This window comes from Cynocephalus volans, chromosome 17, assembly GCF_027409185.1.
Source record: "Cynocephalus volans isolate mCynVol1 chromosome 17, mCynVol1.pri, whole genome shotgun sequence".
In the NCBI taxonomy this organism is placed as follows: Eukaryota; Metazoa; Chordata; class Mammalia; order Dermoptera; family Cynocephalidae; genus Cynocephalus; species Cynocephalus volans.
In genome coordinates, this window is record NC_084476.1 from 31090056 (window position 1) to 31378413 (window position 288358).

The 288358-nt window shown below is 40.0% G+C and overlaps 5 protein-coding genes and 1 pseudogene across 6 annotated transcripts; 1 reads left to right on the top strand and 5 right to left on the bottom strand.

The window, feature by feature from the left end:
* The first annotated feature begins 43439 nt into the window (after positions 1–43439).
* On the top strand, positions 43440–172400 carry ABCA1 (ATP binding cassette subfamily A member 1). 2 transcript variants are annotated; one of them, XM_063081514.1, is made up of 50 exons: positions 43440–43657; positions 64183–64356; positions 76419–76512; positions 80316–80457; positions 81755–81873; positions 100660–100781; positions 102850–103026; positions 115681–115770; positions 120165–120405; positions 122595–122734; positions 123081–123197; positions 126665–126862; positions 127604–127809; positions 128427–128603; positions 129977–130199; positions 131935–132156; positions 133209–133413; positions 134482–134595; positions 136213–136384; positions 137226–137357; positions 138311–138453; positions 138719–138856; positions 139936–140156; positions 141370–141442; positions 142366–142568; positions 143699–143747; positions 143947–144060; positions 145213–145361; positions 147058–147182; positions 148735–148833; positions 150123–150312; positions 151229–151323; positions 152338–152370; positions 153506–153611; positions 154506–154580; positions 155108–155277; positions 156548–156725; positions 158698–158813; positions 158921–159065; positions 160609–160732; positions 161768–161897; positions 162158–162278; positions 163248–163310; positions 163950–164056; positions 166335–166476; positions 166865–166999; positions 167988–168091; positions 168691–168783; positions 169448–169691; positions 170425–172400. In XM_063081514.1, exons 2-50 carry the CDS (start codon positions 64291–64293, stop codon positions 170563–170565), a joined length of 6783 nt encoding a protein of 2260 aa, XP_062937584.1. In that variant the 5' UTR covers positions 43440–43657; positions 64183–64290; the 3' UTR covers positions 170566–172400. The 2 variants fall into 2 exon arrangements, with proteins under 2 accessions (XP_062937584.1, XP_062937585.1); XM_063081515.1 differs by lacking the exons at positions 43440–43657; positions 64183–64356; positions 76419–76512 and adding an exon at positions 79561–79590.
* On the bottom strand, positions 84615–94715 carry LOC134366112 (large ribosomal subunit protein eL20-like; annotated as a pseudogene).
* A 7850-nt stretch (positions 172401–180250) lies between the features above and the next one.
* Positions 180251–190966, bottom strand: LOC134365710 (protein NipSnap homolog 3A-like). Its single transcript, XM_063081947.1, has 6 exons — positions 190800–190966; positions 187920–188130; positions 186039–186197; positions 184364–184513; positions 181166–181252; positions 180251–181075 (listed from the first exon to the last, which is right to left on the bottom strand). Exons 1-6 carry the CDS (start codon positions 190857–190859, stop codon positions 180999–181001), a joined length of 744 nt encoding a protein of 247 aa, XP_062938017.1. The 5' UTR covers positions 190860–190966; the 3' UTR covers positions 180251–180998.
* A 5640-nt stretch (positions 190967–196606) lies between these two features.
* LOC134366049 (mortality factor 4-like protein 1) lies at positions 196607–197065 on the bottom strand. Its single transcript, XM_063082464.1, has one exon. It carries the CDS (start codon positions 196979–196981, stop codon positions 196640–196642), a length of 342 nt encoding a protein of 113 aa, XP_062938534.1. The 5' UTR covers positions 196982–197065; the 3' UTR covers positions 196607–196639.
* A 6188-nt stretch (positions 197066–203253) lies between these two features.
* On the bottom strand, positions 203254–214673 carry LOC134365711 (protein NipSnap homolog 3A). The gene is made up of 6 exons (XM_063081948.1): positions 214551–214673; positions 211576–211786; positions 209425–209583; positions 207627–207776; positions 203673–203759; positions 203254–203584 (listed from the first exon to the last, which is right to left on the bottom strand). Exons 1-6 carry the CDS (start codon positions 214608–214610, stop codon positions 203508–203510), a joined length of 744 nt encoding a protein of 247 aa, XP_062938018.1. The 5' UTR covers positions 214611–214673; the 3' UTR covers positions 203254–203507.
* A 52898-nt stretch (positions 214674–267571) lies between these two features.
* On the bottom strand, positions 267572–268510 carry LOC134366031 (olfactory receptor 13D1-like). The gene has a single exon (XM_063082447.1). It carries the CDS (start codon positions 268508–268510, stop codon positions 267572–267574), a length of 939 nt encoding a protein of 312 aa, XP_062938517.1.
* Between the last annotated feature and the right edge of the window lie 19848 nt (positions 268511–288358).

Genomic DNA, 288358 nt, shown 5'->3' on the forward strand with positions numbered 1-288358 from the left:
GGGACATAATTCAATCCACTACAGGGCCGACCCTCACAGCCTCATTGTAACTGAATTACTGCTTTAAGGCCTATCTCCAAATACAGTCCTATTCTGAAGTCCTGGAGTTGGGGTTTCAACATATGAATTTGGAGGAGGGGAACACAATTCGACCCATTACTCAGGAAGAACCTGGATACTTGGTGGCATCCTGGCACCTCCATACCAACCAGAGTGTCCACCTCTAAGGCTTTGGTTGCATCAGGGAGAGGAGCTTACATTTAATTAAGCCTTTGTAGTCAGGTTTCTGTTCTATGCAGCCAAATACAATCCCTAACTGATACAAAGAATTTCCCTTCGTTCATGTGTGTTTGCTCCTGTCTTTCTTTCAGTCCTTCATGGACGGGGCTCTTTCTTCCATTAGAACGGATTCTTCGACTATGCTGGTCTGTGTATAGGTGATGATAGGTAAATGTTTTTGGCTAATTAACTAACTAAAATTTGATCTTTAAGATGGTAAATTCCAGGCACATTGAGGCCATCCCAAATCTACTTACTTGAATGATTCTGATTCGCTGCCACAGGACAATCTAACTTTTATTTTAATTTGACTTTTTAAAAGTTTCTCTGGCTGAGAATGCAAGTGAGTTATCACATGTGAAATACTGATTTCAACATTACATTCATAAACTGAAACCTCTGTGTACTTAAGTTCTAAACAGTAACATCAACCTTAACATTAAAAGTAAGATCTAATATAATAATCACTTATTTCCTTGAAAATTAAAGTTCCTTTCTAAGTCTGGAAATTCAAATGATATAGAAAGAGGTTTTGATAGTTCTACTGAAATGCATCCAGAGAAACTACCGTTCTCAATATTGTGTATTATTGTTCATTGACATTTCATTGGGATCCTAACGGCATCTTCCTGATAAGTACATACTTATTTTAATGCTTGGCTTCAGTAATGCTGAACTATCTCACAGGAAGGCTTTGTAGAAATATTACTGAATATGAGTGTCATGCAATTTGTAAACATATAGTACTACCAAAATGCACAAAAATAATATGGCACCATCTAGTCTGAACCGTACTGTCCAATGCAACCCTAGAAAAGGTGTTGAAGTATTATAAAAATAGTCATCTGGCTGAGTTCCATGTACAGCCAAAGCTAAAAATCTAGAAAAAACGTGTTTTGGAGGCACCATGAGATAATAATGTTTTGTTTTGTTTTTTTTTATAAAAGATAACTGGTAAGGGGATCTTAACCCTTGACTTTGTGTTGTCAGCACCACGCTCTCCCAAGTGAGCCACGGCCTGGCCCTGAGATAATAAATAATTTTAATTTTCCATTTTTGTTACTTTTTAGTGGTGTTTTGGTATAATTTTGCCTCTAATTTAAACAATAATTCACTTGAGAGTAAGGTTCACACTTAATAATACAGTCATTTATATAGAATCAACTATACTATTATAAATAAATTAATCGTTAAAAACTAGAATCGATAGTTTACAGATGGGATGTTATTTATTTATGAAAAAATTTTAAAACCATTAAAATTCATCTTTGAAAAACAGAATTTAGGGCCTGATCTCCCTCCAAATAAGTCACTCTTTGCTTTCCCAGCAACACACTTTGTTTATTAATTCAACAAATGTTTAGAATGACTATTATATGCCAGGCATGAGGAAAGGAACTAGGGAGAGGTATTGTGGGAATTAAATAGGACAACATATATGCAAACAGGATGTATACCTTGGTTGCTATTATAGATAACCAATAACAGAAGGGCCTTAGAGAAACAGAAGACTCAGTCTAGAATAAGGAGAAGACAGAAATAGCTCCATTGTCTATTCTAATAAGGGCTTTGAAATGGAAGGTGAGAATTTGGGGATTGATCCCTAAAACAGTGGGCAAGTTACTGCAGTGCCTTAGGAAGGTAAATGAGGCCAGGGAAGAATACAACTGTAGTGTTCAATGGGATGGAGGATTTGGGGTAATAGTTCAAAGAAGACAAACTACCACCATGAACAGTTTGAGAACACGCCTGTCCAGTGACCACCTGACCCGATCAAAAGGACTTTAAACTGACCATAGTGGGGAGGGGAAAGATGCCTAGATAATCTGGTTAAGCCTGTTACCATGGAGTAGTTATAGTACAGAAAGTTGCCCAGTGAGTCACATGAAAAAATAATTGGGATGGGAGTTGGAAACAATATTTAGACATCTATATGCCAGTGGGTTGTACCTAGGTAATAAACATTGTGTACTTGAAATTATAATAGACAACAGTAAACACAATTTTTTAAAATTCACTGAGCTGTGGTAGTATGGGAACCAATCTGTTGCCAGTTCCTACTGTATTAGTTAAGATGGCTTCTATGATACTGAGTGTGAATTACCTGGAATGGTGCCTAGCACAGGGTAGCTATTATTTTAAGTGGAAAAAATAGCTACAAAGCCCTTGTAAATTCCTGATCTTCCCATCACCGCTGCTCCTATCTCAGTAAATGCACCATTATCTATTCAATTTTGCAAACCTAGAAACCCAGCACTCTCCTACCTTTTCGAGGCAAATACCAAATTTTGTTGATTTCACCTCAGAAATATTTATGCACCTATCCATTTCTCCACTTCTCTACTATATCCACTTTACTACACTACCACCATTTCTGGGTCTATTCCAATAGTTTTCTAACAAGTTTCTCTAATTCCACTCTTACACCACTTCCATCCAGTCCTTGTTATGTAGACAGGGCCATTGTTTTAAAACAAAATTCATTTCATGTCACCTCCTATGTTAAACCCATCTACTGCTTCCCATCAGTCTGGGTAAGGACAAAGACAACACTTCAACACAGTCTACTTCAGCACTGTCTCTGGTCTCCACTTGATACTCCGCCTAACGTCCCTGTCCTTGTTGGCTAACTTTGACTTCTAAAATATGCCAGGCTCCTTCACACCTTAAATCTTTGAATGTGCTATTTTGTTTGCCTAAAACATTTTCCCCTGCCATTTTTGCCTAGTTTATTACTACCTATCCTTCAGATCTTGGTTTACTCATTGATTTTCTTTGGAAAAGCCTTTCCTTACCACTCAAACTAAAGGAGTAGGACTATTGTACACGCTTGTAGCATCTTCTGCTTTCCTTTACCACAGTTCATAACTAGTTTGTGTGTGTGTGTGTGTGAAATTATTTCTTTAATGGATCTCTCTCCCACTAGACTATATATAACATAAAGGCAGGGACCATGTCCATTTTGTTCACTGTCACAGCCCTAAGACCTTGCAAAGTTCCAGGCAAATGACGAAATTCTCACTATATATTTGTTAAATAAACAAAGCATCTATAACCTATATAGGATTGAGAGACTATAATTTAAAAAAAGAACTATTACAGTGCAGAATGTTGATAGTGGGGGAGGCTGTGGTGCACGGGGGCAGGAGTTATATGAGAACTCTCTGTACTTTCTGCTCAATTTTTCTGTGAACCTAAAAGTTCTCTAAAAAAAAAAAGTCTATAAAAAATTAAAAAGAGAACTATTATGGAAAATTTTAAACTTATACAAAATTCGAGAGATCCCAATGGACCCATGACTTTAAGTCTTAATATAAATTGGGGTGACTAGTGAAATTGTTTCTTTTCGCATTGACTTCACATTTTATGACTGATATCATAAGAATAAAATAATTTACACTTCTATATCCTGTGGAAGTGATAAACAATCATTTCTTCTTTAAAAAAGCATAATATGAGCATTCACATTTTGGACTTTTTGGTTGCTAAAGGATCCTAGTGCACCTTCACAGCTATATGAGTTCAGCGGAACAGCAAGGCAGGTGGCACTGGCAAGCCACTGTTTTATTTGGACGTCAGAATGCACTGGTCCCCTCAAGAGCAATTGAAACCAACATGAAAACCCTAATTCATTTCAATGACCACTCACTCTTATACTTCAGCACTTTGGGACAAAAGCAAAGACAATTAGCCACTGTGACCTATAAAAAATAAAGATTTGAAAATAGAATGACTAAGATTTTTTACCCAAAGAAATACTTATAGTTCCTTGACCATGTCAGGCTGCTGCCGACCCCCTAGGCCTTTGCCCTTGCTGTGCCTCTGTCCAGATGACGCTCCTGTCTTGATCCAGCAAACTCCCATTTATGCTTCAGATCTCAATTTGCTTGACCCTTGTTCCAGGAAAGCCATTGCCGATCCTCCTACCCTCCCCTGACCTTCTTTGTGTTCCGTTGTTATCCTTTGCTAGTCCCTGGCCCACTTGTCTGTTTTCCCAACTTTCTGTGAGCTCTGGGAGAGAATCAATTGATCTGTGTAGAGAGGCTTTATAAGGTAGGAATTAAGCAACAATGTATAAGGTCTGGAGTTTGTAAGACTTGGGTTCAAATATGACCCCAGCACTTATTGGCTGTCAGGCCTTAGTCAGTTTCCTGGATCTGAGCACATTTTAAATGAAGATACTAATAACTACATCACCAAGTTGTCATGAGGATTATGAGAAATTATGAGTATAAAGCCCTTAGAAGAATGAGTACCTAGCACATAGTTAATGCTCAATAAAAAGGTGCTGAAAGAAAGAAAGAAAAAAAGGGAAAAGAAAAGGAAAGAGAGGAAGGAAGTGGAGTGAATGACTGCCCAGGCAAAAAAGCAAACTAATGAAAAATCCCCACAACTGTGAAGAGACTCTAATCTTGAGCCAGTTTACAAGCCACAGAAGAAATGATCTCATGTCGATAGTAGTGGTCGTCAATCTTTTCTGAATCATGGAGTCCTTGGGGAATTTGATAAAAGCTAAAGACATGATCCTTCAGGAAAGTACACACTCAGAACTACCACACCCTCCAGGATGAGAACTCCTGACCTGTGTTAACAATAGAACTTCCTCCCAATTTCAACAGCAACTTTCATGCAGCATGATCATCTTCCTCATCCTCCAGACCTGCATCCAAATGACTTCCCAAATATCGAATCTCTGAAGGAACGAGATGTTCCAAAACCTGAATAGGTCCAAAAGAATGTGCTGTAATCTCAAAAGACATTTCCACAAAGGGCATTCTAGAGACATTTGAAAAAAGCCAGAGTCCCTGGAAAATACAGCTTCTTCAGAGGACCACCTAACAAAGGGCTGCATCTGTGTGCCTGTTCTGGTTGGCTCTTAAATAATCAGACTCTCTTTCCCTCTGAAGCAAAGCTCATGTGAAGGCTTTGGTGTGATAACTTCTTATTGGCTAATGCAATGAGGTATAATTCCAGAGCTCAGTGGAGTCTCCCTCTTAGCAGATACTGCCTTCTCTATGAAGGCTTCTGGGACATCTCCAGGCGGTTATGTGCTTCTTTCTTCCTGTTCCCAAGCTTTGTATGAACCTGTACCCCTATTTTCAGCTCTACCTCTCCCAACACACTTTGGCAAAGACCTGAAGGACAGAGACTGGATTCATGCATGTCATTTTTTATATGTCCACTTGACATTTATCAAGAGTTCACCAGATGTTAACACTGCAGATACGATGGTGAACAAAATAGTGCTGCAGCCTTGTAAGAAAGGCAGACAAGCAATAACACAACAAAGTGTGATTAATCCCACCCTTTGAGGGGTACAGGGTACTTAATAGCCTGGTCTCTTTGAGGAAGGGTCACCCTTTAAGGTAAAATCTGATGTACATCTCTCCAGGGCCCAGCACAAAGTATGTGCTCAATCTTAAACATTTCCCTAGGCAAAATCCTCTGTGCTTGCTGGAGGGGCCACTCACCGAAGGTCAACTGCTCCCTAATTTAAGAGTGGCTGTGGTGAACCAGGGCCTGAGCACTCGGAAAGCCAGCCAGTGTCAGCTGCAGCTGGTCACCTCCTTTAGCTCTGAGACATCTGTGAAGTGGTGGAAAAAGCAGTAGACTCAGAACTCCTGTAGGTTTCAGTCCTGGGTCTCTGCACTGACTCAATTTCTGTGTTCTCACTTGTCCTTTTGTATAATGAAACCACCTCTCAGAGCAGAGAAAGCTATGCAAGCCCATTGCAAACTTAAGGATGTATAATCAATCAATCAATCAATTAATGTAATATAATCCCTCACCTAGCTGGTCTCAGCTTTGCAGGGGAAGAGGTCAGGGTAACAGTAAATTTAGGGGAACTGGAAGAGACTTTGCTTTTTAGGGCTTTTTGCTGCGTCTCATAACCTGGGTTTAGCAAGGAGGGGGCAGTTTGAATTCCAGGCGGGCTAAAAGGCCTTGGCTGAGAAGCTTAAGCAGATTTCACAACACAGCAGGGAAAGGCTTCCCACAGAGAACCCGGAGGTGGGGGTGGGGAAAGCTGCAATTCTGCAAATTGGGAAAGGATGGGCAGGATGGGTGTTGGGAAAATAGAATAATTTGGTCAGGCTCCCCTCGCCTCGTTTGGTAAACATTGTGTGTGTGGGTGGAGTAGGTGCGCCTGGAGGCTGCACCACTTTGACTGGTGTTTACTGTCTCGGAAGCCCACCCTGCGTGGCCATGTTTTTTCAGACCTGTGGCTTCCAAGGACCGTGTGGCCAGTTACCTAGCTTATAGACCTGCGTGAAAGGGTCTGGTGACCCAGCCTGGCCTGTGAAGGGTTTGCCACCCAGTCTGTGAATGGGCTTGAGGGGTCTGGGAGCTCCAGACCCAGCCCTAGCTCAAACATCAGCCCAGTCGGTGCAAGATTACCAGCAGGCAGAAGAGCCGTGACAACTAGCGTGGTCACCTAGCCTTACAATTGCTGTCACGAACAGGATTAAGAGCTAGACAATTGGCGCTGGGAGCAGGACATCAGCCTTAGCCTCGCAGTAGCCCTTGTTGTAGCCAGACAATGGGGCAGCGAGAAAATCTCCTGAGTACTGCTCCCCGCACCAACAAGATGTATTATCACAAACTCGGGCCGCAGGCCCAACCTAAGACCCCCTACCCGCGCGCTCAGAGTGGCGCCGGTGGCTCCCGGAGCCCGGCGCCCGGCACCCGCGCATGCGCGCCGTTCGCACTGCCGCTAAACACTTTCTAAACACTCATCAGCTGCGCCCTGAACCGCGGATTAAAGAAGACTCCTCTCCTTTTATCCACGGTTGTGCCCCGTGCTCAATACACAGCAGCTTCGGTGTCTGTAGGCTGCGGGGTGGCGGTAGGGACAGTTGGAAACGAGTCAAAAAGCGTTCGGGCCTGGAACTACAACTCCCAGCAGGCACCGCACCTCCCCGCCCTCTTGTGGGCGGGCCCGAGGGTCCCGCTGCGGCTTAAAGCGGCGAGATCCCTGCGGCGCCAGAGGGCTGGGTGCGCGACCTGCGCTTTACCTTGCCCCCCTGGAAGCGTGGGGGAGAGGTGGTGTCTTTAGGTTTTTGCTTGTTTGTTGTACCTGAACTAGCGGATAGCTCAATACAAATAAACAATACTTTAGCATGTAAAGAGGCCTCTCTCAGGATCAGCAGCTTATTGCTCCTGCTTCACAAATTCTGAATTGTTGGTTTTGCAAATGAGAACTGAAAAACCGCTTGTATGTTAAATTTCTGTAAAATGGATTATATCCCCTATCATATCAAAGCATCTTTATTTTCTTTTCTAGTTTGCAGATGTCAGTGGGAGTTGTTTAGTATCATTTATTTTGTCTAAAGAGTCAACACAATAAATAAGAGGGGAGTATATTTAAAGAAATCCTGCAGCAAATCATACTGAAAAGGTAAAAACTTGTTGATATGAAAAATTTTGTACTCTAATTTTCCAACTTTTGTAATCAATTGTCTTTAAAATGTAGCATACTTGAAAAATTATTTTTTAAAATGCACAAAGTCTGTTTTAAATTGTAACCTAATCTTTGATTAGGATGTAGAGAGGTGAGGTTTAAAACTGCTATTCTTTGCTTCTTGCTATAGGGAGGCAAAAAATGACGGTTTTTAGATAGAATGAGGGTTAGCTTCCTTCTAGAGTAGTGCCATTGGTCTTCACCACAGTAGTGGGTTTTTAGAAAGAAGGAGTTGCTGTCCTAAGAATGACAATTTATTGGCTTGAGGCACTAAAATTTAAGAACTTCCTATTCTCTTCCTATCCCAAGTCCTAACCCTGATTTTTTACAGCCACCAGTAAACAACTTCCACATGCTAACAATGAACTCCTTTTGTTTTTTGGCAGACAAATAAATGTTAAGGGCCTCAAAGGGAATCAATTCAAAACCTGAATACAGAATAGTTTTAGAATTAATTTCTTTCTTTGTTTTTGGGCTTCTCGGGTTCAGCCTGCTGAGTTTTATGATTGTATATGTGTTCAGTCTGTGTAGCATGGCATTTATGGATAATATGAAACTGGCCAACTTGGAGAAAAATTAACAAGGCGTATAATTTTTGTTTGTTCTTTGTGTGTGGCAGCCCAGCAGTAAGTCTAATGGAAAATGGAAATAACAGTTGATGTATAGTGATTTTAGAGATGGCTAGAGCAGCTATTGTGCTCTGAACAAACCCCCATACATTCTGAAACATTAAATAGGGGAGAAAGCAATACTCGTGGTATTTGGTAATATTAGATTTGTCCAAAATTCTCAAGTCTTCTCTTTATATTCACAAACATGGCAAGTTTTCTGGCTACCAACTTCTCTATTAAACAATCCAATTTATCCAGTTCTAGCCAGCACAGTAAGACAAGAAAGCATAAGGTATAAGACAATGTTATTGGGTACAAGATTTCAAGAGAACTTACGAACCTAGAATAAATCTTAAAAAAAGATGTGCAAGGTCTTTATGGAGGAGTGTATAAACCTTTCTTGAAAATCATTAAGAAAACATTTATTTATTTATTTTTATTGAAACATAATTGGTTCTGCATAGTTGTGGGATACAGAGTTGACTATCAATACCTGTGTACAATGTGGGATGATCAAATCAGGATAATTAGCATGTTCATCACTGCAAAACACAGTCAGTCATTCCTTGTGTCCCTTAACCAATTTCTCACTAATGCCCCTCCCGCTCCCCATTTCCCACCTCTGGTAACCACAGTTCTGTTCTCTCCTTCTGAAACTTCAACATATTGTGATTGTTCTTTCTTTTTTTCTTTCTTTCTTTGTTTCTTTCTTCTTTCCTCCCACATATGAGTGAGTACATGTGTAATTCTCTTTCTGTGCCTGGCTTGTTTCACTTAACATAATTTTCTCCAAGCTCATCCATGCTGCTGCAAATGGCAGAATTTCATTCTTTTTTATGGCTGAGTAGTATTCCATTGGGTATATATATATATACCATATTTTCTTTATTTAGTCATCTGTCACTGGACATTTAGATTGTGCTCCATATTTTGGCTATTGTAAGTAGAGCTGCAATGGACACAGGAGCACAAGTATCCCTTTGACATAATGACTTCATTCCTTTGGGTATATACTCAGAAGTGGGATTGCTGGATCATACGGTAGTTCTATCTGTAGTTGTTTGAAGAACACCCATACTGTTTTACATAGTGGATGTACTAATTTACAGTCCCACCAACAGTGTAGGAGGTTTCCCCTTTCTCTGCAACCTTGCCATCATTTGTTATTCTCTGTCTTTTTGGTAATAGCCAGGGCAGGCCCGTTAGCTTAGCTGGTTAGAATACAGTGTTGTAACAATGGGGTCAAGAGTTCAAGAGTTCAGATCCCCGTACTGGCAGCCCCCTCCCTCTAAAAAAGAAAACATTTAAATAAATGGATGACTATATCATGTTTATGGATGAAAGGATTATAAATTATTTTAAACGTTTAAATAATTTAAACATTATTTAAATGTTTAAAAGAAAACATTTAAATAAATGGATGACTACCTCATGTTTATGGATGAAAGGTATCAATTCTTCTCAAATCTGTACATTTAATGTAACCAAATCAACTTGTCAATATTGCAGGTGTGTGTGTGTATGTGAACAAGTTTATTCTGAAATTTATATGGAAGATCAATGGTTCATGAATAACATTTTTTAAAGAATAAGGTGGGAGCCCTACTCGATATCAAGGGTTTGCCCTAATAGATATCAAAACATATCATAATACTGTAGAAATAAGAACATGTGATGGTGTTGCTAGGATAGACAAATAGAGAATAGAACAGGGCCTGTGCATACATGGTGTTTTAGCCCGTTTTGTGTTGCTATAACAGAATACCTGAGACTGGGTAATTTATAAAGAAAAGAGGTTTATTTGGCTTACGATTCTGGGATGGTTGCATCTGGCATGGGCCTCAGGCTGCTTCTACTCATGGCGGAAAGCGGCAGGCAGCTGGCAGGTAAAAGCAGATCACATGGTGAGAGGAAGCAAGAGAGAGAAAGCGAGAGAGAGAGCGGAGGTGCCAGGGTCCTACAAACAACACGCTCTTGTGGGAACTAATAGAGCGAGAACTCACTCGTTACTCCCGCCTCCCCCAGGGAGAGCATTAATCCGTTCATAAGGGATCCACCCCCAGGACTCAATCAGTTTTCAACATTGCCACACTGGGGATCAAATTTCCACATGAGTTTTGGAGAGGACAACACATCCAAACTCCATCACATGGGAACCTTTATGTAAAAGATCATTGGGAGAAGATGAACTGTTCAATAAAGTGCCTGGAATAATTAGTTAAACACATGAAAAAAAAAAAAAAAAGATCTCTGTCTCTCACCATACAAAAAAATGAATGAATGAATAAATTCTAGGTGAATTAGTGACTTAAATGTGAAAAGCAAAACTTTAAAACTTTTAGATACTGTCCTATGACTTTATGAACCTGGTCTAGGGAAGGATTAAAGAAGCCACATAAAGCTCAAACTATGAAGGAAAAAAAATAAATGAATCTGACTACGTTAAAAACAAGCATGCATGCAAACAAACAAACATTCTGTACATTCGAAAATGAGAAACACAAATGAAAAGGCAAAACACAGACTGGGAATACACCTATAGTTCAAAGAGAGACAAAGGATTAGTATTTGGAGTGTTTAATACTACAAATCAATAAAACAAAGACAAATGGTACATTGTAGTGATACGATATAAAATGAACCAAGATATAACTTGGCAACTCCCAGAAGAGGAAAATTGAATGGTTTATAGATAATGAAGAAATGATCAATCTTAATGGCAATCAGGGAAAATGCCAATTACAACAACAAGAAGTTGTTTCACACTTATCTGATTGGAAAAATTAAAAAGCGATAATATCAAATGTTGTCAAAGATGTCGAGCAACAGAAACTCTCATCTACTATTGATGTTAGTTTAAATTGGTTCAGTCTGACAATATCATGAAAGTCAAGATTACAAAGCAAGTCCACCCTGGCCATATATTCTAGACACTTTCTTGTATATTTGCATAAAGAGACATGTCAAAAGATATTCATCACAGCCATGATGATGATAGCTAAAAATAGAAAACAATGAAAATGTCCCCCAAGGGAAGAATGGGTAATTGATTAATTCATTGAATGGAATACTCTAAAGCAGTGAAAATAAATAAATGAGAACTGCATTATTAACATGTAGAAAAATCTTAAAAACAAGGGCCAGCCTGTGGCTCACTTGGGAGAGTGCGGTGCTGATAACACCAAGGCCACGGGTTCGGATCCTATATAGGGATATCCGGTTTGCTCACTGGCTGAGCGTGGTGCTGTCAACACCAAGCCAAGGGTTAAGATCCCCTTACCGGTCATCCTTAAAAAAAAAAAATCTTAAAAACATAATTTCTGTAAGAAGAGCAAGTTATAGAAGTTACAGAACAATGTGTACAATGTCGGTATGATAGTACTTAGTTTGGAACATGCAAAACAATACTAGTTGTTGACTATGGACACTTTCATATATAGAGAAAGTATAAAAACATGTGAAATTAATAAACACCAAATTCAGGGGAAAGGAAGGAAGTAAAATTGGAGAGAGCTTCAAATGTGTCTGTAACATTTCTTTATGTTTTCATTTCTTGAGATTGCCCATTAAAAGAAAAGAAAAGGAAAAGAAAGAAAAGAGAAGGAAAAACTGACTGACCTGTTTGAGGAGCTGAAGTTACACTTACATTTTCAAATAACTTTCTGAGTTTCCTTTTTAATTCATTCCAACAAGACATCACTCTCTATAAGATCTCCTTGTCACTGAGGATTAAGATATGCAGAGTTCTTGCTGATGGCTACCTGACCAGCTTTCTGTCACATCTGTGCAATGCAGTGGGACTAGTGGACATAACATGGTTAGCTGGCAATGAGCCAAAATCTGGCCAAGAATCCTTACTTGAGGAGTGGGGCGGTGCAGGCTGAGAGTGTGGCTGTCTACTACTGCTCTGTGGCGGGTGCAGCTAGAAGATGCACGTTTAAGCACTTAAACGCCTCATCTCTCTGCTGGCATCTTCCAGTCAAAATGGGCAGATTAATCTGTTGGAGTTCCAGACTCCAGTGGGTCGGCAGTCAAGTCATATTCTTGAATGAGGGTCTCTTCTGCCCCTGAAATCAGCTTTCAGTTTTAGAAAAGGTGCTTTTTATATCATTTTTTCCCTCCCAAGGAATGAAAGAGCAAGAGATCCACCTGCAGAATATTATATCTTGCTTTACTGAAGATACTTAATGGTGAAAATTCAATTCTGCTGAGAAGTTGAACCCTTGTTTTCTTATTTTGGTAGCACATTGTCACTACCATAATACCTCTGATTTTTTATCATAACAAGAGCACATAGGACTTGTTAACTTGTTAACCTTCAACTTTATACCTTGAACCACAGGTCCTCCTGGATTCTCAAGTGAAGTGTATGACCTTAGAGTGCTTTTCCATTTATCAGCAAAGTTTATTAATTAGGCACCCACATTTGCTCAGTACTCTACTGAGCGCCTAATAAATATGTTTTAAAAAGACACTGTCTTTGCCTGATAGAGCCTAGAGTACCTACCAGTTGTATGGGCTTTTCGGTCTTCCTCTTTGGCCACACTATCTGTGCTGGCCCCTTTGGAACCTCTAGATTGTTGGAACTGTTTGAGGCCGGGACTGGAGCCCCCCATGCAGAGGGCACTCACTACATGCTTTGGCTGAAGGTAGTGGAAAGAGTTTCTCTGTTTTTAGGGACAGTCTGCTAAGCTTTTGCCATTGGCAGTTGGCTTTTTACCTTCTGAGCTGGTTTATCACATGATTTTTTATGAGGCGAAAAGCCAGATACAGCCTGTTTCAATTGAGTTGCACCCAAGGAAGGGGAAAGTTGCCTGTGTTTACACCATAGTCTAGAACTTCAGCAACCAGACAGTCACCAACGCAGTAACAGCAGCTAATAGCACCTGCCCACATACACACTTGACTTTATTTTATGGGGCTTATTCCCATAAGAAGTAAAGCCAGAAAACATTCACCTGTATAAACATGATAAAGTTCTAGTATGGTTGCGTTGGAATAAATAGCATCAGTGTAGAAAAAAATTTTTGGTTTACAGAACTATGATGGACACAGTTTAATGTGAGGAGTTCTGTTTCTACCAAAAAAAGAGAGTGATGATTTCTGTCTTGAGAGTGCATTTCTGTCTTCAAGCTTGTTACTTCAGTTAGTTTACTGATTTATAGCCCAGGCTGCCTCTTTCTTGGCCAGCATGGCTTTCCAGGGCAGGGGTTTCAGACTCCCAGGCAGATGAGGAGATGGACTTAGGGCTCTCAGAGAAGTGATGTGCTGGAGTCTTCTAATATGAAAGAGCAGGAAGTCAGGCAGCTGTTACTAAGGGTCACGATGACTCATGCGCTCATATGTGTGAAGCGTGTGGGTGGGGGTGGGGACGCCTTACCACCTTCCCAGAGGGCCATGGGAGAGTCCAGTTGTTTTCTGTGCCTTTTGTTGGTGGAATGTGAAGTATTGTTAATCATCAAATTCTGACTATCTAATGAGTAGTGGGGCACTTGGGGAATTGGGGAGGGGAGAATTTATTTGGGGGGGCTCACGCTCCCACCCAGACAGCTGGGAAATTAAATGTTTCACAGTCTGGTCATTTCTGATTTGCCGGTACTCTATACATATATCAAAAAGAATTATTCCCTTCTTTGTTTTCCTTCTTTCCCTGTTTCCATTTTTTCTCTCCCCTCTTTTCTTCCCTCCTTCCTTCCTTTTTATCCATCCATCCAGTATTTACTGAGTGCTTTCTATAGCCAAGCTCCTTAGATCTATGGCTGTGGTCCAGGAACAGGGACAGTGGAAGCCTGTTCAACTGGGCAGGGTCAGTGGGGATAGATAGTAGGGCAGAGAAGTGAGGGAGTTGATGAGAGGTGACAACCTGTAGGAGGTGATGGGTGACAAAGAAGGAGTCAAGGATAACTCCTGACTAGAAGCCTTCCTCTGCCTCTGCCAGAAGCTCTGGAGCTTGTGTACCACCTGAAGCAAACAAAGTGTGATAAATAACTGCAATATACATAGCGTATATATGTATTATATATATATGTGGGTACTTTAAGAAGTTCATAAAAAGATTCATATTTTTTGGTTCTTTTTTTTCATGAGTTTTTTGAAATAGTCTCATATATATATATATATATATATATATATATATATATATATATATATATATATATGTTTAAAATGCTTGGAGATGCTGCACCAAAGTTCTTCTGGACAAAGTTTTCATGTGATAACTGTAGTCAGTCAATATGCTACCACCCAGTGATTGTGTGCTGGTTTATGTAATCAAAGTTATAAACCTAAATAACTGTATAAATGAACCCCCCAAAATCATATAAGAAAAGCTAATGAAATAGAACAGACAGTCCAGGAGAACAACTCTAAACACAGAGAACACTGATGAAAGAGAAAAGGAACTGTAAATGAGACATGGAAAAATATCCTGGGACTAATCATATAGAAATGCTGGGGATAAATCATGGATAAATCATTAACAAACCTGGAAAAGCACACAAGAAATATTTTCTATAACAGAGAGCACTTCAATGCACGATAATTAACGATGCACGACTATCACAATAGGATTTTTCTTGATTTGCTGTTGGAGACGCCTATTTCATCACAAGAGCTGTTTACAGGGGACAGAGTGCAGAGCTGAGAGCTGCAGAGAATATGTAGAGGAGGACAACTCAGTACAGACATCCCTATGCTGCTGGATCTAATCATAGAACCATATGTTGCTCTCTCAAGAGCCTGATTATTGAACTCATTAAGTGCATCTGAGAATGTAATAGTTAATTTTAATTATAATGAAATGTATGAATAAATAAATGCATTTAGACTTTGGTAAAACCTATTAAAATATGATGGCTTGTGGAGGTGCAAAGCTCCAGGGAAGGATAGGGAGAGCATTCAGCTGGGAAGGAGTGCAGTGCCAGGCTGGTAGTGACCTTCTGTGTCCCAGAATGTGACACAGAGGTCCCAAAGACAATGAACACCAAAGACAGTTGACATTTTCCCCTTGCATGTTCTACTTCCTAAGGCAGGTACATATCCTAGAATAATTTTAAAAAGATTTCCAGTAGTAAGAATAAAGGCAAAAATAACTTTTGTCTACAGTGCTAGAAAGGAGAACAGAGCTAGCCGAAGTGGAACGTGGGTCACCTGAATCCCAATCCAGTAGTCTACTTCCTACATCACATAGCAGCTTAAACTTTTACCTTACTTATTTGTTTATTTTTAAATTTACTATAGGAAAATTAACTTTTTAAAGTGTAAATTTAGAAGGGTTTGGAAAATGCATATTAATGTAACTGCCAGCAAAATTAAGATGTAGAATAATACTTTCACCCCAAAAAGTACTCTTGTGCTGCCTTTTATAGTCAACTCATCTTTTCACCTTTAACCCGTAGAAACCACTGATCTATTCTCTGTTCCTTTAGCTGGGCCTTTTCCAGAATAACATGAAAATGGAATGATACAGTAACGCAGCAACTTTTTAAGTAGGGATTTTAAAACAAAAAAAGCGAGCAAGCAAACCAAAACAAAAAATAGAGTCACATTTCCTGAATATTCTAGTTAAGTAAAATTTACTATGTCAGACAACTTACATCTTCCTAATGCCTCTCAAAATATTTTTCCTGATCAAAGCAACTTTTATTTTTCTTTCTCTTTGTCCTTGCCCTTGATTACTTAAGAATTTGGGGGGTTGACTGTGCAGTTATTTTCTGTGTGACCAGGGTAGTAACCGGCTGTACAGAGAAGACTCGCTTTGTAATATTCTTTCTGGAAGAATGGCAATGTTGGGATTTTCCAGCAATTTTATAAATATAATCTGCGCTAAAGAAGAAAACTCATTCCTTAGATCCCAGTTAGAATTTTCCTGAAAGAAAGCAGACAAGAAGGGTGTGGGAAGCACAGTGAGGCACATAAAAAATAGAAAAACTCTCATTTGTGAAAGTCAGATTCCTACATAAAGGAACATAAAATCCCTGAAACATAGAATTTCAAGGTATACAAGGGAAAACCAGTGTCTGTGGACTTATTCAGATGCACACACAAGTTCAACTGCCTGCTTCGGTGAGGTACAGCAGCTCATCACCTTCTTCTCCATCACCCTTTCTACTCTTGTCTTCATGATCTGGAACGTATTAAATATAAAAATGAATGGTGCAAGGGCCGGCCTGTGGCTCACTTGGGAGAGTGTGGTGCTGATAACACCAAGGCCACAGGTTCGGATCACTATATAGGGATGGCCGGTTAGCTCACTGGGGAGAGCGTGGTGCTGACAACACCAAGTCAAGGTTAAGATCCCCTTACTGGTCATCTTTAAAAAAAAAAAAAGAGTGGTGCAAGAGCTGGATTTAACCTTGAAGTTCCCTTGGCTAGTATTGTTTTTTACAAATAGGATTTGGGGAGATGGGCTTATTTTGTTTCACCTATGGAGCTGATAATACTATATACTGGGGAATAAAGTTGGGGTAAAATACAGGCTGCTTCTGGCCTTCCCCATCTTCATGGGTAGTTTTTATGTGTGTCTGTAGTGGATTAGGACAGCTGCTGTCTGGCTTCTGCTATCTTGATGCAGTTACTTTCTTTCTAGTGTATCACCTCACTTTTCCTACAATTATTCAGTCATTTGCCTTACACCGCTGTGTATGCCTGCTGGTTTGGGCTGTGCTTTTGTGCTCATCACCAGTATTAGACATAGGAGCAGTGGAGGGTACCAAGAGAAACACCTCATAAACAAAGTGATGGACATGGTGGCATAGTGACCCAGGAGGACAGCACATGGGTGAGATCCCCATTTTCTCAGCTCTCAGGTTGTGATAGAATCAGGGCCCTGGCAAACTATAAACATATGTTTTTGTTTGTGAATGCATTATATTCAAAGTCTTCCTCAAATCTATTATGCTTTATTAATAAAAACGAAACCGAATTCAGTTCTGCATGCAGTAAATCTAATATTTAAGACAGGAAAAAGTAAATTCAGGAAACTGGGAAGTTGGATGTTTAATTGCTGGTGTCAGATGGTGAACAGATGGTTTGTAAGCACACAGCAAAGAAAACAGCATGGGTTTCCGAAAAGCAAGTCATGCCAAACTAACCTTGTTTCCTTTTGTGATAGGGTTGACACTGATAGAAAAGAGAAGCTCCTTAAAATCAGTGCATCTTTTTTTTTTTTTTTTTTTTAAAAAAGATGACTGGTAGGGCCGACCCCGTGGCTCACTCGGGAGAGTGTGGCGCTGGGAGTGCCACACTCTCCCGAGTGAGCCACAGGCCGGCCCCAAATCAGTGTATCTTGATTTCAGTCAAGTTAAAATGTTTCCTTGAGGACAAGATAGAGAAAACTCAACTGAATGGTAACAAGACGGACTTGTACGTAGTCGAACAAGGTGTTGAAACGCCAAGGGTAACCTCAAGGGGGTATACAGTGGCGTATCATAGGGCTTTCAATTGTCCCACAGTTTTATCAATAACTTGAGTGAAATTACCCATGCCTTTACACAACATTTTGAGAAGTATTGAATATAATGAATATCAAAAAGATTTTTTTCAAAAGAAAAAAAGTAGAATAGAACAACATCCAAACGTAACATTTTTAGTGAAGATAAATGTAAAATCTTAAGCCTGTATTTTAAAAAATGCACACGTATAGGATGGGAGACAATTAACCTCTTGTTAGTTTGAGAAAAGAGCACAAAGACATTTTAGTCCGCTTCAAACGTTATGTGAATCAACCGTATAAAACGGTGGCTGAGTAATAGAATAGGACTGATGGTGTGACCATGGAAAGTACAGTGAGTGGGCATTTCCACCTGTACTGCTTCTACTGTAATTTCTCATGGTTACGCCCACAGTAGTACTGTTTATAAAACCATGTTTCTGATTTTAGGAAAGTCATTAACAAACTGGAGCAGATTCAGGGGATTCTGACCAAGTTGATGAGGATCTGAAGGTCCCATCACATGAAGAATAGGGGAGAGGAACCAACGTGCAATGAGTATCTACCTTGAGCATAAGAAAGAAGGAGAAAAGGCTGGCAGTAAAAGAGAGGATGGAATAAGAATAGGTCAGCTTCCTAGGGGTTTAAATAATAAGTAAATGTTGTAGGAAAGAGCCCCAAAACACAGGGAGAGACTCAGGCAGGGAATTCTACACTAGAGCTGCTGCTCACTCGTGAACATAAAGGTGTGTGTGCATGCGTGCAGGTGCGTATGTGTGTGTGTGTGTTCATGCATGAGCATGTGTGTATGTCCAGAGAAGCAGGCAGCTGAGAGGTGATCAGAGTGCACATTCCTGCTCCCCCACCTCACAGAGAGGCTTCACCCAGGGGAATCCTATTTGTTCTCAGGAACAGTTGTTCATTCAATCCATGTTCATGCTTGTCACTTTGTGCCAGGCCTTGTGGTGAGAATTGGAGAAACAACAAGATTGAATACACCCAGTCTGTCCAGAAAAGGAGCCCAGAGTCTACCGGGGCAAGTGGGCACTGTGCCTGTAGGTTGGTCCACTGAGAGCCTGAGAAGCGAAGTCATGAGTCCAGAGTTACTTAGTGAAGTGGCGTGACATCATCTACACATACTTTCAGGGATTGAGGGAATTTTGGACACCTGCTCAGCACGCAGTTTTCAAACAGTGCCTTGTGGAATCCCAGGGCATCTGCCGAGCTTTCTTAGGGATTGCTGTGTGTGAGAGAGGAGATGGTCAAAAGGTTTCTGGGGTCCTCTTCCACTTACACTGCAAGCAGAGCAGCTCCACTTCTGTCTCTTTTATTTGTTCCTGATCCTCATACAAATTCACTTGAAGAAAGTGCTGCTACTGCTAAACATTTAACTGCTCCCTTCACCCATGCATGAGGATAGTGAATAGTGGCCGAAAGATTTGCCTGATGTCATCAAAGAAAAATTTTGTTGTGTTCCTATTATGTGTCTTTAAAGACTGTGAAATCTATGAATTCAGGGATTTATTGAAATACCAAAGAAGCAAAGATCCGATGTGCTTTCTTCTAAAATCATTCTAAGATTTTCCCTCAGATGTTTCACTTTTTCAAACTCCCTAAAGGCAAGAACTTTGCCCTACACATTTTTGTTTCTCAACAAAATATTTTTTATATATAATGTGTTCATATATGTTTTATATAAGGTTAATGAGACTATACATCTATATACACACTTTTTTTTTCTATCTTTAAGTGGGAACCTCTGTCCTAGGTTGTCACTGAACAAGCGTTATTACTAACTATAGCAATCAAATTACGTATTGATTGGTGTCAGAGAAGAGCTGAACATTTGGCTCTGAAGCAGTGTTATTTCTCCATCTGCAAACACCCCGTCTCCCTTCTTAGTGAATTCTGGAATCTAAGTCATAAATAATGATAGAATTCTGCCAAAGATATTTCTCAGAGAAGGGATAAGTAACTCCTTTTCCTGTGATGCACTGACTCACTGTACAGCTACCCTTGTGAATTACAATTAGCAACTCTTCTGTTCTTTCTTGTCAGACTTTCAAACAAATCTAAAATCTTCAGGATTCCTGTAGCCATTTCCGGGTGTGGATAGGAAACATTCAGACACCCCTAGAGACACTCAATAACCAACTGATCCATGACTGTCTGGCTTGGGCTTGAAACCCAGACATTGCCGTTCTCCCCAGAGAAGGTGCCTTTTGGAGGTGAGATCAAGGCAACATGACGAGATTGTGCATGGAGAAGGTGCTTTTTCTAGTTTTACCTAAGACGTTAACCTATAAAGCTGTTATTAGTATACACACACACAGATAACCACTGACATACTTGTGGGAAACAGTCTTCAGTAAAGAATGGAAGCCAGGATTTACAAATAGACCACAGAAAGTGATGGGTGATGTTCTTGGAAGGAAATTGACAGGCAATTAGCTATAAATTAACTCAAGAAAGCAAAGAAAGTCCGCTCCTATGGGAGAAGTTAAGGATTCTGGTTTTGATTAGCAATCAATAGCTCTTAAATTTTATACAGCCTTACAACTTCCCCCTTTATCTAGAGTAGATGGAATAATTTTACAAATTGTTCCTCAGACTCTATTTGTACATTCTGACACCACAAGTTTATAAAAGGATGTGATTTTCCTCATTCTGGGCAACTGAGTTCTATAGTTAAGGACATTGAGACAAACTTTAGTCAGCTGAAGACTGGGCATATTGTTTCTTCTCCTGTGAATGTCAAATGGTGAAGGAAGCAAAAGCCCACTTTTAGCTACGAGATCTATGTCAATAGTGTCTGTTTTCTTCAGATTCCTTCTCCAAATCTCAGGATGGCCTCCATCTTTTCAGCTCATTCTTTCTCTGAACTTGCTCTTCAAAAGCTGGAATTATATTTTATTCTATCACCCACAAATGCACATAGAACATATTATATGCCAGGTATATATAATGGAGATGCATTAGTTAACTAACCACTGTCCTTACCTTAGAGATTGTACCAGGGGACAAGCACTCCTGGCATGTATTGCTACATAAAAAGCCACCCAAACAATGCTGAAAACAAAAACAATAATTTATTTTGCTCACAAATCTCTAATGTGGGCAAGACTCAGAGCACTAGCTCATCTCTGCTCCATGTCTTCTCCCCAGAAATTCAAAGGCTGGGGGCTGGAATCACTTGAAGGCTTGTTTGCTGACTTGTCTGGAGGTTGATGCTGGCTGTTGGCTGAGACCTTAGCTGGTCCTGTGGCTGCAACGCCTAGACATGACCTGTCTGTAGTCTCTCCACTTCTTCACTATGTGACTATTGGGTTCCAAGAATGACTGTCCCAAGAGAAACCAGTAGAAGTTTCAGGGCCCATTCTGACCTTGCTTCAAAAGTCACATACATCTCTTTTGTCACATTCCATTCCTCGAAGCAGTGACAAAAGCCCACTTGTACTCATGGGGAGGGGAATTAGATTCCACCTCTTCATTGGACAAATGTCAATATGCAGATGTATTTTAAAACTGACACAAGAAAATAGACAATTACCATGCAGTAGGAAAAGTGCTACATGGACAGGGTAGGCAATGGGGCTTGGGCAGAACCTGGGATTAACACCCAACTCAATGGTGGGAGTCAGGAAAGTCTTCCTAAAAGAAATTGTACTAGTATACAATCTAATCCCTGAGAGGTGAGTTGGGATCAGCCAGGAGAATGGGGGCAGTGTGGTGAGAAGAGTGGCACACGTAGAGGAACGTAAGAAAGAACTGAGCAAGTTTACAGTTAATTTGGTAGAGCCAGATGTAGAGTATGAGAAAGGGTGACAAGGCATGAGGCTGGAGAGGGGACAATGAAAGGCCTTGTAAACCATTAGAAGGGTGTGGACTTTACTCTGCAGCCCATGGGGGAGTCACTGAAGTATTCTAAGCAGGGAGCTGCAGATCAGATTTGCATTTTCTAAAAAACACTATTGCTGTGCAGAGAACTTGGTATGGAGGAGGTACGGGGGTAAGACTGGCAATAAACAGCCAGTCCAAAAGCTCTGAGAGTAACCCAGGTGAGATGAGGATGAGGTGGTGGTGGTGATGGGGGTGGAAACAAAATGACGAAGTCAGGAGATCTGAAGAGTTAAGATTAATTGGATTTGGTGATTAACGGTTGGTTGGTGGGAGGGAGAGAAAGGAGTCAAGGGCAAGAACAAGATTTCTGCCTTGAGTAACTGGGTATATCATTCACTCTCTTATGGGACATAAGAAGAGGAACAGTTTTGGTAGATGGGATAAGGGGATGCTGATGGATCCTATTTTGAGTCTGGAGCGTTTGTGGAACACCATGTGGAAATGTCCAATAGGTTGTTGGATATACTTGTTTAAAACTCATAGGAAGCCTGGGCTTTGAAAAAGGATTTGAGAGTCATCAGCATAATGAATTTATAAATGGCAGTCGAAGATTTGGGTGAATGGAGGAAAATGAAAGCCAAGAAGGAATCCTGGGATTTGCCAATATTTAAAGAATGGGGAACAGAAAGAGAATCCCACAAAGTGGATGGTAAAATAAGAAAGTCTCCAGAAAACCAGAACGTGTGGCATCATAGAAACCAGGGGAAGATTGCCCCCAACATTCTCTGTTCTTCCCTGTACCCTCTATGAGGTAAACCTCAGGGCAATGAGCATTCCAAATACCTGTTAAAATCAACATCAATATCATCAATGAATAATATGGAATTTTACTGAAGATTATGTGGGCAGGTAAAGGTCTGATTGCATACCACCTACCAAAATTTGATGAAAATCCTTTTTACCCATCTCCATTCTTTCCCTTACAAGTTTGCTTCCCTTATCTCCTCTCTCTCTCTCTATGCATAAGCCCTTTTCTCCAGCTTCCTCAGTACCCCTATCCCCCAATCTTTTATCTCTCTTCTTATTTTGTCTTCTCTCCCCTTTGCACTTTGCTCTGAGAGGCCATTACTAATAAATACTTTTATTTATTAACAGAGACAGTTGCATTTAGTAACCTGGAGATTCATTACCAACTAGGCTGAGAACAATTTTAGTGTAGTAGCAGGGTGAAGGGCAGGTTACAGTTATTAAGAATAAATGAGACTCCTTGTTAAACATGTTGGATTAAACATATACAAATCTATTCCCACTTAAAATGACAGTTGTGGCTTACACAGAAATGTGCTCTTCAGATCTCCTGCTCTAGAGAGCAAAACACACCAATGGTTTCAGTTGCCACCTCTCTAGATCCACCACTGCCTTTGTGCCAAAGCCACACGTCCTGTGGGCTGTTTCTGATGGTGCATGGTGGGGATACTAATGCAAGCTCATTACAGTGAGACAGGGGACTCCTCCAATGAGTGACATTGGCTTAAAGGCTTCCCATTAGCCTGGTCAATCCTTCCTTTTACCACGATGTAGTCCTGGACTGTTCCTAGCCAATCCTTATTCCTTCCTTTAGTTTACAGGCATCCAACCTACTGCAGTCAGAAGGCTCTCCTGCACCCTATTTCCCCAAACAAATCTCTCGTATGTCTAATCCAATCCTGGCATCCACTTCTCAAAGGGCCCAAACTAACACAACTAAAATAAAAAAGGCAGAAATGCACAAGGCAAAAGAGATAAGATAGCAGCAGGGGAGAGATATCAATGAAATTCTGGAAGATGGAAAGTTGGTGGGTAAAAGGTAACAGATTCACAGAAGAGAAAGGTGAAACCTAAGTGCTGACAGTGAGGGTAACCAACAAGAAGGAAGCTGATTTGAGTGGCGGAATCTCCAAAAAGCTGAAGAAATAGAGGCATGAAACACTGGTGAGGGCCTGAGAATACAAGGAAGCTTAGTTGAAAGGTGCATGAAGAGCAGTAGATCACCAGATTCCTCCCTTCACTACAAAAATCCAGGTGAAGGGGCCGGCCTGTGGCTCACTTGGGAGAGCTTGGTGCTGACAACAGCAAGTCAAGGGTTAAGATCCCCTTACCAGTCATCTTTAAAAAAAAAAATCCAGGTGAATTACCTCTCCCATTACCCTGTGAGGAGACTGGAGGTGCCAGTCTTGGGAACACCAGGTACAGGGAGAGAGGGATTAACTGCAAGTCTATAAGCTGGTGAGAACTATTCCCCTAATCCCTAGTACTAGCAGCACTCTCTTTATGAGAGGCCCTCAGAATATCAATAGTCAGGCTTATATCTCCCCCGATAGAGGATTAAAGAATTCTTTTCCAGGGAAACCAGTCTACCCTCCCAGAAAAGTTAGAGAAACCATCATTAGGGGTCCCCCAAATGCCAGGTCCAATCACATCTAGTGAAATCCACTTGTCCATACACTAAACCTCCCAAAGAAATAAACAGACAAATAAAAAGAGATAAAAGCAACTCAAAAGAAAAGAAAATAAGCAAGAAAATGGGAAGATCAATCCAGGAAGTCCAAATCTGAGTAAAAGCTACTTCCAGAAAAAGAAGAGAGAAGAGGAAGAGGAGGGAGGAAATGGAGAGGGAGATGAAGAGAAAAAAGAAGAAAAAGAGTATTATCAAATAGTAGAAGAAAATGTCCCAGAATTGAAGTCCGTGTTTCCAGAATGAAAGGGTTCACTGAGTGTCCAATTCAATAAAGGAAGAATGACCCACACCGAGGCACACTGTTACAAAATTTTTGAACATTGGATCAAAGAGAAGATCTTAGGATCTTCCAGTGAGAGGAGTAAAAACAAAAAACTGATCACATACAAAGCATTAGGGACCAGAATGCCATTTAACTTCTCAACAGAAACCCTAGACTTTAGGAGACCATGAAGCAATATTTTTGAAACTCTTGGAAAAAATGTTTCCAAACTTAAATGTTATACTTAATCAAACTACCAAGAAAATACGAGGGTGGAATAAAGATATATAAAATCTTTAAAAATTAACTTCCAATGTAACCTTTCTCAAGAAGCTATTAGAGGATGCACTCCACCAAAAAGACAGAGTAAACCAAGAAAGAGCAAGGTTGTTGTCAGGGAAACATGGAGTGACCCAACACAGGAGAGATGTAAGACTGTGGGACTGTGAGCATAACTGACTCCATCTTAGACCATTCCCATGAAGTTATACAGCAACTAGGGGGAAGGTAATTAGGACAGACAGAAACAACCTGCTGACTGTGAAGAAGGAAAGATTAAGTACAGGTGTGACCATAAGCTTGCCTGGCCACCTGCATCAATGTTTGGCACTAATTAGGTTAAGCTTGTTTACAAACTGCCTGTATAAACCTGAGCTCGGCCCTGAGACAGTGTGGAGAGAAGCTTGGTGTATGCTTTGGGTTGCCATCCTCCCAGCCTATTACATTGTAAGTAAGTTGCCCTGTAGTAAAGTGATTTGCTTTATTGCATGGAATTGTCTATATTGTTGTTCAGCCTTGAGATAACTTTCCAGTTAGATGGACAATCTGCCCTTGATCCACCTTCAGACAAAATCTCTGTACTTACAGGCCTCCATTAATCCACTCACACAAGACACATCAGAACCTGCCCCCCCATGACCATATCACCCATTCTTTCCCAGCCCCTACCTCTTGTCCAATTCCAGCATTGTAAATTTGAGACCCTAACTTTACACAAGTCTTACTTATGTTTAAATCCCTTGTTACCATAATCCACTATTATAATGACCTTCTCCAATGATTTTCTGCATTAATTTTTTCATTCACTCACTCACTGAGAGCCCATGTTGGCACAGTTGAATTTGAAGAGAAACTATGGGGAAAAAATAGGTATAATAAAATTACTGTTGAAAATTGTATTAGTCTGTTTCTGTTGCTTATAACAGAATACCTGGATCTGGGTAATTTATAAAGAAATGATACCTATTGCTTACGGTTTTGGGGAATGGGAAGTCCAAAGTCCAGGGAACACACCCGGTAAAGACCTTGTTTGTGGTGACAGGGACACAGGAGTCTCACATGGCAGAATAGTGGAGGAGAGAGAGAGAGAGAGAGAGAGAGAGTGTGTGTTTCTCATGCACTCTCCTTTTAGAGCTCTCAGAACCATGCCCATGACCACCTTTTAATTATCAACTTATTCCATTTACTAGGGCATGGTTCTCACAATCTAATCACCTCTTCAAGGCCTCACTTTTCAATTACCATAATAGAATTTCCCACCCTCTTAACACTGTTGCAGTAGGGGTTAAGTTTCTAATACGTGGACTTTGGGGGACACAAATTCAATCCAAAGCAAAAATCATTTAAATTGCCTTTAAAGCCAGGCTCTTGGAATCTTAAAGGAAAAAATGATCTTTTTGTTTGTTTGTTTCTCTTTGCATTTTTGATAAGCCTTTCTTTCCCTGAAACAGTGAAGACTGAGGTCTGATTTGAAAGTGAAACAGAGAGAGTGTAGGTAAAGGGAATTCTCCCTCTCTGAATTTTGTTTAAGGTGGGTATATGCATTATGGGACCCACTTTGCGCCAACACCCTGGAAAGTAGGAAAGAGAATAAAATAAGGTCTTTTTCTTCCAGGGAAATTATCAGGACCCAAGACTTATAATTAAGTTCATATTTGTGAAATCTTAACCTTATCATTTATATTCTGTCTTTCCAAGTACATCATGTTTTTGCTTTCAACCTGCTTTGAGTTTTGAGAGACTGAGTTGTAGGAGGCCCAAGTACTTAGTGATACTGGGGTCTGCACGTGAGTTTTATAATTTTAATGTGTATCCAAGATACTGCTGGTGCTTGCAGGGAAGTAGCAGACGCGGCTGATGCTCTGCTTCTCTCTGCTGTGCCCATCGGTGCTCACCGGCAGCTGTTGCAGACAGTTTCCAGAGCATGGGCGACTTCCCGCCTCAGGCACCTGCATCTCCATTTTTCGCTGCCTTGGGGCTTTCTTGGCACCATGAGGAGCTTGCAGGGCCTCAACCAGGCTCAACCCAGAAGTACAGGGGCATTAGCACTCCCGGGGCAGGAGGCGATTCTCACCCAATGGGAAATGGAAGTCAGTGGATAAATGCTCCAGTCTTCCCATCCTCCCACGGAATGACTCTGAGCAGGACTAACTCTGAACTTGGCCAACCCTGAGAGTGAGTGTCTCCTTAAATTTTGCTCCCAGGTGCCTCATTCACTTCTCCCTAGTCCTGGTTCTAATTCTGAGGCAAGTTCTTCCTAGTTTCTGAGAGGGTCTCTAGCAGGTCCCAGTAGCCCATAGTTAGTAACTTGCTTATTAACATAACTGTCTTACTCTGTTTGTACTGCTATTAACAAAATACCCAAGATCAGGTCATTTATAAACAACCTCTTTGTACAAGTTTGGACACATACACGCAGGCACTTTTTGTCTTTTGGTGATTGAAGATGGTGTTGGGTGTTGTTGCTCCTGCTGGTTTGTGTGTGTGTGGGGTGTGTGTGTGGTGTGTGTGTGTGTGTGTGTGTGTGTGTGTGTGTGTGTGTGTGTGTGTAGAGGCATTCAGGGAGGTGTGGGGAGATGAAGACTATGAATGTTAAGAAGGTGGGGACGGTCTGGATAGTCGCATCAAATTTCTTCACTTTGGTCTCTTTTTTTTTTTTTTTTTTTTTTTTATAATAAATAAGTTTATTTATTACACAGAATAAGCAGATACATTGTAATGTGTTTGCTTCAGCTTTACTGAGGTACAATTGACAAAAATTGTATATATCCAAGGTGATGTTTTGGTATACATATACCTTGTGAAATGATTTTCACAACATACCTAATTAAGCTTACAGCATTACCTTTGTGTGTGTGAGAGAGAGAGAATACTTAAGATCTACTCTCTTAGCTAATTTTAAGTCTACAATACATTATTATTAACTGTAGTCACCATGCTGTACGTTATGTCTCCAGAACTTATTCATCTTATAATTGTAAGTTTGAACCTTTTGACCAACATCTTTTCATTTCCCCCACCTATCCAACCCCTGGTAAACCACCCATATAATCTCTGTTTCTATGAGTTTGACTTTTTTTTTTTTTTTTTTTTTTTTTTTTTTTAGATTTTATAATGTATTTATTTATTTTTTTTTTTTTTATTTATTTTTTTTTTATTTTATTTTTTTTAATTTTATTTTGTCGATATAAATTGTAGCTGATTAATGCTCCCCATCACCAAAACCTCCCTCCCTTCTACGGAAAATGTGGTACATCTACACAATGGAATACTACTCAGCTATAAAAACGAATGAAATACTGCCATTTGCAACAACATGGATGGACCTTGAGAGAATTATATTAAGTGAAACAAGTCAGGCACAGAAAGAGAAATACCACATGTTCTCACTTATTGGAGGGAGCTAAACATTAATATATAAATTCACACACACACATACACACACACACACACAAATCGGGGGGGGGAGGGAAGAAGATATAACAACCACAATTACTTGAAGTTGATACAACAAGAAACACTTTGGTCTCTTGACAGCAGGCCTGCTTGTGAGTCCCTGTGGGAATGGTGCCAGGGCAAGTAACAGGGGGGCTGTGTTCGTGAAGACTGGGGAGGCTTAGGGCACACACAGTTCTGCTTCAAGACCAAGGTGGCCAAAGGCAGCAGACGGTGAATGATACATGCCCCGAGCCCTCCTTTCCCACACTGGCCCTGGCCCTGGTCCCCAGACTACAGTGCTCATTCTGGCTCAGAGACCGGTCAGCAGAAATGTACAGAACTCGGTGGGGCTTCAGTGAAGCCCCAGTGGAGCCATGCTATGTGCAGTACACAACAGCTGGGACAATGGAAAGTCTGCACCTCCTGTAAGGGGCTGGGGGGCTGCAGACAGTCCCTGAGCAGGACAGAGTAGAAGACCATGGGTAGGGAGGCCTTTGAGAGGGGGAGAAATTCCTGAATGAGCAGGTACAGGTGCAGAGCTGACAAAGTGTCGGAGATTTTGATAATGTGACTTAATTGGCAGTCACAGGCAGGTGAATCTTGGGCTATTCAGCTATGCAAAGCCTGCTATCAACTTGCTGGCATCCACATGACTTAAACATCCTGTTGTGCAGAAAGCTTGGCAGTCAGATGTCCTGGGCTCTACTTCTGTCACTAATAACCTTGGACAAGCCACTTGACTTCTCTACGCCTCAGTTTCCTTCATCTTATGTATGTCCTCATTGGGCAAGATGAAAGGTAAGGTCCTTTTTAATACCAAGGTAACCAGAGTTCTTTTACCAGAAAGTGCTGTCAGACGTGTTGAGGACTAGAGAACATACCATTATTTGGCTCCTATCCTTCAAATTCATTAGTGGCCCATGGGCCTGAGATCACCTTTGTCCTGTGCTCATGGATGAAGTACCTAGTTAGGACCAGACACTGTGTAGTAACAGCTTTTTCACGAATGTCCACATTGAGACTTTATCTTAAATGTGTGAAAGACAACTCTTAAATTGGTGTTTTATTGTCCTTAAGCTAACATACCTTTGTTGAGTTCATTGTAGATCATAAATTTGACCATGAAACACAGTTAGCCCAACTGGCAACTAACCACATCCATTTGTGGTTAGTTTGGAAGGAACTCGAAAGTGCCCTTTCCAGCTGTCTATTCCCTGCCTGATCTCTGAGTTCTCTCCCATGCTTTATAACTGACACCTTTTATTATTTTTACTCCCCACAGAGTTGGCAGATTGCTGTTTCAGAAAGTTAAATGGAACGCCTCCGGTGGGGGTGTGATATCATACTGTCCTGCTTTCTAGAACAGAAAGTCTACCTCCAAGGTATCATCTTCTGGGAGCCCCAGGCTGAGAGTTCTCCTGCCCTGGCTGTGCTCTGGGTGGCACAGCTGAACTGGCAGTAAACTGTATATTTATTTCTGATTAGCAGCCAGGCTGGACAGGAATCACACAAGACGAGCTTGACAATAGTAACATGCTGTTTTGCCTCAGAAATAGTTCCTAAGGAAGGATTTTGTCCGGGGGGGCAGGCTGTGAAAAGAAGACAAAAATCATATGTGACCTAATCAGAGGGCCAATGGGAAAGCCCATGATGAAAAAGAAACTTTTAAAAGCATATTGTTAATTTCTGAATATGCTATTACCATGTAATAACAATAAGACGGAATATTTCTCAAATGCTGACTGTTTACCAGCTGTGTTCCTAGTATTTCTGTGTACGTTAGCTCATTAATTCTTACCACAGACCTATGGAGCAGATACTATCCTTGCTGTATAAATGAGAAAATGGGCACAGAGATGGTAAATAACCTGTCCAGGGTCACTCAGCTACCCAAGGATCAAGGTTGGGATTTGAAAACAGACCATTGATTTCAGAGCACTCACACTTAGCCACACTACTGTCTCAAGAGCAAGGATGCTTCCATCCATGTGGCAAATGAAGATAGGACCCTCTTTAATTATAATCATATTTCAGCCTAAAATAGAAGTGGAGAGGCACAGTGAATCCAAACCCTCTGCCATGGCTCCTCAGCCCTTCCTGAGCTGGCCTTGGACAGCCTCACTACCTCATCTGTCACCACGCCCCACCAAGAGATTTTCCTGGGCTCCAGCCACAGTAGGCAACTTTGCCTGCACCCACCTTGTTTCGCTCAATCCCCTGTGCTTTTCTGCCCTTACACATACACCTGGAAAGCTCTTCTTCTGAGTTTGGAGAAATCCTTCATTCTTTAGACTCAGCTCAATTGTCAACTCCTCTTTGAAACTTTCTCAGACCTTTCAGACTGAATTGTTGGTCATTTGTGCTTCTTCTACCCCTGACTTATATCTTCAACACAGCTCGTGTCATGTCACACTGCATTTCTTGTTCTCTCCCCTCTGAGCTGTGAGCTTCTTCAAAGCATGGATAGGATGTAGCACAGTGCATGGCACATAGCTGGTGCTCAATAAATGTTTGCTGGAAAAAAATGCCTAAAGCAATTGGTACTGTCATTAGATAATTATGGGCATTCAGAGATTCTGTCTCCAAGCTTATGCAAAGAACTTTATTTTTGACTCTAACAATCCTGGTAATTATCTCAGTCCTTTCACTTATTTTGGCTTGTTTGCATATGTTGTTGACACTTTATAAATATTTCACTATTTGATGATGATGATATTAAAATATGAAGCAAACAACCCCTCTAAAGATAATGAGGCCCATGATAAAACATATATTTTCAGGGCTAATCATGAAATCCTCCCTTTCCATTCTACCAGGTAGGCAGGTATGCAGGTAATACTTGTAAGAGGATAGGTTTGTTGTTCCTATCTTAGATATGATAGGAATTAGAAATTTTTGACATAACTAATGAGCCTCTGAGCTTTGTAAACAGTCTTTTAAAATGGGATGAGTTTGAGAATAATTTATTTATAACACATAGACAAACCATTAGTTAATTTTACTGAAGAGTTACAATTACAACTAATTCCCAATTTTGCCTGTGCTAAGAGTATAGCTGTAATCTCCCTAAACAGTTGCTGACCTAGTCAAGGATACCCGGGTCAGTGGCTCAGGGCTCTTAATTTCTTTGGTCTTTTCTCCTCTTTGTCATGGGGCTTACCATCTCCTGTTGCAATGAATCGATAACCAGTTATTTTCTTTGCCGAACATCCTTACAGACTCCTTCCTCACTCGGAGTGTTTCTTTGTTGAGTTCTTTTCACTTGTGTAGTTTATTCTCTTGCATATTATTTTCTTTTCTCTTTTCTGTAGTTTGTTTCCCTGGTTCTCCTCAACACTGACCCCAGTCATAAAGCCCTCCATCCCTATCTTTGTCCCAAAGATCACTTTTAGGGCAGTCTCTATTTAGCTCAGTATTAATGCCATTTACTCACTAAAACTATTCTTTGGGTTGCATGTGGTCTAGACCAGGACCTCTAGTAATTAACTCTTGCTTTTTAGAAAGGCGATTTTCATACTCTTTGGGGGAAAGAGATGGAATTCCTAGTAAGGTTTCACCATGAAGAGTTTCCTCCCACGCCACTCCATCCTTCCCACAAAGAATCAGAACAATCTCTCTACCCATGGTATGTCCCAGCTTTTTTACCTTAAATCTCATCAGAACATTTTACGTAATGTTTTGATGCGGTTATATAAAATGTTTTTCCCTGCTGATAAGGAAACACTTTTTGAAAACAGTTTTTACGATCAAACAGTGAGTAGAGCTGACTGCCCTGACCCTTAACCCTTTCTGAGTATCTCCCCACGGGGCTGGAGTGAAAGCAACTGGTAATAATAAAGTTGAATGTTTCATAATTTATTGAAGTGCTTGAAGAAACTTGGTTGAATATTTTTAAAATCTTGAAATGGAGAAGGAATCTAAACATCTAAGCCAGAAACCCTAAAGGAAAAGATTTATAGTTTTTAAAAAAACGATAATCTGGGAAAAATATTTGCAACATATGTAATAGTCAGGAGGTAAAATGCTTGGTTTAACAAGGATGAATAAATAAGAAAAGGACAAACGCTGGATTTAAAAAGTCAATAAACATGAAAAGATGTTCAATTTTACTAGTAATCAAAGAAAATATGTCAAAACTAATACATTTTGATAAAGGGATGAAAAACTAGGCATACTCATACCAATATATGAGGACACTTCAAAAAGTTCATGGAAAGATTTATCTTATCCTTTAATTCTATTTTTCCATGAACTTTTTGAAGTACCCTCAGTTATCTACAATATTAGGCTGGAAATACTGAAAATACCAACTGCTGAAAAGGATGTGGAGCAATTGGAACTCTGGACATTGCTGGTGAGAACACAAAATGGTTCAACTACTCTGGAAAACAGTTTGGCAGTTTTTTTGTAAAGTTAAAGATGCACTTACTGTATGACCAAGCAATCCCACTCCTGGGTATTTACACTAGAGAAATAAAAATTTATATTTGCACACACACAAAAAATTCTATGATAATGTTTATAGCAGCTCTATGCATAACTGCCAACAGCTGGGAAAACAATACCCTTCGATGGGTGAATGGATAAACAAACTGTGGTATATCGATATAATGAATTAGCACCTAGCAATAAAAAACCAAAAAAACAGGCTGGCAGATTAGGCCAGTTGGTCAGAGCACGGTGTTGATAACACCAAGGTCCAGGGTTCCATCCCTGTACCGGCCAGCTACCCAAAAAATAAACAAAAACCAAAATATTGATACATGCTACAAAGTGCATGAATCTCAGAAGCATTACACTGAGTAAAGAAGCCAGTCTCAAAGGTTTTATACTACATGATTTCATTTATTTAACATTCTTAAAAAGACAAAATTATGGAGACAGAGAATAGAGGGTGTGACTATAAAGTGATAGTATGAGGGAATTTTGGGGGGGATGCAACTGTTCTGTATCCTGATTATGGGTGTAGTAAAACAAATTTATATATGTGCTAAGATTCATAGAACTGTGTACCAAAATAAAAAAGTAAATTTTACTCTAGGATAATTAAAACCAACGAACAAAACCTTAGGCATTCTCATATCCTGTTCGTGAGAGTACACATTGGTGCCAACTTTTATAGAGGGCAATTTAGCTTTATCTCTCAATATGTAAAGTTTGTCTATTCTACTAATTAGCAATGCCACTTTTGATTCCTAGGAATCTTTGAGCATGTGTGCAAAGATAGTGCAAAGATAATCATGGCTGCATTTTTTATGGTTACAAAAAAGAGTTACAAACTAAATGTCTTATCTGTAGGGATCTGCTTTCAAGTTATTATATGTACAATGGAGTATGATATATCCATTTTAAATAATGATAAAATCTATATTTGTTTACATGGAAAAATGTCTATGATATATTATGTAGTAAAAATAATAGTTTACAAATAGCATATATGGCATGAACTTGTTTTTAAAAATGAGAAGGATATTTCCAAATATATATTTATTCATAGATATAATTCTGGAAGAGTGTACACCAGACACATTGACAAAAGTCGTTTTGGGGCTTGTAGTGATTCTCACTCCTTTCTTTGTATCTTTTTCATAGTGTTTTTATCTTAATAATTTTGCTATAGTCTGAACACTTGACTATGAGCATGAATTATGTATATATCTTTCAACTTTATTTTCATTTTTACAAATCCCATGCAAAGTGTGAAGTTTTGGGTTTTAGACCATGTTAAATTTTTCCAAGTCAAAACATATTTATTTAAATCATGTGTAACCCCTACCCTCAAGTTTCCTGTAGAAATATATTACAAAAGAGATCACTTAGCTGTGTATTTCTGAGACCGAAAATATTATTTCTGCTGTTTAACTTTTCATCTTCCAAATGTGTGAGTTACAAATACTCTTCTACATTTTTGAGGAGTTGCCTTTGATATTTAAAATGTAAATTCTTGAGTTGAAGGAAAATAACCTCAAGTTGTTTATATGGTTAAAAATCAGATAATGCACCTTATTTAATATAAAGTATAACTCTATTAGACAAGTAGTGAGTGGGAGGATAAAATGGAAAGGTATCTATTACTAAATTTAGAAATTATGTCCTGATAGATTGATTTAAATATAGCTTCTTGTCAAGCATCTGTTTTTAGAATCAAATTACTATGACTGTACGGTTTCCTTGAAATCTCATAGTCTCACATTTCTGTTAGCCTTTGCATGGTTTTAAGAAAATGAAGAGTGTGAAACTGCAAATTTATTTTTCATTCTGTCGTATTTTATATGACACACTAGTCATTTCACAGAAATATAAGGTGACACAAAAATTGTCTGCAGAAGAAATAATTGCCATTATCTCATTGAATCTTAGGTCATTCCAAGTTATCTCTTTCCCACACACTGAAGATTCCATTGGGAATGCTTCTGTCTCTCCAGCCCACGTGTTTTTCTGATCTCTCTCTTCTCCAATGTTGCCTGCTTGTGTGCCCCAGTGGAGAGCTGACTGCTTTTCAATCCTGCTTCCTTTGTTTATCTCCAGGGTTCAGTTCAATAAACAAAGTGGCTTGGATCAAATTTTGGGCTCTTGTAGGTTTGGATGTGTTCTTTGGTCTCATGTTTAGTTACCAAAAGAGAGTGTTGCTTCTGACCTCTTTGACTGTTCCCTGCTGATTTTACTCGACCTGTGATACTGGTGAAGGGTGAGATTTTTGAGGAAGTGCTATTGCTTTTGTTAGAGGTAGTAATGCCTTTTATTGCTTTGTGAATCAAGTTGTGTTCAGTTACAATCATAAACACGTGCCTTAAAAAAAAATAAAACTAGCTAACGTAGAAACTCAGTGTTACAATCTTCAAGGAAGGATGCAATTCTTATTACAGATACAGAAATGAGAATTCAGTTATACTTGTATTGTAAAAGGACTGTCAGCTGGATTTAACTTCAAGGTTTAGGTAATTCACTGCTTCCTACACTCACATGCTCAACCACTTCTCCCAACACATTCTCAGAGTGCAGGATGCACTAGTATTACCCCACACCCCATGCTGTCCCCCACCAAAAAAAAACCCCCAAAACACAACCAACTTCTCCGTCAAGGGGCCACAAGCTGAGCAGCCTATAGGGATCAAGCATGTAGTGCTAATGAGTAAGGCAGTCTGTTTAAGAAAAAAATGGATAAGTGAGAACTTTAGCAAAGTAGAAAGAGCATGCTGCATCTAAAGAGATCCCCTCTTCAATACCAGCTGATTGCTGCTATGTGGGCACAGGTATTGTATGGTCAGATCTTTCCTCTTTTCAATAGAAGTGAGAAATAAAAATTTTTGTGTGTTTCCAAGGTCAGGACCAGCATGGCGTAATTCCAGCAGTGGACAGGTGTACTTGAGACTTTGTGGGACCAGTCTTTAGCAGTGCTGCAGTGTGCTAATCACAGTGCAATTAGCTGCTAAAAATACTGAGCCTGATGGTGAACAGTTTGGGCTCTCTAGATCTTTAGAACCCAAGGGTTTTTAGGCAGCTCTGGGGAAGGGAGGGAGAGAGAGGGATATCTCAAGAAAGAGATGCTGGACTTCTGCTAATAGGTGTGTATTTGAGTGATTAAACAGAAAATTAATACATGACCGTATTCCAGTCTGGTGCATACTGGTTAATTTAATTGGAAACATAAATTTAAAAATCCACAGATTGGAGTTTTGGAAAGGAGTCATATTAATTTATTGTTCGACACTGAAGAATAATTATATTGTTGCTTGGGACAATAATAATAATAATAATGATAATAAATGGAGATAATAATAGCAGCTGTTATTTATTGGCACAGTACCAAGTACTTTACATGTACTAACTCATCTAATACCCACAGCATCCCTATAAGGTGACTTCGACTATTGCCTCTATTTGACAGATGAATAAACTGAGGCACAGAGATGTGAAGTAACGTACCAAAGGACACACAGATATGTTTTACAGATAAGAGGGATAAATCAGAAGTTTAGACGAGTAGGAAGGTTTAAACATGGCACTTTCCCCTCAGACGTGAACCCCTAGGATTGTTTTAAAATCCTCCTTCTTTATTTTCTTTTACAGTTTATAAACCTACTCACCAAAAAGAATCAGCTATGTTAACCATTTTTATCTCTCCAAATTCTTTTTGTTCTTTGTCACTGCATACACATGCTTTTAAAGTAGGTTAGGATTTGCTGTTTCCATGTGGTAATTTATGGTTTGCATTTTTGCAGTGGTAAACTATTTCCTCCTTCTACTTATCTACAAACCCTGTTTTTCACATCATTTTTTCTTAGTTAAAAAATATCATGTTTACCCTAGAAATTTTGTAAAATATGGACATGTATGAAAAGAATTACAATCCCAACCATCCACAGAAAATTACTATTAATACCTAGATGAGATTCTTTCCAGTGTTTTTCATGCACATATACTCAATACAAGAGGCTATACACATATTAATAATTATGCCTTACTACATATGTGTTATACACACACATAATTATAGCTTTGCTTTTTTAATTAACATTTATCATGAGCAGTTTCCCATTCACTATTCTTTGAAAACATTTTTATTTTTCATAGCTACGTAACATTCTATCATATAAATTTACCAGAGTTTATTTTAAAAATTTCATGCAGTTAGATTATTAAATATTTAAAAAATATTCCCTCTTATGAATAATATAGTGACAGAATTCTTGAACATAGTCTTTGACCATATTTTTGGATATTTCCTTAGGATAAATTCCTCCAGGTAAAATGAGTGGGTCAGAGGTTCTTGATACATGTTGCTAAATTGGCTGTCAGAATGTTGCACCCTCTGTACCTGACTAGCACCTTCAGTTTTTGTGAGCATTATTACATCATTTCCCCTCTTTTCTCTCACCTTTTATTTTATTTTCCTCAGATGCCTTAGGACCAGAACCCCAGTTTAGCTCTCTTTTCTCATTCCGGCAGTGTTTCCAGGGCTGCCAATCCCAGCAGTAAGTGGCCTGATGTGGGGACTTCCTGCTGGACTCTGCTGGGTGATGGAGCCAACCAAGAGCCCATCAAGAGGAAACCAGCTTTAGGGTCAGCTCCGTGGCAAGCCCAGACCTCTATGAATGGAGCCCACTCCCCATTAATTTACATACATGTAGCCAGCCAAGAAATTGCTCAGATTTCACTGGACAATGTCAGTCACCAGAAGCATGACAACAAAGAAGGGAAATAAAGGCCTGCTCCCACGGCATGGTCACAGCACATCTGGAATTTTGGTCTTTAAGAAGACAAAAATATTTGTAATGTCCAGACAAGTTTAGAAGCCATGAACAGCACTGGGCGACACAGGACCCACGAGGAAGACAATGGAGGGAAGACGATGAAACGCTGAAGGGGAAGAGAAGGCTTGTCTCTTCAGAGGCCTAATAGAAAAAGGAATCTGGAACACTTCCGAGGATTTCTTCGTTTTTTAATGGCTTACTCTCTTATTAATATGTCAGAGAGAAGGAAATCTCCTGGCTAAGAGGTAAAACAGACCCTCATCCCAGAAATCCCAGCCAGCAATATGGATTCTTAAGAGTCAAAAAAGTCCTCTAAATAAGGAAAGAAATGCAGATACTGATGTTTTATTATAATAAATGCTTGATTTCTTTTAACCCCCTGAGTCCAATTTTCTCCTCAACCTGAAGAGGACTGACTATCCTATGTGAATCTATCATTACACCTGCTAATGGATCTGAGTTGAGGGTAATATTTGCCTATTAATTTGGGTACTTAAAAATCCCCCTCCATCCCACAACTTTCCATTTAGTGAGAGAGGTGATTTCTAAATCTCTTCTCTCTTCTGTCCCTCTTGCCTTCTGCTTCCAGAAAAGCAGCACAACAGGAGGACAGGGGTGGAAATGAGAGGAAGGATTTCCAAGCAATGGAAAAGTAGATGAGCAAAGACATGGGGAGTTTGTGGAATGGGGATGGAAGAAAACGGAGGAGGAAGCACAACATATATAATGAAGCTTCAAAGGGCTTACAGTGCCCTATTTTCAAAGGGCTTTGCAGGTCTTGCTAAGGAACTTCGAGGGTATTTTTTCTTTGCAAGCTAAGGAGAACCATAGGAAGTTTTGAGGGGGGAAAAGATATGATTAGATGGTTTTTGTTTTGGTGTTGGTTTGCTTAGCTCCTCCCCCCACCCCCGAGCAAAAATCACTTTATTGCAGTAAGGGAAGATAAATAGGAAGGGGAAGAAACTAGAGACAGGAATAGCAGTTTAGAGGTTACTGCAACACAGAAGCCCAGATGTTTGGCTTGGACTTAGGCAGTGGGGATGGACAGGAAGAGACAGATTTAAAATATACTTGAGAGGTATAATTGACCTGACCTTGGTGCTTTGTCCAATGAGAAGAGCAAGATGGAGACAGAGAGATTAAAAAAGTTAAGCAAGGATGACTATGATTTTCCAGAGTCAACGTTTGGATGATGATGTTATTAAATGAAATTTTTAAAAAAGGCAGATGGAGAAGGGAGATTTAAAGGAAAGATAAGAGACACGCAACGAAGAAGGCAGTGTAAAAATTGAGACAGAGATTGGAGCGACACATGTACAAGCTAAGGAACACCAAGGATTTCTTGTAACTACTAGAAGCTAGAAGAAGGAAGGAAGGACTCTCCCCCCAGATTCTTCAAAGGAAGTATGGACCTGCCAACACCATGACTTCAGACTTCTGGCCTCTAGAACTGTAAGAGAATAAATTTCTGCTGTTTTACCTCCTCCCCACCACCAATAATAAATAAATAAATAAATAGATAGATAGATAGATATAAAGGAAGATATTTAGTGTGGGTTTTTTGTTTTGTTTTGTTTTGTTTGGTGGAGGAGGTTACTTGTAGAATGTCCTGCTAAATTTTGTGCAGGTAAATGTTAACATGTGGCTTTCAAAAAAAAAAAAAAAAAAACAAAACCAAAAAACACTCACAACCCTGATTTGTATCAGATTGCCAATGGTGCAAATAAGAGGGTATTTTGAAAAGTCTGTGGAAAAATTCAATTTATCTTTTAATTCTATCTTTCCACAAACTTTTTGAAGAACTCTCATATTTACACCACTGGCGATTTCAAGCTAGCCTAGAGAAGTTACTCACTGAGGAAGTGGGAAGAGATATGCACAATCAGCTCTTCTGGGCTGGTGTGATCTGGCTCCACCAGGACACCCGTCCTGCTGGGTGCATCAGGGACCACAGCTGGAGAGCGCCTCGAGGAGATAAGGGCTGGTGACAGGGAGTGAATAGTATTGGTTAGGGGAGCATGTCAAAATAAAAAGAGAAAACCAGTATTAGGAAATATACATATAAAGAAACAGGAGTCAGAAAAAGAGAGGTTAAAGAGGAGGAAGTATCAGAAGAGAACCAGATTCATGTAATACAAGAGAAGAACTAGTTTCAAGAAGGAATGTGTGGTCAATAGTGTCAAATACAAGAGATCTAATAGCCTAAGGGCTTAAAAAAAATGTCACCAGCATTACCCATTAAGTGATCTTTCTGAGCTATTTTCTCTGCATTTTTCTACATCAAAAATATTTTATAATGAAAAAAAGAAATCTTGTTCTCTTTCTAAGAAGGTCATTAATGAATTTGGACAGGACAGACTGAGAGCTATGGGGGTGAAAATTTGACTGCATTCAGCTGGGGAGTTAATGAAAGGGAAGGAATAGAGGTTAAATCTTTCCAGCAGTTTGGCTCTTAAGGGAAGGAGAGCTTGAAGGAAGAGTGGCTTTTAAAAAGAATTGTAACTTACTGAGCAACTAGAAACTCAGGGGAATAGATCTATGATCCAGGCTCACCTGTTGATCCAAATGGCAAACAGAGCAAACATCTTAAGTCCAGAAGCAATAATGGTTTTGAATCTTGCTTGGGTGTCAGTGGGAGTCACATTAATATAGAAAAGGATCACATTGGTCCAATTAAATTGAATTGTAGTGAGTGCTTATGTGATACATGATCTACTCTGCAAATAACATTGGTTCTTATACTTTTTTTTTTGTTTGCTTGTTTTTGTTTTTGGTGGTTGATCAATACAGGGATCCAAATACTTGATCTTGGTGTTATCAGCACCATGTTCTAACCAAGTGAGTAGTGGCCAGCTCTATATCATCTTTCAATTCTATTTTTCCGTGAACTTTTTGAAATATCCTCATATTGGAATTAAGCTGACTCATATTTAAACTGTAGGTCCTTTTATGCCTCCTTATTGGAAAGATGTTCTATTTATTTTTTTCTTTTAATTTTGAGGCATCTCTCATTTTCCAGGAAATCTCCAAGATTCCAGTTATTAGGTCTTTTTAATCATAACAAATTCATTTTGAAAAATCACTTTAGAATATATTCTTTTTTATTCTTCATCGACTTCCTGCAACACCGTGTTTTTTTTTTTTTTTTTTTTTTTTTTCAGAGTTTCCAGGAATCAACCAGTGTGTGTACCAGGCAAAAAAACACATGTGTGGTGAAAACCGCTTATATTTTAAACAATGTGTGCATGTATATTTATGCAGACTAGTTAACATGTATATCAAAGCAATCTCCAAGCAATGCCTTTTAGGTAATCCCTAATTGCAAAGCTCCAATGGAATGATAAAATCGATCTTATCTGTAGCTCCATGACCTCCAGCAGGGTCTCCAAGACTACAGCTGCCTGAAGGTTGATTCTGTAATTAGAAGATGCCAGGATCATCTCAGAATAGAACCTCAAGCCACCCAGGCTACATTTATGAAACCAGCTTCTCCACAGCAACAACAACAAAGAAGAGCCTTCTCACTTATTAGGGAAGGGACACCTAGGGTAGGGGATTGGGGTTTTGGTGTTGGTGTTAGCAGGAATCAAAAGACTTTGGAAAAAGCTCAGTGAAGCATACTCAGGAACAAATCAAGTATGACATTCAAAGGCTGGAGGGGAGAGAATTCACACTTGCTAAGTTCTTTCTCAAGGAGCCCATCTCTTAGGCTCTAACTTTTGGAATTCAGTATTTTTGTCATGTGAAGCTGTCAAACTTGCAAAGTGTGGGCTTGGTGTCAGCAGAATTAAGTCCCTGTGTAATCTGGCTGAATCACTTAGCCTCTTTAGCGGTTTGGGCTCTTCTAACAGTAGAGATCAAAAAGACTAATAAATATATTTCAAACATTATAGTGTGTTAATGTATTCATTGTGAAGGGATGAGCAAATTCTTGACATCAAGGTTGTTCTTCGTTAAACATGATTAAGTTTGGCTTTTGGCCATAGACTGATGTATCCAGAATCAATGGCTGTTTTCTCTCTGGGGTTTTCATTTACTTCTTGGGGCTCACCTCCTTTCTCCAGTATCCTATCTTTGTCTTATTTGTATAGGACTTACTGTCGCCCATTCCCCACTAGAGCAACCTAAGGGTTTACCTTAATGAGAGTGATCTTGGGAACCATATCCTTCAAAATTCCAAAAAGATTAATTTTGGTGGTGGGATTTTAATCACCATAACAGGTGAGGAAAGGGGAGAGAAGAGATGGAGGGTCAGGGAGATCAAATCATGCTAGGAATGGTAACATCTCCTCCAGGACCTTTCCTTCATATACAGACAGAGATTATTTTTAACTCTTTGCTACTCCTGGAGTTTTAAAAGTTTGGAATGGGAAAATCTTTATCAACCATAGGGGGCACCTGAAAATGACATTAATAGTCAGTTAATAATACCCTTCCAAGGAGCTCAAAGGTTTCAACAAAATTCATTCTCAGAAAATCCCTCTGAGCAAGGGAGAGCATACATATTCTCTCTATTTTAAAGATGAAGAAATAGAGTCAGAACAACTTTACCTAAATTGTGGATCAGTGACTCAGTCAAGTTTGACCCCAGAATTCAATCTCTTGACCAGGGTTGCCCTTTGCCTGGGGCCAGAGGGACCCCTCACCTGGGCCCTGGGCTTCAGAAGACATGGCTCTGGTCCTCCTCAAACTGCATCCTTTCCTGAGGGCAAGCAGTCCAGGGCCAAGGGGCCATCCTACCCAGAGTTAGGAGTACCTGGGACCCCAGAATTCCTTGCTCTCAAGCCCCCTGGGGGGGGCAAGGAATTTTGGGGTGCACTTCCAGGGATGCTTTGGCCTCTTCCCTGGGTCTGTTCCTAGGATTGACTGAACCATCGATGTGTGTAACTGGCCTTGAGTTATGGCGCAGAGGTACCTATTGACTGTAGTGTGGTGGTGGTAGACACTCAGGAAGTGCAAGTTCTGGAATATGATGGAGCTGGGAGTGGGAAAAAAGGGAGTGGTGGGTGGTTCTCCTATCCCATCACATTCTTGCCAAAACTCAGGTCAAACTGTGAAGAGTCTAAATGTGAACCTGCCCTTCAAGGTTGCTACAAAGACATCTTTGTCAAGTTAGGAGACATTTATTTTACAGTTGGTTGGCTTGACTTATGGCCTAGATATTTACACCTATGGTATGTGGACCTCCATTTGTACTCTCGCTTCTGGCCCTCAAATGTTTTGGGTAGTCTTGCTCCTCATTGCCAAAGCCAAAGCCAAAGGGAGAAGTTGGAGAACGGGAGTGGCTGTTTTACACCACTGCTAGTCTCTAGCTGCACTTTGCAAATCTATACAAGCTAAAACACAAGCTCTGTGTATTTATCACAGGGATGCTGGTTCACATTTTCCTTTTTATGCGGCCTCCCTCCTCCTCCCAATTTACGAAGAGAAGGAGCAAGACGCTCTTCCCTGGTCCTCTAAGGGGTCTAGGGGGCCCAGGCTGGGAATCTGAAAGGCAGGAGGTTGCCTGTCTAAACCAAAGTCAAGGTATGTGGTGGAAAACAAAAACAGCCGGTCAGAGGGCCGTGCGTCTTCCCCCTACTCTACATCTCCGAGAGGAAATAAAGACAACAGGGTTGGCTTGCTGAGGGCTTGCAGCCTCGGGCTCTCTCTCCCCCAATCCCTCCGACTTACTAAACTAACAAAGGAAAAAAAAAAAAAATGCAGAAAGCACGGGTTTATAGGAATCAATTTCCACTAGTGCACTGTCTGCCCGGAAAGTGGACTAGGTAATCTCCGGCGCAGCCCCAAGCCCCGCGTGTCCCGCTGGCCCTAGGCTGGCCGGGGCGGGGACAGGGGCCGCGGACATCGGGGCGCGGACCCCATGAGGCCTGCAGCACCCTGCACCCCCTGCCCTCAACCCCGCGGGGAGTGGGGGAACGTCGCCCGTTTAAGGGGCGGGCCGCGGCTCCACGTGCTTTCTGCTGAGTGACTGAACTACATAAACAGAGGCCGGGCAGGGGGCGGGGGAAGAGGGAGAGAACAGGCTTTGACCGATAGTAACCCCGGCGCTCGGTGCAGCAGAATCTATAAAAGGAACTAGTCTCGGCAAAAAACCCTTGATTCCGAGAGAGAGTGAGCGGGGTCGGGGCCGAGCGAGCTGAGCCGACTTCTCTCTCCCCCGGCGCGGGTGGGCAGGGCAGGGGCAGCCGAGGACCCACGCCAGCAGAGCCAATTTCTTGGAGCGCTTTGCTCCTGTTTTCTCATCTCCTTCGGAAGGGTCTGTCGAAGGCTGGAGGAAAGAGACGCAAACACAAAGTGGAAAGCAGGTAAGAGGCTCTCCAGTGGCTTGGGCGTTTTGGTTTTGTTCGGCACCGAGGAGGCTTTGGGAAGCGCTCGGTTTCGGGGATTTAGGTCCGGACCCGCACTTCCCCACCTCCTGCAACCCAGCTGGGGTCGGAGGCGCGTACATGGGGAGAGGATGTCCTAGGACGGGCTCTGGCGACCCCGGGACGCTGCGCTCGGGGCTCGCGCGGCCGTGGAGCCCGGGGAGCATCTCTGGGTGGGGAGACTCGGGCGCAGTCCCTCGGGCGCCGTGGGGTCGCGGGTGCCGAGGGCGCCGCGGGCGGGTGGGGAGAGTGGCAGCTGTGGCTGCGAGCGCTTCCCTTTGTTCGCAGGCGCCGAGCCGGCTGGAAACCCCTCTGGTTGCGGGCCGGCCGGCACACACCGGGACGAATCCTAGCTCCGAGTCCCCATTGCGTTCTTAAGAAGCTGGCTTGAGTTGGGCTCGGACCTGGAGGTCCGCTCCGTGCGCCCCCCAAGTGGAGCGGCGCGTCCTTGTTCCCCTAGAACTCAAGTAGGAGTGTCCCAAACCAGGTCCGTTGTGCTGTTGCTCGCGTGAGGCCTCGGGGCTTTGTTTGACCTGCCTGGGTGTCTGTCTACTGTGTCCGTGCTGTTGTCACACCCGAGCTGTTGTCCCTGGTGCAGCCGGGGGACGAGTTTTGTCACTTTTAAATAGGGAAGACTTAGGAGAGGCTGCGGACTCTCGGGGCTGGAGTGCCCACGTCTCCCTCCGCCCCATCTTCCTGCCCTTTGCTGCTCGTCTCTTGGGGCAGCTTCAGGCCGGGCACGGATGGGGAAGCAGGAGGGAGGTGGTGCAGCCGAATGACCGGGAGTAACCCCGGCGGGCGGCGCGCGACTCGGAGCTCGCGGCTGGGCTGGGCTCCGCCGTGAGGGCGGGGGGCTGGGCGCCGGCTGCGGTGGCCCCCGGAGACTGGCCCGCAGCGCCTCCTGGCCGGGTGGCGTAGGAACCGGCCGGGTGCAGGCAGTGGGGCAGGACGCCGAGAGGCGTGTGTGTCGCTCGCTCGTTCCGACTGTGAATCCTGTGAAGAGCGGTGGTTGCAGACTGGGAGGAACCCTGGGGGTTCGGGCAAAAGCCTGTCTGGTTGTTTTTTGTTAGCGTGTTTCTTGTCTCCCACGCCGCTGCTAAATCGGAGAGAAGGTTCTCGGGGTGGCGGCCAGTGTCAGGGTTGTCTATACGTGCCTCTCTCTCTCTCTTTTTTTAAAGCACTTATCAGAAAGAAGGGAAGAAATAGGATTAAAAATGAACAAAGAAAGAAAAAGAAAAAGAAGTTAAGTGTCTGGCATTAAAAGTAATTGGCTTTCGTGTTTTGCAGCATTGATACCATAAGCTTTTAAAACCCAAGACTTTTCAATGACACCTCGCAAAGGGAGCGGGTGGTACATACATTCATAAAATAGAGGACAGATTTTTTTTTTTTTTTTTTTAAGATGACCTGTAAGGGGATCTTAACCCTTGACTTGGTGTTGTCAGCACCACGCTCTCCCAAGTGGGCTAACCGGCCATCCCTATATGGGATCCGAACCCGTGGCCTTGGTGTTATCAGCACCATTCTCTCCGGAGTGAGCCACGGGCCGGCCCCAAATTTGGTATTTTAAAAAAACTTCCTTGGTGATGAAAATCAGCAAGTTTCTTTCCCTCAATGGCCCAATCCCTGCCTCCCTCAAAGGGCACCAAAAATTTGCCCCAAGTTCAACAGCAGAGTTTTAGTGGTTTTCTTTACAATAGCTTGGAACCCAAACCCAAGTTTTGATCTTCTTTTCAGACAAAACTTAAACAGTGACGAAAAAACTACTTATTTTTTCCTCTTCCCTTTTATTTCAGCGTATTTTTGTCAAATAATAGAAGCTACCACAAATAATAGAGACTTTCTGTTGTTCATCTCATTCTCTTGGGAAACTTCTCTGACATCAAAGTGTGAAAGTGTGGAGAAGATTCCTGAGTAGAACTTCTACCAAGTATGAAAGAAGTTTCCATTATAAGCCTGTTTCCCAAGTGCTCCCATAAACCATTAAAATAATTCATGATAGGAGTTTTTGGAAAAACATTGGATACGCAGCAAATCAATATCTACTTGAGAACAAGCGATAGAATCAGAGGGAGCAGGAAAGAGGGTCTCTAGCCTTCATGATGACCACAATCCATTTAAGGGATGAGAATTGCTACTGTAGACAGAGTAATGCATGAGTCCCTTTAGAAGCACCAGCATGGTGTTGGAGAATGATGTATCAGACTGTGGCTTGGACACATGTGATATGTATATCTCCCCTGCAGATAAGCATGTGAAATCTCAACCCTTATAAATATTTTGATTGATATCTAAATGCAAGTCTATAATGGACTCTGGACTCATTTTGACTTAGAGCATATTTATAGCTCATATGAGACAATGCATTTAGTCTATCTAGGATTAGAAAAGAGTGATTAGGGCTTGGTTGTTTTCAACCTCTGCTCAAGGAAGACTCAGAACAAACATTATTAAAAATGAATTAAACTGAATGAAACTCAGCAACTCAGCTTTGTTTATTATCTTCTGTAGTACTAACCTTATGTGGCGAGGAGTTGGAATATTTTTCCATTTAAATCTGTTTTTATTTTTTAGTTTTTTTAGGGATTTTCTCTCCCATAAACCAGGATGCATATGTTATATTTGTAATGACCACAAATTAACATCTTTGCTATTTCAATTTTTAGCTCCTAAAATAATTAAATAGACATTGCCTTAAACTCTTTTTAATTATAAGCCTTTTGGATATCTAGAAAATGCCAAAATGCATGTGGTTTTTACATTTTAAAAATACTCTTAAATCCAAATATATTTTTATTTACCATCTAGATATTAAAGAAATAATATAATTATAATGCTGCTTATAGTCATTTACTCCAGTATCAAATTTTAAAAGATCTTTCTGAACACTTACTTTATTTAACTATGCTGGGAGAGGACCTACACTAAAACTGAGACCATCTTCATATCTGCAAGCGGAAGTTACCATGAGTGCCAAAGTTATTGCAATGTTTGATAAACACTTATGTAACATTGTGTGCCAAGTATTGTTCTAAATGCTTTTCAAATTCTAACTCATTTAATCTTCGCAACAAGGCTATTTATTATCCCTATTTTACAGATTAAGAAACTGAGAGCGTAACTAATTTGTCCCAGTCCATACACCTTGCAAGTGGCAGAGATAAGATTTGAACCCAGCCAGAAAGTTCCAGAGTTCTTTAACTCCCACGCTAATTGATGAAGTGGTACATTTCAGCTGCCACAAGCAAGGGAACTTGCCAGCAATGCTCACTGTGTTCTGTACATTCATCTGCTATAGTCCTTACCAGAATCTAGAGCCTGTATAATATTTCCCTTGTTGCTCTGAGTTGGCCAGCCCGATTCTCTTCAGCTTGTTGAGACCTTGGTTGCATAGCGATTGCAACATCATGGAAAGAACAGATAAAATTTGCTCAATTCTAGTTTTTTAACTTGGTTTAAAATGGAAACTATACTATTGCTTCAGTCAAATATTTGTGAGCAGGTCTGTGATCTCAGACTGTTTTTCTGTGTGATTTTTAGGAAACGGAATGATAGAGTATTTGGCCGTAAAAGTACAAGGAATAAAAGAAAAAAGGAAGAGAACTGTTAGTTTATCTGTTAACCCCAACTCTGGTGAATTTTTTTTGTTGGTTATAAAATAATATGATCCCTGCTTGTCCTACTCTGTTGTGGACCTTAAGAAATGAGCTATTTTTCTGTTACTGCTGTTACTGCCTAGAAATCAAATTTAGCCTTTTCTTAAGGTATGTTTCTCTGAAAGTAAGTACAGTTTCAAAGTCTGCCTCATAAAAGTGAAATAGGACAATATACTACTTTTCTTATTAATTGGTGTAGCAAATTAGAAATAAACTCTTAGGAAACACTTTTTGGTAAAAAAAATAGTTAACATTTACTGTTGACTTACTGTGTGATGAATGTTGTTTTAAGCATTTTACGTGTAATAACTCAGTTCATTCTCACAAGAACCACATGAGATAGGTACTGTTAGTATCTTTAGAGACAGAGAAACTGAGGTATATAGACAGGTTAAGTAGGCCGATTATAGAGTCTGTAAATAGTGGAGCTGAGGTTGCACCCCAGGCAGTTTGGCTTCCATGAATTTACTGATCTCAGGATGAGGCTTTCATCAAAATAGCAAAGTTTTGACAAATAACGTACTAGCAAAAGGCCAAAGGTAGTTTTCTCTTTTCATTTGGGTATTTTCACCTGAAAATTGTTTCCTGAATAGGTAACCAGCATAGATGTTATTAGAAAGGTACATTTTAGAAATACCTGAAACCAGAGTGAACATCTTGTATGTAAAATTGCTTTCCTAGGAGGGCTTTCAGTTACTCTGCATTCCTTTGAGACCATAAACTGTATTCAAGCAAAGAGCATTTATTCTAACAACAGAGGAACATCAGACTTGGTTCCTAAAACAAAGTTTGAAATCCTGTCTTTTTCCATTTTGAAAAAGAACTGAGGTACAAAACCCTCGGATTTGATCATCACGCATTGTATACGTGTATTGAAATATAACTCTGTACTCCATGAATATGTATAATCAGTAATGTTTCAGTGAAAACAAACAAAAACTACATTCCTCACCCCCCAAAAAACCCCTCTAGCCTTTGCAAACTTACTGTAAGATCTGATTGAAATGGTACCTTCTCATGAAACTCTTCTGGATCCCCTCCTTCCTTCCGATACTGAGTTAAAATGAATCATCCCCTTATTTTTTCTCCCATAGGACTTGTATTATGGCACTATTAATGCCATGTATTTAATTTTGTTTTTTTATTATACTACACATTTGTTTCCCTTCCTCTTGAGCGTATGCTTCTCTAGAGGAAGGTCTTTGATTCATTCTCCCCAGGCCTTGATTCATCCCTTTTAATATGGTAGGGGTTTAATAAATGCTGACTTAAACAAGTCCAACAAAGAGAATGGGAACCTCATGTTTGCTTCCTGTATTCTAACAGACTATTTAAGATGATGGGATAATCATAGAAAAGCATGGGAAATAGAATTATATGGGAAATAATTGTAGTTAAGGTTTATGATAGATTGGGAAATTTTAGTGCATACTTAAGCTATTCAGGTCAGATTACTGTTTGGAGCACAAACAAGTCTGTTTCACTCAGTTTCATTTCCCCTCTTGAAGCAGCTGTGACTTGAGAAAATGCTCTAGTCTATGACATTCCACATTCAAGTATTTTGAGTTGTATGTTAATTAATTTATTTATAATTTCTAATTTATTACTAAGAATGAGATAACTCACTAAGAATGAGATAAGTAATTTAGAGATTTAAACATGTTTTTTAAGAACAGAATAACCTCATGCATTGGATCTATTCTTTTATACTATTTTTTTTTTTTTTTTTTTGGTGTTTGTTTAAAACTCTGCAGTGTTTTCTATGCCAAATCCAACTTCCAAGAAGCATTTGGAAGTAAAGCATTTTATCTGGCTCATCTTAAAGTCAAGATGTTTTATGAAAACTTGTATTTAGTATATGACATTTCCTAGGAGGAATTTTCTAATAGTCAATTCATTTATGAAAGACTTCCTTGAAGCTACCTTTAGAGTCTTTATTTAGTTCTTCCTAGATAAGTAAATAGAACATCATAAGTATCAGGATATCTTGAAGTATATGTGCAGATATTAGTGAAAAAGAGTGAAATTAACATAGATTGGAATTCTGGTCCTGTCCATAATGGACATCTGATATTAGGCAAGTTGTCAAATCTCTCTTTCCCTCAGTTTCCTCATCTATAAAATAGTTGTGTGTGTGTATGTGTGTAATGTAAAGCATATAATGCTTGGCATATGGGGCTACTTATTTCATACTTGTGTTTTCAGTGATTTTAAAAGCAAGTCTGATTTTTAGTTTACTTCTGCCTCAAGTTGTTTTTATCCTATCTTACTTGCATTGATATCCCAGACATGGAAAAAAATAGATGACAAGTGATGGTTATGGAATTAGGTTCCACCCTTACACTAGATCACTAATTCATATTACTGTTCAAACTTGGAACAATTAGATTTTAGTTCAACTTTTAAAAATATATACATATAATTATCAGGGGTTCTCATTTTTGGGGAGGGGATTGTTGACTTTCTTGAGGATATGTTAAAACTATGGATTCTCTCTTCAAAAAAAAAAAAAAAAATACCCATGGGCCCCTATACTCCAATTTTTACATATAATTACAGAGTATTCATGAATGCCCACAAACCCACTGAGGAGGCATGTGGCCTTAAGCAAGTCATTTTGCTTTTCTGAAATTTAGGTTATTGGTCTATAGAGTGAACGTACATGATTTTTAAGGAGCCCTCCAAACTTTTATGTCTTCTTAACTCCAAGTCTTTATTTAGGAGGAAGGTGATTTTTTGATTAGAGCCATTCAAAGATGTGTTCTGGGGGAATGTACTGAGCATTAGAGTAACAAATCATGTGGATTTTGAGAGGTAGGGAAGAAACATCCAGGGAATGCATCAGAGCAGTCCTGATGAGAGTGATGATGGAAGAGAGGAAATGATGGGAGAAAAGGGAGGTAAAGGAGAGAATGGTGTTGAAATTGCCTATTTGTCTGCATTGGGTGGATGAAGACTTAAATCATAGAACCAGACGGGGATTCCATCTGAAATGCAAAGGAAGGAGAAGTCAGTTCATTTCAATAAATTTCAATAGAGCAAACATGATTTAGTGAGACATTGTTCTTGCTTCTGACCCACAATTTGGAAAATCTGTCTGAAGTAAAATACATTCATTTGGTACTTTCCATCTTGGACATCTCCATTTTGGGTATAGGTTTTACTTCTTATACTTATAGTGGAGTCCTGTTAAGCCAATATGTGATCCAAAAAAAAAAAAAAAAGCTAACCAACTCCTAAGACTCATTCATCCTTCAAGAAGAGAGTGCTGGTACCCACTCTAGGATGAGAATTGGACTATACCTTATAAGGATGTTTTTAAATATCTTGGAAGATCTTCAGTGGGGGTAGGTGGGTAAGACACAAAGCTTTGTAAAGCATTGTCCTGAATTTGTTGTTTTAGACATCATAACAGATTAGGAATGGAAGGAAGAAAGAAAGGAAGGAGAAAAAAAGGAGCAAGAGGCTTCAGGACAGAGGTGGGGAAGGGTAAGGAGCTGCTAAGAAGTTGTTTGGGTGTCATACCCCTGTTCACTCTTATTTGCAAAGTTCTTGTAGGGTGCCAGGTTGGGAATAATTGTTTTTGCTAAGAGTCAAACCAAGCTTGTTTTCTTGAAGAAGCAAGTCCTTGGAGGATGGCAGCTTGAAATGGACTGGATCTGGTATTTAGATAATCCAAGTTTGGCGTAAAGGCAGTACTGATGCAAGCAGCAGTTTCTTTAGAAAGACAGAAAGAAAGCAAAGGCCCAGACCTGTGAGCTTAGATTGACCCGCAGACCCTTCTTCAGTCCTAGACACAGGGCCTGGGGCTGGAGGTGGCAGGGTTTACCTTAGCTGGGGTGAGGTTGATCTCTGATACTGGGAGAAGGAAGGAAGAGGAAGATACAATATTAATAGCAACAACAACAATGTATATATATATTTCAAAATTAAATATGCTAATATACAAACAATGCTATAAAACTGAGATTTGTTCAGCAAATATTTATTAAACACCACGTACCATGTAAAGCACTAGGTACTGAACAAATATCAAAAGAGTTTAAAGATCTGCCACCATGAATGATCTGTTTAGCTGGGCATTCAAGGCTCTTTGAAATAAGACTCTGACCGATTTTGACAGCTTTGTCCTGGACTATAAGAGGCATACTCAAAGGTACTACACCTTGTTTTCACACCAGAGTGATTGGCACGTAGTATGGCTCTATAACTGTTAAATTAAATTCCTGTGAAAAATTTCCAAAGTTTTTCATCTTTTCTCTGACTTCTGTAAGAACTCCTTCCTGCTATTATTTGGCTTCCTGTTGTTCTGGAATCTCACATTCACCTTCCATGTTTTCTTATTCACACTGTACCTTCTACTCATATTCCTCAGCGACTGACATTTTACCCACCAACCATGGCTTGGGTTTCCCATACATTATCTCATTTAATCTTCACCTTAATCCAGAGATAGGCAGCATATAAGCCTGCGCATGTTATTTAAATTGACTCACATTTTAGTGATCATCATTATATTTTTAAAATTAACCTTCTATTGGTCCTATAAGTTGAAAACCAGTGTCAGTTATAAATAGAAGGCTAATTTAAAAAATAATTAGAATGAAAACAAATTATGTTTGTTACACTCTATAAAATAAACAATTGTTTTTCAGAGGTACTAGCTGACTCTGAGGCTTGCTGTCACATTGTAAAAAGGGAAATTAGCAAGGGTTAAAGAGGCTTTGAAGAGAAGACTAAACGAAGACTTTCTCAATGTAATAAAAATTTTGGAGGGAAAAAAGTTTTTATAAAGACTAACAGTGCTGAAAAGAACAAAAGTTTTTCATTATGTGATTTAGTGTTTAATACTGTGACCGTCCATCTCCTAAAATCCTCTAAGTACCACTTACATTCATCTTGTGTAACTCTCCCACATTTGGGGAAAGGTTGACATTGTATATAAGTTAAATGATCTGCTCATGGTTCACATGTTTGGCTAATGGCAGAGGCAGGGATTCAGACTCAAGTCTTGCTGAGTTTCTTATGCTACCTCCTCCAGAACACTTTTTCTAGGCCTTAGGGACTGCTCTCTCTGTCCTCTGGGCTCCCATAGCACTTTACTATTAGCTGTCAAAATGTACCAGTTTGCACCCCTGCCAGCATCCCTGTGACAAAGTAGAAACATATTTTTGATGTTGGGGTCTAGTGGTATGGTTTCTCATACTCTTTGTGATATATTTTCCCCGACTACTGGACACCCAAGCTCCAGGCAGTTTTTTAAGACTCAGAAGGTCATCTACTGTAGCCTCTTCATGATGAAAACTTGTTTTCTGTTCTGTGGCCCAAAATGGTAGAATGGCTTGCCCAAATTTGCTGTCCAGCTCTCATTCGCTGGAAATTAAAATCTTAGTCTCTTGCCTCTTTAATCCATCATTCTTTCTACTGTACCAGAATTTAGGGTTATCTTTTTCACCCTTGAGAACAAAATAAGAAGTTGTGTCTATCAAACTCTACTCTTTTTAGCTTAGAATGGACGCTGAATACTTAAGTGTTGAGTTGGCCTCATTTATTTATTTTTTTTCACCTGTTGGTCCAATTTGAATCTTAAGGGTTTTTTCAAATGGAATTGCTCTTTGGTTCTGAGTTCAAATCGGAAGGCAATTTCTACAGAAATCTTGAATGCAGAGGGTTTCTAGGCACTGTTTCTTTATGCAAAAATATAAAACTTGATTGCTAATTTTTGGCAGCTAAAATTAAATTAATTGTGAATTAACTGTGATTCAATGAAGGTTTTTGTTTTTTCTTTTTTTACTTTAATGATTGTGTTAATTATAGTAAGGAACTTGAGTTCAAGGTAAAGAAAACCATTGGTCAAGTAGTATTTATTTACTTGTCAGTCTTGTCGCAGGATTTGCAAATGTAGTAGAATTAGTGTCATTTTCCAGTTTACAACTCCATTCACATTTCACATGATCACAGCATGGCTTTCTCCTTTGCAGAGCAAATGGAGGGTTTTCTGAAACTTGGTTTGAATGGCTTCCATTAAGGGAGTGGATGTACCCCTGGGGCTTGCAGAGAGAGCAGGGCACTCAGTCCTCAGGCAGAGCTCCATTTGGGGACATTGGCTCTCATCTGATGTAGACAGCTAGAACATTGTTGCTTGGGGGGATTAGATTGTGTGAATTCTTGAATACCACCTAAAACTACAGTTGGAAAAAGGAGGCTACCAGAAGTTCCACTCAACAATTTAGTTCCATTTTTCCTTGAGTACTTTTTTCTTTGGCACACAGATTATTTGATTTGTAAAAATCTTAATGAGAGTAGTGCTTTGTATAAGGAATACTCAGAATCCTGATAATATTGTAATAATACAGACCTATTTCCTTTGTTAGAATCCTCCCAGACCTCAAATAATAGAGTTCATGTTGCTGGTATTAAAAAAAAAAGGGGGGGCTAACACCCTTAAGTTTTTGTTTTTAGAATCACAAATATGTGGATTTAAACTTGAGATCTCACTCCTCTTTCTTTTCTTAATTTAGTGAGGCAGCCAGCAAAGTGATTTGTTTGGTTATTCTAGTGAAGGGGTTTAGTAAAAGGTTTGGGGGGCAGGACTTACACCCCGTGCCTCTGTGCCTGCCCTGGGACCCTGATTAAACTCTCACTTACCTAGGGAGCTGGCCCTTGCTGGGCTTCAGAACAGAGGTGGTGTCTCAGACACATGACATATGCCAGCACTGGTGGCACAAGAGCTGGCTGGTGGAAGGATGCTCTGGGTAAGGCTGCCAGTGTTGGTCACGTACTCTATGAATAGAACTGGTCAAGAATGTGGAGATTGGATAATTCAGTTTGGCAAAAGTAAAGGGAATAAAGTGTGAAGGTGGAAAACTTGTATCCAAATGTCAGTAGACTTTGTTGAGTGAGTTCTTGACCTGAGCCTTTAGGTTTAGAGTCCAAGGCTCATGACCAAGGCTGACAGTCTTGTATTCTGGGTTGAGCCCCTATGGAACTTGTTAGCTGACATATTTGCAGGGGTTCTAGAACCTCAGCCTGGCAAACTACAGATTCTTTCTTGCTCACATGAAGTTAATGAAAATGAATGTCCTTCCCAACATATTAGACAGGCTTTGAGGAGAATCAAGTTAAATGCACTCTCACCTGAACTCGGTGTTTCTTTGCCCACAGCCAGAAATTTTGTCATGGGTTTGGACTACCTGAACCTTTACTTTCAATGAAATTTCTGATTTATTACTGGAGTAAATCTGCTTTAACTATCTTTTCTCATCCCTGAGGTTTTACTTCAGAGGCCTTCATTCTACAAGTGTTTATGGAGCACCAGGTCATCCTGGGCTCAGTGTGGAGAATAAGATGTTGAGACATATTAGCTTGCTGCACACATCTTACAATTTAGCAGGGACCACCTGATAAGTTGGTACACCGGAGAAGATTGTAGGTAGAGCTGGAAAGACAGTGGAATTTTAAGGCCCAGATTTGTAACAGGTAATTGACATACAGGCTGGAGGAAATGGGGTGGTCAGGAAAACTGAGCCAGGTGCCACTTGTAGGAAGGTGGCAGTGTGCTGTGGAAAATAGGACCTGACCTCCTTGAGAGTGTGGGGAGAATAGTAAAAGTGAGTGGTGGAAACTCCCAAAAGGGGTGGCCAGAAGTGGCACCAGAATAGCAGGGTAACACTTTCACCTCTCTCAATGAGCTAGGCACTGGAGAGGGCTCCAGTGTGCTGTGGAATAGCCCTTGGGGGAAATAGTGTCTCTGTGGACAAAGAGCGATTCCTTTAATAAACCACCCACTCTGTGCCCTCCACCCTTGGTGGATGCTTTACTGTGTGAAGTCGGCAGCACTGATCATTATAACAGCTACTGTGTACTGACTTTGCTCCAAGGATTGCATAAATGTTTTATATATATTATTAGCTCTATTTTATGGAGAGGATACAGGGGCCCAGAGTCCCTAGAGTCCCAGAACTGGTGAGTAGCAGAGTCAGGATTCACACCCAGCTTTCTCTGACTCCAAAACCTCTTCTCTTCCTACTGGACCAGTTAATTCAAGAAAACAAATGCGTTAAGGATTTGGGGAGTTTGCTGCATAGTAGAATAGGCCCAAAGGAAAGGAAAGACAGTGAAAGATTTGGGTTTGTCTGTCTCCCAAATCCTTTAAATACTTTCATAAATATAGATCCTTAAGGCTGGGAGAAGATTGCCTGAAGGTAACCCTTCAGAGATGTAAGCGGAAAAAAAAAAATTTTTTTTTTTTGTTGATACAGTGCTTAAACTATTTCTCCTAAAATTCACTTTAAAAATCCTAATACAACAGCAGGGAGCATTATCCAATCAAGATTTTTCTCCAAATAAAAGATTGCTGATGGAGGCTTGCTTGTTTGTATTTCTGGAGCCCAGAGTGTTTTTGACCAATAGTCCCTTCCCTTCAGGTCCCTCTTATTCTGGCATTATGATTGTTGTTGAAAAAATTTGATTTTTTTCCCTATAACAAACAGTGTTTACAAGTTGATTTCCTTTCTGGGGGAAAGGTTTTTATTCCTATGTGTTTCATACCCCTGACCAAGGAAAAAGCAAATAGTTGTATTGTTTGCTGAAGTTTTCCTTTGAAGGTCGCTCTGTGTTTGTTTAGTGGAAGTCAGCAGGGGAAGAGGGCCTGTCTCTAACATTTTGTTAGAATTTCTGCACGATTCTACAATGATGAAACAAGGATTTGGGTACAGGACAGATCTGCTTTCAGAAATCCTAGCTCTTTAGAGTTTTAGAAGTTCTGGGACTGTTTAGGTGGTAGCAAGTGGAATGTTGAAGGAGATAAATAGGATTTTTGGTTGCCTAAGTATCAGTGACATGATGGAAATAGATTTAAACCTATAGGGTCTCCTTTAAAATAGAATTGTTGACAACATGAGGAATTATGCTTCTCAAAGGGTACTTACAGATTTGTGTGCTATTCTTGGATTTCTTCATTCAATTTTTATGTATTCATTTCATAGCTCTCATTTTGAAAATTGGCTATTAGCAAATAATTTTGTCTAGGAAAGTGAATATGTATTCCGGGTGAAAGAAGGGTATGCAGTTATCTATAATTTTATTGTTTCTAATAATTGATTAAGTATGATGCATTGTTGAAATTGATAAATTCATCTGATCTATAAATTCTTAAATGGGCAGTGTGATGGCAGAGTGTCTTCTAGAATGGTATAATTCTTCTGGAATAATAGAATGACTTCACTGTATCCTCGACTTTTACCTTGGAGTATTTCTTACCTCTTTTGTCTTCTCAAGATTGAGTATTAAAATGTTACATTTTAAGTAGGAACACAATTTCAGCAGTGGCTGAGCACTAGTCCATGGCCCCTCTGCAGGCCTCTCTAAACTAAGGGCAGTTTCATTGGAATTGTGGGTCCACGAGATGGTTGGGGGAGAACAAGGGGGTGCAGTTTAAGGGACACTAGCAAGTATGACCTTGAGAATAGACAGCTCAGTAGCATCTGGAGGCCAGAAAAGTTAAACTGAGTCAGTGAAATTAGCTTCAGTTTCAATAAAGCTGATGGGTCAGCCTGGGAGAAATCACAGGATGATTCAGAATCCCCCCCACCCCCACAGCAGCCAGGTCCTGTCTTCAATCATGGGTGCAGTGAGGCTGTTCCAGCCGTCCTCTGGCCTTCAGTAACTTCATTAGGCTTTTCCCTGAATGTGGCTCCCAAACCAGAGACCTTTGCTTAGAGAGGCAATTAGAGAACAGATCTTTTCCAAAGCGAGCATGCTCTATCAGGCTTACAAATTTTCTGTCCTAGTGTTACAAGACCCTGCACATCTCTCTGGAGATGAGACATGTGACTCACATCTGTGTCTTGCTTTTGTATCAACGTCATTTGAATAGACAATCAGTTTCACTTTAGCACCAACACATTTTCAGTTCCTGTCTGATATATTTAAATCTACCTCCTTGGTTAGTTAAATCTACCTCCTTGGTTAGTTAAATCTACCTCCTTGGTTAGTTAAATCTACCTCTTTGAGTAGTTAAATCTCCCTCCTTGGCTTGCTAGTTTGTTGGCTACCTGTTTATTGACATAAGGCATCTAGAGCACTGTAAATATATAAATGTTCATGATCGATTTTACTGCAATTAACAAAATGACTTCTAGAGACAATTTTATCAAGAGAGATACTGATAGCTGTTGTCAGAAATTTGAACTTCCATCTCACTTCTGGGAACTGGAAATTTGTTTATTAAAGCAGAATACACCCACACACACACACACATTTGTTTATTTAAAGTTTAGAGAAATAGCTGTTGTATAACTACTGTTTCTGAAAGATGAAAATCAGTTGCCGACTGCACATGCCAGGTATGTGAACTATTTGTCTAGAACTTGTAAGAGAAATGTGTTCAGAAGAACAGAGTCGTAGGAGAAATAGCTTAGTGGGAAGGGGCATGTAATGGTTGTTGAGAAAGGTGTTTCTTGAGAAACCTGGGAGCCAGCTCTAAGTCTGGGCAAGTCAGTTGCTTTTTGGGGACCTCAGCTTCTCTATAAGATTGCAGCAGGGGTGTGGTGGGAGTGACTTTCCAAAATCCCATGGGACCCTGTTTATTACTACACAATCAAATGGAGTATGGCCTTGTGAAGGTCTCTCCTCTCCTGCCCAGAAGGCCAACTTCTCTGTCCCAGTGAGACATGGCACTTGTGTGGTCCCTGCCTGGAGACCTCGCTCTTCTGGAACATGCCCTAGCTAAGGTGTGTGGATTGACTTGCACCCTTCGGTGGGGGCCTAGCACTAAAGCTCATGTGCCGCAGTGTTCTTGCAGGAAGGAAAAAGACCAGGCAACCCTTTCGTTACTGCAAAACAAACAGTTTCTGGTAGCAGTGCAAACACCAGCCCTTGTTTTCCTCACTACATTTCCGTAGACAGATTTAATGCTGTAGAAGGATAGAAGCAGTCACGGGAAGGAGTTCCTGTTTTTCTTTTGGCTGCACCAAATGGGAAAGAAATCCTCCTCCTCTTCTTTTTAGCACATCTTCCTCTCTCCTCCTTTCTTTTTCATAGTTTTCTTTTCTCATCTCTCTTTGAAATGTATGTGTCAAGCTCAAAAGGGCAAAATGTTTTGGTGAGGAAGGGACCTTTCCCCCTTCCCAACAAGTTTTCTGGGAACCTGTATGTATTTTCTTTTTTCTTTTACCAACATCACCCTGTCTGTCTGGCGTTCCAAGTTTTGGTTTAGGGAAAAATGAAAAAAGTGGCTTGGTGGCTGGTCCACTCTATTTCTTCATTGTCATAAAGACAAAAGGAGTTTCTTCCTCTCCTGTCACTCTCTGTCCGCTTACTCTGCTTTATTTTTCTTCATTGTTCCTACCACCCACCACCTTAACAACCTGCTGTTATTTATCTGTTTTCCACCTCCTCTGATAGAGTAGAAGCCCCGTGAAAGCAGGGCCTCCACCATTGTTGGCCAAATCTTCAGGGTCTGCAACAGCATCTGGCACAGGCTAGGCCCTCCATAAGTATTTGTGTGGCTAATGGGAGTTGTGCAGAATTAAGGCTGCAGTTGTTTGTGGAATTAGTAAGTGATGATGAATGCTCATCTACTATTCCCCTTCCAAGGGGATTGCACAGTAATCAGGCTTTGAATCATGTAGTTCTTAGAGCTTCCAAGGCATAGTTTTACTTGTGGGATATGCTAATTATTATAATAGAAGACAGATTTTGGGGGGGGTCAGCATTTATTAACATGAAATTTTCATACAGTAAAATTTATCCTTTTTAAATGTATGGTTTGATGAGTTGACAAATGCATACGGTTGTGAACTACCATGCTGATCATAATGTATAGAATATTTCCACGTTGCTTTGCAGTCTTTCCTGTCCCCTAACCACAACCACTGGCAACCACGGAACTGATTTCTGTCCCTATTCTTTTCCCTTTTCCAAAATGTCATATAAATGGAGTCATATAGTAGGTAGTCTTTTGTGTCTGGCTTATTTCTCTTAGCAAAAGGCTTTTGAGATTCATTCATGTTGTTGTATCAGTAGTTTGTTCCTTTTTATTGCTAAGTAGTGTTCCATTTTTATTTCTTCACCAATTGATGGACATGGGGGTTGTTCCCAGTTTTTGGCTATTCTGTATAATGCTTCTATAAGTATTCACATACAGGTCTTTATGTGGACACATGCTCTCATTTCTTTGGGGCCAATACCTAGGATGGGAAGGCTGGGCCATATCACATGGGTATGTGTAACTTTACAAGAAGCTGCCAACTATTTTCCAAAGTGGCTTTTCCCCTCTCCATCTCCACAGTCTGTGTATTGAGTTCCAGTTGTTCTACATACTTGCTAGCATTTTTTAATTTTGTAATTTAGTGGGTGCATAGCAGTATCTCATTGTGGTTTTGCATTTCTCCACAACTGATGATGTTGAGTACTTTTGCTTATTTGTGAAGATTATATTTTAGCAGTTTGTTGTATTCTGTAGATATAAATAACTTTAAAATATCAGTGGCATTTGAAGTGAAAATTTCTAAAAAAAAATTGGTCAAAGGTTTGAGCAGTCTCTTCTGCCAGGTCTGTACTGTACAAAACGGGGTTGCGGCATGGAAATTATCCAATTTTGGCAAGAGGTGATCCACCACCTGGGTGATTGATGACAAAACCCAGAGAGAGTGTCCGAGGACTTAAGCATGAGGCTTGGCAGAAAGCCAATTTCATGGCCCCGCTGGCCTTGGGAGGGCTGCTTGGTCCTTAGCTAGCCTGGTGTTTATGGGAAGCAGACGTAGATTCAATTACATTTTCCTGGATGCCCCAGGAGTCACCTGGGAAGCTCAGCAGGCCTTTGTGACCCTCTCCAGGGTGTGGTGGAAGCCTGCTGAACACAGTGCTCCCTCTCTGGGGACAGTTTGCCTGAATCAGTTAATGACGCTTGAGAAATCAATTACCATAAGCCTAGGAATGCCACCACCATTGAATTCTGAGACCCTATGTCTCATGTCCATCTCTTAGTTGATTAATTAAGCAAAAATTCCCTGAGTGTTTACTACAAGCCTGTACTATTTTGCATACCAGGCAAAATAGTGATGAAGGAAACAGGAATGATCCCTGCCCTGACTCAGAAGGTGGGAGATATCGTGCAAGGGAAAACAGAGTCTGCCATAGGAGCACCTAGGAAGGGCTCCTAACCCAGGTGTGAGTGCAGGGGAGGTGAGCAGAAAAGGACTCCTGGGGAAATGACAGCTAAGTAGAGACCTAAGATTGAGGAGTTAGCCAGGCTAACAGTGCTGGAGAAAGTGTTGCAGGTCAAAGAAGGGAACAGCCAGTTAGGTCCCTGTGGTTGGAGAGAGTGCAGCACCTTCAGAGCCTGTAAGTACAGATGTCCCTCTGTATCTCCAGGGGATTAGCTCAAAAACCTCCCATTGATACCAAAATCCAGGCATGCTCAATTCCCTAATATAAAACAGCATAGTGTTTGCATATAACCTATATACATCTTCCTGGATACTTTAAATCATTTCTAGATTACTTATAATTCCTAACACAATGAAAATGCTATGTAAATAGTTGTTATGCTGTATTGTTTAGGGAAAAATGACAAGGAAAAAAAGTCTGTACATGTTCAATACAGATGCAATTTCTTTTTTCGACTATTTTCAACCCGTGTTAGGTTGAATCCATGGATGTGGAACCCATGGATACGGAGGGCAGACTATTCTTCTCCAGGGCATTGCTTAGCAGGTGGGCGGTGGTGAGAGAGGAGGCTGGAGTCCCAGCAGGGAGGCCAGGTAAACGTTGATGAGGATTGAACTCTATCCTCAGAGTGGCGAGGAGGTAGTGAAGAGTTTTAAGTGGGCAAGTGGCATATTCGGATATTTGGTTTAATAAGATAACTTTGGGTGCTCTGTGGCAGATGGATGGGAAAGGGGTAAGACTGGAGGCAGGGAGCTCAGTGAAGGAGTTGTTGCAGTCACCCAGGAGCAGGCTGAGAGTGGCCTACTGACTGGCGATGATTCTGAAGTACGATCCCTTCCAGCCAGTAACTGGAAAAGTGTATGAGGGCAGAAGTGCTTTGAAGCATTGAGAAATCTAGGACATAGTATTGCCTTTTTTTCCCCCCGCCTAGATTCGATTTGTTTGTTCACCTCCTTGCAAAACTAATGTGGAAATGTCCCTTTGGCTTCAGTTACCCGAGCAGAAGGGCTTGGGCATTGCCAAACCCTCCACTGTGGACAGCATTGCTCTCAGCATTGATCATGCTGTTCTGAAACTGTGGGAGGGAATTGTGCAGGAGGTCAGGACAATGCCAACGTGGGCGGGAGGAACTGAGGCAGGGAGCTTGCCTATTTGCAGTCAGCCAAGTCAGGGCAGAACTTTCTACCACTGCTCTGGACTACTTCTTGCTAACTAACCTTCTCAGTGTCTCTCCTGGAAGGTCGCTGGGTCAGAACCCATGTTTGAAGACCCAGAAACTTTACTTGCAGGAAAATGCTCTCTGAGAAAACTCCTCCTGGCCTTTCTCTTGTCTTCTCATGAATGTTCTGTAGAGGTATTTTCTCTTTCTCTGAGTTTCTCCACTCAGGGTTTATGGGAGGCAATGCTGTACTTGGACTTGGCCTCAGGGACTCCATCACTAGGCTATTCAGATTTCATTCTTCCTACTTTGCCCCTCCTACCTTTCCAGAAATCCAGGACGGACTTGCTAGAAATAATGGAATGTCCTGTTTGGACAGGATGTAACCGTCTCTCTGCTAGAGGGTACTGATAGAGTGGAGAAAGATAACTGGAGAGAAGGGAACTCATTTCTTTGGCACTTGCATTATGCCATGTACTGTGTTGCAGACTTATATCGTCTCATTTCATCCTTAGAACACCACACAGTGTAGGTGTTGTCATCCCCATTTTATAATGAGGAAATCGATGTTCAGAGAGCATAATGCCTTGGCCAAGGACATGTGTTTGGGAAGCTGGGGCTAACTCATATTTGGGCTCTTTCTGTTAAGTCAGTTTTCCTTTTGTAATGGGAAATGTGTGTCCCAGCCTCCTCAATGTTACCTTGGGGATCTGAAAAGATTCATTTAGCTTCTAAATCAACTGATTCCTGGAAAGCAGATTGTGCATGAGAAAAATCTAGCTAATTATTTATTTCAGTGTATCTGGAATGCACACCCTATCCTAAGCTGCTTATAAAACAGTGTGGGATTACAAGCATGTGTCTCACAGTGCCATTCTGCTCTCAGTGCTGTGATGCCAGTTGTCATCTTTAAACAATGAAGTGCACATTGATGCAGTGCCAGCTTAACTCTTCCTTGTTTTGGAGTGAGAAACTTTGGAGGTCTTTGTCCTCTTAGAGGTTTGCTGAGCAAATGATAAAGAAAAGAAAAAGGTCCTAAGGCTTGTCTCCTTCAGAAGAATTCCTGATTTATGGGATTGTCAATGAATGAATTAGAATATATAAAGGTAGGTTGTTCCTTCATCTCAGAAACTGCATATTCCCTTCAGCTTCTTTTCTAGAAGTTTTTAACCCAAGTGGGGAGGGAGTCAAAGGGGTAATATCCTACCAGAGGTTGACCTCTGCATTAAGATCTCATTTGGACTCGCAGATGTTTAGCCCTGTACTTGGTTTGTACCCATCAGTGGTTACTACATCAGTGGTTATTACAGCTCCTTTTGCTGCTTGTTTCTCATCCCTAATGTCTCACTTACCCCTATTCCACTAGACGCTGCAGTGATTAACTGAGCTATTCACTAAATAAAGGTGGTTTCTGCTTTTACTGAGGGTTCATGACTACAAGTGCCAACAGGACCTAGCTTTAATCTGTGTATCCCTCCCATCTTCCAGTTTTCATTTTCCGTCCATTCCCCAGCTTTAACTTTAGTGTGACTATTTGGGATTATTCCAGCATTATGTAAATACAGCTGTTAGGTGGGCAGCTGGGACACACAGAATGTTGTATCCCATGTACATGAGAACACCTTCTTGCTCCAGCATGGCAAAACAGTCCTCCAAGGAGGCACCTGTACCACCTGACAAGGAGTAGCTAGGCCATGTGTTCAGGTGCAGGTAGAGCAAGGCTGGAAGTATGCATTTGTCCTGATGTGGGAGCTTGTCAGTTTCACAGATGCTGTGCCGTGCCTGCCTTAGCAGACTGTTTCTCCATGGGATATTGTTTTCTTTCCACAGAGACACAGTGCTAGGGTTGTTCTAATTACCTGGCAGCCAGGTTTTGGTGGTATTTCCTTGGGGTTTACTCCTGGTCACCTAACATGGCTGTGGCTTTCTAAATTTGGACACTGCTTTATTGATGGTGCCATTTATCATTAGAAGGACCCAACTTTGTGGCCAGATGAAAATTTAGTCTGCAGCAAATTTCAGGGAATAGCGTAAGTCACTCCAGGCTCGAGGCAAAATTTATAAATGCTGCTGACATTTTATGTCAGGAGGGGCACTTTCTTAGCGAAGAGAGGCAGGTCTCTGGAATTCCAATATGCCATTCAGCACATCCTTCATATTTCTGCCACCTAAAATTGCTCACTCAAGTTTGTTTTCATAAGTGCCTTTTGTATTCCCAAATGATCACACCAAGGGAGCTGAAATGACTAGCACCATAATGATTAGCTCCCAGGCTGCCACCAGAAAACCTCCCTAAGCCATATTTGCTGGTGAATGCTGAGGCTGGAAGTTGGGGACTCCTGACCCACCGAGGAGCAGTTACAATGCAGACCTGGGTGTTGGAGGGCTCAGGTGAGAGGGCTGGAGCAACAGCCCTCACTGGCGTATGCTTTGCCGCAATCACTAATGGCTCTCTCCCCTTCTGCTTTATCTTTCAGTTAATGACCAGCCACAGTGTCCCTGCTGTGAGCTCCGGCCACTGCCTCCACGGGCTCCTGAGCCACACGAGCCACACACAGGCTGCTGTGGGTGCCAGCTGAAGTAACATGGCTTATTGGCCTCAGTTGAGGTTGCTGCTGTGGAAGAACCTCACTTTCAGAAGAAGACAAACAGTAAGCTTGGGTTTCTTAGGGGGGTTCTCCTGTGCTTTTCTTCATGGCTTTGAGGTGGAGATTGGAGGAGGGAGGAAAGGGAATTCTCTTGGTTTTCATGCAGTGATTGAATGAATCTGGCTCTTGTGGATGCAGGACTGTGTGATTCTGATATGGCCCTATGGCTTATCATAGAGGGCAGATTTATAACCAGGCAGAAATGCTATCTTTGGCTTATGTTGGCACCCAGATATGAGTTCTGACCTCTGGAACTTGGCACAGATTTTCCTCCGACTACCTGACTCTTTCCTTTTGCTGCAGCCCTGGGAGCCACCTGGCTCTCCAAAGGCACCAATGGGAGTTGGGAGTGAAATAAGTTAATGGCCCAGCTCTTAGAGGTCAGTGCCTGGATCTTTTGGGGTCAGTTCAGACTCCCTCCTTACAGCTTTGATTATAGACTTGGAGGGATATAATGACTGAGACTTGTTTTATTTCTGTGAAAGGTTCTAATCCGTTCACTTCCCAGATGGGGCAATAATGCTTTGAGTAATCCCGAGAAGATCATCTTTAATGCACAGGTGAATGGTGTTTTTCCACAGAGGAGTGTGAGGGCTCTAGGTCAGGGTGAACTCCCTGAAGCTCAGATGTTAGCTCTTTCCTTCTCTGTCTCTGAACACCCTTCGAGATCCCATCTAGTCCTCTAGGTTTAGCTGCACCTCTTCATAGTTTCTAAATCTGTTTCCTGTCCTGCCTTTATTCCTGACTTCTAAGCCTCCATCTCCACTTGGCTGTCTTAATGAAGCTCGACACGTCTGTAATCAAAATGATTGTCTTTCTGAGACTCACAGAGCTATAAGGGACCTTGGAGAGAATTTAATTCAGTGTTTCTCCAACTAGAATAATGCTTTGACTTTCTTTATTTTTTTTTATTTTTATTTTATTTTTATTTTTATTTTTTTTTAATTTTTTCGTGACCTGCACTCAGCCAGTGAGTGCACCGGCCATTCCCATATAGGATCCGAACCCACGGCGGGAGCGTCACTACACTCCCAGAGTGGCACTCTCCCGAGTGCGCCACGGGCTCGGCCCTGACCTTCTTTAAAAGAATGAAAATATCAAGGTATCCTTGTGTTCACTAAATTTCTTTTTTATTATGTTACTTAAATAGGACACATGTAAAACTAGATATAAACCCCTTATACTTACAGGCTATTGTACAACTCTGTGACCCATACATATTTACAAAGTAAGTACAAACAAAATTGAACAACCAATATAATTCAAATTCACGTCATAAATGTGATGAGACAGCTAATGCTTTTTAGCTGAAACCAAATTACAAGGGGCAATGTGAAAATGGTAGTGAATGCTCTAGTGGTGATCCATTTGAGTTTGGCCGGTCTGTGTTACTCTGTGCTAATGATTCAATTCTCCATCCATTTTCTACTTAGACAGCCTTGATTTGGTGTCATTTGGCTTTCATTTAGTCCAGTCTCATCATTCCTAAATAGAGTCTGCCTCTGTTTCTTTCTCATTAGTCTGCTACGATTATACTGGTGCCAACACATTCACAAACACAAATATAAACTTGGGCTTTGAAATTTTGTGCCAGAACTTAGCTTTAAAAAAAGCATTCAGAAAATCCAGATATGTTTACTAGAATTTGTTTAGATGACCATCGAAATGAAAACACAAAATGTTCAACACCCTCATGGAGAACTCACATATATAATCCCTCAACAATATGTGTACAGATTCTAGTTTGAGAAATGCTGGTTTTGTTCAGCCTCATATGTTACAGATGGGGAACCTGAATCTCAAAGCCCTTAGTAAGAGACTAGAATCTGTATCCTATTTGTTTCCATAATAGTAGTAAAATATAGAACATGATATTATATGAACACCAAAAACCCCCCATTTAGGATGAGTTTCCATGTGCTAGGCAGTAAATGCATTATGAACTGGATTATTCCTCTTAAGTCCCCATGAAGTACTGTTATTTCCTGGGGAACTTAATACACGGAGAAGTTAAGTAATTTGTCTGAGGTCCACACTGCTAATAAGGAGCATAAGTAGGTTTCAAATCCAGCTAATCTGACGCCAGGGTTGGTACTGTAAATCACTGTATGAAATTGCTGTTCAGTACTAACATTATCTTTTCTGTCCTCCATCTCAAAATCTTGAAGTGTCTTCTTCCTTGATTTCCCCCCACCTCCTGTGGTAGTTCCCAGATCCTGGTGTTCCCAGGTCCTATATGTTTTGTCCTTATCCTCATTTCTTAGCTACTGTGTGATTCAGGTCCCCTGCCTCATCTCATCCTGGTAGCAGTAACCCCCTTGGTGAGAAATTGTCTTTGCCGTGGTTTGTCCATTAGTAAATATTGGAAAGAATTGTAACATCTCAGCAGTGAAAGCAGGGCTCTGAGGGAGTCTAGTCCTAACTCTGATTTTACAGGTGAGAAAGCTGAGGCCCATAGCAGGGGAGGTATTTTTCCTACCTCATCCAACCAGCAACTGAGCTGGGACCAGAGGCTGAGGTCTCTGAGACTCAGGCCAGACCATCACAGTGACTTTTCTTCCCTCCCCCAAATTCTTTGCAGCTGCAGAGCAGTGCCCATCTTGGATGTTGAGAAATGGCATGGAACAGGGTTTCTGTGCTCAGCCAGGAAAGTAGTCAGGAGCACAAGGTCCTGGAGCAAGATATGGGGTTAGGTCATCCAGACTGGGCTGGTCTCCACTGGTCTTGAGCTTGTTGATTCTTGCTCAGCATTGCTTATGGTTTAAAAGTGGCAGGATCAGAGAGAGAGGCAGGCTTAGTCAAAGGCAATTTGTAGCCTGTGGCAGAGTTCTTGTTGAAGGAGGAATTAGGGACACAACACCCTGACACAAAAAAGGCTTTTTCTAGATGCTGCACCATTGCCTGCCAGCCTGTTTTTGTTACCTCTCTTCCTGATCTCTAAAGGAAATGTATTTTGCTGACTCAGAAAGAAAGGTGGTTTATTTCAGGGCACAGATGTGTAGATTTTCAGAGCTGGAAAGATCTGGCCTACCCCTTGTACAGTTCATGAAACTGAGGCTCAGAGGGGCGCAGTGGGTCAGTCATGAATGCAGCACCAGAACAAATCTCCTGGTGGTCTTACAGGTGCAGACCTTATTTAGCAGGCTTTGCTTTATTGACACTAAGGGTTTTATGTCCCTGAATCTTAAGTTCTGAATGGTAGCTACTTCTCAATCCACCTGGCTTGGATTTCTAGGTTATATTGTTTACACACTGAAACCTGTTAGGGTTTTGGTGCTACTTTGTTAGATCAGAACCAGCCCTACCCATTAGGTAGGGAAGAAGTTAGCACCCCTATGATAACCCTTGCCCGGAATGTATGGAAATACACTGCTTGTTCCCTTCTCCTGAGGTCCCGGAGTGTGCACAGTTGGCCCCGGAGTCCAACCCAGAGCCTGGAACATGGGACATGCTTAATAAAGAAGTGGTAAATGTGTTAATGGTCCATTAGTTTGCAGGTCTTGAGGAGGCTCCCCTGCCAGGAAGACTAGAAAGAATATGTAAAAGCCTGGAGCTGAACAATATACCCCTGAGCAACCCTGTTGAAAGGCAGTGTTTGTCCTTTCACTCTGTGTCCTTGAATCCCAGGGACCCCTCTCCTGTGTCCCACTGTGCAGATCCATGGGGACCATCAGCCAGGGTTAGTTTTCTACCATTTTCTGTTGAGCAGAGAACATGTTGAGTTGAGTTGCGAAAGTTGGGTGCAAAGGTCAGTTTGGGTCCAAAGTGACAGTTCACTTGTGTGGGTGGCAGTCATTCAGCACAAACAGGGCTGGGGAGAGGAAGGGAAAGCGCTTCTACAGTTCTCAGGATGCTCATCTGGTTTTAGGCTCAGCCAGAGGCCAAGGTCCCCATGTGACAACGTGAGGGCGGCCACATGGCCTCTTTACTTTTGCCTTTACCCTTATATTTTTCAGTGAGATCCAATTAGCCTTGTGGCTGGGAACATAGATAATTCTAATTTTTGCATAAATGATAGTACCACTATTGGGGCATTCTCTAATGAGAAGGGATAAGCTATCAAAAAAATTATGAGCCATTAGAAAATTTTACAGGGAGATGGAAATTCTGCTTCCCTCCCCACTTCCAGTTTCACCTGACATGTTTCTTTCCTGTCCTTAGTGCTGGCCCAGCAGCTGTGGTCATGATTCTAACCCAGTTTGGCCACCATGTGCCTCAGTGGTGTAGGGGAACTCATTTCTCCTGAGCTTTAGTTTTCCTTTCTATGAAATGAAGAAAGTTAGGACAAATAGCCATTAATTGTTTCATCTGGATATATATTTATTGAGAATTTATTACTTGTGGGATAGTGTGCTGAGTATGTAGAGGTGAACCAGACAAACAAGACCCTGTACTCATGGAGCTTACAGTTTAGTGAGGGAAGCAGATATGAAACATATCATCACATAAGTAAAAATGTAAAGATATGCTGTGATAAGTGTTAGGAAGACAAAAAAACTGGACGAACTATGGTACTGTGTTAAATACTAATAGGTGTGGGTAGAGACTTCATTGGAATGGATGGTCATGACATTTAAGCTGAGAGCCCTGAAGTTCGAGCAGCAGTTAGCCAGGCCAAAACCAGGGGCTTGCAGATCTGGGGCATCACATTCCAGACAGAGAGACTGGGGGGTGCATGTTCCTGGGTCAAGGAACAGAAAGAAGCTGGTGGCACTGGTGGAGTGAATGAAGGTTGGCTGGGGATGAGTTGGGAACTGGAAGGGCCAGATCGTACAGGGCCTTGCAGCCTGGGAAGGGCAGGTGAATTTTATTTTATGTGCAAAAGGAGTTCCAGAAGTGGGTGGGTCATAGTCCTGAGGGTCAGTCCTGTGGTTCTTGGTACTGAGGGAACCTGAATGGTGATAGCCCAAGGAAGCAAATATAAGTTTTTATATAGTACCGTTTTTATATAGTACCATTACTTATATAGTACCACTTTGTGCTCTGTTTTCTTCTTTCATTTAGCATTACAGTATGTATTTGGTGTGTGTGTATGTTCCCATAGTTTCAAATAATCTTCATATTAATAATAAGGATTCATGATGTGTAGACTGCATTTTGTAGTTTTGATTATTTTTTAAATTTAATTTCTTGTTTTTATTTATGTATTCTTTAGTAGCTGACTGGTAAGGGGATCCAAATCCTTGACCTTGGTGTTATCAGCACCATGTTCTAACCAACTGAGCTAACCATTTTGTAGTTTTGGGAGTACTTTTATATCCATTATCTTTTTTGATTTTCACAGTAATTCTGAGAGGTATGCATTACAATTTCTGTTTCATAGGTGAAGAAATCGTATGTTAGTAAGAGGAGGGGCTGGATCTTTTGGCTCCAAATCTCACGTGGGACGACACCACTGACATTCCCGATAGCTTTGCAGTAATCTGTCCACACACTTTTTATTTGGCATGTTCAAACCTTATTGCTGACATTTAGATTGTTTTCCGTGTTTGTTGTTATAAATAACCCACTATAAAGATTTTATATATAGCCTTTTCTTACTTTTGTATTATTTCCTTATGCGAAAATCTCAGGAGCAGGATTACTAGGTCAAAGGGAGATGGCCCTTGAAGTGTGTAATCAGATGTTCTTCTGGAGGATCAAACCAATTAAAAAGCCACTGTCAACATGGTGCTGGGAGGCCAGGCCTGGTTTTAAAAATTGTTTTCCCCCTTAGCATTTCTCTGATTTGATCTTTGAGATTTCACTTTAATTTTCCTATCTAAATGAGGTTTATAGTGTTAGGGATGGGTCTAAAATGGATTTTTCTTCACATTCATATCAAACCGTGGTTCCTTTTCTTGTTATTTTTGGGATGTGTATAAAATCTTATCTGTGCGGTAGGCTGTTTGGGGGTTATTCCTCTGGGTATTTGGTAAGTATTTTTTGTTTTGGTGCTGACAGAGCCCCAAGCGTGCTCTGCTTTGGTGCACATTCTGATATCTGGGGAAGCACATTCTTCTCTTTTTGCCTCTCAGAATAGTCTTTGATCTTTTCATCTATTTCTTTTTCCCACTGAATCTTAACTGCCTTATCGGGTTCGAGAAAGTACACTATCATCATTTTAAGTGAAATTGTGTTAAATCTATAAATTAACGTGGGAAATTTGGATAGTAAATACCCATCGAGAAGCATAGTTTAGCTCTCATTAATTCCCAGCTTCCTTTATTTATTTTACCAAAGTTCTATGGTTTTCTTTTACATACAAATCCCATATTTGGCATTAAGCTAATACCTAAGTTTTTTTTTTGTTTGTTTATATATCTGTCCTAACTGTAAGTAGGGTAATTTTTTCCTCCCCACATTATATTAATTTAACTGGTTATCAAAGCCTTATAGCAGTGCTGTTATTTAGGAGAATTTGTGTTGGTTCTGATTAATTTACCCGTGTTTTCAAATCTGTTGCAGCTTTTTAGTTTATTTTGTGGGTTCTCTTAGATTTGTGACCAAGCTATAAACAGAAAGGATATTTTCATCTCTTCCTTTCTGTGTTTTCTTCTTGTTTCTTTTTTCATGCCCCATTGTAATCTCAAGAATCTTCAACTCTTCTAAGAAACAGCGACTTCTTTTTTCAGCATGAACTGAATTTTTTCAGCTGCCATTATCCAGAAGAGTCTTACCCAAGGCCAGATTTTATTCTGTTGGTTTTCTGTGTTCTTTGAACATGGCCCTTGCTCTGTCCCAACCTTGAATAAATATGGATAAATCTTGAGAATTTAAGAGTGCCATGACTGCCTCTCTAGGCTATGTAGCCAAATGCATTCACAGATTGTGAGTTGTGGTCTGGATTGTGGTCTATGAGCTTCTACAACCAGCAGCGAAAATCAGGCATGAGTACTTAAGTGGTCAGTGCACATCTGCAGTGTGTGAGATTTGGGCACAGCTCTGAATGGTGATTCAAAAATGGTTTGATGCATATTGAATAACATGATAATAATGATGATGATAACAGCCATGATGTGCTAGATTCTGTGCAAAACCTTTTACGTGAAATAACATTTAATTCTCCCAGTAACTCTACAGCAGTGGTTCTCAACTGAGGGCAGTTCTTCTCCAGCCTCCATGACATTTGGTAATGTCTGGAGACATTTTAGGTTGTCACAGTCCTGCATGTGTGCATGTTGCTGGTATCTAGAGGTAGAGACCAGGGATGGCTTTAAACATCCATTCATAGGAGCCTCCCACAACAGTGATCTGGCCCAAAATGTTAATAGTGTGCCGCTAGCTATTGAGAAAAACCCTGCTCTAGAGATGAGGCGTAGAGTTGGGTTGGTAGGTACCAAAGCAAGATTTAGAATAGTTTTCTATAGGAGTTTATAATCTAAAGGGTTAATCTTATTGCCAAGATATTTATGAGGGCCTGTGTTTAGGAAAAGTGCTAAAATTAGAGATGGAGGAGAAATCTGATTTTGATAACAAGTGAAGCCAGAATGACATTCCTGGAAGAAGTCAAGTTGGGTTTCTAGAGGGACACTATTAGGAAAGAAATATCTAGAACATTCCCCTGAGTCTGGAAGGTGAGTTCTATGTTCAATGACAGAAATAATTTTAGTGGTACAGGGTAAAAGGGCATGGATTAAATTTTGTCTCTCCTGAGTTCTCTGGTTTGGAGGGGGGGGGGCGGTGTGAGTTTTGGAGGCAGTTTCTTCATTCATTTTTACATGTTAGTGTCTTAGCTCAGCAAGGGCTTTGAAAGGTCAGCAGTCTACGTACTCTGGTAATAGTGAGGGCAGAGGGCATAAAAAGGTTAGGATGCATAGAAAGTAAGAGCAGGGACCTCTGATTCAGACTGGCTTTGAATCCTGGCTCTGCCATCTACCAACCTGCTATCCTTGGGCAGTTTATTAACTCATTGAGCCTCAGTTTCCCCATCTGTAGAATGGGTATAGTAATAGTACTAATAAGATTGCTTGAAGATTAAATGAGTTAATATATGTAAAGCACTTAGAACACTGGTACATAGTAAGCCCTATTCAAGTGTTAGCCATTATTATTATCATCAGTCTTTTCCTTACCTCTTTCCCTGGTCTGCTTATACACACTGGCTTCAGCTGCTGAAAATGGTTTATAAGATTTTCTTTGTGACCTTTGCTGTAGGTGCCATGAGGAAGATCCATTCATTTTTTTCAATCAGCAAACATATTTGGAGCATCTGCTGCCCTACAGGGTCTTAGATGTGGGGGCTGCAGAGATATCCAGGAACATTTGATGCGTTAGGTCAGATCAGTGCTCAGCAGGGCTGGTGAGTGTTGGGTTCTGCTTAAGTGGCATATCTTAAAAGGTGAATGTCCCAAACACGTCTCTGTGAGAGGCAGCATGATGGGTACAGAAGCACAAATTTCGGGGTCAGCAGATCTGGGTTTGGATGTTGGTTCAGTCTCCTCCCTGGCTGTCTGAACTTGTCTGAGCTTTAGTTTCTTCACTTCTCACAGGGTTATTGTGAATAAACATCAGAGATGATTTATACAGAAATTTCTGAGTACACAGTTGGTGCTCGGTATTGACTGTAACTATTATAAATCAACAGGCCATGAGTTCGTCTTCCCTCTATGGGACCTGTTGGTATTTTTAAACCATTCCACCTAGTGGGGCCATTTCCTATCTGAGCTACCTGGGTGTCAAACAGAATTTCAAGTGGCCTCCAGAGTCCAGCAGAACCTGCCACTGACCAGCTTTGTGACTTACCCTTCCTTGAGCCTTAGCCTTATCGGAGGGTTGTTCTGAGGTTTGAATGGAATAATCCATATATAATGTACCTAATACTAGGCACATTATGGGGCTATAAATAAATGGTAGCTACTATTTATCCTAGAAGTACAAATGGTGGTTTCAGGGTTTCAAGGCTGATGACTCTTTATCTTACTCTTATTCTTCATTTAATTTTGTTTTTTTTCCCGAGTTCATTCTTTTTTTCTTTTCTTTTCCTTTTTTTTTTTGGTGGCTGGCCAGTACAGGGATTGAACCCTGGACCTTGGTGTTATCAGCACTAACCAACTCAGCTACCCGGACAGATGCATTATTCTGTTCTGAGTTCATTTATAGTTGTGCCATTTTAAAAAAGTTTTATTCCTTCATTAATATTTGAAAGTGATTTTATTTAGCTACAAGCTTGGAATGCATACCATTTTGTGTTCTGCTTTTTTCACTTAATGTTATGTGGTTAATGGTGTCTGTGTTTCATAAACATTGTTGTAATGACTGCATGATATATTATCGAGTAGATGTACCATAATTTAATCATTTCCCTATTGTGGTACAATTAAGTTGCTTCTAATATTTTGCAATTATAATGTTTCAATGAATGAATAACTTCATGTATATAGCTTTTTGATATTTTAAATTTAGTAAATTAGTACTAAACTCCTAGGAATATTATTTGGTCAAAGGGGATAATATGACTTTTGAATACACCTTGCCCATTGCTTTCCCAGAGGGCTAAAGTGATTTATATTTCCATGTTCATTATTTTATAAACTTCAGTTCATTCCCTATTCAACAAACATTTTTAAGCCTTTATCATGTGGCAGGCTTGCTGAGGAGAAAGTGGCCCTAGGGGAAAAGCTCCTATATAAATAGGGCCCCTGCTGTGCCAAGTGCTGATTAAAAGTACAGAATACCTGGGAGGAGGGACTCCCCAGCTCAGCTGGTAGAAAAGTTTATTTTCCTAGAGTCATGGTTGTGTTCTGTGGCAGAAAGGAAATTGCTTTTCTTATTTTCCCCCCAGCTTTATTGCGGTATAATTGACAAATAAAAACTGCATATATTTAAGGTGTCCAACATGATATTTTGATACATATACATCAACTTAAAAATAAGTTACAGTTCACCTTTCAGAAGGAGAGAACAGAACTGAGACCACCAGAGATGGGAAAGGGGGAATAGGTGGGGGAGTTAGTGAGAAATTGGTAAAGGGCCACAAAAAAATGATTATATGTGTAATGTTGAATATACTAATTATCCTGATTTGTGCATCTTATATTGCACACAGGTATTGATATTCAATGCTGCACACCACAGATATGTACAATCAATTATGTTTCAATTAAAAAAATGAGTTAACAGAATAAAAAGATGTTTTCTATGAGAAAAAAAGAAAAGGCATAATTTCATTTGCAAGCTTGGAGATTTCAGTGTGCTGCCTGTTCGGGATTATTTACAGAAGTGTTTAGCAAGACCAGACCTATCTTTGGGCTTGGGGACCTCACTGTCATTACGCTTTCTTCCAGAGAAGGATCTATTTGCCATTTTTGAAATTCTTGGTATGCTATCTATGCAAGCTATTCTTCATAGTTTTATGGTAATAGTGTTTTTTCTTCTGTGAGAGAAGTAATACATACTCATTATGGAACATTTAGAAAACACAGGAAAGCATAAGAAAAATCAACCACGTTCTTATCCTAGCACTTCTACTGTTATTATCTTGTATTTCCTTCCTAAAAGATGATTTTAAAAAAGTGAAATGTAGAACTGTATTACAGGTCTTTGAAAATTAAGAACTGGCTATTTAAAATACCAGAAATCAAACAACAAACAAAGAAACAAAAAACCCAATACAATCTGAAGCATCAGCAATAGTAGAAAGGTAAATTATGAGCTATTCATAGAGTGGAATAATACCAAGTGGCTGTGAAAAGCCATATTTTAAGAAAATATTTTATGCCATGGCAAATGCTCCCAGTATCATGTTAAATGAAAAGGCAGAATAGAAAATTGTGTATGCTATATAATCTCACTTTTATAGAAGAAAAGATTATTTATGTATGCACAGGAAAAAGACAAGAGATATTAACAGAGAATGATTGTTAACCCAGTTTACTAGGGATTATGTCTAGGAGTAGGATTAAGGGTGATTTATATTGACCTTTTTTCTTTTTTTACTTTTCTGTTTTTTTTTTTAAATTTTCAAATTTTCCACAATAAAAAACATGAACTTGAGGATCAAGAAAAAACAATTCTGCTTTAAAACAAACAAAAGGATTTTATAACAGTGTTCTCCTGGGTTTGTGGCCACAGTTATAGTTAAACACAAGGCCCCACGACTCTTCTGGGCTCTATGGTGTTTATCCTGATTAGAACCTTGGAGTCTAGAAATGAAAGGAATGGAAGAGCTGAGAAACTTCAGGCAGAGTAACAGGTTGTCTGAACACCACTAGTTCTATTAAATTATGTCTAGTGATTGCCATCTTGCTCCTCTGCTGATTTATCTCTTGGTAACTCATGGAGGCAGGGTTTTCCTTTAGGAAACCTCATTGCTTTAAGCAGTGGATCATGCTTGCCTATAAGTTTAATGATCGTCTAACTCTTTGGAGAAGATGGTGTCCAGCCTTGATGGGTGAGAAGGACTTTGTGCTCTTCCCAGCTCTTTCCAGTTCTGGGTGCTCACAGGTTAATATGGATCTGTGCGTGAACTTCTATTGTCCTTTGGAGCGTACTTCTTAGCCTCATAGGGATTAGTTCTGTGTGCCATGAAAGGAGTGGGGGTGACGGGGTGGGGGTGAGGGTATTTAGCACAGCATGTTGCCCTGGCCCTCTCCTTTCAACAACAGTCACTACACACCTGGCACCATGCTAAGCCTGGGCGTGCAAAGAGACTGGACCTGGTGCCTGCCTTCAGGGTGCTCCTAGTGTGATGAGGACACTGGTGATGGAAACATGATTTTAGGGGCTTGAGGAGAATGCAGTAGAAGGAGGAAGCATGGGTTACTGTGCGAGCACAAGAGAGGGGCTTTCTAGCTCAGGCTGAGATTTTAATGAAGGAAATGATGCCTGGCTGAGTCTTGAAGAATGAGCAGAAGTGAGCTGATGAAGCAGGATGGAAGCTTCTTCCCTTACTTAAGGAAGGCACAGAGGTACGGAGTGGTGTGTTACAGGGCTGGAACTGTAAACAGTTCATGTTACTAAAGCTTAGAGAGTGGTTGGAGGAGCTGGAGAAGTTGATCAATTCTGTGGATTTCCCAAAGCCCAGTAGTGTTAGGCATCCATGCTATTTTTTAAATTCACGATGCTCTGTTTTACTTCCCACTCAGAGTCAGCTGTTGCTGGAACTGGCCTGGCCTCTGTTTATCTTCCTGATCCTGATTTCTGTTCGGCTGAGCTACCCACCCTATGAACAACACGAATGTGAGTATCTGTGGTGCTGCCTGAGACTCACGATTGGCAAACGAAATCCAGGCAGCGAATGTGGGCTAATCTGACTTCTTCAAAGATGCTGTCTTTAACAAACACCATAAATGGTATGGAACAGAAAATCTAGGCTTCTAGTTTTTTGATAAGGCATGAACTCAGGAGGCTATTTTCAGTTCTATTGAATGGTGATAATAGTAATTACAACAATAGCTAACATCTGTGTTATACATTTTAAATCATGAAAACAAAATAACCTTATTAATAGTCCAGAAAGTGGTAATTAAAAAGCTTTGCCTGTAAAAGCATCCTTAAGGCAATGCCTTAGCACCACCGTCATCTGGTCCCAACCAGTCTTTTCCACATGCATTGTGTTCATCACACAGTTGCAAATCATGGAATACATACTCTCAGGCAGGATTTGTATAGAAATTCTCAGTTAGATGAATATTTCATTTGATTCTCATAACAGTCTTGTATAGTAGACTTTATTATTATTATCAGTTGCTTTAGTTTCTTGATAGGTAAATTGGGTCTCAGAGAAGTACAGGGACTTGCCCAAGGTCACATATCTAATATGTGATACAGGTGAAATAAAACTCAGGTCATCTGACTCTCGGTCATGTATCTTGATGACAGCCTTTACACTGAAAATTCAGTAGTGGCTAAGAACACAAGCTCTAGATGTCAGGTTATCGGGGTTTGAATCCTGGCTTCAGCATTCACTAGGCATATCACCCTGGGCAGTGACTTTAGCTTCTTTAAAAAAATCGGAATAGTAATAACCTACCTCATGTTATTATTGCCAGTGTTATCATCCTGCAATCACAGTCCTTCTCTTATGGCTGGGCCTGATGGCTGGATCGACACTGCAGGAATGTGCAAATCTGTAGGATCCACATTTATGTGGGAGTTTTAGCTGGGACTTCAGCTTCACTGCCCCAGTGACTTTTCCTACCAATAACCAGCTCCACCCTCAACCCCACCAGAGCCATAGGCTTACAGAATACTGCTCTTCCAGGAAAGCGACGGGGCCAAGGCCACCTTTTAATTGTGTTTCTTGATAGCACATAGCAGTTATTTACATGCTAATTTGCTAATACACATCACACATGTTTAAGTTACACACACACACAATCTTAAGAACATTCCCCCAGACATGATTTTCTGATTTCGCCAAAAAGGAGAGAAACGTAAAATGAAATCTATACTCAGTTAACAGGCCTGTGCAGTAATTCTGCTTTCTCCCTTCGAGCCCCAAAGAGATTTTGTTGATTGATGAACAAATGCATATTTGATTTTATTTAAGCATTACCCTGAGCCTCATTGAAGTGCATGTTTTAGGGCAGACTCAGCTTTTTTATCCATTAGGCTATTCTCTTTCTGGAAGTCTCATAAGCAGGCAAGATGGCATAGTGGAAATAGCATAGACTTTGGTATCAGACAAGTTGGGGTTTGTTTGGATCCTGACTCTGCCACTCGCTGGGGTTGTGATCCTGGGCAAGCTGTTGAGTTTTGACCCAGATCCCTCTGACTCCAGACTATAGATTCTCAGAAATATTGTGAAATTCTTGTGCATATAGGAGGCAGATAAGACTTTTCCCATCTATCTGTACACTTCTTGCAACTTAACCTCCTGTTCTCCTACCTTCTAGGGACCTAGTTGGAAGTACAGAGTTGAGAAGGAGAAGCTTGCAGAGGTGTCTTGTCTTTGAACAAAGGACTGCTGTATAATTCTTCCCCATAAATCTATCCCACTATAACCCAGAGTCATCAAGATCTTGATAACTTTCCTGGGTCCTGGGAGTCCATTATGCTACTTGATTGTTATCCTGTGCACCCAGTGCCTAGTGCTCATCCTGCAGTGCCTAGTCCTCATCCTGCTTCTGTTTGGAGATAGGATGGGACATGACATACAAAGAAAGGCCTTTGCTTCCCCCACCAAGGGATAGTCCGAAATCCCTTCTCCGTCACTGCCCTGTGCTGCCTGTGACCTACACCATCCTGTTTGTAGTGCCAGGATCTCCTGGAACTGAAAGGGGAGAATCCCTTGGTCCTTCAAGTATTTGGTTGAGTTGCGTAAATCTCCCTTGAATGAGGAATAGCTGACTTAGGCAAGGGGCCTTGTTTAGTTTTCCTTGAACTATTAACAGGGAGATAAGGAGATTAACTGAGTAAATGTTCAACAGGCCAGAGTCCCTGCGGAGGATGGCCACAGTGATCAGATCTTGTCACATCCTTGTTTTGGATGTTGCCTCTCTGGTTGGAGCATGGCTAGAAGAGAGAGAAGAAGTGTCCCTTCAGGAAGAGCCCCAATACTGAAATGCAAAGTGCAGCAAGTCCTGGCTTTGGGTTAACTTTCTGAGAGCTAGAGAGCGGCTTAGCACATTTGCATGAAAATAGAAAGATGAATAAAATAGGTTTCTACTTTGGAGGAGGGTGGTAGCTGTAAGAGGGAAGGACAGTGGCAGAGTGAGTGCCATTGCAGGCTCACCACCTCCGTGCCTCGAAAATCCTCACAGGCCCGTTCACAGAGCCTTTATCCTGTGCCAGGCACTCTGCTAAGTGCTTTTCCTGTACGAGCTCATGTAAGACTCACCTCAGCTCTGTGAAGTAAAGTAAATTTTGTATCACCATTTTACAGATGAGAAAACTGAGGGTTAGGGAGTCAGTGACAAGGCCACAGTTGCTGCTTAGCAAGTTGCAGGGACTGAACATGAGTCCGAACTGGTTTGATCCCAAAGCTCATGAAGCAACGTGCTCTTCACCACCTAGAGCTGTGCTTCTTCATGGTTGTTGACTCTTTCGGGGTCACAGATAACCCTGAGACCATGATGAAAGCCAGAGCCATGGCCTTTCTGTCTGAACGTGAACAGTCCTCAGGATAAGAGCCCCTGGTCCAGGGCACGTTTATCTTGATCCTCACAAGCAGCAGCCACAGATGACTGCCACAAAGCAAACTGTGCCAAACTGAGCCCAAGACGCTGCCCAGATATGCCCACTCATCCTGCTTGTAAGAAGCTGACCTTGATAAGGGAGAGGAGATGCCCTTGCGGGTGGGGCCTCATTGTTTTGGTGAGTGACAAACAGCAGTAACAAGTAGCAAAACACATGTGGCCTCACAGATGACATCCAACCCCATGTCAGCCTGTTTTTTGAGGTGCTCTTGAGGAGCTTTTGAGCTGGCAGAGGAGGTGAAACTAACAGATGTTGGGCACACCCAGGAGAGCAGCCTGGCCGAGGAGATGGAGAAGAGCTAGGGCAGGGGGGAGGCTGCAGGTGTGAGGGGGGCTTGGAGCTGGATCAGAGGGATGTAGGTGCTACTCGGGTTGCACTCGCTGGTGCTCTGAGTGCTCTTCATTGGCCACGGCCACTTTATCTTGCTGTAGTTTCCTCCTCCAGTGTGAGGAACTGGATTAGGTCATCTGCAAGGCCCCTCTGTGTCTCGGGGATGTGGGCTGGTGACAGAAGATGGACTGAGAGTGACCAAGCACTTGCTGCCTGCTGGGCACTTTCTGTGTACGGTCAAGCCTGCACCTCTTGTCACTGCTTGAAAGTGGTTGTCAGGACCCCATTCTGCAGATGATGTCAGGTAGATTAAGAACCACTAGCTGATGCTAAGTTTCCAGCTCAGGGTGGGTTAGTCCAGAGGAGGCAGGTCTCTGGGATGTGGGGAATGAGACAGATTTGGGATGAAACCTTGTATGGGTGGAACCAGTAGAGATAAGGGCTCCTATCAAGTCTGGAAATTGCTTAAAAGAGTTAATGTTTCTCTCTGTTTTTCTTCTCAATTTCAACAGGCCACTTTCCAAATAAAGCCATGCCCTCTGCAGGAACACTTCCCTGGATTCAGGGGATTATCTGTAATGCCAACAACCCCTGTTTCCGTTATCCTACTCCTGGTGAGGCTCCTGGGGTTGTTGGAAACTTTAACAAATCCATGTAAGTACCAGATCGGATTTTCTTTTCCAAACTTGTCAGTTGATAGTTTTCCTTCTCTTTTCATCCTGTGGACTATTTTGAGTGGCTGGATCTGAGTGAAGTTGCTTTTGTAAAGATTTGTCTGATAAGATCTACAGAATGAGGGGAGGGAATTGCCACCAGGATTTAAGACTGTGGGACCTTTGGTGCATTTTCAGAGTAATGATGAGGTGTAGCCAAAAGCCATGTGGTTGGGGGCTGTTCCTCCAAAAACTGGCTAAGTAGGGAAGGGAGACACAGCACATCAGCTCCATCTGTTTTTCTGACCACTCATTCTGCAAATACTTACTGTAAGTCTGACACGGATGGTTCTAGGAGCTGGGGGGCAGCGGCAGGTACAAAGAGGCACACTGGAAGGGTCCCAGTCCTCAAGTAGCAATGCTGGGAGAGTTCTGTCCTCTGCTCTCAGACCACTTTCTGACCTCTGTTAACTGCCTCTATCGTACTGCCACGTTGCTGCAGTATGCAGGTCTTTCTCTTCCTGGGTGGGAGCTCCTTGAGGGCAGGTGCTGCTTTCTTTGTGTTTGTATTCCTGGCTGCTGGTTTGAATGCCAGACTTAAGTACGGGCTTGGCAAGTGTCTTCCGAGTGACACTGAAAATTCTTCAAATGCATAGGTCCATGACATGAGTTAGAATGGACTATGGACTAAGGATTGTAAAATGGACTAAAGACTCGAGACAATTCTGAGGGAGTTGCAGCTGGGGCAAGTAGGGCCACATTATAACACTCATGGACCATAGACTTCATGGGCCCCTTCTTCCATACAAAAATATTAAAGATTATATTTTATGACCATATTGTTATGAAGATGAATATAATTCAGGCTGGATTCATTATTATATATGCATTCTATTAATTTTTATTCTGATTTGAAAAGAAAGCAAAACATTTTTATGTGCCCCTGGAAGTGTCATGGGCCCAGGCACTGTACCTATTGTGCCTTATGGCTAAGTTGGCCGTGTGTGTGTGTGTGTGTGTGTGTGTGTGTGTGTGTGTGTGTGTGTGTGTTTCTGGTAGGCTGGGCCTTGAAGGGTGATAAGATTTGGGTGTCTAGACACATGCAGGGATGATGGGTGGGTGGGTGGAAGCACAGGTATCAATGAAGCTGAGTGTGGGAGCAGTGAGAGTGGCCAGGGCCTGCCTGTGGAGGACCTGGAAGCCAGGCTGGGGCATGTGGACCTGGCAGTCACTTTCTTAAAGTGGGAGAAGCAGCTGGCCTAACCAGAGCTTTTCCCCTTTTCTTGCACCCTTCACAGAGTGTCTCGCCTGTTCTCAGATGCTCGGAGGCTTCTTTTATACAGCCAGAAAGACACCAGCATGAAGGATATACACAAAGTTCTGAGAACATTACAGCAGATCGAGAATTCCAACCCAAGTAAGCAAAAGCCTTCTGTACATCCATTTGTAATTGGAAATTGACCTGTGGCGGGGAGAGAGCATAGCCCAGGTGGCCTGGGGTTTGTTCCCATTAACCCTTCCCTAAGGGGTTTTCCTCCTCAGTGGCTGGGTGGTAGGACCTCACTGCTGGAGGCACTGGAGATGAAAGGAGGGGGGCTGGTTGCTACAGACAACAATGCATTGGTCTCCTCTGGGGAGATAGAAGAAAAATCCCCAGAGAAGAATAGCGCAGGCTCAACCTTAGGGGTTGTTAGGGGTGCAAGTTCCTGCCAATTGCATTTTTTTGGAGTTCCCCATCCTGCACAAATGGACCAATTTATAGACAGGGGATACTTCTGCACTTATAAGAGCAGTTAAAGTTGCAACCTGATATGGATTAGTAAAAGTTAAGTGTTTATTTCTAAAAGGAAAATGCAATTCATCTTCCCCCCAGTTAGCTGATTTAGTCTGATGAGCATTTGCACTTTGATCTTTAAAAAGTAAAATCTTTACTGCCGATCTGGTAAGTGCCCAGGCAGTTTATCGCGTACCATGAAGGAAGTGTCTGAGGAGCAGGCAGTTTGCTGACTGAGGCATTGGCTGCAGACGTCACGGAGCAATCTTCCAGGCAGTGGCCTGCCGAGAGGGCAGGGGCTGGCAGGAGCAGTCTCCTGGGTGCAGGCAATAATGGCATGCACAGTTTGCAGAGAATTTAAAAGCAATAATGAAGCCAACTAAAAGTTGATCTGCTTTTTACTAGCACCCTGCACTGGTGATTCTGAACAATGTCAGTGTTAAATCTCTCCTCTCCTTCATGGGCCAACTACTGCTCCTGCTCCAGGGATGTACTTTTCACTCAGTTTGGTGTTTGGGGAGGGACGGAGTAGGCTGGCCTTTGCCGAAAGGCTTCCCAGTTTGTGATCCACTTGGCAAAAGAAGAAATGGCATAAAATGCTAAAGTTTGAGTCACACTTGGGTTGGAGCTTGGGCATTGTGGGGTCTGATGACAAAGGGAGCAAAGCTGTGCTGGTGGTGCCAGGAGGAGGTGTCGCTTCACAGCAGAGAGAGTTGACTAGGCTTAGGCTTCTGGGTCAGCTGGGAGCTCCTCGCAGCTCCTGGACCACTCCTGGCTGCATGGCCAGGCCATTTGGATGCTGTTTCCTTGACCAGGACCACTGGTCAAAGCCTCAGTCGTTCCTGATCTACTGAAGGGCTCATGCCTGGTTGACCAGAGGTTTAGCTGGGTTTATTTCCTCTACCACCAAGAGCAGCATGGCACAGAGGAAAGAGTGCTAGCACACATAACTTTGTAGCTCTGTGGCTTTGTGAATAAGTTAGATAGACCCTTTGGGGCCACTTCTTTTTACCTGTAAAAAGGACACATACTAGATGCTTAGTCAATGGGAGCCAGTATCCTTATGGGACAGTGATGCATTTTGGAACATCTGGCCTTGTTCTTCTGCTGTTGAAACGGACTGGATGATGGGGGCGAGTTGTCAAGTGGAGTTTCAGATCTCTGTGCAGGCTGCATTAGAAACACAACTGTTCTTCTGCTTTGAGCAACTGGAGACATAAGTTGGGGTGAGGAAGTGAAGCACAGCTCTGAGGAGAGAAGGGCTTCTCTGACTTTGATTTATGGACTTTTTATTTTACTGTGGTTAAAAATATATATAACATAAAATATGCCATTTTAGCTATTTAAAGTATACAACTCACTGGCATTAGTAGCATTCCCAATGTGGTGCAGCCATCACCACTACATTAGAAACTTTTCCCTCATCCCAGATAGAAACTCCATCACTAGGTATAGTTTTATGCAATATGTTGAATAAGTGTTTATTCATTAAATAAATAGTTCATGCACTAAACAAGTATGTATTAAGTATCCACCCTTTGTATAACCCTGAGCTAGAAACTAGAGATGAAAACCATGAAAAAAGGAGAGAGTAGTCCATTTTCAAATATTTGTGCCTATGAATGGCTACTTGACCAGCTAAATCACCAGTAAAAATACTAATACTTGCTATCTGATCTAAGGGCTTTATTTATATTAATTCATTTCATGCTTACAACAACCCTATGAGGCAGGTACTATTGTTATTATCCTGATGCTACCAGTGATGAAACAGGCAAAGGGAGGATACGTAACGTGGTCAAGGTCACACAGCTTAATGAAAGTTGGAACTGGGTTTCCAAGCCAGGCCAAAGGGCTCAGGGTATGTGCCCTTAACTACTATGTGCAACTTAAAAAAAAAAATATTGAGGCATAATTTATATGAAGTAAAATGCACCCAGTTTAAGTTATGGTTCAAAGAATTTTAACAGGTGACCATAAACATGCTACAACCACAATCAAGAAATAGCACATTTTCATCACTTTAGAATGTTCCCTTGCACCTTTTGAAGTCCATGCTGCCTGACCCACACCCCAAGTTTTAGGAAACCATTAATCTGGTGAACTGTAGATTTTCCTTTCTGGAATTTCATATGAGTCTTATACAGTATATACTCTTTTTTTTCAGTCTAGCTTCTTTTGCTCAGTACTGATTTTGAGATCACTGATGCTGTTGCACGTGTTAGTTCCTTTTAATAGCTGAGTAATATTCTATTGTATGGGTTTATCACAATTTGCTTATCTATTCATCTGTTGATGCACATTTGGGTTGTTTGCATCTGTGTGTGTGTGTGTGTTCACAAGGAGTTTATTTTGGCAGACCCTGGGTGAGAGGGTCATGCACCTCAGAAAGTGGTGTTGGGCCTCTCGATGGTGAAATGTGGCTCATGCTGGTGATGCAGGACCCCCTCCTCCCTTGGTGGGACAGAAGGAACTTGATCTTGAAGTTGCGGAACTGCTTGACTGTGGGCTGGTGGCACTTGATGTTCATGATCTTCTCCATCTTCATGATCTGGATGGAGTGGGCCCGGGTCTGGTGCTGGCTGCCCATGTCTCAGCAGCACTGCATGACAGTGCTCACAGTGGTCAGGTCCTGGTATTCCTAGTTCATGTGGTGGGTGCCACTGTGGGAGTCATAGTCCAGCCAGACGTTAAAGTTCTTCACCCACAGGGGAGACTTCTTGGACACCTGTTCATGGTGGACAATTTCCCCCGAAGACTTCTTCACCTTCTTTAGCTGAGATTCAAAGTACCAGAAGTGGGGCTTGGTGACGACATGATTAGGTGGAAAAATTAGTATGTGGGAGAGGGGCGATGTGCAGCACTTTGGGGTAAGCAGGCCCCACTACCTTGTACTCTTGCTGTGTGTCCAAGGCCTTCACGGCACTCCCTCCTGCCCTAGAGCTATTTCTTAAATTCCTTGCATCTTTCTTTGCTTGTCTTGCAACACAATACCAGGCTTCAGCCTAGAGGGAAATGCACAGAAACACTACTTCTTCCTAGAGGAAATCAATAACTTTTTGCTGATTTTTCAGCAGCACTCTGTAGATTTCAGAGAGAATGCGAGGCTGGGGTATGTCACTGTGGATTCTTACTTCAAGACCTGGGTTTATCGGCACTGATAGCCCACTGCCAGCATGATGGGCTTGGTCCTCTTGTACTGACTCTCCCAGGGATGGAAGGATTCTTGGAGTCAGTCTGGCCCAGGGCTCTGTCCTCCTTCACCTTCTTTGCCACACACCCACTTCCCGAGGTTGAGACTTTTCTCTCACAAGGTAGTTCAAGGTGTTGGCAGCTTTTATTGTCAGAAAATATTCATTACCATGCCATGCCTTCTGGAAAATGAGTCTAACTCTATTTCCCTTGAAGTATTTGAAGACAGCGTTAGTGTTTTTTCCCTCTCTTCCCAAAGTCTTTGATTTTTCTAGGCTAAATGTCCTCCATTCCTCTAATGGAATGTTTTCCTCCTGATTTCTGCCTCTTCTCTTGTTGTGTTTCGGTGTGTCTGTGTCCTTGAAGTTTATCAGAAATTACAAAAATATTCCAGCACAGAGAAAAAGGGAACTTTTGCCTCCTTTGCTCTGAGCGCTATATTTCTGTTAATGTAATCAGATTGCATTAGGCTTTTTGGCATTCACGTCACCCTGTTGACTCATATTCCATGTGCAGTCACCCAAACTTTTAGATTCTTCTAAATGTACAGAATTGCAAGTTATTTGTTCTCCATTGCTCAGTTGCGCCATTGGCTTTTTGAAGTAAAGGGAAAATATCTCTTTTCCATTTTACATTTTTAGATTCCCTGTGCCATCTCATCTTACCCAAACCATTTTAGATTCTGATTTTGCCACGTTTTATATCTGCTGTTTCTTTCCTGTCATCTAGGAATTTGATAAATAATTCTCTTTGATCTCATCCAAGTCATTGATAACTGTGGGACCAGAGCTTGTGGCTTGGGTCAGTTCCCTGGAAACTTGGCAACTCCTTTGGACATCACCACTTAGGATCTTACAGATCTGCCAGCCTATGTTGTCACCATTGCTGGGCTACTGGCTCTTGCTTTGGGTGATCCAGTTGGAGGATTTATTTTGTTCTTTCCTTCAACTTGCATCTGCTAAATCCACTGGACTGTCCATAGATAATTTGTGGATATGGAGGTCTCTACTCACATACTTTCTTCTAGTCTCATAGTTTCCTGAGTTAGAGCATCATTTTATTTTCACTTTTTGGAAGAGACCTTAGAGACCACTTAGCTCATTTATAAATAAATGGGTTGGTTGGTTCAATCATTCAACCAATATTTATTGAATACCTTATATGTGCCAACCACTGTTCTAGGTACTGAGACACAACAGTATACAAAACATATATGGCCCCTGCCCATATGGAACTTCTATTCTAGAGAAGAATCTGACCCAGAAGGGGAAAGTGACTTTTCCAAGTTTGCACAACCACAGGAGAAGTATCCTGGGCGTGGGACACAGTTAAACCCCACTGCTCTGCGCACCTCTCTTCCTACAGTGTTATCTTGTGCTGTTTTAATAATCTTCCAACTGCAAAGTCCTCCAGTTTTAGGAATTAAGTCATAGACAAATCTTCTAATTATCTTTGAAATGATCCTAATAAGAAATCCAAGGAGGAAGGTTTACAGAAGTGCCTCACCCACTTGTCTCACATCTGGAATTTTTGGACATTTTATTGTTTTCTTGCTAAACCAGAGCGCAACCACACAGGGTGAGTGCTAGCTGAATTCACGTTTGGGAGTCAGCGTGAGGAGCATTCATTCTTCTTATGTGCCTATCATGACTGCAACTCAAAGGAAATATAAAAACTGCACAAGTTTTCAGAAACCTAGAAAAAATGACATGTCTATTTTCTGTCTCTCTGAGATAGAGACTGGCAAAGATGAGTGTTTCTCCGAGTGAGTTTTGTGTGATAGCAGATGATTTCAGGCAGTATGCAGATGGCAACTTTTAATTTTAACCCATATCAAATTGCAGTTTCATGGATATTATTGCTTAGGAAGATGTTAAGTAGGAAAAAATAAAGTTAATTTGAAGAAAATATTTTATGTGACTATGGTAAAACTTATGAGAGTAGTTTGTAAAACACTGATATATGAGTGAGGGTTTTGGGCTTTGTATGAAGATTCATTTTGGGAACAAATTCAGACATTATCTCTCATTAAGTGTGAACCTTGGGCAAATTTTGATTCTTTCCGTTGCTCAGTTTACCTGAAATACAGAGGTTAGCTGCCCCGAGGTTCGTTGAGCGTTACATCAGATGATATCTGCAGATGACTGATAGACAGCTCATATCACGTGGTTGAAACACAGTAAATCTGAGTTGCTTTCCTTTCCTTTCTGTTCCTGGCTGACTGTTTGGTCTTTGCCAAATTTGTTTAACCTCTCTGGGCCTCAAGGTCCCTTGCCTCAAAATTGACTTTGGCAAAACAACCTGAAAAGTGCTTCCACTTGGAAACTCGGTCAGTACTTGGATGGGGATCCGCCAGCACTGCCCCAGGGTGCGGGCTGTCCACTAGGCTGTGGCCACTTGCGGGCAGGACTTGTGGCCGCTTGCGGGCCTTGTTCATGGCTCTGTTTCAGGCATCAGCACAGTAGAAGGCACACGGTGAACAATCAGTGAATCTCTGTCGAATGAAGGTGAGAGAAAATAAATACCTACCCTTTCTCCCTCACAGAGTATTGTTACGGGTCAAGTAGAAGTGCTTTGAAAAGTGCATGTAATTGTAGACTTGATTCTCTTTGTGAACCCAGGTCAGCAGGGCTCAAAATTAATCATAATGACAAAAGTTCTTAAAACAAACTTGGCTCTTTTCTTCCACAAAGTTTACCTTCCAGAATTCACTGGAGGTGCTGCCATGAACCCAGAGGCCTGAAGTGGATGTATGGGGAAGCTAAAACAATTTCACTTTCGTGGCCCCCTCTCAAGGTCCTCTAAGGGGGGTCTTAGCAGTATTTACACAGGGATATGTTTTTGTAAAGTTTGCAAAAGTAAGATTTTTAAAAGTATTCTTTTTCTTAAAGAGAACCCCTGCCCCCCCATTGTGTCAGTGCCAGTCCTCACAAACATGCATCTGCTCCTGCCAGAGCGCTGGGGGCAGGAGGAACTGCCGCCCTCCTCAGCATCCTTCATCGCCTTGCCCTTTGGCCTCACTCACCACGCCAGGCCACCTCCCTCTCTGGGCCCCCCATTTCCTGAAGCTGGCATTTTCAGGTGGGGTGACCAGTAGACTGGCCTGAGCTAAGGCCTCCCTGAGGGAGTTGGTGCTGTCAGCATCAGGACTGGGCTGGAGAAGGAGGTGTCCCTTTGCTGTGCTCTTTGTCTTCAGGGCTTATTTCCTTTTCAGCCACTTAGAATGCATTGCTTAGTGACACCCAATAGGTGTACTAGCCTGCTCCTGCTGGACATTTCTGCTCAGACATCCACTTCATTCCAGTACCTGCTCCTCTCCCAAATCCTGGAATCTTGACTACAGACTCTCTTTCAACTCCAGGTGGCACCAAGGACACTGGCCCTTCTTGAGAGGGTACCTCTATGCAGCGGGCAGGGCTTCCTACCTGGCTGGAAGTTGGGAAGTGAATATGCTGGGGCTGGGGCGGGCCATCCTCATATGCCCTCTAAGCAGTTCCCAGGCTCCCCCATGAGCTCCATTTCCACAATTAGCCAGCTCTTGTACCTTGCGCCATCCCCCATGGCTTTGCCCTCAGCCTTGCTATTGCTTATGCCAGTCCGGGGACAATTCCTAGGCTTGTGGGGGTCCTGTGGAAGTTCTCCATATTATTCAGCTGTGGCATGACCCAAATGGTATGGACAGGGCTATGGGTTCTGTGGTGTGACTGGATGCCAGATAGCCAGTCTTCCCTGTGCATGAGACTTGGCAAGACCTTAGCTCTCCTGGTCTCTGGCCCCGTCTCAAGTTATAGCCACACTGACATCTTTTAACTACACAGCCTAGTGGGTGGTCTGTGGGAGTGCAGAAGATCATTTTCTGGACTTGCTGAATTCAGCCTGGATAGGTAGGTGGGACAGCGGAGGAATGGCTTGTAAGCTATACCCAGGGCTGGCAAGTTACACATTTCTGGGGGTATGTGTATACCACGGTCCATGTGAATGGCACTCCCCATGAGAATTGTGCTCTTTAGAGCTGGGTCATGCACAACCCACATGGCTCTTTGCCATGGCCTGGGGTACCTTATCTCAGCTTCTCCCAGTGAGGACCAGGGCTACAGCTGGCTACCACAGCCCCTAATTCAGGGGCTTCCGAAATGCCTTCTCTCCATGATGTAGAGCCCTCTGAAGCTTAGGAGAACCTTGCCAGGAAAGAACAAGGAAAAACTTTGGGCATTTTGCCACTGGGCTGGAGATGTCCCTTTGGAGAGCATCCTACATTGTTGAGGTCAGGGGCTGGAAAAGGAAAGGACGGAGGAGAGATCCAGGGCAGAGCTTCCTGCTCCCACCATGCTGGCTCAGGTCTTGAGTTTCCCTATCCCTTCAGCTAGATTTGTGTGTTGAATTGATGACATGGCTGCCCTTTTCCATATATTCATGGTACACGTCTGGTTTGTTTGTCCTTTCTGATGTGGCTTGTGACCAAGATTTTGTGAAATTAGTCCTAAGGGTTTTGCTGGACTTACGGAAAAGGGTCATACCTTTCTGGCTGTCACATGTACTGGTAATACTGAGAACTCACAGCAGCAGGGTGGCTTTGATGACATGGCAAGGTAGTTGGCCGTGGCAGGGAGTTGAGGGAAGGTGGTGTAGAATTAACGTCTTGTAAATCTCCCCTGGGCAGTACAATTCAGTGTTAAAGAGAACAGACTCAGTAGCCAGACTGTCTGGTTTCAAATCCTGGTTCCGCTGCTTATCAGCTGTGTAACCTTGGATAATTCCACAATATTTCGGTGCCTCAGTTTCCCCAAAATAGGATAACATAGAACCCCTCTCAGGAAGTTTGTGGTGAAGAAGTGAACTAATAAGTGTAAATCACTTGCCTGGCACATGATAAGCACCAGACTTGTGTTTCAGATCACTGCATTTTCACAACCATCATGTATTTTTTTATGCACATGAAAAAGCTGACGTTCAGAGAGGCTAAGTAACTTTCCTAAGAAAGAACAGCTGAAAAGGGGCAGTAATAGCACTAGAACTCCAGTCTTTCATACTCTGTTGTTGTTACATACTAAACAGAGCAGCTCTGGACAGCCAGAAACTTCTCAAGATCTCTGGACACTGGGCTTGGATGGGCTAGGCTGAGAAAGGAGATGAGGGCTTCTACAAGAAATGCCAGATTTCCTCCCCTTCCCGGCTTCACGTGTAACGAGCACTGGTGGAATGTTTCCCAAGGCTGGTCCATAGAGAACATCTGTGACTCACAGCTGCTTCTCCTTTCCCGGCTGAACTCCCTCATCCCATTCGTGTAGCTGCTGAAGTTAAGGTTGCAGCCCCAAACTTTGTTTTCTGTCCTTGTGGCCTCCAGTGTGTCATCTTGTTGGGAGATCTGATGACATATGTGTCAACATTGTGTCATCAAATTGGAAATTCCTTGAAATCTTTGAGTGATTGTAATTCGCATTCTGTGCACACTTGCCAAAGTTTTGATTTGGGGCCTTGGAGTTTCATATTTTGAAGGCTTCCACCTCCCATGAGAAAGTTTTTCCAGACCTGTCAAAGCCAGGCTGCATCCCAGAGCCGAGGCCGTTGGTTTCTATCCAGGGCACGGGCCTGGTCCCAGCTGGGCTGTAATCGGGGGTGCTGTGCTTTCACTGCAGTGTTGAAATATTGCTTGAACTAAATCAAATCAAAGGTCAGCTTTACCCAGGCAAGAAGAGAAAACACAATTGCATTTAATTACAGAACAGCATGTACCCCACAGACATCAGACGGCCTTTAAAATGTTGTGGATTGTGTTGCATGTCTCCTGCTTTTCCAGTATGAGATTTATTTACTCTGTGGGTGGCAAAAAGTGGAATCTAACATGTTTCTCACTGAAAGATTTCTGGCCCTCTAATCACCATTGCATTGAGGCACAAAGAGGCAATCTCAGAATAACACTTTGCCGAACAGACTAAGTTACAATAGGTAAATGATGCCATTTTACATTTTTAATATATTACAGGTTGAACATCCCTAGTATGAAAATCTAAAATATGAAGTTTGAAACTTTTTGAGTACCAACATGATGCTCAAAGGAAATGCTCATAGGAGCATTTCAGATTTCGGATTTTCACATTAGGGATGCTCGACCCATAGGTATCCTGCAAATATTCCAAAATCTGAAACACTTCTGGTCCCAGGCATTTCGGATGAAGGATACTTAACTTGTATTACATTCAAGGCTTAAAATAGCACTAGCAGGTTAGTATCATTATTCCCATTTTACAGATGAGGAGACTGAGGTTCGAAAGGGTAATGTCTGTTGCCCAAGGTCATAGAGTAAACTTGTGAATTGAATCCAGTTCTATCTGACTCCAAGCCTCAGCATCTTTCCACCACCCCATCCTGCCATGTTTCTTTCCAATACCAGGAAGCACAGGTGGCATCACCAGTTTTTGATGCCAAAAATCATGATGAAGCATTTTTATAAAGTAAAACCAATCATTTAATTGCTGATATAGTGGAAAGAGCCAAAGCTTTGTAGTCCAAGCTACTTGGGTTCAAATTTACCACTTGCTTCTTCTTTGACCTTGAGCAAGATATTAACTGAGTCTGTTTCCTCATTTGAAAAATGTGAATAATACCTTTCCTGTAAGCTTGTTTTAGAGATTCTGTAAAATAATACATATAATGTGTCGGATGCTTGGTAAATATATGAATCACTTTTCTCTTCTCACAAAGCACTACCATGTCCCTTAATAGATACCATTAATTTTAAAAGTTAGAAAAAATGATGCTATTTATACATTATGTATATTAACAATTCTTTCTTAGTAGCCCTTGAAAGAATCCCGTCTCAGTCCCCAACTTATAAACTCATCTTCCATTCCTTCTCTTTGTTTCCCAAACTTGTCAGGGCCCTGCAGGCTGATTCTGGCCCCGTGTGGTGTTGTGTTTGGAGTGTTTGGTCCCATTTTCAGTCAGAGGCCAGCTCATCACTGAGAACTGAATGCCTCAAACTCTCTTTTCCTTCTCTCCAGCTCTTTTTCTCTTTCCTCTTCCCGGATTCTGCATTTCTGCAGACTTCTGACCTCTTACCATCTCTTGGCTCCTTTTGTGGTCTGGTCTCCTCCCCGATCTTTCTGTCTCGCTGGTCTTCACAAAGGGTTTTCTACACAGATTTCTTTTCTCAGCCATTTTCTTGCTTTTTCTGATGTTGGCTCTGTGTTTCTTCCTCTCTTTCCAGAATTCATACGGGCCAATGTTACCTCCTTACTATTACCTTTCATTTCCTTCTGGGCTGCCAAAGCCAGCCTGACTGTACCCACCACCCTCTGGCTAGTGTAACCAGGTCACCCTTTTCTTCTGGGGCCATAGTCTTCACTGGTTCTTTGGGGGCCTGGCTACCATTCAGGTTCTTATCAGCTGATTTCAGTCCTCATTCCAGAGCTTCCAGCAACCTCTCCCACTGTTCCTCTTCTCGGTAAGACAGGAGTGTTGTCTTAGTCCTTTCACGCTGCTATAACAAAATACGTGAGACTGGGTACTTTATACACAGTAGAAATTTATTTACCATTCCAGAGGCTGGGAAGTCTGAGATCAAGGTGCTGGCAGGATTGGGTCTGGTGAGGGCTGCTCTCTGCTTCTGAGATGGTGCCTTATTGCAGCATCCTCTGGAGGGGATGAACTCTGTGTCCTCACATCCTCACGTGGTTGAACAGATGGAAGAGAACAAACCCACTCCTTCAAGCCCTTGAATAAGGGCCTTAATCATCTCTTAAAGGCCCCACCTCTTAACCCTATCACATTGAGGAATAAGTTTCCATCTATGAATTTGTAGGGGGCTGGAGGACCAAAACATTCAAATCATAGCAGGTGTGTTATTGCCTTAGCAGGTGAATTTGGGGAAAGATGAGCGATCTGTCACTCTCCCTTGATTTCAGTGATGACTGATTCTGGAGTGGCAGAGAGGGTTGGAGGCTCTGCACGCTGCTTACCTGACCCTCCACCCGTTACCTCTTGGAAGGCCAGGGCTGGGAGTGCGTCTTTGTACAACTGCTCTTTTTATAGGCTCCTGCCTTCAAGGAGCACCAAGAAAAGCATTGCTCTTTTGAACCATAGCACTAGTATTTTGGGTATAGTAGCTATTTAGAAGTTTGTTGAACTAATGCAAGTTCACATTACATGCAAAATACTTTAAGGAATATGTGATTCCTAAGGTTATAGTACTCCCATTGGTCTCAAGAGAAGACCCTGGCTTCCCTGGTGCCTGCCTGGAAGGGTTCAGGAAGCATAACCCTAAATATTCTGGTTTTTCTTGGGAACTCTTCACATAATTGTCATCCATGACTTTATCAATGTTTATTTTTGAACATGTTTAGTTTTCAGCTTGTGTTTTCTCTTGCACTGTGTGTGAATCAGGATTCGGGTGCTTAACATACTAAGTATCATTAGTGTTTACTTATCCCACACTCCTAGAAAGGTAGACCTCCATTTGCAAAAAAAAATGGAGGCTCAGAGAGCCTAAGTGACTTTTCCAAGGCCACATAACTGGAAAACAGGTTTGGGTATGTCTTGGTATCCCTCAGTAAGCCTTTACTATAGAGAGGGAAACTTTTCCTGGGTTGAGAAGCCCAGGCTGGGATGGACATCAGGGAGGTCCTGAGGCTGTGTGCACCCACACTCCTAGCCTCCTCTCTCCTGCCCTGTGGAGTCACCCCAGGGAGCGGCCTCCCCACCCTGCCTTACCCTCTTCTCCTGAGCCCAACCACAGGGTCTTCCCAGAGGGGGCTCAGCCATCTCAGAGAAGCAGGCAGCAGCTATCCTTGAAGAAGAAAGTAGAGCCCTAGCATTGGAAAACAAACCAAAACAACAAAAATACCCTAGAAGACACCGGGAGTGTGTTTGTTACCAGCCTTTTTATAGCAGAGAAACGTCTCAAGGTCTTGTTTATGAGGCTGGACAAGCTTAGGCTGTGTAAAGACTAAGCACTTAGAGATTGGCCCCCAAGCCCCCTCCTCCCCCACCCCAAGCCATCTCCCATTTAACAGGGCTAGGGCTGGGAGATCCTCCCACCCCTGCCCCACCCCAGGGGGTCCATTTAAGAAGGGTATCTGGGCCTTGGATGCTGACCGTATGATCTCTTTCTCCACTTCTCCTTTTTCTTCATTTCGCTCCTCCACCCACGTCTCAAGCAGCTGACTGCTGTGGTTCCTTTGCATGTTGAGCAAAAGAGACTGCAGAGATCTTGAAACCCGAGCTGGGGACTGGAGGGCACTGACCGAGAGTAACCCCAGCCGCAGCTCACGCTCAGGCTTCCCTCCCCTCCCCATCCTGCCTCAGCCTCCGTCCTCTCTCCTCGTTCCTTCCGAGGTGGAGACTGGCCTGCACTCTGGCAGGCAGGCTGGAGAGAGGTGAAGGGACAGAACACTAAGTGGCCCGAAAGCATCCCCAGGGGCAGGGCCTCTCCCGCCACACCCCTCGCCTGCCTGAGGCAGGTTTTCCTTAGCTCGGTCAGAGAGGCCTGGCCTAGATGAGTGGCCAGAGACTGAGGATTCGGCTCACAAACACACCTCTCACCTCCTTTGTACTTTTTGACTCCAAGATCTTGAATTTTTTTTTTTTTTTTTCTCCTTTCCTTTGCTCCACCTCGCGGTACCCACTGCAAAGCTCCTGGGAATGGGTAGGTCACTGCTTCTCCAGGGAAAACCAAGGAGGCCAAGCTCAGCAGATCAAGTATCCTGCTCTATATTGAAGAGACCGTGGTAGGAAAGCTCTCTTAGCCTTTTGCTGGACAGTGGCTTTTAGGCTTCCCTGCTGACAGTAGGGATTCACATTTAATTTAGTGAGTGGCCCAGCTCCCTCATGTCTGTGTTCTGTGACAGTGGTCACACCTTCCCAGCTACCCATTCTTGATCTTTGGTTTTCACAACAACCTATGAATGTTATTAGCCCCATTTTACATCCAAGGAAACTGAGGCCTGATTAAGGAAACTGATTAAGAAAATGAAAAGTAAGGTTCATGGTTACGGAGTTAGGAAACAGTGGAGCTGCACTTGAATTCGGATCTTTTGATGCTGTATCCAGTGATGATTTCATTTTAACCCCTGTGCTCCTTTCAATATCATGGATGAGAAGACCTCAGAGATCTTTAACTCACAGATTTTACAGATAATAAAATTCACGTCCATGTTAACTAATTTGGCCAAGGTTGAATGACTAAGTGACTGTCCTTACCACTAAGTGCTCCCTGTTTTGCTTGGAATGACTGGTCTTTCTTACTGGTCATCTTCTACCTATGTCTGTCCTTGTAGTGACTGGCAGATATGATCACTTCCATAGATTCTTTGTAAAATGGTAGATTTAACTATTCTTTTATATAGTTCTGAATCGACAAATCAGTCAGCTTCAACCTTTCCTTCACCTTGTAGGCAGTATCAGGAGAAAGAATTCAATAATTCTGTCCAATTCAAGAACTCAGCCAGACACATACATAATATACACCTACACAGGCACATACACACATGTACATACTTTAGATCACAAACTCAACCTATCAACTTAGTTGGCAAAGTCACTTCTGTGTTCTTATCTATTCCGAATATGCTTTCGGATTAAATTGTCAATGGAGCTAATGGGGTCAGTGATTCCTGAAAATGATGATGTTAGCTGTCCTTTACTGAGCAACTCACTCAGTGCTAGGCATCATACTGGGCCTGCAGGTACATTTTCTCATTTAGCTCCTAGCTCAGCCCTGTGAGGTAGATGCCATTGTCATGTCCATTTCGTCATTTAATTGTCGCAGCCTCCCTCTGTTCCATTCCCTGCGCTGCTCCCGGCTGCTGCTCACCTGACTCTCGCCTTCACCGGGGCTGTTGCGGCCGAGCGGGCCTAGAGAAACTCTAGTGCCGTCCTGACCTGGCTTGCTTCCATTCATGTCCCGCGCCATCTTGTCCCTAACCGCTGCAAGGTGGATTTACTTCTTCCCAATTGGCAGTTTCCCAGATCACATCAGTTTATTAATTCAGTCACTCATTTGTGTTTGTTCATTCATTCATTCCTCCAGCATTTACTGAGTGCCTCCTCTGTGCCAGGCTTTGGAGTTACAAATCCTGGCCCTCAAGGCATCTCTGTTCTCCTGGGAGAAAGATGTACACACGGACAACTGCAGCTTGATGTGGTACTTGAGGGAATCAGGATGGTGTCAGGGCACGGAAAAGGGCCACCTAAAGCAGCTTGAGGGTGAGAAGGTCAGGGCAGGCTTCCTGGAGGGTGTGACTCGTGGACCAAGTCATAACGACCACCGGGTAAGAGGAGAGGGGCTCTTTCAGACCACTGGCTTTCTTGATAGGCTTGGCTTCTCCCCCATTTTCCTGCCAGCAACACAGTGGAGAAGACTGGGACAAGCAGGTACAAAGCCACCCTACTCTGTCCTCACACAACACCCCCTCCTCTTCCTTCTGTCTTCCTGTTCTCCAAATCTTAGGTTTTGAGGGATCTCCTCTCTTCCTTTTTATCTGCTTGTTCATTTATTTATTCATTCACCAACATTTGTTGATAACCTACTATGTGCATAGCGCTGTGACAATAGGATGTCCTTGTCTCTACTGTCATGAAAGGTCTTACCTTTTCCTCACCAGCCACAGCTTCTAGGAATCTTTTGGCTCTCTGTCCTTTTCCAGAACTTGGTTCCAGCCTGATTTCTCCCCATGCAGCACTTGCAGGTAACCCTCATTTGGGCAGATGTTTCCGTTCACTGTCTTCCTCTGGCTTTCTGATCCCTCCTCCTGCTTTCTTGAATTGAATTGTCTCTTTATCTCCCCTATAGCTCTGAAAGTTCCTTGAAGGCAGGGACTGTGTCCTCATCTTCTCTATATACTGCATTGTTGTACAGTGGTAAAGCTGGGTCAAAAAAACCCTTTTCAATCATGAAATTAGTACTGTTTATTGAGCACCTGCCATGAGCCAGTTGCTCACTGTTGACGCTTTATGTATGAATATCTCTAGTCCTCCTGTCTTTGAAAAGTGGATACTGTTATCTTCACTTCATAGGTAAGAAAACATGGGGAAGGTAAAGTGACTTCGGGGAAGGCAAAGTGACTTCTCACAGTCACACAGCACATTCACAGCAGAGTACACCATCAAGATCAGGTTTTTCTGATTCTAAACTCTGATCTCTCCTCCACACCATTATTTCTCAGACTAGGCTGGAATCACCTGCAAAGTTTTTAAAACTCTGATACCTGGGTCTTAGCCCTGGTGGTTCTGATAAGCTGTTCTGGGGTGTGGCCTGGGCTTTGGGAGTTTTGTAAAGCTCCTGGGGGATTCTAACAGGCAACGAAAGTTGAGAACCAGTGCTCCGCTGCATTGCGTTCCTGCGTGCACAGGGGCTGCAGCCGTCGGTGTGGTATGTGAGGCTAAGCCCGCATGTGTGGACATCCGTGTGATCAGATGGCAAGTTCTTTCTAGCTGGGGATCTTCGGCCCTCCCTGCTGCTTCCCACCCAGCGATCCCAGCACACCATGCACAGGCACTGCCAAGGGTGTTGACTGTTTAATCAGCCTCCTGGTTCTTGTGTCTCATCCAGGGAATTCACTAAAAGGCGGTCGGAGTTTGATCACATCCAGCTGTTCTCATCCTCAGAGCCTGTTGACATAACAGAAGAGTCTTAAAAACACGCTGAGCACACTTGCTGGTCTCGAGTGTGTCGCAGATGACCCGGACGCATTGCAAGTGAGGCCTGGGTCAGCCTCCCACCCTCCGGCCGCCGGGCTTGGGAAGCAGGGGGCTGTTCTGAAGTTCCTTGGCATAGTGTCGTGTGTTGCCCTGGCTCTGCTTTGGAGAGGTTGTGGCCCACCTGGTCAATGAGGGTTAGCTCATAGGTTGGTCTGTTCTGTCAAGGTTCACAGAGATCTTTTTTAGACCTCTCATTTTACAGGTAAGGAAGTGGAAGCACAAGTAGGTGAAATAACCTGGCAAATAAATGGATGCAGAACCTGGGTTTCTTACTCCTGGTGTGGTGCTTTTTCCATTGTCTGCTGTCTCATGTGAGGCCTCAACTGAAGCCACCAGCTTGCCTGCCTTCCTTCCTGTTTACCCCTACCATGGGGTACTAGGACACCTGGATTTCACTTTCTGTCCCTGGGAAGACACCACTAGTCACTAGGGGTCCTCTTTACTCCTGGAGTGTGACCTGGGAATCATCCTGACATTCCAGGCTCTCCTTGAACCTGCTCAGCTGAAAGGAAACCTCCTGGGATGCTGCTCAGATACTTCTGGAATCTTCTTGGCCCTAATTCCATCTCCCGGTATTTATTACTCAGTTGTCCTTCAGTGCCAGGCCCTGATCTGGGTACTGGGGATGCTAAGATAAAATACATGTTCTGTGTCCTTAGCACAGTCTAGTGGAGATAATATGCAAGAAAAACAATATTTTGTGGTCCCTAGACCCCTTGCATTAGAAGTATAGGAATGCTTATTAAAATGTAGATTCCTGGGCCCCCTACTCTAGATGAACTATTTCAGAGTCTCTGGGGATCAGGCCCAAGAAACGGCATGTTAGCATACTCCCTGCGTGAATCTTAGGTACTCTGAAGTTTGACAGCTACAGAAGTGAGCCCGATGGTAACAGTCCAGGGGCATATGTGATGGGGAGCACGAAGCAGGTGGCAGTTTTCAGGAGCACCGATTCCGAGGAGGGACACTAACTGGGCCTAGGAGCAGCTTCTAGGTGTCATAAGGAATAACTAGGAGCTAGCCAAATAGGTGTAGTGAAGATTCATTTCTCTAGAGATGTGAATCTTGTTTAATTTATGCTTTCTATAACTGTATTACTGACATTTGCTTAAAGCAGAACATACCTGGATCACCCAGCACTGATGAGGATCTCGTTGGGCTTTGGGGGCCCTCCTGCTACTTTATCTCTGTGCATGACTCTCTTAGCTCCCAGGATTAACTCCTGTCCTCGTTAAGCTCACCCTTTAGTCCCAGTTTCAGATCAAACCTGTTTCTCTTCAGGTAAATGATTTGGGTTTGCAAAGTTTGCCCCCTAGAGGTTGGTAGGTGCCTGGGACTGTGGGCCACAGTTCTGCACATAATGACTACCTGGCCCTGTGGTCATGATGAGTTGGTTTTATCTTTACTGCAAAGAAGAAGTTAGGTCATTAGGAGGGTGGGGTGGATGGAGAAGAGGTGGGCAACCAAATGAAATAAGGCAGGGAAAACTACAGTATTTCAGAGTCAGAGGGCCCTTACCAAGCATCTGATAAGAAACCTCTCGTTTTGGAGATGAAGAAACAGGTTCAGAAAGAGAATATGAAATACTCAAGGGACACCACCAGACACAGCCTCCAACTCTGGGGACTCTGTTTCTGGATTTCTGACTACTAGTGCTTTTTCTGTTTCACTACTCCGGATTGAAGCCTTTCTAAATTTACCCAGAGGGCTTATTTGCTTATTATTTAGCAATCAAATCATTTAGTAGGGTTGATTTTTTTTATACATGCATACATATTTTCCTAAGGCATAGCAGACCTGGGCTTTGGAGTTCTGTATCACACGTTTTATGTTTGGAATTAAAATGAGACCATGTTCGTCTGTGAGAGCACTTTGATAAGCATAGTACACCTTGCCAGTTGGTCTCACTGTGTGGTCTCCAGACCAGCAGCATCAGCATCCTCTGGAGCTTGTTAGAAATGCAGATTCTTCAGCCCCATCCCAGGCCCATTGAATCACAAACTCTGAAGGTGGGATCCAGCATTCTGTGGTTTAACAAGCCCTCCAGGTGATTCTGATGTACACCAAAGTTGCTCTGCAGTGACAGGAGATCAGCCCCTGCAGCTTGTGAGAACAAGGCTTTAAATCTCTGATTTTAGTTACATGAGATGGCATTGGGGAGACAGGAGTGGTAGGGCTAGTGTCTCAAATCTCAGGTGGGATGGGTGAGATCATTTCACAGATTTGGCTGTTTGCATGAAAAGCGAGGACAGGCTGTGGGTGAGTGTGCCAGCACTGTCGCACTGTTGGGGTCCAGGAGCATACGCTGGGTGTGGCTCAACACGTTATCAGAAAGCAATCTTCTCATGCCTCTCCTGATAGGGCGGAGCTCCCCTAATTCATTTCTCTTTGTGCTTAAGTCAGAAGCCTGTGGTCATCAATCAGTTTGAAACAAGGCAATCAATGTTACCTTACTTTTCTCCCCCTGCCCCATTATGCTGACTTTTTTTTTGGGGGGGGGAGTTACTTATTAAATGAAAATAAAACATTATTTCTTGATAGGCTTTAAACTTCAGGATTTCCTGGTGGACAATGAAACCTTCTCTGAATTCCTGTATCACAACCTCTCTCTCCCAAGGCCCACTGTGGACAGAATGCTGAGGGCTGATGTCAGTCTCTACAAGGTAAGCTGCCGCCGTCAGCTCCCTCTGTGGGGCTGACATCAGTTACACTGTTCCAGTGCTGGGACAGAAGTGAGCAGACCCCTGTCCCCGAATAGTGGTGAAGGAGGTAGTTAGCCCCAGCTCAGCTTCACCTACTTTTACTTCCCTGCTCAGGCTGGCATTGCCAGAGAGTGGAGTGTGCAACCTGGTGTCATGGGCCAGATGGTTGAAATACAATTGATTCCTGCCTGTCAGTTGGCATTTGTGATGACTTCCTCCTAAAAGGATCACATTTTAGTTAAGGTGAATTAAACTTTTTTTAAAAGAATTTTACAGTTCTGAGACAATAACCAGGGTCGAGGATTATTGATCTGGAGCAGCTCTGTCTATAAAATATAAGATACAAGATTTTAAAAACGTGATGCTTCTTTTAAAGATAGACAAAGATATATTAGGAGAATTTTTTTGATTTATAAAAGTCAGGAAGTAAGGTTAGTGTTTATATAGAATTTTGACCTTAGATTCTTAGGAAATTTCCTCTAGCATCATTAATGATCACGCAGCTGCTGTGCAGAGGGCAGCAGACCCAGACTGCATGACTATCGATTTTTCAGAGATGCTTCTAGAGTTTCTTCTCTGGTGGAAAGGGGAACTGCTTCCTCACCCTGTCTCATGTCTGTGTAATAGCTTGTCTTTACAGTAAGCAGAAGTAGTGGAAATGTTTATGCTTGAAAATAAGGTCTTTGCTTCAGATCTAGAATTATTAAAATTAGAAAAATGTGCTTACTGCTTGGCCTTATGAAACTAGGAAAATATGCCTTCTGTTTACCAATTGTGTGGTTGGGAGATGGGCCAAAGGCAGCAGCCTTTTGAAAGTAGTTGCATTTAGCACAATTTCCATTGCCCCCTGCCAATTTTATATCTGTCACATCTGATCAGTTTAAAATAAGGGGCATCCTAAGCAGAGAGGTGGTCCTTGCGTGGTGGAGTCTGTGTGTTGTTAGAGTTCTTAAACACAGACACGAAAGGTGGGCTGACAGCCTGGCAGCAAGGACTATGTAAAGAAAGTGGTGAAACTGAAGTGTGCCTGAGTATCTGGCAGTAGGTGAAAATTTAATGAAAACCATGGCAGGCCAAATGCTCTTTAGTGTTTAGAAGTGGCGTGGGTTTTGGGGGCTTTTGGTCCATCACTCACATTAGGTTGTTCTACAAACAGGTTAGGCTGCACTAATTTAAACTAACAGGGGAGTTAGTAATGGTGTAATAAAGAGTCCACATCATTTATTTATTTGACAAATATTTATTGTCTAGAGTGTTCCAGCACTATGGATGCAAAGTGAGCACGATAAACACTCTTCTTTTTGTGAAGCTTGCTGTGTATTGGGCAGTAAGGACCAAATACAGGATGAAGCAGCACAGTTTATTTATGCTCAGAAAGACTAAGTAAACAAAGTATGACTAAGGCGAGGCTCTCTGGTGGGTTAGCCATAATGAGTAGATAAGAATGACTTAGAATTGGCCCATCAAGGAGATAAGAAGCCTGGCTTACCAGCACACTGCTTGCGGTAGGTAAAATGAAGAATTCCAAATTCTGAAATTGCTTGAAGATAGTTCTGTGCTTCAGTTAAATATCTGTACCTACCGATAAATAGTATAAATGCTTTTCCCCTCTTAATTCAGCCCAATTCCAGTTTAAGAGATCATAAATTCCAAAATACTGAGGATGTTTTCCCTCTAATAAAAGTGGTTCTGGGAGTTTAGACTCTGGATTCCTATTCGCTGAATCATGTGTCCCACTATTGTGAAAAGGAGTTTTGCTACTCTGGATTTTCCTTTGCAAGAGGAACAAGAGCGTGGGAAATACAGAGTCAAACACAACATGCAGGTTTGAAATGTCCCATCACATTGTCTCTTGATACATTCTGAAGTTGAATAGAAGACCCAATGCATTAGACTATTGCAATGGTGCCCATTTGAAGATCTTCAAAGCTGTGGTGCCCATGTGAAGCTATCCAAAAGGCTTCAAGGACCCAGCTTTCATCTTTGTAATCCTGTTTTGCTTGTCTCTCTTTGCATGAAATGCTTCCAGGTATTTTTGCAAGGCTACCAGTTACATTTGATCAATCTGTGCAATGGATCAAAATTAGAAGAGCTGATTCAATTTGGTGACCAAGAAGTTTCCGAGCTTTGTGGACTAGCAAGGGAGAAACTGGATGCAGCTGAGGGGGTACTTCGTTCCAACATGGACATCCTGAAGCCAGTCGTGGTGAGTAGACATGCTCTGTGGAGAACCTTCAAGCATGAATGTTTTTGGAATTTGAACTTTTTCCTTGAACAACATGGCCTGTTTTTGTAGAAACATAGGGGCTGGCTGGGAGTCTGTAGTATAATTTAGCCCAGTGGTATTCTAAGTGTTCTTCCAAACTTTTGGGGCATCTCCCAAGGGGTGAATGGGGGGAAGAATGAGCTGGGTGTGGTTGAATCCAAGCCCAAGGTCACTTGTGCCTGTGTCAATCAGAGAAGACCTGCTTTTTCATGTTTTCGATATTACAATTCTAAGTAAGAGTTCATTTGAAGAAAGATTTCCCAGATTTAAAAAAAAAAAAATGTCTCAAAACCATCGATGGGTAGATGGAAATCTATTAATGTTTAAAAGCCCATCAGAGGTCTGACCCTGTGGCGCACTCGGGAGAGTGCGGCGCTGGGAGCGCGGCGACGCTCCCGCTGCGGGTTGGGATCCTATATAGGAATGGCCGGTGCGCTCGCTGGCTGAGCACGGTGCAGGCGACACCACACCAAGGGTTGCGATCCCCTTACCGGATACGAAAAAGACAAAAAATAATAATAATAATAAAAAATAAAAGCCCATCAGAAAGGAGATATGGTGGGCTGTCACAGTAGGAAAACTCTGGAATTGAATGGGACTGCACCTAATAATTAGTTTAATGAATAACAAAATTGCATTCAAAGGAAAAAATATCCCAGGAAAGTTTGATCAGCCAGAGAATCAATAGTTCATAGAAACACTCCATGAGAATACACATTCTTAAGAATACAGGTGACCCTGAGCATTTTGGTCATTGGGGTGTGTTGTATATAGTCCCAGAACAAATATTTATCTCTGGGTTTTCAGAGCGCTTTGGTGAAATGCTCCTCCAACAGCATCATTTAACATCCAGCCTTCTGGTTTCCTACTCACCAGATAGTGCTCTGATTTGTCAGTAGTTCTCTTAAAACCAGGGAAGAGCCCTGGAGGAAGGATGCACCTGGAAAGAGATAATTCTCATTATAGTAAAATGAAATTGTGATTGTCTCAGAGTTTGTGCAGCATGATTTCTTTATAGAGAGTTGGGTCCTCCCAGGGGGTACTAAAAATGTTCTCTTTCTGGACCCTGTGCCTAGAACATTCCCTAGGATGTGACTTTAGAAACATATCTCAGGGTTTATGCTCTTGACTGACCACCAAGAACTTCTTGTGTCCTGCTTGACTCTGTGATGCTGTGGCTGCTGCCTGAGGCAAAGGTGGTGGTAAAACTGTGCGTGGGGGAGCTCCTGGGTTGCTCTGTGGTGGGCACCCACGTTGGTCAGTGTGAAGGGCTTAGGCCTAAAGCTTAAGATCTGCTTATGTTTTATTCCAGAAGTAGTACATTCTGTTCCAGTTTTTCTGAAAAAAAATACTGAGTGCTTTCTTCAGTGGTGTGTGATTCTATCGGTTAATATTAACGTATTATAATTTCAAGTAAGATATATTTCCATATTGAGATGTTTGCAGCCCTAAGTAACCTGCCTAAAATAGTTAGATAAGCTCATTTGGGCAGACATTCGCAGCCTGTTGGCACTTTTTGTGTTGTGAGATCCAGAGAGTCAAAGGTTATTACAAACGGTATGAAAGGTTATTACAAAAACATTCCCATGGACTGTTCTGGGCTCTTTTACTTCACTTCAAGCCAGAAATGATTGAGCCAGAATGATTCAAATTTTGGAGAGATGGTTATTTTTAGAAGACATAGTAATTGATTCTGGTGCCCATTTATTCTGCTGTTTACTCATTAAACACCTATTGTGTGTACAACCCAGTAAAATGCCACCAACTCACAATGTCTGAATGACATTCCAAGTAGGAAGACAGCATAGTCCTCATCATTTGATAATTAACAGCTCAGATTTCAACTTGAAAATATCTCTCCATTTGGGAGGATTAGCAGCATGGACAGAGTGTGTGGAAATGCACCTTTGAAACTGTCAGTCACGTTACATTTCCTCTGGTTGTGCTGTGCTTGTGCCTTGTGGGTCGGTCGGTTCATGACCAGGTGTTGATTAAGGTGGCTACCGTGGACTTCCTGCGTGTCTCTTGGGTGGACAGAGCATCTCAGGTGCTGCTCCTGTCCCTCTGCTGTTGCTGAGACTCCTCTCAACAAAGTCAGAAAATGGGCTCTTGAATTAGGACATAGTGAGTGGTCAAGATTGTTCCACGTGAAGATGCTTTTGGAGGAATGCCTTTGGGATGGAATGGTTTCCAAACGTTTTGAAATGTGACTCTTATTTATTGAATTAAGCAGAGCTTTAGTTGGGGTAGTGGGATTGATATTTGATTTACATTAAACAGCCTTTTTTCCTGTCACTTGGTTGAAATTTCGGTATTTGTGATGGTAGATGGATGACATGAGATATCATTGCACTGGGTGGTTAATTTTGCCAGGAACTGCAACAGGAGCAGCAACCAGATGCCAGGCCCAACATCATGGGCAGAGAAACTGTTCTGTCAATATGCATTTCTGTACCAGAAGTGGATCTTCAGGAGAGGTGTATTTTGAAACATTTCTCCTCTTATTTTTTATTTTTATTTTTTTGGTGTGGGTGTTTCCCCATTTTTCAGCCAAGGGTATTCTGACTCTTTCTCCTTGGCCTCCTTCAGTCTCCAGGTGACCTCTAGATAAGGTGTTTTGAAAACATGGGGAAAGTGTGGCTGAGTAGAAGGGATGTGGGCTTGGAATCAGCTGGATCTGGGTTCAAATAATGCTTCAGCGTTTTACCAGCAGTGATCTGGATAAATTATTTAGCCTCTGTAAGCCTCAGTTTCCTCTTCTTTTGCATAGAGACAATATACTCTACCTTTTATTGTGATTATTGGTTATACATATGAAGAGCCTGGCATGGGGCCTGGCACACTTTAGGTGCTCAGTAAATATAAGTTGATAATTTAATTGACATGAATAATATAAATTATATGCTGAAGCAAACAATTGCTGGCAAAATGGAAGTTTTCTTATGTAGATCAGTGTTAGGAATTAGAGTCATACCAAGCAAAGTGGTCCTGGGAAATATTTCAATGAACAATTGCAGTCTTTGCCCAGATATTACCAAAGTCTCTCACTCTATAGATTCTTATTTATAGTACCTATGCCTCAATCCATACCTTGCATAAAAATTAATACTGGATATTAGTATGCTATTGAATCCTTCAAGTTCTAGGAAATTAAGAGCAGTTTCCATTAAGCATTCTGTTTTTTGTTTAACTTGTTCATCCATTGAGCAATATTTATCGAGTGCTTATTGTGTGTCAGGTATGTTCTAGGAGCTGGACTCAACTGAGATCCTCAAAAAGGTGGCTTTCTGATGAGTACAAGGATGGCTCTATATATGAAATATCTCTAGGATAAATGCTCTTAGTTGTGAAGAGGACCTCGTGTTCCAGAGTGTTCATAGTATTGGTGCTGTTGAGATGACAACCTCTAGTAGGAGCTGAGGGCCCTCTGGCAGTGACTTCTATTGTCTCACCGCTCAGCAGGGTGAGTTTGGCTATACCACTGGCTGGGCAGGCGAACTTTCCCTTGGGTCCTTCCTGAAGCAGCACACACCTTTCCCAAGGAGAGGAGGAAAGTTTATGTAAGGGACTCTCTCTGCTGTCCCTCAGTAACCTCCAGTCTGTTTTGGACTGCAGGAAGGAGCCATAGAGTGGGCCAGCAAATTTTGGCCAGAGGGATTTATTTGCTTATGCTGTCAAAGTCCATGGTGATTGTATTGGTTTTTCTATTGCTGCTATAACAAATTACTACATATGTTGCAGCTTAAAACTACGCAAATTTATTATCTCACAATTCTGAAGGCCAGAAAACTGTGTACAATGGGGGCTCACCTGGGTCCACTTCTTAGCATCTCAGGGCTGAAATCAAGGTGTTTGCAGGGCTGTGTTCCTTTTTGGAGGCTCTGAAGATGCATCTGCTTTTAAGCTTGTTCAGGATGTCAGCTTGAGTTCAGCTCCTTGCAGTTGTGAAACCATAGAACTGTTTCCTTGCTGGCTGTCAGCCGGGGGCTGGTGTTTGCTCCTAGAGGCCAGCTTTTCTTCTCATGCTTTTCCAAAGACGCCTCTCTAGCAGGTGGGTTGAGTACCTCTCATGCTTTAAATCTCTGACTTCTTCATCTGCTACATCTCTCTGCCTCCAGTCAGAGAAAGTTCTTTGCTTTTAAGGGCTTGTGTGATTAGATTGGGCCCATCCGGCTAACCCAGGATAATCTCCTTATTTTAAGGTCCATAACTGTAATTACGTCTACAAAGTACATTTTGCCATATAATGTAGTACATTCACAGATTCCAGGGACTAAGATGTGGACATCTTTGGGGAGCACCGAAACTGCCACAAACATCTTTGGGTTGGAAGGTATATTTCATTGTGTCTTTGAAGTGTTTCTTTGGTGCCCTGGGCTTTTGTTGATCCCTTTTCTGCTCTCTGCTTTTTCTTGTCCATATTCTGAGAGTGACTCTAAAGTATACTAAACACGACCTATTAGAGTGCTTAAGGCACAAACCAAAGAGAGGTGACTTTATTGTATGTCTGCTTTGCACCAGGCACTGTTCCAGGCACAGAACATTCAGCCACGAACAAGGCAGATATGATGTCCTTGGAGCTTTCATTCTCGTGGGCACTGAGAACCAACTGAAAGGCTAAAACTGGAATTTGAGGAATTTTCCTCAGGTTCTAGATCTGTAGAGAGAGGGCTATCTTCCCATGACAGCTTCCTGACAGCAGTCTTTGCCAACATGGAACACTGTAAGCTGCCGTGGGGAGAATGTGGGATTGGGGTTAGCTAGGTTTGGGCTCTTGTCCTGGCTCAACATGGTCTCAAGGAATGTGAAAACGGTCTTGATCCTTGAGGTAGGAAGGACAGGCATACAGATGTATCTCCCTCTCAGTAACAGCTTGGATACTGCACACGCAACCATGTGGTTATATCGTTTTGACCTCTGACAATATCTTCAGCCTACAAGGGAAAGTTCTGTTTCTGTGGAACAAAGAGTGCTGTTCACATGTCTTCTGAGGCATGCAGCATATTCCCGTCAAGGCGGAACTCAGTTCATAAGACAAAGGAGGAGAAGTTAGGGTGCCTGGTGGTCCCCGGAAGACCAGCGATCTCACAGCTGGAAGGAGCAGGTGGATGAGGGGTGAACAGAGTCATCCTTGTCTTGCAGGGTCTTTGTTTAGCCTCTTCTTGACTCTTAGACTAGGACTCAGAATACACGTGGGGCCTGGTGTTATCTTCTGCCTCAAGCCTTGTTAGGGCTGGATGCTTCAGCTAGCTCCATGCAATCAATCCTTCAAGCACTTGTGTGGGTTTTTGCAGGAAAGAACACGTGCTCTTCCTCTCCTCCTGCCTGAAATTCAGACATTTGTGGAAAGTATTAGATTTTGTTTGGCTTTGTTTGATTTTACTGCCCACCTGTTTATAAAACATGCTTTCTCCTGGCAAGCAGGTACAATCTTCATCATTAGATATTTGGTGAATGACACGCTGTGCAGATTTACTCTTCAGACTCTGTGTTCACCAAATTCCTGTGGGAGAAGGGGAGCACAGAACTGAGGGATAAATTGGTAAATTTAGCAGCTCTATCTATACAGACATTTTCCCCTCAACTATACTGTATCTTCCTTGAAAAATGCTGCCATTTCTAAGATACAGGTTTGATTTTGTCCTGAATTATGTGGTAGTAGATAGATATACTTAACTGTTTAGAAATTGCCCAAAAAAAAAAAATTTTTTTTTAATGCATTAAACACATCAAATTTAAAAGTTAATGTTTATTGAATTGTTTTTAAAAGATTAGTACTTTCCTTAGACATGAGTTTTATAATTTCCTACTTCAGTAAAAAAATATTAATACATTTCTCAAAGGAAATCTTTACTGTTGTGTAAATAATTGGAGGCAGTGGTGATAGTCTGTGCATAATATGTGGCTTACTTGTTTTCAATTTGAAATAAAACATATTAATCCTAGGCCTGAGTTGGATTTTCTGCATATGAGCAAATTAGAGATGTGTGTCTACTTTATGAAGGTGTCTAAGGGAAGTTTTAAATGTCCCAATGAATGCATTATAATGTGCACTTGCAAGAGGAAGACAAAGTTGTGTATTGTGTTGAAGATACTTTTTTAATATATGTATATCCACATCTCACTCTATGTAGTAATAAAATAAAAAATTTTATTTTTTTAATATTTAGTAATAAAATAAAAAATTTTTATTCAGTTCCTGAAAAATTTGGATATGGATAAGATTTTTGTAGATTGGAAATAATTTTAAATTATATTTTAATTTCACAAGTATTCTGTCTTCTGTATCTATTTGGTTGTAACTTCTAATGCATTAGTAATACTCTCTTCCAGTCTTCATTTTGTGTAGTGGTAATCTATAAGCCAATACTTAAATTAATTTAGCAAACATTGATTGGGCCCTAGCCAGTGCCATGCACTGGAGCCAGGGAGGCAGATGTGTGCAAGGTATAGTAAGCTCTCTGAGTTGCTGTTCTGGTGGGGCAGTGGGTGGACAGACCAAGAAGGGTGCTCTGCAGGTCCTGATGGGGCCTCCTAACCTAGTCTTTAAGGATCAGGAATGAAGCATCCTCTAAGTTAGAACCTAAAGGATAGATGGTAGGCAGATAAAGAACAGGGAGTGGAATGTTCCAGACATAGGACATGGCATGTGCATTGATCCAGAGAGGAGAGAGAAGAGAAGGTAGCATTTAGGGGAACTGCACATGTTTGAGACAGTTGGAGTGGAGTGGATGTAGCTGTGGGGAGTTTGATGGGAGAAGGTGCGATGAGACATGACGCTATAGAGGTGAGCAAGGTCAGCTGAGGCAAACCTTCCCGAGCCGTGTTAGGTTATTGGGCCGCATCCTGAGAGCAAGGGGAGCCACAAAAGGCTCCAGAGGCTGAGTGACTTGAGGAGGTGAATACAAAACATAGAGTATTTCTGGGACTTTGAATGGTCTTTGAAACAGGGCTCACACCAGCCCGTCTCTTCCCCTGCTAATGTGCTTCTCCCTTTCTTTTGGTTTTTCTTCTACAAGCATTTACTGGATACGTAGTCATTATGTGCCAGGAGCTGTGCTAGACACCGAGTTGAAATAAAACACCAGCTCAAAAATGAAAGCCAAATTGACTTTGCCAGGTTATTGTCTTTTTTCTTTTTCAGTCTTCCATGACTTAACTATTAAGTTAGTGAGGATAGAAAGAATATAATGAAGCCATCTGTTAGACCCAGGAAGGATGGGGTACTGGCCCCAGAATGTTATGCTTTTGGGAAATGTTGCTATGTTGTGATTAATACATTTTGCAGAAGTGGGTGGGAGTTTTTGAGTAGTACAGTAAGCATGTATGTATTCTCCCTCTACTGATGTTATGATATTGAGTTGTGATCTAAAAATATTGAATAATACGTGAATTCCTGTTAGCTGAACACAGAAAGTAACAGTCTTTCACTTAAGATTTTATTTTCCCTCTTTTGCCCCCTTTCCTTACTTCATACAAGAAAAGCATTTGCCTCCTGTGAACAGTGGAGACTTATAGGAGTTCATAGCCAAGAGAAAGTTTTGCATTATGAAAATTAGTAATAGGAATTCCAGTCTGTGAATTGCTTACTGGAACTCTTTGGAAATGAGATTTGGCAAGCTTTCTCTGCCTTTGTCAAGTAAGTCTGAGCAGGAGACCACAGTTAATAGTAGGTGCGGACACAGGATTCTCAGACTCCATTTTGTGGGCTCTAGTTTCAAGGCATGAATTATTTCCTGGGGTTAATTTTATTCAAGGAAGTTAGATGTCTTTTAGATCTGATATGTACTCAAGCCAGCATATATTCTTCACCCTTCCTTTATTCCTGTCCAATCATCCTCCCTCTCTTATCTTTCATTGAATTAAAAAAATTGTGAAATTGCTCAAACATACAAAAAGGTACAGAGAATAACATGCAGAAGAGCCGTGTGGCCATCATTTTGCCGTGCGTGCTTCAGATTCAGGTCCTATTCAGGAAATAAAACATTACAGATGCAGTCGATGCCACCCGTGTATCCATGCCTCTTTCCTCAGAGATAACCCTGGAGTTGCATGTATTTATACCTTATACCATACGTACTTATGTTCTGTCAGTGACAATATACAGTACTGGCTTGTGTGTGTTCACATTGCTTAAATGTGTCTACTAATCTGTCACTTGTCTTTTTCATTCAATGTTATGTTTTTGAGATCTATCAATGTGGATAGATGTGGCATCTGGTTAATTTTAACTGCTGTATAGTATTGTGTTTTTATACGAAAGCTTTAAGAATCCATTCTTCTAGTCTTCGGCTTGTTTTTTCAGGTTGTTTATGGTGTCTTTTGCTATGTCATTTTACTTTTAAAAGTTGGATTCATTTTTTTTCCATTTTGGTTTGGGATTTTTGTATTTTAAGAAATCCTTCTCTACCCCAAATTCATAAGTATATTTTCTTATATTTTCTCCTATATATTTTAAACCTTCATTTTTTCTTTTAGCTCTTTAATCTACTGAGAATTTATTTTTGTATAGTGGTGTGAGATGAAAAATTTATTAATTTTTCTTACATGAATAGCCAGTTGTCCCAGTAAGAGTTATCGAATAGCCCATTCTTTCCTACCAATTTGTGATTTTAAGTTTGCTGACTTGCTTCATTATCTTCTTCGCATTTTATAATGTCCAAGCACAGCAAAGTAAAATAAAGTCTTGAGCAAAATATATGGATTATCCAAGCTTTAAACACAATGCTGAATTTGAGTTGTGATTTTTTAACCTTGGGATGTCAATCCGTGCCTGTATGTATAAATCCAACAAACACTCCTTTAAATATGAAAATTTGCTTGTATTGACTACAGGCCGCCAATACTGTTAATGAATACTGAGCATATAATCTCAAATAAACAACTAGTGTAGGAAGAATTCTAATAATGGCATTGACAGTTCTACCTTATTACTTACGGATGTCTTTAGCTGATGTCTCTGATAGAGACCAAAACCAAAATCAGTTAAACAAGCAAACAGACCAAAGCACAGACTATTGACAACAAATCATATCATAAGACGTGGTATTGCGTCGGTGTCTGCTTATGTAAAGGTCTGATATCCAAAGCAGATTTAACAAGGACCTTATGTTTACATCTGTGGTCAACTCCGATGGGTTAAACAGTCATGCAGTAAGCCCTGCTGTGTGCCTGGAGTTTTGATGAATTGTGGAACTTTTAAAGTAAGTAGAATAAGCTGGCCTCAATAGTAAGACATTTAATGAAAAACCTGAAGGAAAAATCATTACCTATGAAGACGTAAATTTATTCAGATGGAGAAGACAGCTTCTAAGAACAGCAGGAACTGTTCACTGATTTGTGCCCTTCAGGGGACAGATGACTGGTAATAGAGACAGTGGGCCAGTGTTGGGTCTGTGGTTTTTAGAAACATCTTTTGCACTTGGTGACTTGTGAACCTAATTGGTGTGACACACCTGGCCTCATGCAGTTGGCATCACCGTGGATCCTACTTGGGGCCAGGTAAACCGTTTGGCTTCTCTTCACTGCTTCATAGTCCAAAGCAAATGGTAGTGTGCGGGCCAGACACAGAATGCACAAACAACCACATTCCTGCAAAGAATACTGTTAAAGAGTGGCTCTGTGAACATTGTCCAAGTGGTTGTCTAAGTGGTGCTCAGTCTTTAGTGTGCAAAGGAATCCCTCGAGGATTCCTAGGTCACACTCTTAACTCCTGATTAAGTAGATCTCAGGTGGCTGAGAATCTGCATATTTAACAAGAACCCCAGGTGGTTCTGATGCAGAAGCTCCCAAGGCCACATCATGTAAGCGAAACCTGGTTATTCACAATCCTCTGCCATGATTTTGGTTGTATTCAAGTGCAGCTGGTACCATTTTAGTTAATATCTCTCTTAATAAACTCACTTCTGGGCTAGCTGGTTAGCTCAGTTGGTTAGAGTGTGGTGCTGATAACACCAAGGTCAAGGGTCTAGATCCTTGTACCAGCCAGTTCCCAAAAAAACCCCCCAAACAAACCTCATTTCTTTTGGATGAATAAATTTAATGAAAAAGAAAACTGTTATCACTGCTGTAAAAATAAAATCAACTTCACTTGCTATAAATAGTAGGTATACATGAACAGACATTAAGATAAAGATGTATATATATGTGTGTATATATATTTATATACACATGTACGAAATCATAGGTAATACATTTCCCTTCAGGTTTTTCAATTTAAATGTCAACTTGGGACAAGCTAATGTATGTGAGATATATATAAAAATTTGTATATATATGTGTGTATGTGTGTGTATACACACACACATACACACATATAAAAGGTAATAAGTGGATGAAATATGTGTATATTTCACCCATTTAACACTATCTTTTGTTTCAGTTTGGCAAATATTGAGTTAAAGAAAAGTGTTATAGGGGAAAGGCATTTTATCCCAAGCCTTCAGGAATTAGGATGAGGATATCTTAACCTTGCAGCAAGGAGAATTTATAATTTTAGAAATAGCAAGCTAGAATGTGGTTGATACGCTGTGAGATGGTAACTCTAGCTCTCTGCCTAGTGGAGAGAGGACATCCCCACAAGAGAACAAGTTTGAGAGCTAGCCAGGAAACAGAGGAAGGATGTTGGCCTTTTTAAGAACTACAAAACTGTATTTGCAGGCAAGTTCCTTCCAATTTTGGCAGTAAAGTTTCAAGGACGGAAAGAAGGAGACAAGGGACTGTTTGTAATTGTGAGGACTTACTATGTGTCAGGTACTGTTCAAAGTGCTTTGTACATGTCCTTTAATTTAGCGTTCATTTAAGCTCTGTGATATGTGCACTGCATTGTTAACTCTGCTGTATGGTTGAGAAAATTGAGGCATGGAAAATTTGAGTCATTTGCTCAGGGTTCTGTAGTCACCCCAGGTCCCCATGACCAGAGAATGGGAGAGGGGTGGTGGTGAATGACAAGGAAGAATCATAAGAATCTTATTATCACTTAGACTTTATAAAAGACATGGATTAACTACCACGTTTTAAGTCTTAAAAATTTACATTAAGTTAATTTGCATTTTGTTTTGTCCTGGTTTGTTTTGTTTTCTGTACAGTCCTGAACATCTATCATCCTGTGGGCCTCATGGTAACACAAAACACTTTACCTCCTATGGCTTCCAATTAAGACCTCTCAGTTTGTAGAAGTTCTCCTTCCTGCAAGTGCTCTGTAGGTTCAACTTCTAACCTTCAGTTGTAAAGTGAATGGAGAGAGAAAATAAAAACAAAACACCCCACCTGTTTTGCTCATCAATTACTCTCTATGGGAGGAACAATCATTAGCATGATCTGCGAATTGTATCTCAGAGACCTACCAGAGTATAGTATTTAAGGAAGAACCATAGGTCCCTCCGAGGACTGGGAGTGTGGGAAGACTGGACTCTGGGGAATAAACCATTCCAGAAGAGCTGCTGAATCAGGCTGGGCAAGTTCTTTCACGAGACCTTTACACAGTTTTTTTTTTCAAAATGTGCATTCAAGATTAGGCCTAGATATGATGATCTTGGTGATACTCACTTAAACTTCTGCACTTGGAGTTCTTTTTAAAAGAAAACATTCCAGGCTGCTATTTCTCAGAGATACTGAGTCCCCTCCATTTCCAGCCATTTTCTGTGTAGTCAACATTATAATTTCACAGCAATCTCTGATATGATAAATGTCAAAATAGCCCAACCTTAAAATAGCCTGGAAGTGTCTGATATGACATTGAATAAAACAATGCCCATAGAAACAACAAGGAAAGATGAGTTTCCCAGATTTTTTTCCTGTTTGACAAATAAGAATGACAAAAATGACCCTGCATCTTTTTCTCTTTGAGTGCCTGAAAACTCAGACACAAATTTGAGGCTTCTCAACTATAGATAGCAATTTTGGCCTCAAAGCCTGTGCATTATTGTTCTTTTTTCTTCTTTAGCTTAGGCCGTCTGCCCTAATTTATCTTTTCTTTGGGCCTAATTAATTACTTTCTTATATTTACTGTGCAGTTAGGTGGCTTAGTAAATATATGAATATATGAATTAGTAAATATAAAGATTTGACTAAAATGACATAAAAATAAGTGTTCTGTTTTAAATTTCCTGTTTTAGAAATAATGCTGAATTAACAGAGTGAAAGACAATTCCTTTCTCCCCTGCTTTTCACAGCTTTAAGTTTTACAGTTCCTTCTTTCTTGTGAGCCATCATAAACTTATGTCTCAGGGCCATTTCCACATCACCCGTCTTGCAGAATCATAGACGGAGTTGGGAATTTGTGGTCAGAGTTGTATTGGATACACACATGCGCATGTGCACAAGCTATTTTATCTATTGCATATTAACTAGTTTTAAATATATATATTCCTACACCATTTAAAGTCATTTATAAAAGAATTAGTAATTCTTATCTGAAGAAAACAACATGTAAATATATAGTTAGAATAACCATAATATCTTTTATTTTGGTTAGGAGTTGGTTTGTTGTTTTTGAAATTCAGGATGGTGAATGGTTTTAATTAACTTGTTTATTTTCAATAGATTTCAGGTTTACATTTGAGCTCAGAAACAAAGTATTCTTTCTCATTCCAGGTAGGACTGAACTCTACATCTTTCCCCGGTGAGGAGCTGGCTGAAGCCACAAAAACTTTGCTGGATAGTCTTGGGTCTCTGGCCCAAGAGGTAAGTTATATCTTTGCAGTACCAGGAAGCTGACCATCCACTCTCACTTTTTCCAATTCTGAGTGTGGCTAAGGGGTTCCTTTTGTTTGGAATATCATATGAGATGTAGTATCAATTTTAGAAGCATAAGTGATCTAAAAAATGATGTTTTGATCTTTTTACTTTAGAGATGAAAAAACCAAGACTCAGAGGTTGAGATAATTACTTACTGGCTAAAGACCCAATATCTAGTCCAGAACTTTCTCCCATTGTTTGTAATTCCCTCTGCCCTGGGGTAATGGTATTTGTAAAGAGAAGAATTCTCTCTCTTACCTACCATGCACTGCTTTTGTGTGACCAGCAACTTCTCAGTTTTGCTTCTTTAGTAGCAAGGCCACGGTGGTTTTACCAAAACAAGTGTTTGCTAAGTAGAGGGGATGACACAGTACCTCTAACTTAGCTCTTCTCTTGTCAACATCCGGCCTTTGAGGTTCAACTTTGGGAATATGGTCTCTTAATGAACATTAAGTGGCGTTTGCCTTTTAGGACTTGATGTTGACAAATGTACCGGGGTAATCTTTGTACTAGGATCAGAAGGCCTGTAGGCGCTTGCGAAAACAATTAACCTTTCCTGACTCCCAGCCTGCCAATGCTTCATGTGCCTGACTCCCAGCCTAGTTTCAAATTAGACTTAGAAAGGTGGAGCTGTCTGGAGCCCCCAGGCATAAGGAGCTAAGCCAGGGCCAGTGGGCACCAGCAATGCAGGCTGTATGCTACAGGACATGGGAAAAGAGTAATTTGTGGGGAAATTTTCTCAGACTTGGTCCAGCCTTATTTTTAGCTGCCCCTCTCTTTCTCTCTCTCTCTCTCTCCCCCTCCCCCCCCCTCGTCTTTTTTGGCTCATGTATCTAACTTACCTATTTTTTAGTGCCCATATCATTGTTTCCAAATTCCAAAATTCATGTTTTCTGACAATAAAAGCATTGAGTGTTCATTGTGGAAAATGCAGAACATTTGGAAAATACATACAGAAAACACCGAGATTACACACTTTTGACCTTTTAGTGTATTTTCTTCTGTCCTGTTCTTTCTTTTAATTCTGCTGTGTGTCGAATTGAAGAGGCTTGACTTTCAAGAGGAGAAGCCCTCTTCCAGCCTTTCATTCGTTACTCTGGTTATGAAGGCTGGTGGCCTTTTACAAGTGGAGAAGCTGGGCCAACCGGAGTTCTTCCAGGAGGCAGAAAGAGAAAGAGAAGCTGCTTGGCAAGTCCATGGCTGTTCCTCCAGGGCCCTGTTAGCTGACATGGACATGCCCTGCATTGCCCGGGCAGGTCCAGCCCTCTTCCCCCTCGTTCATTTTTGGCCTTACAGAAAGCAAAGCAGGGACTGTCACAGGGGAGGCTGCCTCTAAACTCAGCATTTGGTTACATCTGTTTTCTCTGACATCACTGGCCCTGCCTTTTGTCTGGAATAAAAAAAAAACAATAATTGCAAGCATATGACGTTCCCATGCTAATGTGGTGGAAACTCTCCAGCTGAACAATATGAATTTTTCTTGGCAGCCACTTTTTGTGCCCTGCTTGCTCCTGGTCCAGGACAAGTGAGGGAGAACCACCCGCTTCTCTCAGTAGAGCACCTTCAAGTGACTTTGCTGACAAGTTACTCATGGTCTAACTTGCTGTTTCTGTGGGGCACATGGGAGAAGATAAGCAAATACACTTGTGTGTTTGGTCAGTATTTGGAAAGAAAGTGGGTTGTTTGGACCAACACACAACCCTGGAAAGGAAAAAGGGAGCTGGCGTTTTCTGAGCAGTTGATGTAGTTTCACCCCATTTCCGGGTATAATCCACGTGACAAACCTAAGGTGGGTCCTACTGTGCCCATTTTACAGAAGACACTGAGGCTCAGAAAAGTTAGGCAACTTGTCCAGTCACCCAGTAAGTTAATTGGCAGAACTGGGATTTGAACCCAGGACTGTTGGACTCCAAAGCCTGTGTTCTTGCTTGTTGCTTTCTATTCCAGTATACCTTGGAGTTCATGATAAACTCTGGTGGTAACTGGAGGAGAAAGGAGACTCTTCAAAGAAAAAAGTAGGAGCTGGCAATTGGGTAGAAGTGGGGACTTACAGAGAGAGATGAATCAAAGCTGACTTGAGGTTCACGTGTGAGTGATGGGGAAGGTGTGTCTGACAAGACTGGGAAGCAGGACAGGGAGGCAGCGTCCCAGATCTTCTCTACCCAGCACCAGCCAGGTGCTTGGCATTGCTGGATGTTGGGGGCTCAGCAGTGAACACGCTAACTTCTCTGTATAATGTGACAGAAGGAATACATGCAGTGAAGAAAAATAAAGCAGGGTAAGGGGGACAGACAGTGCTCTGTGAATATTTCACAAGTTGCTATTTTAAAGGGGGTGAGTAGGGAAGTCCTCTTTGATAAGGGGACAGTTAAACCTGAAGGAGGTGACAGCCTGTCTTTGGAGAGGGAAGGGCACTCCAAGCAGGGAGAAGACTAGATACGAAGTCACTGATGCTAGGGCACGTTTAAGGACCATGTTTAAAGACCAGGAAAGAGGCCAGTGTGGCTGAAAGAAAGTGAGCAAGTGAGGTGGTGGCCAGAGGTGAGATCAGAAAAAGAGGCGAGCACTGTAGAGGCCCTGTAAGGCTTTGAGTTTATGCTGAGTGAAATGGGAAGACAGTGGAGGTTTGGAGCAGCAGGGGACACGATGTGACCTAGAGTTTACACTCTGGCTGTTTGATCGAGAAGGGACTGGGGGGTGGGGTGGGGGGGGCACGGGAGGATGAAGACCATTGCAGTGGATTGAGAAAGCAGTAAGTCAGTTACCCACTAATTCACTCAGCAGATGATTATCAAACAGCACCAGCATTTGTGGGCTGGAGGATGAAAGGCCGCCTCTCCCTGTGAGCCACGTAGAGCTTCACAGAGCAAGAGTAGAGTGTTAGCTGAGGTGTGGGAGGATGAGTAGGAGTTTGCCCCCAAGAAGGTGCTGGGAAGAGCCAACAGTTTGCAATAACTCAGTGATTGTTGGTACCTCTCTCCAAAGATGTGTTGGCTTTACATGGGAAGAAATGTGGTTTTTGATTGGGGGTTGGTAAGCTGGAGGTGGGGAGGCAGCCTGTGGAGAGAGACGTGAGTGGCTTTTACTCACTGTCATTTAAACATCTCTAAGGCTGTTCCATCAACCAATGAAAGTTTCTTTCTGAAATGAAAGGTTCCCTTCCCTATCTATGTGCCCCACACAGGTTATGAAAAGATAAAGCAAGGAAAAGCTACCTACCTAATTGTGTTCTTGTAGAGTGTGCTAGATGCTTCCTCTCTGGAGAGAGAAATCTGTGTGACTTCTGACCCACCCCTGGAAAGTCTAGCTCCAAACTGGAGGCAGAAGGCAAAGGTTAGGACCTACAGTTGTCAGGACCATGTCACTCAGGGAACCAGCAGGCTCTGTGAGGTAGAAACCTGGGCACATGGAGTCTTCCAGAGTGTGTGCATGGTCCCACTACCTCACCTCTCTGCTTTCCATGGTTTGGTCTTCTCAGGTGGTGAGAACATGCAGTGATATTTCAAGGAATGTAGGGCTTTATTAATGATTTATTGTGAAATGTGTGGATATCCAAAGTGCTCTATAAGTGTTTAATAAGAAGAGCAATTGGCCAAGAACTCCACAAGGTGCTGGAGTACATTTGTATGTGAGAGAAAGCAATGTGTGTCATTGATGCTTGTTGAGTATAAGCCACAGACAGCCTAGCTGCCTGGGGCTCCTGACACATCCTGTTTGGGGCTGTTCTGTGCAAGGCACTCTCGTGTATCATGTGATTTACTCCTCACTATGCTCTGTTTTAGCCTCATCATCTTGATGAAAAGTTGGGCCTTCAGAGACGTGGTGTGACTTTTGTAAGGCTATAAACCAATGAGGGACATAGCTAGAATTCAGTCAGTCTCCCACCTTATGCTTTTTCCATTGCTTGACACTTGACAGAGATTAGGGTAGGGGACGTAGCTGTTCAGAGAAAGCATTGGAAGATAAATCCCAATGAAACAAAGTCCATCCCCAGGGGCTCCACTAACTTCTAGGCTGTGCTTCTCAAAGTTTAATGGGCGTAGGAATCACCTGAGCATCTTGTGAAAATGCAGGTTTGAATTCTGCACACTAGCAGAAGGGGATCTCGGTACCTGCATCTCAAACAACCTCTCAGATAATGCTGATGCTACTGGTCCGTGGACCTGAAATCAGCAAGGTTCTGACAAACCTATCACAAGGCTTCGAGATGACGGACAAAATATGTTCTGGGACATGGCTTTTGAGAGGTCAAGAAAATAAAATGTTCTTTCTCTTCTCTGTCCCCAACCCTTGCTCCGTCCTTTCCTCCCTCTCCGCTTCCTCCCCATCTCTGACACCAGCTGTTCAGCATGAGGAGCTGGAGTGACATGCGGCAAGAGGTGATGTTTCTGACCAACATGAACAGCTCCAGCTCCTCCACCGAGATATACCAGGCTGTGTCCCGCATCGTCTGTGGCCATCCTGAGGGTGGGGGACTGAAGATCAAGTCCCTCAACTGGTATGAGGACAACAACTACAAAGCCCTCTTTGGAGGCAATGGCACTGAGGAAGATGCTGACACCTTCTATGACAACTCTACAAGTGAGCATCTGCAGACCAATCCCCGTCCCCAACCCTGTCCTAGCTCTAGACTTAGGCTGTGTCACCTCCTCCCTCTGTAGCAGTGTTGGATGCCTGTTTGCCCACCAGACTGAGCGCCTGGGGGAGAGAGGCTCTTCCTATAAGCTGACTGTCCCCAGTTCTTTGAGTGGGGCCTGACACATCTCAGGTGCACAGTAGTGTGTGTCAAGTAATTAAAGATTGAAAGTAAGACTCCCCAATTTTCTGGTGGATGTGGGAAGGTGGCTCCCAGAGTAATCAGGGATGAGATACTGGCAGAAAGCCAAATCTTGCATGATCTCACTTGTATGTAAAATCTGAAAAAATCAAAAAATCGTAAAAGCAGAATGGAGGTTGCCAGGGGCTGGGGGCAGAGGATGGGGAGATGTTGGTCAAGGGGTACAAAGTTTCAGTTATTCAAGGTGAGTAAGTTCTGGAGATCTAGTGCACATCATGGTGACTGTAGTTAATAACACTGTATTGTATACTTGAAATTTACTAACAGAGTATATCTTAAGTGTGCTCGCCACACACACAAAAAATGGTAACTGTGAGGTCACGGCTATATTAATAGCTTGATTGTGGTAATCATTTTACAATGTATACATATATCGAAACATCATGATGTCATGATGTACATCTTAAATTTATGCAATTTTTGTCAATTATACCTCAATAAAGCTGGAAACATTTTTTTTTAAGGATGAGAGGCTAGTACTTTTATCATCTTTATTGTTATTATTACTCCCATTGAGGTAAGCTTTATAATAAAAACTTAAAAGGAGCTATCAGTAATAATAATAGTAATAATAATAATAACAACAACAAAAGCTAACATTTAGGTAAAATTTTCTATATTCTGTACATTCTATTTATTTCATTTCACCCTCATGGTAACCCTGCAAGGAATGTTCTGCAACTCTCATTTCATAAGCTTAGGGAGGTTAAATGCCCAAAGCTACTTGATCATAGCTAATCCACGAGAACCAGAAATCAAGTCCAAATCCACCTGGCACCATGCTTTTTCCTGTAAACCACACCACCTGTAAATTACCTGTTAATAGTGGCGTGTGTGTACCATCCCACTTGAACATTCGATCTGCTGTTTATTTCTCGCTCTTAGTTGCAAGGCAGTGCTAACCTTGTAACACCATATCTGCTATCCACACTTGGGCAGTGTTGTGGGGATGGGTGTCCTGTGCCTGGTGGCAGCAGGGATCCAGTGTTACAGTTTCAAACAATTGCATCCTTTTCCTGGAAAACATGATGCTGGTGAGCTGTTCTCCATTTCCAACCGCAGGTGTGTCTTTCAGACACTGAGTGAGGAAGCTTTTTGTACATTACTGTAACACAAGAACCTTTTATGCTTCTGGAGTAAAACACTCCAGACATTGCAAGTTGCTTTTACAAGCCCGAGGAGGATGGCATTAGGGGCAGCTTTATGAAATGCCATCTTTCTCCCCCAGCTTGCACATCCACCCAAGGGAGGTTGGTAACAAATCCTCTTTTAAGAAAATTCTATTATCTTCACAGCATGTAGAGGATACTTGGTAACTAACAAAAACTGGAAAAACCCAGAATAAAAAAAAATTGGGGGGTCCTTGCAGATAATCCAACCTAGTTGTCTGTTATAACTTTGGATTTTTTGTTTTGCATTTTTATTAAGTATAAGTATACTTGCAATGAAATTTATTAATTAAAGGGAAAATTTTGGTTATTGAAAACTAAAGTCTGAATTCAGCCCTCTGATCTCCCCTCAAGAGTCCTGGTGATTTTCAGTGAAAACAGAGTGGTAAGGGCTGGCATGAGAGTATGAACCTAGAGTTATGAGAGCTTGTGCATAGTAAAAACATTTTTCTAGCTCGGCTTGGTTGTGAGTTGGCCATCATCAGTGTTATAATAAACTGATTATTTACCAAGCATCATTGTAGCTTTACAGATAACATCTAAGTTAATCCTCTCTACATTTCTGCCAAGTAGATATTGTGAACATTATTTTTTCAGAAGAGCAAACTGAGCTCAGATGAATAAAGTTATTTGTTACTTGATTGTTAAGTGGTAGAGCTGGAATGTGAACTCAAAACTGTCTGTCTGGCTCCAAAGCCCTTGTAAGTCCCTACCAGCACATGACCGTGCCTATGAATGAGTTTCATCTTCCATCTTCTTTGTAGCTCCTTATTGCAACGATTTGATGAAGAATCTAGAGACTAGTCCTCTTTCCCGCATTATCTGGAAAGCTCTCAAGCCACTGCTTGTTGGGAAGATCCTGTACACACCTGACACTCCAGCCACGAGGCAGGTTATGGCTGAGGTAAGCTGCCCAGGCCCAAGACTTCCTCCCCAGAATCCTCCCAGAAATAGAAGCAAAATAAAGGTGGCTTCAGATGGAGTGTGCTGAGTATACTCATGGCTCTTCTGGGACTTCCAAAGAATGAAAACCTCAAGTCTAATTCAGACCAGAGCTGGCCATTGAGGGCCAGTTCCCCAGCCTTAGGTATTTAAATCATGACTATAGGCAGGCATTTCTTGGGGATAGGGGGTGAGGGAATGACAAGGGGTTGCTGGGATGGGGTATCTTTTCAGGGAGTAGCTGAGTTGCTCATTGTCTCTGCCTCTCCTCCTTTTTCTGTGGGCCCTGGCTCCCTGCCTGACTCAAGGTGAACAAGACCTTCCAGGAACTAGCTGTGTTCCACGACCTGGAAGGCATGTGGAAAGAGCTCAGCCCCAAGATCTGGGCCTTCATGGAGAACAGCCAGGAAATGGACCTTGTCCGGGTGAGTGTCCTCTGATTACTATGTGGCTGCTTAATACTGGAGAGTTGAGTTTCTGGTCACTTTCCCAGAAGTGACTGAGATGAGAATTCTTTAAGTTGAGATTTAGTGAGCATAGCTCAAGCCACAGGGATGCTGCCTTTCTGGAAGTACAGGCCATGGTGCAGAGGTAACACTGTGCACATCAGCATCCATGCCTCTGGTGGTCAAATACCAGTTTTCTACAAAACGTAATGAGGGCTGGTATTTGGAAGTAGTTTGGTGCTTGTAGGATCTTGGCTATTTTTATTTCTGCCTCCAGCTCCTGAGCCAGTCTCAGCATATTCTTTAGCCTTCCTGTGTCTTGGTAGTTCTTAGAAGAAGGTGTGGGGGCAAAAGTGTGGTTTGACATGTAGACAGACCTGAGATATCCGTTCCTAAGGCACTGATGTGCGCAGAGCTGCCGTCACTGCGTGGAGGGAGGGGAATTGCAGTTAGTGCTTCCGAGCCACTTGAGGGAGATAAGTGCTCTAGAGACAATTGGATTCGAAAGCGGAGCAGTCTCAGCAAGAACAGAATGTCTCCTTTGCTTGAGCTTGAGTGCCATTTAATCACATCTTCCCTGCCTTGGGCTGAGTCAGAGAGTCATGAGACTATTTCCTATTTCCGTAGTAAGGGGGGCCTCTTCCTTTTGTCTCTGCTGCCACTAAGAAGTAGGAGAGGATTTTGCCTGCTTTCTTGTCTTAGACTGCATTGATCCAAGGGACGGCTGAGTTTTAAAGTCTGTACCTGCCTGGTGGGAACTCTTCTGAAGTTGGGGACTGTCCCCTGGTACCCTAGGAGGCAGGTTACCAGGGAAGAAATCTCCGGTGATGAAAAGCCAGGGTCTCCTTTGTTGTACTAGTCCTTTTATACAAGTGCAGAATTCTTCGATTGGAGCCTGTAAACAAGGAACTTCAGTGAGAAAAGCATGAACAATAATTTGTATGCATATACACTGACTAATAGCAATAGCTCATGTCCTCCAAGTGTGGGTCTCTGCTGGGCTGCAGTCTCTCCTCTGTAAGGGATTCACATGATCTTGCCATGGACAGCACTGTAGACCTCAGTGTGGTCTCAGGCCTTTTCTTCCTGGTCTTCTCCTAAGAATCCATATTTCTTTTAGCTGGATTTTTTCTCTGTAGGTCTCAGAGTATGATAAGGGGTCCTGGGGACTCGGTGAGTTTTGATTTGTGGGCCAATAGACACTTCCCTACTCTTAAATCGAGAGTTTGCCTTTGACACTCCAACTGCATATAAGCTCCCAGTTCTTACAGGACAAGGCCCTTGTAAACATGGCAGTGGTGTTCATTAGGAATCTAGCTGGGAGAATCCAGGGTGTGTGATAGGAAATGGAGAAGCTATGGCTAAAGCGAAAGGCATGGCATGCCTTAGAGAGACTTTCGTGTCAAGCTTAGGACCTTAAGCCCTGGGGGACCATGAAAGAGTTTTCAGCAAGGGGAGATGGAGATGCAGTACTCTGATATGATGGATGAATTGAAGAGGGAGGGCGGAAGAATGGAAGGCGGAGAGCAGGGCAGAGTCTCTCTGAGTGAATGGCCAAGGCATAATGCAGGAGGTGAGGCTGGGGACTGCTTGGTTGTGGGACAGTGAACGAGCCGGAGGCATCAGGGTGATTCTTGATTTTCAGTTAGGTGGATGATGGAGACGTCCAGTAGGCTGTTGGCTGTTGGGGTCTGCAGTGCAGGAGGGTGGTCAGGGCTGAAGACACAGATTGGATACCCGTCCTCCTGGGGTGGAAGTCAGAGGAGCCTCCTCCGAGTGCTTTCTTCCCTCCCTTAAGGAGTGTCCATTTAGCTCCACCAGCATGGGATTCTCAGCACCTCCTGCAGCCAGACATCTGGTCTATGAGGCAATGCCTGAGGCTTCTGCTTTTGCTGGGGTAGCCCTTATCTTTCTGCTGTCTCTGGCCACTGTCAGTGACCTCACTGGGCCTATCTCTGTGGTCTTGCTGTCCTTCTTGGACATGTTGCCACACTGGGCAGGGCAGCCCTACCCCAAATGCCATTTCTCTTCATACTGTTCTTTCTTATTCGTTCAGTTCAAGTATCCAGAGTAGTTTCAGAATTGCCGACTCATGCCTCTGTGAACTTTTGTGAGGTGCAACTTTGTATCTGTTATGTTAACAAAATACATATAATTGTTTTACTGATGACAGTATAAATTGTTATTCCTTACTGGAAGGCAATTGGGAATGAAAATTTCAAGAACCATAAAAAATATGCCAACCTCCATTCCACAACCCCCCAGGGATGTAGCCTGTAGAAGTAATTTTAAAGAAGTCACCGTATGAGAGAAAATGTTATGGCGCTAATAATTGTTATTGTGAGAAATTGGAAATAGACTAAACGCTCAGCAGTACAGGAGTAGTTAATGAAATTATAGTATATAAACTCTATAAAGTCATTGTGCTGCCATTAAAATAATAAGTATGAAGCCACAAGGGGGAAAAGCTTATAATGTTAGTGAAAATAAGACTGATTAACGAAAGCGGCAGTCTTCAGACCCCTGGGGATTCCAGTGCGGTAGAGCCAGGGCGGCTGCTTCCCTCTCGATGCTGTGGCAGGTGTTGCAGGTGTGTCTTCTCTTTGCTGAGTTGGCAGCCTACCTGTTTTCCTGGCAGCAGCGCATCTGCACAGGTCTCTGTGCCAGCCCCTCTGGATCTGCTGGTTGAGCACCAGATTGACTTGTCCTTCTCTTTCATGGTGGCCCAAGCGGCTAGGGAATAGGAAATGGAAAATAGGCCTCCTTTGTGTCATAATCCATACAGTTGGTCATGCACTTGGGAAAGATTATATTTTACTTCGTTTAACTAGCAGCATAATTTTCCCTAACTAAGCGGTAAAAGTAGGTTCAGTCTAGGGATAGGGTTTTTATGTAGGATCATCAGACTGAGTCTCGGAAGAAGAGGGGCAATATAATGCAGTGAGGGGGTACATTAGAGTCTGAGGGTTTGTGTTTCATATCCTGGCTTTGCTACTTATTAGCTGTGTGGCCTTATATTAGGGACTAAACCTCTCTGAACCTCACTTTCCCATCTGTAAAATGGGAAATATTAATGGTACTCTCCTCATGGAGTCAACATAGTAACTGTACAGAGTAAGTAGTATTGTTGTAACTGTAGTTAATACTGTTAAGCTGAGCTATTTGATATAATGGAAAGGAGGTGGACTCTGAATTCTGATGGCTCTGACTTTGTCACAAGTCCATACCTACCTATTATTATTATCATTGTGACTCAGCCTTGGTTAAAATCACATTCTTTTTTATTGAACCTCAGTCTTCTCACTTGTAAAATGGGGACATTTGTTATCTACCTCATAATTTTCTGTGAAGAAAAAAAAAAGAGATAATGTATGTGAAAGCATTAAATAGCACTCATCAAGATTTAGTTGGTGTTTACTACTTGCATTTTCTCATTGGAATGGCAGATGCTCTTGGACAGCAGAGGCAATGACCACTTTTGGGAACAGCAGTTGGACGGCTTAAATTGGACAGCCCAAGACATTGTGGCATTTTTGGCCAAGCACCCGGACGATGTCCAATCTGCTACTGGCTCTGTGTACACCTGGAGAGAAGCTTTCAATGAGACCAACCAGGCAATCCAGACCATAACTCGATTCATGGAGGTGAGGATCTGTTATGTGGATCATTTAGAAAAGGCTATGGCTTCTTTCTCTGAAAATAGTTTGGACTGGAGGAAAGGGTAGAAATAAAACGTGTGTAGTCTCACATAAGTATCCCTCAAGCCTAGTACAGGGCTTGGCATACAAAAGGCACTCAATAAATATTAGTTGAATGAGTAAATAAAACAAAATTTAGGTTTATTCTATATTGACTCAAGAATGTTTTGCTATCCATTGTCTTCCAGGTTTTCCTACATTCATGCATACGAATGCCTAATGGCAAGAAAGCATTCCTTTAAGATGTTATTATTTAGGAAACTTATCCAAAATCTAATTCAGGACAGATAAAAGTTTTAAAATTTATTTCTAAAAATTATGTTACTTTATAAGGATGAATAAAAGATTTTTTTGCTCTATTTGACTGTTTGATTAGTTGCTGTTACTCAAAATTGCTATAAAAACATAGAGGAAAATAAAATATTATCCTTGTTTTCACCCCTTTCTCTCCATAAAAATCAATGCTAGTAACTTATCTCTAAATACTTTCAGCATTTCTCTTAAATTTCAGTTAAAAACCAAAATGATCCATTCCTGGTTGAAGATTAGACAACTACTTTAGAAAGGATTAGAGAGTGAGGATAAAAAATCATGCAGTTAGTACTTGCCTTGTAGGGTAGCATCTGTCTCGGCCACTGCCTGCTTTCCTGACCACCAGTGTTCTCACAAAGGCTGTTCCTCCACCAGTGTGTCAACCTGAACAAGCTGGAGCCGATAGCAACAGAAGTCCGGCTCATCAACAAGTCCTTGGTGCTGCTGGATGAGAGGAAGTTCTGGGCTGGTATCGTGTTCACTGGAGTCACTCCAGGCAGTGTTAAGCTGCCCCACCATGTCAAGTACAAGATCCGAATGGACATTGACAATGTGGAGAGGACGAATAAAATCAAAGATGGGTAAGTGGAATCCTATCGCAACAGCCCAGTCTTGGGGAAGTCAAGTGCAGCTATTATGACAAGAGGTACTTTATTTTAACTAATAATTTAGTAGAAATTTCAACAAAAAATAACTCAAATGGGTGGCAGATTTTGGTGAAATTGGTACATTCATTTCTAAAGGGTATTCTTTCAGAGGTCATAAGATATCAGTATCTATTGATTCATCATTTCCACTCAAGGGAATTAATCCCAAGGAATGAAGTCAACAGCAACAGCAACAAAAATAAATAAATAAGGAAAAAAAGATGTTAGGGTTCTTTGTGCTGGTATTAACCATTTTTATGAAAGAGGGTGGATAACCGATAAAAAGGGAATGGTTAAGTAAATTTTGGTTGGTTCACTTGATGCATTGTTAGGTAGCCAGTGGAGGGGAAGAGACCAAACCAACAAGTAGTACGCTTGTTCTGACTGTGCCTATTTACGAATTATGTGTACATGTTAACAGAGACCAGAAAGTAAGATCCAAAAATAAGAATAGTGTCTTGGTATAAGGGTGGTGAGATTGGGGGTGATTGGATTTTGTTGTTGTTACATGGTTCTAAAGGAATTTTTGATCACTTGTGGTTTGGTTTTAGGTACTGGGACCCTGGTCCTCGGGCTGACCCCTTTGAGGACATGAGGTACGTCTGGGGCGGCTTTGCCTACTTGCAGGATGTAGTGGAGCAGGCGATCATCAGGGTGCTGACGGGCACCGAGAAGAAAACTGGTGTCTATGTGCAGCAGATGCCCTACCCCTGCTATGTTGATGACATGTAAGTTACCCACAAACCACTGTCTTTATTTAACCAGTTAGCACTTTTCCAGGTAGAATGTGTGTGTGTGTGTATGTGTGTGAATCATCTGGAAATAAGATGCCAGATGTAGGTTTCAGCCACATCATAGACAGAAATACTTATGTGCCCACAAGTAATCTTCCCTCTTTTCTTGCCCATGGTTACCACTGCTTTTATTTTTTACACTCTACTCTTTTGGTCAGAATTTGCCCAGTCTGCAAGTTTGAAATGTGTCATGGGCAAACACATGCAAGCACATATTCTCACATACCTCCAAACACAGAAACAGCAGTCTACACTTGTAAAAGCAGATTTGGTGTCAATTTATCCACTTCCTCTAAGTGGTAAACCACATTTTGAAACAATCCAAATGAAACTGAACAAAGCTTCTTTGTCTTAGATTTTTTAAGATAATCTTTTAGTGTTTAGTCACTAAGCTGGCAAGTTCTTATTGTGGGAAGTCTGCCTTTGGATCTAATGATTTCTTATAAGAGAGAATGGGCAGAGGTGTAGTTATTCCAAACATCTGAAATATTTAATGTGCCTTCCAAATTCTAGAAATTCTCTTATTCTGTTTTCGTTGGTGGTGTGTGTGTGTATGTGTGTGTAGGAATCGGTGCAGAAAGAGCAGGTTCCTTTCCTTGTGTTTGCTGTTTTGCATTGAATAACCTGTTTCCTTGTATGGTTATCTAGCTTTTCCAGGTCATCAGAAAATATCCTGCTTTTCACCTTCAGAATAATTAGACAGAATTTTCCAAAGGACTTTTCTAAAGACCCCTAAGCCAAGGTTTATTCTAGAAAGGATGTCTTAACATGAGAATACGGGAGTTCAGAGGCATTAAGAGCCTTTGCTAGTTGTCACACAGTGAGTAAATGCCTAAGTGGTAAATCTGGGACTTGAACCTCAAGTGTCAGGGTCCAAAATCTGTGTGCCTTTTACTTTGCAGCACTGCATTTCCTAGTCTAGTTTGGAATCGGAAATATTACTGCCTGAAGTGTATTCCTGCACTGTGATAAGAGTTATGCTAAGCAAATCAATAGTGAGATGATGTTTGAGATGTTGAATGAGAGAATGAGTTGGGTTTTGGTTTTTGTTTTGATTCTTAGTACTTTAAAATAATTCACTTTTAGCTTAACGACATTCCACAGTTACTAAGTTCCTACAGCAAACCCCCAAAGAAATTTTACTTGGCAACACTGTGTTAGCCTAATTTTTATGCTTACCTTACACTGTTCATGAAGCACCCATTAAGCTGTGCATTTCAGAGTCCAGAGTGCTAGCATGCAGGCTCTGAGGCCTTGACCCATGAGCCTGGCTCACACGTGTCTTTCATTCTCCCCTTGCCCTCCAGCTTCCTGCGGGTGATGAGCCGGTCAATGCCCCTCTTCATGACACTGGCCTGGATTTACTCTGTGGCTGTGATCATCAAGGGCATAGTGTACGAAAAGGAGGCACGGCTGAAGGAGACCATGCGGATCATGGGCCTGGACAATGGCATCCTCTGGTTTAGCTGGTTCATCAGCAGTCTCATCCCCCTGCTTGTGAGTGCCAGCCTGCTGGTGGTCATCCTGAAGGTAAAGCTGCCACTCACTCTTCCTTGCCAGGGAACTCCTGAACAGTCCAACATAGCCTAAGGGAGGAGAGGAAGAAAATCACACTCTGGGAGGCCAGGCGTTCTACATGTCATTTCCTACAGTTCCCTCTGTTTATAGTTGGAGAAAGTGAGGCCCAGAGAGGGGGCAGCAACCTACCCAAGGTCAACCCAGCTGGTTAGCAGCTAAGCAGGACTAGAATTCAGGGCTTGTGCTTTCCAGGTAAGCACCTACTTAACTGCACCATGCTGCCTACTTGGCAGTGGCTCGTGGATGCTTTCTTAGAAGAATTGGGTGGTCCCAAAGTGTCCAAAAACTATAATCAGAAGGATATATGCTGTCACAGGTCAGGTTGTCTGGAGGCAGAGGCTGAAACAGAGTTTGGCATATGGTTATTTATTAGGGATCAACACTTGTGGAAGGGATGTAGGGTGTGCAGGATTGGGCAGAGGGAGGAGTTGAACTGCAGTGTGTGGCCAATCCCCTGGGGCACCCTGGACCATATACAGTTTGGTGGAGTTGTTCCTCACTGAGCTGAAATGTCTGGCCCTTTATGCTCCCTCAAGGCCTCCCTCCCTGACACTCTCTAGCTCAGCCCCATCAATCAGTCAATGAATGTTGGCTGTCCTGGAAAGTGTATGTTCCAGGGCCAGGTGGCTCTCTGTAGCTGTGACAAACCCAGAGATGCTGACACCTGGGGGCTGTCTACTGACAACCAGCAATAAGCCCGCCCTTAAAGGAGACTCTGGACAGTGCACTTTTGTGTCTGCCCCATACATTAACATAATGTATATCCCAGTGTTCTTTGTGCAATCATTTCATATAAGGATGAATGATGTAAAAATAAATATTTTTGAGAAGAGGAGAGTGCAAAGGGATAGGAAGTGACATTTAATTTAATACTAGCTACTATCTGCTACAACTGAGCATTTACTGACTGCTGAGCACTGTTTAAAGCACATCACCTGTGTTGCCTTATTATGTCCTCACTAAATAACCCATTTAACATACAAGCAAACAAAGCCAAAGGTCAAAGCCTTCACTGAGGGCACACAGCAGGATGGCAGAGCCAGGATTTGAATGCAGTTCTTGCTAAAAGCAAACCTGTCCCTCATGCTCTGGTATCTAACTGCAAGGGGCTGAGCTCTGTGGTAGGGTGGTGGTCCTGCAGCTAGCACATGGGTGCTGCTCTGGAACCACTGCATGCTGGCGGGTCCTGCTGAAATATACCCAGTGGCTGGGGAGAAGCTCAGAATATCCACAAGAGTTCGAATAATTGTGAGAATGCAGAATCCATGGTTATCAGGGGGAAAATCAAGATTGCCTGGCCATTTCCCTCAGCTTTTGGAGAGAACAGTCATGTGGGACATTATCTCTCACAACTCTTTTTCGGTGCCAACAGTCATAGTCCTTATAAAAAGAGAAACCAGTTAATATTACCTGTTGGAGAAATGAATAGCAAAATCAGCCATTGAGATGGAATAGAAAGCCCTGGACTCTGTTCTATTCCTAACTCTGCCATGATTTTTCTGTGTAGTCTTGGGTAAGTCCTTTCTATTCCCGAGGCCTCAATTTCCTCATCAGAAAAATGAACAGCATTATTTCTGTATTATCTCTAAGATGAGTATGAATGAACCCTGAATTTTTTCCATAGATCATACAAGTGAGTGCTTGGGCTTGTTGAGGCAGCTCATTTAATGGGTCTCTTCCTTCCCAGTTAGGAAACCTGCTGCCTTACAGCGACCCCAGCGTGGTGTTTGTCTTCCTGTCTGTGTTTGCTGTGGTGACTATCCTGCAGTGTTTCCTGATTAGCACGGTTTTCTCCAGAGCCAACCTGGCAGCAGCCTGTGGAGGCATTATCTACTTCATGCTGTACCTGCCTTATGTCCTGTGTGTGGCATGGCAGGACTATGTGGGCTTCACACTCAAGTTCTTTGTGGTGAGTAATGCTGGCCCTTCTGCAGTAGCTGCACTCAGGGCCACTCCAGGCCTTTGACCTCACCTCTGTAGTCCCAGAGTAGAAGCAGCAAGTTGAGAACAGAATGAGAGTTTCTTACCAATAAGACTTGAACCTCAGTTCTAGATTCTAAGCTCTTTGAAGTCAGGGGTTGTGTCTTATTAAATTGTTTATCTTTAGTTCTCTCAGTGAATGCTGGTTGAATTGAATTTTTCAGAGAGCCAAACTGCATTTGAACCTGTCTGGGGATCAGTGGCATTGGAGAATGGCTTTAGGCAATAGATGCCATCTTCACCCTTTCTCTCTTAGCTCTGTTGTCCACATTAAGCTTGCCACAAAGTGAGGGCCACAGGTAGAACTGAGGTCAGATGTGGCTCCTTCTTGACTCTGGTCCCTTGTGTCCAGTGTGGTGTTTTGCTTGAGTATTGTTTTTCTGACCTGAGCATGACTGAGAAGCAGGTATCCTGTCTTCCCATAACCCCCTAACTTGGACACTTCCTTCCCTTATAAAGAGTAGGGGAAGCCTTTGAGCCCCTGTAAGAGCAAGTTTCTGGCTGTCTCTGGCTCACTTATAAGGAAAGCTAACAGTCACTCACAGGATACTCCAGGTACCTCATTCTCACCCCCATAGACATCAGCAGCCCCTGACAGGCTCCTCTGATCCTGAGTCATCACTGGCTGAGCATGGAGCCTGAGAAGACCTTGATAGAGAGTGTGTTGGTATATGTGTATGTAGGGGGCAGGATTGCTGAGCCTTGAGGTATCTTTAGAAGCATAAAATTCTAAAAGTTTGACACTCCATCATACATGCATTTCTGAAATGTGTGTGCATAATGAGTGGCTATAAATGGAATCATTTTATATGCTACAAGGGAGCCCACTCCCCTAAAGGGACTCTGTAGATGAATACTTCCATATCCTATAATTGATCCAATTTGCAAATTCAAATTTCTCCAGGTGTAATTTACATGAGAAGTGATAGAAAAATGAGAGAGACAAGGAAATAGATAATTGACTTTGCCTCTTTCTCACAGAGTCTGCTGTCTCCTGTGGCTTTTGGGTTTGGTTGTGAATACTTTGCCCTTTTTGAAGAACAGGGCATTGGGGTGCAGTGGGACAACCTTTTTGAGAGCCCTGTGGAAAGAGATGGCTTCAATCTCACCACTTCAGTCTCCATGATGCTGTTGGACAGCTTCCTCTATGGGGTGATGACGTGGTACATTGAGGCTGTCTTTCCAGGTACGCTGAGCTTCCACACTGCTTTGGCATCTGCTAGGGAAGCATGATCTCTAGCTGCAGAGCTTTCCTTTCCTTGTGCTGGCATTTCTGCAGGAGTGGGGCTCCCTGGGAAGTGGCTTAGGCTTTAAATCCATGGCAAACAAATAGCTGATGCTGAAAGTAAAACTGTTACTACTTACATAACACTTGTTTCTTGAGCACTGTGTGCCAGGCACTGTGCAAAGTGTTTTATATACTTTGGTTTACTTACTTCTCCTAAGGCTTCCCTTAGGTAGTTACTGCTAGAACCAGTACTTTTCAAATGAGAGAACTGTGGCTCATAGAAGTGCCTATGGTCATCCCAGCTGAGGTGTTGGTGCCTGAAGGTGAACTCAGTTGGGTTACACTGGGTCAACAAGCCCAGGAGATTCCTTTCAATGCTGACTCAAGTCTGTAATTCTGTGTCCCCAGAGTGGGTACCACTAGGGAGGTTCTGTTTCCTGAGTACAGGTTATACTGGCTCTAAGCCCTTGCCTGTGATTTAATCAAATTAATATTCAATACAGTTTCTTTTGATACTTTCTTTAATATGTCTCTTGACCAAGTCCAAGATGAACCTTCTTTGAGATAAATTTTCATGTAAGATCAAGTTCTTGGAGAGTGAGGTTTGACTCTATTTGGTTCACCTTCTGATTCTCCTCTAGGGAGGTGTGTAGAAAATGTTGATTACCCCTCCCTGAACTTCTTTCATTGAATATGCAATTTTGCATCACACAGATCTGGATTCAAATTCTGAGTTCTTAACTTACTGGCTGAGTAAACTTTGGTAGGCTACTTATCCCTCAGTTTCCACATCTCTAAAGTGGAGATGGCACCTGCCTCATGGGCTTGTTGGGAGGACTTTGAGAGGTGTAGAGTGTACATTGTATATAGTGGGTTTCAGGAAATGTTAGCTCCCTCTCCCCCTGCCTCGATTCCAATCTGTTCCTTCTCCAAAGAGTATGTCAAGGAGGGACTGGATCTGGCTGGGAAACCTTGGAAATATGGGAATGGCACTCAGCTTGGATCACACCTGTGCTTTGTTTTCAGGCCAGTATGGCATTCCCAGGCCCTGGTATTTTCCCTGCACCAAGTCCTACTGGTTTGGTGAGGAGAGTGATGAGAAGAGCCACCCTGGTTCCAGCCAGAAGGGAATGTCAGAAAGTAAGTATTCCTGACCTGCCCTCCCCTTACGCTAGTGCTCCTGCCCTTTGAGAAGGTCTAAAACCACTCTAGTGGCAGAGAAATCACATGCAATGTCTCTTAACAAATTCTCCCATGCCATTGTGTCCAGTGCTGTTGACTTATTGGGGAGTCCCTGTCTGGATCCCTGAGGGACATCTCTTTTATTTTCTCAGCTTCTAGAAAAGTGTCTTTTGATCTCTGTACATTTAACTCCCCCCTTCCCATGCACACTTTTCCTGCAGTCCTCACGAACTAGAAGGAAGTGGTAAAGACAACTGTGATTGTGGAACCATAGCCTCGCTGCCTGCTTTGTCATGGTGGCCTATGTATGGCCTGTGCATGCCGGCACCAAATGGCGGCCGCAGAGTTCAGCCTGTGCTCCTCAATGTTCTCATCCTCCATTACCCAGAGCCCTGATCCTCTCCTGGCTTGACTGCAGGTAGAGGCACCTATAGCTCAGCAAAGGCTCTGCCTTCTGCGTTCTTTATGCTCAGTGTGGCTTCCTTCCCAAGTAGTTAATGAAGTCCTCTTCTGCTGATCTCTTCTGTGCCCTTGCAGCAGTAGACTACGGTGCTCCTTGACTTGGCAACATTGCCACGGCTCCAGCAGCTTCTCCCACTGTTCCTACTCTTCTTCCCCTACCTCTTCTCTGCACCTAGCTCCTATTTCAGTCACCTCAAACTGCTGAGTCATGTTCTTCCACCCTCTATGCCTTCATATGTACTGTTTCCGCTCACAGAGAACCTTTTCTCCAACATGCCTGCCTTCTAAACTCCTTCTCTCTTCAAGATCTAGTTAAGTATCCCCTCCCCTCAGCAGCCCTCCTAGATTCTCAGGTAGTCAGTCACTCCCTCCCCTGAACTTCCATAGTGTGTAAAGAAAAAAAAAAGCAAAACACCCTTTTTATTTTAAAATAATTATAGATGCACAAGTTGCAAAAAATTGCATGAGAAGGTTTCCTTATGTCCTTTTTTCAGTTTTCCCAAATGCTAACACCATGGATAACTATAGTACAATATCAAAGTCATGAAATTGGCATTGGTTCAAATGCTACCACTTAATAGCCACAGTCATCTTCCTTCTTCTTCAGTCCTTGACATCTATCAACCACTAATCTGTTCCTCACTTCTACAATTTTATCTCCAGAATGTTATGTAAATGGAACCATAGTAGGTAACCTTTTGGTACTTTTTTTACTCAGCCTAATTGCATTGAGATCCATTCAAGTTGTAGTGCATATCAACAGTTCATTCCTTTTTCATTGCTGAGTAGTATATCATGGTATGAATATACCACAGTTTCATGGTATTTTTAGATGTGTTTTTTAAACAGCTTTTAGCATCCTATATTTTAATTGCATGTCAACTCTTTTTCCCTTCATAGACTGTGAATGCTCCTTTATCATTATATTTCCATCACCAACACCAGCACCCAAATAGGCCCTAAGCAAATATTTATAACCTCCTGCCTGCCTGTGAAACCAGTGTGGCCATGGAGAGAAGACAATTCAGAAAGTACAAGCTCACCTCCCGTGTATATATACTCCACTCGTCAGTATTCTCTGTAGGTTTATTTCTGTCTTCTCTCTTCTCACAGTCTGCATGGAGGAGGAACCCACCCACCTGAAGCTGGGTGTGTCCATTCAGAACCTGGTGAAGGTTTACCAAGATGGCATGAAGGTCGCTGTTGATGGCCTGGCCCTGAATTTTTATGAGGGCCAGATCACCTCCTTCCTGGGCCACAATGGAGCGGGGAAGACCACCACCATGTAAGAAGAGGGTGTGGCTCTCACAGAATCAGTCACAGGAAGGTTCTCTATTATAGTTAGAAATTCATACCTAAGGAAATTGCATGGGTCATGGGGCAAGGGCAGGAGCACGTGAGGAGCTGATGAGTGTAAAAATATAATCTAATCACGAGAGTGCTTTCCACCTGCTATTTTTGCTAGATATTCTTCGGCCTAAAACAGATTGGGGCCTTTTGATCACATTTACCATGTAGTTCTCAGAATTCTGCAGTGTTCTTGGAACCTGAGGGCATGACAGTTCTGAAAAACAATCTTTTTGTTCTGGTTTGGCCAGAGCCGTAAAGCAAGCATCTCAACCAGAGATAGCTTTGGTGGTTCCTCAATTACTCCAAAGATATGTCTTTGGATGTAAGACTCTTGTTCTGGTTTTCTTTTATCTTATTTTTAAATGTAAAATCAATGTATTATGAACATTGCAGAAAAAATTTAAAAGGCATTTAGAGATCCTACCACCTAAGACAATAATTGTTTTTATCTTTGAATAATATGTTCTAGTTCGTCCATTTTTCATGGACATGATATAGGCATAGAAAATGTATGTTTGAAGGTATGCTTTCCATTGCAGATTGGAAGCTTCATTTTTAAAATGCTTGTACTAAAATGGCCATTTCCAACACATAATTCTAATCCCAGTTATTTACTAAAACAAAAGACTTCTTTGCTTTGTGAGGGTCTATTCGGGTCCATCAGAAAGGTAGGAGGGTGGGAGGGTTAGTGCCCTCTCCTCTCTCTGCAGCCTAGAATGGAGCATGTAGAGTTAAGGGTGGGTCAGTCTTGATTCCTCAATTTCTTTTGTCCGCAGGTCAATCCTGACCGGGTTGTTCCCTCCGACCTCGGGCACCGCGTACATCCTTGGGAAAGACATTCGCTCTGAGTTGAGCATCATCCGACAGAACCTGGGAGTCTGTCCCCAGCATAATGTGCTGTTTGACATGTGAGTACCAGCAGCACATTGAGAAGGACAGGCCCTTTCTGGATATGTATGTCATGGAGTCATGGGTGGAGTGGGACTTGAGTATTTAAATTTCTTTGTAGGTGGCAGTCCTCCCTTCCCTGGACACATTGAGGCCTAGTTGTTCTTCAATTTTAGGAAAAGTAGAGGATGATTGTTGGGTATCACATCAGTCCAGCCACTGGATGGGGGTTTGGGAAACAGTGGTCTCCATTTTTGTCATTCTGCAGGGCCTTTTAGCCCATCCTCTCCCTGGCTGCACCTCTCCCTGAGGTGCAGCCATAACACCCACACTTGGCAGTACCCCAGGACCCTTGGCACGATGGCCCTGTGTTTCCTACTCAAGACATTGGCTCCCACTCAGGTTGTCCTATCAACAAGCAGGGCCCCCAGGGAGCCCTCACGTGGAGCAGATGAAGATCTGAACTCTGTGACCTTGGGCAGGGCCTCTCCCCCTTGTGGGCCCCTACTTCCTCTTATCTAAAGTAAGCAGCTCAGACTCATGTGCTCCCCAAGGGCCTTTTTCTCTCAGTCTGAGGTCCTCCGAGGTTCTGGAGCACTGCTCCAGGTTTATACCGAGTTGACATCTTGGTTGATGGGGCTATTGGGAAAACCCTTTGAGGAACCCATCTTAGGGGCCCAAGATTTAAAGTTGCAACTTCCCGATGCATGGTGGCCAGGCCTGCTGGGAAAAGGTTGGAAGTGATCTGTCACATTTCAGCTTTGACTTCCTGAGCAGCTCATGAGGTTTCTCACTGTTGTTCTACCTTGAATCTTTCCTGAAGATTATTTTTCAGAAATAGATAAAGTAAAAAATTAAGGGAGGACATGCAGGGTGAAGAAAAATGTACTCATTGTCTTCTGTTTGGGTCAGGAGACACTATATTCTGGTGCATTCTGCAGGGCCCAGAGCTGACCTGCCCCTCTGTCTGTAGGCTGACTGTGGAAGAGCACATCTGGTTCTATGCCCGCCTAAAAGGGCTCTCAGAGAAGTACGTGAAAGCAGAGATGGAGCAGATGGCCCTGGATGTTGGTTTGCCACCCAGCAAGCTGAAAAGCAGAACAAGTCAGCTGTCAGGTGAGGCCCGGAACTCCCTTCCCTATCCCTCCTCACCACCTCCTCCAACTACACGCACGCGCACGCGCGCGCACACACACACATACACACACACACACACACAAAATAACAGTTGCCCAGGGGCCTGGGCTGGGTGGATGGGCAACATAAACTTGTCCCTGGCTCTGTCCCCAGGTAGGGGCCTCCCTTTGCCTCTCACCACCTCTGACTTCACTCACTGTCTGGGGTTGGTCCTGGAGTTTGTCTCTCTCTCTCTTTCTTGTAGGTGGAATGAAGAGAAAGCTGTCTGTGGCCTTAGCCTTTGTAGGGGGATCCAAGGTTGTCATTCTGGATGAGCCCACAGCTGGCGTGGACCCTTACTCCCGCAGGGGAATATGGGAGCTGCTGCTGAAATACCGACAAGGTAACTGACATGTGGTGATCCTGAGTCATGGACTGGGGAGAGGAGAGGGCCTCTTGAGAATTGTGGCTGTATCTCAGGCCTGTTCTGGGTAGAGCAACGGAATTGCTTCTCAAGGGAAATGTGGAACTGCTTTTCTTAGGCTCAGTGCTCGCCCATGGTATGGAGGTAAGAGGCATGGTTTATAAGACACTTAAAGTTTATGCTTCTTTACCTAGGGGCCTGCGGGAAGAAGAGAAATGGGGATAAAGGGCATCTGCTCTGTGTGCTCTGCAGCCTCCAGTGCTGCACTCTGGCGTAGCACTTATACATGTGGATTATAATTACCTTCCACTATAGACTGAGATTTCTGAGAGCAGAGGCTGTGTCTTTGTTCATTTTTTTTTTTTTTTTTTTTCTGACGGGTAAAGGGATCAGAACCCCTGGCTTGGTGCCGTCTGCACTGTGCTCAGCCAGTGAGCGCACTGGCCATCTGTATATAGGATCCGAATCCGTGGCCTTGGCGCTACAAGCGCCGCACTCTCCTGAGTGAGCCATGGTGTCGGCCCTTTGTTCATTTTTTTTTTTGTCCCCCATATGGTGTGCTAAATTTATGCTTGTTGAAAGAGTGGATGAGTAAACGGAGTGGGAGAGGTGCAGGAACACAACTGGCAGTCTGTTTAGATAGTCTGCTTAGAGATATGTTGTGGTTCCATGTGAGGAACACAGGCTTTGGATCAGCTCCAGCTGGCCCTGAGACTGTGGGAAAGCCACTTAACTTGTGTTGGTTTCCTTACCTATAATAATAGTGGTGCTTACCTCAGAGAGGATTAAGTTAAATGAGAATGCACATAAATCACCCAGCACAGTGCCTGGCATGTAGCAAGTCTCCCAGTAAATGCTGCTTTTCTTATTTCTATGAGGATGTAGTAGCTGTATTTTAGCTTTGTCATTCTAGGGGTCATGACCACACAGGGAGAAACTGGCATCCAGGTCTTTCTCCCATGCTTACCCCTGCTAATATTTCTGTAGTCTCTGCTGCTATGACCGATGAGAACTGACAGGCCTCACCTGTCCCATGTCCTTGTGTCTGTACCTGGCAGGCCGCACCATTATTCTCTCCACACACCACATGGATGAAGCAGACATCCTGGGGGACAGGATTGCCATTATTTCCCATGGGAAGCTGTGCTGTGTGGGCTCCTCCCTGTTTCTGAAGAATCAGCTGGGAACAGGCTACTACTTGACACTGGTCAAGAAGGATGTGGAATCGTCCCTCAGTTCCTGCAGAAATAGCAGTAGCACCGTGTCATACCTGAAAAAGGTGAGCTACAGTCTCGATGCTGGGCTGGTGATGGACCTGGGAAGTCAGGGCTTGTTGGCCGTGAATGGCTTGTCTGCCTCTGCCCATTCTGCCATGTTGAGGCTACCATCTTCTTCCTCTATGATCCTTTTGGAATCACATCATACCTCGTACATGGAAAGCCAAGAAGACTTCTGTTCCCATTGTGCTAGTTCTATTGAATCCCATTTCCTTTTCCTGTGGAGGCACAATAAGTGATGGAGAAGGTCCTTAGAGGACTTTATGATCAAAGAAAAAGAGACTTGCCAAGAAGTAAGTGCCTTGGCTATAAAATATCCTGCCGTTCCTGCTCATTACCTTTAAATCTCATTGACCTTAACTTTTAAACGGCAAAACAGCAGGTATTTATTAAGTACTTTATTAAGCTTAAGACTGACTGTGGGCATAAAAGAAAACAATTATAATAGTTAATTTTTTCATAGCATTGTTACCATTTATAAACTTTTTTCTTTTTTTACATCTATCATCTCAATTAAAGTGCAGAGCAACCCTGGGAAGAAGGTATTAACAATTATTATCCCAGATGAGGGAAGTGAGGCTTGTAGGGATTTGGTAGCTTATTCAAGGTCACCCAGCAGGAATATAACAGAAGTGGGACCAGAACCCAGTAACCAGGTATGTCAGTGGCACCTAACACATTTCCATCCCAGCCTTGGAATTCCTGTCCACTTACTTGCCTTTTAACTAGAGACTCCTTACTCAAGTGTGGTCGGAGACCCAGCAGCATCAGGATCCTTGGGAACTTGTTAGAAATGCAGCCACTTGGGCCCGATTCAGACATACTGAATCAGAATTGGCATTTTTTTAACAAGAGCCCCAAGTGATTGAACACATTAGAGCTTGAGAAGCATTGAACTAGACGAGTAGCCAGGTAAATCCCATGCCTCAGATGGTTAGGGAATGCCTGGTTGCAGCATTCATTGGCAGGTCACAGTTCTGTTGGCAGCTGTGCCTCCTGACTTCTCACCCCCAGGAAGCAAAGATGTCCACATGGCACACACGGGTCCAACAGTAGCCTCTCAAGCCATGGCTGCCCGTTGCACACATCCCAGGAAAAGCTTTTTGCTCAAGTTCTCACACAGTAGGGCTTCTTGGAAGCCCTCCCAGATGAAGGTGGTGGTGGCTATACTTTGCTTGGTCCCTGACCCATTCTCACCTCCTTCTTTGCCATCAGGAGGACAGTGTTTCTCAGAGCAGTTCTGATGCTGGCCTGGGCAGTGACCATGAAAGTGACACGCTGACCATCGGTAAGGACTCTGGGGTTTCTTATTCAGGTGGTGCCTGAGCTTCCCCCAGCTGGGCAGAGTGGAGGCAGAGGAGGAGAGGTGCAGAGGCTGGTGGCGCTGACTCAAGGTTTGCTGCTGGGCTGTGGCTGGGCGGCTGTGGGAGCGGGTGCAGCATGGTGGCGGGTTGGCCTAATGCTTGCTGGGGAATCTGGGGCTTGGGCTGGGAGCTGGCAGGGCAGTATCCCAGAGAGCTGAGATGACTAGGGGTTGGGGAATCCCATAGGGGAGTGAATCTAGCTGGCCACTGGAGACCAGGGGTGAGGAACTGAGAGTTAAGCCACTGGCGAGGGATTTTAGCTCAGGGTATAAGGAGGGTGAGAGCCCAGGAGATCAAAAACAGACTTCCAAGTTTTCCTCAGGCATGTGTGTGGGAAGCCAGTGTCATCAGTAGCATATATGGAACAGGAATCTTGACCCTGGTCATCTTTGTCCAGGTGTAACAGTTGGCTTTTCCCAGGAAGATTTCTGTTAACCTTCCGTTGAGGGAGGGAGTGCCTCCACTAGAGGGAACCTCCTTTAAAAGTTTGTAGGGAAGGGTGAATAATCCTATAAGGTTCCTTTACTCAAGTTTTCCACTGGAGAATCCTAGAAGTTAGGCAGTAGACACCAGGCTTTCAACCTCAGAAAGTCACCCACCCATCTTGCATTGAGTACCTACAGTGTGCCTGGCTTTGGTGATCAAAGGCAGATAAGACATAGTCCTTGCCTCCCTGGAATTCTCAGGCCAGAGACGAACTTGTGGTGTGACTGAAGCATCTGGGACAGGTGTGGCACAGGAGTGGTAGGTTTCTGAGGAGCAGGGAAAGAGAGAAGGTGAGGGCAGGCTGGCCCTTACTGTGGACGTATGAACTGACTGAGCTGTCTCTGTGCTCTGGTCCCCCCAGATGTCTCTGCTATCTCCAACCTCATCAGGAAGCATGTGTCTGAAGCCCGACTGGTGGAGGACATTGGGCACGAGCTGACCTACGTGCTGCCGTATGAGGCTGCGAAGGAGGGGGCCTTTGTGGAACTCTTCCATGAGATTGACGACCGGCTCTCAGACCTGGGCATCTCCAGTTACGGCATCTCAGAGACCACCCTAGAAGAAGTAAGTTAAGTGGCTGACTGTTAGAGCAGAGCAGCACCAACAATCCCAGTGCTATCTGGGAAGCCTACATTGGGAACAGGATTACCGTGGAGTTGGTCATTGAGCTTTCAGGTTGTTGATATTTGGGCATTGTTGGCTCCAGTTAACCATTTAAGATCATAGTGGGAGACAGCAGGAAAGAAGTATTAGCATTGTTCCCTGGTGTGGCTGTGTCATGGCCAGGTGTCAACTGGACTCCCATGCATAGGGAATGACTAACATTTTTGGATGATCTCCTTGTGCCAGGTGCCGAGCTTGGGGTGTGTGTGGGTGTGTGTTTTAAATCATTGTAACCTCATTTAATCCCTATAACAAGATGAAAACATTGATACTCAGGGATGCTGAGCTGGGATTCAGAATTAGGGGTTTTGGGCTTCAAAGCTCATGTCCTTTACCATGTAGCAATGCCTCCTTTTAGAGATACTTCACATACCTTGAGGGATGGAAGGGATTAAAAAGTTGTCTGGCCCAGTGGTCCCCTGACTGTGCAGCAGGATCATATGGGGATGTTACTGATAATAAAAATTCCAAAGCTCAGCTCCAGGGCCTTTGAACAAGAATTTCTGGAGGTGAAGCCTTGAAGTCTATACTTTAATCGCATGCTTCCTGTGCAGTGGTCTGTCGACTAGAGTTTGGAAATCATTGATCTCATTCAGATTCTCCTCTGATGTTTGAATATTGCCATAATATTTCTAGTGATGGGAAGCCCATCTCCTCCTGAACATTCTGTCTTGGATAACTTACCACAGTGCTAGCCTACTCAAAATTTGGGGCCACAGACCTGAGAGATTACACTTGATTCGTTCTTTGTAGATTTAGAACAAATTTCTTCTGCTGCAGTGCTCTAATGCTGTAACCTTAATTTGAAAATGATTGGATTGATAGCTCTCACCACTGAGGAAATGTTCTCTGGCAAAAACAGCTTCTCTCCCAAGTGACTCTGACACAGTGTTATTAATCAATGTGGCTTCTATGTTCTTTGTCTTAAGGGGCTAACATGCCATTCAGTAATGTAGTGATCATGGCCATGGTGGCTACTCTCATAATGCTGGTGCTTATGATGTTCTTACCTGTTCTTATTTTTTTTCCAGATATTCCTCAAAGTGGCTGAAGAGAGTGGGGTGGATACTGAGACCTCAGGTAACCCTCTTGAGGGGGGCTGCAGACACTTTGGATAGTGCCTCCTGCAGGCTGTCTTAGCTCACTGGTGCTGTACCTTCCCTTTGAATTGTCTAATGTATTTTCATTTTTAGTGTATAGGTTTGTTAAAGATGTGGAAGGCTTGTTTTCTTACAAATAAAATAAAATAAAATGTGGGACTCTTTTCTTTTGCCTTCAGATGGTACCTTGCCAGCAAGACGAAAGAGACGGGCCTTTGGAGACAAGCAGAGCTGCCTTCGCCCATTCACTGAGGACGATGCTGTTGATCCAAATGATTCTGACATAGACCCAGGTCAGTTTGGGCAAGTTCTGTGTTATATGGTATGAACATGAATTTCTCTCATGTTCTTCTCAGCTCTTTTCTTCTGATGGCTTTTAGCCAAGATGATAGATCCCCACATGGCCAAAGGAAAGTAAGAAAACAAGAAAAGCCTCTTTTCCTTTTCCAGTGTTCTATATAAGGTCAGACCTGAAAGAGCCCATCCTCATTACTTCCTTTAATTAGCTGAGATCTTTCTCTCAAGATACACATAAAAACATGATGCCCCAATCTTCTGAACCCATTTATTTATTATCTTTTCTGTAGCATCCCAGTTTCTTAGATATATTAGGGTTTTTTTCTTTTTTTTTTGGCAGCTGGCTGGTACAGGGATCCGAATGTACATTAGGCTTTTAATTGTTGAATAAATGTTCATTGAATATCTATTGATATGATTGAATGATTTTGAAAGATAAAGGGGAATTTGCTTTCAGAGTTAATTGTACTCTTAGACTTAGATATTTTGGATGAGTGTGTCCTTGTGTGTTTGACTGAGATGGAGAGGGGAGGTAAGAAATCAAACAAATATTGATAAAGATGCCAAAGCACTTCAGTTAAAAATCATTAGTTTAAGGTAAGGATTTCTATACAATTTTTTCTGGAACAGAAAACTTTCTGGTTCTCCCAGTCTCTGGTCACATGAGTATGTGGCTCCTAAGTTCTCCCTGACTTTATATATCATCAGTACTTAGATCATTTGAAATGTGTCCGCTTTTACCAAAAATGTAATAAATGGGAGACTAATTGCCATTGTATGTTCTCAAGTATGACAGCCTACATACATGGCTTGTTTCATAGAATATAAGAAATTGATAACTTGATTCATCTGAATGATTTTCTGTAACACCTAGTTATTTGTGAATGCATCTCTTCTGCTGTCTCAAGACAGCTTCATTTTCTGTACTCATCAGACATGGACTGAAAGGCAAAGACTGCTATTGTTGGACATTTTGAGTCCTAACTTTTCCTTGGTCATAAATTTATCATGAAAGCCCTTTACTTCTGAGATACTTTTAGCTTCCAATGCAAGCCCCCAAGATGGTTACTGATAATAGCAGAGGAAGGAAGCACAGTGATGTCAAAAATACTTGATAACAGGTGACCTTCAGTGTTGTCTTCTTGCAGAATCCAGAGAGACAGACCTTCTCAGTGGGATGGATGGCAAAGGCTCCTACCAGGTGAAGGGCTGGAAACTCACACAGCAACAGTTTGTGGCCCTTTTGTGGAAGAGGCTGCTGATTGCTAGACGGAGTCGGAAAGGATTTTTTGCTCAGGTGAGATGTGCTGTTCCAGGCCGGAGACTCTGGCTTCATGGGTGGGCTGCAAGCTGTCTGACCAGTGAAGGCAGGACAGCACTGTGAAGAAGATAGACATGCTGGAGCCAGATTTTCTGTGTTTCAATACCAGTGCTGCTTCTTGCCACATGTGCATCTACTGGCAAGTTACTTCTCTGTGCCTCGATCTCCTCATCTGTAAAATGTGGATAACAATAGTACCTATGACATAGGGTTGTCACGAGGATGAAAATGACTGAGTGCTTAAAAGGGGGCTGACATTAGTAAGTATTTAGTTTTGTATTTGTTTTGTGTATGTTACTTTTATTTTAGAGGAAAGCATAAAAAGGATAAAGTTTAGATAAACTGGTTTGCACGTTCAACTTTCGTAACATGAGAAATGTTATACCCAGATGTACTTGATATGTGAACTTATTAGAAACTTGGTTTTTCTCAAAGTTGATGTTTAACTCAAACTGATAGAAAAGATAGCCAGAGAGATCAGAATATAATTAGCCAATATAGAAGATTCATTACATTATTGTCTGCATGTCAGTATTTGAATGCTAACTTGCTCGGGTAGAAGGATTAAAATTATTTCACTGTATAAAATGAAGAAATAAAAATAAATAAATAAATAAATAAATAAATAAAATCAAGAAATATAGAGAAGTGGTCTGCAGAGAGTTTCCCCTACAGACTGTGTGGGTAATGCTAAGAATAGGAGTTTGGAATATACAGACCTAGATTTGAATTATTTATTGGCTGTGTGACCTTAGGGAAGTTACTTAGTCTCTCTTATGCTTACTTACTTGTTTGTTGATGGGGATAATGATAACACCACCACAAATAATAACAAAAGAAGGTAGTAATGATAATTAAGTGAAATAATTCTCATTACAGTATTTTCCCATAGAATTATTCACTCAATGAGAATTTTCTGCATTGAAACCCCAGAATACTAGAACCAGAAGCATCATTTGAATCTTTTAAGTTTTTAAAGGATAAATTTCTCAGCAATGAATGGAAGGAGCTTTGGGTTTACTTCTAAAGTATGCACAAGTCATTTTTTTGGAGAAGATATGGTGGAAAGTTTGAGGTTCAAGGAAGATTTAGATAATTATACTTTCTGAGGCAATCACAGGAGACAGTGACTGTGGTGGCCTCTGATTGGAGCCACTGCTGTAGAAGTGTGGGATCTGAAAGGGTCATCTGTTCCCAGTCACCAGATTAAAATGAGAAAACTGAAGGCCAGAGGGGGAAATAACTTAACATGCATACACTTGTACTAGAGTCAGAACCAGGATCCACGTCTTCTGGCTCCTCGTCCTGGGCGTATTGGCCCAGTGTGGTCTTACTCAGTCTTGTGGGAGAAGAAGGGCAGGACCCAACATTCTGAGTCACCCTGACCTTGATCACGGTTTACTCTGTCAAGTTCCCATCTTAATGCCTCTGCTAGGTGCCATAGCCTCTGGCCTTGTGCTGCTTTCTTCAAAGAGGTCTAGTTTTCAGGCTCTATGGCTTCCCAGCTGTCAGGAATGCCTTGATGGAGCTCAGTTCTGGGCTCCTACTCTTTATTCCTGTGCTGACTGGTCTGGAAGCTGGCCGGACCGGTAGGGGCTTGCCCCTTGGCCCTTTTTCTAACAGTCGTCCTTTTCCTGCCGTCTCTCCTTTCCCCTTTACTGCCTGGTTATAGATCGTCCTGCCAGCTGTGTTTGTCTGCATTGCTCTGGTGTTCAGCCTGATTGTGCCACCCTTTGGCAAGTACCCCAGCCTGGAACTTCAGCCCTGGATGTATAATGAGCAATACACATTTGTCAGGTATGTGTTTGTTTTCTGGGTCCCAGGAGAGAGGGGTTCAAGCAGACCAAGGGTGTTTACTATGCTGAGGAGCCAAGGGAATGGACTCCAGAATTACACAGTGGAATGGATTTTGGGGGGTGGGGGGTGGGGAATGGATTTTATCACCTGTGGCTCAGACCCCTATACAAGCTAATATTGCATACAAAGAACAGCACTGAGCTAACCCTGACCTAGTAGGCCAGTTGTCTGTTGCACATTTCAGCCCCTCTCCTCTTTATGCTGTTGTTGTGAGGAAAAGCCGTAAGTGTCTTAAGTATAATAATCTACTCTTGCCAAAATCTGTGATTAAGTTATAAAATATTTGGAATTTTAGGAACATGTTTTAATTTTGTAATGGAGTTACAGGGCTTCCATACACTGTCAAAGCATAGGACCTCCAGTTTCTTGTTTTCTGCACGATACAATTCATATAATTATTACCTATTCTTTTAAGTTTGGGATATTAGCTAGCTTTTGTTCTTTGGGTAAGAATACCCCTTACTCTATAACAATCCAGTATGTCAAACAAATAGACAAAGGAACGTCTGGATTTTGTTTGGCTTTTGTTCAGTCCTGTAGGATCTGTAGACCTGTAGATGAGGGAAGTGTATCAGTGATACAAAAAGAAACCTTTCAAAAAATAAAAGGCAATACAGTTGACCCTTGAACAAGGCAGGGGTCGAGGGGCTGAACCCCTATGCAGCTGAAAGTCTGTGTATAGCTTTTGGATCTCCAAAAATTTACTACTTATCTACTAATAGACTATTGTTAGGTTAGGCTGCTTAACTGTTTGCATTTATGACATACCTAACCAAAAATCTTCTGATATATTTACTGAAAAAAATCTTCATATAAGTGGCCCTGCACATTTCAAACCCATGTTGTTCAAGGGTCAACTGTCTATATAAACATGTGAATTTTCTCTAACCCTGTGTTTTCTTCTTATATAGTTCATGTTTACTCTATTCTTTGCTTTCCCAGCTGCTGACTGTATTCCCCACAGCTGTAGAACATGGCCTGTGTTTATGACCTGTGCCCATTATTTTAATGCTTTCTAGTTGCCCATGTATACACTTAGTAAAATCCGCCTGCCTTTTCTTGGAAAAACCTGGTTGTCTGTGCCAAGTAGATAATTGTGGAAGTACTTTTGAAATACTGATACTTAGTGAGTTTTACTTCAAATCAAAATACATATGTAAATGTGTATGTGTGTATATGCGTGTATGTATATGTACACACATACACACCTTTGTATATATATGTATACATGCACACAAATACATACACGCCTTCCTACATATAACATATTTACACAAGCTCCACCTAAGAGTGCTGTATATTAGACTAATACCAGATATACGGCCAGAGTCTGAGCTCCTTGTAGGTGGGTTCTGTGTTGTTTTCATTTCTGTTTAAAGAGTCTGTCACACAGGAAGTGCTTCATAAAATGTTTAATTTAGGAGAACTTTTCTATATCCTGATTCCTGATTGGAATGAATTACTGAGCTGGCTGCCTCTCGTGTACCCACAGTAATGATGCTCCTGAGGACATGGGCACCCAGGAACTCTTGAATGCACTCATCAAAGAGCCTGGCTTTGGGACCCGATGTATGGATGGAAACCCAATCCCGTGAGTGTCACTTTAGCTGTAAGCTGGCTTCCTGTGCTTGTCACCTGGCTTGATTTCTAATACACTGCATTTATCAGCTGCATGCCACATGTGACTACCTTCATTTGCTCTTTGAGTCATTATTTTTTTAATTTAAAAAAGCCAATGTAGAATCTAATCAGACCATCTAGGAACAAACATTTGGGAGTCTTCTAAAATCCTGCAAAGCACATCATTACAGACGTTTGTTTACTGCTTTAGAACATTAATATTTAATTTCAATAGCACTTTATACTTACTGACCAAATGCTTTTCCCTTCTCTTCTTCTCTCTAACTCCTGTTCCTGAGTGCATCGATAGGCTGCCATTATGTATAATTTGCAAGTTTGCTTTTCAGCTTCTTTACTTTATCAGCCTGAAAAGATGACATACTAATTTTTATAAAAATGGACACTCTTCTTTTAGAATCATGTATTTGTATCATACTTTCCTTCAAAAGCCTTCTCCGAAAAGTGGGCAGTGGATAAATAAATTCAGAGAAATACCCTCCACCTCTAAGCATGTGTAGGGGAAGGTAAGACAGGAGATCATGCGGTAAACAATGGAGAGGGGCAGGTTCAAGTTCCAGGCTCAGGCAGAATTTGCAGCTGAAGTTGTTAAATCACAGATGGTGATCCCTGAAGAAAAGCAGCCAGGCTGCCTTTCTGTTGTTCTTAGAATATGGAAACTCATTTCTTCTCAGGGCCCTTATACCTGCACTTTGCACTGCTTCTGCTTGGAATGTTATTTTTCCCAAAATATTTGCCTAGCTTGTTCTCTCTAGTCATTTATGTTTTGGCTGAAGTATCATCTCTCTAGGAGGTCCATTCTCTCTTGTCACTCTCTCCTTATTTTGCTTCATTTTTGGCCATCTAAGATTACATTGTTTAACTATTTATTTATGTCTAACTCCTCCATGGGCACGGAGGCAGGGATTTTATTTTGTCCACTCCAGACTCTCAAATATGCAGAACAGTGTCTGGCACACAGTAGATGCTCAATGAATATTGGCTGTTTGGACAAATGCTGGAGGATTGTATTGAATAGAGTTCAGTATATGAACAATTAGGGCCTCTTTGTGTTCCATTTTCCTTATCTATCAAATATCACAGCTTACAAGGCTCTGAGGGATCAAACAGTCAAATGAGATCATGCTCATCTTTTCCAGATGGTGCAGGATAGATGCAAGTTGTGGTTAAAATATGACCTTGCAACTCCTGAGGTGACAGACTCTTCTAAATGAGCCTACCCTTGATGTCCTCTCTTTGCAGAGGCATGCCCTGCTTGGTGGGGGAGGAGGAATGGACCACTTCCCAAGTTCCCCAGACCATCATGGACTTCTTCCAAAATGGAAACTGGACGATGGAGAACCCCTCACCCGCCTGTCAGTGTAGCAATGACAAAATCAAGAAGATGCTACCCGTGTGTCCCCTGGGGGCAGGAGGACTGCCTCCTCCACAAGTGAGTCACTCTGAGGGTATGACTGAGCAGATGGGGGCACAGAGTGGGCTGGTAGCTTCTGCTTGGGTGCAGGAATGAATGAGATATCATGTCAGGAGGGTTTATTTCAGTCTTGACCTTACTTCTTGTCATAGGGAAAAGCATGTGAGTTTTGAGAGGGGACGTTTGGACCACATTGTGCCTATCTGTTGCCTGTCTCACGGTGGTGCCACAGGACAGCCTGTGACAAGCCCACCTTCCATATCTGGCTCTGCCACAAATGAGCTGTTGGCCTTTGACAGACCACTTTAACACCTCAGGTCTGTTTCCTTACTTCTGACATAGGGAGGCTGGACCAGAAAACTGTGGATCTTGTCAACTCTGACATTCTCTGAGACTCTGAGTTTCGGAAGAAGTTCTGAGCCATTTTTTTTCTGAGAAGAATTTCAAGAAAAGGCTTGCTTGTGATAGCTCTCTGTAGCTTTATAAGCATCCAGATTATAGGGCGAGGACAAACAATTTTAAATGGGTATGAGAACTAAAAGAAGTTCTGGTTACCTGTCTTATTTTAAAATAACAGCTAATCTAGTCATCAGTATAACTCCAGTGAATGAAGAATCCATTAGGCATAGTTAATGATGTACTCCCTGAAAATATGTTGTGCTTATGAGGAATCAGATCTCAATGTTTACTGTTCAGATATTCAGAATAATAGGAAGACCTTGGCCTTGGCATAAGTAAATAACCAGTGCCGAAGACAGAATGAACCAGGTATTGGTGGTGGTTGGCTAAGGGCAGTGCCTGGGCCCTGTGGTCAGGGTTCTGGTCACACAGTGGTACATGTCAGAGGGACTTAAGTCACTGTAGTTCTTGATCTGTTTTCTGCCCCAGTTCTTGTTTATGAAGACCCATGTGCTTGCTTTTTATGTGATCACAGAGAAAACAGAACACTGCAGACATCCTTCAGAACCTGACAGGAAGAAACATTTCAGATTATCTGGTGAAGACATATGTGCAGATCATAGCCAAAAGGTGACTATATACTAACCTTGGCCCCTGCTTTGTCATTACTGATTAGAGGAATTAAAGGCCTACAAATAGTAGACAGGAGTAGTGGGGGAAACATTGAATAGACCCTGATTGTGTCTATTGGAAGTTTAGAATACTCATTCTCCCAAACTAGAAAAGCTGATGAGAGGTATCGTGAACATTCAGTTGTCAGGTTAAAGATTGAGGTAGCCTGGTCTGGAATAAAAATAAATCTGTATTTAAATTTGAATTCTGCCTCTTACTAGCTGCTTGATCAGGGGCAACAAGTTATCATTTTAAAGACTTATTTTGCATAAAATGTGATATTAATGTTGGTCTTATAAGTTTGTTGTGAGGACTGGATGAAAGGATATATGTAAAGTAGCTTGGGTTCTCTCCCACGGAGGGATTCTCCAGTAACATATGATGTTGTGAAGAGAGCCCTGGGAAGACTTAGCAGCCGGTTTTGGCTATGGAGCTTTGGAAGAACCTTGTAGCTTCCTGGGGCAAGGCAGCATAGTGTCAAACGCTTAGTTGCTGCTCAGGAAATGTTTGTTCTGGTTTCCTTCCCATCAGCTTGGTCAGTTGGGGTCTCTGAGTTAGGAGTTCTCAGTGACTTTAAACAATGAGAGTATGCTGGAATGATAATGACCACAAGTTTCCAAGAAGGAGACATATGACCTCTTCATATGTTATCCACAGTTGAAGTATTACTTTGAATTGAAAAGGCTTCTAGTTCAGTCACATGTTGGTCTATAAGGTGGTTTTAAAGTTGGTTTAATCCAAGGTATGATTCTGATATAAATAATAAGGTTTTTAAGATGGAGAGAATAAAAGATGTGCTAAGAATGGCCTTCTTTCCATTGGCACAACTCTACAACACCAGGGTGATCACATGATTATTTCTGTCCCTTTCTTGTATCTTCAGATAGATACTTACTCTTCCTGCATCATCAGGAATAGGACAAATGCTTTCTTTGAACTGATTTTTGATTTCTTTGTCTTTACTCTCTGCAGCTTAAAGAACAAGATCTGGGTGAATGAGTTTAGGTAAGTTGATCTCTTTCTTTGCTTTCAGTTCTCCCTGGCACCTCTAGCTCAGGAGGATGATTTTGATGCAAGTATCTTGGATCAAAGGAAGTTCCTGGTTTGAGGATTGTTTGGTGCTCACACACTCTTGGGTGCCACCTCACTGTGGGCAGGACAAAGGCCCTGCAGGACTTGGGGAGAACACAGAGGTACAGACAGATTTAGACTAGACTTGCTTTGGAGTTTTTGCGTAGAGCATCTCTGCTTGGTGCCAGCTTCCATTTCAGAGGCCTTTGAAATATTTGGTGTACTGATTTCCTTGAGGAGATTCAGAAATCTCTTGTGGGTCACTTGGGATTTAAAGTAAGTACAATGTTGTAATGGGAATATCTATCTTAGTTATGCTTCCCCCCCAAATCAAGTTCCCAGGGGTTCCTAGGGACTCAAGGACCGTCTTTTAGGCCTTTAGCGTGGGACCAGGAAAGTCTTGGAGGAATTAAGAGGCATCCAAACCATCTATTTTCACTGTCTTTCAGTACAACTGTCCTTCTGGGTTTTGAAGGAACAAGTGGGACGAGGAAGGAAGAATCTTTGAAGGGAATCCATATATCACGGAAAATGAGATAACTGATGTGACTGCCTCAGGGACCCCAAAGGGTCCCTGTTATTGGTTCTACCTAAGGGCCAGGACCCCTGGAACTCTGGGCGGAGCAGACACAGGCCCCTATCTATAGTGGCCCTAGTGCTAGAAAGGGCTGAGCCCTGTCTGTTAGCCTTACCTAGGCCATGCTGGACAGTGTTCCTCACCACTCACCTTGACTCCCCTCTGCTTGCCTCCACAGCCAAGTTCAGGCCTGAGCCACCAGGGTGGAAGGAGCATCTGTGAGAAGAATGGCCATTCTTTCCTCAATGTCACAGATGTCTAGCTCTGTGTAATCAGGCCAGGTCCTCCCCACCAGGCAGGAACCATGAGGGTTAAGAGATTGCCAGAATCCATTAGAGGAGGCCGAGGTGTAACTTAACTGAGTAAAATTTTAGCCCAACTTTGTATAGGAAACCTGTCTCAGTGAAGCTTGTAGGCCCTCATGTGGCATCTGCTGCTGAGTGATACTGTGCACCACACTGTCTAGGTTTTAATGTCAGGCTGTTCTTTTAGGTATGGCGGATTTTCCCTGGGTGTCAGTAATTCTCAAGCACTTCCTCCGAGTCGAGAAGTTAATAATGCCATCAAGCTAGTGAAGAAGCACTTGAAGCTGGCCAAGGTACAGTATCCATCCTGAGACATGTCAAAATGGGCCCAGTGCTGCTGGGACATGGTGTAGTTGGCAGGTAAATCTGATCACCTAGCAGCTTATTGTGTTGAACGTGTTTGAATACAAAGCCCTCAACTTCACGTAGTGATCCCAGCCAGACACAACTGAACTACTCAACTGAATATACTACTCAGTGTATATTTAAAAGCCTGAATGTGTAGATCAAAAACAAATTCAGAGATTTAAAAGCTCTCAGAATAACTAAGTTTGTAAATTTGGCCAGTGCGTAAATAAAATTGGCTTCAAACATACTTTTCAAAAACAATCACTGGCTAAACAGGAAATGAATCATTTTCATTTTCAAGCTGGAAGGCTGGTCTTCGGGACCTGATAAGCACTCACTGCATTTCTCTATATCTCAAGTTTCCCATTTTTAAGTGAGAATCGAGGCCATCAGATGACATGGACTCTAGGATCCTGGATAGCAGTGATAGCCCTACAGTCTGTAGCTCTGCTTTTGAAGCACAGGCCCACGTGTTTGACACATCTGCACATAGAGTGTGGTTGTGGCTTTGGGATGATGCCAGGGGAACACTCTAAAGAATCCTCATTACCCAGTTATAGCCAGACATTAGAGCTTTGGGACTTTGAGTCATGGGATTTCTCCGTGATTCTTTCAAGATGTGTGGCATCATAGCAAAACATTCGTGCTGTGAATTTTGGGTCACTTGGTTCACAGGAGCCATTCGTTTAATGGCTACAAATTTAATTTCAGTAAAGGAGGTAGTAGTGTTATTGCTTTTGGGAAGACAGGGTTGTCCTGTTGTCCACAGATTCCAGACTTACTGTTGCCCTTACCTGTGAGAACAATCCACACCTGAGGCAGGTTTCTGTTGTTTACAGGATGGTTCTGCAGATCGATTTCTCAACAGCTTGGGAAGATTTATGACAGGACTGGACACCAAAAATAACGTCAAGGTAAATCACTGTTTATGCTCTAGTAGCTTCTTGGTGAGCAATAACCCTTATGTACCCTGAATTACTTCTAGCTCATGGTAAAGTAAATAGGGGTATTCATGACAGAAAAGAGCAAACTTAACGTTATCAGTGAGGCAGTATAGTATCGTGATTAAGAAAATTTGATCTGTCACCAGACATACCAGGTGAACCATAGTGATCGTGACTAAGTTACTTAACCCCCCCCCCCAACCTCAGTTTCCACTTCTGTGGAAATGGGGACAGTAATTATAGCTATCTCCAAACTGTTGTGAGAATTAAATGAGTTGAAGATATAATGTCTTCAGCACAGTGCCTGGCCACATGGTTAGTGGTCAGTATATCCTGTGTGCTATTGTTATTTTGCCATGTTCTCTGACTGTACTGTTTTGTCTTGGTATGTGACTGTAATTTCTTTTGACGTTTGTGTGCATGCTGTATGTGCATACCTACTTTTCAGAGCTGGGTTTGGGGGCATTACCTTATGTACCTGGTATGTTTTATTTCAGGTGTGGTTCAATAACAAGGGCTGGCATGCCATCAGCTCTTTCCTGAACGTCATCAACAATGCCATTCTCCGGGCCAACCTGCAGAAGGGAGAAAATCCTAGCCACTATGGGATTACTGCTTTCAATCACCCCCTGAATCTCACCAAGCAGCAGCTCTCAGAGGTGGCTCTGTAAGTATAGCTGTGTCTGAATAGATGAGTGGCTGGGCAGTGGGGGAGAGAGGAAAAGAGAAGGTATTGGGGAGTCATGGAGCAGGGGAAGGAAACTTGAAGCTGGTTGTAGAGTAACAGTTGCAGAGACAGTTACATCATGGTATGTCTGGCTTGATCCAAGCTCTGAGCAGAAATGACCAGTTTATAAATTGGCTGGCAGGGCTTCTTGCCATGCAGAAGAGAAATGACACAGATATGTAAAAATCACTACATTTAGTGAATTCATATAAAGCGAGTTAAAAAATGGTCAATAAAATCCTAAAATAATTTATCTCAGCATTAATACAAATGTTTAATAAAAACCTTATTTCATTTGTTTTAAAATCACTGCTTTAAACTTGGTGAAATATGCTATTAGCTTTTGTCTTTAAATTCTTGAATTAAGGTGTGTGTGTGTGTGTGTGTGTGTGTGTGTGTGTGTGTGTGTGTGTGTGAAGTTTAAAGCCAGTATGATACAGCATTTGGAATCATAGAGATCTGGGTTTGAAGCTGGTCTCTAAACTTTGTAGATGTGTGGTGTTAAATGAGGCAATTCATGTAAATTCTCAAGCACAGAGTCACTATTCAAAACATGTTAGATCCCTTTCCTGTATATAAGAGAACATGGCACAGTTATTGTTTCTGCTTGGCTCTGGTAGAATATCATTATAGGACACTAGAATCTTTATACTGAGATCCTGTGTAATGGGCTTATAAGACTGTTCTTCATATAATAAGAGTCTGATAAAATTTTTGTTAGATTGATAGGCTACATGTTGTTTCTTTCAAATTTACTTACAGCCAGAAAAAATTAACTTATTCAGTAATTGCACACTAATATTTCTGCTCTTATTCAGTTTTCAAGCCACACTAGTCCTCTGTGTGTGAAAATTTGCAACTTACTGCTCTTACAAGGTCAAGAACAATGGACCAAAGTGAACAGCATTAGGCCACTCTCAGACTTCCTTCATTAGTTTTATTAGAGCAGTGGACTCTTTTTGACCTCAGTAAAATCAGTTTTGCAGTTTTGCATTTGGATTGTCAGTTTTTTTTTTTTTTTTTTTTTTAACTTGTAAGCAATCATCTTTAACACTAGATAAATGCATCTGGTGAACAGATGTTTTTCCCTGGGCTGTGCCTTGGATATTTGTGTTTGTGTGTGTGTATGTGTGTGTGTGTGTGTCCTCATTGATTGAGTCCCCAACTGCATCAAAGAGTCCTCCGATCCTCACTGCCTTTTTCTTTCCAGGATGACCACATCGGTGGACGTCCTTGTGTCCATCTGTGTCATCTTTGCGATGTCCTTCGTCCCGGCCAGCTTTGTGGTGTTCCTGATCCAGGAGCGGGTCAGCAAAGCGAAGCACCTACAGTTCATCAGTGGAGTGAAGCCTGCCATCTACTGGCTCTCCAATTTTGTCTGGGATATGGTAAGGACACAGGCCTGCTGCCTCTTTATAAATCTCCATCAGGACCATGGATCCATATGGATAAGAAAGAACAAGACCCTGCCTATCCCGGGAAGTGTTCTAGCTAGCTGATGATGTATGAAAAAGGAAATAGGCAGAGGCAGTTGAGCACTTTCATGACACCAAACATGGCATTGGATACCAGAGCTGATGTCACATCAAAGGGAAAATCTATCCACAATGACTAAAATTAACGCCACTACCACCTGATTTCCTAAGTGAAAACTTTTTTAAGAAACAGAGAGATGGAAGGACCTTACTCAAAACTCCAAGTCAATGCTTCAAACTTCTCTAATAGGTTAAAACTCCAGAGTCAGGATGTTCTTCACCTTACCAGGAAAGCCACCTGTCATTTGAAAACTGTATATTTTATGAGCAGCTTATCTATACATTGCAAATATGTTTTTTGTGCTGGGCATAATATATTGCTTCTGTTTAGACCACTAAGGAGCACTTCAAAAAATTCTGAAGTTCTAGTTACCGTAAAGTGGAGTTGAAATATATCTTCTCGTAACTTCCATTAATTATAAGCCACAGAGAGCAAATCTAATTCTTCTCCCGCTGGACAGTCCCTTGGATATTTGAAGCCAATTTAACCTAAGTCTTCCCTAGATGAGCTGATATATATACAGTGCTTTAGAGATTATAAAATAAATTTGAGCAATGATGGTGGAGATGATGAGGATGTCTGTGCTAAATATAGTAAGCCTCTCAGACTTGTCACTGTTCTGATCCAATTGTCCCTCTATGGCCATGTTCCATATTGTTAATGTTTCTTTTGAAAAGCAAAGCCCAGAATTATCCTTGTGTTTAGGCTGTGGTCTGAATGGTTATGAGGCTAGAGGGAGTTGATCTTTATCCCTTACATTACTGCAGCAAGGGTATTGCATTTTGGAAATGGCACTGTCTTATTGGCAACTTGTTGGTGAACTAAAACCTCTATTTCACACAAATGATTATTAAGTTGGGTCTCCCTCATTCTATGATGCAACTGACTTTTTTGAACCTAAACTTGTATTTATCCCTGTTAAACTATACCTTGTTTAGTGTCCATTTGTTTGTTTTTGTTTTATCTTGATTCAGTAATTACTTCACTCAGTAAACACATACTGAGTGCTCACTGTGTATCTGACTATGCCAGGCATAGGAGATTTAGAGATGAAAGATTGAGTCCTGGAACTCAGGGACATGGCTTATCTTCTTGTGTATTATCTGTCCCTCCTGCTTTAGCACCTCTGAAATTTGCTGTAAGCATGTTTTCTTCCAAGCTGTTGATAAACATGTCAAATAGAATGGGAATGAGGCAGAGCCCTACAGTCTGAAGCTGCAATTCTTCTAACAGCTGACAAATCCACTGTCACCTTTCTGCCTGTGCTTTGCTGTGCCAGCTATGAATTCTCATGATTGTCCTATGGTCAGGTCTTCATTTCTGCATTTTATTGCTTGATACACTGTCAGAACAGACTTTAAATTATTCTCAGTGTGAGGAAGTAATTCTGACATTCATGTTATGAACGCTTGCCTCATAAATAGATTACATGTGAGATTGAACTTGGGCAGACTATAATATAGCATTAATGAGGAAACAGACACAATCACCTTTGGGAAGAATAATGGGAGCTTATTTGCTGCCTGTGAAATTGAAATTACTCTGCCTAGGAATCCATCGTTGAGCAAGTTTACTGTGCGTGACACCTTGGTTTAGCTATTGGAAAGACAGAAAGGGCATGCAGTTTATAAAATCAGCCAAGTGTAAAATGCTTGTCAGAATGTATTGTCCAGTATTTTGATTAATAGTTTATGTGACTTCATTAATTCAAAGTTATTCTCCAATATGTTTATCTGCCCTTTCTTGTCCGATGATGCTGAAGACTTGGGATTTGTTATATATTTGACTTAAAGGTAAACTTTATTTCCTTGTTTTCACTTTTAGTGCAATTACGTGGTCCCTGCCACTCTGGTCATTATCATCTTCATCTGCTTCCAGCAGAAGTCGTATGTGTCTTCCACCAACCTGCCTGTGCTAGCCCTTCTACTTTTGCTGTATGGGTAAGGCACCTCTGGGTGGGGAGAATCTCACGATGGGTAAGGCATATGGTGCCCAATATCAGGGAGGGCAGGGCCTCCAGTGGACATTTATCTCTGTGCCTCACCAGGTGGTCAATCACACCTCTCATGTACCCAGCCTCCTTCGTGTTCAAGATCCCCAGCACAGCCTACGTGGTGCTCACCAGCATAAACCTCTTCATCGGCATTAATGGCAGTGTGGCCACTTTTGTGCTGGAGCTTTTTACCAACAATGTGAGTTCTACAGAAAGAACACCACCTGCTGGGAGGAGCATGTCTGGGAGCCAGAGGACAGTGTTTAATTATGATCTTATTCTATCTAGCTGAGATATTGACACTGCCGACTGCTCAGTCCTTTTTTAGATTATCTTTCCTGGGTCCCCACAGCATCTTTCTCTCCTGCTGTGCTTTGTATTTCTCTGGTCAAGCCTTTCATTTCCTTTTGACAGGTTTTCTTTTTTACTTTCTGTTTCTGTGTTGCTTTTTCCAAGACCCAGTCCTCTGCCACCTTTGCGTTCCACTTTAGACACCATCTCTTGGTGATGCCATTCCATCCCAAAGCTTTTATCACCACCTCTCTTAGAGTCTTTTACAGTTATCTGAGAGTCTTTTATTGTTATCTGCCTTTAGCCTTGGTTGTTCCTTTGAACTCTAGTCTTAAATTTTCACTTGCCTAGTGGATGGCTTCATTTAGATATTTTATAGATACCCCAAACTGGACATGTCTTAATCATCTTTCCCCTCAGAACCTAATATTTCTCTTGCCATTCCTGTCATACTCGGTGGCATTACTATCCACTGGCTCTGCCAGAGTCATCCTAGATGCTTTGCTGATGCTTTTTCCCCACATTCAGCTGGTCTTGTCTTCAGTTCTTCTGGTTACAGATCTCTTAAACAAGGCTCTCTCTCCATGCCTATTGTCACTGCCTTTGTCCAAACACCTTAGCTTAGCACATAGGCCTTCACAGGTGCACAACTCCTCCTGGCCAGTCCCACCACACCCCTTCCCAGTACCCTGTAAGCTTCAGCCAAGTTGCCCCTTAAGCCCTCCACACTCCTGAAGGACTGACTGGCTTGAAATGCCATTCTTCTATCACAGGGTCTGGTATTATCTCCCTTAACCTTCAAGACTTAGCTCATATGTGAAGCTTTCCTTACCTGCCCTGTAGAAGGTGCTTTCCCCTTTCAATGTATCTCAGAGCCCTCAGTTCATGCCTGTAGTACAACACATATCCACTTACGTAGTAATTTCCTCTTTGTTTCTCTTCCTCAGAGTGGAGACTGTTTCTTACTGACTCTTGCCTCTTCCACACCCTAGGACAGTGCATATAGCATATAGCTCCATACTCACTTGCTGGATATTTGGCCATTGTTGCCTTGTGGGTTGTAATAAGTACTTATGCATTCAAGAAGAATTTCTAAAATTCCAGCAAAATCCTAAAACTTAAATATTGATGCAGACACGAACAATTTGCTTTTGAAATGTTAAGCAAATATTTTGTTATGGATTTGCTTTTGATTAAACATAGCTATGTTTCTCAACTTTCTTATTTCTCCATACTCATAGCGTTAGTCCAAATTTTCTAAAGAACACAGTGTTATTATGTTATATATTATCAGCTATGCCTGCTGCTATTTATTGGTATCTGAATTCAAAGGTTCAGTTTGTCCCTAGTGAATCAAATTTTTTCTTTACTCCCATATTTCAGACTTTGATAAATTTTTAGCCTAAACTGTGAATGATATTGAATCTCTCTCTCTTTTTTTTTTTTTTTAGAAACTGAATAACATCAATGATATACTAAAGTCTGTGTTCTTGATCTTCCCACATTTTTGCCTGGGACGAGGGCTTATTGATATGGTGAAAAACCAGGCAATGGCTGATGCTCTGGAAAGGTTTGGTGAGTGAAGCAGTGGTTGCAGGAGGCTTTAGTGGAGATGATAGTGTGCATGAGCTTTGGTACCCCTTGTTTTGGAAGAATCTGGTGGCTGGGCCCAGGATGTTCCCTCACCCCACTGATAGGGCTCATGCCAGTGCAGCTGGTTGTGGCATGGGTCTTGTGACACACTCTTTGTCTGTGCCTCTGATAGCATTGAGATGTGAGAGGGCAATTTTGGAGGTGAGAAAGTTGGCATTTGATTAGAATGCCATTGTTTGGGTTCATCAGAATCATTGGAAAAGTAAAACTACAGTGTTAGGAATTAGATACAGGCCAAAGAATCAGAAGGAAAGATGCAAACTTTGGCAAATCATGGTCCTGCATATGTGGTCATATATTGCCTTTTACATAGTCTATAAAAGATAATTTACTGCAGCTCTTTCTACCTTTAGAGTAGTTAAAAATATTTCTCATGTGGCTATGTGACTGTCATTCATCCACTGGATATAGTTAATGGGCCATGTTATTTAAGGAACACAGAAGAGGGAATTTTTTCAATTTGGAGGTATAAAGGAGATGTATAAGGAGGTACAAAGGAGATGTATAAGAAATTTAAGGAATATTTACATAAAACTGTGATTTAATTGAGTCACTGGGTTACATTATATGCTACTGAAAGGGGTATCCTTTAAAAGTGCAGCCTAATATTTCTTATTATTGAAACTTATTAAATAGTGACCCTAAAAATTACTCTGGATTGTTCACCTTTTCTCAAAGGATTTTTGGCATGTTTCATTAAAAGGGAAATATTAGATATCTTAGACAAAGTTACAGATCTAATACAAGTTGGATCTGAAATTCTGATTGATATGGGGTTATCCTGTTTCCCTAAATCTGACTTGAAAAGTGGTCGCTGTCTTATTTTTTTCTCCCTGTCTCATGGGTGACAGCTGTTGGTGTTTCTAGGAAAATAGATAAATTTGAGCCTAAATTTGAGGAAGGGCTGTGGTTCTTGATGCCCCCATTCTGACCTGATCTCTGCATTGTGTCCACCAGGGGAGAATCGCTTTGTATCACCACTCTCTTGGGAGTTGGTGGGACGAAACCTCTTCGCCATGGCGGTGGAAGGGGTGGTGTTCTTCCTCATTACTGTTCTGATCCAGTACAGGTTCTTCATCAGGCCCAGGTGAGCTTTTCCTCAGATTTCTAGGGAACACCTGGTTGATGGTCACAGAGGAGGAGCATTCATCGATGGTGGGTGGATTGAATTGAACTCAAAATAGATAAACTGATTTTCCTAATGTGGGAAGCCCCCAACCCCAAACCCTGCCAATCCTGGCAACTGTGGTGAGCAGATTTTATAAGACTGCTTTAGGGACTGGATCTTTGTCTTGAAAAAAAGAAACAGTTTGAAAGGTTCACTTTTTTTTCCCCTCCCCTTCTAAGAACTGTAAATACAAAGCTTCCTCCTCTGAATGATGAGGATGAAGATGTGAGGCGGGAAAGACAGAGAATTCTTGATGGTGGAGGACAGAATGACATCTTGGAAATCAGGGAATTGACTAAGGTAAGAGAGTGAGTACAAGCTATAACAGCTTTTCAATTATTATTTTTTTTTAGCTCTATGTGCTAGAAATTAGCATTTTTCTCACTTGCTTAATAAAAAAGAGCACGCTTCCCAAAATATGCATCAATATCAAGCTTCTGTCAATTTAATTTTATTTAAAGTATTCCATGGAGACTTCTCAATTAAAGAAATCCTACCGAGAATACTTTTGTAATGTGAATTCCTGTTCTTAAATATATTTATTTTATACACCTACATTTATGTGTTAGTTATTAAAACATACTAAGGGCCAACCCCATGGCTCACTTGGGAGAGTGCGGCGCTGGTAGCGCCGAGGCCGCAGGTTCGGATCCTATATAGGGATGGCCGGTGCGCTCACTGGCTGAGTGTGGTGCGGACGACACCGAGCTGAGGGTTAACGATCCCCTGACTGGTCAGGGAAAAAAAAAAAAAAAAAAATTGTATATCTAGTCAAAGTGGAGGTAGGGAGAATAAATGGTTGAAACTGACTTTCAGAATCCAAACAGCTGATATATGTCATTACTCAGGAGGAGGGTCTGTTTCAGCCCTTTCTAGATGCCAGAATCCCAAAATTTCACTTTTTTGTAATATGTACAATATTTTGATTGCAAATGTATACTCTGTAGAATTTGAAAAATATCTACAATATCTTTATGTTAAATAAAAGAAAAATTAAGTAGATATTGATGACTAGTATGTTTTTTAAAAGACTCAAACTCGTATTAGATTAAAAAATAAAAAGAAATTCACTTTTATTTTGAGCTTCAGAGTCAGTCAGAGGTCAGTTGCCCCAGATAGTCCAAGGTTCTTAGTCCATCAAATATGTGGCTTAGTCTTAGTGATGAGTAGTATTTTGTGGTGTGTTTGGGTTATAATCCCCTCTTCCACAGTTGCTTGGAAGAGCTGAGCCACTGGGGCTTATGAGTTTTTGCATTTTGTCTGTTGCAGATATATAGAAGGAAGAGGAAGCCTGCTGTTGACAGGATTTGTGTTGGCATTCCTCCAGGGGAGGTAAAGACACTTTGTCTACGTTGTGTTTAGCCTTAGTAATTCAGACTATCTCTACCCAATCCAACGACAATGTTTGTACGGTGTGAAAGTGGCTTTTTAAGGCTTCTCTGCTTATGCCTGTGTGTAACAATCAGTCACTGAGAGGATGGGGAGCCTGTACGTTCAAAGAGGATGATTTTGGATAATCTCAGGTAGTTTAAGAAAAGCATGCACATCCAAAATGTGCTTTTGCGATCCATTTGAAATTATGATGATGTTCAAATAGATTTTAAAAAAACAGATTTTTTTCTTTTTCATTCCTGTTTGTGTTCTTTTATACCTGTTAGCAAGATTAGGTGGTGTAATTTGACTAGTTGGCTTTCATTGCTGTTTTTCACACATCAATCGTGGCCTCAACCTGACAACTTAAATAATATTTACAAATATGCCCACACTTAAAATTGTACCATTATAAAATATATATTTAGATATCTCTATGATGTCTTAAAACCAAGAAAATACTCATATTTGATTCTTCATTGATATTTAAGAATGATGTCTTAGGATCATGTTGTACAAAAACTAAGTTGAGGTGGCTATATTAAAGGGTCATTCATACTCAGATTCTAGTAGTTTGCTTACCCAATCTTACTTTTTCAGTGCTTTGGACTTCTGGGAGTTAATGGGGCTGGTAAATCATCAACATTTAAGATGCTAACTGGAGATACCAGTGTTACCAGAGGAGACGCTTTCCTTAACAAAAATAGGTGAGCAAAAAAGTGGCCTGTATTTTGCCACAAAAACCTTTTTTAAAGTCTATTTAAAGAAATTGTTTTTCTGATTATAACAGTAATATTTACAGTTCATAAAAATGTTGAAATATAGTGAAGTGTAAAGAAGAATATAAAAAACATCCAAAATTTCACTACCTGGAGATAACCACTATTTACGGTTTTTTTTTTTTTTTTTTTTTTAGTCTCATGCTACACTTTTAACAGCTTTATTCAGGTATAATTTATATACCATATAATTTACTTGTTTTAAGAGTATAATTCAATGATTTTTAGTAAATTCACAGCGTTGTACAATCATTCCCACAATCCAGTTTTAGAACTTTTCCATCATCCAAATCTATCTTATATACACATATAAATGTATCATAAAATTGAAATTATATGGTATATAGATTTTACAATTAGTTTTTATTGTTAATGAGTGTATTATGAATATTGCCTAATGGGTTATATATTCTTAGATATAGAATTTTACATTATTACATAAAATGGCCCTAAGTACATATACCTATAATTTATTTAATCAATTCTTTGTAAATGTTGTACATTTATTAGTTTCCATTTTTCACTATGTGAATATGTCCTTGTGTACAGCTTTTATTATTTCTCTTATTCATCTAGTATTATTTTCATTATTTGAAAATTTCTACAAGGTAAAAGGGTATGTATCTTCCAAATTGTCCTCCTCTCTAAAGGGTGTAGCAATTAATGAAGCCACCATTAGGCCATTTTCTGAGACTGCACAGGTCACTAAACAATCTGATCTTTGGGGGTACAACTACACATTAGAGAACTTTTAAGCAGTGCTACCCTTAAGTACTCTAAATATGTGAGGCTTCTCTGGGCTTTTTATATGGAGAGATGGTACAAAGCAGTAGTTTTCAAACTTTTCTTATCATGACCCATGTAGGAAATACATTTTACATCTCAACCCAGTACATACACACAGACACATAAACATATAACTTAAAGAAAAGTTTATAAACAATACCTACTGTTAGTACTTGTAGTGTACTCTGGTATTTTTTATTCTACTCTGTACCATGTCATTAAAAAAGTGCTGGTTGTGACCCAGTAAATTTATTTCACAACTCACTAATGGGTGATAACTCACAATTTAATAACACTACACAAGGGGATAGCCAATAAAATTGAGATGAGCAAGGAACTTAATGTACTCATTGATCTCCTCCCCTGTCTCTTACTAGTTTTTTCAGTAGTAATGTAAAGGAGTCATAAGAAAATACATTCTGGGAATAGCAGGCATTAGGCTGCACAGCTGCTTCCCCAGCTTGTTCTTAGCACCAAGCTCCCGAGGCATATAGCAATGGCAGCAATAACTGGCTCAAACTAGGATTCATCATTGTGACTGGTTGTTAAGAACCGACAGTCTCAAGAATTGACTTGGGCAGTGTAGCTGTGAAGGTCAGGCACAGTGTCCATGGGTGCCCCAATCATAATTCTGGAAGAGGCTGATTCTGGGGGTACTTATTAGATGTGCAGCGAGGAATGAATACTGCTGCAAGGCCAAACTGAAGTGCAGCCATCAGAATGGGATGTGGATGGACACAACTTTTCTTACATCAGGGATTCTTAACCAAATTGGCTTCACAGAACCTAAAAGCCACCACCACCAATATATGTAAAATTGTTTGTAGGTGTATTTTTTTTCTGTCACCAGATTCTCAGAGAGTCTATGATAAAAACAAAAACCTTTAAGAGCTAGGAGGATGCCTGAGCTTGGTATTCAGTCGGACCAACAGATCTGGAACGTGCATGCTATGGTTAAGTCAATGTGTGGGTAGCAGAAAGCAGAGGGAGCTCACGCCCAGTATTCTGGGTATCCAAATGGCCAACAAGGAGATGTTGGAGCAACAGAACACTTCGTACATATGACTGGGTCACAGGATCAAGTCTGGGATGGAGACTTACTAATAAACTCCAGGATAGTATAACTGAGGTTATTAGGAAAGATTATGCTGTAGTTGGCCTGGACTCAGGAATTTTGAAATGGGACTGAGCCTGCAGATTGAAATGTTTGGAGAGCCAGGTGCAAGGACTGAGGAGGGGAGAGGCAGGAACCCTGACTGCCAGGAAGAGCTGGCATCCTGGCAGCAGAAAGGCTGTTCCTTCAAGCAGCAGCAGATATATTGGTATCTTTGTTATGCACAAGCATATTTTACAGGAATGTTAGATTGATCAGAATATCTCTAAATGCTTAAAACCTGACTAGTTTTGTTTTCCTTTGCAGTATCTTATCAAGCATCCATGAAGTACATCAGAACATGGGTTATTGTCCTCAGTTCGATGCCATTACAGAGCTGCTGACTGGGAGAGAGCATGTGGAGTTCTTTGCCCTCTTGAGAGGAGTCCCAGAGAAAGAAGTTGGCAAGGTACTATGGGCACAAGAAAGCCAGCATGCATCCTTTGCATCCTGATGATAAACTTTATGGCTTTTTCACACATGACATTGACTTCAGGCTGTTTTTCCTCATGAATGCAGCAGTTTGAAATGCTGGCTCTTTGTGCCTACTCTCAGGGTGGGAATCCATAGTGGTGGTGGGCCAGGGGTGGGTGACCATACATACACTAGAGGGCAGAGAGAAAGTGCTGCTCCCACCACACAAAACCCTCCTCCTCACTTTTGGCTCTTCAGCAGTTGCCAGGTCATGATGATAGAATCTAGTCCTACACAGGGAAAAAACTTTCATATAAAAGTATGAGAAAACATGACAAAATTACCAAGCCAGAGAAAAGTGAAGGTGCTTTTCATTGCTCTAGGTTGGTGAGTGGGCGATTCGGAAACTGGGCCTCGTGAAATATGGAGAAAAATATGCCAGTAACTATAGTGGAGGCAACAAGCGCAAGCTCTCAACAGCCATAGCTTTGATCGGCGGGCCTCCTGTGGTGTTTCTGGTGAGTGTGACTATGGATGCAAAACTACTGATCTGGCTTGAGAACAAAACATCACTTTTCAAAAGTCCTATACATTCAAGGCTGTTGTATGACTGACTTGGCAATGGCAAGTCCCCCACCAAGAATAGCAGAATAGCCTCAGAGAAACAGATGGAATCTTCTCCCTCTGCACACACTGGCGTGGTTCTGCTATGCCCACAGATGCTCTCAAATAGAGACTTTAGGCACCTTTGTTTTTCTTGGGCTTGGAGAACCTCAACGACTATGACTCAGTCTGGATGTGGGATTTGATCTTTCTCTGGAACATTCTTTCTGACCATCTATGTGTTCATCCCCTGAAGATGGAGAGTGTGGACACAGCTTCAGGATTCCCAAGGTGGTAACTGGGTCATAGTTCCTTACACACAGATAGGTGAAAAACGTAAGATTAGATGGGCAATGACCCTTGACCCTTCTTCTGTAGAGTTATTTGAAGTTGTTACAGGAAGAAGCCCTGGATTGAAGCTTTAATGCTATCCAGACCACATGGACCTGAGATTTGTTTCTCTTAGACTAGAAAGTGCAATATAACAGAGTAAGCTGAAGTGAGCCAGAATTAAAAAAGAAGAAAAGGAATTTTACCCAAACCTTATACTGACTTCAATAGTGATTTCAGACAAAAAGCATTTTAGTATATATAGTACTTATCTGTCATGAAAATATGATTGAAACTAAATGGCTTTTTCCCTTCACTGTTTATTTGGATAAATTTAATTTTATTAAAAAATTACCCATTATATTTGAGTTTCATGCTTCAAAGAGGCATTTGTAAAAGTGACCTTGTTACAGATAAGTCTGAAACTTATCCTTGTTCTTTGGTCCATCAAGATATAACTAGAATGGTAAGTTAACATTTAGGCTGTTTCAAAGATACTTCTGCATTTAGAAACAAATCTACCTTTCATGTTTTTTTTCCAGCAAATAAAACTTAATTTTATTCTGATTACAGGATGAACCAACCACAGGCATGGATCCCAAAGCCCGGCGATTCTTGTGGAATTGTGCCCTAAGTATTGTCAAAGAGGGGAGATCAGTAGTGCTTACATCTCATAGGTCTGTAATGATGTCTTGGTCTGGCTTCTATACTGTGTGATTTTAAAATTTTCCAAGTAGTAGTATATGATCATTTGGTAAAAATTAGAAAATACAGAAAGACAAAGTTTAAAACAATTATTATCTGAAATTATATCAGTAGGAGACAGCTATCATTATCATTGGACTATATGTTTGCAGAGTTTTCGTATGCAAATCTATATACGTGTGGGTATGTATTTTTACGAACAAAAATGCAAACATAGTATGTATACTGCTCTTTTTTACATAATGATATATAGTGAACATTATTTCAAATCAGTAAATTTAGATGTGCCATCATTTCTTATAGCTGGATAGTATTCTATAAGGATATACCTCAATTTATTTAATTATTCCCTTTTTTGTAGACATTTGGATTGTTTTCAACTTACTCACAGTTGTAAATAGTACTGCAGTGAATAGCATCATCCCCATATCTTCATGTGTTTATAACAGGATGTGATTATGCTCTAAGAAGCTGGGAATCTGTTTCTTTGAAATGCTAGATGTCATGGTGATATTCTGCTGATTGTAAGAGCATCTCTCTAAAACCAAAACTTCATTCTGTTTTCTCCCAGTATGGAAGAATGTGAAGCTCTTTGCACTAGGATGGCAATTATGGTCAATGGGAGGTTCAGGTGTCTTGGCAGCGTCCAACATCTGAAAAATAGGTAACAAAGATAATTTCTTTGTGATAGTGCCTAGTCAGAAAGCTTGATATTTATTCTTTTGTGAGTGTGTAAATGGTGGCTCTAAAATAAAGGGAAATAATAAAACTGAGCAAAATGGTATAGTGGAAAGAGTGAGGGCTTTGAAGTCAAACAGAGCTGCATTCAAATTCTGTCTGTTTCACTTACTGATTGTGTGACTCTTGGGCAAGTTACTTAACCCCTCTGAGAGTCAGTTTCCTAGGATTACCTACCTCCTTAGCTTTGTTATACAGCTGAAATGAAAACACTTACATATGCCGGTATGAAAGAGCACAAGCTTTGGAGTCAAACACAAATGGGTTTGCATCCTGGCCCCACCACTTACAAGCTTTGTGTCATGGACAAGTGATTAACTCCCTGGGCTTCAGCTTTTCTGTAACATCTGTCAGACCTCATAGGTCCAGGTGAGGATGAAATAAGATCAGTGTATTTAAGATACCTGGTATGGTACCTCATATAGAATAGGTATTCAGTAAGTGATAACTGGTTCTTTCTCTTACAAACTTATTTCTGGGTTTGTCTGGGAACTCCCTTTTTCATGGCACAAGTTGGGTTTTCAGGGTTGGATATTCTTTTGAGGAGTTTCTTGGGGATTCTCCATTTGGATATGTTTTCCTGCTTTCAGGTTTGGAGATGGTTATACAATAGTTGTTCGAATAGCAGGATCCAACCCTGACTTGAAGCCTGTTCAGGAGTTCTTTGGACTTGCCTTTCCTGGAAGCGTACTGAAAGAGAAACACCGGAACATGCTACAATACCAGCTTCCATCTTCATTATCTTCTCTGGCCAGGATATTCAGCATTCTCTCCCAGAGCAAAAAGCGACTCCACATAGAAGACTACTCTGTTTCTCAGACAACACTTGACCAAGTAAGCTTTGAGTGTCTAAAATAGATTTGCTTTTCAGGATGACAATTCCCATGCATCCCCTGCCATCGCCCCATGAGCAGTTTAGACTATCTGTGCTTGAATTCCTGATCTACTAGTACTAGCTATGCTTTTTACTAAACCTCCCTGAACTTGAAAAGGGAGATGATGCTATCTACTTTATAGGGTCATTGTAATAATCATCATACTAATTTACCATTTATTGAATACCTACCATGGGCCAGGTATTTTGCTGGGTGCCTTATCCCATTTAAATTAGATAAAAAGTAAAAAAAAAAAAAAAAAAAAAAAAAAAACAGGAAAAAAATAAATTAATGATTAACAACAACAAGAAAAAAAAAATTAATTAATGATTAACAAGTTTAAAAAAAAAAAAAAATAGATAAAAAGTACCAAACAGATCCTGGCACTTAACAGGTATTCAGCAAATGTTTTCTTCCTCTCTTCCCTTTAATCAAGGCTATATGTGCCAAAGTAAATAGATGATTGAAGAGTTGGTGATGGTGGGGGGGGCAATACAGAAGGTCAATTTTTAAATGATAATTGCTTTTTCTCAAGTATTCTTCCCTCCCTCACAAATAGTTTTCTGGTTAATCTATTTATGCAATTCAGTACTCTCCGGTCTGACCTAATTTCAACATAAGGAAAACTGCAACTGAAATACAAAAAGAACAAGTTGAGAGGTACATATAAAGGTCCATCTTTCTTTTAACAGGTATTTGTGAACTTTGCCAAGGACCAAAGTGATGATGACCACTTAAAGGACCTGTCATTACACAAAAACCAGACAGTAGTGGATGTAGCAGTTCTCACATCTTTTCTGCAGGATGAGAAAGTGAAAGAAAGTTATGTATGAAGAATCCTGTTTGTACAGGGTGGCTGAAAGTAAAGAGGAATTAGACCTTCCTTTGTACTATGTGAGGTGTTCAGGATGGAGGAGCCAGAAGTTGTCATGGGAAGAAGTAAACTGGATACTGTACTGATAACTATTCAATGCAATGCAATTCAATGCAATGAAAACAAAATTCCATTACAGGGGCAGTGCCTTTGTAGCCTTGTATGGCTCTCAAGTGAAAAAGACTTGAATTTAGTTTATTACATTTATACCTATGTGAAACTCTAGTATGGAACCCAGTGGACATATGGGTTTGAAATCATACTTTTTGTTCCTGTGTATTCTCACTGGGGTTGCAACAACAATTCATCAAGTAATCATGGCCAGCAGTGATTATTTACCAAAATCAAAAGCCATCCTCATTCATTAAGCTGCGCCATGCCAAGAAACTGGTTTCCCAGTGACACATCCATTGCTGGCAATGAGTGTGCCATAGTTACTAGTGCCAAGTTGCTCAGAAAGTCTGAAGCACCATGTGTGTCATGCACACTTTTTTGAAAGCTGCTTTGCTCAGAATCTATCGACATCATTAAATATCAGGTGACAAAATGGTTCCACGTGTGGATAAAGACCTACTTTGATGCCTTCTTTGATGAGCTGCTCTGGTGGTGGTAACATGGGCAATATGGGTGTCTCCCGACACAGGAGACCTGGTTCCATTGTTGTGCTGTCTTGTGCTTGGAGCCATGGATCTCCAGGGTCATCTTTCTGGGACTCTTTAAATATATTTAGATCCTGGTGAGAAGCAAAGACTCAGCAGCCAAACTGCTGGGGCTGCAAGCTGCTGAGGCCAGAGCATGGGATTAAAGAGACAGCCTGTGCAAACTTAGGGAGGCCTGTGCCCATTTGTCCTGATTGTCTAACACGGTACACCACACCTCAAGATCTTTCTTATTTGACATAAGTGTAGTATTATTTCTGGCTTTTTGAATTAATTTAGAAAATGAAAAGAGGGAGTTGTATTTCGACAAAAATCTTTGTACTTTTAATGTTATTTGTAATCTTAAATTCTATCAGTGACTTCTGAAACCTTAGAATGGCCTCTTTGTAGAACCGTGTGGCATAGAGTATGGCCACACTGCCTTACTAGCTTTATTTTCTTATGTAAGTTTGTAGATCGCTCATCTGACTAGTGCCTAGTGACTAGATAATAATGTGGTAGTCAAGATCTCATGACATTATATTTGAGTTTCTTTAATATTATTTAGAATACTCTTAATCTCAGTTCATCAAGTACTTTGAGTGTATGCCATAGCTGAATGAGAATGTGTGTATGGATGGATATGGGGAGAAATTAAGTCTCAGAAGATTTCCTGTGCTATGTTATTCAGCTAACTGGTTTACAAACATAGGTTGTTTTGCTGAGGTTTTGAGAGCCCACTGAAAGAATATTGGGCAGCCTTCTTTTTTTTCCCCCAAATAGCAACAATGCAAAAGCCAAGAAAGTATAAAGGTCACCAGGTCAAACAATGAATTCTTTCACAGAGAAAACAGCTAGCTTGGAAACTTGTTGCACAATACCACTTGTGCTTATGGCATTTAACACCTTCAAATAATTGGCTTTGCAGATGCTAGACACCCCATTAAATCTCTGACAATCTCAATGTCTTCTTCAGTCACTAACCTACCATGAAAAGATAAAAACAGCAAATGACCCCACATGGATTATTTTTTAGACTTTTTAACATACTTATATTTTTTAGTCAGAAAACACTTTTAAAAAATATTTCACTAATACGTGATGTCATCTCTCTTGAGACAAAACAAAAATATAAGAGAATTGCTGTTTGGTGAAGTTCGAGTGATCTTTCAATATGATTACTAATTTCTTAACTCCAAAGGTTTAAGATTTCAGATTGATTTCAAATTAATCTATATATTTTTTAAATTTACAGAATGTTGTTATATAGCTTATTGTAAAAAATGACTTTTAGAAATTGTCAACATCGTTTTCTAAAATGATAATGAAGGCATATTTCCAGTAACTATTGGCATGACATTATATTTTCCGTTACATTCAAAGATATAAAACTCATGGGATAATTTAGTTTCTCCTTGCTTAATATTTCTCAAAATCAAATTTCTGTTGGCTTTCTCATTTCACCATAATCATGTCCTAATTCTTCATTATATTAAATCCATGAGCAACTCCTTGCTTTAGTTACTCTGATCTAAGGCCGTATTTTAAAAAATCAAAAGGCGCACTGTGAACTATTTTGAAAAAATTACATTTCAATATAGATTTAAAGGATCTCCTCTGAAGTTAGAAACAATCTACAGTTATACACTGACTTCATTAATACTGTGTTACCTTTCAGACTATCCAAATAGTAATCTTTTAAATTTCCCAGTGTAAACCTAATTATGGTAGAAATTTTTACCAACTCTATGCTCAGTCAAGTAAAATTTCTACATATTCCCTGTGGAAATGTAACAATGTGAGTTTCAGAATTTCTTAAAAGAAGTGCTCAAAAATTTCTGCTTTTGCATCTTTTGGACACTTTGTAAAACTTATTAATTAACTGTGACTATGAATAATACAAAAGAAAATAACAAACCCTCTACACATAAATGTCCAGCATAATTCATTGTTATAAAACAAACCAAACCTCAAACTACGGTATTTCAGTGTCTGTACTGAAAGCATATGCTTTGTGACTATTAAATGTTGCACATCATTCATTCACTGTATAGTAATCATTGACTAAAGGGATTCATTCACTGTATAGTAATCATTGACTAAAGGGATTTGTTGATTTGTTTTTTCTCGTGGTTGTATATATCAGGTAAAATTTTTTTTCCAAAGAGCCATGTGTCATGTAATACTGAACCACTTTGATATTGAGACACTAGTTTGTACTCTTGTTACTATTTACCAGTAAAAATGTAATACTATGGTAATATTGCTCTAATTCTTTTCAAAATTGTTGCACCCCTTTTTATAGAATGCTTATATTTCCATAAGAATTAAGTATGCTATTATCCCTTCTTATACCCTAGGATGAAACTGTTTTTGTGCTTTTTATCATTGGCCCTCATTCCAAGCACTTTATGCTTTCTGTAATGGGATCTATTTTTGCACTGGAATATCTGAGAATTGCAAAACTAGACAAAAGTTTCACAATAGATTTCTAAGTTAAATCATTTTCATTAAAAGGAAAAAAAAATTTTGTATTGTCAATAACTTTATATGAAGTATTAAAAAGGCATATTTCTATGTTGTAATGAGTCACAAAATAAAACTGTGACAGTTCTGCTCGTCTGTACAAATTTTCTTTCATCCCTCCGTAGCACCACCTACTGTTAAAGTGTTTTAAAACCATTAAATAAGGAAGAAATGTCTCTAGAGGGGAAGCTATTTGGAACCAAAGTAAAAATTTTAGCAAAGTTCAAATGTCCTGTTAATCATAAAAGAGAACTGAGGGAATTACTTGAAAATACAAGAAAGGGTGTTTTGCACTTTGGTAATTCAGTTAAGATACTCAGTATCTGGTATTACGTTTGAGAGGTTTTTAGATAAGCTTATTCTGCTTAATGATTATGAAGCTGCAGAGATCTCTGAAAATACTCTGCAGCTAAGTTTATTTAACAAAAACTTCACTTGGTATTGAGGAGGCTAAAAAGGCAATCTTCAGTGCTCTTTTGTTTATTCAACCAAAAATACAAGGACACAATGTGGCAAGTATACTGGCAAGGTGCTGGATGTGGTGGCAGGGGCAAGTATGCAGGAAGAGTAGAAAATGTGGGAAGAGAAATGATACTGAGGCTACTATCAGAGGTGCCTTCCTTTTCTCCTGCAATAAGAAGTGCTGTGCAGTCTACACACAAATAGTGTTATGATGAGAAAATATGGATGTATTTTCCGTATTCTGAGACACTGATTCTTCCTGAGCTATGAAAAAGACTTTTTTTATCTTGGTACTTGAAGAAGCCCTGTGAAACAGTCCTTTTTAGACAGTACAAGAGTCTGGCTCTATATGTCACCTCTTCAGAATGGCAGTGATGATGTTTCTGTGGCATGGATTTGAACTTTGTGTGCAAAAGATCTAGGCTTCCAGTGAGCCTAGATGCCCACTCAGCATCAGCATCACAACTTCATTCTCCCCTATTGAAGTAACATTATAGTGACTTTAATAAAATGGATACAAAACTATGTTTCTTTGTGAAAAATGACAAGGGAGAGGAAAAAAACCTTATTGAAAAATGAAAAGGTAGTTAATTTAGATAAAAATATAACTTGATCCATGAGTCTTGACCAAATCAGTCTTCTATCTAGAGAAAAGCCTATTTGAACTTTTCCATGTTCAAAAATCTCTGGGCCCTTTGGAATGCCGATACATGCATTAAGTATGAAAAAGTGTAAGAGAAAATTAGCTCCCATTTTCAAGTATTTACTGTGTAGGCAGGCACTTCATTTAGTCTTCCATTAATACCTGCCCTACGAGGTAAATAGTACCATTTTACATGAGTATATTGTAGCTCAGAGGATAAGGAAATTGTTCAATGCTGCAGGGCTAGTTAGGTGGCAGAGGGTTCTTTTTGTTGAAGATAGGTATCAGTTAACATTGTCCTCCCCAAATCACTTTGCCATCATTATACATTAATGTATATTTATTGAACTTTATTGTGTGCCGGATACTTTTCTAGGTTCTTGGAATACAAGTTGAAGAAAAGAGAATTCCTGCTCTAATGAATTTATATTTCAGTGGAGAAAGACAGTGGCCACTGTTGTGGACAAACAAATCTAACACATTTAGGCGGTAATAAGAACTAGGAAGAAAATAAAACATGGTATGGGATAACAATGGAGAGGAGTCAGATTCAGCCTAAGAAGTGACATTTAGACTCAGATCTGAATAAAATGAGCAGGAGAAATATTAGAAAGTAGGTGGGAAGAATATTCGTGGAAGAAAGAACACCTTGTGCAAAAGCCCCAAGTGGGAAAAAGCTTGGCATGTTAAGGGGAATAAAAGAGAATTCCAATGTCCCTGGTGTGCAGTTAGCAAGGAAAGGGTGGTAGGGGATAGAATCAGAGAGATGGCAGGGACCAAATCTCATAGGAACTTGCCAGTCTTGTGAAAGTTTTTGGATTTTATTGTTAGTGCATTGAGGAGCTAGTGGAGAGTTTTAAACAGGGTAGTGGTGTGATCTAACCTCTGTTTCACAAAGAATGCTGGCTGCTATGGGGAGAAAGGGCAGTAGAGAGGCTAAGAGATGATGAATTTGCTGACAGGCTGCATTAGGGGATGAGGGAAAGAGAGCTATCAAGGTGACTTCTAGTTTGTGACCTGAACTAAGTAGATGTTTGTCTTAAAAATGCAGTTGGTATTTCAGTCTGGAGCTCAGAGGCAATGATAGAAGAGAAGATAAAAATGTGCAAGTCATCAGTAAACATATGGTATTTAAGCCTTAAGACTGAATGAGCATACCTAGAGAGTGAAGATAGAGAACATTCTTGAACTTGAGATCCTGAGACATTTAGAAGAGAAGCCAGCAAGGGCAACTGAGATGGACTACTGGCCAGTGGGGAGGAAAACCTGAAGAGGATAATGCCATACACTGAAGCTCAGAGAATTAGGTGTTTCAGGAAGGTAGAAGTGGTCCATTATGTCCAACACTGCTGAGAAGATGAGTAAGCTAAAGGCAGAGAATGACCATTGAATTTGATAAGACAGAGAGCCTTGGTGACCGGAAGAGTCATTTCAGCAGACGGATGAGGATGCAGACCTAACTGAGGAGAGTTTTGCTTTGAAGAGAAGCAGAAAACAGGACAATCTCTGGCTTAGAAAACTTTTATTTGGATGTTTTTCTTGTCTGTTGTTAGTACAGACTGTATCTCGGCATCATCTCACCTTTCCTTTCTGATTTTTTTTGTTCTGTTTTTAATCCTTTCGGCATTTCTTCTGTTAGTAGCCTTAAACACACTCTGGCTCATTCAACATTACCACTGAGTTGTCCTTTCAGTGCAGAAGCCTACGATACAAAACTGCATTTCTCCTCATCAGCTGTCTGTCAAAAAGCTCATTCTGTCAAATGCCCAAACTCCCTTTACCTCAGGGTCCTGAGCCAAGTTGCTGCCACTAAAGAAAACAAACCATTTTCTCCTCCTAGGGGGAATGTGCTTTTTCAAGAAGATGCTTAGAGAGAGGGCATTCTAAAGTTATGAAAGAGGTCTCTCTAATGAGAGTAACACTTCTCCCAACATACTTCAGATTAACACAACTTTGATGACTTCAGTTACCACAATGGTCATGTTCCTAGGGTTTGCTCAGTAGGTTAAGAGCTGATGCTGAGAATGAAGTACAGGTTTGAGTCTACAAGTATGATTTGCTTGTCTTTTGGGAGTTATGTGGCAGGGGGTGGAACAAGACCAGATAAGTGGCATATCTGCTTTTCTTCCTGGACATACAATTCAAAAATTTTCACAGTCTGTAATAGCAACTTATAACCAACAGGCAATAGTATTACTTAATTGATGGCACCCACAGCCAGAACTTCTACTGAGTCACTCACTGTGTCTTCCAGGGATACTTTCCAAACAGGGTGAAGAGACACCTCCAATAAGATTCACATATCCTACTATTAATAGTGGTGCAACATAGGTGTGGAGGAATGATGGACTTTAAAAAAAAAAAAACCACAAAACATCTCATATGTTAACTCAGTCAACAAATAGTAAGGGCTTACAACATGCCAGGCACTGGTGATACTACAATAATTTAAAAAAATAACTCTGCTGTCATGGAATTTGGTTTCTAGTGGGAGGGGATATAAAATTGTCATGCTATTTTTGCCTGCCAGTAATCCTGTTCGTGACGCCAATTGTAAAGCTACACGACTACACCAGTTGTCGCTCTTTTACCTGCCAGTAATCCTCCATCAGCTAGGCCAATTGTGAAGCTAGGGCTGGGTCTGGAGCTCACAGACCCCTCAAGCCCATTGTCCAGACTGGATCACAAACCCTTCACACGCCAGGTTGGGTCACCAGACCCATCATGCACAGGTCTATGAGCTAGGTAACCGGCACACAGGTCCTTGGAAGCCGCAGCCTGGAAAGCATGGCTGTGTGGAATGGCGGCCGCCCGAGGCAGTAGTCAGCCAAGGTGGTGGTGCTGCTGCGCAGGTGCACTAACTCCACCCACACACAACCCGCCCATAAAGAATGCTGCACCACCCCCAACCTGCCCAGAGGCGAGGGAGCCTGACCAAACTATTCTATTTTCCCAACAAAAATAAATTATATTTAAATAAAATATTAATTATGGTGATAAGTGACATAGGGAAACACAAAACAGTGAAGAGGGATAGTGTCTTAGTCAGTTCAGGGTGGCTTTAAACAACAAACATTTATTTCTCATAGTACTAGAGGCTAGGAAGTCTTGGATCAGGATGCCAGTATGATTGGGTTCTGATGAAGGCCCTCTTTCTAGTTTTTTCACATGGTGCAAAGAGACAGCTTAGGCCTCTTTATCCCCTTCTAAGGGCACCAATTCTATCATTGAGGCTCCACCCTCATAACCTCTTCTAAACCTAATAACCTCCCAAAAGCCTCACCTACAAATACTATCACATTGAGGATTAAAGCGTCAACATATGCATATGAATTTCAGGGGGACAAAAACATTCAGTCCACAGCAGATAGGGACCATTGTAGAAGGGGACTGCGATTTTAATAGGGTGTTCAGGGAAGGCCTCATGGGGCTTTTGGGTAAAGACCTCAAGGAAGTGTGGAAATAATCTATGCATATGCATATCTAGAGAAGAGCATTCCAGGCAGGGGGGAATAGACCCTGAGGCAAGAGTACCTTTAGTGGGTTTAAGAAAAGCCTCTTAGGCCAGGTCTGGAGCTGAGGGAGAAGAGTAGATGTGGTAAAAGATAACCGAGGACAGATAATTTAAGGACCTATAGGTCACATTTAAGGGCTTGGATAATTACTCCGAGTGAGATAGAAAGGTGGGGGTGGGGTGGAAAGAGGAATGATATGACCTGGCATATGTTTTAGATTATTCTGGCTGCTGTGTTGAAAACTGACTGGGATGGGGGCAGAGGGAGCAAGGGCAGGAGACAGTTAAGAGCCTTTCCCCCAAATACAGATGATGATTGGCTTGAACCAGGATGGTGGCTATAGGGTTATGAAGTAATCAAATTCTGGATATTTGGGATTTGCTAACAGATACATAATGGGTTATGAGAGAAAAGAAGACATTAAGAATGACTCTGAGGTTTGTGGCCTGAGCAAATGGAAAGATAAAGTTGCCATTAACAGAGATACGGCTGCTGGGTAAAGATCAAGAGGTCAGCTTTGGACGTGTAAAGTATGAGATTTCTAATAGACATTTAGGTGGAGGTGTTGAGAAATCATTTGGATAAGGTGAGCCTGGAATTCAGAGAAGAGGTGTTGACTGGAAGAGCTATTTGCATACAGATGGTATTTGAAGCCATAAGACTGGGGAGACAAGGTAGAGAGGGAATATGAATAGAAAAAAGAAGAGATCCAAGGTATCAGTGCTAGAATACTACAACACCGAAGGTCACGGAGACAGGGTGGACCCTGGGAGACATTAATGAGGAAAGAAAGTGTAGTAAGTGTTTTGGAGAAAGGAAGAAAGTGTTTCCAGAAGAAAGGAGAAGTCAAATGCTAACAGATCAAGTAAAATGTGGAATGGGAAATGAATTCGATAAGAGCAATTTGGCTGGTGTGGCTATTAGAGGATGCCTAGGAGAGAATGTGAGGGCAGGAAAGAGAAGCAGGAAGTATGGACTACTCTTCTGAGCCAGGCTGTGAAAAAAAGGAGGGGAGATATTTTTATTTTTCATATTTTTTAAAGATGGAAAAACTAATAGTGTATTTTTACTGAGAAGAAGGATCCAGCTGAGAGGGAAATCTGTGGCTTCGGGATACAAAAAGAACTGCTGGAGCCACATCCTTCAATATGTGAGGGTTCACGTGGAGGGGTTTGTCTTTGCTTGGAGGATGGACCATTCATCCACAGTTAAGAGGAGAAAAGAGGGTATACGGGCTTGGTTGTAGAAAGTGTGTCGATTTGGGGGTGGGAACTTGAGCAGTCTCTTTTGATTGTTTTTATTTTATCAGTGAAGAAAAAGGGTCATTAGCTGAGAATGAAGATGGGGGAGCAGGTGCTGGAAATCATCTAAGAGAATGGAAGAATAAATGAACTAGAGAAAAATAGAATGCTATGATATGAACCTGTATGTGTAAATTACTTTCCTCTTCATATTAGGCCACCTTGGAAAGCAAATCTCTGTCATCTTAAAGTTTTGGAAAAAGTCACAGTCCACTTGGAGCTAAGCATGAAGAAAAAGGTACATGATTTACATCAAGTAAAATAATATAGATGTAAATATAGACCATTAAGAGAGCTTGGAGTACTAAACCTAGTTTTAAAAGGTAGAGGCATCAAGCAAAATGGAAATTAAAGATGTTTCAAGGAAAACCACAGAACACCTATGGCAGTACTAAAGAAATCCTCTATCTGTAGTTACTAGTATGCTATTTTCCAGATGTAGCTTAACATTTACAGTAGAGCTGGTAAATTATTACTGTGTCATCACTCTATAGCAACAAAGTAAGGGCTCCAGAGAAAAGGATATATAAATATAAAATGCAAATTTAAAAAATCAGAATGGATATATAGGCTTTTATTAGAGCAAGCATTTCTATAACCATAAAGATCTCTTTAAAACAAATAAATGTCCTCAGATCTTTGTTAGTGATCCAAAATGAAGTAAAAATTCGTAAAATTAATTTCAAATGAACACATTTCAGCATATAACCAACAAGTCTTCTTCAGATTTTTAATAACATGACCTAATTACATTACTTTCCAAGTTAGAGTGACAATATTTGATGTGAAAACCATAATTAATACAGATGACACATGTGATACTGTACTTTTCCAGAGTAAAGAAATATATTTGATCTGGTATTTTTATAAATCTCATTTGATATCACAAAATAAACTTTACTTGGCACAAAAATTTTTAAACCTCAGAAAAAACAGACATGATAAAAAGATATTGTATATAAATAACTTAGAAATATTGTCAGGTAAAGGCATGTAAAATCATTATTTGAATATAAGAATATGCTATAAAGCACAGTTATCAGATACAGAAGAAGAGTTGTTCTAAAACGAATCAAGATCATGAAGTAGTGACAACGATTTCTAATGTACAATAAATAAATGAACAAAACTATGTTCTGAAGTGGTGGGGATAAAGTACAGACAGAGGCTGCTTTCAAAAACGCAAGAAACACAGCAAATTAACTTACCACCTCCTGCAAATAAAAGTGAGAACATCTTGGGAGAATGTAAGCATCATTAGCAGACACATTTTACACCAGTTAATGAAATGGTAGTTCAGTAGATAATTACTTCAATGGTGAAAATGACGCAGGGATCAGAAGCATATTCTGCTGAGACACTAGGTACTTGACACTTTCCCGAACTGGAAAAACATTTCATAAAAAGGCATATAGAGTTATTGACTGAATCAAATTTGTTCTAAAAATAATTCTTGCCTAGTGAAACAGCTTACCAGCCGCCACAACTCTGGGATCCTCATGAGACTGATGTCTTCCAGCTGCTCGACTATCAGCACTCTCATTCCACCAAAGAACATGAACTGCAGAATAAACCAGAGAAAGTTTCTGAAGATTATGGCATTAACAAATAAGAAATACAGAAAATGAACCAGAAATATTCCTTAAATCAATATTTAAATATTTATGTTTAAATATTTACGATTAAATATTATGATTTAAATATTCTTTATATCAAAATAGTGATATCAAAAAGGTAAAACTAAATATGATAGCAATAAGATTTCAGAATGGTCAGAGATATGGGAGAAACATTTATAAATTAATTAATCTTGCTGGAAACAGAAGGCTGAAGAGGGGAAGTAAAGTAACACAGCTAAAGATACATAAGACTAGACCCAGATTTCATGACTTCCTACTATGTTTTATTATTTTTAAAAAGCAGATTATAAAACATTGTGTTTACTGTAGAAAATTTAGATGATACAAACCAAGAAGTAAATAAAAATCAGCGTAATCTTAATCACCTACATAAATTTCTATTAATATATGTTGTATTTCCTTTTAAAAAAAATGAGTATACCAAATTAGATCTATTGTATATTATGCTTAGTAACAGATTTTAAAAAATGAACAAGATGAGAATTTTCTATGTCAACATTAATTTTTAAATGGCTATCTGAAATTTTATAATTAAAATTTACTGTATTTTAGCTGTACAGATTTTGAAAAATGCAGATATATAAAAGAAGAAAGTAAGAACCATTTCTAATCTTACCACACCAAAATAACCGCTTTTCTATTTTGGTGTATTGTTTCCATATTTATATAGGTGTATGTATTTTTATATATGTTTACACATTTGTATACACATAGCATATATGCTTATGCTTAACAATACATGTGATATATATGATGTATGTGTTTATCTAATTGCATATTACAAGTATATTATTACACAAATAGGGTCACACCACATTGTTTCCAGTGTTTCCTTACTGTAAACAAAGTGGACATAAACTTCATTACAGCAGCACCTACATATATACCAATAATAATTACAATGTCCACGACAACTACTAGTCACACTTATTGGGTGCTCACTTTGTGCCAGGCCTGGTTTTAAGCATTTTTTGTGAATTAACTCATTTAGTCCTCATAATCATCTACATGGAAGATTATCGTCATCATCATTTTATGGGGGAGGAAACTAAGGCACAGTGAGGTGAAGCAACTTACCCAACCCAAGGCCACAGAATTAGTAAGTAGTGGACCTAGGATTTAAACCCAGGCAGTCTAGATATGACTATTTCCTTAATATCAACTCCTAAAATTTAAATTGAAAGAACTAAAGAACATATTTTATATACAGATATACTTACATAGATACAGTATATATATTATACACTGTCCTCCAGAAATGACGTGCTGATTTATACATGAGTATATTACTATTCTTCCAGCACACTGAGAATTAAGATTAAAAAGTGTGTATACACATATTTTCAGTAGTTTTTTTCTTATAAAAGTTGTACATGTACAACATAGAAAACTAAAATAGAGACTTAAAAAAACTTTAATCTTTTGTCTTAAATATGACTACTACATATTTTATATTCTTTCAAATTTCTTTCCTATATAACTAAATATACCTACATACGTAAACATCCATGTATATTTGTATTTCCTAGAAGTAATACTGGCAAAAACAATTTAAAAAATTAAAGTTTTATATTTATATTGCCAAATTTTTGAAAAGAAAATATTATGCCAATATGAATCACACACAGTAAACAAGTACTTAATTTTTCTCTAACACTATATCTATATAAGTATGTCTTTGCTAGGTGAAAAATGGTACCTCATTATTGTTTGAATCTGCATCTGCTTTTTTAAAAAAATATATTTAGTAGCCATTAGTATGTCTAACTTTGCATAAGTTTTCATTTTTGTTTTTGCTTTTGAATTTCATTTATGGTGATTTGGGGTATGCAGAAATATTGAGCCTTTGTAAAATAAAATCATCAACTTTTTTTCCCTTCATCATTTTTTCATTTACTTTTTGGCTTAGAAATATAGTACCCATCTATATTATTAAATAAATTCATCTATGTTTCATTTTAATAATTTTTTAACTTCAACTTTTTACATGGAATCTATAATCCATTTAAATTTTATTTTAGCATATGGTATGAAACAGACATCTAATAATTTTCATAACTTTTCTCCTCTTCATGTATTTTCCAAGTTGAAAATATATTTTTCTTGTATATTTTGATTACTTTCTTCTGATATATTACTAAAAATTGAATTTCTGGGCAAAGATCAGGAGCTCAGCTTTGAACATGTTAGGTGTAAAATGTCCACTGAACATTCAAGGAGGGATGTTGAGGAGATAACTAGATATAATGAGTCTTTCAAATATTTTATTAGCTATTTTTAGTCATTTATTCTTCCACATGAACTTTACACACATTTTTTAGAGTTTGCCACAAAAAACTCTCTGAAATTCTCACTGCAATTACTTTCAAATTTAGAAGTTAAATGCCCCAAATACGTGTTTGATTAAATAAAGTCAGTCTATCTATCTATACATCCATGCTGGAGTGTTATGAAGTTATTACCAACCATGCATATGCACTGTTTTTAACCTGTTTATATCTACCAAAATTTTGGTCTTAGTATTCCTGTATCATTTATGTATGTATAATGACATATATATACATATATAAATGACATACAAATATGAAGACCAAAATGTTAACAGTATTATCTTGAAGTAATGGGAAATAGGTAATTTTTTTTTTCCTTTGGCTTGTTCATGTTTTTACCTTTTGTAAAAAAATATATATATTACATTTTCATTCAGAAACAAATCTCTCTACCCCATCTAGTGTTACTTTTAGAAAATCAATAAAAATATATAGGGGGGGGAAGATTAAAAGAATAATATTTTCTGGAGAATCCTTCCAGTTTTTAAATTTTATTATTTTTATGTATCACAGAAAACAGCAGTTCAGCATTTGAAAAAGCCTTCATAAGGTATTAGCATTAAAATAAAAAGACAAAAAACTAAACATTTGGCAATAAAAATTAAAACAGACAGCATAATGAAAAAAAGTGACAAACTGACCCAAGAAACTTAGTAGATCACTAATATACATTGTAATTTCATAGAAAAAATGGACACGTACCTCTGTTGAGTGCTCCGTATTCTGTGTGAAAAACACCCACTAGTTTTGTGTAGCCTAGATGAAGATGGGCATTGATTGCCCTTTTAAATGTATCACCCCACAGAGCTGGCCCACCAGGTTTCATCTCAAAAATAGTCAGTTCATAGACTCCTAGAATAGGGAGAAAAAGAATTACTTAACAGAAGATATTCAAGCAATTTTTAATCAGGTTTGTTGGGTTCCAGTGGAAGGCTAATCTGCATATACAGGTATATATTTGGAGAATTATCCATATATACATACTTATTTAGTCATATTTATTAATTCTTTGATTATTTTTCCTTGCTTTTATGTTTAGAAAGTCCTTGTCCATGTTTAAGGGTCAGTTGTTAAGATTAATCTTAATCACAGATAAGAAAAGGAAAATAGACTAGAAGCTGAAAGTTATTATCTAAAATATTTTTAATCTGTAAAAATTTGTTGATTAAACAGATAGGGAGAATTTATAATGAAATAAGATTTTTGAGCTGCCCAAGTCAACACATTTAGGAAATAAATATTTTCTGATGCCCTATATTTCCCTCTTCTTTTCAATTTTGGGAGGAAATATTTTGCTTTGTATAATTCTCCCTACAGGAGTCCATTTCTAACAGGAATAGCAAGCAAACAGTTAACCTGACATCAAGCAAAAATTAACCTGAAGTTATGTCAAGCTTTTAAGTACAAAAAAAAAAAAAAGACATCCTGAAGGAGATAGTCTTATTGTTCCTAAATATCCAGGTAAATGATGTGCCTTTCAACTCCTGGTCAGAAGTATGGGATGCGTGGAGAGAAAGAAACTGGAGGACAAATAGATTATACAAGAAAAATTTAAAAAGTACAATGTTACTAAAGAATTACAAACAACATAGAGGAAGAGGTCTGATGCTGACCAAGAAATCAATTATTTTATTGAGATAGTGCTAAAAGCTGATAGGAGTTTTAAGTGCATTAGGATCCAAAAAAGACTTTCCAAATCTCCCGTAATCTAAAATACAATACAAAGTTAAGTTTATGGAAAAAAATAAAATAAAATTTAAATTAATTTGTGCTTTTCTAATCTACCCTAAATTTAAAACTAAATTGAGGTAATTATTTCCTTAAAGTGAGCAAGAAGTAAAATCAGCAATAAGACAAATCTTAAGGAATTATTTTCAAACTGAGAAATGAGAAAGAGGAAGACAAAACTTAAACTACAGTAATACAGCTGAACAGTATAAGTTAATTCATTCCCTCCAAAAAGGCTACAAGCAAAGATGTACTTAATGATTTAAGATTAGCTGAAAGTGTGAAAAAAATACTTTTATATTTAAAAGTTTACATTATTTTAAAACTCTGACAAAATTTCATAAACTACCCCTCACTTACCTATTCCTGTTTTCCTTTCTCCCAATCCCCACTTCTCCACCTTTACTGGCCATGTCAACTTTTTATATAATACAACTAAACTTCAAGAGTAAAATCTCAATTTGGAAATGCCCATTGTTTTAAGGATAAGCAGAGGTCTCAAATTCATTTTTATCTCCATACTCGACATATATTCATATATAAAACAAAGAATTAATTTTATTTTTTTCCCCATGGAACTTTGGTCTTTATAGCTTTTGATCTTTAATATTTCACTCATTAAAGCTCAAAGTGACTAGGAAGGACTTACCTTCTTTTGGAGGTTTTTCTAATTTGCACCATGGTACAAGATATGTAATCTCACTCTCCTGTTTATCAATGAGAGCCAAATTTGGAATAAGAGATTGTTCTTGCCATTCCTTATTTTTGGCTAAGGCTTTCCGAACTTCACTTCGATGAGCAAAATTATCTGTGGGAAGACAAAAATTAAGAAAAATAAAAAGTTTTGATTTAAAATCAACTATATTTTTACTTAGATTTCATTCAATTCAGCAAACGTTCACCAGTGCTGTATAGGATCCCTGTGTTATGTCATTGGAGATGCCAATATAAATAGATACAACTGTTCTCAAGTTATTCATGGTCTAAAAGGGGAGTAGACATGCAAAGAACAAACTGTAATGTCATATAATGGGCTCTATAGGATCTACCACTTTAGCAGGAAGTTGTATGAATTATGAGGTAAGTTTTGAATCTTTCTGTGCCTCAGTTTCTTACTCTGTGAAATGGAGATAATATAACATCTCCTTCTAGGGATGTTGTGAGGATTAAATGAATTAATGCATGAAAAGAGATTAGAACAGTGTTTGGCACCTTAGTTACTACTCAATAGGTATACGTTAACTATTCTTATCAATTAATTGAGGCACTTAACGTATAGTGCTGGTTTAGAGAAAGACTAGTTTTCTTTGGTGATGGTAGAGGTGGGTGATCAGGTCAAGGTACATCTCAAACCAAATGTAACATAACACATTGTCCACCATTCTTTTTACTCAGCACTTATGTCTCTCCTAGGTTACCCAAATGGATATATACATGCGATTACCAATGTACAGGCCTAGTACAATATTTATTTTTAGGCCCTAAGGCTAGTGGTGAAAGAATTTTACATGATTTATACTGGGGATAAGGAATAACACCTATCTAGAAACTTATAAGGACATTATTAGCAGTTTTTCTAATAAGACATGATTCAACTTGTGGTCTGTATAAAGCACAACTACGTTTTAACGGGGTTTATTTTATTATAACAGGGAAAAATCTCTAAAGAATGGCCATGGTAAGTATAGAATGAACACTTTTCATATTACTTTACTCAAAATTATTTATGACTATTCACTTTGGACACTGGTCACTAAACACTAAATGAAATTGTTAAAAGTTCTTTGGATATCATTCAGTCCTGATGTGGATTGGTAAGAATAGACACTGGAGTAACAAGAACTCTGGGGATTCTTACTTGTTCTCCTTCCTCTAGTAAACCAGGAGTGGGTCAGCTTCAATATGGCAAGAACTATCACTGACTGTTTTCCTTTAACTCCTTAGAGCAGCTACAACTACTAGTAGTGAATTCCTTGAAACTCTGGGGTGCAGAAATAAAACAAAAGTGGTCTCTAAACATTATAGAATTAATTAAATCTCAGAGTTCGGTGAGACTTAAAAGCTAACTATCACTCCCTATCAACATCCATTTTCCTAAAGTCTCTAAATGTTTGAATTATTTCTGTTAAAATGCTGATATCCGGCTCCAGCTTTAATAATAAGATACTTCTCTCTTCCTTTTGTGACCTTCACCCACCTGAGCTTCTCCAATCACTGCTTTAAATTTTTCATAAATCATCTTTATAATAAACCATTCTAAAATTTTTCTGAGAATTAAAGTCTAGTTCATAAATTTAAGATTTGAAATGTGAGACTCCACATGTTCTCATTTATGAAAACATAAGAGTTCGAGCAAGTGAATATTAGAGGTGTACTACTGGGAAGAGTAATCACTGAATTTATTTAGGTTTTGCTTTTTAAAGTTTTACTTAACCTGTGTGTATTTACAGTAATAAAGATTCAAGAGCTAAGTTTGTTACATCTAACAGAATGAAAACTGTACTCAACGTGTAAGCTAGATGACTCATACCATACTTCCAAATATGAAACACTTTATTCATTCTGCCTCCAAATTCTACACTCCAAAATCCAACCAATTCAGAATGAGCTGTCCGAAGATGAATGTTTTTCTTAACATTTTCCAGGAACTCATTCATCTTTGAAGGTTTAAGACAATAGGTACGAAATTCATAGAACGTTCCATCGTATTGTCTGGGGCCTGTAGCAAAAGATGAGCACACCTGAGAAGAGATAAGGTAAATTTAAATATTTTGGGGAAGGTAGGATTTATCATATTATATTACAACCAAATCTGAGTCTGGAAACAAGGGACACTCAATAGACTCATAATCTATATCTCTACTTCCTTCTCTTGTCAACTCTCCAGACATGTATTTACGTAGAGATGTCAATAACGAAAAGTACTCTTAAATATGCTGAATATACAGCTATTGCTACCTAGCAGAGATTCACCTTTAGCCATTTTTTCAAGAGAAGTTGCTCCTAAAAATGCACTGTGGTCTTAATAAAATTCCTTTACCCAATAACTACAATCAGGATTCTCATAAATTTACAAATTTTCCCTTATTTAGCCAATATCCCATTTTAGTTAATAGTATATGACTTGTCATGCATTTAAAAGAGCTTTATAAAATATGTATCTCTTTTGGCAGGCACAATGAAAATATGTTTACTAGCAGAAAACTCTTTTAGGTTCTTAAAAAAATGAGACTGGATATTCAGGTCAAAGAATTTCCTAAATCCAATGAAGAAAACCACTGGTCAAAAACAGGACTGAAATGTAATTAAAGCAAAAGGAATCTATGTCCTATGCAACTGCATGATACAGTGATAGACTGTAGACTGCTAGAAAAGGGAAAAATCAACAAGTGAAAATTTTCTTAATTACTGCTTCTAATTACAGATGCAAAGTGAAAAAGGTCAGTTAATGTACCCAACTTTACCAGGTTGATAGAAATAGCCCATAAGAACCATTATTTCCTTTTGTAATAGTCACAAGCTTACTATGTAAACTTCTATTGTAATTTGGTCCTCTAAGTCTGAGTGAAGTTAACTTTCAATAGCAAATTCCCTGAGAGAAATTACCTGCTGTATATATATATGAATATATAAATATAAATGTATATACACACATATACACCAACTCATACGGTATTCTAGTATAAAAACCGATCTTAATGTAGGTTTGGTTAGTATGTGCCAACTTCCTAACACTGAGAAATCAAAAAATGTATTAAAACAGTTTTGCTGATATATTTTTGCTTACAACACACAATTATCTATGTATTTTATTTAGTTGTATATAATGTCTTAATTATAATTTTCTGTCTTGAGTTCATTCCATTCATGTACACCAAGTCTTGTCCTTAGTGCTCAAGTGTCTAAGATTACTTGGAAAACAGTTATTCACATCAAAAATAACTGCACCTATCTCTTCTTCTGATGGACATTCTTTTGGGGTCAATTTAACCAAACTCTAACACAGAATGCTATAAAAATAAACTGCTTAGTATCTATAGTTTAAAAAATATTATAAATAAAATATAAATATATATTTATAAGATAATGAGCCAGTGGCGGTATTTGTTACAATTGTTTTTTAGTTGAATTTCAGGGATTTGTATTTGGAGAACAGGTGGCTGAAGGCACACATTTATTAATTTTCCCAGTAGAAATACGAAGGTGTCTCAAAAAGTTTATGAAAAGATTCGCATTATCTTTTAATTTTATTTTTCCAGGAACTTTTTGAAGTTCTCTAGTACCACAGGGAAGCTCAGGGAAAGGATAACCGCAGTGAGAGGGGAGTGGTGTGTTGGGGGTGGGTGGGCAGTGAGGAAATGTTTGTTGCAAGCAGACAGTAACTATGCTGGGGGGAAAATCATAACTGATTCACGCTCCCTTAACTCCAGTTCGCAATAATTCCCGCCCGCAATGACTTCCAATTCTCTCGTACGAGAACAATTGGTATAAATGTAATAAGTCAAAGTTGAGATAAAGTTGTAAGAAAATAACTGTTGGCCCTGCCCACGAGACAAGGAATTAGAAGGATAAAGACTGCGTTGTTCATCTTGGGTGAACGGGCATTAATGGCTCTTCTTCAGTGTTCACCAGAAAGCCTGTCACTAGAATAGGTGAACCTCCTTCCTAACCTGCCTATTGGGAAAGGAGTAAAACCCTAAACTTCGAAAGGAAAATAAATCTCTGCGTTAGATCCACAGAATCGGTCAATGGCCGACAGTTAAGGTTCAGTCACAGGCTCCATTTGGTACATTTCTCATCTCAGGTTAAGTTTGTTATCGTCACGTGTGCTCGGAGGCTCCGGACCCTGCCTGGCTTGGAGACCAACCGCAGGAGACTGGGGCGGCTGGGCAGGAGCCTATCCTTCCGGGCCGGATCCTGCCTCACCCGGGCCCTGGGGCTGTTCTTCAAGGATCTCAGCAAAACGCTCACAGGTTGAGCATTTCGTTTAAAAAGGGAAGCCGGTTCTGCTGCAAGCGGCTGGTTGGCCTTTTCCTCCTCCCACCTTCAGTCTGGAGGGGGCGGTGGCGTGGAAAACCACACATTGACAGGAGGCCCGACAGCGCCCGGTAAGGCCCTGCGACAACGTGGCGAGAGGTCCCTGAGCCTGCCGCCTGACACCCAGGCCAGAAGAGCCCTCTGTTCGTGGGAACAGTGCCTTCCCCTAGCGGCGCCCTTCTTCCTAACAAGCGACCACGGGACCCAGCCTCAGGGAGGCTCCAGGGCTCCCACTAGAACCCGGGCTGCGGTGCGAGCCTCAGGCCCAGGCGGCGCATGCGCGGGGGTCGCAGGCTCCCCGCAAACGCCCCACCCAACCCCGCCCCTCCTCTTGGGCCACGGCTGGGGGGGGGGGGCGCCCCGCGGCGGGTACCTGAGGCGCGACCTTCTGCGCGGCCAGCGCCCTAGGCAGGCCGCCTCGGAGGACAAGCATGGCGCGACTGCGAGCGCTGAGAAAGGCAGCCAGCCCTGTTCTTTCTGAGACCTTTTATGGCTTCCCGACTGGAAACGAGCGGTCCCCGCACGATTGGCGGGCCCGGGCCGGGGCGGGGCTCGGCGGCGTCAGCTCCGCCCCGGGCCGCGAGGCGTGGCCCGTCGGCCCGGGCAGCGTGGAGTGTGTCATCTTCGCGCCGGCGTTTGTTTCCCCTAAATTTCCTCGAATGTTCTTTCCCCAAACGTCAGAGGTGATATTAGAATTAGCTGAATGCTGAGATCGTTCTGGGCCCGCCCACCACCGCATCCGCTCCTGAGTCCTGGCCAGTGGGAAGTGTCAGTGCATGAATGGCCTGTAAGCGATCTCAAAGGGGCGAAGGAGACATTGTTTCCTTCCGTGTTTCTTCCTCATTTCTGCTCGCTGGAGTAAGCATGTAATAAATGGCTGGAGTTCTCGGACTATGAGATAGAAGTCACATGCTGAAGATGTGGAACAAGAGAGGAAGCCTAGGTTTCTGACACAGTGAAACACCACTCTAGCAGTCCTGGATTGCCCTTCTCTGGACATGTTTTACATGAGGAATCATCTTCTAGGTTAAGCCACTGTTATATGGCTTAAACCTATAATTTTAATCAATAAAAGGGTGAATATTTCTTCTCTCTCGTTTGTTTATATTGTTTTCTTTATTTATCCTTTATTAATCACCAAATTATTTGCCAAAAGTATAAATTTCCTCTCAATACGATTAAACCCACTAATCAGCTTATCAGTTTCTTCCCCAGAAGTGAACTTTTCTGAAGTCCTTTCTGGAGCTTCAGTGTGCACTAGCTGTTCCATAAGATGGCACGGCAGTAATTTTAGGATCGTATTTCATTATCATGCTGGGGAATTTCACCTGCCCTGTGTTGGACCCCCTGATTCAGGATCTTATATCCGTTTTTTTCCTCCAATTTTAGGAGAGGGTACATGGGGATTAAACTTTCGAAACATGTTTCTCTAAAAATGTCTCTATTCTACCAACTCTCTTTATTCGTAGTTTGGATGGGTATAACTACATGGAAAATCTTTCTTCATATTTTTTAAGGGAGTGTTGCATTATATAGGTTCTAGTAAGAAATCAATGCCATTGTAAATGCTGATTCTTTGCATGTGACTTGTTTCCTCCACTCTGTGGAAGATTTTGTTTTTGTGTTTGTCCCTGGTATTCTGAAATTTCATAGTGATGTGTCTTGGAGGTTTTTGTTTTTCATCTATTGTGCCTCACTTAGTAGACTCATCTAGAAAGTCTTGTATACTGAGAAATTTATTGTTTTTCTTGGATTTTTTCCCTTCCTTTGTGAATCTCAAGAACTTAGGTTATTTGAATGTTATACCTCCACATCTCCTCTATTTTTCTTTTTTATACAACTTTCCTTTCTTTACTTTTTTAGTCTAGTTTTTTTGAGGGAAAATTACCACAATTTTATCTTCTAACTCACCTTCTCAATTTCTGAACTCTTACTTTCGCAGTATTTATTTCCAAGAGCTACTTTTTTACCCTGTCTCAGGATATTTTTTAATTTCCCTCTCTCTTCAGAAATAGTGTCTTCTTTTTGCTTCTTGGGTTCAATATTTCTATTTCTATGGGGCCATTAATTACAGGTGTTGTATCTGTAAAATAGTTATTGTTTTAGGTCTTTTTCCTGAACTGTTTCTGTTTCATTCAGGTTTATTTCCTACATTTGGTACTAGAGTTTTTCCTAAAATATTTTTGTATTCGTGATCCTTGAGTATCAGCTTATATTTTGGAGTGAGACAATAAAAACATTTGAAAGCTCTTTGAGCACGGATGGCACCTGTTATGTAGCGGGCTCCAATGTATCTTTTTCTTCTGAGTGGGCTCTTTTATTTAGGAGACTCCCCACCTCATCTGTCATTATGTGTAGTCATTTCTCTTAGCGTAGTCTGTTACTCTGTGTGGAAACTTCCAGTGTCTCATCCATGAGGTCTAAATCTTGTTTCAGTTTCCTATGACTGAGGAGGGAAGGTGGTTCTCTATCTCAGAGTTCAGTAGGTAGTTATTCATTTAATTTATTTGTTTAAGGCTGGTTCCGACCCTTTCAGCTTTTCTGGTATTTCTGCATGTGGTTCAACCTTTTGAGAATATATTAACTAGGATGGGTTTAAACTGTTGTAGCGTATAGACACTAAATGTATCATCTCTCAAACACAATAGGATTTTATTTCTTGTTCCTCAAGAATCTAAAGTGGGTTTTCCTAATTGGCAGGCAGCTCTTTACACAGTGAATTAAGGACCCAGGCTTTTTCTATCCCATAGCTTTGCCATCTCTAGAGCCTCTTCACTAACTGCATTCAGCCAGCAGAAAGGTAGAAGGGACATTAAGAGGAAAATACAAATAATGAGGAGTAAAATTCGTGGCTACAACTTAGTGAGGGAAAATGTTGGTAAACACTGTTAGGTGGCTAAACCAATCTATTTGCTTTCCCATAGTTTTTAGATACCCTAAAAACCCAATGAGTTAAGCTTTATCTCCATTTTATGAGAGAGAGAAAGTTGAAATTCAGAGGTAACTTTCTCAGGTTCACTGCTGCTACGTGGCAAAGCCAGGGTTTGAAGCCAGATTGTAAAACCAGTTAGATTTGTGGTGGAAGACAGCTTTTTAACAGTATTTAAAAACAAATGTTTTCCTTTAACTTTTTTTTTTTTTCCACAAATGCCTAAAGTGCGTCAAAGATACATAGGGTACTTTGAAAATTGTTGTTATATATCCTGAACTTCTGACAAGAAGTCCAAAGGGTAGGTAGTCCAAAGCTTGATGAATCATATAAAAAACTAAAATATGGATTATTAAAAAAGCTAACCTGATGTGGAGTAACTGGGTAGTTGTTTTAGATTGGATAGACAGAGACAGCCTATCTCATAAGGTAACATGAAGTATCTGTCATAGGTACAAAAGTGTGTATAAGATAGCTGTACACTTTAAAGAAGAGTGATCAAGTGAATTTCTGTGACCCTGTCACCAAGCCTAAGAAATAGAATATTGTCAGTAACATAGGAGCCCAATGCGTTCCTTCCTGGTCACATTCTCTTTCCTCACCTCCCTCAAGTAACCATGATCTTGAATTTTGTGCTAATTATTACATTGGTTTTCTTTAAAATCCAATTAAATGTATATGTAACTTTAAACAATTTATTATTTTGGTTTGCCTATTTTAGAACTGGAATCAGACTACTTTTATTATTCAGTTATACGATTCTTATCCTTAACATAAGGTTTTTGAAAATCACCTATTTTAATGCTGTCGCAGTAATTAATTTATTTCTCTGTGATATATTATTCCATCGTATCAATATACCTTTATCTACTTGTCCATTTGACTATTATGGGCAACACTGTTTGGAAAGTTTTTGTAGGTGTTTCCTGTTTCCATTGTGAGAATTTCTGTAGGACAGAAGTTCCTAACCCTTTTTGTGTCATAAACCCTTTGGATATCTTATGAGCATATCGACCGCTAATGTTTTCTATGTTTAGAAAATACATACAGTTAAAAAGAAAAAAAATTATTTTGAACTAAAACCATCAAACTATAAAAGTAAATTCTTGATAAAGAAAGAGACATACTTTCTTTTTTTAAAAAAGATGACCAGTAAGGGGATCTTAACCCTTGACTCGGTGTTGTCAGCACCACACTCTCCCAAGTGAGCCACAGGCCCGCCCTAAGAGACATACTTTCTAATTAAGGTATTGAATAACAAGGTCTAATGATGAGTGTAAGATATATTATAGTATTGAAGTAGTAATGAGGGTAAAAGAAAGTTTGATATATTTGCAACAACTGTAAGTAGAATTTGACAGCATCTAAGATTTTTATTGGCTAGATGTCACAGGTCCTGCTAGTAATATTGTGGTTGTTGCCTACCTTCATAAACAAAGAAAATGCTTAATCTCAGTTAGATGTTTGTGAAAATAAAGATATAACTTTTACCTGTCCACATTGCCAGACCCTCTGAATTCTATCAACACTCCTTTGGGCTCTGTGTATTGGATGTTACAAACCAATGCTCTAGAGTATATATCCAGGAATTGCTGGGTCATAAGATATGTACATATTCATATTTATGAAATAGTGCCAAACTATTTTATAAGTTTATACTCTTCACAGTAGTGTATGATGTTTTTCTGACTAATTTTTTATTATTGCCCATCTGGTCTGATGAGTGTGAAGATGCACTTTTACACCTCTCTTAACAAATAGGTATCAGTTGAAGAGAGGTGGAAGTTATATGAAGCAGACAAAGGGAACAATCCAGTTGTTGGTGTTCCTGCTTGGTTTTGTGTGAAGGTTGGGCTCATGCAGATGTGCAGAAGTTGGAAAGATGGATCCAATGCTGGCCCAACTGAGTGGTAGTGCAGAAGGTGTATGTATAAATTCTAGATGCTTATATCCCAGTCCTAAGTATTTTTTCTTTTTAGTGCTATATTCTGTGGACACTAGATGGTGACATAGATTAGTTTTTCCTTCATTAGGTGTCAAACTGTGTGCATGTCTCTTGTTATTTTTGAGTTCTTGTAATTTAAGCTATAGGTATTTAGAGTGGAGTTAACTTAACAGTTTTGTTTTTTTGTGTGATATCTGATCATATATTGGAGAAATAAAGGTGAGTTAACTATCATAGTGTTTATTAGTTGCTCTATTTATTTACTGAAACATAATGTCTGTGGGGTTGAGTTGCTTTATTATTATTATTACTGATAAAAGCAATTGGTAATAAAAAATAAAAATCAATTTTTATTCAATGTTCCTTGATAAGTGTACTACTTATATCACCAAATATTTGTTAAGCATGTGTTCTCTGAACATTGAATTCTTTGAACATTGAATTAAATGCTTTGGGGGGAAAAAAGACCAGATCCCTCTTCTTAAACTTGTCAATGTGTCTTGATATTTTTGTATCAGCCTCTTCGCTGCTATCCTTGTGGAAGGAAAGATTTATGAACAGCTCAATATTTAAATATAGCATAAATTTATTTAACGTTGCTGCTATTGATAAAACAAATTTTTATTACTAAAAAACATAAACATAATATTAATATATACTCATTACATTCTTTTCATATGTAATAAATGAATTGGATGAGCGTGTTCAGTTACGTACACTGAATCGAACTTTTGGCACTAGGAATCAGAGCATTTTATCATATAGCATTAACACATATTATAAAAATGTGTAGTGTCAAAGGACTAGAACCAGCAGCATTCAAAAACAGCTTTGTCAACCAGGCGATAAAACGCTCTACAGTCTGTCTGTTGTCCATCATTGAATACACTGGTAGCAACTTTGAAATGAAAAAAAAAAATTAAAAGAAAAAAGGGGCTGTAACCCCTTTTATTTTCTCTGTTTAAAACCAAACAGAAAACAAACATCAATTCTGATATAAACTAACATTTTTCTTTTTTTTTTCTTTTTGTGACCAGTAAGGGGATCGCAACCCTCTGCTTAGTGTCGCGGTAACATTTTTCAAATACATCATTTGTACAAGAGAAGGACTAAGAACAAAAAGGTGTTTACAGATATCTAAACATCAGTGAGAGAGCTTCTGACACAGCTTTCTGATGGTACTCAGGAGGAGCCACTTCATAATTGCTGGCACTAAACAAAGTTGCAGAATTCTTTGCCAGTTACTTTAGGAAGTCGGGAAGATAATTCAGTAATAAAGCAAGGCTCTTTTCATCCAGAGGAGTTTAGGCCAACATCGCTCCAATTCATATAAATTATCTCATAGATGTGGTGCTCCATATACCTGGGATATGGGTGCATCAGGGTGATCTGCAAGGATTTCAGCACGCTGCGGTCTCTCACATTTGTAGAGTAGCTCGGTGCCCAACATTACACTGAAATATCCTTTTATCCCTGACAAAAGTTCATTAACAGCATACTCCTTATTATCTGTGTTTCCTCGAGATTTCTTATAGTTTGCATAATCCTCTAAAATGGAGTCCATTTTCTTCTTGGCAGGAAGATAAAAGAGCTGTTTTTGCCTGGTAATTAAGTCCCAGTCATCAATAAGCCATGGTTTTAGCTCTTCAGGAATCTTCACTTTAAGTTCAACTCTGTTCATGAATGTTTCCTCATTTTCAACAGTAGGGTCTCCCCGGTCCCTTTTGTTCCAAGGAGGCTGAGGTGTCTCACTGGTACTGCCACCATCTCCATTTCCAGGTGTTTTCTGACTTCTTTTTTGTTTTCACTTCAAAATTTTTCTGTTGCAGACCAGATGTCTTCTTCCCTGGCTCAGCCCCTCTATCTTCCCCTCTACCTACTGCTCCTGATTGGCTTTTTGAAGTTCTCGTTTCTGCAGATTGGCGTCCACATATCTGCGGACGTTGCTTTCTGGAGGTCAGGAGTGGGTGTTGTGCTGAGGGAGCTCCTTCAGGAACAGGGGTGCCTGGGCCTCACGGCACTTTGTGTAATCCAACCACAGTAATGTATAAAATTTTTCACTTGTTTGTCCTTTATGTAAACCTTTACACATTTTGCTTCATAAAGAAGAAGCCCATGAACACACAGCACTCACTCACCTTCCTGGAATTTAGGCTTTGGGTCCACTTCAGCACCATTTATATGTGACTCACTGCCTCCTCCTTCTCCCACCACCAACTACCACTCCCTACTCTCTATCCCACCCAACTCCCCTTGTCAATTTTTCTACTGTAAGACTTTACTATTTGCCTGTCTTATGGGTAAGAAGTATCTCAATTTAAATAACATTTCTCTGATTCCTTGTGAATTGAGCATCTTTTCATAATTGTATAGGCCATATCATTTTCATTTTTAAGGTCCTGATTTATTACCTTTGCCCAATCTTTGGTTGTATTGTTCATTTTTTTTTTTTTTTCCTCATTGAAGACTTTCTGAAGATGCTGGAGAGAGGAACATGGCAATGTCAAAAATACCTAAGATAACAGATAAGCCTCAGGGTTGGCTTTTTGCAGAGTCCAGATATAGACCTGCTCAGGATGGAGAGCAAAAGCTGCTGCCAGGCAAAGGGCTGGAAAGTCACACTGCAACAGTTTGTGGCCCTTTTGTGGAAGAGGCTGCTGATTGCCAGATGGAGTCAGAAGGATTTTTTGCTCAGGTGAGATGTGTTGTTACAGTCCAGGGACTCTGGCTTCATGGGTAGGCTGCAGGCTGTCTGAACAGTGAAAGCAGAACATCATAGTGGATACAGATAACAGGTTTTCTGTGTTTCAATCCCAGTTCTGCTTCTTGCCACTTGTGTATTTGTTGGTAAGTTACCTCTCTGTGCCTCAAACTCCTCATCTGTAAAAATGTGGATAATCATAGTACTATGACATATGGTTGTCATGAGGATAAAAATGACTAAGTGCTGACAAATGACTAATGGGGGCTGACATTAATACATTTTTGTTTTTGAAACTTTCATAAGAGATGTTATGCCTGATGCACTCGACAAATGAATATATTGGAAAATTTGTTTTTTGCTAAATTGATGTTTAACTGTAAACTGATAGAAAAGGTAGCCAGGGAGGTCAGACTTTAACTGGCCAAGAGAGACCTCATTACAGTATCGTCCACAAGTAGGTGTTCGCATGCTAACTCATTTGGTTAGGAGGGATAAAATTATTTCACTTTATAAACTCAATAAATAAAGAGAAAGGATCTGCAAAGAGTCCTTCCTACAAACTGTGTGGGTAATGCACAGATCATGAGTTTGGAGAATAGAGACCTAGATTTGAATTCTGGTTCTGCTTCTCATTAGCTGTGTGACCTTAGGCAAGTTACTTAGTCTCTGAGTCTTGTACTCTTCATTCCTGTGCTGGCTGGTCTGGTAGCTGGCTGGACTGGTAGAGGCTTGCCCCTTGTCCTTCCTTCTAACACTTGTCCTTTTCCTGCCATTCCCCTTCCCCCTTCACTGCCTGTTTATAGATTGTCCTGCCAGATGTGTTTGTCTGCATTGCCCTGGTGTTCAGCCTGACTGTGTCACCCTTTGGCAAGTACCCCAGCCTGGAACTTCAGCCCTGGATGTATAATGAGCGGTACACATTTGTCAGGTATGTTTGCCTTCTACGTCCCAGGAGAGAGGAAGGTTCAAGCAGACCAAGGGTGTTTACTATGCTGAGGGGCCAAGGGAATGGACTCCAGAATTACACAGTGGAATGGATTCTAACAGCTGTGGTTAAGGTCCCTACACAAGCTAATATTGCATGCAAAGAACAGCATGGACTAGCCATGACCTAAAAGTCTGGTCCTCTGTTGAGCATTTCAGCCCCTTTTCTTGCTGTTGTCAAGAACAGCCATATGTGTTTTAGGTAATAATCTGCCCTTACTAAAACATACAATTAAGTTATAAAACATTTGGATTTTTGGAGCTATGTTTTAATTTTGTAATTGAGTCACAGGGCTTCCTATGCTTCTAGGTCAAAGCATAGGACTTCCGGGTTCTTATTTTCTGCATAGTAAAATTCATGTAATTATTACCTATTCTTTTAAGTTTGGGATATTAGCTAGTTTTTGGTCTGTTTGTTTTTTAATGACAAGAATACCCCTTATTCCATAACAGTCTAGTATGTCAAACAAAAGGACAAAGAATGTCTAGATCTTGTTTGGCTTTTCTTCAGTCTTGTAGGATTTGTAGACCTGTAGATGAGGGAAGTATATCAGTGATACAAAAAGGCACCTTTTTTTAAAAAAAGAAAGGCAATACAGTTGACCCTTGAACAACATAGAGGTTAGGGATGCCAAATCCCCATGCAGTCAAAAATCCGTGTACAGCTTTTGACTCCCCCAAAACTTAACTATTTAACTACTAGGAAGCTACTTAACTGTTTGTATTTATGGCATACTTAATCAAAAATCTTCTGCTACATTTATTGAAAAAACCTTCACATAAGAGGCCCTGAGCATTTCAAATCCCTGTTTTTCAAGGGTTAACTATATGTGTAAGCATGCTGATTGGTCTCTTTTTCTCTAACTCCATTTTTTCATTTGTTTTGTGGCTTCTCTGTGCTATATGAATCTGCAATAGAAGTGGGAAGAGTTACGGCATCAATATTTAAAGACCCAGGGTAGACCTAGTTGCCACTTAACACAGAAAACGTCTGCTTGCTCTAGCCTGCTGCTTAAGCTCTTGAAAATACTTTTTATTTCTTTGAGTGAGTCCTTTAGTTCCAAGAGTTCTGCTACATTCTTTTTTACAATATTAATTTCTTTGCAGATTTCCTCCTTCATGTCTTGGATTGTTTTTCTCTCTTCATTATGTCATCTATGTGACTCTTCTTGTATCTCACTGACTTTTTTAAAAGAATGTTGCTTGGAATTCTTTTTCAGAAATTTCAAGGGTTTCTTGAAGATTGGGATCTGGCATTTGAAAGTTCTTGTATTCATTTGGGGGTGTTGTATTTTCTTGGTTTTTTATTTTCTTTTTTAAAATTTCTAGTATCCCTATGTTGATGTCTGGTCATCTGGTGGAGCAGTTGCTTTTTCAGTTACTCTAGTGGCTTTTGAGGAGAGAGAATTCCTCCTGCAGATATATGTTGCCTGTTGGATGGGATATTTTAGTTTTGGTTCTGGGTAGACTCTATAGTCTCCACAGTTTCAGGTAGACTCAGTTGTTCTGGGTAGACTCAGCAGACCTGGGGACACTGACAGGTGTGGCATGGCTGAGAGTGACTGGAGCTGCATAGAGTGGAACTCCTGGGGCTGTGGCCTGGCAGTGCTGGGCTCTGGTAGGAGAAGCTGTGAGGGGTGGGGATCCAGAGGCTGTGGTCTAGTGATGAGGGGCTCTAGAAGCTGTGGTCTGCTGTGTAACTGCTCGGGATGGGACTAAGGAGGATGCTGCTAGGCAGAAACCACATGGGGCAGGGCTATAGAGGCTGCTGCTGGGCAGCTCAAGTCTTCTGCATTGGAATCTGCAAGGCTTTTGGGGCTGCAGCCAGGCAGCTAAATGCTCCCCCAGTGGAAGACTCATGGGGCAGGGCTCTGGGGACTACTTCCAGGTGGCTCAAGGATTCCATGGTGGAAGATATCTGGGGTGGGGCTCCAGGGCCTGCTGCTGGGTGGCTCAAGGCTCTGGTGGTGGAAGCTGAAAGAGATGGATCTCTGGGGACTGCTGCCAGGGGGCTCAAGGCTCCCGTGGTGGAAGCTGCAAACTAACCCCATGTTTTCTTCTTACATAGTTCTTACACAGTTCAGGTTTACTCTATTCTTTGCTGTCCTAGTGCTGACTCTGTATTTCCAATAGTTGTAGAATATGGCCTATGTTTATGACATGTGCCCATTATTTTTGTGCTTTCTAGTTGTCCATGTAAACACTTAGTAAAATCTGCCTGCTTTTTCTTGGAAAATCCTGGTTGTCTGCAAGTGTATAATTGTGGAAATACTTTTGAAATACTGATCCTTAATGAGTTTACTTCAACTTAAAATACATATGTAAATGTGTGTGTAAATGTATGTGTACACGTGTGTGTATGTGTATGTATATACGTGTGTATATATACATGTACACACATACCTATACACCTTCCTAAGTGGAGCTAGTGTAAATATAACATATTTACACTATGTGCTGTCTGAGCTCCTTGTAGGTGGGTTCTGTATTTTACAAATTTCTGCTTTAAGAATCTGTCATACAGGAAGTGCTTCATAAAATGTTTAATTTAGGAGAACTTTTCTATCTCCTGATTCCTGAATTGAATGGATTACTGAGATGGCTGCCTCTCATGTACCCATGGTAACGATGCTCCTGGGGACATGGGCACCCAGGAACTCTTGAACACATTCATCAAACAGCCTGGCTTTGGGACCTGATATATGGAAGGAAACCCAATCCCATGAGTGCCACTGGCTTCTTGTGCTATTGACTGGTTTGATTTCTAACACACTGCATTTATCAGCTGCAGGCCACACTCTGACCACCTTCATTTGCACTTTGAGTCCCCTTTTATTTAAAAAAAGCTAATATAGTAACCAAATCAGGACATCTAGGAGTAAATGTAAATATCTGGAGAGTTTAACGTCTTGAGAAGCAAATCATTACAGGCATTTTTTTTTTTTAACACTGTTCTGCTGCTGCCTCTTTATAAATCTCCATCAGGGCCATGTATTGGTATATACAAGCAAAGAACCCCAGTTATCACCAGGAAGTGTTCAAGCTAATCTAAAGATGTATGAAAAATGGAAAAACACAGGCAGTTGTACACTTCCATGACACAAAAAGGCTTTGTGTACCGAGGTGATTTTACACCAGAGAAAATCTGTCTGTACTGACTGCAGTTAATACCACCATCACCTACTTTCCAAAGTAAAAACTTTTCAAAGAAACATTGAGATGGAAGACTCTTAGACAAAACTCAGAGCCAATGCGTCTAACTTCTCTGATAAGTTTTTACCTACAGAGTCAGGTATTCTTTGCCTTACTAGGAAACTCATCTGTCCTTTGAATCCTTGGTGTCTAGATAATTGAATGGTGACTGTACTTTCTGTTTTTCAATTTTCCCTCAGATGGCTAATTCATAATTTGCTATGTTACATTTACAATATATGTTAGGAACATAAAATAACTTAGCTGTAAATATAGACTATCAGGAGAATTTGGAAGTACCAAATCTAGTTTAAGAAGGTGGAAGGAAGCACTCAATAAAAACAAAAATCAAAGTTGTTTGTAAGAAAACTCTAGCACATCCATAACAGTACTAAAGAAACTCATTTTGGGGTTAGTATGTTAGTTATTCACGTGTAATAAGATAATAAGTTATAACTTTCTCATTAACTTACAGCAACATAGCAATAGCTCCAGAAAACATGATAAAAATATAAAATTCAATAAAAAGAATCAGAATGTATATGTAGGTTTTTAATAGGACAAACATTTCCATATCCATAAAGATCTCATCAAAATAAACAGATGTCTCAAGTATCTTTCTTAAATAGGATCCAAAATGAAGTAAATTTAGTAAAATGAATTACAAATGAAGACATTTCAGCATATGAACCAAGGTGTCTTCAAAGACTTTTAATATCAGCACCTAATAACATTATTTTCCAAGTAAGCGACTAATAATTAATGTGAAAACTGTAATGAATGTATACGACACAAACGATAATATACTTTTCCATAGTCAAAAAATATGCTTAAGATTTTCATGAATCCCATTTGGTATTATAAAATAAACTATACTGGACAAAACACTGAAAAATCTCAGGAAAAATGACACAGTGAAAAGGTTGATAATGTTTATTAGTAATTTAAAAATATTGTGACAGGCATGGAAAATATAACATCATCATTTCAATATAAGAAAATGCTATAAAGCAAAAGGTTGTCAAAGTACAGAAGAAGAGATATTGTGAAACAAATGGAAAAATCAAGATCTTGAAGTACTGACAAGTGTTTATAATGTATGACAGATACTGAAATGCTGTGAGGAAAATAAACAGAAAATAAACAGAACTATTTCCTGAAGTGGTGGTGACAAAGGACAAAGGTAGCTTTAAATAATGCAAGGGAAATAGCAAATTAACTTACTACCTCCTACAAATAAAAGTGAGAAACTCTTGGAAATATTTAAGCAACATTAGCAGACACATTTTATACCAGTTAATGAAATGTTTTGTATTTCAGTAGAAAACTATTTCAATGGTGAGAATGACGTAGGAATCAGAAGCATATTCTGCTGAGATCCTAGGAAGTTAACACTTTCCCGAACTGGAAAAACATTTCATAAGAAGGTATAAAGTTATTGACTGAATCAATTTTTTTCTTTAAATAATCTATGACTCGTGAAACAGCTTACCAGCAGCCACAACTCTGGGATCCTCATGAGACTGATGCCTCCCAGCTGCTCGACTATCTGCACTCTCATTCCACCAAAGAACATGGACTGCAGAAATAAACCATAATAGTTTCTGAAGAATATGACATTAACAAAAAGAAGTACAGATAAATAAACCAAAGCATCCTATTCTTTAAATCAAAATAGTGATATCAAAAAGGTAAAACTAAGTATTTCAGTAATGAGAGTTCAGAAGAGTCAGAGACTTGGGAAAGAAATTTATAAGTTAATTAATCAAACATAGGGGAAACACTTCAGGACACAGGCCTGAGCAAAGATCTTATGAATAATAGTTCAGAAGCACAGGGAACAAAAGCAAAAATTAACGAATAAGATTATGTCAAAATAAAAAAAGCTGTACAGCAAAGGAAACAATCAACAGAGCGAAAAGACAATCAGCAGAATGGGAGAAAATATTTGAAAACTAAAACTATGCATCTGACAAGGGATTACTATCCAGAGTATACAAGGAACTCAAACAACTCAATAGTAAAAAAATAATCTGATTAAAAATGGACAAAAGAATTGAATAGACATTTTTTTGAAAGAAGACATACAAATGATTAGCAGATATATGAAAAAATGCTCAACATCACTAATCATCAGAGAAATGCAAATCAAAACTGCAATGAGATATCATCTTACCCCAGTTAGAATGACTATTATCAAAAAGACAGAGAATGACAAATGCTGGCAAGGATGCAGAGAAAGGGGAACTCTAATACATTGTTGGTGGGAATTTAAATTAGTACTGCCATTATGGAAACCAGTATGGAATTTTATCAAACAACTATAGATAGTACTTACTACCATATGATCCAGCAATCCCACTACTGGGAATGGAAATCAACAATTCCAAGGGGTACCTGCACTCCCATGTTTATTGTGGCTCTATTCACAATAGCCAAGAGTTGTATGCAACCTAAAAGTCCTTCCATGGATGACTGGATAAGGAAAATGTGGTATATATACACAATGAAAGACTATTCAGCCATAAAAAAGAGTGAAATTCTTCTGTTTGCAGCAACATGGATGAGCTTGAAGAAAATTATGTTAAATGAAATAAAACAAGCACAGAAAGAGAAATACTGCATGTTCTCATTCATATGTGGGAGCTAAAAAAGTTGATCTTATATAAGTAGAGGGTAAAATAGTGATTACTAATGACTGGTGCGGAGATGGGGGTGGGTGATCAGTGGATATAAAATAGTAGAGAGGTAGGAAGAACGGGATCTAATGTTCTACAGCAATATAGCGCAACTACAGTCAACAACAAAGTATTGTGTATCTTTGAATCATTAGTCAAGATGATATTGAATGTTCCTAACACAAAGAAGTGACAAATGTTTGAGGTGAGGATATACTAAGCACTCTGATATGATCATTGCACACAATATGAATGTACCAACATATCATATTGTATTCTACAAATATATGCAATTATCATGGGTCAATTAAGAAAAATAGAGAAAAAAGAGAAATAGAGAGTACAACAGTGGTTATCAGGGGCAGGGTAAGGGAGTGGGGAGGAGGGGCCAGGGAAAGGTTGGTAGACCACTATAAAGTTACAAAGTTATAGGAAGAATAAGTTCTGGTGCTGTAGGGTGACAATAGCTAATAATATTGTCTATTTTAAGATAGCCAGAAAGAGGGATTTTGAATGCTACAACCATAAATAAGTGATAAATGTTGGGTGATAGATACACTAACTAGTCCGATTGGATCATTATACAACATATGCATATAATGAAAACAAACTGTACCCCATAAACATGTACAATAAAAAAGTATATAAAAAAGATAATATGAATCCTTCCATTTACTTTTTGAAGACCCCCTTATATATATACTTACAAATATACAAATTATACTCACCATGAAATGATGTATCGATTTATACATCAGAATATACGTATATTGTCATTCTCCTAGCACACTGAGAGTGAATTTAAGATTAACAAGTGCACACATACACATTTTCAGTAGTTTTTTCTTATAGAAACTATACATATACAGTATAGAAAATTAAGATAGAGACTTAAAAATCTTTAATCTCATCATTCAAATATGACTGTATTTTATATCTTTTCAAATTTCTCTCCTGTATAAATAAACATGCCTACACACATGTATACCCATGCATATTTTCTAGAAATAATACTGGCAAAAACAATAAAAAGAATTAAGGCTTTTTATTTATATTGCCAAATTTTGGGGGGAAAGATTAACCGAATATGAACCCTACACAGTATATGAGCACTTATGTTTTACTGACCTATCTAATATTATATCCATATGAGTATGTCTTTATTAGTTTAAAAGAAAAAGGCATCTTACTATTGTCTTAACTTCCACTTTCTTTAATATATATTTAGTAGCCATCTGTGTATTTACCTTTGCATAAATTTTTCTTTTTCTTTTTGCTTTTGAATTTCATTTATGGGGATTTGGGGTATGCAGGAAGTTTGAGCCTTTGTATAATAAAATCATCAGTTGATTTTTTTCCCCTTCATATTTTCTTCATTTGCTTTTTGGCTTAGTAATATAGTCCCCATGCGTATTGTTAAATAAACATTTTTTTTTTTAAGCAACTCTATGAATTAAGTTTTATCATTGAAATCTACATCTTGATTTGATTTTAGCATATGTTGTGTGATAGGCATCTAATAATTTTCTTAATAATTTTTCTCCTCCATGTACTTTCCAACTTGAACATACATCTATCTTTGCATGTTCTATTTTCTTATGATATATTTACTAGAAGTTGAATTTGTGGATAAAGATCAGAGCTCAGCCTTGGGGATGTTAGGTTTGAGATGCTGACTAGATATGAAGTGAAGATGATAAGAGGACAACTGGATATTATGAGTCTTCTAAATATTTATTAAACTCTTATCCTTTGAGATAAACTCCAAATGATTTCAGAATTTGCCACAAAAAAATCTTGAAATTTATGACTGTACTATCTTTTAACTTTAAATGTTAAATACCCCAAATATGTTTCATTAAATAAATTTATATATATATATAAATTTACCTTAATATATATACATATATATTATATATATTTAAGTAGTGGAAAATGGATAAATTTTTATGGGGGGGGCTTTAATATTTATAAAAAATATATATTACTTTTTTACTTAGAAACAATTGTCCTACCCTAAGTAATGTTATTTTATTATTTATTTATTTATTTTTTAAATTTTATTTTATTTGTCAATATACAATGTGGTTGATAATTGTGGCCCATTACCAAAACCTCCCTCCCTCCTCCGTCGTCCCCCTCCCTCCCAACAACCTCATACCTGTTTGCTTGTCGTATCAACTTCAAGGAATTGTAATTGTTGTGTCTTCTTCCCTCCCCCCCACCAGTTTATTTGTGTATTTATTTATTTATTTTTAGCTCTCACAGATAAGTGAGAACATGTGATATTTCTCTTTCTGTGCCTGACTCATTTCACTTAATATAATTCTTTCTAGGTCCATCCATGTTGTTGCAAATGGCAGTATTTCATTCTTTTTTATAGCAGAGTAGTATTCCATTGTGTAGATATACACATTTTCCGTATCCACTCATCTGATGATGGACGTTTTAAATAATCAATAAAAATACATTCAGAGGAAACAAAGATGATAAAAGGAATAGATTATTTCTTGAGGTTCCTTCGATTTTTAAAATTTAATCATTTTGATATATCAGGGAAAATAGTAGTTTAGCATTTGAAAAAGCCTTCATAAGTGTTAACATTCTAATTAAATAAGATGTAAAACTCTTAAAATTATGAAAAACTAAAAATTTCACAATAAATAATAAAATACATTCTATAATGAGAGAGACAAACTGACCCAAGGAACTTATTAGGATATTACCAATATACACTGCGATTTCATATAAGAAATGGACAATTATACCTCTGTTGAGTACTCCATATTCTGCATGGAACACTCCAACCAGTTTTGTGTAGCCTTGATTGACATGAGTATGAACTGCCCTTTTAAATGCTTCACCCCACACAGCTGGCCCACCAGGTTTCATCTGAAAAGTAGCCAGTTCATATACTCCTAGAATAGGGAGAAAAAGAATTATTCTACAGAACATATTCAGGCAATTTCTAATCAGGTTTGTCTGGTTGCAGTGGAAAGCTAATCTATATATAAAGATTTGGAGGATCATACATGTACATGTTTATGTAGACATATGTATTATATTAGCATTATTTTTCTTTGCCTTTATGTTTAGAAAGTCCTTACCCATGTTTAAGGGTGAGTTGTTAAGCTTAATAATAAAGATGACAAAGAAAAAGGACTATATATTTAGCTATTATCTGAAATATTTTTAATCTATACACTCTGCCAATATAACAAGTTACTGAAAATTTATAATGAAATGAATTTGAGTTGCCCAAGTCTATACTTTTAGAAAAGAAATTAATAAAGGAAGAATTTTCCAATCTCCTACACTTTCATTCTTCTTCACAATTTCTACTACTTTTTTCTTTGTATAATTACCCTCTATAAGTTTCCATTTCTAACAGCAAAGCAAACGATGAACCTGAAGTGATGTCTCTGTGTATTAGCGGACAAAAAATAAAAAAACCAAAAAAAACCCCAAACCTAAAGAAATGATTTGATTTTTCCTAAATATCTAGGTAAACACTTGAAAAATTTTTTACCTTCTGGACAGAAATACAGGGCCAGTAGAGAGAAGAAAACTAGAGAACAAGTGGATTTGAGAGGTAAAAGAAAAATGTGAAAAAGTTATCCAAGAATCAGGAGCAACATAGAGGAAGAAAACCAAGATTTCACGCTGTCAGGAGACCAACTATTTTATTTAGCTAGTGCTGAGAGCTCAGGGGAGAGCTAAGTGGATAAGAATCCAAATAAGACTTTTCAAATTTCTTGTAATCTAAAATACACTACAAAGTTGGAAACAATGGGGAAAATAAAATAAAATTTAAATTAGTTTATGCTTTTCTAATCTGACTTTTGTTTAAAAGTGGATTAAGGTAATAGTTTCTTTAAGTGAGCAAGAAATGAACTCAGCGAGAAGACAAATCTTAAGGAATTATTTTCAAATTCAGAAATAAGAAAGAGAACACAAAAGTTAGACTACAGTCATATAGCTTGGCAGTTTTAGTTAATTCTTTCCCCCCAGTCAATTTTATAAGCAAAGATGGACTTAGTGATTTAAGATAGGTTACAATTTGTGGAAAATGCTTTTATATTTTAAAAGTTTATATTATTTTAAAATTATGACAATATTTCATGCACTATGCCCTACCTAACCACACAAGTTCTCTGCTCCCAATGCCCCACTCTCAAACTTTACTAACCATGTCAACTCTTTCTATAACACAGCTAAGCTTTACAAACCAGTAAGATCCCAATTTGGAAAAATATTTCATTATTTAACGCTAATTTTTTATTTATTTGTTTTTGAAGGCTGGCCAGTAACGGGAGCCGAACCCTTGACCTTGGTGTTACAACACAAGCTCTAACCAACTGAGCTAACTGGCCAGACAAAGCTAATTTTTTTTTTTAAGAAAAAGCTAAGAGTTCTGATTTATTTTTATCTCAATAATCACTATATGTTCCTATATAAAACAAAGGATTAATTTTGTTTTTTCCAGTGGAACTTTAATTTTTATTGCTTAAGCTCCTTAGTATTTTATTCATCAGAACTCAAAGTGGCTAAGACAGAAGGACTTACCTTCTTTTGGAGGCTTGTCTATTTTGCACCATGGTACCAGATAAGTAATCTCACTCTCTTGTTTCTCAATGAGAACCAAATTTGGAATTAGGAATTGTTCTTGCCATTCCTTATCTTTGGCCAATGCTTTCCGAACTGCAGTTCGATGAGCAAAATTATCTATAGCAGAAAAGAATTAAGAAAAATAAAAATTTTTGATTTAAGAGAACCTGTACTTTTCTGGATTTCATTCAAATCAGCAAACGTTCATTGATGCCATATAGGAACACTCTTATGCCTTTGAAGATACCAACATAAATAGTTGTGACATCTGCCCTCAAGTTGCTTATGGTCTAAAAGGGCAGTAGAAATGCAAACAACTAATTGTAAGTCATGTAATGGGCTTTATAGGCTTTACCTCTTAGTGAGCAGTGGTATAAATTAGGTAAGCTATTGAATCTTTCTGTGCCTCAATTTCTTTGTGAAATGAAGATAATATAATATCTACCTTCAGGGTTGTTGTGAAGGTTAAATGAATTAACACATGAAAAGAACTTAGAACAGTGTTTGGCACCTAATTATTACTCAATATATGTAGACTATTCTTAATAATTTAATTGAGGCAATTATAGTGCTAATATAGAGAACGACTATTTTTTTTTTTGATGGTGGTGGTGGTGGGTGGTAAGGTCAAAGTACACCTTAAGTCATATTTAACATAAATGAAATTAATACATACTTTTAAGCCTCTTCTTCTTTGAACAAATAGCTTTCAAAGAAATAGTGCTGATTTTCTAACTTACTGTCAACCATTCTTTTTACTCAGTACTTCTCTTCTTTTTAAGTTACCCAAACAGGTATATACATTTACAACATATGGGCCTAGTACTATATTTACTATTAGGACCTCATAAGACTAATGGTAAGAGAGTTTTATATGATTTATGCTGGGGATAAGAAATAACACCCATAGAAGGGCAGGGGGAGGGAGAGGGGAAATGGGTAGAGATTGGACAAGGGGCATAAAGAAAAATTACAATTTGTAACAATATATATTCTAGTAATATTGATTTGATCAACATATCTCAGTGTTGAACCCCCAAAATGTGTATAACCAATTTTGATTCAATAAATAAAATAAATTAAAATAAAAAAAAGAAAAAGAAATAACACCTATCTTACAGCTTGAGTGATCAAGACTTTAATTTTTTCAATGAGCCATGATTCAATCTGTACCATATCTAAAGCATAAACTGTATTTTAATGGGGTTTGTTCAAATACAACAGGGAAAAACCCTAAACTATGCCCATGTTAGGTACAGAATGAATACTTTTCATATTAAAGTGCTTTATGAATATTAATTTCGGCACTGATGACCAAACATTAGATGAAATTACTAAAAGTTCTTTGGATATCATCAAGTCCTCAAGTGGACACTAGATAACAAACATTTTGGGGATTCTTGTAGCTAGTTTTCCTTCCCTTACTAAACCAGGGGTAGGTCAGCTTCAATATGGGAAGAACTCTCTCTGATTCCTTCTCCTTTACCTCCTAGGGTAGTGTAATGGTGAATTCCTTGAAATGTTGGGGTGTAGAAATGAAACAATAGTGGCTTCTCAATATAACAGAATTATTAAACCTTAGAATTAAATATACACCCTGAAACAATAAAACTTCTTGAGTTGGGTGAGATTTAAAAGCTAACAATCATCCCCTATCGACCACCATTTTCCTAAAGCCCCTAAATGTTTGAATTATTTCTAAATGCTTATATTCAGCCCTAGCTTTAATAATAAGAAAAGATATTTCTCTTTTCCTTTAGTGATCTTAATCCACCTTGGATTTTGCAATGACTGCTTTAAATTTTTCATAAACCGTCTTTACAATAAACTGTTCTAAAATTTTACTGAGAATTAAAGTCTAGTTCATAATTCTATGATTTGAAATATGAGACTCCACATTTCCCATTTATGATAATGTAAGAGTTCGAGCAGGGGGTTATTATTTGTGTTGTACCACTGGGAAGAGTAATTACTGAATATATTTAAGTTTTGCTTTTTAAAGTTTCACTTAACCTGTGTGTATTTATAGTAATGTAGATCCAAGAGCAAGTTTGTTATGTCTAACAGAATAAAAATCTGTACTTAACACTTAAGCTGGATGACTCATACCATACTTCCAAATATGAAACACTTTATTCATTCTGCCTCCAAATTCTACACTCCAATATCCAACCAATTCAGAGTGAACTGTCCGAAGATGAATGTTTTTCTTAACATTTTCCAGGAACTCATTCATCTTTGAAGGTTTAAGACAATAGGTACGAAATTCATAGAATGTTCCATCATATTGTCTGGCGCCTGTGGCAAAAGATGAGCACACCTGAAAAAAGATAAGGCTAATTTAAATATTTTAGGAGAAGGTAGGATTTATCATATGTTACAACCAAATCTGAGTCTGGAAACAAGGGACACTCAATAGACTCATAATTTGTGTTTGTACTTCTCTTGTCAACTCTCCACAGACATGTATTTAGGTAGAGATGTCAATAAAGATAAGTACTCTTAAATATGCTGAATATATAGCTATTGTTTCCTAGCAGAGATTCACCTTTAGCCACTTTTTCATGATAAGTTGCTCTTAAGAAGGCACTGTGGTCTTAATAAAATTCCTTTACCCAATAACTACAATTAGGATTTTCATAAAGTTATAAAAAGTTTTCCCTTATTTAGACAATATCCCATTTTAGTTAATACTATTATGTACCACAGTCATGCATTTAAAAGAGCTTTATGAAATATGTGTGTCTTTTGGCAGGCACAATGAAAACATGTTTTCTAGCAGAAACTTTTTAGGTTCTTAAAAAAAATGGAAATTGCTATTCAGGTCAAAGTATTTCCTAAATTTAATGAAGTAAACTGCTGGTCAAAAATAGAACTGGAATGATCTATCCAATTGCATTGCTATATAGTGGTAAACTGTATGAATGCTGAAAAAGAAAAATTCAAGTAGTCAGAATTGTCTGAAGCATTATTAGTTTCTAATTACAGATGCAATGTGAAGAAGGGCATTTAATGCATCCAGTTAAACCAGGCTGATGGAAACATCCCTTAGGAACCATTAGTTCCAGTTGTAATAGTCATATGCTCACTATGTAAATTTCTAATTCCTGTTCTGAGCAAACTTAATTTTCAGTAGGAAATGTCTTGCCAGAAATTATCCCCTAGGTATATGTGCATATATATGTATATACACTTGTGTGTGTGTATATATACACACTCACACACATACATGTGTATACATACGCTCATATTGCATTCTAGTTTACAAATCGATCTTATGTAAGTTTGGTTAGCATGTGCCCATTTCTTGACACTGATTACACCAGAATAAGCTGTTAATGCAGTTTGGGTGCCTACAAAGCTATAGGCAAATTAGGGCTTATAGTGACTACCTGACATGTCTAATGAAAGCAGTAGGCTTTTGCTGATATAATTTTCTTTACAAAACACAATATTATATGTATTTTACTATATTATGTATAATAAGACTTAATGATAATCATCTATTTTGAGTTCATTTCATTGATGTTTAATATGAGTTATATTCTTATTGCCCAAATGACTACGTTTGCCATCAAAAACAACTACAGCTTCTGCCTTTGGTGGACAAAATTTTGCGCTTTTAAACCAAATTCTTTTTTCTCTTCTGGTGGCTGGCCGGTACAGGGATCTGAACTCTTGACCTTGGTGTTGTCAGCACCATGCTTTCCCAAGTGAGCTAACTGGCCAGCCCAACTGTATGTTGTCAGAATAAAGAACTGCCTAGAATCTATAGCTTAAAACATACCATAAAAATAACCGAAAATGGGCAAATGGGTTTTAGGTTGATTAGAGGGATGTGGATTTCGAGGATAAAATATTTGGTCAAAGGCACACATTTTAGAAATACACAGTAGAGAACCTGCAGTGAGAGGATGGGGTGGATGAAGTGATTTTGTTTCAGGGTTGACTAAAACTGCTATGGCAGAAATCACGAGTGGTTCATGTTCTCTTATCTCCAAATTAGTATAATCATTCTCGCCAGCAATGACTTCCAATTCACTTATAAAAGAACACTTGGTAGAAATTTATTAAGTCAAAGTTGAGATAAAGTTGTAAGAAAATAACTTTTGGCCCTGCCCCACTAGACAGAGAATCAGAAGGATAAAGACTGCGTTGTTCATCTTGGGTGAATGGGTATTAATGGCTCTTTGGTGTCCTCCAGAAAGCCTGTCTCCACAACAGGTGAACTCCCTTCCTAACTTGCCCATGGAGAAAGGAGTAAAAGTCCAAACATGAAAAAGAAATCTCTAGGTTAGATTTACAGAACTGGCCAATGCCCGACAGTTAAGTCTGAATCACAAGCTACATTTTACTCATTTCTAGTCTAAGTTAAGAGTTTCTGTTTTGTCGTCATGTCTGTTAGGAGGTTCTGGACCCTGCCTGGCTTGGAGACCAACCTCAGGAGACGGGGGCGGCTGGGCAGGAGCCTATCCTTCCGGGCCGGATCCTGCCCCACCCGGGCCCTGGGGCTGTTCTTCAAGGATCTCAGCAAAACGCTCACAGGTTGAGCATTTCGTTTAAAATGGGAAGCCGGTTCTGCTGCAAGCGGCTGGTTGGCCTTTTCCTCCTCCCACCGTCAGTCTGGAGGGAGCGGTGGCGTGGAAAACCACACATTGACAGGAGGCCCGACAGGGTCTGGCAAGGCTCTGCGACAACGTGGCGAGCGCTCCCTGAGCCGCTGCCATAACCGCGACAGAGCTGGACGGCGCAAATTTGACAGCCAGCGCTTCAGGGGTGTCCTCGGGCAGCCGACAACCGACTCAGAAGAGCCCTCTGTCTCCGGCTGTATTCAAGCAGGCCAGGAGGCAACACCGGCAAGCGAGTCTTCCCCTAGCGGTGCCCTTCCTCCTCCCGCGCCTACCAGGATCCCCGCCTGAGGGATCCAGGCACCGCATTAGAAACTGGACGGCGGCGCAGAGCGCAAAGGTTCTGGCGCGCACGGGCCCAGGCGGCACATGCGCGGGGCTCGCGGGCTCCGCACAGACGCCCCGCCCCACCCCTCCCCGTGGGCCACGGCTTGGGCGCGCCCCCCGCGGCGGTACCTGAGGCTCGAGCCTTCGCGCAGCCAGCGCCCTAGTCAGGCAGCTTCGGAGGACAAGCATGGCGCGGCTTCCAGCGCTGAGAAAGGCAGCCAGCCCTGTTCTTTCTGGGACTGCTCCTCTTGTGGTTTCCAGCGGCAACTGCACAATTGGTGGACGTAGGCAAGGGCGGGGCTCGTCGGAGTCAGCTCCGCCCCAGGGACGCGCCTCCCTGCTGTTTGGCCCAGTCAGCTTGGAGTCTGTCATCTCAGCGCTGACCCTTTGTTCCCGCTATGTTTCCTCAAACGTTCTTGTCCCAGAAGTCAAAGGTGATAGAGTTAGTTGAATGCCACGAAATGGTTCTGGGCCAGCCCACCACCTCATCCACTCCAATGCGCGAATTTCTAAATGTTTGTGTGTGGATTGTGCGTGTGTTTGTCCATCAGGAAGGATGGATGTACAGGTGCGTGCATATGTATCGTTTTGCATTTAATATCATGGAGGTTTATGACGGGGTTAAGTTTTATAAGTTGTGATAGACATATAGCAGTAGACTAGAGAGCCTTCACTTGCATTGTGTTTTCTGTCCTCGTTGCCAACCCAGTGTGACCTTAGAAGCCTCCCGTCTTAGGTTTCTCTAGAGAGAGAGAACCAATAGGATATGTTTATGAATATACGAGGGGATTTATTAGGGGAATTGGCTCACGTGATTGTGAAGAGCAGTGCACCATAGCCTGTCTGCAAGCTGGACGCTGGTAGCGTGGATCAGCCTGATTCCGAAGGCCTCAGAACCAGGGATGCCCGTGGTGTCCTTGGTGTTATGTCCTGGAACCTGAGAGCTGAAGAGTCCTGAACTTTGATGTGCACGAACAGGAGAGAAGAGTTGCTGGGAAAATATAGGAAAAATGGTCAGGGCCTCTCAGATGTTCAGAATCTTGCCAGGCATTTGCTGTAAATAGAACGCTCAGGTGTTCCTTGACTATCGTATAGTGTAATTGCCCATATGCACCAAGGTGTCCTGGGTTATGGACTTAAGTATAAGGATTAATGGCTCTCATCCATGGCTACTAGGAGGCTACTACTGCTGCTGGAGGCTGCTGCTGCTAGTGCCCACGGGACCCACTGCAAGGCCACTGCCACTACCGGACCTGTAAGCTGCCGGACCTGTAAGCTGCTGCCGCTGAGGAAGCTGAGAACTGAGCTCGTGTCATCTGCCAACAGCTCCTGGAATCTTTCCCAATTACCTAGCATGGACCTGCGTGTGAGGGATCTGGGCACCCAGCCTTGCATGTGAGGGGTCTGGTGACCCAGTCTGTGCAATGGGTTTGGAGGGTCTGAGCCCTAGCTCTGACAATATAAATTGAAACTTAGTATAAGTAAAATAATAACTAAAATAATGAAACATTTTGGCTTTAGTTATGATTTGCCTTACTTTACAATTGGCATAATCGTGGCAGGATTATGGGCAGGTAAAAGAGCCCAGTAATTTGCATTGTTGTGGTAGGATTCTGGGCAAGTAAAAGAGCCCAGCAATTTGAGTAGTCATTGCAGGATGACAAACAGGTAAAGAAGCAGGAAACCCCTTGAGTGGGGGAGGAAATGTGGCTACCCTTGAGTATGTGGTGCCTGGTGGGGTGGCCGCTTTCCTGTTGAATGGGGTCTGGTTGCTCGCTGCACTGTGATCCAGTATGGACCAGAAACCCCACAAAATGGCACAGTTTTGACACTTGCAGCAGAAAGCAGACTGATTTGAAGTGAGGATCCATACACTGGAGGCTGAAGTACAGCAACAGGTCATCCCTGCTTCCGACACTGAAGACGTAGGACAAACCCGATGGTGAGTTGGGGGAGACTGTGTGAAGGGACGAGTTGACACCAGTTGACGATCCACCGGAGAGAGCTCGTTTATTAGGCAGCACACACACACATATATAGGGCTTTTAGGGAAGGCTGATTGGCTTAAAATACAATCCCTACTTAGCATACCGCATGGGGCTTGGGGTGAGCTGATTGGTGTGCGATTCGCACCGGCAGGAAGGAGAGTACAGAAGAGAAGGGCAACCAGCACCATGATGGGGTGTGGCCGAGAAGGACTTTGTGATCAGGGTGTGATCCCTTGGGGCATTTGGGTTCTTACATTCCTCCCTTTTTCTTGTTTTAAGAAAGGGGACGTTGAAGTCATCGAGCTACTTCCTGCTGAACTGGGGCGTTGTGGGGGGGGGGCAAAAGGAGGAAGGTACATAAATACCCATTATGAAACCCCAAAGCAGGGTGGAGAAACAAGTAATTTCAAAAGGGAAAAAGTCCATAAACGTTCCTTGAAGCCACAAGTCGAATATGCACTGGTTCCATTGTTCATAGTTGGAGACTGGAGGGAGCAGCCAGGCATCGGTGGCAACGGCATGTAGGAATGCATTTCCTCTGTAAGGTGGTGTCTCTTCAGCATGGGCTGAGGTGCTCACGAGATGAGGTGGGGGGTTCATCGGTACCTAGAAGCTGGTAGTTTCTAAGCAAAAGCTGGTTAAAGGCCTGATTAGAGATTTTTCCCACTTGGGTTTGAAGAAACCTAATGATGCAGGGCAAGAAAAGGCAGGTTATGAGGATAATGATTAGAGGTCCCCAAATGGGCCAAATCCAAGTTAGGATAGGATTTAAGATAAAAGAAGAAAAGGGGTTAGAACTGGATGTGGTTCGTAGGCTGGAAGCTAAGTCAGTGTGTTTCTACTAGACCGGATTCATTGATATAATAATAGCATTCTTCCCCAAGGAAGATGCAAGTACCTCCTTTTTCTGCGGTGAGGAGGTCTAGTGCTCTACGGTTTTGGAGGGTGACCTGAGCTAAAGAGGTAATTTGTCTCTGTAGAGAGGAAAGAGATTCGGCAGTGGAGGTCAGAGTCCCTTCAAGTTTAGCATTTATATCTTCGACCACCCATAAACTGTGTCCTAAGTCTCCTCCTGACAGGCCAGCTCTGACTGCTGATGTTGTTAAGGAAATACCAACCATGATCGGGAGGAAGGCGGCCCTTTTTTTGCCTTGAGGGGGGATGAAGAAGATGGAACAGTTCTGAACTGGTGTACAGAGTGAGTTGAGGGATGATGGTGACAAGAAGGCATGGGGCAGTAAGATTAGGCAGGATGGAGGTAGAGAGGGTTCCATTGCACCAGAAGAAAGAGCCTGGTGGGGTGACAGTGTGGGTATGAATGGTTGTGTTAAGATTACAATAAGACAGAGGAAAAGTTAGGGAGGAAGAGTTTCCGATGAAACAGTGACGGGGCAACAAAGTGTTATTGTGTTTGTTGTCGGGCTCTCAGAGAGGGATGTCTGGAAGGTTAAGGGGTTCTGATGATGGGGAGGAGGTAACATCGAGAGGAAGGGAAGCGTTTAAGGGGACGGCCGCCAGGAGCGGTCGCGTGAGAGAGGCGCAAAGAAAACAATTTCCGGGAGAGAGAGCCGGCAAGGTGTGGTTGAGGAAGGGGTCTGAAGCCTCCCTGGGTGAAGTGAAAGGAACAGGAGAAGGCCAAGGAGAAGGTTCATGTCTCCGGAATTGGGGGTAGGGCTGAGGTCCGGGATAGGCGGAGTTTGAGAGGGTTGGTAGGATGAGGGATACACTTAAAGGAATGGTGTGTTAAGTTTCCTTGCAGCTTGTTACTGGAGTTCTCTATGGCCGATGGCGGATCCTGAGTGTAAGGATTCAGCCTGGAAATATGAATCCATGGAGTAACATGATTACCTGGCAGGGCAAGTTTAGCAGCAGTTGGAGTGCAAAGGATGACAGGACATGGGCCTTCCAACTTAGGGGTTAGGGGGGTTTTAGGTTCTGGGGAAGTGTAGAATACTAATTGGCCTGGGCTGAGTGAAAGGTTATTTTTGGAAAGTGATGGATCTGGAAGTAGCCAGTCCTGGTACTTCCATAGCTCGGTGCAAAAGTGGGAGAGAAAGGGTAAGGCCATGGTGGGTGGTATGGGTCCTTCAGTTGCTGTGATCCCCGGGGGTAGGAGGGGCCTACCATACATGACTTCAAAAGGGGAAAGATTGGAGGGCCTTTTTGGGAGAGCCCTGGTCTTGAGTAGAGCAAGAGGTAGAAGACGGACCCAATCAAGGTGTAATTCCAGAGACAATTTAGTTAGTATGTCCTTTAAGGTTCTGTTGGTTCTCTCTACCTTTCTGGATGCCTGAGGTCGGTAAGGGCAATGTAGGTGCCAGGGGAGAGAGAGTGACTGGGAGAGTTTCTGTATTACCTGGGTGGTAAATTCAGGTCCATTAGTCAGATTGAATGGAAGTGGGCATCCCAAATCGTGGGATGATTTGGGAAAGGAGAGTCTGGGCTATGGTGGAGGCCTTTTTATTGGATGTTGGGAATGCCTCTACCCATCCTGAAAAGGTATCAACAAACACCAAGAGGTATTTGAGGCGCTGACAGAAGGCATGTGCGTAAAATCGACTTGCCAGTCGGTTGCGGGTGTGAGACCTCTGGCCTGGTGGGAGGGGTATGGCCCAGGTTTGAGAGGGGTGTTAGGATTGGTACACTGGCAGATTGTGCATGAGGAGGAAATTTTTTGTAAGAGGGCTTTGTCAGATGGGGTGACTGAGAAGAAGGCTTGTAAAAACTGGGCTAAAGCTTGGGGGCTAGAGTGAAACAGGTCATGGAGCAAGCGAAAGAGAGAGGACTTATCATCATTAGGCGGTTGAGGCTGAGAGGGTGTCTGTGAACCTTGGGAGCCATAGGGAAGAATGGGAAGTTGGTTTTGTGTTTGTGGGTGCCGTGCCACAGTGCGTGCGGCGAGGTCAGCCTTACAATTCCTGCGAGTGATTGGGGAATCGTCCCTCTGGTGGGATCTGCAATGAATGACTCCTAATTTACAAGGTAAATGGGATGCCTCAATTAATGTGGAGATTAAAGCTGAGTTGGTGATTGTTACCCTTGGTGTTAAGCAGACCGCATTCTTTCCATATGGCAGCATGAGAGAGAAGTATATGAAAGACATATTTGGAGTCCGTGTATAAGTTAAGAGTTTTTCCTTCAGCTAGAACGCAGGCTCGCGTGGCAGCGATAAGTTCAGCCTGCTGGTTGGTAGTACGCTTGGGTAAAGGTTGGGCTTCTATAACTGAATCAAGGGAGACTATGGCATAACCTGTGTAATGAGTGTTTCCTTCCTTGAATGAGGACCCATCCATGAACCATGCGAGATCAGCGTGAGACAGGGGACCCTCAGTGATGGAAGAGCGGTAAGGTATGAAATTCTGAAGGCTTCCTACGCAGCTGTGCAAAGGGGTGTTGGGGGAATCTGGTATAGGCAGTAGGGTAGCTGGGTTTAGGGGTGGGCAGGTATTGAAGGATAGGGCAGGATTTTCCAGAAACGAGGATAGGAGGGTTAGGATTCTGGAAGGTGGGAGGGATTGGAGAGCCTTATAGCTAAGGAGGTCTTTAAGGTGATGTGGTGAGAGAATGGTGAGAGGTGCCCCAAATGTTAATTTGGATGCCTCCTTATGCAGTAACTGCCCCACTGCCAGGGCTCTTAAACAGGGTGTCCAGCCTTGTACAGTGGGGTCCAATTGTTTTGATAGGTATGCTACAGGGGCAAAGGAGGGGCCATAATTCTGTCCTAGAATGCCCAGAGCTTGTCCCGTATTTTCATGAACATAGAGGAAAAAGTGTTTAGTTAGATCAGGGAGAGGAAGTGCAGGGGCTGTTAGAAGGGCCTATCGAAGCTTGAGGAAAGGGTGCTGAGGTGAGGAGAGCAAAGGTTCTTCAGGAGGACCCTTACTCATATTATAGAGATGAAAGGTGCCATTAGGTTTTTTTACAGCGAGTATGGGAGTATTGAAAGGGGAGTGAGTGGGACGGAGATACCCCTTTTTTAATAGGTCCTGAATGATGAGGCTTAACCTGAGGAGGGGTGTTGTGGTTAATGGATACTGAGCCTGACAAATATATTTGGAGGGGTCTTTTAGTTTTATGTATACAGGGGAACACTGGGCCAGAGCGGGGCTGGCAGTGTCCCAAACTGTGGGGTTAACAGGGTGCATTAGCATGGGTAAGGACTTCTTTGGAGGGGTGGAATTAGTAGGATCTTGGGCTTGAACTAGTGCTAGGAGGAAGGAAACAGGGGAAGAGGAAGAGGACAGGGGCAAAGTAATGGAGCATGACTAGAAAGGAATGGGAGAAAACGGATTGAGTGCCTTGAAGGCGTTAAAAGAGGGTTTTTTGGGGGAAAGATTTGTTTACCTCCTACCCTGACTATAGGAGAGCTGCTGGAGGGCCTTTATATTCCCTTTAGACCGAAAAGGTGGCTCCAGTGTCCAGGAGGAAAGATATTGGGAGGCCGTCCACAACCATGGATACCCTGGGCTCTTGCTTTGTTATAGAGATGGTCGGGAAGGGCTCAAGGCTCCTTCAGTCCTCCTCAGCGAGGCCCACCATAGGTGGTGTCCATGGTTCGGGGGACTGTGGGGCAGTTGGTACCTCACCCTTTCGGGCAAGGGGGCAATCAGATCCCCAATGTCCTTTCTTTTTGCATTTTGGACAAGGAGTGGTGGGTGGCCTGGGGGTGGGGCAAGCCTTTGCCCAATGCCCTTCCTTTCCACATTTAAAGCAGGCTCCAGGTGGAGGCTTAGAGGTGGAGGCTGTGGGAGGGTGCCCAGGGGGTTTGATAAGCTGGGCCAACATCTGGAAGTTGGCGTGGTCGGCCTTTTGTTTTCGACGTTCTTTTTCCTCCTCCCAATTATGAAAAACCTTGAAGGCCACTGACAGGATTTCGGTCTGAGGGGTTGCAGGACCCTGCTCTAATTTTTTAAGTTTAGTTTTAATGTCGGGGTAGGATTGGGCCAGGAAATAGGTCATAAGGACATGCCGGCCGTCTTCTCAGTTGGGGTCTAAGTTAGTGTATTGTTGAAAGGCCTTAGTTAATCTATTGAGGAACTCGGAGGGAGTTTCCTCCTTTTTTTGGACAATTTCTTGAATTTTTTGGAAATTGATGACCTTGCGAGCCGATTTTTTGAGGCCAATTATTAAGCAAGAGGCAAAACAGTATCGAGCCTGGATTCCCTGGGCTGTGTTATAATCCCAATTAGGTTCCTGTTCTGGGACTACTTGGGGGCCTGGTGGGTGATCCGGATTGGTACGATGGGTGTCAGTGGCATGGGTTTGGGCTGTATCCCAGACCCTGCGGCATGAAGGTATTGGCTAGGAGCATGAAGATGTCATGATGTGTGAGGCTGTAGGCCTGCAGGATCCATTGGAATTCTTTAATATAGGTGGTAGGGTCGGTAGAGAAAGAGCCTAGTCTTTTTTCTAATTCTGTAAGGTCAGCTAGGGAAAAAGGAACATGGACCCTAACTACTCCTTCAGCCCCAGCTACCTTGCGTAGTAGTGGGCGATTGTTAAAGGGGTAGGGGGTGGTCCTCAGGAACGGGTGAAAGGGGGGCTTAGTGGGTCAGGAGTAGGGGAGGGTAAAGACGGAGGAGTGGATGGCGCAGGAGGTGCAGAATGTGATGCAGATGACGGGGGAGGAGGAGCAGGCACCAGAGGCGCTGGGGGAGTAGGAGGTCGGTAGGGTGGGGGTTCATCAGCTGGGTCGAAGGTGGAAGAATCGAGGGGTGACTGTGAAGATGGTTTACAGGCTAAAAGGACTTGAGAGGGAGCACAGGAGGAGCAGAGGGTGGGGTTCTGAGCCAAGAGGTGAAAAGCCTCGATGTAGGGGATCTCCTTCCATTTTTTTAGGCACTGGCAGTAGTTAAAGAGGTCTCGTAGAATGTTAGGATCTAGTGTGCCCTCAGGGGGCCATATGTTTTGATTATCTAAAGGATAATAAGGCCAATCTTGTGTACAGAATTTGGTGAGGAGTTTGGGCTCAATATCCGGCCTGAGGGAAAGGTTGGTGAGGTTTTTCAGAAGGCATTGAAGAGTCCCCTAGGGAGGAGGAGGAAGCGCCCATTCTGGTCTCTTAATGGGAATTTAGACAGAAATCGGACAGAGATTTAGTGATAGGACAGACCCTTCGGCCAGTTGGGAAAGGCGAGATCCTAGAGGGCGTCCCCAGTAGGCCACGTCAGTCCCGGCAGGTTCAGGTACGAACCAGGAGGAGAGAAGGGAGGTGTGGGTCGTCACTCAGACCTCCACTTCTCTAGGGCAAAAGCCCAGTGCCTGATGGAACCTAGTGCCAGGATTTTCTGGTCGGGTCCTGGACCCGGGAAGTGGAGATTAGAGAGTGGTGGACAGGAGGGTGAAGGAGAGAACAGAATGGGGCTTTTAACCTCCTAAAATGAAAGTAAAAGTTTACCGGGGCTTTGGAACCTGTTATAGTTTGGGAATTTATGGTGGTCGTGAAGACCATGGTGGGGTGGAGTATGGGTGTTAGGGGCTACCGGACAATCTAGACTCCCTGTGGTAGCCTGAAAAAGGGCTGGTGCCCTTTAGGAAAGGGGGCTTACCTAATGATGAGCCGGTGGTAAGTGGAAGGAGCCAGCGCCAAAAAGAATGGACGAGGGTGGACCGTCAATGGTGAGCGGTGGAAGGGAGGCCGGTCCTGGCGGGATGGAGTTCCTGAGGGGCGACTTGGAAAGTGCTGCTGCTGTGATTCGAGAAGTGTTACAGCTTGAGGGAGCCCTGAGGGGCGACTTGGAAGATGTTGCCGCTGCGATCCGAAAAGTGTCGCCACTCGCCGTCCTGGGTTTTGGCACCAAATGAAAGGACGAGTCGACACCAGTCGGCGATCCACCGGACAGAGCTCGTTTATTAGGCGGCACACACACACACACACACACACACACACACACACACACACACACACACACACACACACACACACACACACACACACACACACACACACACACACACACACACACACACACACACACACACACACACACACACACACACACACACACACACACACACACACACACACACACACACACACACACACACACACACACACACACACACACACACACACACACACACACGGCTTTTAGGGAAGGCTGATTGGCTTAAAATACAATCCCTACTTAGCATACCGCATGGGGCTTGGGGTGAGCTGATTGGTGTGTGATTCGCCCCGGCGGAAGGAGAGTATGGAAGAGAAGGGCAATCAGCACCATGATGGGGTGTGGCCGAGAAGGACTTATGTGATCAGGGTGTGATCCCTTGGGGCATTTGGGTTCTTACATTCCTCGGTGTGATCCCTTGGGGCATTTGGGTTCTTACACTGTGTGTCTCCTGGAACGACCTGCTCATCAAAGTGAAGCATGAGCAGCTTGTGGGACCAGGCTGACTGGTGGGCAATCAACAGGTGATCCAGTTCACTGCCTATGTCCCATATATCCACGTTGAATAGGTTGGCTTGGGGAAACAAAGTAGCAGAAACAGGGAGAGCCCCTGGTTACTGAAGCTATGGGACCCAGGGGTGGATGGTGTAACATGCTCTGGGAGATAATGTAGTAAACTCATGTCGTGTTTGTCCAAAGGCAAATGGCTCAGAGGGTGCCACTTAAACCCGATGGCTGGCTGGGTGCCATAAAACCCAAGAAAAGAGTGCCACATGCAGATGGGCAGATGATCCGAGGATGGATGCCCCTGCAGAATTTCAAGTATGTTTTCACCTGATGAAAAGGTGGGAAAGTTAGTCTCTGTTACTATGTGCCTGTCTCTGAGGCAGCAGCTGCAGAATGGCCGTGGGTGTGCCAAGGGGCAGGGCAGCCACTCCTTGATGGTCTGGGAAGATGCAATTGTTCGGTCTGGGAAAATGCAGTTGTTAGAACTGTGGGAGAATGATGCAAAAAACTGCCTGAGACTTGAGTGAATAGCTGGTGTAAAGTGAGCTGATTGAGGTAATTCAAAAGCAGGAGAAAAACGCAAGGGTGAAGCAGATAAACTGTTTGCTAAAGACATTATCTTGGAGGTGAGGCAGCCAGATCCTAAGAGCCAAGACAATGGGGAAAAATGCCCTAGAGGCATTTGAGAAGTTTGGGAGAGCACCCCTCCCATCCTAGAAGGACTGAGTTGTCCTGGTGGGCAGACCTGAGGTGTCACTGCCCTCAGCAAACTGCTCCTAGCATCCCAACCACTCTGGCTGGAGCAATCCTGCCTCAGCACCTCCGAAGGAAAAAAACAAACAAACCAAAAACCCTGGTGGTGTTCACTTTGTGTTAAGTTTGCAGGCCAGCTGTATGTGAGAACAGTGGAGGTGTGGCAGCCTCCACCTAGATTTCAGAAGATGTATGGAAAAGCCTGGGAACTCAGGCGGAGACTTGCTACAGGGGTGGAGCCGCTGCAGAGGTCATCTACAGAGCAATGAGGAGCAGAAAAATTAGGGTTGGAGCCTCCACAGAGAACCCCCACTGAATAAGTGTCTAGTGGAGCCAGGAGGGCGGGACTGCAGCCAGGAGCCTAGAACCATGGGGCTGCTGGCGGTGTGCAACGACAGCCTGGAAAAGCCGCAGGTACCAAGGCAGCTCAGTGGGCTGTACCTGCCAGAGTTGTAGGAGCAAGGTTGCCCAATATTTTGGGGATCCAGGTGCCATAGTGTGCTTAATGTTTGCCCTGCTTGGGTTTTGGATTTGAAGCGTTTTTCTTTCTTGTCTATTCCTACCCTTTTGGAACAGGAATGTGTACCCAGTGTCTGTGCCGCTGTATTTTGGAAGTAGATAAATTCGTTTTTGATTTTTGCAGGTACACAGCTGAAAGGAGTTTGGCCTTTGGTCTCAGATTAGACTTTGGACTTTGGACTATTGAGTTGGTGCTAGAACGAGCTAAAGACTTTTGGGACTATTGGGATGGAATAGGATATGTGAATGCAGGGTCAGTTACCCTCGCTAAGGGAACATCGTGGAAGATTTTGGACTTGCAGATTGTACAGTGAGGGACCCTGCAGGGGTGGATTGTTGGGAAAATATAGGAAAACTGGTCGGCGCCCCTCAGATGTTCAGAATCTTGCTGAGCATTTGCTGTAAACAGGCATATGCACTCAGGTGTTCCATGGTTATCATCTCGTGTAATAGTGCATGTGCACCCAGGTGTCCTGGGTTATGGACTTAAGTATAAGGATTAGTGGCTCTGATCCACAGCACCTCCCATCCCCAGGATGCCCCCCATGGGGGGGCATGGGGAGGCCACCACTGCTGCTGGAGGCTGCTGCTGCTGGTGCCCCCAGGACCCTCTGCATGGCCACTACCGGACTTGTAAGCTACGGGACCTGTACGCTACTGCTGCTGAGGAAGCTGAGGACTGAGCTCATGTCGTCTGCCAACAGCTCCTGGAATCTTTCCCAATTACCTAGCATGGACCTGTGTGTGAGGGGTCTGGTGGCCCAGTCTGTACAGTGGGTTTAGAGGGTTTGAGCCCTAGCCCTGACAATATAAATGGAAACTTAGTATAATTAAAATAATGGGACATTTTGGCTTTAGTTATGATTTGCTTTACTTTACAAGAGTGTGTCTAGCGGCGGCGGGGGAGAGGGGAGAGAGTTCTCTCTAAGCTTTCAGCCAATTAGATGGTTCCCACCCATATTGAGGGCAGATCTTTCCTACCCAGTCCACTCAGGCTCTCATCCTAATCTCTTCTGGAAGCAGAAGACATACCTAAAAAGATAGCTTTACCAGGTTTCTTGGTATTCCTTAATCTCATCAAGTTGACACCTAGAATTAACCTTCACAGCTCCTAATAAAGATTTACATTTTTCATGAGCTCAGACAAATGGGGACACTGAGCCTGTTTTGAGGAAGTCAAATTTAAATATACATGGTTTGATATCAAATAGTTTAGGACTTAAAAGCCAAACAGCAGACCTCCATTCTAGTCATCTTAATCCTTGAGTATTGGTCCCCCAAATAACTACCTTTAACATTTCAAGCTATTTCTTCTAATTCCTTTTTCTGTATTTTCAAATAATAGCCATTTTCTGCTATTTCTTGATTTTTCAGTTACAGATAGTATCTATTGACGTCCTTCTATGGAAGATGAACATCTATTTATTATTATTATTTTATTAACATATATACGGTCTCCCTTTTTTATTTTTTCAAGCCAAGAGAACCTCTCGGGAACTGTGCCTGTCTTAGGTTGGGGTAACCCATCCCGAGCACGGTACCCGTCATAGAAATGGGTTGCCATTAATGGCAGCCTTTTGTTTAGGGTGGTGCGGGGGACTTACCCTTTTACCCATCTTTGGCTATCCAGTTCAGCTCACAGAGGCAGCATTTGTTAAGGTGAATGTAGTGGTATATAGGTGCCACTTTGTTCTTGCATCTCAAGGCGTTGATAATGGACCTGTATAGGCCTTGCCTGAATAGCCTCAATTTGTTGTTTAACAAAGGCTGTGACTTTATTAAGTAAAAAGGGCCCCAAAGAAAGCAAAAGAAAGCAAGCCCACAAGCGGCCCTAAAAAGAGTAAGAGATAAGGCAGGAATCCATTAAGTCCAGACCAAAGAGGGTTTTCTGCCAGTTGTTTTCTTCTCTTTTCTAAGTCATGTTGTATTTGTTTGATACGGTCTCGAACTATCCCGGATTTGTTGGCATAGAAGCAGCATCTTTCCTGTAGGGCTGAACAAACACCTCCTTGTTATGCAGTTAGTAAATTGAGACCTCTTCTGGTTTGTAAGACTACTTCTGCCAGGGAATCTAATTGGTCTTGGAGGTCCTGTATAGTTTGGGAAAGGGCTTGTACATCCGAAATCAGCTGGGTAGACAATTTTGTATATTGAGATAGAGAATGGGTGAGACCGGCAGTTCCAGTAGCAACTGCTGCAGAAATTCCCAGACCAGCAAGTAAAGGAATAAGCTGTACAGCCCTTTTAGATCTTCCAGCTATATGCTCAAAAGTAGGGACAGGGATGGGTTCGCTCCCAGATATAACATCTACATCAGGCAGAAGGAGAGCCAAAACACATAACCCTGTCCAGTTAGTGGGTAATTGGGTATAAGCTTTATTGCTACCGCAGACAAAAACCAAACTGTTATGGGAACACAAGGAAGTAGAAATGTTGATAAACGACTGACAATTTGCAAATGTCGCAAACCCAACGTCGATCTCAAAACTATTATTAACTGAAGGAGAAATGAAACAAGTAGCATTATAAAACTGTAAAGGTTGTAACTGCAAAGGGAAAGTTAATGAACACTGATGACAATCAGAATAATTAAAAGACAAAGCAGAAAAAGCAACACAGACAGGCCGTCCTACTATCAGACAGAGCCAACAATTTTGAGCAAGATCAGTATTGGTGGCATTAAGCAACTTATGAGTTGCATAAAGAAGGTTGGAGGTCTGAGGATCAAGCCCTAAATCACCCCTGTTCTTGGGCAGGGCCAGGGAGTGATAGGTAAGTCGAGGAAACAAAATGTCATGCATTTCTTGAATTTTCATTTCCACTTTTAGAATTCTAGTTTGGTCTTGAGGGCCTCCCCCATCAGATATGTGAAGGAGGGGAGTGGTGGACCAACAAACAGGTTGACCTGCTGAACCTGTACAAGAGGCTTGGGCGTACTTATTCGAGGCAAGCCCGACAGCAGAAGGAGGACCTGCAAGATCCCCTCCAAAAGTCCCCACATAATTTTTAATCAGGGTGGCTGTGAAGTATGTTTGGTTTCCAGAAGCGCACAATTGGTATGAAGAATAACAAGTGCTATGCATAGATTCAGCAAACGTGCGGCAAGGACATGGCTTAAGGCTCCCACCACTGCTGCCTATGAACTTAGGTTTTTCAACACAACTATAAGTGGGAGATGATGAGGACAAATAAGCTGAACGGGTGTCACAATCGACAACAGATATGTATGATGTAGGAGGACTAGAAACGGTCCCACCCTTGCAATCACATGGTTTTCCATACTGTTTGTTCACCAATTGGTGAGTGAGTCCAGGATCTCCAAAGCCGTACTGGACCTTGGGCAGTTGACCAGACAAACCAACAATCAAGAAGAAAATGCTGGTTGCCATGACCCCTATGGAAAAGAAAAGAAAAAGACATTCTCAGGGATCTACCGAATCCCTGGCTGAGAGGTTATGATCAACTTGTTTAACCAGCTGTCTGGCAGCCATCTGGCTGAGTTAGGAGTGCGAGAAAAAACACAGACTGAACCTCTATCCCAGATCAAAATTGGATCTGGGCCATTCCAGGAGTTATCTAGGTGGTCCTTCCATTTGACCATGGCAAATTGTGATTGGGACTCAGAATGCCAAGAACGGTCAGCTGCTGATTTGCTGTTGACATCAAGATTTAAAAAATTAAGGATGAAAAGGGCATGACTTTGTAAATTCCTGGGGGAGCTTCTTGTGGGGTACCGTTCCCCCTTTTTTATTTTTTCAAGGTAAGTTTTTAGAGATAAGTGGGCTCTTTCGACAATTCGTTGGCCTTGATGGTTATAGGGAATGCCTGTAATATGTTGAATTTGTAACCTAGCACAAAAATCTTGGAAAGCCTTGGAGGTATAGCCAGGGCCATTGTCCATTTTAATCAGTTTTGGGATTCCCAGGATTGAAAAACAATGTAGCAAATGAGCAATAACATGTTTGGTTGCTTCTCCTGTCTGTAAAGTGGGGAGCAAAAACCCACTTTAGGTGTCTATGGACACGTGAACATATTTTAGATTATCAAATTCTGATAAATGAGTAACATCCATTTGCCAAAGCATATTTGGGACAAGTCCTTGAGGATTAACTCCCAAATGAGGAACAGGCAAGAGTGTAACACAGGAAGGACACTGTTTAACTATCTGTCTAGTTTGTTCTCTAGTGATTTGAAACATTAACCTAAGTGTGTGAGCATTAATATGATGAAGGGAGTGAGTAGTTTGTGTCTGTGTAACAGGATCAGCTGTAATGGTGGCCACTGTTTTAGTGGCCGCATCAGCCAATTTGTTTCCCATGGTGAGAGGGCCTGGGAGGTTGGAATGTGCTCTAACATGACCTATAAAAAAGGGCAAACATCTTTGTTGAATCAGTTTTTGGCACTGCAAAAAAAGCTCAGTGGCAGTGGAGGTATGTTTGATTTGGGGAACTGTTTCTAAAAGGGGGATAGAATTGGCTAAATAAGCACTATCAGTATAAAGATTGAGGGCCTGATTTGGGAAGGTTAAAAAAAAAACCTGAATAATAGCTTGTAACTCTACAAGTTGGGCAGAAGTATAACAAGTAGTAAAGTGGACTGTGTGATTATTAATGGTATAAGCTGCATTCCCTGTGGATGAACCATCAGTAAAAACCAAAAGGGCATTAGTTACCAGCGAGTTATTAGTAACTTGGGGAAAAACAAAAGTGTGTAAGTTACAAAACTGAATAAGTTTATTGGATGGATAATGATTGTCTATTGTGCCTTCATAAGAGGCACAAGCCACTACCCAAGTATCAGAATTTTGTAAAAGCCAGTGGACCTGTTGTTGGGTGTAGGGCTGGATTAATTTGTGTGGTTCAAGCCCAAAGTACTTTCTACTATTTTCTTGACCTAATATAATTAAATCTGCAACAGCATCAAAGTAAGGAAGCAAGGTTTTTTTTTGGTGATGAAGGTAAATGAACCCACACAATAGGGTTGTTCTGCCAAAATAGCCCAGTAGGGACAAGAGCCGTATTGAATATAATAAACGTTAAGAATTGGGTATAATCCAAGTAATAGGCAAATTGAGCTGCAATAGCATTTTCTACTTTTTGTAATGTAGTCAGCGCTTCTGGAGAGAGAGATCTGGAAGATTTAGAGTCAGGATTTCCTTTTAAAATATCAAATAAGGGCTTTAGGTCTCCAGTAATAAGTTTTAAATATGGACGAAGCCAATTTATGTTGCCTAAAAGTTTTTGAAAATCATTAAGGGTTTGTAATTGATCTGTGCAGATGGAAACCTTCTGGTTAGTAACTTTGCATCCCATCATATGAAACCCCCAAAAGGTATAGGGATCATGAAACTGTATCTTTTCTGGAGCTATTTGTAAACCTGATAAAGCTAGCTGCTTTCCAAGCTGGATAAAACATTGTAAACTCTGTGTTTTAAATTGCCGGCAAGTAAAATGTCATCCATATAGTGTATAATGTACATATCTTTCCACAGATCTCTGATTGGTTGGATGACTGCAGCCACAAATTTTTGGCATAAGGTAGGACTATTGGCCATTCCCTGGGGCAGGACCCACCATTGGTATCGTTTCATGGGTTCCTTAAAATTTATGGAGGGGAGACTAAAAGCAAAACGTTTTTGGTCACTAGCATGTAAGGGAATTGTGAAAAAGCAATCTTTGAGAGCTATAACAATTTTAAAAGAGCCTGAAGGAATTGCCACTGGGGATGGCAAGCCAGGTTGTAAAGTGCCCATAACCACCATTGTGGCATTAACAGCTCTTAGGTCCTGAAGCAGTCTCCATTTTTCAGATTTTTTTTCTAATAACAAATATAGGAGTATTCCAGGGGGAGTTACTCTTAACAATGTGTCCTGCCAGTAACTGTTACTGTACTAACTGTTGGGCAAAACATAATTTTTCCGAGGTTAATGGCCACTAGTCAACCCAAATGGGCTTGCTTGACTTCCAAGTTATGGGGTTGGCATGCCTTTGGGGTACAGGCTTGTCAATGGCCAAAATCAAAAATTTCTAAAGCCCTGTTTATTAAGTTGGCCTGTTGCCTGAATGGGTTGTAAAATACCTTGTTCCTGTTTTCCTAAACCTTTGCCTGGACTATATCCTTGAGCCAGCATCTGTGCTGTAACTATTTCATTAGGGCTGCACATTATTATTTTCATTGTGAGAGCAGATCCCTGCCCCAAAGATTGACAGGCAAGTAAGGGATGACATACGGTTGAATAAGACCTGAATTATTTTCCTTATCTGAACAGCCGCGGCCTAGGACAAGTCCAAAAGTACCAGGGGGCAATGGACCAAAGACCCCTGTATTTAAAATTTGAGGTCCCATTTCAGAAGTTAATACTGTGTGGGAGGTGGAACAGAGGTCCAGTCCTGCGCTCCCTGGGGTTGCTCTAGTGAGGTTTGAAACGGATTGTTGTTGTTGGCTGGGACAAACTTGATAGCCCCACTTTGGTTCGGGGCCTGGGGCTGGCCCCTTTTCCCATTTCCCTGAGGGGGTGGTAAGGGATTTCCCTGAGCATCAGTTTTGGATCTACATTCATTTGCCCAATGTTTTCCTCTTTTACATCGTGGGCAAAGTCCAGGAGGCTTGGTGACTACGGATTTTGTCTGGTTTTCCTGACAGTTTTTAGCAAAATGACCAGGCTTGCCACATTTAAAGCAACCTTTATTATTCTGGCCTTTATTACTAAAAAATCCTTTACTGTTTGTCCACTGAGGGCTGCGGCCATGGCTAGACCTTGTTGATAAGAGGAGCCAATGTCCGATGAATATGTCCTTGGAGGTCAGTTTTATTTTTGCGGGGCCTAATGGCTGCCTGGCATGCAGGATTAGCATTTTCAAAAGCCAATTGTTTTAGATAATCAAGATTGGCATCCGCATTGTCTAACAACCTATCTGCTGTTGTCATTAGCCGGTTAACAAAATCCAGAAAAGGCTCTTCAGGCCCTTGTTTTACTCCTGTAAGTGAAGCACTTGAATCCCCCTTAGCTGGGAGCCTTCTCCAAGCCTTTAAAGCAGCTGTTTGAATTTGGGAAAATAGACCTGGGTCATAGTTTTTTTGTTCTTCAATACTAGAATAGTCACCAGAGCCAGTCAACATATCAAAACCCCAATCTTTATCAGCCTAAAGGTTTTTTCTAGCAATGTCTTTGCACTTTTCAAAAAATTCAGACTTCCAGAGTAAGTGATCACCCCCCGAGAGTGTGGCTCTGACAAGGGTGTTCCAATCTATAGGAGTGAGCCAGCTTTCAGCCACAGATTCTAATATAGCAAGGGTATAAGGCGCTGTGGGCCCATATTGGGAAATGGCACCTTTTAACTCTTTGATAACATTAAATCCCAGCCTGTCATGTTTGTGGGTAATTCATCCCACGTTATCCACAGATTCGGATACTGGGAAGGCCTCAAGTTGGTCAAAAAGACTTTGATCTACATGAATGGGAACTCTTTCTGTGGGGGGGCTAACTTGTTTAACGGAGGGCAATAGCCAGTCGCTTTAGTTTGACATGTTGTATTCTTATGTTTTGTTTGTAATTCTTGCAGTTTGGTCATTAAGACCTGGAGCTTTTCCTCTAAGAGAATTTTTCTAATTGTTGAACCTTTGACTCTAAATTTTTTAAAGGGTCTGCTACCGTCACCACCGCGGGAGCAGAGGGCAAATTGTAAGGGGGAGGGTGCGACAAGGGCTGAACCAAAAATGCATCATCTGACGCATGGTATTCAGCAGCCTCTGTGTCCAGATCACCCCAATCCACCTCGGAGGGATCAGAATTTAGAGGTTTCTCTTTATTTTGAAGTTTCAATACCGGATATTTTTTGGGCATTTGGGTTTGACAGCAGGTGTCGCGGCCTGTTCCAAATCGTCCTCTAGAGATATGAGATCTATGTTTTTGTCAGGAGATGGAGAGGAAACTCAGACGTCTGTGTTGGAACCTGCCTTTAATATTTGTTCAGTCTGGACCATAGTTTCAGAAACTTTGGGGAATTTATCTTTATCTTGGATCATATCTTTAATTAAATTCCAAAAAGAAAAGGCAGTTACAGGGACTTTTTCTGGCCCAAAAGTTTCAAATAATCTTGCAAGGCATCATCTACTCTAACCCATTTTTTATAATTAATAGTTCCTTCCTCCGGAAACCAGGGACAAAGGTCCTTCACAAAATCAAAGAATTTAAGCAAATCACTTGACTTAACCTTTACTCCTCAGGTCTTTAAAGCTTTTTGTAACTGTCTTTTGTAGACGTCATGACAACTTAATTCTTGTCCCATTATCAGGTGCACTTACTCACCTTATCCTGATGCGGCAGGTTCCCATGGTGGACGAAGGTTTTACGCTTTCATTTTCAGTGGTCGACCCTCCGATGATGCGCCATCTTTCTCACGGTATCCCCCGTATCCAGTGCTCCACGTTGGGCACCAGAAATGTCCCCACCTGCAGGACATTCAATGCAGACCCTGGAGGGGGGAGTGGGTATTGGATGGGACAAGAGACGTGAGAAATGGAGACAAGACAGTATTCTGATCAAGTCTCATTTATTAGCCAGATGGTCACAGCTTATATAGCCAGCAGGAGGGAATCAGCAGATAAGGAAGTATGCAGATGTTTTCTGGGAAAAACCACAGGGCAAATCATTCAGGGAAATGGAAAATTTCTCAGCTATCTAAAGCAATGCAGTGGTGATCTATGCCTGGGGCTGTGCAAGCAGTAAGAAGGAGAAAAGGGCGGAAAGGTCACAGCATTTTTATCTTTAGTGCCAGAGGGCTATTGGCAGGGCTTCATGACCCTGGGCAGGCTATGACCCGGCTCTTTGGCCCCTGACAATATACTATTTCCCCCAAATCCACTTTCTTTCCTCCATCTAAAATGCTTTCATTAAAAAAAACTAGTTACTTGGTTACATTATTAACTGCATTAGTCTACACTATATTACTGTTTACATTGTTCTTGCTAATAATTACATTACTGCACACATTAAGATAATGTTTGCATCATTAGGGCTAGGGAATTATTACAAGTGTCAACCTGCATAGCAGAGGCTGTCTGAAAGAATTATGAGTTTAATTGTCTATAGGGCATTGCAATGGGAATACCTGTGCCATTTAGCTATGTGGAGGTAAAGGAAAACAAAGGTTTTTAATTAAAAAATGATGGAAGATTACATAATTGTTTTCAGATAATTATCCTTGGCTAAGAATCAATAAAAAGGGTGATGCCAGTCTGAGGTTTGACAGGAAGTTGCTGGGCAGATGTTCTTGCAGAAGTATAGTTTTGTGCAAGGTTGTGGTTGTTCAGAGCCCTTTGTGATAGTTCTTAATATCAGGCTTTTATGCATGAGATTCCTCTCGTCATTGCCTTTCCCTGGCTCTGTTTGTCAGGGTTTTTAACACATGTGACTCCATTTTGATTCTGACAACTTTCACGCAGGGCTATTACCAATAGTTGTATTGGTTATGCCTTGTGGAAGGGCTTTTGAATCATCTGTTCAGAGTAAGGGAGGGGTTTTTTTTGTTTTTTCAATGCTCAGAAACAGATCCATGTATTTATTTATTTAAATTTATTGACATACCATGAGGGAGGCTTTTTAAAATTAGTAATTCCAGAGAGGGTGCCTCAATTTTTCCAGAAGAGAGTCATCTACTTTTAACCAAGCAAAACTAAATAATCTGTCATTTGTATTAGGACTGAATCTACAAGATTAAATTTATTTTCTTAGACTTTTTTCACCCTGGAACTAACAATACATTTACTCATTAAACCGATATTTATTAATTCCTTCTCGGCACCTGGCACTTTCCCAGAAACTAGGGTACAGAATTGAACAAAAGACAAAGTTTCTGTCCTTTTGGAACTTACAGTTCAGGGGACCAGATAAACAAATGAAGAGAAAATACATCAGGAATTAATAAACAGTATTAAGAAAAATATGGTAGGATATGGAGAATAGAAAGTGCTGGAAGGAGGTAGATAAGACTGCTAGCTATTTCTCAATATCCATTCTCCTCCCTACCCCCCACTTTAAAAAAATTAGTAAAAGAACCCTTGAAGCTTGGTGTGGCTATGTTGACTAATTCTTGGCCAGTGGGCTGTGTCAGTGCAGTAATCACCTGTAAGTAATCTCAAAGGGGAGTAGAAGGGGTTCTTTTTTCTTCCTCATTTCTACCTGCTGGAATATGGATATAATGGCTTGAGTCCTTGGACTGTGAGATAGAGGCATATGCTGAAGTTGGTGGAACAAGGGAGATGCAGCCTAAGTTTTCAACACCATGGGACACCATATGGGAGTCCTGGACTGTCCTTCTCTGGACTTCTTTTACATAAGACATCACCTTCTAGTTTAAGCTACTGCCTATGGCTTAAACCTATAATCTTAATCAATAGGAGGGTAATTTTTTTTTTCTCTTTCTCTTCTTTATATTGTTTTCCTTATTCCTGTCTCTTATTAATCACCACATTCTTTGGCAAAAGTATAAATTTTCTCTCAATATGACTAAACCCATTATATTAGTCAGGGTTCTCCAGAGAGACAGAATCAATAAGATATGTTATAAATATATGAGAGGGGATTTATTAGGGGAATTAGCTCACATAATTGTGTAGTGAAGTCCCATGATAGGCTGTCTGCAAACTGGGTGCTGGCAGCATGGCTCAGTCCATGTCCCAAGGCCTCAAACCAGGGAAGCCAATGATGTTCTTGGTGTAAGTCCTGGAACCCAAACGCTGAAGAGTCTTGAGCTCTGATATCCACGGACAGGAGATGTATCTCAGCTCCAGCAGATAGAGAGAGATTCATGTTTTTTCTCCATTTTTTGTTCTCTCTGTGCCCCCAGTGGATCAGATGGTTCCTGGTTCCTGCCTATTTTGAGGGTAGGTCTTTCCTATCCAGTCTCTTTCCTACTCAGGCTCTCATCCTAATCTCTTATAGACACACCCTCCTGGGCACACCAGGTTTCTCAGCATTCCTTAATCTAATCAAGTTGACACCTAGAATTAACTTTCACACCCATTAATCAGTTTATCATTGTCATCTAGAGTTATTTTTGGGGGAATCCTTTTTTCTCTTGCAGTGTGGCAGTGATTCTGAGATCTCCTTTCACTGATATGCTGGGGCATCTCATTTGCCTTTCGTTAGACCCTCTGTTTCCACGATCTTGCTTTTTAATTTTTTTTAACTTCCTAATTTTAGAAAGAACACATGGGAATTGAGACTTACATCTCCGAAAAATGTCTTTATTTACCAATCCTCTTAATTTATAGTTTGCATGGGTATAAAATTTTACACTGGATTTTTTTTTTCTTTTTTCTTTTTGAAGGCAATGCTGTATTGTATTATAGCTGGTAGTGACAAATTCATGCCAAGGAAAGGAGGCCAAGGAGCTCCGTATTTTTTAATATCTTTCAAGAATATATTAGTTAGGATAGACTAAATTGTTCTTGCAAATCAACACAAAAAAATGTTTTATGGCTCAAACACTATAGGATTTTATTTTTTATAAGAATCCAACGTGGGTTTCCTCAGTTGGCAAGCAGTTCTTCTGTATATGGTAAATTAAGGACCCAGGCTTCTTTTACCCTGTGACTTTGCTGTCTCCTACAGCCTCATCATTAACTGCATTAGGGGGAATTTCCAAGAGGGATTTTGAAGAGGAAAATATATATAATGAGGAGTAAAATTCATGGCTGCAACTTAGAGGTGGATAAACATTGCTAGGTGCTACTATGTGCCTAAAACACTCTCCTATTCACTTTTTCACTGTCTCTAATTATCCTCAGAATGCTGTGAGTAAAATAAACTTCATTTCCATTTTATAAGGAAGAAAGATGAAATCCAGAGAGATAAATAATTTTCTTAGGTTCACTGCTGCTAAGTGGCAAGTGAGAGTTCGAAGCCTTTAAGATAGTTTTAGATTTGAGTGGAAAATAGCCTTTAAACACAATTTTTAAAATAATATTTTCGGGCCGGCCCGTGGCTCACTCGGGAGAGTGCGGTGTTGAGAACACCAAGGCCCCGGGTTCGGATCCCCTATAGGGATGGCTGGTTAGCTCGCTGGCTGAGCGTGGTGCTGACAACACCAAGTCAAGGGTTAAGATCCCCTTACCGGTCATCTTTAAAAAAAAAAAATTAATAATAATAATAATATTTTCTATGGCTTTTTTGACATATTCCTTAACTACCTGGGATATACATAGGGGTAAGCATTTTGGAAATATTGTTACATATCCTGAACTTCTGACAAGTAATCCAAAGGATAGGTAGTTCCAAGCTAGAAAAATACCAAAAAAAAAAAAAAATAGATTATTAAAATAGGCTAATGGGATGTAGAATAACTGGGTAATTATTTTAGATTGGTTAGACAGAGATGGCCTATCTAAGGAGGTATCATGAAAATTTATCATAGGTATATAAGTGTATATAAAGTATCTGTACTTCTTAAAGAAGGAGAATGAAATGAATGCCTGTGCTCCTGTCGCTAGGCTTAAGAAATGGAATATTGTCAGTGACTTAACTCAATACATGTGTCTTCCTGGTTGTGTTCTCCTTCCTACCGCACTCTTCTCCACTTTCTTCAAGTAATCATAATCCCAAATTTTGTGAAAATTATTACACTAATTTTCTTTAAAATCCAACTACATTTATACATAACTATAAACAATATATTGCTTTGTTTTCCCTATTTTAGATTGCTTTTTAAAGGGCATCAGACTATTTTTTATTTTGTTACATGATTCTTAGCTTTAACTTTAGGCTTTTGAAAATCACCCACATTAATGCAATTGCAGTAATCACTTCTCTGTTGTATGCTATTCCATTGTATGAATGTACCTTATTATTATTTTTTTTATCCTTGACTATTATGAACAAAGCTGTCTTAATTGTCTCTGTAGGTGACTCCTGGTTCCACCAGAGAAAAATTTCTCTGGGACAGGCATTCCTCACCTTTTTTGTGTCATAAAACCCTTTGGAAATCTGGTGAGCCTAGCCTATGGATCCCAAATGTTTTTAAATGTGTACCAAATGTACAGGGTTACAAAGAAAACAAATTACAAAGAAACAAATACAAAGAAAAAATTAAACTAGAACCATCAAAGCATAAAAAACAAATACAAAGAAAAAATTGAACTAGAATAATTAAAATATAAAAACAAAAGATGTGCTTGTCTAATATTTAGATACTGTACCAAATAATATCTAATGGTGAATGTAAGGTATGATTTTGAAGTAGTGATGAGTGTAAAAGAAATTTTGATGTATTTGCAACAACTGTAAATGGAATTTGAGAGTATCTATGATTTATTTATATTGGTTGCAAAGTCCTAGGTTCTGCTAATGATATTTTGGTTTGTTGCCTACCTTCATAATTCTAGGAAATGCTTAATCTCAAATTGGTGACAATAAAGGTATAACTTTTTAAAAATTCTAGTTACTAACCCCTTTGAATTCTATCATTAGACCCCTTTGGGGTCTGTACTAGAGGTTACAAAGCACTGAGTATATAGACCCAAGGAGAGGAATTGCTGAGTCATAGATATGTACGTATTCATGTTTGCTAAATAGTTCCAAATTGTTTTATAAATTTATACTCTTAATAGCAGTATATGAAGTTTCTCTGACCAATTTTTTTATAGTTGTCCATTATCTTCACACACATTGGGTCTGATGAGTGTGAAAATGTATTTTTATGCCTCTCATAACAAATAGATAGTAGTGGAAATTATATGGGCAGTGGAAATTATATGAGGCAGACAAAGAGGGCAATCTACTTGATGGTGTTCTTGTTTGGTTTTGTCCAAAGGTCAGGCTCCTGTAATGTGCAAAAGGATGTAGGAGAGATGGATCCAATGCTGGCTCAACTGAGTAGGAGAGCAGCAGCTGTACATATAAATGCTAGATGCTTATATCCTCATACTACATTCCTGAGTAAGCACTTTTTTTAGTGCTGTATGTGGGTATTTCAAAAACTTGGTGGAAAAACAGAATTGAAAGAAAATGCAAATCTTTCCATGAACATTTTGAAGTACCCCTGTATTCTGCAGCCACTGGATGGTGGCATAGACTAGCGCTTTTCCTTCATTAGGTGTCCTGTGTGCCTCTGTTTATTTTTGTTGCTGTTTTTGTTGTTTTTTTGAACACTGAATTAAATGCTTTAGGGAGGGGAAAAAAACCCACTGCATCCCTTTTCTTGACTTGTAAACATGTCATTTTTTGCTATTTCTGTATCAGCTTCTTTGCTGCTAGCCTTCTTAGAATAAGCGGCAACAAAGATTAGTGAATAGCTCAATATTCGTATAGTAGAAATTTATGTTTAAAATTTCCATTAATAAAACAAAGTATTTTTATTAATAATACTATGAGCATATGAAGTAAATGTATATTATATAATTTTTAGATATTCTTAATGAATAGGCTGTTTTTAGGTCTTGCATTGGAAAGTAAATTTTAGTGCCAGTGACATTTTAAAACCTGTCATCAATAAATGCAACTATTTCCTAAAATAGGCTTTCCAGGTTTGTTGCTTTGAATAATTACTGTGCCTTCCCATTGGAATTAGGGAGAAATTTTGTGGGGAAAGCTTTTCTAGACCTATTGCTATTTGTTTTAAATTTTTATTATTAAATATGGCTGGTTTCTTTCCTAGGTGTAAGTCGAGACACCTTCTAGCTTTAAGCACTTATGCACTTTGTACGTATTTTTTTCATGAGGTTCCTCTTCCAGGTGAACATGCATTATTCAGTGCTTTCCAATGTACTTCGCTTAACCTCCACAAGTGTCCCAGATATCTCTAGCTGGGTAGTTAATTTACTTTATAAGCTGTTTTAGCTTTACTTGGCCCTCATTGATTGCTTTTACACCATCTTTAAATTTGTTGTATCTTACTCATTCTAATATTTGATTGAGGGCTGGAGCATTAACGCAAGGGGCATGTAGTCTGGACCCAAACAAGAAAGGCCTGTGATGTCTTTTCCCTTGTTAGGTGCTTCAGGATACTTCATAGGATTTTCCCATATGCAATATAATCTAAATTCAAATGTCCTTCTATTTCTTACGAAGGCTGATATAGTTTATGGGAAATCAGAAGTGCTCAGATTAAAATTCTCTCTGAAAAACTTTCTAAGTTGTCTTTTCAAGATCGCTTAATAGTGCTATTCGAAATAGGCTTCATATCTAAAATTATTTTCTTCATATATAAAGATAGTTATAGTTCTCAATTTTCCTACTCCTTTGGTATCATCTGAAGCTTCCACTTAGCACAAAATAAAAATTTTAAAGAAAGTGAAAGTCATAACTTTAGAGGTTGCTTCAGTATAATTCCTACATCATATTATTTTTCTTTGAAAATCAGTTGATCCTGAGCCTCTATGTTTCTTGGAATGAGGCATGTTTGTCAATCCATGTTACTAGAGTCTCTTTCATGATTGTCTGTTTAATGAGAGCTGGTCCCTCATTTGATTTGTTAATCCTCATACCTATTTAGCTGCCCTTCTCATTTATTTTAGAGGTTTTATTAAATATTTGCTTAATCTTCTCAAATCATATATCCCATTTCTATCCCTCCTCTCAGAGAATGTCAGTGATACCTATTTCACAGACAAGAGATCATAAGATTCTATTATGCCTGCTGTTTTTTAGATGCTGTCATATATATTACGTCTTTCACTTAATCTTTTCTTACTCTCTTTCATTTTACTTTGTAAAGTTGACATTTACATCTTACAGGTTGAAACAAAAACTGCAAACAAGAAGCTTAAAGAAGTTAAGTGGCTTGCCAAAGGTAACAAAGTAGTTTAGAGCTGGTCCATTTATTTTAATTGCTATTATATAATCCATTGTTTGAGTATACTGTAACCTATTTTCCCTTTCTCGGTTGATATTTAAGTGTTCCCATATGTTTATTTTATAAATAATGCCTCAATGAGTAACTTTGTAGGTATGTTATTGTACACAGAGCTGTGAGTGGAATTACTGAATCAACTACACACTTTCTTCATACTCCCACAGGCAGTGAATGGGATTTCTTCTTTCTGCACATTCTAAACAATTCTTATAAGACTTTAATATTTGCATATTTTATGGATGAGAAATGTCTCATTGATTTAATTTACGTTTATCTGATTTCTTGTGAATTGGACATCTTTTCATAATTTTATAGGCTATGTTGTTTTCCTTTTTGTTGAGGTCCCTGTTTATATCCTCTGCCCAATTTGATGTTTTGTAGTAGATCTTTTTCATATTGATTTGAATTCTTTTTTTTTTTTAAATTTGAGATATTAATCCCTTTTTAGCTGGATATGTTACTGATATAGTCTTCCACTTGTGACTATTATTTAAATGTTCTTAACATATATTTTGCCATATAGATGTTTCTAAATTTTAATTATTAGTCTTTAATGTTTTGTGCTTTTTTGCTCTATTTAAGGAATACTTTCCTTTTCCCTGTATATAAAGATTTTTTTTTTTGTATTTTCCTGTAGATATTTTTTAGTTTTACTTTTTTGGCCTTTAGGTAATTAATCTGTCTCAAATTTATTTTGGTCATAGTGTGATGGTTTAATCTGATTTTTTTTCTTTCAGTATTAGTAGTCCATTATGAAAGCACAATTTTAGTTCATCCGTTCCCTACTAATTTGTAATGCCACCTTAAATCAAATTCTATTCATTTAGAATATAAACTTCTAGAGACTATTCTGGATTCTCTAATCTGTTGCATTGCTTTTATGTGTACCAATACTAGGTGATCTGAAATACTACTGCTTTATAATCCATCTTGATATTTGGTACAGCAAATATACATTTCTTACTCTAACATTGTCTTGGCTATTCTTGGTCTTTACTATTTAATATGAATTTGGGGGTAAGCATGAGAAATAAAAAATATTCCAATTTCATTTTGGTTGAAATTACATTAAATTTATATGAACATTTAGGATGAATTCACATATTTATTCTTGAATTTCCTAACACCAACAAGGTTTAGCTTCCCAATTTGTGGGAGGGATTTTTTTTTTTTTACGTGCTTTAATGGAGATTTATACTTTTCTTCAAAAATTCCTTATGAAGCATTTTTGGTGATATTGTGAGGTGCTCTTTAAACTATATTCTCTAACCAATTTACCTGCTGCAAAAAATACTACTGAGTTTTGTATATTGATCTTGTATGTCACAGCCTTGTTAGGGCCTCTTAGTAGTTTATATTTTAAGTTTTTCTTTTTATATATTTTTTTCTGACTTTCTATATAGGTAACATAATTTTCAGGCAACAATGACAATTTCATTTCTCCCTTTTCAATCTTTATGCCTCCTCTCACTTCCTTTCTCCCTCCTGTCTTCCATCTTTTTGTCTTTCCATCTTCCTATTTTTCTCCTTTCTTTCTTTCTTCTCTCTTTCCCTTCCTCCCCCTTTGTTTCTTTCTCCCCTCCATCTCTCCCTTTCTCTATTGTGTTGTATAGGACCTCTGTGTGATGTTGAATATCAGGTGCATTTGGAACAAATCCTCAAAGGGGATTTGTTAGTTATGAGTTTTTGATAAATACCTCTTGTCAGGTTAAAGAAGTTTTCTTCTGTTCCTAGTTTGCTAAGTTATTTATTTCTTTAAATTATGAGTGCCTATTGAATTTTATCAAAAGCTGTTTCTGTATTTACTGAAACAATGATTTGTTTTTATCCTTTAATGGATATTATAAGGACTTACATTAAAATATTTTCTAATATTAAGACTTCCTTGCATCCTTGGCATAAGCCCTACTTTGATGCATTGCTAGCTTCTGTTTGCCGGTATTTTATTTAGTATTTTTCTGTCTATTTCTGTAAGTGAGATTGGCTCATAAATTTTCCTTTCTCATATTACCCGTGTTCAGTTTTTGTTTCAGAGTTACATCAGGCTTATGGAAAGAGTTGGAGGAGCTTCCCATTTCTCTTTTTTTTATATTTTATGAACCAATTTATCCTAGGAGTTACCTTTTCTTGGAACATATTAGAAATATCCAGGAAAACACTGTACACATTAAACAATAACTCCATTCTCCCCTTCCCCAGCCTCTGGCAACCACCATTCTACTTTCTATCTGTGATTTTGACTACTCTAACTACCTCACATTATTGAAATCATACAGTATTTGCCTTTTTGTGACTGGCTTTTTTCATTTAGCATAATGTCCTCAAGGTTTATTCAAGTTGTAGCATATGTCAAAATTTCCTTCCTTTTTAGGCTGAATGAAATTCCATTGTATGTGTATACCACGTTTTACTTACCCACTCATCCATCAATGGACACTTGGGTTGCTTCCATGTTTTAGCTGTTGTGAGCAATGCTGCTGTGAACATGGGTGCAGAAATATCTCTTTGAGACCCTGCTTTCAATTCTTTTGCGTATGTACCCGGAAGTGGAATTGCTGCATCATATGGTAATTATATTTTTAATTTTTTGAGGATTTGCCATACTGTTTTCCATAGTAGCTGCACCATTTTACATTCCCATCCATAGTGTAAATGGGTTCCGATTTGTCCATATCCTCCCCAGGACTTGCTATTTTGTTTTTTTGGTAGTAACCATCCTCATAGGTGTGAGGTGATGTCTCATTATGGTTTTGATTTACATTTTGCTGATGATTAGTGAAATTAAGGATCTTTATGTGTGCTTATTGGTCTTTTCATATCTTTTAAAATTTTTAAGTTATATATATATATTTTAAACATTTACTTGTATATATTTGTGGGGTACAATGTTGTTTCAATATATGCGTATGGTGTGCAGCAATTCACTTAGGGTTGATACAGTGTTGATAGAATGATATTGTACCTGTTAATCCACCACTCCTCCTCCCCCCCCAACACCCCTGTCTGCTGGTAACCATTATTTCATTTTGTACTTCTATGAGAACCACTTTTTCTTTTTATTCCACATATGTGTGATATTATGTGGCATTTGTCTTTCTGTGCCTGACTAAATTCACTTAACATAGGGGTTTCCAGTTCCATCCGTGTTGCTACAAATGATAGGATATAATTTTTTAAAATATAGCTGAATAGTATCCATTGTGTATATATAACACAGTTGTTTTTAATACATTCATTCATTGATGGACATTTAGATTGATTCCATCTCTTGGCTGTTGTGAATAATGTTGCAGTGAACATGGGAGTGCAGGTGTCTTTTTGGAATATTGATTTCATTTCCTTTGGGTATATACCCAGTAGTGAGATAGCTGGGCTGTAAAGTAGATCTATTTTTAGTTCTCTGAAGAACCTCCATACTGTTTTCCATAATGGCTGTACCAATTTAAATTCCCACCAACAATGTAGGAGAGTTCCTTTTTCTCTGCATCCTTGCTGACATTTGTTATTTTCTGTCTTGATAATAGTCATTTTAGCTGGAGTGAGGCGATATTTCATTGTTTTAATTTGCATTTCCCTAATGATTAGTAATTTTGAGGATTTTTTTTCATGTGCCTGTTGGACATTTGCATGTTTTCTTTTGAGAAATGTCTGTTTAGGTCCTTTGCCTGTTTTTAAATTGGATTAATTGTGAGCTTTTTGGTTATTGAATTGAGTTCCTTATATACTCTGGATATTACCTCCTTGTCTGATATGTAGTTTGCAAACACTTTCTCCTATTCTGCAGGTTGTCTCTTCACTTTGTTGATTGTGTCCCTTGCTGTCAAGCACTTTTTAGTTTGATGTAGTTCCATTTGCCTATTTTTGTGTTGTCTATGTCTTTGTAGCCTTGCTCAAAAATGTGCTGCCTACTCCCATTTTGTGTAGTATTTTCCCTGTGTTTTCTTGTAGTAGTTTCATAGTTTTAGGCCGTTAATCCATTTTGAGTTGATTTTTGTGTATGGTGAGAAATAGGGGTCTAGTTTCAATCTTCTGCATGTGTATATCTAGTTTTCCCAGCAACATTTATTGAAGAGGCTGTCCTTTCCCCAATGTATATCTAGTCACCTTTGTCAAAAATCAGTGGGCTGTAAGTGAATTGGTTTATTTCTGGGCTCTCTATTCTGTTCCATTGGTCTATTTGTCTGTTTTTAATGCCAGTACCATGCTGTTTTTGTTACTGTAACTTTACTGTGTATTTTCAAATCAGATAGTGTGATGCCTACAACTTTGTTCTTTTTGCTCAAGATTGCTTTAGCTATACAGGGCCTTTTGTGGTTCCATACCAGTTTTAAGATCATTATTTCTGTTTCTGTGAAGAATGTCATTGGTATTTTGATAGGGATTGTGTTGGATGTGTAGATCGCTTTGGTCAATTTGGTAGTTTTTATGATGTTAATTCTTCCAGTGCAAAAACATGGGATATTTTTCCATTTATTTCTGTCCTCTTCAATTCTTTCACCAATGTTTTATCATAAAGTGTTTTTATCATGAAGTGGTGTTGGATTTCATCAGATTCTTTTTCTGCATCTATTGAAATGATTGTATGTTTTTTCCTTCATTCTGTTGATGTAATGTATCACATTTATTGATTTGCATATGTTGAACACCCCTTGCATACCTGGGATGAATTCCACTTGATATGGTGAATGATTTTTTTCAATGTGTTGTTGGATTCAGTTTGCTAGTATTTTGTTGAGGACTTTTGTGTCTGTGTTCATGAGGGATATTGGTCTGTAGTTTTATTTTTTTGTTGTATTTTTTTCTGGTTTTGGTATGTGGGTAATGCTGGCCTTATAGAATGAGTTTGGATGTTTTCCCCCCTCTTCAATTTTTCAGAAGAGTTTGAGAAGAACTGGTATTAGTTCTTCTTTAAATGTTTTGTAGGATTTAACAGTGAAGCCATCTGTTCCTGAGGTTTTCATTGGAGACTTTTTATTACTGCTTTAATCTCATTACTCATTATAGGTTTTTCAAGGCTTTCTAGTTCTTCATGATTCAGCCTTGGTAAATTGTATGTGTCCAGGTATTTATTCATTTTTTTCTAGGTTTTCCAGTTTGTTCTCATATAATTGGTTGTAGTAGTCTCTTTATGATCCTTTGTATTTCTGTTTTAGCAGTTGTAATATCTCCTTTTTCATTTCCAACTTTATTTATTTGAGTTTTCTCTCTTTTTTCTTGTTAATCTCACTAAAGATTTATCACCTTTATCTTTTCAGAAAACCAACTCTTCGTTTCATCAATCATTTGTGTTGTTTTTGAAATTTCTAATTCATTTATTTCTGCTCTGATTTTGTTATTTATCTTCTATTGATTTTTTTTCTAGTTCCTTGAGGTGTAACATTCGGTTGATTATTTGAAGTCTTTCTTCTTTTTTGATGTAGGCATTTATTGCTGTACACTTCCCTCTTACAACTGCTTTCCTCTTACAACTTCCCTCTTACACTTCCCTCTTACACTTCCTTCTTACAACTGCTTTCACTATGTATCCCATAGGTTCTGGTATGTTGTGTTTTCATTTTCATTTGTCCTAGGAATTTTTTAATTTCCTTTTTGATTTTTTCTTTGACCCATTTGTTGTTTAAGAGCATGTTTTTTAATTTCCATGTATTTGTATGGATTCTAGTGTCTCTTTTGCTGTTTATTATTATTACTATTATTCTTAGCATATTCATTATTACAAATCATAATTTGTCTTTTGTTGTTGATTTCTAGTTTTTCTGTTGTGGTCAGTCAAGATAGTGTATATAATTTCAACTTTTTACAGTTTTTTGAGATTTGTTTTGTGACCCAACATATGGTCTATTCTAGAGAATGTTCCATGTGCTGGTGAGAAGAATGTGTTATCTGCAGCTGTTGGATGAAGTGTTCTATAAGTGTCCATTAAATCCAATTGGCTTAGAGTAGAGATTAATTCTGTTGTTTGTTGGTTAATTTTCTGTCTGGATGATCTTTCCTTTGCTGAAAGTGGGGTGTTAAAGTCCCCAACTATTATTGTGTTGGAGTCTATCTCTCCCATAAGGGCTAATAACAATTGCTTTGTATATCTGGGTGCATGTATATTTAGAATTGTTATATCTTCTTGTTGAATTGATCCCTTTTATCATTATATAATGACCTTCCTTATGTGTTTTTACTTTCGTTGGCTTGAAGTCTATTTTATAATCTGACATAAGTATAGCTAGTCCTGCTCTTTTTTTTGGTTTCCATTTGTATGAAATATCTTTTTCCATTCCTTCACTCTCATTTGATGGGTATGTTTACAGGTGAAGTGAGTTTCTTGTAAGCAGCATATTGTTGGTTCTTGTTTTATAATCCATTCAGCCACTCTGTGACTTTTTATTAAGGCATTTGATTCATTTACACCTAGAGTTATTGATATATGAGGATTTGTTACTGCCATTTTGCACCTTTTTTCTGGTTGTTTTGTAGATCCTTTTTTCCAGTCTTATTGTCCTTCTTTGTGGTTGAGTGGTTTTCTCTGAAGGAATATTTTGATTCTATTTCTTTGTCATGTTTCTCGTTCTGTTCCTGAATTGTTTTCTAGATATCATTTAATGTTCTGTGTGTATGTTCTTATGACTCCCTAAACATCCTTAAAAGGCTTATTCTGAATTTTCTGTCAGACATTTCATAAATCCACTGTTCTTCTGGGTTCATTGCTGGTGCTTTCTTTGTTTCCTTTAGTTTTGTCATATTTCTCTGTTCTTTCTTGGTCTTTGTGTCTTTATGTTGATGCCTGGGCATTTGAAAGACAGCCATCTTTTCCAGGTTTTACAGGTGTACTTTGGTGATGTTAGACCATTACTGTTTAAAATAAGAGCCTTGTCTCTGCTGTTCCCATTCCCCCTCCCCCCCAATCTTGGTGGATTAATAGCTACCATTGCCACTTAAACTCTGCACTGGAACTAATGTGCTGTTCTGTAATTAATTCCCTAATGGGGGAAGCTTCTTGTGGGGACTGGGACTTGAGCTCTGTGCTTGAGCTAAATTGCTGCTTTAGTGTTGTTTCTCAAACTGGGGAAAGCTTTTTGTGCAGATCGTTTCTTAATTGTCAACCTTTTAGTCACTCCTGGGTCTTGGGAGATCACCACAGACACAACTGGGTTGTGTGGAAATTCCGGCCCAGGACTGAGTGTTTCTCACACACTGAGCCCCCTGCAGTTCTATAGCCCTGACCAGTCTCTAGTGAGTGGCACCTGTGCTGATTGGAAGGCAGAATGGCTGTCTATGCTGTGTTTCAATGCTCCCCTGGTGGGTCAGCTTTCCCCCAGTACCCTAAATGTTTTCCTGTGTGGCAGGCCATTCATGAGTTCCTTTTCAAGACTCACTGACCTCTGGGTGGTTCCTTTCTCCTATTGGCTATGACCTCTCACTCCTGTGTGGGTCCAAGCTTGCTAGTGGCTTTGCTGGCCTAGAAGATGGGATGGTGCTCTCTGAAACACGCTTCTCCTCTGCAAACTGCAACTAGCTTCATGAAAAAAGGGTGCTCTTGTGGCTTTGCCATTTCCTGATATTTGCTTCTTGCACTGGCAGTTGCTTCTTGCCTTGTACAAGCCACAGAGGTGGCTGAGATTTGGAATGGTCAAAGTGGTTTCTCCTCCCTTTTGCCTCCTCCTCTTGCTACAGTCTTTTACACTTTCACAAACTTTGCAGGTCTCTCTTCCCCTTCTCTGAGTTCCAGTGATCTCAGGATGAGAGTTTTTGCTTTTTAATGCTTGTAAGTTGATTGGTTGTTGGTGGGAGTGATGCTGGGGATTGTATATTACACCATCTTGATGATGTTACTCTCTGGCCTTTGTGTATGGTCTTTAGATAAATGTCTATTCAGGTCTTTCGCCCATTTTTTAAGGGGATTTATTTATTTTTTAATTGAAATGTACTGATTGCACATATTTATGGGTTACAGAGTTATATATTTCAATACATGTATACAATGTGTGATGATCACATCAGGGTAATTAGTATATTCATCATCAAAACACTTTATCATTTCTTTCTGGAAAGAACATTTGATCTGATTGTTTGTAGCCATTAGATAACATACAATAAATTACTGTTAATTATAGATGCCTGGCAGTACTGTATACCCCTAGAACTTATTTTTCCTACCTAGATGTAATGTTGTGTCCATTAACCAATCTCTCCCTATCCTCCCATCTTCCTTCTCTTCTCAGCCACTAGTAAACACAATTCTACTTTTTACTTCTAAAATTTAAATTTATTATTATTTTTGTTTTAGCTCCTACATATGAATTAGAATATGCAGTATTTATCTTTCTGTGTCTGACCTATTTCACTTAACATAATGTTTTCTAGGCTCATCCATGTTGCTTCAAATGAGAAGGTCTCATTCTTTTTCATGGCTAAGTAGTATTTCATTATGAATATATACCACATATTCTTTATTCATTCATCTATTGATGGGCACCTAGGTTGATTCCATGTCTTGGCTATCTTGAATAGTGCTATAGTAAACATGGGGGTACAGATATCTCTTTGGCATGCTATTTACCTTTCCTTTGGATAAGTACTCAGCAGTGGGATTGCTGAATCATATGGTAGAACTATTTTTAGTTTTTTTGAGGAACTTCCATACTGTTTTCCATAAGTGTACTAATTTACTTTCCCACTGTGTATAAGAGTTCCCTTTTCTCCATGTCCTTGCCAATTTATTTTTTATCTTTTTGAAAATACCCATTCTAACTGGGTTGAGATGATATTGCACTGTGGTTTTTACTTGCATTTGTCTGATGATTAGTGATGTTGAGCATTTTTTCTTGTACCTGTTCTTTGCCTATTTTAAAATTGGGTTGGTTGAATTTTGTTGCTGTGGCCTGGTAAATTTTTAAACTACTGATTAGTCTTTTATCTATCTTTGGATTGCTTCATTTCATCTTTTTCTAAATCTTTGAGTTAGCTTTTTAGTGTATTAATTTCCAGTCTTTCTTATTTTCTAATATAGGTGTTTGGCTGAAAAATTCCTTTATCCCATAAATATTGATAGTTATTATTATTAAGTTATAAATATTTTAAAATTTTCATCATGATCTATTTAACCTGTGAATTATTTAAAAGTATGTTTTTAAATTTCCCCATTTAAAAGACATTTTCATGGTTTTTCTATTTGACATGAATTTCTTATGGCTGTAGATTGTGGTTTGAATGATAGTGATTCTTTGGTATTCATTGAGACTTGCTTTCTTTCCTAATGCATCCTCAGTTTTATAAACATTTCATTGAATTTAAAAACATTTTCTACTGTTTGAGCACAAAGTTACACACACGTATGTGATTGCTGTGATTTTATTTATTTACATTTTTATTGATTCTGCATATTCATCGGACACAGAGCTGATCATCAGCACCTGTGCCTAAGATGTGGTGATCAGATCAATACTATCACCATGCCCACCACCTCAAATTGCAATTATTCCCTAAGTCCCCAACCAATCTCTCCCCGACTCCTCTTCTCCCCACTCCCCCTGGCAACCCTAGCTCTGTTCTCTCCCTCTGCAAGTCCAACGCACCACTGTGGTCTTTCTTTCCTTCCTTCTTTCTCTCTTAACTCCCACTTATGAGTGAGGACATGTGGTAGTTTTCCCTCTGTGCCTGGATTGCTGTGATTTTTAAAGATGGGTATTTAACTTAATACTCTATCTACTTAATTTCTTTTTAGTCCTCGTGAATAGTACAAGGACCATCAAATACTTATCTCTGATTTCTAATTCCTCTCATCTTCCATGTTACTTGTGTTTAAGATTTTATCTTTCCCTTGTTTTTAAGTCCTTCAATTTCTCTGTCTCTCTCTCTGTGTCTCTGTCTCTGTCTCTGTCTCTCTCTCTCTCTCTCTCACACACACACACACACACACACACACAGAGCCAGTGACAGTTTGGATTTACCTACATATTTACCAATTTCTTTGTTTACTATGGTTTTATTTTTTATTCTGTTTCTTTCACTTAGAGAGAGTTTCTTTCTATGGTTCTTTGGATGGTAAAAATCTCTCTGTTTTTTTCTGAAAAATATCTTTATTTTGCCTTATCTCTTGAAAGACAGTTTAGTTTGATATAGAATTCTAGGTTTTCAGTTATTTTGCTTAAATAACTTGAAGATATTTTGACTTTGAGCCTCTATTCTCATTGATGTTATTTTTACTTTATTCTTTATTTTGACGCATTTGAGAAAATAAATACTATATGCTATTATATGGAATTAAAATACAATAGGATCATTCATTATTAAGAGTACACTATGATTTATTTTTTAAAAACTGTATTAAATATTCTATGTGGGAAGCATTATGACATTCTTAGGCCACTTTCCATGTTTCCTTATAGGCACTCACTATAATTTAGCTTATTTATAACCATGCTTATATATTTATATATTAATTTTAAAAAGTGACTTACTTTTTTGCAAAAATTATTACAGTAGTCAACCCTTATTCACAATTTTGCTTTTCATTGTTTCTGTTACCTTAGGTCAACTGCTGTTGAAAGCATTAAATGTAAAATCCAGAAATAAACAATTAATGAATTTTAAATTGCATGCCATTCTTCATGGAATTTGAGTCATCCCTTTGTCTGGTGTATCTATGCCACCTGCCTGCTAGTCACTTAGTAGCTGTCTTGGATATCAGATTGACTGTCATGCTATTGTAGTGCTTGTGTTCAAGTAACCCTTGTTTTACTTAATAGTGGTCCCCAAATACAAGTGTAGTAATGCTGGCAATTTGGAGATGTTGAAGAGAAACCATAAAGTACTTCCTTTAAGTGAAAAGGTAAAAAATTTCAAGTTAATATGGAAAGAAAAAAAGTCGTACACTGAGATTTGTAAGATCTATGGTAAGAACGAATCTTTGACCAGTGAATTATGAAGAAGGAAAAAACAATCATGCATAGTATATAAATGTATAACTCAGAGGTATTATGGGTTCAGTTCCAGACCACCCTAAAAAGTGAGAATTGCAATAAATCAAGTCACATATTATTTTTTTTCTTGGTTTCCCAGTGCATATAAAAGTTATGTTTATACTGTGCTATAGTCTATTGTGTGCAATAGCATTATGTATAAAAAAAAGTACATACCTTAATTTAAAAAATACTTTATTGCTAAAAGATACCAATGATAATATCTTCCTTCAGCAAATCATAATCTTTTCACTGTTGGAGGGTGTTGCCTTAATGTTGATGGCTGCTGACTGATCAGGGTTCCTGAAGGTTGGGGTAGATATGGCAATTTCTTAAAATAAGACAATAATGAAGTTTTCTTTACTCATAGTAGATCTTCTTTCAAAATTGGAGTCAGTCCTCTCAAACCCTGTCACTGCTTTAGCAACTAAGTTTATGTAGTATTCTAAATTCTTTGTTGGCATTTCAGCAGTGTTACAACATCTTCATCAGCAGCAGATTCCTTCTCAAGAAACCACTTTCTTTGCCCATCCTTATTCATTAACATTTTATCATTAGAATGCAGCCATTCAGCTACATCTTCAGGCTCCACTTCTAATTCTAATGTTTGCTATTTCCACCACATCTACAATTACTTCTGCCACTGAAGTCTTGAACCTCTCAAAGTCATCCACGAGGGTTTGCATTAACTTCTTCCAAACTCCTGTTAATGTTGATATTTTGGCCTCCTCCCATAAATCACTAATGTTCTTAATGTCATCCTTTCTAGAAGGTTTTCAATTTACTTGCCCAGATCCATCATAGGAATTACTATCTATGGCAACTATAGCCTTACAAAATGTATTTTTTAAATAATAAGACTTGAAAGTCAAAATTATCCCTCAATCCATGGGCTGCAGAATGGATGTTGTGTTAATGGCCATGAAAAAATCGTTAATCTTTTTGTACAGCTCCATCAGCGCTCCTGGGTGACAAGGTACATTGTCAATGAGCAGAAATGTTTTGAAAAGAATCTTCTTTTCTGAGCAGGATATCTCAACTTTGGGCTTAAAATATTTAATAAAGCATGCTGTAAACTGATGTGCTGTCATCCAGGCTTTATTTATAGAGCAGAGGCAGAGAAGATTTAGCATAATTCTTAAGGGACCGAGGATTTTTAGAATGGTAAATGAGCACTGGCTTCTACTTAAAGTCACCAGCTTCATTAGCTCCTAACAAGAGAGTTAGCCTGTCCTTCGAGGATTTGAAGCCAGGCATTGACTTCTTATCTCTAGCTATGAAAGTCCTAGATGGCATCTTCTTCTAATATAAGGCTGTTTTGTCTACATTGAAAATCTGTTGTAGACTCCTTCATCGATTATCTTAGCTAGATCTTCTAGATGACTTTCTGCAGCTTCTACATTAGCACTTGCTGCTTTACCTTGCACTTCTATGTTATGGAGGTGGATTCTTAAACCTCATGAACCAACCTCTGCTAGCTTCAGACTTTTCTTTTGCAGCTTCCTCACCTCTCTCAGTCTTCATAGAATTGAAGAGAGTTAGGGTCTTGCTGTGGATTACGCTTTGGCTTAAGGAAATATTGTGGCTGGTTTTTTCTTCTATCTAGGCCACTAAAACTTTCTCCATATCAGCAATAACGCTGATAATCACTTTTTAATCATTTGTATGTTCACTGGAGTAATTTTCTCCGAGACCTTTTCTTTTACATTCACCACTCAGCTAGCTGTTTGGCACAAGAGGCCTAGCTTTTGGCCTGTTTCAGCTTTAGACATGCCTTTCTCGGTAAATGTAAACATTTCTAGCTTCTGATTTAAAGCGAGAAATGTGTGACTATTCCTTTTAATTGAACACTTAGAGGCCATTGTAGGGGTGTTAGTTGACCTAATTTCAATATTGTTGTGTCTCAGGGAATGGGAGGTCCGAGGAGAAAAAGAGAGATGGAGGAATGACGGGTTGGTGAAGCAGTCAGAACACACAATACTTGTCGATTACGTTTGCTGCATGGTTTGCGGTGCACCAAAAGAATTGGAATAGTAACATCGAAGATCACTGACCACAGATCATTGTAACTGACATAATAATAATGAAAAAGATTGAAATATTGTGAGAATTACCAAATGGGACACAGAGACACGAAGTGAGCACATGCTGTTTGAAAAATGGCACTAATAGACTTGCTCAACTCAGGATTTCCACAAAACTTTAATTTGTAAAAAATACAATATCTGCAAAGTACAATACAGTGAAATGCAGTAAAATGAGGTATGCCTGCCTGTATAGAGTTCGGTGCTATTGACAGTTTCAGGCATCCGCAGCGGCTGTTGGAATGTATCCCCCATGCACAGGGGGAGTATTATACATATTTTAAACATGCTGATTCAAAACCACTTTTTATAAGTTTTAGAGTTTGAAATTTAAATACTCCTTCCAAATCATACTGCAAAATCTAGACTGTATGACAGTGAAAGAACAAAAATGAAAGTATCTTCTGCAGCATCTATCTAGAGAACCTTATTCTAGGGATTATTATTTTCCTCTTTATGTTGTAAAAGTAGAAACTAAATTCTGTATTTCATAATTTGGAAGCTCAGAGAAGATATTTAAGACAAAAACTAGTGTCATAATATGCATATATATTGAAACATAATGCAGTTTTGCATACACTGTTTACTTCTGCACATTCTTAGAACTTCTAATGGTATCAACATTATGGCAAAACAACTAGTTTCAAAGTGTTGTAAAATTTCCTAGCCTTGCCCAAGGCTAGGAAATACAGACCATAAGGACTCCTTTAAAATCTGTTTTGCCTTGTGCCTTTTAAATAATTATCTTGGTATTTGCCTCTTTTTCTACTGCCAGGAGTTTTCTTTTTCATTTCTCTTTTCTTTTGGCTTGTGTTCCTGAATTTCAATCTACTGTATGAGAGAATTAAAGACATTAAACGCAGAGATATCTAAATCTGTGTGCATTTATTTCTCATAAAAACATCATTTCCTTTGGAACGAAAAGAAATATAATCTGTACTCTTTGCTATCCTATTGTCTTTATTGATCTACTTCAATAATTTCTTTCATTTGTTAATTTCTCATTGAGTTGTGCATTTTTGCGATCTTTCAAAATCCTTTAAAATTTTAATCTTTTGATCAGTAGCAAAAAATTTATTCCCAATATCCTTTAATCATTAAGACTTATAGTGTTTATTATTTTCAGTAAAGTTTTATTCCCCACTTTAAATAATCTTATATATTACAGCATGCATATTAACACTTATATTCTGTAATCACCTGAATCATTATTATAATACAACCGCTATTCATTTATGTCATCCTAAACCAATAACACCTCACATTTATAATAATTTTTTGTGCCACATCTGGTGTGATAATATAAGTAGCATAGGAGAGAAACAGTTTAGCCAACTTACAGATTAATTGTTTGAATTGAACTTTAACTTCTTAATTTTTATTAAGGTTTTAGATCAGGAAAGGCCCTGGGAAATTTGAGTGGTTAAATAACTTAGTTGTATGAAGAATAGTAATGTTACAAGATATATAAGAGATCATTATGTGGATAGAAATGACATTACCAAAACCTTCATGGCCTTAATTGTATTGAAAAGGGGAAATTACAGAATAAATGCTGTAGGAGGAACTAAATTTCTTTTGCTAAGATTGCTACAATCTGACATGCCTGGGGAATCAGTAGTCCTCTCAGAAATAGCCCAAAACACATAAAGGGTTATCACAATGCATCTTGCCAAAGAAATGTGCTGTTTTCTGTTTTTCTTGTTGCTTCAGAACCTGATTTTAATGTCTTCTGATATCCATTTTTCTTCCCTTCCTTTTCCTCCCTTTGCACCCATCCCCTGAAACCCTGACAAGAATTTAGAATGGAAATTAAGTTTCACAGGGACCATTAACATTTATTTTTTATTTCTTTCTTGTAAGAGTTGTAAATCACCTATTAAAAAGTTTTGCCTTTTCAAATTCTTAGAACTTTTTCCTAAATTAAGTTTAAGAGAATTTATAATTATAACCATTTTTGATCCAATTTCTACCCTTGTTTCGTTCACTGATTCATCCAAGAGCTGTATGCCAGGCAGATTTTGGATAGCTTTTTTTTCCCAACACTGCATTATTTAAAATTTCAAACATTTGGCAAAATTGAAAGAATTTTACATTGAACACCATATACTGACCAACTAGAGCCTACCATTGACAATTTACTAGATTTGCTTATCTCATATATGTGTATCTATTCATCTCTCTATCCACTCATTAAATTCATGTCATTTTTTGATGCATCATATTTCAAAGAAAATTGTACACATCATAACACTTTTCCCTAAATACTTCAGCATGTGAATCATTGACTAGAGTTTAACATTTGTTTACAGTTTTTTCTTTTAATTTAAAATTTACATACATTAAATTCACAACTCTTAATGTAATATTCACAATTTTGACAATTGCATGTCCGTGTCACTCAAATCCCCATCAAGACATAGAATATTAACATAGCCTCAGAAAAGCTTCCTCATGCCCCATCTCAGTTGATACCTGCTCTTGCCCTTCCCCCAGCTACTGTTCTGACTTTTAAAATGCCATTGATTAGTTTATACCTGTTCTATAATTTCAGTATGTACTCTTCTAAAAACAATACTCAGGCTGCTGTGCAGAGAATAAATTGTAGGAGATCAAAAGTGGATTCAGGCAGGTGATTTTGTCAGCCATTGCAGTAGCCTAGGTGAGGTGATGGTGGCTTGGCCTAGAGTGGTAGCAATGAAAGTGATCAGACTTAGAATAAATTTTGAATATAGAGTTGATAGAATTTGCTGATGGGTTGGATGTGGGTGTATGGTGCAAACCACTTTTTGAGATGGGGAAGACTTGAGAAAAAATAGTTTGCAGAGGAAAATCAAGGTTTCTGTTTTGAACATGTTATTTTAAAAATGCCTATTAGGTAAATGGCTGGCAGCAGCACCAGCCAGAGGAACCACGCAGCCCCTTGCGGCTCCCTCACCCTGCTGCCTCCACCCAGGTGGGGGGGAGCTCCAGGCCCTACTCCCATGCCCTGAACTGGCATCACACAGGTGAGCCCTCTGGTAGCAGCTGGCAGCAGCACCAGCCAGCAGAACCACATGGCTGGATGTGGCCCCTCAGCTCACCTCAGACCCAGGGGGGAGCACCAGCCTATGGATCTGGCCAACAGAGTTGGCCCAGCAGAACTCCATGGTGCCAGGGGTTTATTCTATGGCCACAGAGTCTCGAGTGGGAACCAAGGAGGTTAAACATAACCAACACCACACCTACTGTCAAACAAAGACAATTCACTCCCCACAGTACCAACCAGAGCCACTCCATAGCCAGTCTCAATGTAATAGAAGAAACAAACCCCCTACCAAAAGACCAAGCATCAGCAAAAAAGTACTAGAAGTACAAACAATCAAGAAGAAATGACACCATTGAAAGGATACAGTAATGCCCCAAAGTCAGACTTTATGCACCACGATCAAGTGGGATTCATCCCAGGGATGCATGGTTGGTTCAACACATGCAAATCAATTAATGTGATATACCATATCAATAAACTCAAACACAAGGACCATATAATCATCTCTATAGATGCTGAAAAAGCATTTGATAAAATTCAACATTCATTCATGACAAAGACCCTCTATAAGTATAGATGGAATGTAACTCAACATAATTATAGTCATATATGATAAACCCACTGCCAGTATCATCCTGAATGGGGAAAAGCTGAAAGCTTTTCCTTTAAGAACAGGAAGTAGACAAGGATGCCCACTCTCACCACTCCTATTCAACATATTATTGGAAGTACTAGCCAGAGCAATCAGAGAACAGAAGGAAATAAAGGGCATCTGGATTGTAAAAGATGAAGTCAAACTGTTCCTGTTTGCAGATACATGATCCTATATATTGAACAGCCTAAAGCCTCTACAAAAAAAACTCTTGGAGTTGATAAATGATTTCAGCAAAGTAGCAGGGTACAAAATCAACACACAATAATCACTAGCATTTCTATTCTCCAATAGTGAACATGCAGAAAGAGAAATCAAGAAAGCTTGCCTATTTACAATACCCTCCAAAAAAATAAAATACTTAGGAATTGAGTTAACCAAGGATGTGAAAAATCTCTATAATGAGAATTACAAACCACTGCTGAAAGAAATTAGAGAGGATACAAGAAGATGGAAAGATATCCCATGCTCTTGGATTGGAAGAATCAACATAGTGAAAATGTCCTTACTACCCAAAGTGATATACAAATTCAATGCAATCCCCATCAAAACTCCAATGACATTTTTCTAAGAAATGGAAAAAACTATTCAGACATTTATATGGAATAACAAAAGACCATGCATACCAAAGCAATTCTGAGCAAAAAAAATAAAGCTGGAGATATAACACTACCTGACTTTAAATTATACTACAAAGCTATAATAACCCAAACAGCATGGTACTGGCATAAAAACAGACATACTGATCAATGGAAAAGAATAGAGAATCCAGAAATCAACCCACACACCTACAGTGATCTGATATTTGACAAAGGCACCAAGCCTATACACTGGGGAAGAGACTGCCACTTCTGCAAATGGTGCTGGGATAACTGGATATCCATGTGCAGGAGAATGAAACTAGATCCATACCTCTCACCATATACTAAAATCAACTCAAAATGGATTAAAGAATTAAATATACACCGTGAAACAATAAAACTTCTTAAAGAAAACATAGGAGAAACACTTCAGGAAGTAGAACTGTACACAGACTTCATGAATCTGACCCCAAAAGCACAGGCAACCAAAGGAAAAATATACAAAGGGATTATATCAAACTAAAAAGCTTCTGCACAGCAAAAGAAACAATTAACAGAGTTAAAAGACCACCAACAGAGTGGGAGAAAATATTTGCACAATAGACATCTGACAGAGGATTAATATCCAGAATATACAAGGAACTGAAACAATTTTACAAGAAAAAAACAAGTAGCCCAATTAAAAAATGGGCAAAAGAGCGAGATAGGCATTTCTCAAAGGAAGATATATGAATGGCGAACAGACAGGTGAAAAAATGCTCAACATCACTCAGCATTCGGGAAATGCAAATCAAAACCACACTGAGATACCATCTCACCCCACTTAGGATGGCTAATATCCAAAAGACTCTGAATGATAAATACTGGTGAGGTTGCAGAGAAAAAGGAGCTCTCATACATTGTTGGTGGGACTGCAAAATGGTGCAGCCTCTATGGGAAATGGTATGGAGGTTTCTCAAACAATTACAGATAGATCTACCATATGACCCAGGTATCCCACGGCAGGGAATATACCCAGAGGAATGGAAATCATCAAGTTGAAGGTATACCTATTCTCCAATGTTCATTGCAGTATTATTTACAATAGCTAAGAGTTGGAACCAGCCCAAATGTCCATCATCGGATGAGTGGATATGGAAAATGTGGTATATCTACACAATGGAATACTACTCTGTTATAAAAAAGAATGAAATACTGGCATTTGCAACAATGTGGATGGACCTTGAGAGAATTATATTAAGTGAAACAAGTCAGGCACCGAAAGAGAAATATCACATGTTCTCACTTATTTGTGGGAGCTAAAAATAAATAAATAAATACACAAACAAGCAGGTGGAGGGGAGGGAAGAAGACACAATTACAATTCCTTGAAGTTGATATGACAAGCAAACAGAAAGGTCATTGTTGGGAGGGAGGGGGGAGAGGGAGGAGGGAGGGAAGTTTCAGTAATTGGCCACAATAATCAACGACATTGTATATTGACAAAATAAAATTAAATTAAAATAAAACCACAAAAGACACAGACTAACTGACATGATTAAAAAGCTAGACCCAAGTATATGCTGTCTTCCAGAGACCCACCTCACCTGTAATGACACTCACAGACTAAAAGTGAAGGGATGGAAAAAGATATACCATGCAAATGGAAACCAAAAATGAGCAGGAGTAGCTATTCTTATATTGGACAAAATAGACTTTAAACCAAAAAACATTAAAAAAGACAAAGAAGTCCATTATATAGTGATAAAGGGAACTATCCAGCTAGAAGACATAACAATCATGAACATGTATGCATCCAATACTGGAGCACACAGTTACATCAAGCAAACACTTTTAAACCTAAAGAAGGAGATAGGCCCTAATACATTAATATTGGGTGATCTGAACACCCCTCTTTCAGTATGGGACAGGACTTCCAGGCAACAAGTCAACAAAGAGACACAGGATTTAATCTATACCCTAGACCAACTGTACTTGGCAGATATATACATAATATTTCACCCAACAACTAAAGAATACACTTTTTCTCATCAGCTCATGGTACATTCTCCAGGATAGAACACATATTAGGTCACAAATCTAGTCTCAGCAAATTTTAAAAAATTGAAATCATGCCAACAATCTTTTCAGACTGCAATGGACTAAAACTGGAGATAATAAGCAAAATGCTGGAAGCTATACAAATACATGGAAAATAAATAATTGGCTCCTGAATGACCTATGGGTCCAAGAACAAATTAAACAGGAAATCAAAAAATTTCCAGAAACTAATGTAAATAAAGATACATCATACCAAAACTTGTGGGATACTGCAAAAGCAGTACAAAGAAGAAAATTTATTGCAGTAAATGCTTATATCAAAAAATGGAAAGACTTCAAATAAATGACCTAACACTATGCCTCAAAGAACTTGAAAAACAACAACAATCCAAACCTAAAGGCAGTAGATGGAAAGAAATAATTAAGATCAGAGCAGAACTAAATGAAATAGAGACCCAAAAAGCAATAGAAAAGATTAACAAAACTAAAAGTTGGCTCTTTGAGAAGATAAAATAGACACACCATTAGCTAGATTAACAAAAAAAAAAAAAAAAGGAGAGAGAAGATCCAAATAACAAAAATCAGAATGAAAAGGGAGACATTAGAACTGATACCACATAAATACAAAGAATCATTAGAGACTATTATAAACAACTGTATGATGACAAATTTGAAAATCTGGAAGATATGGATAAGTTTCTAGACACATATAAATTACCAAGACTGAACCAAGAAGAGATAGAAAACCTGAACAGAGCAATAACAAACAAGGAGATTGAAGTGGTAATTAGCAATCTTCCAATGAAAAAAAGCCTGAGTATGGATGGCTTTACAGCTGAATTCTATCAAACTTTTAAAGAGGAGTTAATACCAATTCTCATGAAACTGTTCCAAACAATTGAAACAGACTCTACTATCCCAAACTCATTGTATGAGGCCAACATAACTCTGATACCCAAACCAGATAAAGACACAACAAAAAAAGAAAATTATAGGTCCATATCCTTGATGAACATAGATGCTAAAATCCTCAACAAAATATTAGCAATTAGAATACAGCAACATATTAAAAAATTATACACTGTAATCAAGTGGGATTCATCCCAGGGATGCAAGGACGGTTCAACATGCAAAAGTCAGTAAATGTGGTACATCACATGAACAAGCTCAAGGACAAAGACCATATGATTATAGATGCTGAAAAAGCATTTGACAAAATTCAACATTCCTTCATGATAAAGACTCTCAACAAATTAGGTATAGAAGGACAATATCTTAACACAATAAAAGCCATTTATGACAAGCCCATTGCCAGTATTATTCTGAATGGGGAAAAATTGAAGGCCTTCCCCTTAAGGACAGGAACAAGACAAGGATGTCCACTCTCACCACTTCTATTCAACATAGTACTGGAGGTACTAGCTAGAGCAATCAGGCAAAAGAAAGAAATAAAGGGAATCCAGATTGGAAAAGATGAAGTCAAACTTTCCCTATCTGCAGATCACATGATGCTATATATAGAAAAACCTAAAGACTCTATCAAAAAACTCCTAGAGCTGGTTAATAATGTCAGTAACATTGAAGGATACAAAATAAATGCCCCCAAATCAGTAGCATTTATATACTCAAATAATGAATTAACAGAAAGAGAAAGTAAGCAAGCCCATTTGCAATTGTCACCAAAAAAAATAAAAAGTGATACCTAGGGATCAATTTAACCAAGGAGGTGAAAGACCTCTATAATAAGAATTACAAACCACATCTGAAAGAAATTAAAGAAGACACAAAAAGATGGAAAGATATTCCATGCTCTTGGATTGGAAGAATTAATATTATGAAAATGTCTATACTACCCAAAGTGATCTACAGATTCAATGCAATCACCGTCAAAATACCAATGACATTCTTCACAGAAATGGAAAAAACAATCTTACCTTTCATATGGAAAAACAAAAGATCCCAAGTAGTCAAAGCAATCCTGAGTAAAAAAAAAAAAAAAAAAAAAAGCCGGAGGCATAACTCTGCCTGACTTCAAATTATACTACAAAGCTGTTGTAACCAAAACAGCATGGTACTGGTATAAAAATAGACATTTGGACCAGGGGAATAGAATAAAGAACCCAGAGATACCCTCCCGGGCTTATAGCCATCTGATATTAGACAAAGGCAACAAAAATCTACATTGGGGAAAAGATTGCCTCTTCAATAAGTGGTGCTGGGAAAACTGGTTATCCATATGCAGAAGAATGAAACTAGCTATGAATCTCTCACCATACACTAAAATCAACTCAAAATGGATTAAAGACATAGGTATAAGACCCAAAACTAAAATTACTAAGGGGAAATATAGGTGAAACCCTTCAGCAGTTAGGTCAGGGCACAGGCTTTATGAACACAAACCTGAAAGCAGAAGCAGCAATAGAAAAAATAAACAAATGGGACTATATCAAACTAAAAAGTTTCTGCACAGCAAAAGAAACAATCAACAGAGTGAAAAGACAGAGTGGGAGAAAATTTTTGCTAAGTATGCATCCGACAAGGGACTAATATGCAGAATATACATAGAACTCAAGCAATTATATAGTAAAAAAATAAATGACCCAATTAAAAAATGGGCAAAGGAGCTGAATAGACATTTTTCAAAGGAAGACATACGAATGGCCAACAGATACATGAAAAACTGCTCAACATCACTAGTCATCAAGGAAATGCAAATTAAAACCACATTGAGATACTACCTCATTCCAGTTAGACTGGCTATAATCAAAAAGACGGTGAATAACAAATGCTGGCGAGAGTGTGGAGAGAAGGGAACACTACTGCACTGTTGGTGGGACTGCAAATTAATACAACCACTTTGGAAAACAATTTGGAGATTTCTCAAACAACTACAGATAGATCTTCCATATGATCCAGCAATCCCTCTTCTGGGTATATATCCAGAGGAATGGAAATCATCATGTCAAAGAGATACCTGCACTCCCATGTTTGTTGCAGCTCTGTTTACAATAGCCAAGATATGGAACCAACCTAAGTATTCATCAATAGATGATTGGATAAGGAAACTGTGGTATATATACACTATGGAATACTACTCTGCCATAAAAAAGAATGAAATACTCCCATTTGTAACAACATGGATGAACCTGGAGAAACTTATGTTGAATGAAACAAGTGAAGCACAGAGGGATAAATACTGCATGTGCTCACTCATGTGGGAGCTAAGAGAGAAAGGAAGGCAGGAAAGAAAGACCACAGTAGTGCCGTGATTCCGCAGAGGGAGGGAACATTCCTAGGGCTACAAATTGGAGTGGAGGGGAGAAAGGGAGGGCAAGGAAGGTTGGGGGATAATTGGGAGGGGACAAAGGGTACAAAAGTAATTTCTGGTAATGGGTATGCCCCCAGTATGAATCTGGCCCTCACATCATGGGCAGGAGAGGGGACAATCAGCTTTGTATCTCATGAATATTTGTAATAAATGAATGAATGAATGAATAAATAAATAAATAAATAATAAATAAAAATACCTATTAGACTGGATCTCGGGGCTGGAGATAGATATATAGGAGTCCCTATTTTATAAATAAGTATTATATCTTTCTATTTTGGTCATTGTCAAGTTATAAACTCAATAAACTAGTTCAGGGGTTATATTCATATATAACTGGGCTTAGTAGACACTACTGACCTATTACAGTCAAACTTCTGATGCCCAGAATGAACAAAACCATATAGCAGCACAAGGAATATTATTTTAACCAGTGTTATTGCCAGTTTTTTTTGTATTACATACAACACAGTCATACTGCCTATATTCTATGAAAAGAAAATTCTCTTAAAAAATAATAGAATTTATACAATAAATCAAAATGCAATGATTCAAAGAGTCTTTTGATTAAAGACCTCTCTGTTAATATTTGTGGGATTACAAAGGCAAATAACTCATAGGCCCCAATGACCTTTTAATAAGACAATAGATATATTCTGTACATAATCCAAAAGAATATAAATCTTTGTATAATAAATACCCCAAAGCCTAGATAGATTGCTATCGGAATTTAACTTAGAGGACGAAGAGATAGAGTCTTTGCTGTGATGATGAAAAGGCCTTAAAGTCAGAGGTGACTTTTTTGAGAAGCATCTTGAATTTTTTCAGATAGGTTATAGGAAGGGCAATTTTAGAAGGAGAGAATGGCATTAGAAAAGATGCAGAGGCAGCAAGCACAAGAATTATTCAGGCAATGGAAAATATGCTTGCTTACCTTCAGCATAAGAAAGGCAATCACTCAACCATTCATTCAACATACATTTATAATAAATACCTATTTTTCCCCCCTGGGTACCAGGGACCTTTAAATAAATATTACTTTCATATCTTGTCCTCAGAGAACCCATAGTCTTTTAGAAGAGACAGACATATATGAGGAAAGGTAAGGGGAATGTATATTTTTTATTGCATGATGTTAGTGAAGCACTAAAACAAAAGCCATTTTGCATTTTTTTCTTACTCAATCCTCATAAAACTCCCTGAGCTAAGGACTAAATTCCATATTTTATGTCAGGGGAAATGTACACTCTGATAATTTAAAGTTTCTAATCCTAGCAAACGATAGTGTTAGAGTTTATATTCCTTTTTTCCTGACGTCTAAGCCTTTTTTTTTTTTTTAACTATGCCACATTGAAATAATACAATACAACATAACAAGAAGTTTAATAGAGGCACATTACAAAATCTATGAAGAATAGAAGAAGAAGAAAGAATTTCTTCCTGGAGGAGCTGATATAGTGATGGAAATATGACATTTGTGAAATGTGATGAAAAGATATTTGCACTGGCAAATAATGTCATAGAACACAAATCCTTTTTTCGCTTTAATTGAGACATAATTGATTATATGTATTTGTGGGGTATAGAGTTAACTATCAGTTTTTGTGTACAATATGTGATGATCAAATCAGGATAATTGGCATAGTCATCATTATAAAACATAATCGTTCTTTGTGTCCATTAAACAGTTTCTCCATAGTCCCACTCCTCTTACCCCTCCTCTTTCCCCTTTCCCATCTCTAGTAACTACAAGTTCTGTTCTCTCCTTCTGAAAGTAGAACAAAAATTCTTAACTTGGGATTTTTAACAACTTTTTCCCCACAATTTAGGGCCCAATTTCTCAATTCCTTCAAAACCCATCTTTGTCCAAATCCTTTGCCCTAGGAGGACAGACTCTATTTTGCTTGACAAAGACTATCATGATAAAGCAAGGGTGAAATGGGGGAAAGAGAGGTGAAAACAGTAGGAAGGTTGGGTGTTAGAAAATGGGGGAAAGAGATGTTTCAGAGAAGTTGTGAGCTGTAATACATTGGAATTTTTATTAAGTACCGATATGGTATTAGAGTTTTTAAGAAACTCAAATAGAGGGTGTTTAAATACTTTTGATTGTTAGACTCTTTCATTGTTAAGAATGGACCATGTGGATTCTAGTTTTATAAGGGTTGCAATGATACTTCTAATATTCATAATGAAAGGGAGGCAATGGGTTGTGTGCTTGCTTTCTTTTTTCAGCTTTTTATTGAAAGTGCACAAATTCTAAATGTACAGCTTGATGTATTTTCACAAACAGAATATATAACTCAAGGTGCTCGTAGATTAAACTTCAATTGCTTGTGAGGAAGCACTGCTCTTTTAAAACTTCTTGAATTTCTTTCCTGTAGTTCTAAGAGTAGAAGCTGCAGTCAATTTTGGGGGTAGACTCACTGTCCATTTTGGGAAGGACCAAGTTGAAGGGTGCTTTGGGTTATGTGTCTACTCATTTTTATTGGGAGAAATGCTGATTCTAATGGAATAAGTAAATGAATAGACAATATCAACCTGGTATCAAGATAGGGGATAAAGAAGAAAATAAACTTAAGAGGGCCCATGTGCATGGGCTTAGCTAATAGATACCCCAAACAGTGTTGCTTATTGATTTTTTTATTACTGTATCACAGTTCCTTTATCTTATTTTCAAGCACAAGTTAAGGTGTCCAACATAGTGAATGTGGATGTTTAGGAGACTTTTGTCTATTCTTTGTGGGAAAAATGTACTGTTGAGAGTTTAAACAACAGAGAGGCATACAAGATTACCGAAGAGGAATATTGGAAAAGTTCAGAACGATAGTCTGGAGCAAAAATGAAAACCAGAACCTGGGAAAATGTAAACACTTCTCAGAAATTATTGTGGAGGTGACTGGAATACTTGCACTTAAAATAGAAATTAGGTTATTATAATTTAGTTATTAAAAGAGAGGAGGACCCCTGAAGTCTGGAAAACTTGGGACCACTTAGGTAATATATCCTCATAATTTTTTGCCTCAAAAATATGAGGGGGAGGGTAGTAAAGGGATACTTTAGTTAGGACTATATCATTGTAAGTGATAAAAATCCAACTCAAAATTAGGTTTTTTTTTTATAAATGGGTAATTTATTGACTCACATAACTAAAAAGAATAATTGTGAAACTCATTTTAGACACAACTGGATCAAGGAGTTAAAATAACAATATCAGACACTCTGTCTCTTCTCCCAATTCCTTGTTTGCCTCTCAGTTAGGCTCTCCCCATGTACTGGCGAAGATTGGCTCCAGGCTTATATTCTATGAGTTTAGCAATCCTGGCAGAAAGAATGTCTCTCTTCTCATACTGGGAAAGCATTCTTGTGTTGAGTTTGATTAGCCTGACTTGGCTCACTTACTATGCTGAATGAATCGCTGTGGCCAGAGGACTTGATTTTAAATTGGCTAGGCCATTGTTCAGTGCTTACCACTATTTCCAGAAGGCTGGCTGGGTTAGCCCCATCCAGCACCGCATAGACTCAGAGGGAGGAACTGTTGAATAGTTGAAAGAAAAACATGTACTTCTTTTATCAGAAGAGTGGATGTTGGATAATAGATGTTCAGTTTGAAATGACCGAGAAAGAAGACAGGAGACAGAAGAAAGGAAGAGAAAGAAAATAGATGAAAGAGGGACGAGGTGGAAGGTCAAGAAGGAGGAGCAAATGGAGGAGAGATGAATGATGGAAAAAGAGAAAGAGTTAGAGAGGAGAGAGATTCATCTTGATGAAAAGCCATATGCTCTACACGGTACCAACTAGCAGAGCTACATATAGCTATAAACAAAATTTACACGAGCATTTTATGCTGGAAAGAATGGGAGTCACATATTTGGCTTCACAAGCAGACACACTCTCTTGATATTGGGTTCTGTGACTTTATTTGTGAGTATAAAACAACTGATCTGATCCCATGTTGAGGATATCATATGCCTCAAGGCCTTTCACATTTTCCATATAAGCAAGTATCTGCGCAGGACTTTATTTACAGCTTCCTTTACTTCCTTATTTCTCAGGCTGTATATGATGGGGTTCAACATTGGGGTTACCACTCCATAAGACAGACTAATGATTTCATCAGATGCTTTTGTGTACTTTGACTTAGGCTTCATGTACATAAAAAGGGCTGAACCATAGAATAAGATGACCACAGTCAGGTGAGCTGAACAGGTAGAAAAGGCTTTTTTTCTCCCCTCAGTAGATTTAATTCTCAGGATGGAAGAGAGAATGAAAATATAGGAGATAAAAATTAATAGGAGAGGAATTATCAATAAAACAATACTTGCCACTGTCATGATAAGAATGTTCATGGAGATATCTGAGCATATGAGTTTAAGAAGAGCCAGGATCTCACAGGTAAGACGATCAATGACATTATTTCCACAGAAAGGCAACACCATTGTCAGGACTGTTTGCATCAGGGAGTTCAGACAGCCAAGGATCCAGGACCACGCAGCCATATGCACATATAGCGCCTTGTTCATGATGATGGGGTACTTCAGTGGGTTGCAGATGGCCACATACCGGTCACAGGCCATCACAGCCAGGAGGACACACTCAGTGGAGCCCAAGCCAAGGGAGACAACCATTTGCAGAGCACAGCCAAAGAAGGAGATGGATTTTCTCTCAGACAGAAAAATAACAAGCATCGGAGGAATGGATGATGATGTGTAACAGATGTCCAAGAATGAGAGGTTTCGAAGGAAGAAGTACATGGGAGTGTGGAGGTGAGAATCCAGGATGCTGATGAAGATAAGGAGGCTGTTTCCTAGGATGATTATCACGTACATGATGAGGCAGAGCAGGAACAAAAAAAGCTGGAGCTCTGGGTATTGGGAAAGCCCCACCAGAAAGAACTCGTTAACAGCAGAGTAATTCCCCATCTTCAGGTCACCTGTAGGGGTTAGGAAAAAACATGATTCAGGGAAATTTGAGTTTTTGTTGTAGATTTATCAAATCGCTTTGTCTTTCATTATCTTATTTTATTCCTAGAATAGCCCCTGAAATCAGCAAGGGCAGAGATATTATGTTAATTTTACCAGTGATGAAAAGGGCACTGAGAAGTAGGTAGATTCTTAGTATCACACAGCGACAAAGGCTGGGAATTGTGCTAGGAAATGCCAGTCCTCTAATTACTAAAATCCGGGGACAAATTACTTTTTAAAAAAATTTTGGTGGCTGGCCATAAGGGGATCTGAATCCTTGACTTAGTAATATGAAACTGCTCTAAACAATTGAGCTAACTGACCAGCCCTTTTAAATGTTGATACATAAGAATTTCTTTATTAATGAATATTTTGAAATAATAAATTCTAATGAAGCTGGATCCAATTTAAAGTATCATATAGATTTGGCACCATGCCACTTATCCTCAGTATGAATTTTTAAGTTATTTAACTTTTTTGAATCTAAGATAGCTAAGCTGCTAGTCTCAGCTTGAAAAATAGGGGGAAAGCTATAACTACTTGGCAGTTTGCGAGAATTAAATTATATAAAATCCATTAGGTGGCAGACATAGTAGGTGGTTTTAACATGGTATCTAAAATTATATGGGGAATTAATATAAGGGAATATAATATACAATATATAATAAAATATAACAATATTAAGCATATATTTATATATTCAAAATATTATAAATTTATTATATATTATAAAAATTTAAGTATATTTGACTCAGATGAAAAAATTGATTTAGCTTTTTAAAAAATATTTATGGCAAGGGTATTGAAATTTGACATCATAATTGATGGAATGAACATTTTTTTGATTCAAGGGGACATCTAACCAGTTGAGAGTCTGGAAATCATTGGAGTGTGGTTCCCAGGACCTTTTAGGCTTGGAGGAGCCTGGGCTGCTGTTATGTGAAGCTTTCCTTGGGGCCTGGAATCTAGCCTCCTTTAGTATGTCACCAAGTACTAGCTTTCTTCCTAACTTTTACAATTTTCCAGTTGCTCTAAATTATCTATTCTTCTTTCTCTACCACTTAGCTCTTAGATGCATATGTTATGTTTTTTCAGGCAACTTCATATCATTTTATAAGTACTTATTAATATATACTTTTCTTTCAATTTTTGTATTTAATGCTTTGGAATATATCCCAAGGTCCTCCAAATTATTTTTATTTTTGGCCATGAAGCTTCCATATGTGACTGAACTGACAATGGCTTATATTTACTGAGCACTTTGTTGTAAACACATTACACTATTGTAAGTTCATTGAATGCATTAACTCATTTAATCTTCAGTGCAACTCTACGGCATAAATATAATTTCTAACTCCCATTTTACTGGGACGAAACAGAGGCAAGAAAAGGTTTAAGTAACTTTCACAAGGTCACAAAGATAGTTAATGCTAAAGCCAGATTCCAATATCCAGTCATCTGGCTTCAGAGTCAGCCCTCTTTACCCCTGACCAAACTACCTCTCACAGATTCCTATACTGATTCTAAGCAAGAGAAGATTATTACAAAAATGTTTCTTGCTGTGTTAAACTTATATAGCAGGCATGACTTGCTTGTTTTATCTCTGATCATAAGAGATATGTCAGAAAACTTTGAAGGCTGGGTCATAGCCTTCTTTTTCTTGTAGCCTCTACAATTGACCTTCTTAGTTTTCCACATATAGCAAGCAATTATGAGAATTAGCATAATCAAGAATAATGTCATGAGAATTTTTACCATCACATTTGCCTCTACCAGTCACACACCTGGAATCTTTTAGCCTTTGCATTTACTCTGAAAATTAATATACATCTAAGGATCTTTAATTGTCCCAATTCTTGTCTTTTCTACCATTTCAATCCTAACTCATCTTTTGCTAAGCTCTGCCTATTTAGCACTTTAGTCCCACATCATTAAAAACTCAACTGTCCTCCAGTTGTTTCATATTTATTTTGTTAAGATGCCCAAACAGAATTATTGGCTTACTTATAAAGGATTATGTCTTAAACTTTGTTACATTATCACTATTGTAGCTCATGTTTTGGGGATCAGTGTGATTGAATGAAAATATTTCTTACTGATCGTATCCCTCCCACACAACCACACATTTTCTCTGGCCTTTTTGTTTCTAAAGAACTTGAAGATATGGATGATGGGCTCTTCATATGACAGCATTCATATCTCCGTATAAGGGACAGGATGGAAAAAAGTATTCCCTTTTCATTCCCTTTCCATATTATTTCTCTTTCTCTTAGAGATTATCATCTGGAGGGATTTTGGTAAGAAAAGACATGATGGTACCAATATCTTAGTATATCGGAAATACGCCCTTCTTCCCACACCTCCTTTTCTGTTTCTAGTCACATTGGCACATGAACTTATTTCCACAAAGGAATGAGTTAAGGCAGCAGTTTTAATTTATTGGAAGACAGTTGTGAAGGAAGAGGAGAAAGGGAAAGACAAGGAGGAAGAAAAGTAGGAGGAGAAGGAAAAGGAGCCAGTTTTTACTGTTGAGAAGAGTGTACTGAACACTTGTATCCTGAGAGTAGGGCTGTTGAAGAGAAAAGGGTGAAGTAGGAATGGCTGTCTTTCTTTGTGTTCAAAAAGTCCCAGGTGAGGGAGGATATTTTTCCAGAGTTAAGGGTGAATAAGAGAACAAGAACAGTAACTTCACAAAAAATAATTAACCCATCACAAAAAGCCTATCTTAAGTCCTCCAGTTTCCTTTCCTCCTCTTCTGCCATTTCTCCTCTCATGATGCTGTCTTGGAAGAAGTTATTGGGTGGGTTTGCCCTGCAGTACTCTTCATCAGCCTCCTTACAAAGACACATTAACAGAGAAATACAGTCTGAGGAAAAGCTGTGCTTGCAATGCAACAGAACTTCGAGAAAGATCCTCTAGCCCATCTTGCATCCTTATTGTCATCTGAGTTCCTCTAATGTAGAAATTCTGAAGCCACTACTGATGGCTTCAGAGACCCTCAATTCAAAAGACCATCCTGAATTTTTTTAACCTCCCCCCAATACTACTCTGTCTTCCTTATCCATTTGTACATACTATTTCCTTCATCTAGAAGGGCTTCTCCCAGCTTATATCTGTCCTAGGAAAAATTTCTTACCTTCTAGTCTGAGTAAAATGAGTCTACTATGTACTTTCCACTCTCACAGCATCTCTCATTTACTCATTTATTCAACACATACTGTGCCATACTTGTATGTACTATGATACGTGACAGGGCTCCCGTTGTTAGTACTAGACTTTCAAAATGGACATTAGATGCAGAATGCTTTTGATAGTTATTCTGTACTTTTAAGAAATAAATAATTTATGTGTTATATGACATATTCCCATGTAAAAAGTTATGGAACATGTTACAATTATTTTATCAAACTAAAATAGACATTTTTACCCAAAACTGTCTGAAGGAGAATAAAATTATGCTGAATTCAAGTTATGAATATGTATGCCAAGAATATGTAGTACATACAAACTGTGTACAAAAATGATGCCACTTGTTTTTTATTAACGCATGAGATTCCAAATTAATGCTTGAAAATCTATCAATATAATATATGAAACAAATAGGTAACAAAAATAAAATTCATTGCCAACTAACTAGATGCCAAAAAGCATTTGATAGAAAACAACATTCACTCTTGATAAAATCTCTTAGTAATCTAGACCTAGGAGGATAAATCATTAAGATGATAGAGATTATCTCTCTCAAACTATTGGTTAACAATTCCAAATGGTGAGATGCTGGAGATATTTTCCTAAGTCATTACAAAGTGCATTATTATTTAACATTTTCCTCTGAATGATCCACCAATATAATAGAAAGATAAAAATAAATGCCATTGCATGTACTACCATATTTCAAGTTCAATCATGCTTTAACAGTTGCTGTTATTTTTTTTCTTTTAAGACACTGACATTTTGTCATGTGGTGGTCATGGTACACATGTGAAAAGATTTAATGTTACATGTAATATCACTAATGTAAATTGTAGTCTTGGAGAAGAGTTAAGGAAAAGGTACAATGCTCATGATGTAATATTACACAAAAACAAAGTTTTCTAGTAATACACATGATTGCAATTTTGTATATATGTGCCTGAAGAGGCTACACCAAAATATTAACTGTAGTTTTCTCTGGAATATAGGACTTAAGGCAGTAATAATTTTATCTTCTCCATATTTTCCAAATAATTTTTAATTAACCTATATTTTATTATTATAAACATCAGAAAAAATATTTTCAAAATGATCTTTGAAGGTAATAGTGGCAAGGACTGCTAGAACTTTGGCCTTGGTTTTCTCTAAAACTCAAGTAGGGAATAAAACAGTCAATGGACAGGAAATTGGAGAGGGTCTTTATGTTGCTTTATATTGCATAGACTAATGTCATTTAGTATTCTTATTTTAACCAATACATCTCACATATACATCCAGCATTAGCAGACATATTGACACAGCCTCAATTATTGCAAAAGGATTCTATAACCCACCATTTAGAATGTGATCCAGCTTAACAGTGCAGATAAGATGCACTATAAAGCATGCAACAATATCACACAGACACAAAAAACAAAAACAAAAACAACCCCCCCCAAAAAAGAGGAGATGCCTGGTGGGCAGCAGAGAGCATGGGGATACATCAGGGGCTTTGTTACCTCTGCTTTTTTCTTTGTCATAAAGAGATAACATTTCACTTTCTTGGTTCTCCAGGTTTTATTATCTCTCCACGAAGGCTCAGTCACAGATTGGTTCTCATCACTGGGCATCATCTATGGAAAGAAAGCAAACTACTTGAGGACTATGGATCATCCTCCCTCTCTTCCACATGTTTACCAACATGAAAGAGTAATAATAGTTTGTAAAGTATAAGTACTCACCCAGACTCTTTGGCTTTAAGCCCAAGGAACCTGTTGAAGCAGGATATGGCACATTCGCCATGGAGGCTTTCTTTAGAAGGAAATTTTCAGCACTAAATATTTCATCCTATATCCTGATCTTCCTACCATTTATAAAGCACCTTTGTTCTTCCTGATATGAGAGATCTCTGGCAGGAGATCCCCAATGCTGGTCCAAATAACTGACCCCCTAGGATCACTAAAAGGAGCCGATAATAAGCAATAGTGGGCAAGTTAGAATTAAGTCTTTTTTTTTTTTTTTTTTGAGCATAGTCAAAAATTATTCTGGGTTTTTGAACTAACATTACTTGTGTGGGTACCAAGAAAAAGTCTTTGTTACTGGGAACACAGCTGAAGCGTTTAGCTCTTATCTTGCAGGAGCCTCTATCTGAGCTCACCTCTGGGATTGATTAGAACAGGCTATCACACGTGTTCTAATCATTTCTACGGCTGTGCCATGGAAGCCTGCTGTGATCCAGTCCTCTTACGTCTTCGTTCTTATTGCTAGTAAGGTATCTTTATGAAGAAGCACCACGTTTTAATGGAAAGAGCAGTTGTTTTGGAGTCAGGGGACCTACAGTTTGGTCTTGGCTCTGTGGCTTATTAGCTATACAAACCTTGAGCATGATACTTAATGTGAGCATGATATAAAACGGGGTAACAGTACCTACTTTGTAGGATTTGTGGTAAGGATTAACATAACATACTTGAAAGATCTTGACACAGAGGGAGTGCACAATACATAGTACGTTAGTTTAATCTAAACGCCTAGGCTGCCATTCCTTCATTTTCCATGGTAAGGAGAAATAACTAATTTAAAGTGATGTTTATGGTATCCGAGGTATTTTCTTCACCCAATAATTCCTTATTTTTCATGATTTTTCTCACTGTTTTATTTAAAACTTTTCAAATAAAACAAATCATTTGTAATTCCTAGTGCCCATGCTCCATCTCCTTTCTGAAAATAACCCTTCCCAGCTCCGCTATGATCTACCTCATTTAAGTATCAGTGTAGGACCCTCAAATTCTCCACATACAGTAGATAATACGGTTTATTGGGACTATAGTCTTCAAAACAAGGGAACCATTGTAGACACAGGCAGAAATATCTCTCTTCAGCATTCCCTTTCACTAATGCGTTGCCATCTTTTCTGTCTGCATGTTGAAGTCACTGTGGCTGTTGCTTTTCAGATTTGTTTGAATCTTAGCCATCTTCTCTTTGAACTCTAGTCATGCTGTAGATGCCTAGGCAAATATCCCACAGGTCCAGATGACTGCAAGTAGTGGTGAGAGGCGAAGACCAAAAATAAAGCTTTCATCCCCAATAGAAATTCATGTCATAAATAAATTCTAACCAGTAATGTATCAGTAAGTCACCTAAGTGCTCTCTAACCTCTGGACCCTAAGCATTTCCACAGGACCTTCTTGTGGCTCTGGTAGCCAATTTAAATCCTCCTTTGTTTTCTTCTAAGGGATTCTGTAATCCCACAAGTGATTTAAAGTTGAATCTTTAAATTTTGATGAAGGTAGCAACTTTTAGATATATTAAGGATAGATTAAGGATTTTAGGTATATACCTTGCTCATTAAAGAGCAATTTAAAAAAATTTTTTTGGTCAATGGTAATGTAAATTTTTACAAAATTGATTATATATATTCATGGGGTACAGAATCAAATATCAATACATGTGTACAATATGTGGTGATCAAATCAGGATAATTAATATACTTATGTTTACAAAATGTGATCAATCTTTGTGACCCTTAACTAGTTTCTCGCTAAACCCCCTCCCCTCCCCTTTTCCCACCTCTAACAACCACAATTCAGTTCTCTCTCTCTTATTTCTGAAAGTTTAATGTATTATTGTGATCCATCCTTCCTTCCTTCCTTCCTTTTCTTTATTTTAGCTCCTGCTTTTGAGTGAGGACACATGGTATTTCTCTCTTTCTGTGCCTGGCTTATTTTACTTAACATAATTTTCTCTATGTTCATCCATTTTGCTGCAAATGGCAGAATTTCATTCTTTTTTTTTATGGCAGAGTAGTACTCCATTGAATATATACACCACATTTTTCTTATCCAGTCATCTGTCAACAGACATTTAGGTTGGTTCTAACTCTTGGCTATTGTAAAAAAAGCTGCAATTAACATGGGAGTGCAGGTGTTCCTTTGACATGATGATTTTCATTCCTTTGGGTATGTACCCAGTAACGGGATTGCTGGGTATTATGGCAGTTCTATCTGTAGTTGTTTGAGGAACCTCCATACTGTTTTCCATAATGGCTGCACTAATTTACAGTCCCACCAACAGTGTAGGAAGTTTCTCCTTTCTTCATATCCTCACCAGCATTTGTTATACTTATTTTGATGATAGCCAGTCTAATTGGGGTGAGATGAGATCTCAATGTGATTTTGATTTGGATTTCCCCGGTGCTGAGTAATGTTGAACATTTTTTCATGTGTCTGTTGGTCATTTCCATATCTTCATATGAGAAATGTTTATTCAGCTTCTTTGCCTATTTTTAAATTTGGTTACTTGTTTTCTTACTATTGAGTTGTTTGAGTTCCTTGTATATTCTGGATATTAATTCCTTGTCAGACGCATAGTTTGCAAATACTTTCTCCCATTCTATAGGTTGTCATTTTGCTCTTTTGTTTCTTTTGCTGTGCAGAAGGTTTTTAGTTTGATATAATTCTATTGGTTAATTTTTTTCTTTTGTTGCCTGTGCTTTTGGGGTCATATTCATAAGTCTTTGCCTATATCCTGAAGTGTTTCCCAGGTTTTCTTTTAAGAGTTTTATAGTTTTATGTCCTATATTTCAGTCTTTAATCCATTTTGAGTTGATTTTGGTACATGGTGAGAGGTATGGGCCTAGTTTCATTTTTCTACATATGGATTTCCAGTTTTCCTAGCACCTTTTATTGAAGAGGCAGTCTTTTTCCGGATGTATGTTCTTGTTGCCTTTGTCAAAGATCAGTTGGCAGTGGGGTGATTTCTGGGTTTTCTATTCTGTTCCATTGGTCTGAGTGTCTGTTTTTATTCCAATACCATTGCTGTTTTGGTTACTATAGCTTTGTAGTATAGTTTTAAGTCAGGGAGTGCTATGCCTTCGGCTTTATTATTTTTGCTCAGGATTGCTTTGGCTATTAGGAGTCTTTTTTTGTTCCATATGAATGTTAGGTTTGTTATTTCTATTTCTGTGAAGAATGTCATTGGTATTTTGATAGGGATTGCATTGAATCTGTAAATCATTTTGAGTAGTATGGACATTTTCACAATGTTAATTCTTCCAATCCAAGAGCATGGAATATCTTTCCATCTTTTTATGCCCTCTTTAATTTCTTTCAGCAGTGATTTGTGGTTCTTGTTGTAGAGATCTTTCATCTCCTTGGTTAAATTGATTCCTAGGTATTTTGTTTTTTTGATGACTATTGTGAATGAACTTACTTTCTTGATTTCTTTTTCTGCTAGTTTGATATTGGAGTATAAAAACGCTACTGATTTTTGTGTGTTGATTTTATATCTTGCAACTTTACTGAAATTGTTAATCAGCTGTAAGAGTTTTTTGGTAGAGTCTTTAGGTTTTCCTATATCTAAGATCATGTCATTTGCAAACAGGGACAGCTTGACTTCATCTTTTCCAATCTGGATGTCCTTTCTTTCTCTTGCCTGATTGCTCTGGCTAGTACTTGCAATACTATGTTAAATAGGAGTAGTGATAGTGGGCATCCTTGTCTTGTTCCTGTCCTTGAGGGAAATGCTTTCAGATTTTCTCCATTCAGGATGATATTGGCAGTGCGTTTGTCATATATGGCTTTTATTATGTTGAGATACTTTCTTTCTATACATAATTTGCTGAGATCTTTTATCATGAAGGGATGTTGAATTTTGTCATGCTTTTTCTGCATCTATTGAGATGATCATATGATATGGTTTTTGTTCTTGATTTTGTTGATGTGGCATATCACATTTATTGATTTGTGTAATTTGAGCCATCCTTACATCCCTGGGATGAATTACAATTGATCATGGTGTATAATTTTTTTGATGTTTTGCTATACTTTGATTGCTAGTATTTTGTTGAGGATTTTTGCAAATTTGTTCATCAGAGATATTGGCCTGCAGTTTTCTTATTTTGTTGAATCTTTGTCTCACTTTTGTGTCAAGGTGATGCTAACCTCATAAAATGAGTTTGGGAGAGGGCCTCTGTTTCAGTTTTTTGGAATATTTGAAGAGAATTGGTATTGATTCCTCTTCAAAAGTTTGGTAGAATTAATCAGTAAAGTCATACATTCCTGGGCTTTTCTTTGATTGGAGACTGCTGATTTCTGCTTCAATCTCATTGCGTGTTATTGGTCTGTGCAGGTTTTCTATTTCTTCATGGTTCAGCTTTGTTAGTTTGTATGTGTCCAGAAATTTATCCATTTCCTCCAGGTTTTCAAATTTGTTGGCATATCATTGTTTCTAATGATCTCTAATGATCCTCTTTATTTCTGTGGTATCAGTCATGATGTCTCCTTTTTCATTTCTGATTTTTTTATTTGGGCCTTCTTTCTCCTTTTATGGTTAACCTAGCTAATGGATTGTCGATTTTGTTTATCTTCTCAAAAAAATGACTTTCTGTTTCATTGATCTTGTGTATCAGGGCCTCTATGTCATTTAGTTTTGCTCTGATCTTATTTCTGTCTGCTAACATTGGGATTGGATTGTTCTTGTTTTTCTAGTCTTTGAGGTATAGTGTTAGGTTGTTTATTTGAAATCTTTCTATTTTTTTGATGTAATCATTTATTGCAATAGCCTTCCTTCTTAATACTGCTTTTGCAGTATCCCACAGGATTTGATATGATGTGTCTTTATTTTTGTTGGTTTCAAGAAATTTTTTGATTTCCTGTTTAATTTCTTCTTGCACCCATAGGTGATTTAGGAGCATGTTTTTAAATTTCCATGTATTTTTATAGTGTCCCGAGTTTTGCTTCTTATTCATTTCTAGTTTTAATCCATTGTGGTCTGATAAGATTCTGGAGATGATTTCAATTTTTAAAATTTGTTGAGACTTGATTTGTGACCTAAAATATGGCCTACCCTGGAGAATGTTCCATGTGCTAATGGGAAGAATGTATGTTCTGTAGTTGTTGGGTAAAATGTTCTGTAGATATCTGCCAAGTCCACTTGGTTTAAAGTATGGTTTAAATCCTGCTTTTCTCTGTTGGTTTGTTGCCTAGATAATTTGTCCAGTGCTGAGAGAGAGGTGTTCAGGTCCCCCACTATTATCATATGGGGTCTCTTTCTTTCTTTAGGTCTAATTGTGTTTGCTTTGTATATCTGGGTGCTCTGGTGTTGGGTGCATACATATCTATGACTGTTATATCCTCTTGGTGGATAGATCCCTTTATTCTTATATAGTGTCCTTCTTTGTCTCTTTTCATAGTTTTTGTTTTAAAGTCTATTTTATATGATATATGAATAGGTACTTCTGCTCATTTTTGGTTTCCATTTGTGTGGTATGCCTTTTCCATCCCTTCATTATTAGTCTATGTGTGTCTTTACAGGTAAGGTGAGTCTTTTGAAGTGGGTCTAGCTTTTTAATCCAATACATCATTCTGTGTCTTTTGAGTAAGGAGTTTAATCCATGTACTTTTAGGGTTGTTAATGACAGGTATTGTCTTATACCTTACATTTTATCCATTTTGTTTAGATGTTTTAAATATCTTTTGTTCCTTTCTTCTCCTTTCATTATTCACCTCCAATGTTTGTTGGTTTTTTGAGGTGATAAGATTTAGTTTCTTTTTTCTTTCTCCTTTGTATTTATGTTTTACCAGTGGGTTTTTTACTTTCTTGTGTATTCATGGTAGTGATTATTGTTTTTTGGATTACAGATGCAGACAGCCTTGAGAATTTCTTTCAGGGCTTATCTTGTGGTGATGTACTTCTGCAGTTTTTATTGGGGAAATACAGTATTTCTCCTTGGTTTCTGAAGGATAGCTTTGCTGGGTATAGTATTCTTGGCTGGCAGTTTTTTTCTCTTAGTATTTTGCATATATCATCCCATTAATTTCTCACCTTTCAGTTTCAGTTGAGAAGTCTGCTGTTAGCTGATTGGGGTTCTCTTATAATTGACTTGACACTTTTTTCTTGCTGCTTTTGGGATTTTCTGTTTGTCTTTGGGCTTTGGCAGTTTGACTATAATGTGTCTCAGAAAAGATCTTTTTGGATTGAATCTGTTTGGGGATCTTTGAGCTTCCTGGATCTGAAAGTCTGTGTCTTTCCATATACCCAGGAAGTTTTCCATTATTATTTCATTGAATAGATTTTCAATGCATTTACCTTTTTCCTCCCCTTCTAGAACACCCATGATTTGGATATTTGTGTGCGTAAGGCTATCTGCTAGCTCACTTAGACTTTCTTCATTTTTTTTAAGATTCTTTTTTCCTTTTTTGTGTGTGTGTGTGAATGGGTTATTTTGTAAAGATCATCTTTGAGGTTAGAAATTCTTTCATTTGCTTGTCCTAATCTGCTGCTTAAGCTCTCAGTTGTGCTCTTTTATTTCATTGTATGAATCTTTCAGTTCCAGGAGTTCTACTACATTATTTTTTAAGGTATTAATCTGTTTGTAAATTTCCTCCTTCATATCCTGAATATCTTTTCTTGTTTCATTGTGTTGTCTAATTGAGTCTTCTCTTGTCTTATTGACTTTCCTTAAGATTGTTACACAGAATTACTTTTCAGTCAGTTCAAGGGTTTCATGTTTTATAGGGTCTGGTATTTAAAAATTAATATATTCCTTTGGCAGTATCATATTTTCTTTTTCTTTTTCATATATCTAGCATCTCTATGTTGATTTCTGGTCATCTGGTAGATCAGTTGCTTCTTCTATTACTCTGGAGTGGACTTTGAGGAGAAAGACTTCCTTCTCTTTTTCCATGCTCCTCTGGTGACTTGCCTTGTACTGATTCAGTTGAATACGTGGTAGGCTACCTGCACAGTGGTTGTGGCTGCTAGTGTGTCAGCAAGCCATCCTTGTAGCAATAGAATCTTTTGTGGTGGCTGTTGTGGCACCTCTGTAGAAGTGGTGTGGAGCCTCCTGGTAATGATGATGCTACTCCTGTCTTCTGTGCAGGCAGAGGGGTGCTGCCTGGGGCTTTTCCTTGCCTGGACTTCCTTGTTATGGCAGCACTTGTTTCTGCCTCCTGTGTGGGTGGAGGGAGGTCTTCAAAAAGTGATTTAAAGTTGAATCTTTAAATAAAGTAGAAGGTAGTAACTTTTAGATACATTGGGGATGATGTGTCAAAGACTTGATTATATCTAATTTATTAAACAGTAATTTTGCTTCTTTAAATTATTAGTTCCCTGGTCATACAAATAATACATACCAGTAGAAAAAATTTGATAAATTCAGAAAAATACAAAGAAGGAAATGCAAGTCACTCATAATTACAGATTTAAATATTAGTATTTGATATATTTCTGTGCATATATGTGCTTAAGAGCATAGTGTATTTCTTGATTTATTATCTGGTGTTTATAATGAACAATATATAGTGTGTATTTTCCCATGTTTTTTAAAGGCATTTTTCATGAATGTTCTAATATTTTTAAATGATAAATAGGGAAAAAACGCATGCAACAAGTGGAAATGAAAGTTTTTTTTGCTGGATTTTCAACAACTTCACTTTTCTTTGACTTTTTTTTTTTAGGGTAATGACAATGTTGGAGGACTGGAATCAGAGATTCTTTTCACTCTCTCTGCCCTAAGAGTAAAAGACAATTTCTATTGTCAGAAATTTTCATAATGCTCACTTCTAAAATGGAAAATGAGTGTGCTATACATTTTTTCTTAGTGTGTTGACCTAGAGTTGTGGTAATCAATGCTGTGGATGCACAGCCTCAATGGAATGACCAACCGGTTCCTGTAACTCCACTTATCTCCTGTCAACTTTCTGGCCCCTGGGCCTACTGTGATACTGCCAAGTTTTGGTGTTTCAACCCCATCCACATTTACATTCTTTCAGCACCTCTGCAGTTGTGAATGCCTTCATTGGAAGAATATTCACAGTTCTTTTTAATTTCAAAATCCAAATATGTGCCAGGCTCTTTGCTAAACTTTAAAAAATATTTGTTTATTTTTATTCATTGCATTTTATTAACTTTTAAAAAATAATGATATTTTATACAATTTAATAGGAAAAAGCAAGTGAATAATGATAATTTAGATAAAAATGGATTCAATTCACCTCTAGCATGCCTGCCCTTGAAAAAATGCTAGAGAAGTTTCTTCATACTGAAGGCAAATTATACCAGAAAGAAAAATCCACATCTAGAGTAAATAATTATGAGCAGCGGAAATGGCAATCATGTGGATATGTGTGTAATCTGTACTTTCTATTTCTTCTTTTCTGTAATATACAACTGGCTCATGGTTGTAAAAATAATACTCTTTATTGTGGGTTATAACATATATCAAAATAAAGTATATGAAAACAACACCTTCACTAAATTTGATGCCAAATATAGTATTCACTCACTGTTGTGGGGATATACAAAGATAAAAAAGATTCTACCTCTTAATGGGAGCCCTGACAATGTTCCAAAAGAGCATGTTGCTGTAAAAATATTTCTGAGGTTATTTTTGGGAAGTGGAATTTGCCCAGGTATTGATATTTTTGGTTTAGCAGGCTATAATCCAGCAGTTCTCAAATTTCAAACTTGACTTCTCTGAAGCGTACAGCAATTGGAATATCTGTTCAGGTCTTTTAGCCTTATCCCCACTTGTATATGCTTTAGAGATCAGCCAGTATTTGGGAAGAGCTTGCGCAGAAATTTGAGGTTCACACTACACAGAAATTTGAGGCTGTCTCTTTTCTGTGGTTTTCTCTTCTAAATTTTCAACTGCCGTAACCTTCCTGAACTCTGTGCTCAAGCCACAAGATTGAAATATTCTCTCCAAATTTTAATCACCCTATAATGGTGCTGACTGGGTTGTTCCCTTATTTTAAAACCACCGGGAAATTCATCCAGTTCCATTTCTTCTTGTAAATATTGATTGCCTCCATCCAGTTTCTGGATGCTTTTGGGTACTTCAAAAAGGTGTATGTATGTATGTATGCATGTATGTATGTGTATATGTGTGTATGTATGTATGTATTGTGGTAAGGACATTCATTTAACATGATAATGAGATCTACCCTCTTAAATTTTTTAGTGCACAATACAGTATTGTTAACTATGGGTACTGTGTTGTATAGCAGATATCTAGAACTTATTAATCTTTTATAACTAAAACTTTATATCTGTTGAATAACAACTTTTCATTTCCCGTTCCCCCCAGTCCCTGGAAACCTCCATTCTATTTTCTGCTTCTGAGTTTGATTATTTTAGGTGCTTCTTATAATCACACAGTATTTGTCTTTCTGTGACTGGCTTATTTCACTTAGCATTATCAGGGTTCATCCACATTGTTGCATATGGCAGGGTTTCCTTTTTTTTTAAATACTGAATACTATATCATTGTATGCATATACCGCATTTTCTTTACTTAGTCACCTGTTGATGGATATTTACGTTGTTTCCACATTTTGGTTATTATGAACAATGCTGCAAAGAACATGAGAATGCAAATATCTCTTCAAGATCCTGATTTCAGGAAGTTTTTTTTTCTCTAAGGTCAAAAATATTTATTTATTACCTATAATAGTCTAGGTATTTATTAGCGGTACGAGATGAATGAGACAACTGTTCTTGCCTTAGAGAAACTGACGATCGAGTGAAGAAACTGATGTACCTTTTACTAACATCATCCTTCAAGAGTATAGATTCAGTTTTTACAGTGAAAGTTCTATGAGGGCAAGGAATGTTATTTAAACCATTTTTTGAGATGTGATTGACATGCAAAAAAATCTGTTCATATTTGTTGTACACAACTTGATGAGTTTGGAGATAAGTATACACTCATCACCACAATCTATGCTATAAACATGTCCATAAGCTCCAAAAGTTTTCTATTGCCCTCTTTATTTACTATCACTATTATTATTGTACTTTGTGATAAGAATGCTTATCAAGAAGTTAAAAAAATATTTTGCCTAGAATTTACAGCTGTTATCTGCAGTAGGATTGCTCCAAATATTGTTATTGTTGGAAAATTCTATCTGGTATTTTATTTTTTATTTCCACATCTATTTTACAAGTAAAATAAGCCAAAAACTTTGTTTTCATGTACTCTTTATCTGGCTATGAACAATAAAATAAATTTTATTTTATATATAAAATAAAATATGTTGGGGCAAGTTTCTTTTTTCTTTTGCTAAATAAATTGAGTAAGATGAGAACTGCCTGTTTCTTGACAGTTTGGTAAACTCATATGTAAAATTGTCTGGCCCCAAGAACTACTAAATTTTAATTGAGGTGAATGAAAATAGAGATGTATTTTCTCCCATCCAAATTGCTAGGCCCCTTGAATTCTATTCACAGATGTCCTTTAGGGTTAAGAAGCACTGCTCTAGAGAATATAGCTAGGAGAGGAATTGCTGGGTCATAGTCTGTACACATATTCATCTTTTTTCGTAAATTTTACTTTTTGTTTATTTGAAGTTTTTTCATTTATTTCTCGTTTGACTTTTGGGCTATATATTCATCTTTACTAATTTTCCGAACTTGTACTATAAATAGAAGCAAATGAGGGTTCCTTTTGTACAATATTCTTGCCAGTACTTAGTACTGACCAACATTTAAGTTATTACCAATCTAGTCTGGTCAGTTTGGAGAAGCATTCTTTAAGCCTCGCAAGACAATAGGAATCGTTTGAAAGTTGGTGGAAATCATGTGGAGTGAACATAGGAAACACTCGGCCTGAGATGTTTCTACTTGGTTTATCACAAGGTTAGGTTAATGCAAATCTGCAGGATGGGTGGAGCCAATGCAGGCCGAACAGTGTAGTGAGGGCAGCAATTGCTCATAAACTCTACACATTTATAAGTTGGTGCATCCCTGTGTAGGTACTTTCAGGAGTCCTTTGTAAATACTGCTAAAGTCATATTTTCTATTATATCCTAACACCACTAGATGGTGGCATAGACTAGCTTTTTCTTCATCCATTCTTTGAGCACATACCTTTAAATGGAATTGTAGGATCAATTTTACCGGATTTTGCTTATTTGCTTTTCAAAATATTCATTCATACTCCCACTGGCAATAAATTAGATTTCATTTCTCTGTATTCATGTCATTACTTACAGTATCATAATTTAGTATTTGGCTATTTTGGAGGTTTGCAACATTTCATTTAAAATTATTTTTTGTTTCTCTGATTGCTTGTGATGTGATCATCTTTTGATATTCTACTGATATTGGGGATACTTTTCATTGCCAATTATCTGTTGATTATATTTTTAAAAACATATCCTGGACTCTGATTCTTTTTTGTATCTGTGTAAATGGGAGATAAATTCTTCCTTTTACGTATAATGTTTAAATTTTCTGTATAGTGTCTTTTGTCACACAGAAGTTTTAACTTTAAGGAGGCCAAGTTTGTCTTTCTTTACTCTTACTATTTATTTTTTGGCTTGTTTAACAAGTAGTTTTCCTGCCTGAATGTCATAGATATTTTCTTCCACAATTTTCTATAGAAAGTTTAGAATTTTGCTTTTTAGAATTTGGTTATTTAATCTTTCTCAATTTTACAGGGTAGGGTAGTATGAGGTAGAAATCTATTGTTATCTTTTTTTGGCAATATGAATATTCAGTAACCAAGTACAATTTGTCAAATAGTCTACTTGTTTTATACCACACCATTTATCAAACTCTCTGATAATATCTGTTATCAAACTCTTATAGATGTCTGGACTATTTCTGGGCTTTTTATTCCCTTCCATTGATTCATCTTTACTTGTTACACATTATCTAAATATCTACAACTTTTATAATCAGGCTTGATATCTTCTATAGTGGTTACCATCTTCTTATTTTTATCCTGCAATATTTTCTTGATGACTCTTGGTCTTTTACTTCCATGTAAATTTTAGGATCAACTTGACAATATCAAAAGAGGGAAAAGAAATCTCACCATTAGACTTTTGGTAGGAATTTTATTTAATTTACAGAGAATGCTGAGGATAATTACTATATTTATTTTTGAATTTTCTATGTACAAAATATTGCCCCCCATTTACTTAGGTTTCCTTTTCAGTTCTTTAATAAAGATTTATAATTTTCCTCACAATGCACTTGTGCTCTTTTAATTAGATTTATTCATAGGCACTTGAAATATATGTTGCTATTGTGAGTGGAATTCTTTTAAAAATATGTGTTTTATATACATGTGGTGATACAAGACGCGATTTTTAAATGTTGATCTTCAATTCAATAACCATTATTAATATAGATAATTTGTTTATAGCTTTTTAAAATTTTCTTTGTAGACAATTGTATTGTCTGGCACAATGAGGATTTCATTTCTTCCTTGGTAATCCTCATGTATCTTATTTCTTATTCTTTTTAAAGTTGAACTTTAATCCAATGTTGATAGAAGGGGCATAACTAGGCATTTTTATTTCACTTTCAACATTAAAAGAAATATGTTTAGTATTTCATCATTATCTGTGGTATTTGCTGTGGGTTATTGATAGGTATGATTTATCAGGTTAAAGAAGTTCCCTCTGTTTAGTGTGCAATATTTAAAAATAAAACTATAAGTGTGTGTTGAATTTTATCAAATGCTTTTCCTGCATTTATTAAAACGAGTTTACTTTTTTCTCTTTTAATCAATATTGTTATACATTAAATGAACATAGTTTCTCATGTTAAAATTTCCTTGTATCCCTGAGATAAATCTTACTTTGACATTAGGTATTATTATTTTGTACATTGCTGGATTATTTTTGCTAATAGTTTACTTATAATTTTTATATCTATTGTTTGTAATAGAGTAGCTTATATTTTTCCTCTTTTTTTTGCTCATGTGCAGTTTTTGTTCCACCTTACACTAGCCTCAAAATATTAGTTTGAGAATATCTTTATCTTTTTTTATTTTCTGAAATAAATTGGATAGGATGGAGATTTTTATGCTCTTAAAAATTTTTTAGAATTTTCTAGAGAAACTGTTTTGGCAGTTCTTAAAACAACTAATTCAATACTTCCTTGTCTTTGTTTTTCTTCTGTTCTTTATTTTTTCCCAGTGCTTGAATTAAATGCCTGGTGCATTAATTGTCACTCTTATTTTCTTATATATAAATATTTAAATATTATGTATATATTTAAGCCTATAATTTTTTTGCTAGAGTTAAACTTTATCAACTAGTTTGAATGATAATTTTATTGACATTAAGCTCTAAATTTTCATCATGATTTATTTTCTAACTAATGAATTACTTAGAAGCATGTTTCAAAATTTCCAAGTATGAAATATATTTTGAGTTTTATTTTTGTTATTGATTTCTAATTGTATTACATTGTGACTAGAAATTGTGTTTGAGTGATATTAACTGTTCAATATTCATTAAGTGTTGCTTTCTGGCCGAAAGTGTGGTCAATTGTATAAATGTATTCTCTAGTGTTTGAATATAAAATTATAAAGATATTACGTATTACTTATTTTACATATTATAGCATATATTTTATTGGATATTTATATTTCATATTATATTAATAAGTTAGTCTTATTAACTGTGGGATTCAATCAAATCTTTTATTTTCACATTTCTTTGCCTATCAGTTTGACAGAGGTATGTATTAAAATCACCCACTCTTGTTTTAGAGTTGTGTCTTGTAATTGTTAAGAATTTTTTTCTTTATTGTGAAGCTGTGTTTTTTATGAATAAGTTGAAGATTGCTTTTTCTTTCTGATCTTTCTGCTATGTTGATTTTTGCTTCAAGGCCTATTTTGTCTACTCTAAGCAATAACTTTCTTTTGGTTGGTGGTTTGGTATGTATTTTTCCACCCCCATTGCTTCCAATTTTCTTTTGTCATGTTTTAGGTGTATTTCTTGTAAAAAGGATATGTGTGGATTAAGAAATATTCAATCTGAGAATCTTTGTCTTCTGAGTTGTTTAACCCAATTATGTCTATTAATAATTACTGATGTCTTTGAATATATTTCTTTTATTTTTTAATTTGGTGTTTCTATCTATCATGCTCTTTTTGTTTGCTTCTTTTTTCCTTCCAATTTCCCTGACTTATATTAGATTGATAAATTTTATATTATTTCCTCGATTTAAAAAAAAATTGATATCTTATTTCTATTGTTTTGTGTTAATTCTTATTTTTTAAAGATGGTTGCTTAGCATATCAAAGTCTAAACCTAAGTAATGTCCAAAAACAGTCTAAACCTAACTAATATCACTGTAGTCTTTCAGGACAATATAAGGATCTTGTATTGATATTAGTTATCTCTGATTACCAATCTCCCTCATTATCCTCTATGATTTTAGTTCTACAGTTTTATTCCCACAACCTTGTTTTTTAGTCCCCAAATGGATTGCTTTCTTCCTTAGGTATATTGTTTAATAGTTCGTTCAATAGGCTCCGCAAATAATGAAATCTCTTAATGTTTGTATTAAAATCTATTTGTCTTCATTCTTGAAAGATAATTTACCTGGTTTACAGTTTACAGTTATTTCAGTTCAGCAATTTGAAGATTCCAGTCCATTATCTGACATCTGTTTTGTCGATGGCATTTCTATTTTATTCTTTGATGCACATGACAAACTAAATGCTGTTTAAGTATAATAAGATTGTTTATTATTAAAAGCAGACTGTGTTTCCTTAAAAAAATATGTATATGTAAATGCTTTTTGTAGAGAACCTTATAACTTCTTTTTGGGCTAACTTCCATGGATTGTTCTTGGCACTATTTTTACCAACGTATTTTGCTTTTTTATAAA

Excerpts from the sequence above, each read along its gene's own strand:
- ABCA1 (XM_063081514.1), top strand. The coding sequence starts at position 64,291 with ATGGCTTATTGGCCTCAGTTGAGGTTGCTGCTGTGGAAGAACCTCACT. Across the intron at positions 128,604-129,976 it reads CCCTGCTATGTTGATGACAT|CTTCCTGCGGGTGATGAGCC; the intron begins GTAAGTTACCCA and ends CTTGCCCTCCAG. Across the intron at positions 147,183-148,734 it reads GAGCAATACACATTTGTCAG|TAATGATGCTCCTGAGGACA; the intron begins GTATGTGTTTGT and ends GTGTACCCACAG.
- LOC134365710 (XM_063081947.1), bottom strand. The coding sequence starts at position 190,859 with ATGCTTGTCCTCCGAGGCGGCCTGCCTAGGGCGCTGGCCGCGCAGAAG. Across the intron at positions 188,131-190,799 it reads CGCAGAAGGTCGCGCCTCAG|GTGTGCTCATCTTTTGCTAC; the intron begins GTACCCGCCGCG and ends ATCTCTTCTCAG. Across the intron at positions 181,253-184,363 it reads ATACGGAGCACTCAACAGAG|TTCATGTTCTTTGGTGGAAT; the intron begins GTACGTGTCCAT and ends TTTATTCTGCAG.
- LOC134366049 (XM_063082464.1), bottom strand. The coding sequence starts at position 196,981 with ATGAACAGAGTTGAACTTAAAGTGAAGATTCCTGAAGAGCTAAAACCA.
- LOC134365711 (XM_063081948.1), bottom strand. The coding sequence starts at position 214,610 with ATGCTTGTCCTCCGAAGCTGCCTGACTAGGGCGCTGGCTGCGCGAAGG. Across the intron at positions 209,584-211,575 it reads GTTTCATATTTGGAAGTATG|ATAATTTTGCTCATCGAACT; the intron begins GTATGAGTCATC and ends TTTCTGCTATAG. Across the intron at positions 207,777-209,424 it reads AGACAAGCCTCCAAAAGAAG|GAGTATATGAACTGGCTACT; the intron begins GTAAGTCCTTCT and ends TCCCTATTCTAG.
- LOC134366031 (XM_063082447.1), bottom strand. The coding sequence starts at position 268,510 with ATGGGGAATTACTCTGCTGTTAACGAGTTCTTTCTGGTGGGGCTTTCC.